This window comes from Notolepis coatsorum (genome assembly GCF_963971535.1).
Source record: "Notolepis coatsorum genome assembly, chromosome: 6".
In the NCBI taxonomy this organism is placed as follows: Eukaryota; Metazoa; Chordata; class Actinopteri; order Aulopiformes; family Paralepididae; genus Notolepis; species Notolepis coatsorum.
This window is the reverse complement of record NC_140170.1, coordinates 27,694,795-27,983,152: the sequence shown is the minus strand read 5'-3', so window position 1 is coordinate 27,983,152 and position 288,358 is coordinate 27,694,795. Positions and strand designations below refer to the sequence as shown.

Below are 288,358 nucleotides of genomic sequence, written 5' to 3'. Positions count from 1 at the left end.
ATGCTGTTATTATTATTAACATGATTCATCATGCTGTTATTATTATTAACATTATTCATCATGCTGTTATTATTATTAACATTATTCATCATGCTGTTATTATTATTAACATTATTCATCATGCTGTTATTATTATTAACATTATTCATAATGCTGTTATTATTATCATTCATATTCATACTAATGTTATTATTATCATTATTAATCATGCTGTTATTATTATTCACATTATTCATAATGGTATTATTATCATTCATATTCATACTAATGTTATTATTATTATTAATCATGCTGTTGTTATTATTATTCACATTATTCATCATGGTATTATTATTATCATTCATATTCATACTAATGTTATTATTATCATTATTAATCATGCTGTTATTATTATTCACATTATTAACTCAATCCCTGCCAACAACGATTATATACATGTTTGGCCGACAACCGTTGAACGCCAACCACGTATATATACGTTATTTGATTTTTTTTCCGATATTTGTATTCATTATTCATCCAGGGACCTTGGTGTTACCATAGGGAATGAGTCTGAGGTCGCCAAAGTGCAATACTGGCCGCATCCAGCTAGACGGCAGTATCGAGCACCCTTTGTAACCTTGTATCTTGGCCTGTGTAATGGCCAAATGTCTCCGGTTTGACTTTTCCTTGTGGGGCGAGGCGAGCGGTTCTCCCGGTTCCATTGAAGCGCGTCAAATATCCCCGATCCATATGTTGTGTTGGGTTATGCCGTTGACCAAATGGACATTAGATGTACCAGATGGCGATCAAACAATTGGAATATTATTTTTGGAATACTCCCGATCACAGGTAAGGACGATCTGACATCAATTTTAGCTTGATCCTGCAATGCTCTTATACCGATAAGCGTTTTTAGTGTTCAATACGAATGCCGTTACTGATGATCAAATAATCAGAAACGACCCCCCCCCCCCCCTCTTTCATGCATTCATGATGGAACATAATACCTATGATATAGATTTGATTTCGGAATAATAGCCTGTACAGGTGTAGTATAATTTGCCTGTGTTAAATTATACTGTTCTTAAATAATTGGGGTTAACTTCCATTTTGGAAGTTAAGATAAGGTTAAGGTACAATTCTTAGGTGGCGGAACTAACAGGAAGCACATGGTTCATTTGAATACAGTACTAAGTCACAGCTGAGATCGCTAGACAGAGGATAGGAGATGACAGTCTTGTGACTATAGTAGCTACTATGTTGAAAACAGCTTCAAAGAAACCTACACAAACGAAATCATTGACCATGTCAAATGTGAAGCTTCCTATGAGGATTTGAAGTTAATGTATTCTGTGGCTCTTAGGCACAAATGGTATGGCTGTTTTGTGACATTCAAAAATAACATATAGGTTTGAGGACCTGATTAAATAAAGTATTTTTAAAGAAGTGACTTAAAATAATATCACATTTTAATGCCGATATCGGCCGATAATATCGGTAGGCCGATAATATCGGACATCCCTAATTATGTGTTATAACTGTAATAGTAACAATGTTTTAGTCTTAAAATGAGTTGTAAAGAATTACTGTCTGAAAGCTTGGCAGTTAGGTAAGCCACGCCTACTTTTTCAAAGTCAAACCAAAACTGTTGTGGATTGGAGGAAAACCTGGTATGATGTCACTAGCCTGTGATGTCATCGGCTGGATTTGGCCTGCTATAAATATGGAGCCCTAGGACTGTGAGGACAGAGATGATTGAGAATGCCGAAGAAGATTGAACAAGCCTCATATACGAATACTACATATCTACGCCGCTATACACAGAACGAGATCACGGACAACGGTGTTGACCATACCAATGAACATTCTTGTTAAAGTAGTTTGGAGATCCGGTGCAAACCTTGAGTTATTGTAACCATCCAGTGTTTTTGAGCAACAGCAAGTGTTATTAAGAAGCAGTTATTGTGTGCTTTGGTTAATAAAGTTGCAAGAGAAACCAGGAGCGCATGTCTGGACATCCATTTTTACCAAGAAGGGTACAGTTGGGTTGATACCAACGTAAGTACAGAGGACCTAGTATCTTTATCAGATACGACACAGGCAAGAAACGGCAACGTCTATAGTGGAATTGACGTATGAGGCTATAACTCAGCATTTCGGGAATTACCCTAGACGGCTCTAAAACCATACTTATATTCACCACGGTATAACACGGGAACGTATGGATGAAAAAATGTATTGGTTTTCACATATTGAACGATAGATAGGTGATGTCAAATGGGCCATAGTATTGTATCCATAGCTATAATATAGAATATAGTTATAGCTCTACAAACAAGGTGACGCACTCCTATCTTGGCAGTGCTATGACGGGCTCCATCTAATTCCCGTGGTCAATGAGTTAATAATGGTATTATTGTCATTCATATTCATACTAATGGTATTATTATCATTGATAATAATAATGATGTTCTTCTTCTAATTATTATTATTGTTATTGAGAGATAGAAATAGCAAAGGCCTTGTCAGATTGTGAGGGGTGTGTGTGTAGCACTCTTGTCATTCTCCATGGCTGACCAAGCGTGTCTCTCTCTCTCTCTCTGCCGCTCTCTCTCTCACGCTCTCCCTCTACCTCTGTCTCATGCTCTCTCTCTCACGCTCTCTCTCTCACTCACTCTCTCTCTCTCGCTCTACCTCTCTCTCTCACTCTCTACCTCTCTTGCGCTCTCTCTTGCGCTCTCTCGCTCTCTCTCTCTCTCTCTCTCTCTACCTCTCGCTCTATCTCTCTACCTCTCTCTCTCTTGCTCTCTCTCTACCTCTCAATTCATTCAATTCAAAGGGTCTCTGATGTCTTGGTATAGTGGGCAGGTTGAAGTATATGTCTCTGATGTCTTGGTATAGTGGGCAGGTTGAAGTATATGTCTCTGATGTCTTGGTATAGTGGGCAGGTTGAAGTATATGTCTCTGATGTCTTGGTATAGTGGGCAGGTTGAAGTATATGTCTCTGATGTCATGGTATAGTGGGCAGGTATAGTTTGGTATAGTTATAGGTTATAGGTATAGTTTGACAACCTAGGATGGCTTAGAGTAGACGACAGAGTACAGCAACTTGCAATGGGCCTGGTCTACAAGATACACTACACGACCAAGGTACCCATGTACATGACTAAATACTTCCCAAAGGTCAGTGAATACCACGATCACAACACCAGAGGGAGCTCCACAAATCATGTTAAACCCAGATTCGGCTCAAACAAGGGACTAAACACGTTTCGCAATTATGCCACATCAATGTGGAACGCCCTACCCAAAGCTGTAAAGGAATGTGAATCACTACCCACTTTCAAAAACACTCTCAAAAAACACCTAAGGGAGACTGCAACTCGAAACTGGCCCCTGTAAATGTCCGAACACAACCCCCGCCAATGTACAGTAAATTACCAAGTATGGTCTTGTCAATAATCCAATGTACAGTGTTGTTTGTACAGTTGTACAGTGTCCCCCACCCACCCCTCCTACCCCCCCCCCCCCCCCCCCCACCCACCCAACCACCTCCAATGTACAGTCCCCACCCACCCCTCCTACCCAACCCCCCCCCCCCCACTCCTACCCACCCCCCCCCCCCCCACTCCTACCCACCCCCCCCCCCCCCCCCAACCACCTCCAATGTACAGTCCCACCCCCACCTACCCAATCCAATGTACAGTTTCTACGCCTAATGTATATACTCTTTTCTTTCTGGACTCTTTTTGTATCACAAATACAGTACTGTAATTGCAAATCTGGTATGTCATAAATGTATAGATGTAGCAGTACTGTCTATCTGTATGTCATGTATGTCATATATGTTACGATGAATTGGAAATGGGGGACCCTGGTGTAAACAAGACGAAAGTCTTTCTCTGGTCTGCATCCCCTTAACAATTGTATGTATTGAGCTGTACTGCACTGTACCCATTCTGCAATCTGTTAATAAAGTTTTCATTCATTCATTCATTCATTCAGGTTGAAGTATATGTCTCTGATGTCTTGGTATAGTGGGCAGGTTGAAGTATATGTCTCTGATGTCTTGGTATAGTGGGCAGGTTGAAGTATACGTCTCTGATGTCTTGGTATAGTGGGCAGGTTGAAGTATAAGTCTCTGATGTCATGGTATAGTGGGCAGGTTGAAGTATATGTCTCTGATGTCTTGGTATAGTGGGCAGGTTGAAGTATATGTCTCTGATGTCTTGGTATAGTGGGCAGGTTGAAGTATATGTCTCTGATGTCTTGGTATAGTGGGCAGGTTGAAGTATATGTCTCTGATGTCTTGGTATAGTGGGCAGGTTGAAGTATATGTCTCTGATGTCTTGGTATAGTGGGCAGGTTGAAGTATATGTCTCTGATGTCTTGGTATAGTGGGCAGGTTGAAGTATATGTCTCTGATGTCTTGGTATAGTGGGCAAGTTGAAGTATATGTCTCTGATGTCTTGGTATAGTGGGCAGGTTGAAGTATATGTCTCTGATGTCTTGGTATAGTGGGCAGGTTGAAGTATATGTCTCTGATGTCTTGGTATAGTGGGCAGGTTGAAGTGTATGTCTCTGATGTCTTCGTATAGTGGGCAGGTTGAAGTATATGTCTCTGATGTCTTTGTATAGTGGGCAGGTTGAAGCAGTGGAGGTTTCTCTATGACAACACGTGAAACACAAATTCACTCATAATTCATAATTATTATTCATTTACATATATATATACATTTATTTTATTTATATATAAAACATTTATTTTTTAAATTATTATTATTTTATATTTTTTTATTAGAAAAGTTTTCCTCTGTAAAAAAAATGCCAGTGAATTTTTTCTTTTAAAAAAATTGCCAAAATTGACAGCTCTGAGCAGGCCTGCACTGCAGTAATGACTGCAGTAATTATTCGTGAAGAAAACTTCACAGGTGTGACCCAATGTTATATAAATAATAAATAACAGCCAATCGAAATAGGCTATTAACTTCGTCTAAGCACGGTCTGTGCAGTTAAACTCTTGCCATTGAATGGAGGATTGAATGATTGACAGCCCTTGCCATCCAATACATGGAGGTTGAATATGATTGGCAGCCTTGCAAATCCAATCAGAGATTGCTGCATTGCAAAGTCAAAACGGGTCCATCTGCAGGTTAGGTTTAGCTCTGGCCAATCTCAAGTTTCTCAAGTTTCTTTATTAGTTGTCATACAGAAGTACAGAATACTTTTATACAAAATGTAACAGAAATAAGCATTTTGTATAAAAGTATTCTGTACTTCTGTATGACAACTAATAAAGAAACTTGAGAAACTTGAGATTGGCCAGAGCTAAACCTAACCTCCGACCCTGCAGATGGACCCATTTTGACTGTTTGAAAGAGCAAGGAAGTAGTTTAGTTGTTGTTTAGTAGAAGTAAGCTGTACAGCTATAACAAGTAAAGTCAGGCTAAATTAAACTTTGCGCCAACATTAGGACCGAAGTATAAACCAGCAACTGAGCAACATGAAGAAGTGGACTTATGCATCTGGATCAGAAAAAACGTTGTGGATGAAAAAGTAAGTAGGCTAGTTCAAGTTCAAGTTCAAGTTCTTTAATAGTTGTCATACAGAAGTACAGAATACTTTCATACAAAATGCTTCTTACTGTTACGCTCCAGAGACTGTGCTAGACAAGATAGTATCAAATAACATAATAACATAATATAGCATGAATTTAGAAGAAAATGAGGTCACAGTTGTTCGGTATAGACATATGTACAATGTTCTGAGTTACCATATAATATACAATACACAATACTATGCAGTGTACTAATGTACAGTACTATCTAGTGCAAAGCAGAAATGGGATGAGGTACAATTTTAGGTACAATTTACAGTAAGGTGTACGAGTTGTAGTGCAATCCTTCATCCATAAATATAAAGTGTGGGGAGTGGGTGCTACAGTGTGTTTGTTTAAAGTGGGTGTGTGCTATAAAGTGTGTGTAGTGGGTGCTACAGTGTGTTTGTTTAAAGTGAGTGTGTGCGTGTGGATGTGTGTGCTATGTGTGTTTGGTGGTTGTTGTTGTGTAGTGTTCATTCATTGTTCGTTTAGCAGCCTGATGGCCTGGGGATAGAAGCTACTTCTGAGTCTTTCTGTGCTCGCCTTGAGACTCCTGTATCGCTTGCCTGACGGCAGCAGTTCAAAGAGGCAGTTGTTCGGGTGGCTCGAGTCCTTAATAATTCTCTTAGCCTTCCCCTTGCAACGCTTGTAGTAAATGTTCTGGAGGGTGGGGAGCCCCCCTCCAATTGTGCGTTCGGCTGAACGTGTCACTCTTTGTAGTCTGCTTTGGTCTTTTGCAGTGCTATTCCCAAACCAGGAGGTGATGTTGCCGGTCAAGATGCTCTCTATTGTACATGAGTAGAAGTTCTTAAGGATCTTCTGGCTGACTTGGAACTTCCTTAGGCGCCTGAGGAAGTAGAGGCGTTGTCGTGCCTTCTTCACCACACTGTTAATGTGTATGGTCCATGTCAAGTCCTCGGATATGTGGGCTCCGAGGTACTTGAAGCTGTTGACTCTCTCAACCGGTGCCCCGTCGATGCTGAGGGGGCTGTAGTCCGTACTAGTAGTGTTTGTAAAAGCTTGTATGCTAACAGTAGCTAGCCAGCTTAGCCTACATCACAATGATAATCACCAAGCTAACTTACTGTACACACTGTAGGGCTGGGCAATTAATCAAAACAGAATCGCGATATCGATTCATAGACCTATGCAATCTCATTTCTAAGTTATGACTATTTTTTTTTATTATTTTTTTTTTTTTTTTTTTTTACTTTTTAAATTATTTTATCTGGGTTGAACATGATTTGTGGAACTCCCTCTGGTGTTGTGGTCGTGGTATTCACTGACCTTTGGGAAGTATTTCGACATGCACATGGGTATCTTAGTGGTGTAGTGTATCTTGTAGACCAGGCAAGTTGCTGTACTCTGTCGTCTACTCTAAGCCATCCTAGGTTGTCAAAGTGGGCAGGGGTGAGGTGGGTTTTAGGAGTAAGGTCAAGCAGTAGTCTGACCAGTTTGTTTTGTGATGTTTGTAATCTTGTTTTTAGTGCCTTTGAGGTGCTTTGGTACCATGAGGTGCAAGCATAGTCGTAGTACCCTTGAATGAGTGCTCCTGTTAGAGTCTTCAAGGTATTCTTGTTTACCAGAGAGGAGATCCGGTACAAGAATCTAGTTTGTTGGTTGACTTAGTTTTATTACATTGGATCCCATTTTGTCACAGGAATGATTTGCCTCTATAGGATGGAACCCAGGTAGGGAATTTCATCTTTCCTTTTAAGATAAGATAAGATATTCCTTTATTGATCCCCTTGGGGAAATTCAGGCATCATAGCAGCATGGGGGAAGGGGGGGGGGGGGTACAGGTAGTGAAAACAACACAAGCAGTGTAAACAAATAGGTCAATATAATTTACTATCTAACTAACTGAAATATATTTTCACAGTGTCACATAAGGTGCAGTATGCATAAGGTAGTGTTATAATTTACTATCTAACTAACTGAAATATACATTATTCATTATTCACAGTATCACAGTATCCACATAAGGTGCAGTATGCCTAAGGTAGTGTAAGTTGTCCTCCTTGGGTTCCTATAAGTCCCAGGTCGATGTCTGGCAGCAGTTGCTGCCCACTGTTGTGGAGCCTGATGGCCACTGGTATGAAGGACTGTCCGAGGCGGTTAGTTGAGTGTCGGGGGGGTATGAGTCTGTGGCTTCCTTGTCACCTTCACCTAATATGTTTTGATCTGGTCAGGTGCGCCGTCACCTAAAATGTTTTGATCTGATCAGGTGCGCTGTCACCTAAAATGTTTTGATCTGATCAGATGCGCTGTCACCTAATATGTTTTGATCTGGTCAGGTGGGCTGTCACCTAATATGATTTCATCTGGTCAGGTGCGCTGTCACCTAATATGATTTCATCTGGTCAGGTGCGCTGTCACCTAATGTTAATATGTTTTCATCTGTGTCCACTGACCACTGACACACAGTGGGGGATGTTTTAAAAATATAATTTAATATATAATATAATATAATAATTTGTGCTTCACCTAAAAATTTGGTCAGCAGCCTCCACTGGGTTGAAGTATATGTCTCTGATGTCTTGGTATAGTGGGCAGGTTGAAGTATAAGTCTCTGATGTCTTGGTATAGTGGGCAGGTTGAAGTATATGTCTCTGATGTCTTGGTATAGTGGGCAGGTTGAAGTATATGTCTCTAATGTCTTGGTATAGTGGGCAGGTTGAAGTATATGTCTCTGATGTCTTGGTATAGTGGGCAGGTTGAAGTATATGTCTCTGATGTCTTGGTATAGTGGGCAGGTTGAAGTATATGTCTCTGATGTCTTGGTATAGTGGGCAGGTTGAAGTATATGTCTCTGATGTCTTGGTATAGTGGGCAGGTTGAAGTATATGTCTCTGATGTCTTGGTATAGTGGGCAGGTTGATGTATATGTCTCTGATGTCTTGGTATAGTGGGCAGGTTGAAGTATAAGTCTCTGATGTCTTGGTATAGTGGGCAGGTTGAAGTATATGTCTCTGATGTCTTGGTATAGTGGGCAGGTTGAAGTATATGTCTCTGATGTCTTGGTATAGTGGGCAGGTTGAAGTATATGTCTCTGATGTCTTGGTATAGTGGGCAGGTTGAAGTATAAGTCTCTGATGTCTTGGTATAGTGGGCAGGTTGAAGTATATGTCTCTGATGTCTTGGTATAGTGGGCAGGTTGAAGTATAAGTCTCTGATGTCTTGGTATAGTGGGCAGGTTGAAGTATATGTCTCTGATGTCTTGGTATAGTGGGCAGGTTGAAGTATCTTAGTCTCTTGTGTCTTGGTATAGTGGGCAGGTTGAAGTATATGTCTCTGATGTCTTGGTATAGTGGGCAGGTTGAAGTATCTTAGTCTCTTGTGTCTTGGTATAGTGGGCAGGTTGAAGTATATGTCTCTGATGTCTTGGTATAGTGGGCAGGTTGAAGTATCTTAGGTCGCTTTCACACAGGGGCTGTTTGGTCCGGACCAGAATTTGATAGTCCGGTTTTTCGGGTTTGTGTGAATGCGCGTCGAACTCGGTCCACGGACCAAACACACAAACTCTGGTCCGACCAAAAACATAGGTCTCGGTTCGCTTCATCGGACCAAACGCGAACCAAATATAGGAAGTGCTTATTATTACCACTGCTCGCAGCATTCACTGCAATACAAGCACACTGCATCTATCTCTCTATATATCTATCTATATATCTATATATCTAACTGTGCATCTTGGGAAGAAGGAAGAAAAAATTCGGCTTATTATATTATTACCGAGGCGCACGGCATTGGATCAATGCCACGTCAAAACTCGCCTCCGCTGATCTGGAGGGCTCGCAGTCCACACACAGACACACGCGCGCGCGCGCACACACGGGCTCGCAGCCACACACACATTTCCACTGTCCAATAGACAAGCGCCCTTTTCGACCGCGTGACATTGTTCAGAAGGTCTCGGTCCGCTGACAGATTTCTCTATGTGAACGCAGGCGAACCAAATGAAGAATGCAACAATGTTGCAACGTCACCACCAGAACCGCACAGAGTCCACCAAAACTATATGTGAAAGCGACCTTGTGTCTTGGTATAGTGGGCAGGTTGAAGTATAAGTCTCTGATGTCTTGGTATAGTGGGCAGGTTGTTAAGAAGTGGAGCTCGGTTTCCACCTCTTCTTGTGTGCAGTGGGTGCACAGTCTGTCTTAGGTTTATGATTATATTTATGGTTAGGGTTATGGTAGGTTTATGGTTATGGTTAGGTTTATGGTTATGTTAGGTTTATTGTTATGTTAGGTTTATGGTTATGTTAGGTTTATGGTTATGTTAGGTTTATGTTTAGGTGTATGATTATGTTAGGTTTATTGTTATGTTAGGTTTATGGTTATGTTAGGTTTATGGTTATGTTAGGTTTATGTTTAGGTGTATGATTATGTTAGGTTTATTGTTATGTTAGGTTTATGGTTATGTTAGGTTTATGCATAGGTTTATGGTTATGGTAGGTTTAGGGTTAAATCAAATCAAATCAAATTTATTTGTAAGGCCCGACAACACACGTTAATGTCCCCATGGGCCGGACAAGTCTTCTTTAAACAAGTCAAGAAGAAACATAACAATAAGTCAAGAACAAAATAAGAACACCATAAGGTCCAACACATTTAAAATAAATGCAAAATAAATGAATGCAATGCGAACACTCCCAGACATACCCCACGCGAAAGGTAAGTAAAAACTCACTAAAACCTAACAATATGGCCCCTAACAATAGGGAAGAATGCACCACAGGCAGTGTGGAGGAGAGAAACCTTAGGAGGGCCATTCAAGGGGGGATCTCCCTTCTTAGATGTCGGTGATAGTAGTGTTGCAGACGGACAGTTGGTAAGCATGCACTCACTCATGTGTGTAGTGAAACACAGATGAGTGCATGCAATAGCAACTGAACATTTAGAAAAATTAAAGATAGAGCTGATAGCGATAGCAACTGAACATTTTGAAAGATTGAAGATAGAGCTGATAGCGAATCTATTTGAGGCACAGGGGCGGCGCAAAGAGGGTCTCGTCCTCCCCGTCTTAATCACGGGGACGTTCAACACTCCGGTCATCGCTCCGAGACAGGGAGATAGGGAGATAGGGGGCGGCGCAGAGAGGGTCGCAACCTCCCCGACATCATCGCGTGTTAGGTTTATAGGTTATGGTTAGGTGTAGGGTTATAGTTATGGTTATGGTTATGGTTAGGTTTATGGTTATGTTATGGTTATGGTTATGGTCAGGTGTAGGTTCAGGGTATCTAACCTGTGTATTCTGGGAAGCAGATACTGAGCGCTGACTTCTTGATCTTCTGATCGAACAGGTCCTTCTTGTTGAGGAAGAGGATGATGGACGTGTCGATGAAGAACTTGTTGTTGCAGATAGAATCAAACAACATCAGGGACTCATGCATACGATTCTGCAGAGGAGAAGGAGAGAGGAGAGAGGAGGGGAAGAGAGGAGAGGAAGAGAGGAGAGAGGAGGAGAGAGGAGAGGGGGGGGGGGAGAGGAGAGGAGAGAGGAGAGAGGAGAAGGAGAGAGGAGAGGAGAGGGAGAGAGGAGAGGAGAGATGAGAGAGGAGGGGAAGAGAGGAGAGGAGAGAGGAGAGAGGAGAGAGGAAAGAGGAGAGAGGAGGGGAAGAGAGGAGAGAGGAGAGGAAGAGAGGAGGTGAGAGGAGAGGAATGGAGGAGAGAGGAGGAGAGAGGAGAGGAAGAGAGGAGAGGAGAGAGGAGGGGAAGAGAGGAGAGGGAGAGAGGAGAGAGGAGGAGAGAGGAGAGAGGAGGGGAAGAGAGGAGAAGGAGAGAGGAGAGGGAGAGAGGAGAGGGAGAGAGGAGAGGAGAGAGGAGGGGAAGAGAGGAGAGGAGAGAGGAGGGGAAGAGAGGAGAGGAGAAGGGAGAGGAGAGAGGGGAGGAGATGAAGAGAGGAGAGGGGAGAGGAAGAGAGGAGAGGGAGAGAGGAGAAGGAGAGAGGAGAGAGGAGAAGGAGAGGAAGAGAGGAGAGTGAGAGAGGAGAGAGGAGAGGAGAGGAGAGGGAGAGGAGAGAGGAGAAGGAGAGAGGAGAGGAGAGAGAAGAGGGAGAGAGGAGAGAGGAGAGGAATAGAGAGGAGAGGGAGAGAGGAGAGAGGAGAAGGAGAGAGGAGAAGGAGAGAGGAGAGGAGAGAGAAGAGAGGAGAAGGAGAGAGGAGAGGAGAGAGGAGAGGGAGAGAGGAGAGGGGGAGAGAAGAGAGAGGAGGGGAAGAGAGGAGAGGAGAGAGGAGAGGAGAAGAAGAGAGGAGAGGAGAGAGAAGAGGGAGAGAGGAGAGAGGAGAGGAATAGAGAGGAGAGGGAGAGAGGAGAGGGGGAGAGGAGAGAGGAGAGAAGAGAGAGGAGAGGAGAGAGGAGAGGAGAAGAAGAGAGGAGAGGGAGAGGAGAGGGGAGAGGAGAAGGAGAGGAAGAGAGGAGAGGGAGAGAGGAGAGAGGAGAAGGAGAGAGGAGAGGAGAGAGGAGAAGGAGAGGGAGAGGAGAGAGGAGAAGGAGAGAGGAGAGAGGAGAGGGAGAGAGGAGAGAGGAGAAGGAGAGGGAGAGGAGAGAGGAGAAGGAGAGAGGAGAGGAGAGAGGAGAAGGAGAGGGAGAGGAGAGAGGAGAAGGAGAGAGGAGAGGAGAGAGGAGAGGGAGAGGAGAAGAGGAGGGGAGAGAGGAGAAGGAGAGAGGAGAGGAAGAGAGGAGATGGAGAGAAGAAGAGAGGAGAGGGAGAGGAGAAGAAGAGAGGAGAGGGAGAGGAGAAGAAGAGAGGAGAGGAATAGGAGAGGAGAGGAGAGGAGAGGAGAGGAGAGGAGAGGAGAGGAAGAGGAGAGGAAGAGAGGAGTGGAAGAGAGGAATAGGAGGAAATGAGGAGAGGAAGAGGAGAGGAGAGAGGAGAGGAAGAGGAGAAGAAGAGAAGAGAGGAAGAGAGGAAGAGGAGAAGGAGAGAGGAGAGGAAGAGGAGAAGAAGATGAGAGGAAGAGAAGGAGAGAGGAGAGGAAGAGGAGGGAAGAGGATGGAAGAAAAGAAGGGGAGAGGAGAGGAAGAGGAGAAAAAATAACAACATTTTCAGGTAACACTATACAATTTTATAACACTATAATAACACTCAGTTATAAGACCTTTATAAGGTATTTGTAGATAATGAACTAATCATGAACAAATCATTTATATTAATTCGTAAATTATTATTAAATCATTTATAACTATATTTGTATAACATTTACAAATTAGTTCTACATTATTTATAACTCATTATCAACATTGTTTGTACTTGATTTGTTCATCATTAAATAGTGTTGTTTAATGTGTAGTAACACATTTGTAGATGCTTTGAAAAATGGATATGAAAAAACTACTATACTGTACCTCCATATATTTGTTCATGTTCAACAAATGGTTTGTTAAGACATTCATATAAACATCTATAAATCATTTGTAGATGCTATTGTGTGCCCTAATCTGAAGTGAAGCCTATGGGACCTCTACTCTTCTCCATATATGTAAATGATCTTTGTATCAACCTGTCTAATGCTGCTTACCATTTCTATGCTGATGACACAGTAATTTATTGCTCATCTCCCAGTGTTGTGCAAACGATGGAGTTCTTGCAATCTGCCTTTGACATTGTTCAGTCACATCTTACCCAGCTTAAGCTAGTGTTAAATGCTGGCAAATCAAAGTTTATGCTCTTCTCAAATGGGAAGAGACTCCCAGCTGACCTTCCCACACTTGTTACTGCTGGAGGGACTGACATCGAAAGGGTTGCTTCCTACAAATATCTAGGCATTACAGTGGACGAGAACCTTACGTTTAAATCTCACATAGACAAACTGGAGGGACTGACATCGAAAGGGTTGCTTCCTACAAATATCTAGGCATTACAGTGGACGAGAACCTTACGTTTAAATCTCACATAGACAAACTTGTGTCAAAGCTGAAGCTTAAACTCGGCTTCTTTTTCAGAAACAGGTCCTGTTTTTCACTTAAAGTGAGAAGTCACCTGATCTCGACCACCTTCTTACCACTACTCGATTATGGTGACTTACTCTATATGTATGCACCTGATCAGTACCTTAGAAAGCTTGATACTGTGTACCATTCTGCCTTACGCTTTGTCACGGGATGTGGAAATCGAGTGCACCATTGCACCCTATATACCATTGCAAGTTATCCATCTCTACAAATACGACGATTTTCTCGATGGCTCTCTCTGGTGCACAAAGCTCTGCTTAAACTGGTTCCCTCGTACCTAAGTGTGCTTCTGTGCACAAAGCAATATAAGTATGCCCTTCGTTCTCAAGCTGTTCTAACACTGGAAGTTCCCCATATGAGAACTGAATTGGGAAAAAGGGCTTTTAAATATGCAGGATGACCTAAAATTACCAGGACTGGTCACCCTCGGAGAATTCAAAGCCATTTTAAAATCCTATGAACTCAGTTCCCTTGGTCAGTGCAACTGTGTTTGATAATTTGCCTGTTTGATAACTTGCCTGAAATTGGAGCTTGATGTAAATGTTTTATCTGTATTTTATTGTGATGTTCTTTTTTATGTTGAAACTTTCTGCTGCCTTGCTTGGCCAGATCGCTCTTGAAAAAGAGATTTTAATCTCAATGATGCTTATCTGGTTAAATAAAGGATTTGATTGATTGATTAACAAATGTCTAATACAGTTAATTATTTGTTTACTTTTTCATCACCTGTTACAAATGTAACAGGTTTCGGATACACCCTTCTTTGTGACATCAAACAGTGACAGAATTAGGACTATAGATAAATGCAATTTTATTAACATATAAAATACATGTGCATGACATATAGTGTAACGTAGGGGGGGGCACTAGGACCCAGGAGTACCCTGGCCAGGGATTGACAGAGTATGTAAACGGAAGTCTCACACGAGTGAGACTTGACTTCGACGTGTGTTGCCGTCTGTTTGAATGGAAGCACGATACATTAGCAAAGCCAAGTTATTCGTGCTGCCCCACGCTTTTATTAAGGTATGACCTTTTTTGTTGGTAAATATATTCCATCATTTCCGACCTACAACGCTTATATTTTGTGTAGACGTACTTGATGTGGTGGGCGCTAACGTTACATTTTAATTATGTGTTTGTTCCTAATGTGTGCTCAGTATATTGCGGTATGTATGATGACACGACACACAAGGGTAATAATTATTTGTATTTTCAGGCTGTATCGGCGCCTATACAGCCTGAAAATACAAATAATTATTACCCTTGTGTGTCGTGTCATCATCACATATCGCAATATACTGAGCACACATTAGGAACAAACACATTTTCAAATGTAACGTTAGCGTCCACCACATCAAGTACGTCTACACTGTAACGTTTCCCAGGTTGTGCGCCATCCTGTGGACTAGTTCAGGTGGTGCAGCTTTGTTCCCTGATCACCATGTTATGTCATGTTATTATTATAAATTTTTGTTCTGTTCATTTGATGTTTGTCTTGTCTGTGATGTTACACTCCCGGGTCTGTCTCTCCTGTCTGTGTTGGTTTTGTGTTCTGGTTGGTGTTGTTATTTTGTGTGTATATATATTTCAACCTTGTAATGTTCTGTGTCAATCAGTGTCTGTATATATGCCTGTGAGTTCCTGTCTTCCCTGTCGCCTCCTCATGTTACTTTTCCGACGAGGCATCTGAAGAGACCCAAGTTGATCGCCGGCCCGGAAAATGCATGGAATATATATTTACAGTACCCAACGCTGAATCAATAAACGCGATCGATATTTGGAATGACGATCAGGAATTGGAATATTCTTTTTGGATAACATCTGATCTGAGGTAAGCAATTTATTTTACCAGTCTTAGGGTAATCGGATCTATTTTCACCTATATATCAACGTGTCCCATATGTGTGTGTGTGGCTGTGTGTGTGTGCTCGCTGATCAGGAAATGAGGGAATATATTTTTCAGATCGCTTCTCTAGCGTGCATAAGTACACATATACTATCTAGCGTTGATTTGAAAACTATTCATAAATAGGCCGAAAAATGACGTTTTTTGTGTATGCCAGAATATTCCAGTAAATGCCGTTTATCACGGAATCTTTATATTTTCCTGAAAAACGAGGGCTTTTCAAAATGCTATAAAACGAAAATGAACCGATTAAAAAACAATCCGTCTCGACAATGTTGACTGCAAACAAGTCATTGATAAACGATGGGCAGATTAGACACATAGTCATAATTTAAGACAGAGATTATGCGTTCACAACGCTATCATTGAAGTGGGTGCTGGCATTCAACGGTGGTAAGGCGCACCGCACCGCCGGTAATCAAATTAAAGGAGCCGTGCTCACTTCAAGATTCAACTGTTGTCTTCATCTCTCCTCTGCTAGTCTGGGTTTGTCTCTGTCCACTTTTAGAATGCCTAATCGTAACATACACAACAAGAGTTGTAGGTCTGGACTTTGTTGATGGCGACTCCTACAGGTCGGTTGGGGGACGCCTGCACAGCAGAGACAGGAAATGGCAAGGGTAGTGTGAGCCTCCCACACATTACACCTCGCCAATGAGAGTCCGCGCTGACAGGCTGCCTCCACATGTATCGGAGGGGACATGTGATGCAAGGCTTCTATCCTCCCTACAACCGGCCAGTGGGGGGCATATGCGAGCAACCTTCAAGACAGGGGAGGGGAGAATTGGCACGACAAATTGGGATGGGAGAAAAATAGAAAAAAAGGAGAAAAAGTGGATTAAAAAAAATTGTAGATTGTGATAATCATAAATGCATTTGTACACAAATATACATATCTGTAAAGAATTAACCTCAGACACAGTCAGAATGTTTAGTTTCTTGAAAAGAGGAGCAGATGGTTCAAATCGATCTGAGAGGGTTGCCAGTCTAACAAATCTTTTTTGAAGTCAAATAATAGTTTGAAGATGAGATGAATGAGTGCCCATATTATGTTACAATAAGATATGTAAGGAAAGATCAGACTATAATACAGGATTAAAAAATAAGTTCTATTTATCAATGAACACGCCTTCCAAATTATACCTGCAGTACTGACTTCATTGCTTTTTTACAAACTTGATCAATGTGTTTTTCTCCAATTGAGTTTATCATCAACTAAGATCCCTAAAAACGTTGTTGAAGTTACTTGATTGATCTCGGTGTCACTGATTAATAGCTTTGCCTCCTTTTTCAGATCACTTTTACCTTTATTACAAAATAAAATTTGAATAGCCTATAGGCCACAATGTACGCTGTTGGATAGGGGTCATGCCCTTTGATATTTGTGTGTGTGTGTGTGTGTGCGTGTGTGTGTGTGTGTGGGTGCAGCATGGTGGCCTATGCATGGATTGTGTAGCATAGCTAACTAATGCTAAATGAAATAGCATTGATTACAACACACACACACACACACACACACACACACACACACACACATCAAAGACTTGTACCATCTCAAACACATTTGAACTATGGCGAGGCCTGCATACCACACACACACACGCACACACACACAAAGATCAAAGGGCTTGATTAGCATTAGTTAGCTATGCTACACAATCCATGCATAGGCCACCATGCTGCACACACACACACACACACACGCACACACACACACACACACACACACGTCAAAGACTTGTACCATCTCCAACACCTTTGAACTATGGCGAGGCCTGCATATGCACACACACACACACACACACACAAATTGGGACTAATGCTAAATGAAATAGCATTGATAACACATGCTTTGATGTACAATGGCCGCTGATTTATTTTGTGTTCATTACAGGATCTGACACCGAATCCGGGGCCGATACACCAACATGCTTGGGTATGTACTAACTACATTTATGTATGTGTAAATGTATTATTATTGTGTTTTATGAGACTTACTTACTGAATGAATTTAATCCAATTCAGATTATGGCGCAGACCCCACAGATAGTGACGCTGAGACTGGCAACGACATAGGATCACATTCTACTCCTGCAGGTAATTGTACATAAAATATAACACATAATGCTATATATATATATATATCATGTAAATACAATGACAATACGTTGCCCTAGTGTAATGTATTACATCATGTGATTCTAGAACTGGATGCTAGTCTGGACATGCCGGAACCCGTTGCAGGGCGGAAACGCACATCTAAGAGCGGTAAGTTGGCCTCACTCTGCACACCACTTCCAGCTCTGACCTCTGACCCCCACACCACGTCCAGCTCTGACATCTGAACCCCACACACACTCACTCATTCACTCACACACAGTTTGTAACTACGTGGCATATGAATGTCTACAGTAGGGGTGTTATAGTATATTTGTATAATTGACAGGTCGTGGCGTGCGACGCGGAGGAGCGAAGAGCAGAGCTGCGATCCGCCAGGAAGAGGAGAATGCCTGGTCTCGTGAGGGCTGGGTGCCTCACAGGATCCCCTTCACAGCCCAACCGGGGTTGCTCCAGGACGCCAAGGCACTCAAATCGTACCGGCCTGCGAAATGGATGGATCTGTTCCTGACAGATGCTTTTCTGAACTCCATTGTTGCCCAGTCCAACCTCTACGCTGAGCAGTCCATTGCCCGGCTGGACCCCACGCTAACCAGTAGCAGGGCACTGCTTTGGAAGCCCCTCACATTGAAGGAGCTGAAGAAGTTCCTTGGACTCAATTTCCTTAGCAGTGTCCTGCGGAAGCCTCGCGTGGACCAGATGTGGACCACTGACGACATGATGTACACACCGTACTACTCTGAGACCATGCCACGCAACAGGTTTCAATTGATCTGGCGATTCCTCCACTTTGCGGACAATACTTCCCTGGAAGTTAGAGACAAATTGTGCAAAGTACGCCGTGTTGTTGACCATGTAAACGCGAGGTGCAAGGAGCTGTACCAGCCTGAACGCGAGCTCGCCATTGACGAGGGGGTGATGGCATGGCGAGGCCGCCTGACCTTCCGGGTCTACAACCCCAACAAGCCCACCCGCTATGGCATCAAGTCTTACTTCCTGTGCGAATCTCGCACAGGATATTGCTTTGCATTTAAGCCATATTGTCGGGAAGGCTCGCTCCTGGGGCACACGGTCGTCGGTCTGCTTGGACGTCTGTCTGGGGCCGGCTATACGCCCTATATGGACAACTTCTACAACTCGGTACGTATGTCCGCCAGGCTCCGACAGTTGAGGACCGACGTCTGTGGTACCCTCAGGAAGCACCGGGGGGAGCCAGCCATCATCAAGAACGTGACCAAACGTGACATCGGTGTGGGGGAGCGCATTGCGGTCAACAACAAGGAGGTCCTGATCGTGGCATGGCGCGATAAGAGAATCGTGAAGACCATCAGCAGCTTCCACGAGGACACCATGGAAACGGCGATGGTGTGGAAGAAGCAGAAGAAGCGCTGAGGGTGGAGATGCTCAAGCCGTCATCAATCATGGAGTACAATAAATTCATGAACGGCGTCGATCAGCTGGATCAAAATATATCGTACTATCCGGTTACACGTAAGACTGGAAAGTGGGGGGAGCTCCAGTAGCTCACCACGTACCGCGAGCACTATTTCAGCGCCGTGGACAACCGTGCTCGTCACGGATCTGGGGCTTAGCGAGTTCGAATCCCGACTGCAGCCGTGCCTTTCCCAGAGTGTCTTCCCCCCCATCTGAACCCTTTCAGCCTGTTTCTGTCGGTCATCCTTGACCAGTATAAATGTGATAAACACATAAAAGAGCCAGGGGAATGGCCAAAGTTTTAAAAAAAAATACTGGAAAGTGGACCAAAAAGTTTGTGATGTATCTGATCCAAATATGTATGTTCAACGCTTTTGTCTTGTACAAAAAAAAGCACCCACAAGGGCATTACTACAACCTCTTCCGGTTCACCAGGGCTGTGGCGCGGACCTACACAGACGGTAAGGAGAAGAAGATTCCTGGGGTGACAGTGGAGATGGAGGCGGAGGCGGAGGCAGGGGAGGAGGCAGGGGAGGAGGCAGGGGGTGGGGATGAGGAGGAGGCAGGGGCTGAGCAGGTGGGGCGTGTCGACCCTAGGGCCCCACTGGGGGACCCGCAGAGCAGATTAGTGGGTGGCTTTGTGAAGCATGTAATGGTTGCATACAAAGCCACCCCCAAGAAAAAGCTACCGTGTAGGAAATGTCGTGTCTGCAGTAGGCGTGGCATCAGGAGTGAGAACAGATATTTTTGCACATCGTGCAAAGTCCCCCTGCATCGTGACAAATGCTTCACTCTGTACCACACAAAGAGGGATTTCTCTAAATAGTTTCTTTATTAGTTGTCATACAGAAGTACAGACTACTTCTAAATAATCCGGCACACAGAAGTACAGATTACTTCTAAATAATCCATCATTGTGTGATACAGACAGAACCATGTGTACCGGTACATAGTATAGCTAGCTGAGAGTAGTATAGTATAGTGTAGTATAGTATAGTATATTGTAGTATAGTATAGTATAGTGTATGGGTAGTTGCACTGTTTTCTGTACAAGACAAATGCGTTGAACACATGTATTTGGGCCACGGTTGTCGATATTGCATAGGCATGTTTGGACCACTTGCAGATGAGACGTTATGTTAGCGATCTAGCTGTATCGACTCCATTCATAATTTGCATTGTGTGTGTATATAGTTTTTTTTTTATTTATCTTTTCCCCCCTCATTTTTACCGTTTGCACAGAACCAATGGTTGCTGACAGTCACCCAGTTTATAAAAGTATATACTGTAGTTCTGTTCCGTTAGGGGCTCTGCTTGGCATCACTACTGCACTCCCTCGCGTACGTGCACGCGTACTGAATAAAATTCCACAAGATATACCTTTAATACCAGTATTAGTCTGACCACACCCCTCATCAGCTTACCTTCATAAGCAGGTGTGTGGTCACCTGCTCTCCTCCTTCTCGCTTTCACCACAAGGAAGTGCCTCGGTAGTACCCCACTTGACGTGTTGTTAGTTGAAAAGAGTTGTGACTGGTTTACATTGTGCTTAATCTTTTCTTCTCTCACATCTGTTGTACAAGAAAAGGTTTGGGTCATAATGTATTCCGCGGAGAGTAGACCCGCTAGACCTACTCTTCACCACCGGTTCTCCATTCCCGCCTCCGTTGTGCGCCTCTGTGCTGGGCTGTTGCCACTCTCGTGGTTGCCGACCCAGCCCGGGAGACTGCCGGTGGATAGTTTTCCTCACCGAAGAGCCGAGGGTTCGGTGCCGTCGCTCCGGCGATGGCCTGATCTCGACTCTGGTTCCTCTGGTTCTGGGGAATCGCCCGTTGATGAACGGGGGATTGTTTTGGAGCCGGAGGATTTGCGACGCAAACTTTTCGCGTCTGCTCGCTCGCGTCGCAAGATGGTGGCGTGCAGACGCGAACGGCCTGGGTTTGGGGAGCTGCTGGAGACCAGCGAAGATGCGTCCGGCTCGGGATTTCCGATGGAGACTGAGGACTTCATGGACGAGGCGGACGGATTTTTGTATGAGGGCCCCGTGGAGGAGAGTATCCCTCCTCAGGAGACCCCGGAGGGGGGGGAAATGGCTCCATGGGGCGCCCTGTTCGAGGATGTCGAGGAACCACCTTGGCCTCATCGGCAGGATGCCCTACTGTCGGCCGCATCGGATTGTGGCTCCTTGACCAGTCGCCGCCTGCTGTATGTGAGGGATGCGGGGTCGGTGGAGGAAGGTTCGCAGGGGGAACTGCGGGCCTTGTTTCCCGAGCTCATGGCGGTAGCCGCCACCGCAAACGGTGTGCCGCTGCCGCTGCCATTGCCTGCACCTGTCCCTGATGACCTCATAGGCCATCCCTGGCAGCGTCCCCCAGTGAGAGGGGTGGATGTTGTCTACCCATTTTTCCCATCGATGGGGGCCTATGTTCGTCGGGGTCAGGCGGTGACCAACATCATGGGACTAACTCCTACCTACGTACCAGTTACGCGGGTAGCGGGGTTGGTCAAAGGTATGGGGGAGGGCGTGCCTCGGCTTGACAGTCCGATGGCCGCGCTCCTCTGTCCGGATATGGTGTGGGAACCACTATGCAAGCCGGTCCTCCAGGGGAAATCGGCTAGGCGATTGGCTTATTGGGGTGACCAGTCATTTATCGCTGGTACACAATCGCTGGCTGCGGCGTCTAACATCGCCCACCTGGCTAGATTTGTATCGGGGATAATGACGGGCGGCACGGATCTGACCGAGGTGAAATGCGATCAGATCACCCAGGCTGCGGGAGCTGTCCTGCACCTTTCCCAGGTGCTGGCCATAGCCATGGGGAAAGTGCGCGCCCTGGCCACCCTGGGCCAGCGTCACCTTTGGCTGGAGCAGGCCCGTGTGCCAGAGAAGAAGAGAGCTCCTCTTCTGACGGCCGCCCTCTCCGACGCTGGCCTGTTCGGGAAGGCCCTGCAGTTGATGACCTCAACATGCAGAGAGATGGCAGAGGAGAGATCCATCCTCCAACCCCATTTTCCGCCTCCCGTCCTTGCCGGTGGAGGCAGAAGGCTTCCGCGACGTCGAGCTGTCTCCGTCGCCGCTACCACTGCCTCCGCCGCCGCTGCTGGCCCTGCCAAGAGGGCCAGGGGACGAAACGGCGCTTCGGCCACCGCCGGCCCATCCCAGACCGGAGGAGACGGTAGGGAACGTCGTGTCCAGCAGACTGTAACCTACCGTCCCTCCGGGGCTCCCCGGGGTGGCAAGACTCGAGCGGCGCGAGGTGGCAGACGCCGTTAGGAGTGACTTTTTCCCCTCTGTGTCCCCTCTCCTACACCCTTCCCGGCCCCTCTATGATTTTGTGCCTTAACATTATTTAGTTATTTAATAAAAAAAGTTCCCCGACATAAGGGGGACTGTGTTTTGGCCGAACAAACTGTGTGTTTCTTCAAACAAATCATATGGTGGGGTTGTGTATATATGAATCTGCCCTGTTTTACGTTGTGGGGTGAGTTGTGTTGTGTTACGAGGTTAAGCAAGGTCTGCAACGTACACTCGGTAATTTCTATTCTATTTAGCTTGATGCTCCACATGCAGTTAGAACTGGTGTTATTCCATTGCTTTAACTAAGTATATGTGTTTTCACAATGCTGTGTTGTTTAGTTGCAGTAATACTCGTATGCACACTTTTCACGGCCTAGCCGTTTACTCTCGTTCAGCGTTTTTTCCTATGTATGACATAGGCAACGGGTATAGGATTCACGCACAGGCGACTTGTGTTTTGTTGTAAAACCTTTTACATTTTTTGTGGGTAGCAGGCATTGTATTAGCTTCGCTATGCTTTGCTTTCTACCGGAGGTTTTTCAAGATGGCTACGGTTGTTTTTCTGTGTGTAGGGATAAAGGGTGTGTTTTCGGGAGGGGGTGTCGAATAAACCCCTCCTTTCCCACTTGATTGGTTTAGGGGATTTTTGATCTTTTCTGCTGAGCCAGTCAGGGCCAAGCCAGTGCTTGACAGGGGGTGGGGGGGGGGGGGGAAGGGGTATTCTACCGACTCCTGTTACATGACAGGATCCGGTAGGTTTTCCCCGCCCGTTGTAGCGGTGTTGCTATGGCGACGCCTTCCATGAGCTGGTGTCTTAAAGATGTCGAGGTTGGGCGCAGGGCTCACAGGCCTGCTGCGCCCGGTTTATGTGTCAAACTTGAGTCTATTGGTCACGTGTCTCACAGTTTACATATCTTTTTTCTTGACCATAGTCTCATGTGGGAAGGTGTTGCTGGGAGGGTCTGGTCTTACACTCTGATTAAAAGGAGTGACTGGATTAAAATCATGTGAAAAACAGGGTTTTTACTCCCAGCTGTGCAGTTGGGTCATACGGGTGATGCCTTTTCTTTATTTTTATAAAGAGTTGAATGTGTCTTGATGGATTGGAAATGAGGGTCCCTGATGGAAACAAGACTAACGTCTTTCTCAGGTCTGCCTCCCCTTATCCTATTGTGTGTATTGCCGTACTGCAGTCTGTTGGGTAAATCTTTTCATTCATTCATTCATGGAGTTGATTGCATCTCGCCCCTCTTGTCGTTTCCCTGGGCGTCTTGGGGATTCAATATGGTGGTCTAAACGGCCTATTGTTGATGTGGGTATGTCCAAACGCACACATAGTGCTAGCTCAGGATGTGCTTTTGGGCCATTGGCTGACTAGCGCGCCTTGATTGCTTGGGTGAAACAGCGTTTTTATGAAGCAATTGGGATGGGGGTTTTTCCTCTTCCGACACCCTGTGTGGTTGTCGATGGGTTCCCGTTCATGTCAGGGGATGGTGACGGAATGGGTCTGGACATATGGGGAAGGGTCTCACGCCCTAGGGGTGGGCCACCGGGCGCGGTTCATACCGACACGTCTGGGTGGCGCCTTTCTTTTTTATGTTGGGATCAACACGCATATCTGCCCCTTCTCCTGGGGTTGGCAGGTCGGCGTGATTAGGGCACGGGACTGGTTCTGGTCGCGCTGGTCCAGATCAGTTGCACCCGTTGTCCGCTGGGGATGCAGATCTGCTGTTCTGGTACCCTGAGGGACTTGGGATTTTTTCAGGGGGAAAAATGCTAGGTCGGTCCGGGTGTCACAGGGTTGAGCGTTATGGGACCCTTGTTAGGTGCGTTGTATTCTGCACTGTCGTAATGGCTTACGGCCATGCCGACCTGTACGCGTCCGATCTCGTCGGATCTCGACCGCTGTGCGGGTTGGTCTTGGTTGGTACTTGGTTGGGTGACCTCCTGGGAATACCGAGTGCGGGGTGCTGGGGCTGGTCTTCCATTTTTACGCTCTTCTCTTGCGCTTGGCGCTGAGGGGCCTGTTGGGGTGGTTTTAACCTCCTCGGGGGACCCTGTGCCCCCCGTATCGCCGGGCCCGGTCCGGGGTGATGCTCGTTGACCCGTAGGCCCGGGATAGCCCTGTTGGAAACCGGAACGCGGGCTGCGGCGGTGCCGCAGATGTGTTTTGGGGTTTCTTTCCTGAGGGGTTGTGGGACCAACCATTGCATGGGGTAATGCCTGGGTGGTTGGTTCTCTGGTGTGTTGCTGCAGTGTCAACTCCCGGTTCTCCGGTTGAGGGTGCCCCTGCACGTTCGTGACGTCTGCCGATCGTATGGGCTTTTTCTGTGGGCAGCTGTCAGGGGCCGAGTGGTCTAAGGGTCCCACTTCTGACATGCTGTTTAGAGGCTTGGTTATGCGACAACGCCAGCTTACGCCCCTTCCGCCGGGGCGGCTGTTTTCAGCTGTCCTTTCTGGCGCCTGCCTCGTCCGCAGTTTCCAGGCTTGGTTGACAGCCTGTTGCCTGGTCTTTTTCCCCAGTGCACTGCCTGCTTCCGTTGGTTAACTCTTGTGTGTTATGACCATGCTGTCTGCCTGTTGCAGGGCCTGTGTTCCAGGCGGTGTGCTGTTGGGGAGGACAGGGCCCGCTCGGCTGAGGGGCCTTTGTCCGAATACGCTGGCGATGTGGGGGGCGGGGTCACTAGGTGCCCACCTGGTGGGGTCTTGATGCTGGCATCATGGACTTCTCCGGGCTCCCATTCCAGGGAGTCCAGTCCTTTTGGTGGGTCTGGGTCTTCCTTCGCGCTCCGCTGCTACGGCCTTGCCACGGGGTTGGGTTTGCCCTTGATCCCGTGATTCTGGGGGCAGTGACGAGGTTGTTTCCTACGTTCGTTCCCGGGTGGCATGCGGGTTGTGCGTGGGTGTAGTCGTGGGGTCAAGCCACGGTCTGCTCACCCTGTGCGTTGGGTTGCTTGAGTGCTTCTTCGCACGGTCGGGTCCGTTCGCCCTCCCGTGAAGCCCCTAATAGGGGGGATGCCCTCCATTAGTTCTCCATCTGTTCTGATGGTTGTGGGGGGCTGTCAGCGGGGTGTATTTGTCAGCCAGCGGCTCCGCTTGGCCTCCCTTTGTGCAGTAGTGATGCCAAGCAGAGCCCCTAACGGAACAGAACGTTAGGTTATGGCTATAACCAAGTTCTGTTAGTTAGGGGTGACGCTTGGCATCAGACAGCCGCTGCAGCCCTTGACCTCACCTTGTGGTGAAAGCTTGGGTAGGAGGAGAGCAGGTGACCACACACCTGCTTATGAAGGTAAGCTGATGAGGGGTGTGGTCAGACTAATACTGGTATTAAAGGTATATCTTGTGGAATTGTATTCAGTACGCGTGCACGTACGCGAGGGAGTGCAGTAGTGATGCCAAGCGTCACCCCTAACTAACAGAACTTGGTTATAGCCATAACCTAACGGTAACATACCACACTTTTCTAATGCAGTCCATTGGCCTCTTATTTATATACTTTGGAAGCATGTATTGGATATTTTTTGGTCCACAGATCATCTGGCGCTTCATCCATTTATCAATGGAAAATGCAGTCATCGATGCGAGAGACCAAGTAAGATATGCCCTGTAGTTCATGTGACGTGAATGTTACCAGCAAACTTCTAAATGCACTGAAACAATGGTTGGTTATCCTCCAGTGTTCACTTTTTATAAGGTATTGTCTTGGTAAATTACCATAATCCTATACTGTGAATGTTACCAGCAAACTTCTAAATGCACTGAAACAATGGTTGGTTATCCTCCAGTGTTCACTTTTTATAAGGTATTGTCTTGGTAAATTACCATAATCCTATACTGTGAATGTTACCAGCAAACTTCTAAATGCACTGAAACAATGGTTGGTTATCCTCCAGTGTTCACTTTTTATAAGGTATTGTCTTGGTAAATTACCATAATCCTATACTGTGAATGTTACCAGCAAACTTCTAAATGCACTGAAACAATGGTTGGTTATCCTCCAGTGTTCACTTTTTATAAGGTATTGTCTTGGTAAATTACCATAATCCTATACTGTGAATGTTACCAGCAAACTTCTAAATGCACTGAAACAATGGTTGGTTATCCTCCAGTGTTCACTTTTTATAAGGTATTGTCTTGGTAAATTACCATAATCCTATACTGTGAATGTTACCAGCAAACTCCTAAATGCACTGACACAATGGTTGGTTATCATCAGCCAGTGTTCACTTTTTATAAGGTATTGTCTTGGTAAATTACCATAATCCTATACTGTGAATGTTACCAGCAAACTTCTAAATGCACTGAAACAATGGTTGGTTATCCTCCAGTGTTCACTTTTTATAAGGTATTGTCTTGGTAAATTACCATAATCCTATACTGTGAATGTTACCAGCAAACTCCTAAATGCACTGACACAATGGTTGGTTATCATCAGCCAGTGTTCACTTTTTATAAGGTATTGTCTTGGTAAATTACCATAATCCTATACCGTGAATGTTACCAGCAAACTTCTAAATGCACTGAAACAATGGTTGGTTATCCTCCAGTGTTCACTTTTTATAAAGTATTGTCTTGGTAAATTACCATAATCCTATACTGTGAATGTTACCAGCAAACTCCTAAATGCACTGACACAATGGTTGGTTATCATCAGCCAGTGTTCACTTTTTATAAGGTATTGTCTTGGTAAATTACCATAATCCTATACTGTGAATGTTACCAGCAAACTTCTAAATGCACTGAAACAATGGTTGGTTATCATCAGCCAGTGTTCACTTTTTATAAGGTATTGTCTTGGTAAATTACCATAATCCTATACTGTGAATGTTACCATCAAACTTCTAAATGCACTGAAACAATGGTTGATTATCCTCCAGTGTTAACTTTTTATAAGGTATTGTCTTGGTAAATTACCATAATCCTATACTGTGAATGTTACCAGCAAACTCCTAAATGCACTGAAACAATGGTTGGTTATCATCAGCCAGTGTTCACTTTTTATAAGGTATTGTCTTGGTAAATTACCATAATTTTATACTGTGAATGTTACCAGCATATGTGTCTAATGCACAGCAACAATGGTTGGTACTGATGACTTGTCACCCAGTTTATTGAACATATTTTACAATAAAAATGTTCATGGCATCAAAGTTTCAAGTTTTCTGCATTGTAAAGTATTCTGTATTTTATAATAATGTTTTCTGGACCTACACCAGTAGTTATAACTTACTTGTTCATTAGCGCCAGGCATGGTGGTTGATGAGGTAGTAGTATTTCCAGGTGAAACTAATTGATATATTATCAATACAAGATATTATTACTTTATGAATGTGTTTATCATGTATGGACGAATAAATTGGAAAACAGGTAGGTACAGAGCAACACAGTGTCTACAACACAGGAGCAGATTATGCACAGTACATGAATGAGAAACAGTCGATATGTTTTTTGTTTAGTTTATTGCATGCACATGATCTATAATACCTGATCGGTACAATATCTACTAACCTGATCAATACAATATATTCCCACCTGATCGATATAATAGTATTACTGCATTTCAAGTTTGTCAGTCAGTCGGACTGTCAGTCAGTCGGACTGTCAATCAATCAATCAATCAATCAAACGACCAACAAAACAATCAATCAATCAAACCAATCAATCAATCAAACAATCTATGAATCAAACAATCAATAAAACAATCAAACAATCAATCAATCAAACGACCAACAAAACAATCAATCAATCAAACAAATCAATCTATGAATCAAACGACCAACAAAACAATCAAACATTCTATCAATCAAACGACCAACAAAACAATCAATCAATCAAACAAATCAATCTATGAATCAAACAATCAACAAAACAATAAAACATTCTATCAATCAAACGACCAACAAAACAATCAATCAATCAAACCAATCAATCAATCAATCAAACAATCTATGAATCAAACAATCAATAAAACAATCAAACAATCAATCAATCAAACGACCAACAAAACAATCAATCAATCAAACAAATCAATCTATGAATCAAACGACCAACAAAACAATCAAACATTCTATCAATCAAACGACCAACAAAACAATCAATCAATCAAACAAATCAATCTATGAATCAAACAATCAACAAAACAATAAAACATTCTATCAATCAAACGACCAACAAAACAATCAATCAATCAAACCAATCAATCAATCAATCAATCAAACAATCTATGAATCAAACAATCAATAAAACAATCAAACAATCAATCAATCAAACGACCAACAAAACAATCAATCAATCAAACAAATCAATCTATGAATCAAACGACCAACAAAACAATCAAACATTCTATCAATCAAACGACCAACAAAACAATCAATCAATCAAACAAATCAATCTATGAATCAAACGACCAACAAAACAATCAAACATTCTATCAATCAAACGACCAACAAAACAATCAATCAATCAAACCAATCAATCAATCAATCAAACAATCTATGAATCAAACAATCAATAAAACAATCAAACAATCAATCAATCAAACGACCAACAAAACAATCAATCAATCAAACAAATCAATCTATGAATCAAACGACCAACAAAACAATCAAACATTCTATCAATCAAACGACCAACAAAACAATCAATCAATCAAACAAATCAATCTATGAATCAATCAACAAAACAATAAAACATTCTATCAATCAAACCAATAAAACAATCTGTCAAACAATCAATCAATCAAACCATCCATCCATCCATCCCAGTCTAAATTGCTTTATAACACGTTCAGTACCTATTATCACCCCGCCGGCACACCGTTCATAAAAGTGCCTGTAACTCCTGTTCTAAAGAATTTACCTGTATTTTTACCCTTTGTTGACGTTTTTTAACTTGTAATTGTGAACGAACGAAGACATGCAGAAATCAACTTGTCGTCTTCAAATGAGCCAAACCATTTACCCATAGTTATAATATAAAATATAGAAATAGCTCCGCTAAGATCATGAGATATGCTAGAATCGCCCAGGAATCCTGGCAATCCACAGTCATTTTCCGGATTTCTGGCCGGCACCCAAAGTGTTAAGAACCAATTTAAGACTAGTAAGGGCATCCTGTAGACTAGAGCATAAAAGGAAAGTTGCAATTTCTCAATGGCCACCTGTACAGTCTGCAATACAGTACACAATTGTGTCATCAGCATACAAATGGGCATGAATTCCATACAAAGAAGAAACAATATCATTAATATAAATTGTAAAAAGGACAGGACCCAAAACTGAACCTTGTGGCACACCTTTAGTCATGGCCAATCATTCAGATTGGGCTTGACCTAACTTCACACACTGCCGCCTAGAAGATAGATAATCCTGAAACCAGACACAGGCATTATCATCCAACCCAATGTTAGATAGTTTCTTTAGAAGTAAGTAGTGATCAACTGTATCAAAGGCTTTTGATAAATCAACAAAGAGGGCAGCACAGTGTTTCTTCTTATCTAATGTCATTTGTATGTAACCAGAGTGATGGCTGATGTAGTACTATGTTTGGCTCTAAAACCAGATAACATGTTGATCCAGATCTGAACACTGATAACACATCAATCAGTGTGTGCTCTCATTTTAGACAGGTATTTTGTATAGTTTGTAAATTGTAACATATTCACGTGTAAAAAAAACAATATGAAAAACACATATCCAAAAAATACATGTATTTTTCCACACGTGGGCAACATGTAAAAAAAATTCATTTTGGACCCGCCAAAATAGTTTAAATGATAAATAGATCATCTCAGGCCAGATAGTGAGGCAGACACCCTTCCAGCTGGATCATCTCAGGCCAGATAGTGAGGCAGACACCCCTCCAGCTGGATCATCTCAGGCCAGATAGTGAGGCAGACACCCCTCCAGCTGGATCATCTCAGGCCAGATAGTGAGGCAGACACCCCTCCAGCTGGATCATCTCAGGCCAGATAGTGAGGCAGACACCCCTCCAGCTGGATCATCTCAGGCCAGATAGTGAGGTAGAACACCCCTCCAGCTGGATCATCTCAGGCCAGATAGTGAAGCAGACACCCCTCCAGCTGGATCATCTCAGGCCAGATAGTGAGGCAGACACCCCTCCAGCTGGATCATCTCAGGCCAGATAGTGAGGCAGACACCCCTCCAGCTCGATCATCTCAGGCCAGATAGTGAGGCAGACACCCCTCCAGCTGGATCATCTCAGGCCAGATAGTGAGGCAGACACCCCTCCAGCTGGATCATCTCAGGCCAGATAGTGAGGCAGACACCCCTCCAGCTCGATCATCTCAGGCCAGATAGTGAGGCAGACACCCCTCCAGCTGGATCATCTCAGGCCAGATAGTGAGGCAGACACCCCTCCAGCTCGATCATCTCAGGCCAGCCGCCATACTTGTCTTCTGCATCGTTGTGCTTGATGTGCTACAACAAAAAGACAGGACAGTAGAGTGAGCACCCTAATAAAGACAGGACAGTAGAGTGAGCACCCTAATAAAGACAGGACAAGAGTGCCCTTGTGCTTAAATCTGATTGGTCTATACGATCCAAAGTTGTCAGAATCATTACAACTATAGAACAACAACAGGTTATGAGGTAGGACATGTATTCATCTTGTAGACTATAGAACAACAACAGGTTATACTTTGTAACTAGCTTCTCGCTCTGCTCTATGGGAAATCCCCTGTAGCATAGGGCTACCTGAAAGAATTTAGCTAGTTCTTTCCCTTTGTAGGCATCGCGGGACTGGCGCCTATCTGCGGGACCGGGTTACCTATCTGCGGTTCTTAGCGGGCCAGCGCCAGTTGGCTGCGAGGCCGCTGTGTGATTCTTACCGCGTGTGGCTACAGCAGTACCACATGTCGGTGTGGATGGAGGGAAGGTTGAGAGCGGGGCTCGTGTGGCAATGCCCTCGCCCTAAACATTTTTGGGTTCTGAAACAGACTCTATTATCGGAGTCCACGGCAGTGACAGCCCTGGCCGACGAGATTCAATCTTTGTTGGCAAGGCAGGCCATCGTCGCGGTCCCACGGGGGGACGCGATAGGTGGTGCTTACTCCCAATATTTCAGCAATGTCGCCCGAATATATTTGGACGTCACGTGCACCTGAAACGGGTTATAACGAGGGTTATTGTGTAACCCTAGTCATATGAGTCCTCAGGCTGTGTGTAAACCCTGTGCGGCCATTAAAAAGTTGCAGGCTTTCGCGTTTTCTTATTGGCCCGAGAGATATATCCGTGAGTTGAGGGCTGCGTGGCAGGTCCCGACTCACAATGTCAAGTGGGAGGTCTCTCCGGGATAAACCTGGCATATTCCCCTCTCGTGTGAGCGGAATTTGTGACGGATGCTTTTTTCCCCAGGCTCTGTATATAAACCCTGTGTCAGGTCCTTTCGGGGACCGGCTCCCTCCTGTTTCTACCCAGACAGGGGAGAGAAACGTTGTGGGGGCTCTTTCTTGTCAGAATTCACCCGCCACCGTTCTCAGGTTTTACGTGCCCGCACGCTGTTCGATATCAGCGCTTGGTCTTACGGGACCGGTATCAGCGACTACCCGGGAGTGTTCTCAGGTGTTTATTTGAAACAGCCTTTTGGGGCCAGCGCGCCCTGGTCTGTCCAACGGCATGAACAGCGTTTCATGAGGTCAGCCGGGAAGGAGTTTTTTTGTCTCTGCCGACCAGCTCCAGCTCACTAGGCCAGCTCGAGGGCTCGCGTACATCTCCGGGGGGGGAAATGATGGGGCAGATAAAGCGCCAACAGGGGGGTTTTCACGCCCGTCAGGTGGGCCACCGGGAGCTGTGCGTTCACGTATTCAGACCGTCTTGGTGGCACCTCCTGTGAGGTTTTGATCGAAACGTGTACCTATCCCCCTCTCCTTTGAAGAGGTGCGGCAGCGTGAAAGGGCATGGGACTCATCCTGGTCGGGACAGACCGGATCAGTTCAACCCGATTTCCGCCGGGTCACAGATATGGTCTGTTCAACCCGAAGGGCCCTGGGCTTTTCCAGGGGGGGAAATGCCGGGGCGGGCCGGACGCCACAGCGGCTGATGTCATGAATGTTGTGTGTCATAAGTGTCACTACGAGTTGAAAGTGGGGGACCCCGATGTGGACAAGACAAATATCCTCTGATATACATCCCCTTAACAGTTGTGTACATTGAACCATACTGTATTGTACCCTTTCTGCAAATTGTTAAGTAGGTTTTCCTTTCTCCATTCATTTCACCCCTCCCTCCCCGTATTAGCCCCCTCTAGGTGCTCCTGTGTAGTTCCCGGTCCTCCAGGCACAGGTCGAGCCTTGCTCTTGTTACCTGTTGGCCTGGGTTAACCCATTTTTAGACCTGAAACACCTTAAACTGTATTGTATAGCCTGTCTATATGCGCAGGTGTGTTTCCCGGATTCGATGGGTTAAGGGAGCAACCTTTCTGTTTGGGGTGGTTGTCTCCCCGGTATGCCGGTAGCGGAGTCAACTTCGACCCCGGCTCCCCGAGAATATGCCCCTGCATGTTTTATGACGTCTGCCAATTGTGTCAAACTCTTTTCTCTGAACCCCAACCCTGCGGGATTAATAGATTGGTTTAACGACCCCGACCCCACGAGGTGTGGAAGCGGTAACACGGGCTTATGTTTTCACGTACATTCCCTGGTGGTGTGCGGGGCGCTCGGTCGGGTAGTCGCGGGCCCTTCTATCCCGCGGTCTGCTCACCCTGTGCGTTTGTTGGGTGCTGTCCCCTCTTTTGCACAGTCGGTGTCCTGTTCCCCCCCCCCCACCCCTCACCCTCCCCGGTGTTCTGATGGTTGTAGGGGACCTCAGCGGGTGCATTTGTCGGGCTCTCCACTCTGCTCCGCTCCTGTGTCCCATAGAGCAGAGCGTGAAGCTAGTTACGAAGTATAACGAAGGTTATCCTATAACCCTAGTTATACGAGTACTAGCGAGCGCTCTGCTCTCACTCACTGAGGACCCCTAATTGTCTTCCGGATAACGGTCAAGACTAGGGAAGAGCGGAAGTACGGTCACACCCCTCGCTTAAGTGCATGGGCGAGAGTGGGCGTGGCCGGACAGGTGCAGGTGCATTGTAGCTTTTCAGGTTGCCCTAGGCAACAGGGGATTTCCCATAGAGCAGAACGCTCGCTAGTACTCGTATAACTAGGGTTATAGGATAACCTTCGTTATATGATGTAGGAAATGTATTCAGCTTGTAGACTATAGAACAACAACAGGTTATATGAGGTAGGACATGTATTCAGCTTGTAGACTATAGAACAACAACAGGTTATATGAGGTAGGACATGTATTCAGCTTGTAGACTATAGAACAACAACAGGTTATACGAGGTAGGACATGTATTCAGCTTGTAGATTATAGAACAACAACAGGTTATATAAAGTCATGTATTCAGTTTGTAGACTATAGAACAACAACAGGTTATATGAGGTAGGACATGTATTCAGCTTGTAGACTATAGAACAACAACAGGTTATATGAGGTAGGACATGTATTCAGTTTGTAGACTATAGAACAACAACAGGTTATATGAGGTAGGACATGTATTCAGTTTGTAGACTATAGAACAACAACAGGTTATATGAGGTAGGACATGTATTCAGTTTGTAGACTATAGAACAACAGGTTATATGAGGTAGGACATGTATTCAGCTTGTAGACTATAGAACAACAACAGGTTATATGAGGTAGGACATGTATTCAGCTTGTAGACTATAGAACAACAACAGGTTATATGAGGTAGGACATGTATTCAGTTTGTAGACTATAGAACAACAACAGGTTATATGAGGTAGGACATGTATTCAGTTTGTAGACTATAGAACAACAACAGGTTATATGAGGTAGGACATGTATTCAGCTTGTAGACTATAGAACAACAACAGGTTATATGAGGTAGGACATGTATTCAGCTTGTAGACTATAGAACAACAACAGGTTATATGAGGTAGGACATGTATTCAGCTTGTAGATTATAGAACAACAATAGACAACTCTGTCTATTTGGGTGGAAATGGGAAAACTGCTGTTTACAAGAAGATGACTTTATATGCATCAGTAGTACCACTACTCTTTATGTAATTGGGTTACCTTCTCATAGCCACTGTGTGCTCCTATCCCTCCAACAAACAGCCAGTTGTCCCGGAAGCCCACCGATTGGATGGCAGCACTGCCCAGGTCACCAATCATTTTCCTCGCAGCATCATTTAACCTGTCAAAACAGGAGGTTATTTCTACTCAATGCGAACAGCGAGGGAATTGGTATCTATCTTCTCGTCTTACTCTGACAGAGAGCACATCTCCCATACTGTTGGTATATGTTGGCCTGTTCCTTTAACCCTTCCACTGCCACACTACAGAAGGTTAACCCTTTACTATCACACTAGCGACGGCTACCGTCGGTAGTGTGATGGTAAAGGGTTAACCTGCTGTTGTGTGGCAGTGAAAGGGTTAACCTTCCGTGTATTGTCCCAGTGAAAGGGTTAACCTTCCGTGTATTGTCCCAGTGAAAGGGTTAACCGTTTGGTAGTGTGGTAGTGAAAGCACTACCAAACGGTTAACCCTGTCACTGCGACGACACAGAAGGTTAAGCAGCTCTAAGTGAGAAGGCTGCAGACCACTGGTGCAGAATAACGGCAACGTGTCATGTTCAGGATGAACGTCAGTTCCTCACTTGGTCGCCGGCTCGTCGTAGGAAGCCATCAGCACAGCGAACCCCGGCTCGATGGGTTTCAGGAATGTAATCAGAGATTCCACATCTGTAAGAGAGACGGAACAGTCTTTTTGTTAAACGTTCACGTTTAAGGGGCGGTCAGGTGGCGTAGCGGAGATTGCGCTCGTCACCAATGCAAGAGGCTGCGGTCTCGACTCCCGGAGTCAGCATTGCTTGGGGCTTGGGCTGATCGCTATACTAACCCGTTTGGCTGGGTTAGGGGGAGGGCAAGGCATGGGTGGGAATCTGGCGTTGTGGACAGCGCCAGATTCGACTACAGGTCAGGTCTGGGCGCTTGCTCAGCGGAGGCAGGAATTGATGAAGGCAGCGTGACTTCCCACGCGTTACACTTCACCAATGAGAGTCCTCGCTGCCAGGTGAAAAAATAGTCACTGGCTGTCGCCGCGCGTGTCGGAGGAAGGGTGCGGATGACTTCAGGGTTCCCTTGCACCGACCAGTAGGAGAACATGCGCACACCAACCAGGTAGGGGAAGGGGGGGAATTGGCACAACGACTCAAATTGGGACGGGGAGAAAACAGAGAAAAATCGGAGAAAGAGAGGATACAAAAAAAAAAAACGTTCACGTTTATTTCTCACATCCCTGACTTTTTACAGTAGAGGCTCCTTAGCCTCCTAGCAGAGTAGAACAAACAATAAGAATAGAGACAATAGAACTATTTCAAATAGCGGCATAGTATTAACAAATAAAACGGCAAATACTGTGTGCAAAAAACTAAATATAGCAGATATTAAAGCAGGTCAGTAACAGGTCAGTAACAGGCCGTCAGTGCTGACTGCCTGGGGGAAAGAACTGTTCTGGAGTCTGCTGGTCCGGGCCGTGAGGCTCCGTGAGCCAGATGGTAGCAGCTGAAACCATTTGTGGTTGGGATGGCAGGGGTCCTTTGCGGAGACGTACCTCTGTTCACATGATGCAACAAGTACAGGTTGTTAAGAGACCTACCTCCATCATACATGTTGAAATGTCCCGTCTTGACGAGGTCCCCTGTTCTCCCTGTGGAAGAAGTAATTAAATTACTCTCGCTCTATGATAATATTGTTGTATGATGTTGTTGTATGATAATGTTGTTGTATGATAATGTTGTTATATGATAATGTTGTTGTATGATAATGTTGTTATATGATAATGTTGTTATATGATAATGTTGTTGTATGATAATGTTGTTGTATGATAATGTTGTTGTATGATAATGTTGTTATATGATAATGTTGTTATATGATAATGTTGTTGTATGATAATGTTGTTGTATGATAATGTTGTTATATGATAATGTTGTTATATGATAGTGTTGTTATATGATAATGTTGTTGTATGATAATGTTGTTGTATGATAATGTTGTTATATGATAATGTTGTTGTATGATAATGTTGTTGTATGATAATGTTGTTATATGATAATGTTGTTGTATGATAATGTTGTTGTATGATAATGTTGTTGTATGATAATGTTATGATAATGTTGTTATATGATAATGTTGGTGTATGATAATGTTGTTGTATGATAATGTTGTTGTATGATAATGTTGTTGTATGATAATGATAATGTTGTTGTATGATAATGTTGTTATATGATGTTGTTGTATGATAATGTTGTTGTATGATAATGTTGTTGTATGATAATGTTGTTATATGATAATGTTGTTATATGATAGTGTTGTTATATGACAATGTTGTTGTATGATAATGTTGTTGTATGATAATGTTGTTATATGATAATGTTGTTGTATGATAATGTTGTTGTATGACAATGTTGTTATATGATAATGTTGTTGTATGATAATGTTGTTGTATGATAATGTTGTTGTATGATAATGTTGTTGTATGATGTTATGATAATGTTGTTATATGATGTTTGTGTATGATAATGTTGTTGTATGATAATGTTGTTGTATGATAATGTTGTTATATGATAATATTGTTGTATGATAATGTTGTTATATGATAATATTGTTGTATGATAATGTTGTTGTATGATAATGTTGTTATATGATAATATTGTTGTATGATAATGTTGTTATATGATAATATTGTTGTATGATAATGTTGTTGTATGATAATGTTGTTATATGATAATGTTGTTGTATGATAATGTTGTTGTATGATAATGTTGTTATATGATAATGTTGTTGTATGATAATGTTGTTGTATGATAATGGTGTTGTATGATAATGTTGTTATATGATAATGTTGTATATGATAATGTTGTTATATGATAATGTTGTATATGATAATGTTGTTATATGATAATGTTGTTGTATGATAATGTTGTTGTATGATAATGTTGTTGTATGATAATGTTGTTATATGATAATGTTGTTGTATGATAATGTTGTTGTATGATAATGTTGTTGTATGATAATGTTGTTGATTACCGTTCACAACAGCTATGTTTATTCCTTCCCCTGCATTTTCTGTTACTCTGCCAACGAGTCTGTGGATTGAAAAGAGGTCACGCCCACAATGACCATGTATATTATAACAAAACTATCATAACTATTATAACTATCAACCAAAATAAGTTCAACTCTCATCCATTTACACTTTTTCTTTAACCCTTGTGTGGTGTTCTCCTTTAACCCTTGTGTGGTGTTCTCCTTTAACCTGTGTGTGTTCTCCTTTAACCTGTGTGTGGTGTTCTCCTTTAACCCTTGTGTGGTGTTCTCCTTTAACCCTTGTGTGGTGTTCTCCTTTAAGCCTTGTGTGGTGTTCTCCTTTAAGCCTTGTGTGGTGTTCTCCTTTAACCCTTGTGTGGTGTTCTCCTTTAACCCTGGTGTGGTGTTCTCCTTTAACCCTTGTGTGGTGTTCTCCTTTAACCCTTGTGTGGTGTTCTCCTTTAACCCTTGTGTGGTGTTCTCCTTTAACCCTTGTGTGGTGTTCTCCTTTAACCCTGGTGTGGTGTTCTCCTTTAACCCTTGTGTGGTGTTCTCCTTTAACCGTTGTTTTTTTTTTTTTTTTGTCTTTTACCCCCTCCATTTTCCTCCGATTTTCTCCCATCCCAATGTTAGTCGTATGCCAATTCCCAGTCCCTTCCTGGTCGCTGCGCACTTACCCCCCACAGTCAGATCATCTGGGAGAGTGGAGGCTACCACGTGCTTCCTCCGACACACGTCCAGCCAATCACCGCTTCTTTTCACCTGGCAGCGCAGATTCTCACTGAGAGGGCGTAGCGACAGCGTGTGGGAGGACCACACTATCCCCCTCACGTCCAATCCGCGCTTAGCAGGCGCCCCGACCGAACTGTAGGAGTCGCTGTTTACAACGACCCGGACCCACCCCGCCAGCTTCTCCCACCCTCTGATACAGCCAATTGTATCAGTGCAGACGGCCAGCCAAGCTGGTGACAACCCCGGAGCTGTGAGCTGGATTTGAACAGGCAAATCCAGCTCAGCTCCGGGGCTGGTGACGAACGCAATCTCCGCTCGGCCACCTAACCGCCCTCTCCTTTAACCCTTGTGTGGTGTTCTCCTCTAACCCTTGTGTGGTGTTCTCCTTTAACCCTTGTGTGGTGTTCTCCTTTAAGCCTTGTGTGGTGTTCTCCTCTAACCCTTGTGTGGTGTTCTCCTTTAACCCTTGTGTGGTGTTCTCCTTTAACCCTGGTGTGGTGTTCTCCTTTAAGCCTTGTGTGGTGTTCTCCTTTAACCCTTGTGTGGTGTTCTCCTTTAAGCCTTGTGTGGTGTTCTCCTCTAACCCTTGTGTGGTGTTCTCCTTTAACCCTTGTGTGGTGTTCTCCTTTAACCCTGGTGTGGTGTTCTCATTTAACCCTTGTGTGGTGTTCTCCTTTAAGCCTTGTGTGGTGTTCTCCTTTAACCCTTGTGTGGTGTTCTCCTTTAAGCCTTGTGTAGTGTTCTCCTTTAACCCTTGTGTGGTGTTCTCCTTTAAGCCTTGTGTGGTGTTCTCCATTAAGCCTTGTGTGGTGTTCTCCTTTAACCCTTGTGTGGTGTTCTGCTTTAACCTTGTGTGGTGTTCTCCTTTAACCCTTGTGTGGTGTTCTCCTTTAACCCTTGTGTGGTGTTCTCCTTTAACCCTTGTGTGGTGTTCTCCTTTAACCCTTGTGTGTTCTCCTTTAACCCTTGTGTGGTGTTCTCCTTTAACCCTTGTGTGGTGTTCTCCTTTAACCCCTGTGTGGTGTTCTCCTTTAACCCTTGTGTGGTGTTCTCCTTTAACCCTTGTGTGGTGTTCTCCTTTAAGCCTGTGTGGTGTTCTCCTTTAACCCTTGTGTGGTGTTCTCCTTTAACCCTTGTGTGGTGTTCTCCTTTAACCCTTGTGTGGTGTTCTCCTTTAACCCCTGTGTGGTGTTCTCCTTTAACCCTGGTGTGGTGTTCTCCTTTAACCCTTGTGTGGTGTTCTCCTTTAAGCCTTGTGTGTTCTCCTTTAACCCTTGTGTGGTGTTCTCCTTTAACCCTTGTGTGTTCTCCTTTAACCCTTGTGCAGTGTTCTCCTTTAACCTTGTGTGGTGTTCTCCTTTAACCCTTGTGTGGTGTTCTCCTTTAAGCCTTGTGTGGTGTTCTCCTTTAACCCCTGTGTGGTGTTCTCCTTTAAGTCTTGTGTGGTGTTCTCCTTTAACGTTGTGTGGTGTTCTCCTTTAACCCTTGTGCAGTGTTCTCCTTTAACCTTGTGTGGTGTTCTCCTTTAACCCTTGTGTGGTGTTCTCCTTTAACCCTTGTGTGGTGTTCTCCTTTAACCCTTGTGTGGTGTTCTCCTTTAACCCTTGTGTGGTGTTCTCCTTTAACCCTTGTGTGTTCTCATTTAACCCTTGTGTGGTGTTCTCCTTTAACCCTTGTGTGGTGTTCTCCTTTAACCCTTGTGCGGTGTTCTCCTTTAACCCTTGTGCGGTGTTCTCCTTTAACCCTTGTGTGGTGTTCTCCTTTAACCCTTGTGTGGTGTTATCCTTTAACCCTTGTGTGGTGTTCTCCTTTAACCCGTGTGGTGTTCTCCTTTAACCCTTGTGTGGTGTTCTCCTTTAACCCTTGTGTGGTGTTCTCCTTTAACCCTTGTGTGGTGTTCTCCTTTAACCCTTGTGTGGTGTTCTCCTTTAACCCTTGTGTGGTGTTCTCCTTTAACCCGTGTGTGGTGTTCTCCTTTAACCCTTGTGTGGTGTTCTCCTTTAAGCCTTGTGTGGTGTTCTCCTTTAACCCTTGTGTGGTGTTCTCCTTTAAGCCTTGTGTAGTGTTCTCCTTTAACCCTTGTGTGGTGTTCTCCTTTAAGCCTTGTGTGGTGTTCTCCATTAAGCCTTGTGTGGTGTTCTCCTTTAACCCTTGTGTGGTGTTCTCCTTTAACCCTTGTGTGGTGTTCTCCTTTAACCCTTGTGTGGTGTTCTCCTTTAACCCTTGTGTGGTGTTCTCCTTTAACCCTTGTGTGTTCTCCTTTAACCCTTGTGTGGTGTTCTCCTTTAACCCTTGTGTGGTGTTCTCCTTTAACCCCTGTGTGGTGTTCTCCTTTAACCCTTGTGTGGTGTTCTCCTTTAACCCTTGTGTGGTGTTCTCCTTTAAGCCTGTGTGGTGTTCTCCTTTAACCCTTGTGTGGTGTTCTCCTTTAACCCTTGTGTGGTGTTCTCCTTTAACCCCTGTGTGGTGTTCTCCTTTAACCCTGGTGTGGTGTTCTCCTTTAACCCTTGTGTGGTGTTCTCCTTTAAGCCTTGTGTGTTCTCCTTTAACCCTTGTGTGGTGTTCTCCTTTAACCCTTGTGTGTTCTCCTTTAACCCTTGTGCAGTGTTCTCCTTTAACCCTTGTGTGGTGTTCTCCTTTAAGTCTTGTGTGGTGTTATCCTTTAACCCTTGTGTGGTGTTCTCCTTTAACCCTTGTGTGGTGTTCTCCTTTAAGCCTTGTGTGGTGTTCTCCTTTAACCCTTGTGTGGTGTTCTCCTTTAACCCCTGTGTGGTGTTCTCCTTTAAGTCTTGTGTGGTGTTATCCTTTAACCCTTGTGTGGTGTTCTCCTTTAACCCTTGTGTGGTGTTCTCCTTTAACCCTTGTGTGTTCTCCTTTAACCCTTGTGTGGTGTTCTCCTTTAACCCTTGTGTGGTGTTCTCCTTTAAGCCTTGTGTGGTTTTCTCCTTTAACCCTTGTGTGGTGTTCTCCTTTAACCCTTGTGTGGTGTTCTCCTTTAAGTCTTGTGTGGTGTTATCCTTTAACCCTTGTGTGGTGTTCTCCTTTAACCCTTGTGTGGTGTTCTCCTTTAAGCCTTGTGTGGTGTTCTCCTTTAACCCTTGTGTGGTGTTCTCCTTTAACCCTTGTGTGGTGTTCTCATTTAACCCTTGTGTGGTGTTCTCCTTTAACCCTTGTGTGTTCTCCTTTAAGCCGTGTGTGGTGTTCTCCTTTAACCCTTGTGTGGTGTTCTCCTTTAACCCTTGTGTGGTGTTCTCCTTTAACCCTTGTGTGGTGTTCTCATTTAAGCCTTGTGTGGTGTTCTCCTTTAACCCTTGTGTGGTGTTCTCCTTTAACCCTTGTGTGGTGTTCTCCTTTAACCCTTGTGTGGTGTTCTCCTTTAACCCTTGTGTGGTGTTCTCCTTTAACCCTTGTGTGGTGTTCTCCTTTAACCCTTGTGCGGTGTTCTCCTTTAACCCTTGTGTGGTGTTCTCCTTTAACCCTTGTGTGGTGTTATCCTTTAAGCCTTGTGTGGTGTTCTCCTTTAACCCTGGTGTGGTGTTCTCCTTTAACCCTTGTGTGGTGTTCTCCTTTAAGCCTTGTGTGGTGTTCTCCTTTAACCCTGGTGTGGTGTTCTCCTTTAACCCTTGTGTGGTGTTCTCCTTTAAGCCTTGTGTGGTGTTCTCCTTTAACCCTGGTGTGGTGTTCTCCTTTAACCTTGTGTGGTGTTCTCCTTTAACCCTTGTGTGGTGTTCTCCTTTAACCCTTGTGTGGTGTTCTCCTTTAACCCCTGTGTGGTGTTCTCCTTTAACCCTTGTGTGGTGTTCTCCTTTAAGCCTTGTGTGCTGTTCTCCTTTAACCCTTGTGTGGTGTTCTCCTTTAACCCTTGTGTGTTCTCCTTTAACCCTTGTGTGGTGTTCTCCTTTAACCCTTGTGTGGTGTTCTCCTTTAACCCTTGTGTGGTGTTCTCCTTTAACCCTTGTGTGGTGTTCTCCTTTAACCCTTGTGTGGTGTTCTCCTTTAACCCCTGTGTGGTGTTCTCCTTTAACCCTTGTGTGGTGTTCTCCTTTAACCCTTGTGTGGTGTTCTCCTTTAACCCTTGTGTGGTGTTCTCCTTTAACCCTTGTGTGGTGTTCTCCTTTAACCCTTGTGTGGTGTTCTCCTTTAACCCCTGTGTGGTGTTCTCCTTTAACCCTTGTGTGGTGTTCTCCTTTAAGCCTTGTGTGCTGTTCTCCTTTAACCCTTGTGTGGTGTTCTCCTTTAACCCTTGTGTGTTCTCCTTTAACCCTTGTGTGGTGTTCTCCTTTAACCCTTGTGTGGTGTTCTCCTTTAACCCTTGTGTGGTGTTCTCCTTTAACCCTTGTGTGGTGTTCTCCTTTAAGCCTTGTGTGGTGTTCTCCTTTAACCTTGTGTGGTGTTCTCCTTTAACCCTTGTGTGGTGTTCTCCTTTAACCATTGTGTGGTGTTCTCCTTTAACCCTTGTGTGGTGTTCTCCTTTAACCCTTGTGTGTTCTCCTTTAAGCCGTGTGTGGTGTTCTCCATTAACCCTTGTGTGGTGTTCTCCTTTAACCCTTGTGTGGTGTTCTCCTTTAAGCCTTGTGTGGTGTTCTCCTTTAACCCTTGTGTGGTGTTCTCCTTTAACCCTTGTGTGGTGTTCTCCTTTAACCCTGGTGTGGTGTTCTCCTTTAACCCTTGTGTGGTGTTCTCCTTTAACCCTTGTGTGGTGTTCTCCTTTAACCCTTAACCCTTGTGTGGTGTTCTCCTTTAACCCTTGTGTGGTGTTCTCCTTTAAGCCTTGTGTGGTGTTCTCCTTTAACCCCTGTGTGGTGTTCTCCTTTAACCCTTGTGTGGTGTTCTCCTTTAACCCTTGTGTGGTGTTCTCCTTTAAGCCGTGTGTGGTGTTCTCCTTTAACCCTTGTGTGGTGTTCTCCTTTAACCCTTGTGTGGTGTTCTCCTTTAACCCTTGTGTGGTGTTCTCCTTTAAGCCGTGTGTGGTGTTCTCCTTTAACCCTTGTGTGGTGTTCTCATTTAAGCCTGTCGATTGCATACTGAAAGTAAATTGGACACTATTTGGGAACCAAGTCTGGCCTCTTTTGAAAGGTGCTATAGTCATAGAGTTACAGAGGTTTGAACACACTGAAATAAAAGTACTATGGTAGAAGTAGACGCTCACAGAAATGTATATTAATTAAAAAGTTAAAAAGATTAATGCATGGGCGGACTAAGCGCCTGCCTACCACCGCAGAGACACTGGTATCAAATCCAGCTGTCAGCGGTACCTCCGGCTTGGTCGGTCGTCCATACTGACACAATAGGCAGTGTTAGCGGGTGGGAAGCCGGCGGGGTGTGTATCCTGGTCGTTGTAAACAGCGACTCCTACAGGTCGGTCGGGGCGCCTGCTCAGCAAGGGAGGGATCTGGGTGAGGTAGTGTGATCCTCCCACGCGTTACACTCCCCCAGTGAGAGTCCTCGCTGTCAGGTGAAAAGAAGCGGCTGGCTGACTCCACATGTATCGGAGGAGACATGTGATCGTATCTATCAACCCTCCCTAGGCCGACAAGTGGGGGGAAATGCGTGCAACGACCAGGAAGGGAATTGGCATAACGACTAAATTGGGATGGGAGAAAAATACAGAAAAAAGGGGGGAGAAAAAGTTGATTAAAAAAAATTATTAATGCATTTAATCGCATGAGGATTTTTCTTTATTGTGTAAGAAGAATGTTACCTTTCAAAGGAGACCAGACTCATGCATGTGCTATAAGTATAAAGTATAATAAATCGCAAATGACTTTTTTTCTTAGTCTGGTTTGTTCATACAAAATACTGAAAAAATAAGAGAAATTGAGATCAATCAAGAGTTCTTTTTTTTTTCAATGGTCAACTGTTCTGGAATGTACTTGAAAGTACTGCATTTTACTTTTACCTCGAAAGTGCTTCAGTTTGCCAAAGCTTTAGGATATATTAATCCTAAAATTGCTGCACTTTGTTTAAAATTGCATTGATCTGTTGGTCTGTGTAGTAGCTAATACAGGATGTTGCTGCTTAAACGTATGTATAATGTATATTCATTGATTCACTCATATACCAAAATTAATTTGCATTGAAAAATGTTGCTTTTCGCATCAAATATTGATATGCGATTAAAATGTGATTAATTTAGATTAATTAACTATGAATTCGATTACAATTTTTTATCGAGTCCCACCACTAATATTAATACTATGATATTATGAATACTGATAGGTGAATAGGATTAATATTCAGAGAGATAGAGGCTTACAGCTTGTTGTGGAAGCAGATTGTGGGTTTTACCACGTTAGCTGCTCCGCTTCTGAGGAGGAAGCTGAAGTGTCCCTCTGGGCAGGTCTTTGGAACACCACAGGGCCCCGGCCTCTGGGGGGGACTCAGCTCTGAAAAGTCAAAATTAAGTATTTTAATACATTCTATAATGTATTATAGAATACATAAAGTGTTACACAATCCAGTATCCCTGGATGTGAGGCGGCACGGGGGTGTAGTGGTTAACACTGTCGCCTCACAGCTAGAAGGTCCAGGGTTCGATTCCCGCTTGGGGACCAGGTTGCCGTGTTGCACAACAGATCGCTAACATTGTTGCGTCCCTGACGAAGACGGACAGGAGCACTTGGATTGGTCCCCATTTGTTATTTATCACTGTTTGAAACTAGAAATCATCTGTTTGGCTGTGTGTAACTAGGAGGGATATGAGGACTGTGTGTAACTAGGAGGGATATGAGGACTGTGTGTAACTAGGAGGGATATGAGGACTGTGTGTAACTAGGAGGGATATGAGGACTGTGTGTAACTAGGAGGGATATGAGGACTGTGTGTAACTAGGAGGGATATGAGGACTGTGTGTAACTAGGATGGATATGAGGACTGTGTGTAACTAGGAGGGATATGAGGACTGTGTGTAACTAGGAGGGATATGAGGACTGTGTGTAACTAGGAGGAATATGAAGACTGTGTGTAACTAGGAGAGATATGAGGACTGTGTGTAACTAGGAGGGATATGAGGACTGTGTGTAACTAGGAGGGATATGATGACTGTGTGTAACTAGGAGGGATATGAGGACTGTGTGTAACTAGGAGGGATATGAGGACTGTGTGTAACTAGGAGGGATATGAGGACTGTGTGTAACTAGGAGGAATATGAAGACTGTGTGTAACTAGGAGAGATATGAGGACTGTGTGTAACTAGGAGGGATATGAGGACTGTGTGTAACTAGGAGGGATATGATGACTGTGTGTAACTAGGAGGGATATGAGGACTGTGTGTAACAAGGAAAGATGACTGTGTGTAACTAGGAGGGATATGAGGACTGTGTGTAACTAGGAGGGATATGAGGACTGTGTGTAACTAGGAGGGATATGATGACTGTGTGTAACTAGGAGGGATATGAGGACTGTGTGTGTAACTAGGAGGGATATGAGGACTGTGTGTAACTAGGAGGGATATGAGGACTGTGTGTAACTAGGAGGGATATGAGGACTGTGTGTAGCTAGGAGATATGAGGACTGTGTGTAACTAGGAGGGATATGAGGACTGTGTGTAACTAGGAGGGATATGAGGACTGTGTGTAACTAGGAGGGATATGAGGACTGTGTGTAACTAGGAGGGATATGAGGACTGTGTGTAACTAGGAGGGATATAAGGACTGTGTGTAACTAGGAGGGATATGAGGACTGTGTGTAACTAGGAGGAATATGAGGAACTAGGAGGGATATGAGGACTGTGTGTAACTAGGAGGGATATGAGGACTGTGTGTAACTAGGAGGGATATGATGACTGTGTGTAACTAGGAGGGATATAAGGACTGTGTGTAACTAGGAGGGATATGAGGACTGTGTGTAACTAGGAGGAATATGAGGAACTAGGAGGGATATGAGGACTGTGTGTAACTAGGAGGAATATGAGGACTGTGTGTAACTAGGAGGGATATGAGGACTGTGTGTAACTAGGAGGGATATGAGGACTGTGTGTAACTAGGAGAGATATGAGGACTGTGTGTAACTAGGAGGGATATGAGGACTGTGTGTAACTAGGAGGGATATGTTGACTGTGTGTAACTAGGAGGAATATGAGGACTGTGTGTAACTAGGAGGGATATGAGGACTGTGTGTAACTAGGAGGAATATGAGGACTGTGTGTAACTAGGAGGGATATGAGGACTGTGTGTAACTAGGAGGAATATGAGGACTGTGTGTAACTATGAGGACTGTGTGTAACTAGGAGAGATATGATGACTGTGTGTCACTAGGAGAGATATGATGACTGTGTGTAACTAGGAGAGATATGAGGACTGTGTGTAGCTAGGAGATATGATGACTGTGTGTAACTAGGAGGGATATGAGGACTGTGTGTAACTAGGAGGGATATGAGGACTGTGTGTAACTAGGAGGGATATGAGGACTGTGTGTAACTAGGAGGGATATGAGGACTGTGTGTAACTAGGAGGGATATGAGGACTGTGTGTAACTAGGAGAGATATGAGGACTGTGCGTAACTAGAAGATATGATGTGTATAACTAGGAGGGATGTTACGGACGGTGTCCTTATATATATATATATGGGAGTAATGTATGTAATCTGTTGTGTATATAGGCATGTTTTGTTTGTTGTTGTCTTGTCTCCCTCTTGTGTCTACATATCCCCAGGTTCCCAGTTGCAGCAGCAGCTGGTCAATCACCCACTCACCCCGGTGCAGCGCCAGCTGAGACTCGTTCTGCAATCAACATCCACTCCCTTTATAATACCTTTTGTGTTTCAGTGTTAGTTAGCTCCCTGGTTCGTTTGGTCTGTGTTGGTGGTAACTATGGCTCTAGTGTGTTGGTGCTTTTGTAGGTAGAGCTCTCTGGTTCATTGATGTGGTAAAGTAGAGCTCTTGGTGTCTTTGTACACACTCTTTGTTACACACTCTCTTTTGTGGCTTTTGGTAATAGAGCTGAGGCTCTTAGGGTACATTTGTGTCAGAGCTGGTAAAAGCTTAATTGGAGCTAGTTTTGTGTGAGAACTAATCAAAGCTCTGTGTGAGCTCATTGTGTGTGAGAGCTAGTCAAAGCTCTGTGTGAGCTCATTGTGTGTGAGAGCTGGTCAAAGCTCTAGTTATTTGGGCCATTGGTCTATATAGTATTGTATCTTTTTGTGTTGTTGTACATTTCTGTACTAATCCTTTGTATATTTGTTTGTCACCCAGCCTATGGTGATTGTTTCCTGTTATTAATCTTTTGTTTCGCACACAGGGACATTGAGGGCAGAAAGATACCCTGGGGTCTACATCTGCATCACGTAGGAAAACTACTGTTAAAGACACCAGCTTAGAGTGAGCACCACCTCCTGTACTTTGGGGCGTCCGCGCCTGTAAAGGGGGGGGGGGGCTTTTGTTTCATTTTGATATTATTTGGTGCTCACTGGTAGGTCCTCTTTGCTCTCTGTGTTGCTGATCTCATTTGTGTACAATAAATATTGTTATTTTACAATCTGTCTATGGTGTTTTGTGTCACTGCATCCTCACCTATCCTGTCTGTGGCCTAGTGTTGCGTCTCCCCACGGGGGCACGTAACAAGGGATATGAGGACTGTGTGTAACTAGGAGAGATATGAGGACTGTATGTAACTAGGAGGGATATGAGGACTGTGTGTAACTAGGAGGAATATGAGGACTGTGTGTAACTAGGAGTGATATGTTGACTGTGTTTAACTAGGAGAGATATAAGGGCTGTGTGTCACTAGGAGGGATATGAGGACTGTGTGTAACTAGGAGAGATATGAGGACTGTGTGTAACTAGGAGGGATATGTTGACTGTGTTTAACTAGGAGAGATATAAGGACTGTATGTAACTAGGAGGGATATGAGGACTGTGTGTCACTAGGAGGGATATGAGGACTGTGTGTAACTAGGAGAGATATAAGGACTGTGTGTAACTAGGAGAGATATGAGGACTGTGTGTAACTAGGAGAGATATGAGGACTGTGTGTAACTAGGAGGGATATGATGACTGTGTGTAACTAGGAGGGATATGAGGACTGTGTGTAACTAGGAGGGATATGAGGACTGTGTGTAACTTGGAGAGATATGAGGACTGTGCGTAACTAGAAGATATGATGTGTATAACTAGGAGGGATATGATGACTGTGTGTAACTAGGAGGGATATGAGGACTGTGTGTAACTAGGAGGGATATGAGGACTGTGTGTAACTAGGAGAGATATGAGGACTGTGCGTAACTAGAAGATATGATGTGTGTAACTAGGAGAGATATGAGGACTGTGTGTAACTAGGAGAGATATGAGGACTGTGTGTAACTAGAAGATATGATGTGTATAACTAGGAGGGATATGATGACTGTGTGTAACTAGGAGGGATATGAGGACTGTGCGTAACTAGGAGGGATATGAGGACTGTGTGTAACTAGGAGAGATATGAGGACTGTGTGTAACTAGGAGGGATATGAGGACTGTGTGTAACTAGGAGGAATATGATGACTGTGTGTAACTAGGAGATATGAGGACTGTGCGTAACTAGGAGGGATATGAGGACTGTGTGTAACTAGGAGGGATATAAGGACTGTGTGTAACTAGGAGGGATAGGAGGACTGTGTGTAACTAGGAGGGATATGATGACTGTGTGTAACTAGGAGGAATATGATGACTGTGTGTAACTAGGAGGGATATGAGGACTGTGTGTAACTAGGAGGGATATGAGGACTGTGTGTAACAAGGAAAGATGAGGACTGTGTGTAACTAGGAGAGATATGAGGACTGTGTGTAACTAGGAGGGATATGAGGACTGTGTGTAACTAGGAGAGATATGAGGACTGTGTGTAACTAGGAGGAATATGATGACTGTGTGTAACTAGGAGAGATATGAGGACTGTGTGTAGCTAGGAGAGATATGAGGACTGTGTGTAACTAGGAGGAATATGATGACTGTGTGTAACTAGGAGAGATATGAGGACTGTGTGTAGCTAGGAGAGATATGAGGACTGTGTGTAACTAGGAGGGATATGAGGACTGTGTGTAACTACGAGGGATATGAGGACTGTGTGTAACTAGGAGGGATATGAGGACTGTGTGTAACTAGGAGGGATATGAGGACTGTGTGTAACTAGGAGGGATATGAGGACTGTGTGTAACTAGGAGGGATATGAGGACTGTGTGTAACTAGGAGGGATATGAGGACTGTGTGTAACTAGGAGGGATATGAGGACTGTGTGTAACTAGGAGGGATATGAGGACTGTGTGTAACTAGGAGGGATATGAGGACTGTGTGTAACTAGGAGGGATATGAGGACTGTGTGTAACTAGGAGAGATATGAGGACTGTGTGTAACTAGGAAGGATATGAGGACTGTGTGTAACTAGGAGAGATATGAGGACTGTGTGTAACTAGACCTACTTTTGTCTTTAGGTGGTCCTGGGAGATCAGCTCCGAGGCCTTGAGCCAGCGCTGTTAGAGAATAAGCTGAAAGAGACAAGGAATGAAATTCAGACAGAGATTATTTTCACGTCACCACGTGTGAGTTCAGTGATTTTCTTTTACTATTGATAATCATAACCTGATTCAAGCTGGTTTTGATTACAAACCCTTAGCCTTGAGATTGTAGCTAGAATTCGGCAGCATCAGGAACCCGGTGACGGAGACGACTGCGAGTGCGGCAACGAGGAACCCTGTAACGTGAGGACAACATGGTGACACCACCCTGTAACGTGAGGAAAACATGGTGACACCACCCTGTAACGTGAGGACAACATGGTGACACCACCCTGTAACGTGAGGACAACATGGTGACACCACCCTGTAACGTGAGGACAACATGGTGACACCACCCTGTAACGTGAGGACAACATGGTGACACCACCCTGTAACGTGAGGACAACATGGTGACACCACCCTGTAACGTGAGGACAACATGGTGACACCACCCTGTAACGTGAGGACAACATGGTGACACCACCCTGTAACGTGAGGCCAACATGGTGACACCACCCTGTAACGTGAGGACAACATGGTGACACCACCCTGTAACATGAGGACAACATGGTGACACCACCCTGTAACGTGAGAACAACATGGTGACACCACCCTGTAACATGAGGACAACATGGTGACACCACCCTGTAACGTGAGGACAACATGGTGACACCACCCTGTAACGTGAGAACAACATGGTGACACCACCCTGTAACATGAGGACAACATGGTGACACCACCCTGTAACGTGAGGAGAACATGGTGACACCACCCTGTAACGTGAGGACAACATGGTGAGGTGTCTCTCTGGGCAGGACACCAGACACCCTGCAACATCAACACGACAGTATCGCTTTGTTCCAAAACCTGCTCACATAGGTTGGAAATCCCACCCACTACACAGACAAAATAAATTATACCGATTGGCCAGATGGTGGCGCTATAATAACAAACTTTACGCTTTGGCGTAGTTCAGATTCAGATTCAGGTAATTTTCCTGGATTCTGTAGGTCCAGATGAATCTATCCATATAAGCATTTGTGTCTAGATAGATTTTCCACCATTTTAGGTTTTTTCCAAATCATTTCTTTTTGCTACTAAGATTTTGCTCTAATGCTGCGGATATATATCACAAAACATGTCATATCTCCTGGACATTTCTGTGAGGTGGCCGTGTAGATGACCTGTGTGACCTGTGTGACCTGTGAGGTCATGTAGATATGACCTGTGTGACCTGGTGGTCATGTAGATATGACCTGTGTGACCTGGTGGCCGTGTAGATATGACCTGTGTGACCTGTGAGGTCATGTAGATATGACCTGTGTGACCTGTGACCCTGCTCTTGGGCCTGGGAGGAGGTGAGGAGGTCCATCATGACAAACCATGTGCTCAATGGCTCATAGTGTCAGTCACCTCACCTGAGGATACAAGGGTTGTGGGTTCAAGTCCCAGGGTGAGCAAGTCCTCCTTCTGAACGCTGAACTGTTTTATCTCTTTACTTCTCTAAAACCACACATTGTCATTGGGACTCATTCACCAACGGATTTAAGACAAAAGTTAAGAACAAATGTTGTCGTAGCTCCACTTACGACCTTTTCGGGCCGATTTTGGGATTCTCAAACGGCCCCTTCTCGGGGATTCGCTCGTGGCTAAGAGCAGGATTTAGGAGCCATGAAGACCAGTCGTAAGTCGGACAGACTGGTGTGCGCCGTGTTCTTAAGGGCTTTATTTGGGAGGAATCATGGTGATTGTGTTCACGTCGATTCTACAGACATACTTGGAATTAAATAATCAGAATAATAGTAAATACGACAATATTTGTATGATAATTAAGTTTGGACCCCGTTGGGCGGCCGGGTAGTGCAGCGGACTAAGCGTGTGTCTACCACCACAGAGACAGTGGAATCGAATCCAGCTGTGGTGCTTCCGGGTTGGCCGACTGTCCATACTGACACAATTGGCAGTGTTAGAGGGTGGGAAACCCGGCGAGGGTGGGTCCTGGTCGTTGTAAACAGCGACTCCTACAGTTCGGTCGGGGCGCCTGCACAGCAAGGGAAGGATCTAAGAGAAGTAGTGTGACCTTCCACACGCTACACTCTCCCAGTGAGAGTCCGCGCTGCCAGGTGAAAAATAAGTGGTGGGCTGGCTACACATGTGTCGGAGGAAGCATGTGATAGTCTTCGCCCTCCCGGACCGACGGTAGGGGGTAGTGCGCGCAACGACCAGGAAGGGGATTGGGAATTGGCATAACGACTAACATTGGGATGGGAGAAAAATGGAAAAAAGGAGGAAAAATATCATTAAAAAAGAAAATAAAAAAGTTTGGACCCCGTCATTAAGTTTGGACCCCGTGATTAAGTTTGGACCCCGTCATTAAGTTTGGACCCCGTCATTAAGTTTGGACCCCGTCATTAAGTTTGGACCCCATCATTAAGTTTGGACCCTGTCATTAAGTTTGGACCCCATCATTAAGTTTGGACCCCGTCATTAAGTTTGGACCCCGTCATTAAGTTTGGACCCCGTGATTAAGTTTGGACCCCGTCATTAAGTTTGGACCCCGTCATTAAGTTTGGACCTCGTCATTAAGTTTGGACTCCGTCATTAAGTTTGGACCCCATCATTACGTTTGGACCCCATCATTGTGCTTGCGGCTATATTTTTGGGTAGGCGGGGTGGGGTAACTGTACATTGGATTATCGACTAAACCTTACTTTGTCCCAAGAAGAGGGTCTTGTGTATTATTGGGTTAGGACATTTACTGTACATTGGAGGGGGTTGGGTTAGGACATTTACAGGGGCCAGTTTCGAATTGCAGTCTCCCGTAGGTGCTCCTTGAGAGTGTTTTTGAAAGTGGGTAGTGATTCACATTCCTTTACAGCTTTGGGTAGGGTAATTTGCTAAACGTGTTTAGTCCCTTGTTTGAGCCGAATCTGGGTTTAACATGATTTGTGGAGCTCCCTCTGGTGTTGTGGTCATGGTATTCACTGACCTTTGGGAAGTATTTTGACATGTACATGGGTACCTTAGTGGTATAGTGTATCTTGTAGACCAGGCCCATTGCAAGTTGCTGTACTCTGTCGTCTACTCTAAGCCATCCTAGGTAGTCAAAGTGGGCAGGGGTGAGGTGGGTTCTAGGAGTAAGGTCAAGCTGACCAGTTTGTTTTGTGATGTTTGTAATTTTGTTTTTAGCGCCTTTTGAGGTGCTTTGGTACCATGAGGTGCAAGCATAGATCAAGCATAGCACCCTAAGTAGAATTGACAAACATTATTTATATAAACTCAGTTTTGATTTTTGTGAATGACTCTCCATAAGCTGAACACAGAGATGAACTCAACTGAACTCTGATGATGATGTCATCACTATATATACAGTATGACTGAAGTGATGTCATCATATACGCAGCAGTATACAGTATATACAGTATGACTGAAGTGATGTCATCATATATGCAGCAGTATACAGTATATACAGTATGACTGAAGTGATGTCATCATATACGCAGCAGTATACAGTACAGTATGACTGAAGAGATGTCATCATATATGCAGCAGTATACAGTATATACAGTATGACTGAAGTGATGTCATCATATATGCAGCAGTATACAGTATATACAGTATGACTGAAGTGATGTCATCATATATGCAGCAGTATAGAGTATATACAGTATGACTGAAGTGATGTCATCATATATGCAGCAGTATACAGTATATACAGTATGACTGAAGTGATGTCATCATATATGCAGCAGTATACAGTATATACAGTATGACTGAAGTGATGTCATCATATATGCAGCAGTATACAGTATATACAGTATGACTGAAGTGATGTCATCATATACGCAGCAGTATACAGTATATACAGTATGACTGAAGTGATGTCATGATATACGCAGCAGTATACAGTATGACTGAAGTGTCGCCAGCAATAGCAACACATCCCCTCGTACTCCGACCTACACAACAGACAACAGAAAGGTGACAGCGGTACAGTATATCTGGATTAAAGGTCTTCACCTTCCTTTAACCCTTTCACTGCCACACGACAGAAGGTTAACCCTTTACTATCACACAACCGACGGTCGCCACACAACCGGCTGTTGTGTGGCAGTGAAAGGGTTAACATTCTGTGAATTTTCACAGTGAACGGGTTAACCGTTTTGGTAGTGCGGCAGTGAAAGGGTTAAGCGTTCAAATCTGGTCGGCCAACTTACTTTTGAGGTTCCGTGAGTCCTGCTTCCTTCTACCTGTAAAGACAGGCCAAGCAGAGGAGAGGTCATATACTTTATATACTTAATAATTATTATTATATAAAGTCATTTAAATTATTCATAAGGTTCTGTTTTAACCTTTATTTACCAGGGTAGGTTCTGTTTACCACAGTCTGACACTGTTGACCACTAGGAGCTGCCCAGTACAACCACAGTCTGACACTGTTGACCACTAGGAGCTGCCCAGTACAACCACAGTCTGACACTGTTGACCACTAGGAGCTGCCCAGTACAACCAGTCTAACACTGTTGACCACTAGGAGCTGCCCAGTACAACCACAGTCTGACACTGTTGACCACTAGGAGCTGCCCAGTACAACCACCGTCTGACACTGTTGACCACTAGGAGCTGCCCAGTACAACCACCGTCTGACACTGTTGACCACTAGGAGCTGCCCAGTACAACCACAGTCTGACACTGTTGACCACTAGGAGCTGCCCAGTACAACCACCGTCTGACACTGTTGACCACTAGGAGCTGCCCAGTACAACCACAGTCTGACATTGTTGACCACTAGGAGCTGCCCAGTACAACCACTGTCTGACACTGGTGACCACTAGGAGCTGCCCAGTACAACCACCGTCTAACACTGTTGACCACTAGGAGCTGCCCAGTACAACCACAGTCTGACACTGTTGACCACTAGGAGCTGCCCAGTACAACTACAGTCTGACACTGTTGACCACTAGGAGCTGCCCGGTACAACCACAGTCTGACACTGTTGACCACTAGGAGCTGCCCAGTACAACCACAGTCTGACACTGTTGACCACTAGGAGCTGCCCAGTACAACCACAGTCTGACACTGTTGACCACTAGGAGCTGCCCAGTACAACCACAGTCTGACACTGTTGACCACTAGGAGCTGCCCAGTACAACCAGTCTGACACTGTTGACCACTAGGAGCTGCCCAGTACAACCACAGTCTGACACTGTTGACCACTAGGAGCTGCCCAGTACAACCACAGTCTGACACTGTTGACCAATAGGAGCTGCCCAGTACAACCACAGTCTGACACTGTTGACCGCTAGGAGCTGCCCAGTACAACCACAGTCTGACACTGTTGACCACTAGGAGCTGCCCAGTACAACCACAGTCTGACACTGTTGACCACTAGGAGCTGTCCAGTACAACCACAGTCTGACACTGTTATAAGATCCTCGTCTTTATTTACAAATCCCTCCATGCCCCCAGTACCTATCTGACCTCCTCCCCCCCTACACCTCCTCCATGCCCCCAGTACCTATCTGACCTCCTCCCCCCCTACACCTCCTCCATGCCCCCAGTACCTATCTGACCTCCTCCCCCCCTACACCTCCTCCATGCCCCCAGTACCTATCTGACCTCCTCCCCCCCTACACCTCCTCCATGCCCCCAGTACCTATCTGACCTCCTCCCCCCCTACACCTCCTCCATGCCCCCAGTACCTATCTGACCTCCCCCCCCCTACACCTCCTCCATGCCCCCAGTACCTATCTGACCTCCTCCCCCCCTACACCTCCTCCATGCCCCCAGTGCCTATCTGACCTCCTCCCCCCCTACACCTCCTCCATGCCCCCAGTGCCTCTCTGACCTCCTCCCCCCTACACCTCCTCCACGCCCCCAGTGCCTATCTGACCTCCTCCCCCCTACACCTCCTCCATGCCCCCAGTGCCTATCTGACCTCCTCCCCCCTACACCTCCTCCATGCCCCCAGTACCTATCTGACCTCCTCCCCCTACACCTCCTCCATGCCCCCCAGTACCTATCTGACCTCCTCCCCCTACACCCCCTCCATGCCCCCCAGTACCTATCTGACCTCCTCCCCCTACACCCCCTCCATGCCCCCAGTACCTATCTGACCTCCTCCCCCTACACCCCCTCCATGCCCCCAGTACCTATCTGACCTCCTCCCCCCCTACACCCCCTCCATGCCCCCAGTACCTATCTGACCTCCTCCCACACTACACCTCCTCCATGCCCCCCAGTACCTCTCTGACCTCCTCCCCCCTACACCTCCTCCATGCCCCCCAGTACCTCTCTGACCTCCTCCCCCCTACACCTCCTCCATGCCCCCCAGTACCTCTCTGACCTCCTCCCCCCTACACCTCCTCCATGCCCCCCAGTACCTCTCTGACCTCCTCCCCCCCTACACCTCCTCCTGGAGGCTGTGATCCTCAGACACAGATCTAGGCCGTATGGTGAAGGCTGAGAAGTGGCTAGAAAACGATTCCCGTTCCCACCTCGGCGAATTACACAATTTTCACTCTGGGTAAAAGTTCGATTGGTGTAGATTTAGGAACAAAAAGTTCTCCATTGACAAAATAGCACAGTTTGCGCAATCATTTTCGTCAAGTCGGGACTAGATCTTTCCTCGCGAACGGATATTTGGTCACCGCAGAGTTTTATCTGACGCAATTGGTGCGAGTTCGGTCACGTATCTTGCGCTAGACCAATAGCAGCTCTCCTTGTTGCCAAGTTACAGACAACAAGAGATTTGTGTAAACAGTAGTAATGGAAGCAACTGAAAGGCAGTATTGATTGATTGAATTGATTGATTGGAAACTTTATTAACAGATTGCAGAATGGGTACAGTACAGTACGGCTCAATACATACAATTGTTAAGGGGATGCAGACCAGAGAGAGACTTCCGTCTTGTTTACATCAGGGTCCCTCATCAGGGTCCCCTCATCGACGAGTACAGAAGACGACGAAGATGGAGAAGAAAAAACACCTTCTAAAGTTCGCAAAAAGGTTTCGAAACAATGTTATATGCATCTCACGTCCGTTCAGAAAGAAAGTGTACAAGATTTTACACAGACACGGTGGGATAGATATAGAAACTCCGTCGAGCGGTGGCTTAAGTTGCCAGGAGAGAATCGTATCATTGCAGATGCACACAAACATTGTTTAGAGATCGAGTTTGCCAATGTTCCCGGGGATGCTGGTTTTCACGCTACTTGCTAGAGGCGTTTTATTGACAAGAAGAAACGCTTGGATGCAGCTGCGAAACGGGCTCTGTGTTCTGCAGCTCAAGACGTGGAGGCAGAGCCAGAGCCAGAACTTACAAGTGAAACTAAAGTCCTCTGAAGAAACTTCGATCCAGGACAGGCTTACCAGCTTTTGTCGGACCTGTACTTCCAGTCTTGTGCATCATTTGCAAGAAAAGGGACAAATATGTGACTGTGAAGGGCAAACGCAAGAGGGACCATCTATCTATGGCTGAAACATTGTCTGCAGGTATGGAAAAAAAGCCTAGCTACACTAATGTGAAAAATACACTATTTGATGCTGTGCTGAGATACAGTTTAGCTGTGTTTTTATAGTTGACATAACTAGCATTCTAGTTTTCTTCAGACACTGTATGTTAAAGCATGTTAGCTTCTGTTAACCACCCCCCCCCCCCCCACACACACATATATACTGGGGGAGGGGTGCATGCCTGTGTCCTGTCTGTGTCCTTGTGTGTGTGGGGGGGGGGTGAAGCCACAGTCTCCACAAAGTCTGCAGAGATTTAACACAGATTGACATAGATAACATTTTCCTCACATTATCAAAATACAATCAAAGAAATTCTCAGTCCCAACACACACACACTCATGTCATTTTCCAATTTTATTTAAAGGCCTGTTGCTGAGAGCTGCCCAGGTGAAGCAAGACACCAGCCTGCTTTTGCATATCCAAGACAAAGACTGTGTGGCAATTGAGGTGCGATATCACACAACCTGTTACAGGGAGTACACCCGATCAGAGTATCGATCCTTGAGACCTCAATCAACTGCAACAGCTACTGGGACTTTGGGAGAAACGGAAGCAGAGTGAGTTATTATACCATGAGCTATTCTTAATTCCTGCATATTGCACATTTTAAAAGTAAAGCTTGACCACCTATTATGTTTGTCTGTATCATTGGCACATGCATTCATTAAGTGTGTGTGTGTGTGTGTGTGTGTGTGTGTGTGTGTGTGTGTGTGTGTGTGTGTGTGTGTGTGTGTGTGTGTGTGTGTGTGTGTGTGTGTGTGTGTGTGTGTGTGTGTGTGTGTGTGTGTGTGTGTGTGTGTGTGTGTGTGTGTGTGTGTGTGTGTGTGTGTGCGTGCGTGCGTGCGTGCGTGCGTGCGTGCGTGCGTGCGTGCGTGCGTGTGTGTGTGTGTGTGTGTGTGTGTGTGTGTGTGTGTGTGTGTGTGTGTGTGTGTGTGTGTGTTTGTTTGTGTGTATCAGTATCAGAAACGAGCCAAATCTTGATGTCAGCTACAAAATCTTCTGTGAGAAGATCATCCGACAAAGGATAATTGTCAACCAAGAAGTGCTGAAAATGAACCACCTGAGAAAGCTGTTTTGTAATCCAGTGAAGAAACATGAAGATATTGATGCTTCAAGCTACAGGTAATTGAAATGGCTTGTTTATTTAGCAACTTTGGGGGGGGGGGGGGAGTATATGCTCAAAAACTTTGTTTTACATTATTTCTTTCACAAAGATGTGATGGTGGTATAACAAAATTGAGTGAATGTCTTTATTTACACCCATCTTTTATTTTATTAGTACATTGCAGACGGGACAAATTGAAGAGGTTGAGCCGTGATTTCCCCCAGCTGGTGTTTCACTCCCCCAGCAAGCGCAACATTTGTGAACTGGTTTTTGTTGAGACACTGTCAGCTGATAAGCTGATCGATGAGCGACCTCAGCCAGAAACATCTGAGTCAACTGAGGTAAGCCAGTCTGAAAGCCAAGTTGACAGTGACGTCGAAACCACGCAAAGATCTGCTCCACAAACCACACGTCACGGAAGGACACTTTACAATGCAGCATTGATTTTAAGGATGCTTACCAGAGACTCCCCTGGCATGAAATGCCCATGGCCACCCACTTCAGATGATCTAAATCTTACTGAAGCTAAGTCTGTAGTACCTCTTGAACTGTATAATCTTATTGCCTGGATTATATGTGCAACAGATGAGCCAGCAATGGGCCATTATGTTGACATCCAACATGACTTAAACCTTAAAGTGCTTTCAATTTGTCAGGACCCAGTGTATCTTGCATCTAGGGGGCGGAGACAAACTCCCAAGGCATTGTGTCTTGGTTTAACTGTACGCCATTTGACTGGGTCGTCACAAGCTGTGTCTCCTCTGAGTAGATTAGGACACTGTGCCTCATGGGATACAGTTGTCAGTCTAGACACACGCCTTGCTGAGTTGCAACTCATGGAGGGAATGAGACAAAATACCCAAGGGTTTTGCAAAGAAGGTTCCTACAACGTTGGTGTGGGATAACATTGATTTTGGGGAGGAGACCTTGTCAGGTCGTGGAAGCACACACCACACCAATGGCATAATGGTTCAAAGTTCTATTGCTGCATCCGTGACCGCAACAGCCAGACAGCCACTACAGAAAGGAGTTTCTTCCTTCAAAGCCCCCCCTAGCATCCCCGTAGAACAGTACCAACAGTCTAAAAGGGCCACAGAACTTAATTCATCATGACTACCTATTTTACTATTTACTATATTTTATTGTGATAAAAAAAATGAAACTTGTGTATGTATGTGACGAATAAACCTCTTGAATCTATTTTTGTACCTGCATTCTATTTTGTCTTTAAATGGAAAATAAAAAGATCAATGAGTAACTTATTGATTTGTAAATTGTTTGACATTATTCCATTATTCCAAATTAATTATTAATACATTTGTCATTACTATCCACTGAACTGTTTTGTGTACGACCTCAATCTTTAGAACATTTTACCAACATCTTTAATATTGCAGGTTGGGAATCACAAAGTAAAGTGTTTTTGATACAAATGTGCTGCATGCATCACGGATTGTGTGTTTATGGAGGTTTATTGAATAATTGTAATAATAATAATAATAATAATTTTGCGAGCGTTAGAATGTGTTTGTTGTCCATTTGCGTCGAGATGTACTCCGTGAATGACACGATAACATCACGCAGCTGTTTACACAACCAGCGGCTCTTTAGCCAATCAGCTGCGGCTCCCTACTGTGACACTGAAATGAAAACATATTTCATTAACTAAGATATTTAGTCAACAAAAGGCTTACCTGTATGCCTGATATGTGGTGCGAAATTTGCGAACAACGAAAAATGTACTTTTTATTTTATAGATTTTCCACAAATAAGGGAAGGACTCTAATAGAGCTGCATAGTTCAGGGTTTTATTTCAAAGTCGGTCTACAGACACCAGTGTTTTGTCTCCTCTTCTGTGTTTTGTTTAAAAATAGGTCTACACAGCCAGTATTTTTTCTCCTCTTCATAAGAGTTTGAGGTTTTCCTTTGTTATAACAGGTAAAAACAGCAATAAAAAGTCAACATTTTTCTTTTTGTTGCTTTATAATCCCATTAATGCAACAAACTGTGTGCTATAAGTATAAAGTATAATAAATCGCAAATTACTTTGGGTATGCAATTGTCAGGCGTTTTATGCTAAATGTGGGGTATGCTTGGGGATATATAAAACGTCATACACTGTGTTATCTTCATTTTAAGGGTAAATAGGTTGTGCGGCTCCCTGAGCATTTTATTTTGTGGGAGGGGGGATAAAGTGGCTCTTTTGATAGTAAAGGTTGCTGACCCCTGGTCTAGCGCAAGATACGTGACCGAACTCGCACCAATTGCGTCAGATAAAACTCTGCAGTGACCAAATATCCGTTTGCGAGGAAAGATCTAGTCCAGACTTTATGAAAATGATTGCGCAAACTGTGCTATTTTGTCAATGGAGAACTTTTTGTTCCTAAATCTACACCAATCGAACTTTCACCCAGAGTGAAAATTGTGTAATTCGCCGAGGTGGGAACGGGATGAAACGATACAGCCTTCACTTTACGGCCTAATCTACTCTCCATCCCCCACACACTTGAAAAGGTACTATAGAAATCCAAGCTATTATTATTATTATTATTATTATTATTATTATTATTATTATTATTATTATTATTATTATTATTATTATTATTATTATTATTATTATTATTATTATTATTATTATTATTATTATGTGTGGGTGGAGTTAGATTTTTAAATATAGAACACATACCTAAAATAAGAGTAAATGTAAATGTGCTGTATCTGTGCTGAATGTTTTGATGTACTTTGTAGGAACTCTGCCGAGGAGTTGAGGGCTTGTTGGACAGGTGTGGTTGTGATGATGTCACTCATATTGATTTAGTAGCACAGTGACATCACTAAATGTATGAAACATTGACCCATTATCAGTGGTGAGGGGAATGTTGACAAATTCACCTCGAGTAACGTTACTGCAGAGAAATGTCACTTGAGTAAAAGTACTGGTAACATAATGTTAACGTATTGCTTACATAATGTCAACGTATTGATACATAATGTTAACGTATTGATACATTTCATATATGGACATATTAAGATACAATTGAACCATGAAATAGAACCCCTTCAGTGAAATATCTCTATATATAATGTGTGGCACAAAGCAACATGTTAACCCTTTCACTGCCACACGACAGAAGGTTAACCCTTTACTATCACACAACCGACGGTGATGCTCCATCATTAGCATCATTAGCTCCGCATCCGCAGGGATCAATAAAGGAATATCTTATCTTATCTTAACCTTCTGTATTGTCACAGCGAAAGGGTTAACCGGCTGACGTGTGGCAGTGAAAGGGTTAAAGGAGTGACTCCAGGGTGATTGTCGGCGTTCACAACCTATTAGCAGGGTGGAGTGCATGTCACATTCTTTCAGCGTGACACAGAGGGTCCAATCGACATGTTTCTCCGTTTGGAGCCGCAAACTTGTCAATGTTTTTGTCTTGGAACCAGTGGTGTAAAGTCACTAAGGGGTGAATTCACAAAGGGACTGCGCGGCTTTTTCTGACGCTATGCCGGCGAAATATAGCTCTGAAACACAGTTTGCTATTCACATAGGAGGCGCTATGGGTGAAATGAGGTGGTAACTGCGTTCCATCAGCATTGAGTCCGGTGCTATTTGCGCGTATTTAATAATAATAATAATAATATGAGCTGAACATGTTCCCCTTTCTATGCAAATGAGCCTCGTCCAAAAACACTCCCAATTCACAATGCAAATTGCACCGCGCAGTTAAAGCGACGCAGATCTGGTGGTAACTAAGCGACGTGGAAACATTTGGGTGATTTTGCGCGAGCTCCCACGCGTGCGCTCGTGTGCGGATCGACGCGAGATTCCCAATGCACTTCCATCAACGAAAACATTGGGAAAAGGTCGGGCACGACGTGGAAAAACCTTGTCGATTTTGCGCAAGCTCCCACGCGCGTGCCGGTATTCCGATCCGCATTGTCCCATGTGATTATGCCCCCCGCTGCGATATTAATTGAGGGGCGGATTTGCGGTGATTCTGCACCATGCATGGTCTGCACAAAATAATTTATAATTTATTTGTCCATGTTCTTCAGCAGTAGGCTATTATGAGCAAACTAAATTCATTAGATTGGAAAAAAATTTAAGATTTATTTTTTAGCATTTATTGCTTTTCATGGTCAGACATGACCGACAGAGAGGATGAACCGGAGAAGACATGTGACAAATGTCACCGGGAGCGGGAAGCGAACCCGGGACGGCCGCGTAGGTGGCGTGAACACTTAAGGTAACTAACTTGCGTTCAGCGTTTCGTTCAGCGTTTCTCTGATTGGCCACGACGCCCACGTGACCGCGTGCTAGCACGCCCCCTTATCCACGCCTGCCGCTCTGTGTTGCAGCGCGCGGCAGAGGTCCCTGTGTGTTCTCGCCTTCCTCAATTTATACGCATGGAAGTATTGACTACGCCGTAACGAATCATTAAAAAAATATACCGTTAACTGGAATATGTTGTGCCTTTACACATAATGTTGGATTATGTAATTGGTTTGTCATGACAAACAATTAAAAAAATCGCGATTTACCCGGTGGCTACAACAACACACAGTGACTACATGCAGTCACTGTGTGTTGTTGTAGCCACCGGGTAAATCACCAATTACATAATCCAACATATGTGTAAAGGCACAACATATTCCAGTTAACGGTATATTTATTTTAATGATTCGTTACGGCAGGCGGCGATAAGGGGGCGTGCTAGCGTGCGGTCAAGTGGGCGTCGTGGCCAATCAGAGAAACGCTGAACGCAAGTTAGTTACCTTAAGTCAGTGCTTCTCAAACTTTTTCTGTCAGGCCCCCCTTTGGCGGACCAAAATATTTTGGGCCCCCCCCCCCTCGCCCCAACAAAATAGTCATGAAATGGGCCATGTTTAAATTTATTGAAATAACACCAATATCGTGACCTTTCAAATTGGCCCTATATTTTGTTTTCAGAGCTGTCATGGATGAAAAGCCAGCTTCACACAGATACTGTATGTGGTGCTGAATGGTATCAACACCTTAACTGCTGCATCATGAGATACTTGGTGGACCATGAGATGAGATACTTGGTACTCAGCACCACACTCTGAAACTAGCTCTCTAGGTGGTATCAGATGAGATTTCAAAGAGTTCTTCCAAGAGTTTGGATGGAGATGTGTCAGGAAGCTTTGTCTCAATGTTGTCTGTAAAGGTTTTTTTTATCCAGAGTAACTTGGTGATCCTTTTCTGTGTTTTATTAAATAATGATTTTCAGATTTTGAGAAATGGTATTTTCATGGAGAACAGTGCAGCTGCAACAGATAGCACTTTAGTGATCATTTTCTGTAATCAAAAAAAAATAATCTCAAGGCCCCCCCTGTCATGCCTCTGCGCCCCCCCCTGGGGGGCGCGCCCCCCACTTTGAGACACACTGCCTTAAGTGTTCACGCGCGTAGGTGTGCGATGCACTAAAGTGGTGGGCCACGAGGGCACCCCTAGATTGGACATTTTGATTCATTATTTCAAGCGGAGAATTGAGAAATTCGGCAATACTGATATATGAAATTAAATGTACATTGCATAATACCTTTTTTTTCTCGTTTTAAAATACTTCTAAATCAGCTAAAACAGTGACAGGTAGTCACACAATGGTCTGAAATCATACGTTTAAACATACCAAGGGAAGGGAGAACCTCCAATTTCAGAGAGTTGAAGGACATTCCATGAGTTAGAGGCATCAAAGGAAAAAGCTGACTTCCCTAGATCAGAACAAACTATTTTTTTTAACTAGTGTTTTTTATTTTCCCTTTTTTAACATAAAACTAGACAAACAATACAGTAACAGTACAAATCAATGATAAATCACAGGACAATGACAGAAATAATAATAACAATAATGACAGTCCAGTAATTAAATCAAAATAAATGTAGATTAAAAGACATAAAAATTATAAATACAATACAATACAATACATGTGCTCTTGCTCGCTCTACCTCGCTCTTTCCTTCCCCTTCCCTCCCCCTCCACCCCCCCCCCCCCCCCCCCCTCAGGACCCCCTCTTGGACGACACATCCACTATTCCATTTAAAATCCGAAATTACAAGTTCATATGCTTCCCTTTATCTTCTCCACCACAGCTAACCAGATTGCTATGCTGGCTTCATTAACACCTAAAATTCATGCAGTAGATATCTCTAGATATCTCCAGTTGTCCTGCCCACCCCCACACCTCTCAGCCCTTCAACTCGAGCAAACCCCCTCCATGGGTGAGCCCAAAGGTACTCAAAGCCTGTGCCTCTCAGCCAGAGGCGTATTTAGACCACTATCACTAGGGCACGTGCCCTAGTGATGATCATCTGTGCCCCAGTGATGAAATTTTTTTTTTTTTTTTTTTTTTTTTTTTTTAACAAATGTTTTTTATTTTCCCTTTTTTAACATGATCAAATGATCATTTAACATGATCAAATAATTATTATAATATTTTTTACTTCGCTTTGAAATATTATAGTGAAATATTTTGCACTGCATTTATCTTGTTGAAATCCTCCAACAGGCTCTTTTTTGTAAGTTGACTGGTTTGCACACCAATAATACAGTGCAATAATAGAATAGTAGAATAGATAGTAAAATTATGCAATAGAATGGCCAGAGTAAAATAGTGCTACAGTACAATCAACAGCGGGGTGTATTAGAAGGCTATGGTGAAGAGGTACGTTTTTAGCTTATTTCTGAAAATATTAAGAGATCTAGCTTCCCTAATGTCCATAGGTAGTGTGTTCCATAACTTTGGTGCATAGTTAGCAAAGGCTGCATCCCTGATTTTCTTTAGACTGTGGCTTGGAACCTTCAATAGACCAGTAGTAGATGATCACTTACTTGTAACTTCGGGTTTGATCCAAGGAGTAAGTTGCCCCATATTGCTCTGTAACATTTCTCTTTTTGTTATAGGACCGACTAGTAGGATTTCAGTTTTGCCCTCATTTAATTTTAGGAAGTTGTTCGTCATCCATTTGTTTATTGCTAAGAGACAGGCGGAAATGGAGTTTATAGCTGTGTGATCATTTGGTTCAGCGGAGATGTACAATTGTGTGTCATCTGCGTAACTATGGAAACATACATTGTGCTTTCTAATGATGTCTCCTCAATGTTCAATGTTCAATGCAATGTTCAATGCAAGTAAAGCACTTTAAACTTTAAGTATGACTAAATGCTTTATTGACTATATATATAGTAACTGTTCCAAAATGCATAGATTTCTATGTATTTTAGGGGTTTGGGTGGCTAGCTCTTTTTAATTAATATAAATGTCAGATTGTTTTATTTATTTCATAGATTTCTATGCATTTCAGGAGTTTGGGGGGCTGGCTCCCCAAAATAATTAAATAACATAACCCTAACCTAACCATAAAACCGAAATAAAGTTAAAAAAAAATAGTTACAAAATCCACCCATTTTCGCCCACAAACCGGCCAAAACCGGCCAAATTTTTTCCGCGTAGTTGTTGGTGCCCTTCTGTGCCCTACTGAAGTGCTGGGTCTAGATACGCCCCTGCTCTCAGCTGTGTGATGTGCTCCAGTTCATATTCAATATGAGCCTGAGGCTGCAGAGAGTCCCGACACTGTGGAACACCTCCTGTGTGGTCCCTGTCCCTAATTGCCCGCGTCCCAGCACGTCCAAGGACTACAGGCCGGTGGCTCTAACCTCTCACATAATGAAGACCATGGAGAGGTTAGTCCTGGAGCAACTCCACCCGGTGACCAAACCCCACCTAGACCCACTCCAGTTCGCCTACCAGCCCCGACTGGGGGTAGAGGATGCGGTCATCTACCTGCTGAACCGAGCCTACACTCACCTAGACAAGCCGGGGAGCACTGTGAGAGTCATGTTCTTTGACTTCTCCAGTGCTTTTGATAAGGCCTGCGCTACTGGGTGAGAAGCAGTGGTGCAGTCGTAATATGGTGTTATGGGAGATTAATAATATAATAATGAGCAATAACTTGTTCTGAGTCCAAAGTTGAAATAAGGAAATAGAAAATAGATTTAATTCCTCACATAGATCAATTGATAAGGAATGCACAGTTGAAGATCAGACCATGTAAACAAATGTCCGATCACCAAGTGAGGACGATCTCTCGTTCGGCAAGACCGTTAATACAAAATTAATATATACATATGACGTGGAAGGAACTGGAACATCACCCTGAGGATTGGCTGAAATGACTATTATGGCTGCTTTACAAGGAAAACAGAGCGGATCCCATAACAATGTCACTTATGGCCTTATAGCAAGGATCAACATAGATCATAACCATATTGTTTTGACTGGCTAATGTGTGCTTCTCTTAAAGAGAAACGCACACACTACGTTGATATCTGATGACAGCGCCCTCTCATACAATACCACAATGGTATGATAATATATTTCCACGACAATGGGAACAGAACATGCGCACAGAACAGATTTTTTTTTTCTTGAAATAGAGAAGCTGAAAAAGGTAGCAGGATGTAGCCTTCAATATATAAAGAAATTATATTGTCAACAGATATGGTTGAAAAACAAACAATGTTTTAAATGTAATAGTAGTTACAATTTCTTTAATTAAATCAACTTAAACTAGAAAAGTAAATACAAACTAAATTAACAATGTAAGTTACATTGTTAATTTAGTTTGTATTTACTTTTAGTTTAAGTTAATTCAATTAAAGAAATTGTTTTACACACAAACACAAAAGCAAACTTAAAATAATCAGACAACTTGTGTTTACTTGACTCCTAGTGCACAGCAAGGGGGGTTTGGTGATGAACCTTGTGGTGCGCTCACACCCACTTGCGCGCACAGTTATACACACACACACACACATGCACACACACACACACAAACGCATATACGCGAGTGCAATCTTTCTATCATACACGCTCTTCTTTCTCTCTATTTGAGTGAATGTGCGCGCGCGAGAGCAATTGGAAAGCTGGCGCGCAGCACGGCAGACGCTTGATTCATAAGCAGACCCCCATCACGAATTCCGAGCCACATTAGTATTCATCTCCACTGCCGTTGTTACACCGTCACACAGAATGAAGGGGGAGATGCATTCAGATAGCCAACACCCAGACACCTAGTCTACCTGCGCTTTTTGTTATGTAAAACGGTGGCCGCCGGCCGGGTACTTAGTCACAATGAATGGATGTGTGCGCGACTGCGCGTACACGCGAGTACACACCTGTGCGCGATCGCGCGTACTTAGTTCTGCCTCAGTGATCTAATAACACGGCGTGTAACCGCGTGTGTGCACGACTGCACCCCTGGTGAGAAGTTGGAGGCGATGCAAGTAGAGGCCCCCCTGGTGTCCTGGTTGTGGACTATCTGACGGGAAGACCACAGTACGTGCGCCTACGGAGCTGTGTGTCAGACAGACTGGTCAGCAACACGGGGCCCCGCAGGGGACAGTCCTCTCTCCCTTCCTCTTCACTGTCTACACCAACGACTTCCACTATCGGTCAGAGTCCTGCCACCTTCAGAAGTTTTCTGATGACTCTGCGATAGTGGGATGTATAAAGGACGGTGACGAGAGGGAATACCGGGAACTGGCAGTGGACTTTGTCACATGGTGCGATAAAAACCACCTGCAGCTAAATGTGGCGAAGACCAAGGAACTGGTTGTGGAGCTGGGGAGGAGGAGGAGTGCACCTGTGACCCCCGTTTCCATCAGGGGAGTTGATGTGGACATGGTTGAGGTGTACAAATACCTCGTGTGCACATCGACAACAAACTGAACGGGTCAAAACATGCAGAAGCATGCAGAAGCGGTGGTGGCGGGCGCCTGTGACCTGCTGGGGCAGCGGACTGAGAGCAGTGGACACAACCAGGCTGGATAAGCTGGTCAGGAAGGCCAGCAGCGTGGTTGGGGTGGAGCTGGACTCTCTAGCGAGGGTGGCGGAGAGGAGGAGCCTCGCTAAGCTCCAGGCCATCAGGGAAAACCCCACCCACCCACTATACACAGACTTGGCTGACAGGAGGAGCATGTTCAGTGCTAGGCTCACACTACCCAAATGCAGCACTGAACGGCACAGGAAGTCCTTCATTCCAACAGCCATCAGACTATATAATGCATCACTGTGCCTCACTGCATCACTGAGCACAGAGCGGCAGCTCAATAGTGGCAGGAGGCCGCAACTAGCGGCCTCCAGGCTCCAAAACAGGGAGCAGCGACGGCTGCCAGACATTGATCTAGGACTTATAGGAACCCAAGGAGGACAATACACTACCTGAAGCATACTGCACCTTGTGACACTGTGAATACTGGAATATATATTTCATTTAGTTAGATTAAATTATAATTATATTGACCAAATTGCTTACACTGCTTCCCCCATGCTCAGTATATTCTTAGTTTCTTACTGTATTTATTTCTGTATATTTTATTTCATTTCATTTTATTCTATTTTACTCTACTCTTATCCTAGGCAACTATATGTTGTACCACTGTATTGCACATCGTTGCGGGCAAGACCACCCGCATTTCATTGTATACTTGTATGCCGTGACAAATAAAAAACTCTTGACTCTCTCTCTCTTGACTTGATTTGATTTGATTTGTGTTATTATTCTAATTTGTGACCTGTCCTGTCTAAATGTTTAAATGTTGAGCGATTTGCAGTGTCAAATTTCCCACGGGATAATAAAAAAGTATTTCTATTTCTATTCTATTTCTAATAAATCTAAGAGCTGAGCGATATGCAGAATCCAGAGGTTTAAGAGTTGATGCCGCAGCATGCCTATAAATTACATCACCATAATCCAAAACTGATAAGAAGACTGATTCAACTATTCTTTTTCTACTAAATAGAGGAAAATTGGATCTGTTTCTGTACAGGAAACCAATTTTCTGTCACAGTTTAGAGGCAAGATTGTCCACATGGAACTTAAATGTAAATTTCTCGTCAAGCCACAGGCCAAGATATTTATACTCAGTGACTCTCTCTATACAAGAGCCACTGACAGTAGATATCCGCACACCATCAAAGTTAATATTCCTGGCTCTTGAAAACAACATACATTTAATCTTACTAGCATTAAGAACCAATTTAAGACTAGTAAGGGCATCCTGTAGACTAGAGCATAAAAGGAAAGTTGCAATTTCTCAATGGCCACCTGTACAGAGTCTGCAATACAGTACACAATTGTGTCATCAGCATACAAATGGGCATGACATCCGTACAAAGAAAGAAACAATATCATTAATGTAAATTGTAAAAAGGATCCAAACTGAACCTTGTGGAACACCTTTAGTTATGGACAAAAATTCAGATTGGGCTTGACCTAACTTCACACACTGCCGCCTAGGAGATAGATAATCCTGAAACCAGACACAGGCATTACTTACTTACTTACTTACTTACTTACTTACTTACTTACTTACTTACTTACTTACTTACTTACTTACTTACTTACTTACTTACTTACTTACTTACTTACTTACTTACTTACTTACTTACTTACTTACTTACTTACTTACTTACTTACTTACTTACTTACTTACTTACTTACTTACTTACTTACTTACTTACTTACTTACTTACTAAGTAGTTGAAAGAGACTCTTAATAGCTACACAGTAACAGACTATAGACAAAACACAGAGGAATTTGATAACTCACCAATGCGTACACTAAACATGATGTCCTCTGGTCTGCTGCCGCGGTGATGTGTGGAGGACTGCGTGTGAGGAGGACTGTGATATGTGAAGACTGCACGACTTCCTGCCGGACCACCTCATCCGGTCGGTCCTGTTTATCTACCTGCTCTCCACACCTCCTGATAAGAGGACTACATAACACAGCATCCACATAACAGCTGTTTCTCTGTTCAGTAATGAAAGATAACGTTTGTATTAGGGCTGTCAGTTAATTAGATTAATTAATTACACAGCAAATTATCGCGTTATGAAAATTAACAAAAAATGTATTACAAAAAAAAATTGTTTATCTCATTCATTCCATAAGAACGTAGAATACACATTTACAAAAAAAAAATATATGGTCCATTTGCATGTTCTTGGTATCTGATTCTAGGGACATCTATGGATCTCAGGGAATGTATTCCCAGGGTCAGAAATACTGTGTCTGCTAGGCTTGAGTAAATTGTAATGAACCAAATGAGAATATCAATAAAAAAAATTGTATCTTTGACTGTGAATAACACCATGCTCAAATTGACCAGACCTGAAAAAATCTAAGCAAATTAATCAATGGAAGATGATTAAACAGAAGGTTTTGTAGATACAGTACTATGAGGGCCGACGTTCCACTCTACTGGTTAAAGTTGCTTACTCGTGAGTAGTACGTTCGTTGATAAAGAAAAATAATGTCCACAGCCACTCCAGTGTAAAACAAAGATATCCAAATGGTTTATTTCTCTTCCACAGCGAAGTCTTTCTTTACAGAAGTGATCCTAAATCTATTTACCTAAATATTCACGTCACTACTACAAGGTAAGAAAACTATTTTCCCAGTCTCCAAAATCACCGCAGACTCGACACATGCAAATTCCTCCACACTGGAAAGCCAAAAATCGATGTTGTTTATAGTCTATCTGTTCAGTAGCGCTCAGCACGGTTTCAAGATGCACACTGACCTGGCTGAGAGAATTGCTGATTATATAGATACACAAATGAGAAGGTTTGGTCATGACATCACCACAAATGTTTTAGAATCTTCGATGTTCTAGAATGTTCGGCTATGGCATCATCACAAATGTTCTAGCATGTTCGACCATGACATCATACTGTGACATCACAAATGTTCTAGAATGTTCTATTATGACAATTATATAATACAATAACCTAAATATATAGCTTTGGCTCCAACAAGTACTGAATTCTGCCATCCGGACACATGCAATTTGAAATATGATTATAGAATATAGAATATCAGGCATAAAATGGTTATGCGGTTAAAATGCGATTAATTAGATTAATGAATTACAAATCCTGTAATTAATTAGATTATTTTTTTTAATCGCCTGACAGCACTAGTTTGTATGTTGTCATTTGTTGTTGTTTTTCTGCCAGACGGTAACAAGGAGAACAGTCCGCGTGCTGCCATGCTGCTGTATAGTCTGCCAGTCCGGGTGATGCCATGCTGCTGCTGTAGTCTGCCAGTCCGGGTGATGCCATGCTGCTGTATAGTCTGCCAGTCCGGGTGATGCCATGCTGCTGCTGTATAGTCTGCCAGTCCGCGTGCTGCCATGCTGCTGTATAGTCTGCCAGTCCGGGTGATGCCATGCTGCTGTATAGTCTGCCAGTCCGGGTGATGCCATGCTGCTGTATAGTCTGCCAGTCCGGGTGATGCCATGCTGCTGCTGTATAGTTAACTAATGGTCTTAAGTCTATACTGTTAACTAATGGTCTTAAGTCTATACTGTTAACTAATGGTCTTAAGTCTATACTGTTAACTAATGGTATTACGTCTATACTGTTAACTAATGGTCTTAAGTCTATACTGTTAACTAATGGTCTTAAGTCTATACTGTTAACTAATGGTCTTAAGTCTATACTGTTAACTAATGGTCTTACGTCTATACTGTTAACTAATGGTATTACGTCTATACTGTTAACTAATGGTCTTAAGTCTATACTGTTAACTAATTGTCTTAAGTCTATACTGTTAACTAATGGTCTTACGTCTATACTGTTAACTAATGGTATTACGTCTATACTGTTAACTAATGGTCTTAAGTCTATACTGTTAACTAATGGTATTACGTCTATACTGTTAACTAATGGTCTTAAGTCTATACTGTTAACTAATGGTCTTAAGTCTATACTGTTAACTAATGGTCTTACGTCTATACTGTTAACTAATGGTATTACGTCTATACTGTTAACTAATGGTCTTAAGTCTATACTGTTAACTAATGGTCTTACGTCTATACTGTTAACTAATGGTCTTAAGTCTATACTGTTAACTAATGGTCTTACGTCTATACTGTTAACTAATGGTCTTACGTCTATACTGTTAACTAATGGTCTTAAGTCTATACTGTTAACTAATGGTCTTACGTCTATACTGTTAACTAATGGTATTACGTCTATACTGTTAACTAATGGTCTTAAGTCTATACTGTTAACTAATGGTATTACGTCTATACTGTTAACTAATGGTCTTAAGTCTATACTGTTAACTAATGGTATTACGTCTATACTGTTAACTAATGGTCTTAAGTCTATACTGTTAACTAATGGTCTTAAGTCTATACTGTTAACTAATGGTCTTACGTCTATACTGTTAACTAATGGTATTACGTCTATACTGTTAACTAATGGTCTTAAGTCTATACTGTTAACTAATGGTATTACGTCTATACTGTTAACTAATGGTCTTAAGTCTATACTGTTAACTAATGGTCTTACGTCTATACTGTTAACTAATGGTCTTAAGTCTATACTGTTAACTAATGGTCTTACGTCTATACTGTTAACTAATGGTCTTACGTCTATACTGTTAACTAATGGTCTTAAGTCTATACTGTTAACTAATGGTCTTACGTCTATACTGTTAACTAATGGTCTTACGTCTATACTGTTAACTAATGGTCTTACGTCTATACTGTTAACTAATGGTCTTAAGTCTATACTGTTAACTAATGGTCTTAAGTCTATACTGTTAACTAATGGTCTTGAGTCTATACTGTATTTTCAGAAAATTCGCCTAAAAGTACACACCCAAGTAAATGGAAGTTTGCTCCACTTCTACCAGAACCATTTGCATGTTCCTGTTATTATCTAAGTACATCTATGGATCCCAGTGGCGTTATTTTTTTTCCTAGCCGCATTTCTGGCAAGACGCTCTCTGATTGGCCGACGCCTGTTTCTACACTGGTTAAGCTTAGGCACTGAGGAGACAGACAGAGGCTGATGAATTGAAAATGGGGGACCCTGATGTAAACAAGACGAAAGTCTTTCTCTGGTCTGCATCCCCTTAACAATTGTGTGTATTGAGCTGTACTGTATTGTACCCATTCTGACATCTGTTAATAAAGTTTTCAATCAATCAATCAATCAATCAGGCAAGCCGTCATTAAACAGACAGAAGAAGAACGAGGGGCGGGACTCCGGAAGTGATTTAGGCACTGGTTGGTTGGCGTCTATACTTTCCGTAGCCGCATTTCTGCAGACCCCTCTCTGATTGGTTGAGCGAAGCCCCTCTCTGATTGGTTGAGCGAAGCCCCTCTCTGATTGGTTTAGCTCGTCACGCGGCAAAAGGCGAGCGTAATGTTATCATATCAAGAAGATAAAAAGAAATTTACTACCAGATTAACGTTATTTCGCGTGACAACACAGCCAGCTGTCAGAAACTGTACATTGTAACGTTATATAACATAATGTTATGTTATTTCGCGTTTTATTCATAACGTTATTTCGCGTGACAACACAGCCCAGCTGTGCGAAACTGTACATTGTAACGTTATATAACATAACGTTATGTTATTTCGTGTTTTATTCATAACACATTGAGGGGGTTTGAATCACTGTTTACACTCCCCACTTACTGTAACTGTACCATGTTCTACATATAACCTCATCTCATGCACCTTGTTGTGTATCCTGTTTCTTTTTCCTCATTATTATATTCAGAGTTAATTATATTGTTTACACTGTCTTTCTTCTATTATATCCCTGCCCATTTGATGTTCCCAAACATTTTGGGAACATCATATTCAGAAAGTATCACAGAGACTTCTATTGACCAAGGAATTAGTTATTATTAGTAAGACACAACATTTCAATCAAACATATAATAACATGTGTTTCATCATACCAACTGATCCTGGTGTGACAATACCTAACATTTAGATTAACCCAGTTAATGCCTTAACTCAGTGCTTCTCAAACTTTTTCTGTCAGGCCCCCCTTTGGCGGACCAAAATATCTTTTCAAATAGCCTTTCTGTGAATTTACAGTGCGTCCATTGCGCGTTTGGCGAGACCCCCTTGATGAGCGCCTGTAGCCCCCTTCTTTTCCCTGCCATGGCCTGCGCACCGTCAGAGCAAAAGCCCACACAGTTCTCCCATTTCAGTCCATGTTCTGTCAGGTAACTGTCAATAATTTTGAAGAGCTCATCAGCTGTCGCTCTGTTTTTGACATATTTGCAAAACAGCAGATCTTCACTCAGTGACTGGGAATTTACAAAGCGAACATAGGAAATAAGCAAACAGTCTTTATTGCTGTCAGTCTTTGACAAGGCAACACGCATGTCATCCTCAAGGCTCAACTTGGCCCTATATTTTGTTTTCAGAGCTGTCATGGATGAAAAGCCAGCTTCACACAGATATGTGGTGCTGAATGGCAGTGGCGGACTGGCCATCGGGACGTTCGGGACGAATCCCGATGGGCCGGGACCAAAGTGGGCTGGTCCAAAAAAAAAAAAAAAAAAAAATTATCATTTTTTTTTTTTTTTTTTTTTTTTACTTTTTAACTTTTTTTTTTTTTGTCAGTGTGTGGGCCAGTGTGTGGGCCACTAATGTGGGCCGATGTGTGGGCCAGTGTGTGGGCCAGTGTGTGGGCCAGTGTGTGAGTCGGTGTGTGGGCCACTAATGTGGGCCAGTGTGTGGGCCGGTGTGTGGGCCAGTGTGTGAGTCGGTGTGTGGGCCACTAATATGGGCCAGTGTGTGGGCCAGTGTGTGGGCCGGTGTGTGGGCCGGTGTGGGCCGGTGTGTGGGCCAGTATGTGGGCCAGTCTGGGCCGGTGTGTGGGCCAGTGTGTGAGTCGGTGTGTGGGCCGGTGTGTCGGCCAGTATGTGGGCCGGTGTGTGGGCCGGTGTGTGGGCCAGTGTGTGGGCCACTAATGTGGGCCGATGTGTGGGCCAGTGTGTGGGCCAGTGTGTGGGCCAGTGTGTGAGTCGGTGTGTGGGCCACTAATGTGGGCCAGTGTGTGGGCCGGTGTGTGGGCCAGTGTGTGAGTCGGTGTGTGGGCCACTAATGTGGGCCAGTGTGTGGGCCAGTGTGTGGGCCGGTGTGTGGGCCGGTGTGTGGGCCAGTATGTGGGCCAGTCTGGGCCGGTGTGTGGGCCAGTGTGTGAGTCGGTGTGTGGGCCGGTGTGTCGGCCAGTATGTGGGCCGGTGTGTGGGCCGGTGTGTGGGCCAGTATGTGGGCCAGTGTGTGGGCCGGTGTGTGGGCCAGTGTGTGGGCCAGTGTGTGGGCCACTAATGTGGGCCGGTGTGTGGGCCGGTGTAGTGTGTGGGCCGGTGTAGTGTGTGGGCCAGTGTGTGGGCCATATGTGGGCCGGTGTGTGGGCCATTATGTGGGCCGGTGTGTGGGCCAGTGTGTGGGCCGGCAATAAAACAATAAACAAGTTGCATAAACTAAATCAGATTAAAAATGATCACAGTTCTGGTTTGCCTTAAGATGCAGTTTAAGATGGGTCTTGAACATGGAGTATGTAGGGCACTCTCTAATCACAACTGGCAGGCTATTCCAGTAGTTACCACTTTTAACAGAGAACACAGTTTTTGCAATGGTAGTATACCGAAAAGGCACCTTACAGTCCCCTCTACTGATGGCCCTGGTGGTAATGCCAGTGTCTGCTTTCTGTTGGATTCAATGGGGGAGGGGCAAGTCCATGCAGAACCTTGTACATGAAGCAAGTATATTTGAAAACTTGGAAATTCTCGAAACTTAGCATGTTATGTTTTTCTAAAACATTACAGTGATGAAATGAAATTGGTTTCCTATCAAATACTTTTATGGCTTTTTTGTAGAGTAATTATATTGGTGTAAGAGTAGTGACATATAAAAGAGACCAGTTGATAAAACAGTAGGCCTACTCGATGTGTGATAAAATCATTGAATGCAGAAACATCCTTGCAGCATTAACTGGCAGGCAGGGCCTGATCTGCCTGACGTTTTCGATGTTAAACTTGACTGTTTGTCACTTTCTTCTCACCTTTTGAAGGTCAATGTAGAGTCCAATGTGACCCCAAGATACTTGAATTAATGTACAATGTCCAGCTCCGCCTCTCCCAGAAACACATTAGAGTGAGTGACCTCTACTGGTGACTTTGTGAACATCATACACACTGTTTTCTTGGTGTTAAGTGAAAGACATGCTTTTGTTAGCCAGTCTTGAATGAGACATGAGACATCAGTGAATGAGATTCACGTTTCCTCCCAACCGCGAGTAGGCCTAGAAGCGCAGAAATGGAGAATGCAAAAAAAGAAAGGGTGGAGCTGAAAAAGCTAGAATTAAAAAAATTAAATTGCTAGTAAAAGACGCAGAACAATGTTCTAAAATTACAGACATGTTTACCCGCTGCTGCTGCTAATGATGATGAAGTTCAAGTGGAAGGAACCAACAGTAACATGACAGGTGCATGCAGTAGCCTAGTGCATATTCTACTGTTGGTGTCTGCCGGTTCATGAGGGCTAGCTAGCCTATACTAGCTCTTGCAGTGATTTCAGTCATTCTATTACAAGACAATGTGCTTTCCGTATTCCTGATTCCTTACAGCACGTTGGACGTAAATAGTTGTGACTTGTGACGTTTTTTCTCTGACTAAAAGTTTAGTTAGCAATGTTAGGACTAGTGCCCACCACAGCATCAGAAGCTAAAGTGCTAACCTAGAGAGCCAATCAGAACCTAGGACGGGCTGCAAATTAATCGGCTACTAATATTATAATAGTAAATACTAAAATAAAATACTATTATGTTCCCTTCCAAATTTTCATGTTGATATAATATTGGTAATCTAATTGATTGAATTGATTAGTTGCCATTTTACATGCTTAAATAAGATGTACCTTAGAATTCCCAACTGTTAGCCATGTTCTCGATCTGTATATGATTAGTCTCATCTACATGTTTGTAAATAACCACAGCTAACTAGCTTAAGCTAACAACTAGGTCAACTACTACCCCGTAGTTAAACATATGTGATTGCATATAACAGCTAACTGCTACAGCTAAGTTGGTAGTTAGCCTATTCCATTAATGTTGAATGTATTTATGAAGGTTGTTGATGGTGGTTGGCGCTGATTAGCATACATGATTCCGTCAGTCTGCCACAGGGCAGCAGTGTTTGCTGATGCTGCTCACAACCACCAGTAGTGTATGACTGTGTGAGTGCGAATGCTTGATGGTTTCTGTGAAGCGCTTTGTGGAACAATGCTGATATACAGTTAAGAATGAGTAATTCGCTTTTGGTTTTTAAGAAAAATTTGTAAAGCTATTTTTGAAAACTACAGGGGTGAATAATACTGTTTTCTTTTGCTATTTTCTTTTAGAATACTGTTTTGGAGTCTTAATTTTTTTATTTTTATTTTTTTTATCCACTTTTTCTCCCATTTTCTACATTTTCTCCCATCCCAATTTCGTATCATCCAATTCAACCCTCCCCTGTCACGAACGCTGTTTCTTGCCTCCCACAAGCCGGCTGCAATGTGGATTAAGTCATACATAGCACAAGTCCCCTCCGGTACTTGAGGTAACAGCAGTCGCATCTTTTCACCTGCGCAGCTCGATCTCTCAGTGGCGAGGAGTAACGCGTGGGAGGCTCACGCTGCCCCCGACACTTCCTGATTCTACTGCGCAGGCACACCAACCGACCTGTAGGAGTCGCTGTCCACAACGCCCAATCCCCACCCATCAGTTTCCCACCCCCTAATACGGCCAATGTGTATTAGTATGAACGACCAGCTAAACTGAAAGCAATGTGGAGCGCTGGGCTCGAACAGGCGAGCCCAGCGTCTCCAGTATTTGTGGCGAGCGCCTTGCCCACTACGCCACGTAGCCGCCAATTTTTTTAATTTTTGTTAAGAATATAGGACAGGCATATATAAGCATTATGCTTCAGTCTGTACCTTTTCAGTCACTGTAAAATCAAATATTGTTAAATGATGGGGTATATTGTATTGTGTGAGATGATGACTGAATAAACTACTACTACTACTACTACTACTACTACTACTACTTTGGGTGTTTTCAAAAGGCTGAAAAACGCTGTATGAATTCAAGCCATTATTATTGATTGCTGATGTTCTTCTTATGCAGTTGACTCTGAAGAAAGAGAGAGCGCCCAATCCAGCACAGCTGACCCTGAGGGGAGAGAGAGCGCCCAGTCCAGCACAGCTGACCCTGAGGGGAGAGAGAGAGCCCAGTCCAGACAGACAGACAGACAGACAGACACACAGAGAGAGAGACAGACACAGAGAGAGAGACACACAGAGAGAGGGAGAGACAGAGAGAGAGACACACACACAGAGAGAGAGAGAGAGAGAGAGAGAGAGAGAGAGAGAGAGAGAGAGAGAGAGAGAGAGAGAGAGAGAGAGAGAGAGAGAGAGAGAGAGAGAGAGAGAGAGAGAGAGAGAGAGAGAGAGAGAGAGAGAGAGAGAGAGAGAGAGCAAACAGGCTCTTGGAATGGGTGTCTGGGAGGAAGTGGGGGGTCTTTCAATGTTGATTAAACGGCAAGCAACTAATGTCATGAGTGCCAAATTAAAGGACAATCAATCCAATCTAACTGAAATTGTGTAGCACAGACCTTTCTATTAGGGATGCTCGATATTGGCTTTTTTACCGATACCGATATACCGATATTGTCCAACTCTTAATTTCCGATACCAAGAAATGGAATAATTTCAGGTAATTAACATTACATATCTCTTGTTGTGGAATTAACACAACATTATGCATACTTTTGACAATAAATAAAATCAGAATTGGTTCTTACTTGCTTGCCTGGGTAAATAAAGGTTATAGAAATGTAAATAAAATATTATTTCTTTAAAACCGATACCGATATTTTTCGATATCACATTTTAATGCCGATATCGGCCGATAATATCGGTAGGCCGATAATATCGGACATCCCTACTTTCTATGGATCAAAACCTCAATATTATTATGGTGTAGTTAATACGTCATGTATCCTTAATCCCTAGGCTAATGAGGCACTAAGATGTTAGTAAAAAAAAAACATATGCCAATGACGGGAAGTAACGGTATATGTATGTGTGTGTCTGTGTGTGTGTGTGCACTGTGCATGAGTGCACATCTAGGGGCGGTGTGTAGATTTGGTCTCCCTGATGTTGACTCCTTAGCCACAGCCTTGGGTTGTTTAATACTGGACAAGTGTTTCATAACGCCCGTTGTGTGGGCCGGTTTCGGGGCCGGTGCGTGGGCCGGTGCGTGGGCTGGTGCGTCTGAATGTCCCGGGCTGAATTTGTGTCCCAGTCCGCCACTGCTGAATGGTATCAACACCTTAACTGCTGCATCATGAGATACTTGGTACTCAGCACCACACTCTGAAACTAGCTCTCCAGGTGGTATCAGATGAGATTTCAATGAGTTCTTCCAAGAGTTTGGATGGAGATGTGTCAGGAAGCTTTGTCTCAATGTTGTCTGTAAAGTTTTTTTTTATCGAGAGTAACTTGGTGATCCTTTTCTGTGTTTTATTAAATAATGATTTTCAGATTTTGAGAAATGATCAAACTTATCCAAATATGGTATTTTCATGGAAAACAGTGCAGCTGCAACAGACAGCACTTTAGTGATAATTTTCTGTAATCCAAATTTATTTTATTTTTATTTTTTTAAATCTCAAGGCCCCCCCTGTCATGCCTCTGCGCCCCACACTTTGAGAAACACTGCCTTAACTAGACAGTTACAACGTAACATTTAGATTAACCCAATGCCTTAACTAGACAGTTACAATGTAACATTTAGATTAACCCAATGCCTTAACTAGACAGTTACAATGTAACATTTAGATTAACCCAATGCCTTAACTAGACAGTTACAATGTAACATTTAGATTAACACAGTTAATGCCTAACTAGACAGTTAGAAGAAAGCAGGAAGCCAGCACTCTCAGATTCAAAGTTTTAATTGTAGCCTGGAACATACATGTTTCGGAACCAATGTGTAACTAGACAGTTACAATATAACAATCATTTATATTAATTAACCCAGTTAACAGTTACAATATAACAATCATTTATATTAATTAACCCAGTTAATGCCTTAAGAGAAAGAGGCTGGTGGTCAATGTCACTTCGGATTGCTAGACACATCTCTACTGCTTGTGACAGGCTGTGGTGCGTTCCAGACTTTACTCCTGTTGGGAAACATGGTCTGTGCTCAGAGAGGGGCTTCGTTCAACCAATCAGAGAGGGGCTTCGCTCAACCAATCAGAGAGGGGTCTGCAGAAATGCGGCTACGGAAAGTATAGACGCCTGCCTGGTTGTTGCGTGATTACGAAATCAATGAATGAATGTGGATGAGAGCCTTGACATTAAGTGATTGCAGATACGGCTGTGGGGGTGCTGGAGACATGATCGATTAGACTTGTATGCGCCTGAGTCTCCTGAACACGGCGCGAGACATTCCTAATCGATCAGAACTAAATTGGCAGCGAAAAAGACCGTTTTTAAGCATCGATTTCCCCATGCACATGCGCAGATTGGCCACAGAGTGTGACGCAACGCACATCCACCTGGAATGATCCATTAGAGGGGCATTAGAGGGGGTGTTGTGTTGTGAGAATGATAAGATAGAATTAAATATACAGTAAAAGGAATACAGTACAAATATACAGAAGTCTACAGTAAGTGTAATATTGCACAGTGTTGTGCATTTATAATCAGTAGCTTAGGCTACATAGTAGGCTAATGACAGCCTATTCTAGTCTAGCAGGTGCTGGTATAGACGTATAATATATGACATATATGACATATATGAAATTTTTTGCCTAGATATACGCAAAAAATGTCATAGATGACTGAAAATCTTCTTCTTCTTCTTCTTCTTCTTCTTCCATGAGTTAATGGCAGATCGCGACCACAAAAGGCGCATACCGCCACATACTGTACAATCCATTCAACCCCATAACACACAAAACAAAACCCCATCCCTAACATCACCACCCTATTCAAACCTAATCTATGAGTCATTCATTGCCTCCTGTGGGCTGACTCTGGCTTTTTGAACAATCACCACCACCTTCCCTAACTCTCTTACTTGACTGAAAATCAACATTTGACCCCCCCCCCCCCCCCGCAATCTCCTCCCCGATTTCAGAATCCCGGAAGTGTTGCGGTGGTTCAAGGAAACAATAAAAGAAGGAAGGGTCCTCACGTCACTGTGTGTACTTTGTTGCATTGTTAATAAAATTAATAGCTAACGTTTGATAATATTTGTTCATGTATATTTCCTCAGATAGCTGGTGCATTTTGAATTTTGAATACCGGTCTCACTGAGACACCAAGCAGAGCCACGCGGGTATCGTGACGTCATGACCCCTCTCTCTGTTATAGTGTCCTTGTTGCCTTGGTACAGTAACCACGTGACTGTGTTGTAGTTGTTGATAATAATAATCCGTTAAATACACGACATAACTCAACTTTTAACATCATAACGCGGATCGCTTTAAGGTAAGGTTATGGTTCAATTGCTGTTTATGATTGTTGTTATCGCTGGACGTGTTGTTTTGGTCCGTGCGCTGTCCGCTGTGGTGTGTAGTGTACCGTGGTGTTGCCTGGTGGCTAACTGAAGCTAACGCCGGGTGAGATGTTCTGCAACAGAGTAGTTTATTGATTTAGAATCATGGAATAATAATAACACGCATACAGTTGAACACAAGACGAACAGGTATACATATCACCATTTACCAATAGGGTTAAAATAAACACAATAATAAAGCCATAGGCTTGTTTCCATTGGGGTGGACCGAGTGTTGTTAGCCTGTAGCTGCATGTTCACAACACCAGCTCCAGCACCCTGAGGACCAGGGCTGCTCTGGGATGGGGATGAACACCTTATTAACAGATTGCAGAATGGGTACAATACAGTACGGCTCAATACACACAATTGTTAAGGGGATGCAGACCAGAGAAAGACTTTCGTCTTGTTTACATCAGGGTCCCCCATTTTCAATTCATCTCTGCTGCACAGACTTATAAAATACACTTTCACTTTATAACGTTGTCTGACTAAGTATTGAAAACATGCTAATAGTGTTTGACAAATTCGATATTTTTTTATTTGATGAATGTGGGCACTGATATGCGAAAATTTACTAAATGGTTTTTATTTCTATATACAAAGAAGCCTCGTCACCACATGCTGTCAGACCCTCCTGTACAGGAGCAGTCCCTACTCCCTAGCCACAGGTGTGGTCTTTATGATGGGTGTCTCCTCTCGGATGACTGGTATACGCAGGTTAAATGTTGCCATGATGGATGAGTCCAGGTCAGAACCAGGCAGCCCGTTGAACCCGGCTCTGCTGTTTGATGACCTGCTATTCCATGGACTCTGCAGTGTGGCTGTTCCCACCAGCATGGTGTCTGAGACACCCAGGTAATAAGAGCTGTTCCCTACCGTTTTGCCTTACCTACCGTTTTGCTGTGGAAAGAGCCGGCAAGTTGATTTACGGCTTTCAGGTGTGGAGGAATTTTGTCATGTGTCGAGTCGGCGGTGATTTTGGAGACTGGGAAAATACAGTTTTCTTACCTTGTAGTAGTGACCTGAATATTTAGGAAAGTAGCTTTAGGACCACTTCTGTAAAGAAAGACTTCGCTGTGGAAGAGAAATAAACCATTTGGATATCTTTGTTTTACACTGTAAACATGTGTGGACATTATTTTTCTTTATCAATGAATGTACTACTCACGAGTAAGCAACTTTAACCAGTAGAGTGGAATGTCGGCCCTCATATTAGTAAGAAAACTCTATTTTCCCAGTTTTACTCAGTGCTGCAACTGATTGATTGATTGAAAACTACCTGCACCAGAACAGCATCCTGGAGACATTTCAGTCAGGGTTCACTTCAGGACTGGCCATAGCACAGAATCAGCCCTCCTTAAAGTGTCAAATGACCTCCTCGCCGCTGACAACCGTGACTGCTCTGTTTTAATGCTGCTTGACCTCAGCGCAGCTTTCGACACTGTTGATCACACCATTCTATTAGATCGTCTCCAACATGGGGTTGGTGTTGGTGTCTCCTCCTATCTCCTATCTCACAAATAGAAGCTTTGCTGTCAACATTGCCAACTGCTCCTCCCCCTCAACCTCCCTCTCCTGTGGGGTCCCGCAAGGGTCCATCCTTGGCCCGATCCTGTTCTCCCTTTACATGCTACCCCTTGGTCCAATCATTCAGAAGCACAACATCTCTTTTCACTGTTGTATTTTATTATTTTTTAAACAAACACATAAACAAACATGACAACACAAGATTAGATATACAAGCATTAATTAACAGTGCACATCCAATGAAATCACCATTTAGATAAATGTCTTATACATGTCTTTTCACTGTTATGCTGACGACACACAGCTTTACGTTTCCCTGAAACCGAACAACCAGTCTCTACTTAACAGTCTCATGTCCTGCCTGGATGACGTTAAATGTTGGATGGCACAGAACATTCTACAACTAAATCAAAACAAATGCGAAATAATCCTCTTCGGTCCCCCAGACGCTGTCACCACCCTTACCAACAGCCTTGGCAACCTGTCCTCCCTGGTCAAGCCTTATATTATGTCAAGAACCTAGGTGTCATTTTTTTTTGTATCTTTCTTTCTCAGATTTTTCTCTGTTTTCTCCCCATCCCAATTTAGTCGTTGTGCCAATTCCCCCCCTCCCCTACCTGGTTGTTGTGCGCATGTTCTCCTACTGGTCGGTTCAAGGGAACCCTGAAGTATCCGCACGCTTCCTCCGACACGTGCGGCGACAGCCAATGGCTCTCTTCTCACCTGGCAGCGAGGGCTCTCATTGGTGAAGTGTAACGCGTGGGAGGTCACGCTGCCTTCCTCAAGTCCTGCCTCCGCTGAGCAGGCGCCCAGACCTGACCTGTAGGCGTCGCTGTCCACAACGCCAGTTTACCACCCATGACTTCCCTCCCCCTAACTCAGCCAAACGGGTTAGTATGACGATCAGCCCAAGCCAAGGCAATGCTGACTCCGGGAGTCGAGACCGCAGTCTCTTGCATTGGTGACGAGCGCAATCTCCGCTACGCCACCTGAACGCCCTCTAGGTGTCATTTTTGACCCACAATTTAAATTCGACAGACAAGTGAACTCAGTGGTAAAGGCATGTTTTTTTCCAACTACGCACCATTGCCAAACTCAAAGCCCTTCTCTCCCCTGCAGACCTTCAGAGAGTCATCCACACCTTCATTTCATCTAGATTAGACTACTACTCCCTCTATATAGGCATTAACCAGTCTTCCCTGTCCCGCCTACAGCTAGTACAGAACGCCGCTGCCAGACTGTTGACTGGAACCCGCAAGAGAGACCACATCACCCCTGTCCTTGCCTCCCTTCATTGGCTCCCAGTGCGCTACAGGATAGATTTTAAGGTTCTCCTATTTGTTATTAAAGCCCTTAATGGTCACCCCCCTCCTACATCTCAGACCTCCTATCCCCCTATTCCAACACCAGGTCCCTCAGGTCAGCCCATCAGAGGCTCCTGACAGTCCGGAGGTCTAACCTCAAGCTCAGGGGGGGCAGTGCCTTTGCTGTCGCAGCCCCTGCACTGTGGAACAGCATCCCCACCTCCATTAGGCTCCTCGCCCCCTCGATAGATGCCTTCAAATCTAGGCTCAAAACCCACTTCTACCTACTAGCCTTTCCCGTTCACTGACTCGTGCCCTGTTTTCCTGTGTGCTTGCCTGTGTGCCCTCCCATAAAACGGAGTTGTGATTGTTGTCTATATGTATCTATGTATCTACCCTCTGTACAGCACCTTGGTTGACACGAGTCATGTTAAATGTGCTATATAAATAAATCTGATTGATAAGTATTAGGGGTGCACCGATATATCGGTCGGGTATCGGTATCGGCCGATAAGTGCCTTGTTGACTGCTATCGGCCTATCGGCCGATAAGCTCAAATGTGCCGATAGCAGTCGCCGATAAATACCCATCAATTTGTGTAGCGTCAAAAGGCAAAAAAAAAAAAGTTCACTCACGACCTACCTGCACAACGCCTGCCGTCCCCCACACACACACACACAATCTACTGCATCAAAGTAACTACTTATGATTAACAAGGCATTCGTTTTGTGGCATTAGCGTTATATAGTTAGTGTTACACGGACAATAACATCAGCATATTATTATTACCCATAGCAGCAAGGCATTACTCCGAGTCCGTTCATTAGCTCGGTTCCATTCCGTTGCTCATTCCGTACCCAACTACACATTCTGCAATCTGTTAATAAAGTTTTCAACCAGACAAATGTATAGAAAGGCTTTGTTTTATTATAACATTTGTTGCAGTAAAATCATTATGTCTCATTTGGTCATGCGTGGAGCGCCGGTTGGCGGGCCGGGCAGCTAACGTAGCTACGTTATTAGCTATTAGATGCAAGACTAACGTTACTGGTGAAAATGTGATTTGCGTTGGAATACTCCTTTGTCAACTTGCTGTACTTTGCTTGCAGGTCTGCAGTCATTATTGCTGCATTAAGAATAGCCCCAACTTTAGCCAAGGTAACGTTATGGCTAAACCTTTAACAATAGTTAACGCTAGCTTTCGGTTAGCTGTTCAATGCTATTAATAACACAACTCCCCGTCAACACCCTCTCTCGGGAAGATGAACATTTAAGAAAGTATCTGCTGTTAAAATAAGTGTTACACGTTCAATAACACGCATATTATTTACCCGAAGATAGCTGTAAACAAGGCATTACTCCGTTAGTCCGTTCATAGCTCGGTTCCATTCCGTTGCTCATTCCGTACCCAACTACACATTCTGCAATCTGTTAATAAAGTTTTCAACCAGACAAATGTATAGAAAGGCTTTGTTTTATTATAACATTTGTTGCAGTAAAATCATTATGTCTCATTTGGTCATGCGTGGAGCGCCGGTTGGCGGGCCGGGCAGCTAACGTAGCTACGTTAAGTGTGTTCTGCTCTCGCATTCGCAAACAGAACAATGGCGGCATGCCCGGAAGTAGAAAAATTTATAAACGCTTGCCGATTGGTGGTAAGGACAGCAGGAGGTGGGTGCTAGCGGTGTGGCGTAATTGGCCGAATAGACTGTCAATCAAAATGGTTCCATTGCATTGGTTGAAAGCTCTGGTTGAGAGAATAGTATCCCGCTGCAGGCCGCAAGAATGGTTCCATTGCATTGGTTGAAAGCTCTGGTTGAGAAAATAGTATCCCTCTGCAGGCCGCAAGACGATACTGGGAGAGAGATAGTGATACCATAAACATATTTCTTGATGTTTCCTTTTTTTAAGTAAGTAAAGAGGCCTACAAATACAAACATACACATACAAATATACAGTAGTTTCATTAAAAAAATATATATATATTAAAAAAAAAAAAAAAAAAAAATTTAACAAATACTTATATACAAATATACAAATATCGGTATCGGCCGATAGTGTTAGTTGAACAATCGGTATCGGTATCGGCGGCCAATTTTCATATCGGTGCATCCCTAATAAGTATTGAAAACATGCTTAGTATTTGACAAATTCGATATTTTTTTATTTGATTAATGTGGGCACTGATATGCGAAAATTAACTAAATGGTTTTTAGCTGTCGGACCCTCCTGTACAGGAGCAGTCCCTACTCCCTAGCCACAGCTATGTGGTCTTTATGATGGGTGTCTCCTCTCGGATGACTGGTATACGCAGGTTAAATGTTGCCATGATGGATGAGTCCAGGTCAGAACCAGGCAGCCCGTTGAACCCGGCTCTGCTGTTTGATGACCTGCTATTCCATGAACTCTGCAGCTTGGTGCCCACTGTGCCCACCAGCATGGTGCCCGAGACGCCCAGGTAATAACCTGTTCCCACCAGCATGGTGTCTGAGACGCCCAGGTAATAACCTGTTCCCACCAGCATGGTGTCTGAGACACCCAGGTAATAACCTGTTCCCACCAGCATGGTGTCTGTGACGCCCAGGTAATAACCTGTTCCCACCAGCATGGTGTCTGAGACGCCCAGGTAATAACCTGTTCCCACCAGCATGGTGTCTGAGACGCCCAGGTAATAACCTGTTCCCACCAGCATGGTGTCTGAGACGCCCAGGTAATAACCTGTTCCCACCAGCATGGTGTCTGAGACACCCAGGTAATAACCTGTTCCCACCAGCATGGTGTCTGAGACACCCAGGTAATAACCTGTTCCCACCAGCATGGTGTCTGAGACACCCATGTAATAACCTGTTCCCACCAGCATGGTGTCTGAGACACCCAGGTAATAACCTGTTCCCACCAGCATGGTGTCTGAGACACCCAGGTAATAACCTGTTCCCACCAGCATGGTGTCTGAGACACCCAGGTAATAACCTGTTCCCACCAGCATGGTGTCTGAGACACCCAGGTAATAACCTGTTCCCACCAGCATGGTGTCTGAGACACCCAGGTAATAACCTGTTCCCACCAGCATGGTGTCTGAGACGCCCAGGTAATAACCTGTTCCCACCAGCATGGTGTCTGAGACACCCAGGTAATAACCTGTTCCCACCAGCATGGTGTCTGAGACACCCAGGTAATAACCTGTTCCCACCAGCATGGTGTCTGAGACACCCAGGTAATAACCTGTTCCCACCAGCATGGTGTCTGAGACACCCAGGTAATAACCTGTTCCCACCAGCATGGTGTCTGAGACACCCAGGTAATAACCTGTTCCCACCAGCATGGTGTCTGAGACACCCAGGTAATAACCTGTTCCCACCAGCATGGTGTCTGAGACACCCAGGTAATAACCTGTTCCCACCAGCATGGTATCTGAGACACCCAGGTAATAACCTGTTCCCACCAGCATGGTGTCTGAGACACCCAGGTAATAACCTGTTCCCACCAGCATGGTGTCTGAGACACCCAGGTAATAACCTGTTCCCACCAGCATGGTGTCTGAGACACCCAGGTAATAACCTGTTCCCACCAGCATGGTGTCTGAGACACCCAGGTAATAACCTGTTCCCACCAGCATGGTGTCTGAGACACCCAGGTAATAACCTGTTCCCACCAGCATGGTGTCTGAGACACCCAGGTAATAACCTGTTCCCACCAGCATGGTGTCTGAGACACCCAGGTAATAACCTGTTCCCACCAGCATGGTGTCTGAGACACCCAGGTAATAACCTGTTCCCACCAGCATGGTGTCTGAGACACCCAGGTAATAACCTGTTCCCACCAGCATGGTGTCTGAGACACCCAGGTAATAACCTGTTCCCACCAGCATGGTGTCTGAGACACCCAGGTAAAAACCTGTTCCCACCAGCATGGTGTCTGAGACACCCAGGTAATAACCTGTTCCCACCAGCATGGTGTCTGAGACACCCAGGTAATAACCTGTTCCCACCAGCATGGTGTCTGAGACACCCAGGTAATAACCTGTTCCCACCAGCATGGTGTCTGAGACGCCCAGGTAATAACCTGTTCCCACCAGCATGGTGTCTGAGACGCCCAGGTAATAACCTGTTCCCACCAGCATGGTGTCTGAGACGCCCAGGTAATAACCTGTTCCCACCAGCATGGTGTCTGAGACGCCCAGGTAATAACCTGTTCCCACCAGCATGGTGTCTGAGACGCCCAGGTAATAACCTGTTCCCACCAGCATGGTGTCTGAGACGCCCAGGTAATAACCTGTTCCCACCAGCATGGTGTCTGAGACGCCCAGGTAATAACCTGTTCCCACCAGCATGGTGTCTGAGACGCCCAGGTAATAACCTGTTCCCACCAGCATGGTGTCTGAGACACCCAGGTAATAACCTGTTCCCACCAGCATGGTGTCTGAGACACCCAGGTAATAACCTGTTCCCACCAGCATGGTGTCTGAGACACCCAGGTAATAACCTGTTCCCACCAGCATGGTGTCTGAGACACCCAGGTAATAACCTGTTCCCACCAGCATGGTGTCTGAGACACCCAGGTAATAAGATCTGTTCCCACCAGCATGGTGTCTGAGACGCCCAGGTAATAACCTGTTCCCACCAGCATGGTGTCTGAGACACCCAGGTAATAACCTGTTCCCACCAGCATGGTGTCTGAGACACCCAGGTAATAACCTGTTCCCACCAGCATGGTGTCTGAGACACCCAGGTAATAACCTGTTCCCACCAGCATGGTGTCTGAGACGCCCAGGTAATAACCTGTTCCCACCAGCATGGTGTCTGAGACGCCCAGGTAATAACCTGTTCCCACCAGCATGGTGTCTGAGACACCCAGGTAATAACCTGTTCCCACCAGCATGGTGTCTGAGACGCCCAGGTAATAACCTGTTCCCACCAGCATGGTGTCTGAGACGCCCAGGTAATAACCTGTTCCCACCAGCATGGTGTCTGAGACACCCAGGTAATAAGATCTGTTCCCACCAGCATGGTGTCTGAGACGCCCAGGTAATAAGATCTGTTCCCACCAGCATGGTGTCTGAGACACCCAGGTAATAACCAGCATGGTGTCTGAGACGCCCAGGTAATAACCAGCATGGTGTCTGAGACGCCCAGGTAATAACCAGCATGGTGTCTGAGACGCCCAGGTAATAAGAGGGATATTCACAGTTTCTTCGCCCCAACAATACGTATGGAATTACTTCTTTCAGTAATTTTCCTTCATATTTTTTCTTTGACCAGTATGACGGTGAAATAGGTATTACATTCTACTCACAGTGGTCTCAAAAAGGTCTTACGAAGTTTAACCCTGTGTGATGATGAAGGGGATCAATGAAGGCATGTCTTGTGGTCGTATCTGATCTGATCTGACCCCTGATCTCCTCTGTCTGCGTGTCCCAGCTCACCACACGTCCGGCGCAGGAGGCCGTGGAGGCCGTGTCAGAATGTGGAGGTCGACTTGGAGACTGTAAGTAAACTCTTAACCCTTTCACTGCCACACGACAGCCGGTTAACCCTTTCACTGTGACGATACAGAAGTTTAGCCCTTTACTATCATACAACCGACGGCGATGCTCCATCATTAGCTCATTGTCACCTGCGTTCAGAGAGAGAAAGAGACTCTTCACTACGACTCTAAAACCAAACCTCTGCATGTTACAATGATTAAAGCGGAATTCCACCGCAAAGGAGATTCCACCCGAAGTTGAAATTAAGATTTGTAACAATTTTGTGTTTTATGATTGTAACTTAGCTTAACACATCCAGCGCCAAAAACGCTGTACAGCGTTATTGCCCGCCATGCGTTGACCGCCAACATCGCTGTACAGCGTTTTTGAGATCAATATTTCATTTTTTCGCCATGGCATTTATAATTCATCCACCCAACCCCCGGTGCTGCAGCGGGACCCTGAATGGGACTGCAACGCCTCAATACCGCCGCCTGGTGGATGGTCGGGCGAGTTACACACTCAAAACCGGATAGTGTCATCGGTGCGTCGAGGAAATTCCTCCGGCAGTCACATCTCGCTACGGGACTACAGACAAACACTGGTGTGCATATGGATCGCTGCCACAACGCAATAATCGATATGATTTCCGCGTTTATTGCGCCATACAAACCGGAAATGAATCTAGGAGATCAGCGTCGAATAATTGGGATCTTTCTCCTCCAGTCTCATCGGCGCACGGTAAGAGGGCAGTAATGTTATTTTCAACCCGATTGTTTATTCATTTCACTGCAAACAGTCTGATCAATATATCAACACATAGTAAATAAAGCCGTTACTGACGATCAAGGAATTATAAACGACCCCCCCCCCCCCCTTTCCTCCATGCATGATGAAGCATAATGTATACCGATCATATACATTTGAATTTTTTAATATAGCGTGTATGGGAAAGAAACGCCAATCGATAATCTATATATGCTTCAGGGCCTATAACTACTGTTTTTGGAATTATAGCAGAAAAGATTAAAACACTTATATTCTCGAAGGTATTAACACAACAATGTATGAATGAAAAAGTATAACGTTCCCACATCCTGAACGATAGATAATCGATGTTGAATGGGCCATAGTAATGTCAATATAGCAATACAATTTAAAAAGTTATAGCCCTGCAAAGAAGGTAAACATCTCCATAGGCTTTTAACGGTGGCAGACTGGGTACAATGATGGGCATACTGTGTGGCAATCAATGTGTTAAAAGGACAACTTAAGTGCATTTAGCCCCAACCAGTGTTCATCTCTATTATGTTACAAATAATCTGATGCTTATTTTGGCTTTTAAGAAAACAAGATTAACATTTTCTTAAAACAAGATTAAATTGACAAATCAAGAAGAAAAAAAACTTGGAATAAGCTAAATTATCTGCCAGTGGAATAAGATAATCCAAGATAATTCTACTCAATATTGGACTTATTATACAAGATATTGTCACTTGATAAGATTTATTTTTTTGCAGTGTATAAACATGCAGCTACCTGGACCTCCAGAGCACTTCTAGTGTCAGCGGACACACCAACAACATCCTAGCAGATTCACACGCACACGACTCCATGGCATGAACATGAATAACCTGTCTTGAACAGCACCGCTGTTGAATTTCTTTTCAGGGGAAACACTGGAGGGTGTGTGCAAGTGTGAAACTGGGGTATCGGCAAGAACAGAAGGGATCTACTTAACCCTTTCACTGCCACACGACAGAAGGTTAACCCTTTACTATCACACAGCCGACGGTCACCGGCTGTCGTGTGGCAGTGAAAGGGTTGACCTTCTGTCGTGTGGCAGTGAAAGGGTTAACCGCATTTGGTAGTGCGGCAGTGAAAGGGTTAAGAGCGTGTTGAGTATTTTCTTGAAGGCAGTCGGTGTAGTGAGAGCTGTACGTTTTTAAGGGTGTCTTGAAAAGCGTTCCAGTCATAAGCTGCTGCAAAGTGAAAGGAGTTTTGGCCGAAGGTGGTCTTGGAGCTTGGGATGTATAGTTTGATGAGCTCGCTTGATCTTGTGCCGTACGTGCTCTGAGAAAGGTGGAGCAGGTCAAGCTAACTGGGCGAATAGACGCAACAGGTATGTGCAATGACACTGTTTGCTATTTCTGGCCCTATGTTTATTTTAAGTCTTTTTTTCTTTGTCAAATTAAGCTAGCTGGTCAATTGCTGTAGTGCTGCACGTATCCTCAAGCTAATCTGGTGACGTGTACTACATGTGCCCATTCAAGCTAATCTGGTGTACTACATGTGCCCATTCAAGCTAATCTGGTGTACTACATGTGCCCATTCAAGCTAATCTGGTGTACTACATGTGCCCATTCAAGCTAATCTGGTGTACTACATGTGCCCATTCAAGCTAATCTGGTGTACTACATGTGCCCATTCAAGCTAATCTCGTGTACTACATGTGCCCTCTGGTGTACTACATGTGCCCTCTCGTGTACTACATGTGCCCTCTGGTGTACTACATGTGCCCTCTGGTGTACTACATGTGCCCTCTGGTGTACTACATGTGCCCTCTCGTGTACTACATGTGCCCTCTCGTGTACTACATGTGCCCTCTGGTGTGCCCTCTGGTGTACTACATGTGCCCTCTGGTGTACTACATGTGCCCTCTGGTGTACTACATGTGCCCTCTGGTGTACTACATGTGCCCTCTCGTGTACTACATGTGCCCTCTCGTGTACTACATGTGCCCTCTGGTGTACTACATGTGCCCTCTCGTGTACTACATGTGCCCTCTGGCAGGGCCGCCTGGGAGAAATGCGAGGCCCTGTGCGAGATTAAACGCGAGCCCCCCCCCCCCCCCCCCCCCCCCCAAAAGGTTAAAAAAAAAAAATTTTTTTTTTTTCATACAGTCAACATATTCTTAAATAATAGCGCTGCCCGAGGCGGGGCATGATACAGTCAACATATAGCAAAAGAGAGAGCGAGAGAGAGCTCCCGTTCTACAGTCAATATACAGTGTACAGAGAGAGAGAGAGAGAGAGACACACATTGGAAAGAAATTGAAATGCTATTTGGCCCTAAACAGAGTACACAGTGGCAGAATACCTGAGCACTGTGACTGAAGATCCTTGACTATACAGACTCAGCGAGCACAGCCTAGCCATCGAGAAAGGCCGCCATAGGCAGACTGTGTGTGTTAGAAAGAGAGAGAGAGAGAGAGAGAGCATGTGTGTTAGAGAGAGAGCATGTATGAGAGAGAGAGAGAGAGAGAGAGAGCATGTGTGTGTGTGTTAGAGAGAGAGCATGTATGAGAGATCCAAAAGGACAAAGATCAACACTTAAATCCAAGAGAGAGAGAGAGAGAGAGAGAGAGACACATTGGAAAGAAATTGAAATGCTATTTGGCCCTAAACAGAGAGTACACAGTGGCAGAATACCTGAGCACTGTGACTGAAGATCCTTGACTATACAGACTCAGCGAGCACAGCCTAGCCATCGAGAAAGGCCGCCATAGGCAGACTGTGTGTGTTAGAAAGAGAGAGAGAGAGAGAGAGAGCATGTGTGTTAGAGAGAGAGCATGTATGAGAGAGAGAGAGAGAGAGAGAGCATGTGTGTGTGTGTGTTAGAGAGAGAGCATGTATGAGAGATCCAAAAGGACAAAGATCAACACTTAAATCCAAAGAGAAGAGGGTCTATACCAGAGAAACCAAAGCAGCAAGGAGCCAATGGCCGACATCAGCTAAATAGGCTAGCCAGGTACTGTGACACCAGGCCACACACAGCTTTGGCCAACGGCCCAACGCTACCCAAGCTACACAAACGACCAAGACATTCACACACAGCACATGTCGTATCTCCAAATGTTGTGAAGTAGCATATGTTTTGCCTGGAAAAAAACATCGTTATTAACAAAACATTCGGGAGGGGAAGGAAGGAAGAGTGGGGTAATGTCATGACATTTTCATTAATCTTACCTGCACCAAGGAACGCAGGGCGAAAGGCCGTAACACAGGTCTCCACGTTGACGAAAGGCCTCTCGCTGTCGGGACAAAAATAAGCTGCTGCCAGAGCCTTGTCATGGTGCAGGCCCGACTACATCTTCTGTCAAAGATGATGTCGTAGTCAGAGTGCCAGAACCCCCTGCTATTCTCACGGCTAATGTCAATGGTCGTAGCACAAGCTAACAGCTAACTCAAGGCTAACTGATAGCATCAAACGAACGTTCCCAGCCGAGCGCAGCCGGCAGTTAACGTCGAAGCTAAACAGCTAACTGGCTAACAGTTAGCTCAACCAGGCTATCGCTAACCATTAGCTAACGCAGAAGCAAGCTATGCGGCTACATACAGCCAGGTGCTGACACCAGGCACACACCGTTAGCTACTAGTAGTACTATTAGCTAGTCGGCCAGTTTAGCTCCAGAGAGTGAGAGAGTGAGAGAGAGAGAGAGAGAGAGCGATGTCCACGGCGGGAATAGAATAGAGTTAATAGAATAGGTTAAAAACTCACCAAACGTCCAAGAGGATGGAGACAACCCATCATGACAAGGCTCCGGCCATTTGTCCCGCCTTTCGTCAACGTTCCTTGGTGACTGACCGACTGATAATGACCGACCTTGGCTGGCATAACTAAGCATAATAGTCAAAATCTGCACACGCGAAATATTCAAACGCAGCTGACTCTTCTTCTTCTTCTTCGTTTAAGTTTCCAGCGGCGTACTATGATGTAAGTAACCACTCCCTTCGTTGAAACCAATGCCTGCTGCAGAGCACCAGAGCTCCAATAGTGACCCAGGTGCAGACCCAGGAACAAGTCAGACACATTCTACAAACGTGTCTAATGTGAAATATATAAGCATATAATCAAAACTAGATTTTAGGTATGTGATGAAAAAGGGCCTCGCGGGAAGGGGGGCCTCGCAAAAAAATAAAAAATAAAAAAAATAATAAATAAAAATTTTTTTTAATTTATTTATTTTATTTTTTTATTTTGCGAGGCCCCCCTTCCCGCGAGGCCCTGTGCGACCGCACTGCTCGCACACCCCCTGAGGCGGCCCTGCCCTCTGGTGTACTACATGTGCCCATTCAAGCTAGCCTTTCTTTTTCCACAATGTTTCAGCTGAGAGGCCTGTTGTAAGTTTGTTGTTGTTTTAGCACATGGCCTACTTTTAATGTGGGCCACAGTTATAATTATGTTTAGCTTATGCAGCTGTACCGCGGCTATATCGTATTTTGTGTTTTTTAGATTGCTGGTGTTGCTTACATTTTTATATGTTCATAAGGAAAATTGGGGGTATAATACAGGGTGGAGCAAGGATGAGACAGCCTTAGGAACCTGTGTCTCTAACGGGGGATACTATTAGATTAGGTAGTAAATATGTGAAGCCAATCCTTATGGTTGACGGATCAATATATCGTTGGCCTCATACGGTAGTTGCCTGGGTCGTTCCCTTTTGTGTTGAAATATAGATCTTTGCCTGGCTGTACTCTCCTCCTGCGTCTTCCTGGCTTATCGCCTGTGTCCTCGGCAGTCAGAACACGTGTTACTTTAACCCTTTCACTGCCACACTACAGAAGGTTAACCCTTTACTATCACACTACCGACGGTAAACTTTCGTCTTGTTTACATCAGGGTCCCCCATTTTCAATTCATAATGAATTGTAAGTAAGGGTGCAATTAGCACCGTGCAATCCATTCTTTGTGGATCTAGCCCAGAGAGTTGAATGGACAGATTGAATAATTTTGTGATGGGGTCAGCTAAAAGATGATCGGCTGCTTTAAGAAACGTTGGATCCAGCCCATCAAAGCCAGCAGACGTATTTGGATCCAGTCTGGAAAGTTCATCCCGAACCTCAGAAAATTGAGAACTGATTGAAGGAAAAGCCATTGGTAATGGGAGGGGAGGACAGAGTGTGTGGTGGGACGCTATGAGGGTCAGCAGAAGAGAAGGCTAGTGTGGAGCTTACAAAGTGTTGATTAAATAGAGAAACCATGCAAGACCTGTCGGTAATGACAACCTTGTCAAAAGTCATGGATGCAGGTAGGAGAGGAGAGGAGAGTTTGTTTTCCATGGACTTGACTGTGGTCCAAAACTTCTTCGCATCAGTGCCACACGTTGTAAGTTTCTCCTTGAAGTGAGACATTTTGGCTGTCCTGGTGGCCTGGGTACATTTGTTCCTGATGGCCTGGGTACATTTGTTCCTGCATTGCCTGAATGCAAGCCAATCAGCTGGATTGGGTTTAACAACACTTTTTGCCAAGGCTGGCCACCGGAGATTCGGCGTGACAACAACAAAGACAATGGACGTGCGATCAAACGTAAACACAGAGGATGCAGGAGCTCCAGTAGCTCACCGCGTACCTCGAACGCTATTTCGGCGTCGGGGACAACCGTGCGCGTCACGGATCTGGGGTACACGAGTTCGACTCCCGGACTCGCCGTATTTTCTCAGTGTCTTTCCCCCCATCTATACCCCATTCAACCTGTTTCTGTCGGTCATACTTGACCAGAAAAAAAGCGATAAACGCGAAAAGAACCAGCTGACTGGTCAAAGTTTAAAAAAAAAAAAAAAAAACAGAGGATGCAGAAGTGGAATTAAGAAGAGACTGTAAGGTTCTCCTTACCGGCCAGGTATCCCTTCAATCCTGCTGGCAAACGTCCGGAGCATGGAGAACAAGATGGACGATCTACGGGGGGGCTATGTGAGACTGTTGTTCATTGACTATAGCTCAGTGTTCAACACCATAGTCCCCACCAGACTGGTGGACAAACTGATCGAGCTGGGTCTGAGCTCCGCTCTGAGCGCCTGGATACTGGACTTTCTGAGTGAAAGGCCCCAGGCGGTCAGAGTGGGGGGTCAGACCTCCAACACCATCACCCTGAGTATCGGGTCCCCCCAGGGCTGTGTTCTGAGCCCCTTGCTGTATTCACTATACACACATGATTGTGTGGCCAAGTTCAGCTCCAACTCCATAGTGAAGTTTGCGGACGACACAGTGGTGGTGGGGCTGATCTCTGACAACGACGAGAAGGCCTACCGGGAGGAGGTTGAGGTACTGGAACGCTGGTGCCAGGACAACAGCCTGCTCCTGAACATTGGTAAAACCAAGGAGCTGATCGTGGATTTTAGGAGAACACAGCAGGGGACACACACCACTGAGGATAAACGGGGCTATTGTGGACAGGGTGAGCAGCTTCAAGTACCTGGGGGTCCACATCTCAGAGGACCTGACATGGACAACACACATAGACTCAGTCGTAAAGAAGGCGAAGCAGCGCCTCTACCACTTGAGACAGTTAAGGAAGTTCAGAGTATCGGGAAAGATACTAGAGAGCATCTTGACTGGAAACATCACTACCTGGTATAGAAACAGCACGGCACAGGACAAGAAGGCCCTACAGAGAGTGGTGCGCTCATGCTAGAGTGACTGCTTAGTGTGTGAGCGTATACAGTGTGTGTGTTGTGTGTGTGCTCATGTGTGCTTGTGCGTGGAGAGTTCAGTGTTCAAGGCTCTGATGGCCTGGGGGAAGAAGCTGAGCCGAAGTCTCTCTGTCCTAGTTACTGGTGTTCGCAGGCGTTTGCCTGACCGCAGCAGCATAAACAGGCTGTTGTTGGGGTGGTGAGGGTCTTTCATTATCCTGCAGGATTTGCACCTCTTGTTGTATAGGACCTGCAGGGTTGGTCATGCAATACCCATGGTACGCTCGGCTGAGCGCACCACTCTCTGTAGGGCCTTCTTGTCCTGTGCCGTGCTGTTTCCATACCAGGCAGTGATGTTTCCAGTCAAGATGCTCTCTACAGCTCCGGAGTAGAAGGACTGGAGTATCTTCCCAGATACTCTGAACTTCCTTAACTGTCTCAGGTGGTAGAGGCGCTGCTTCGCCTTTTTTACGACTGAGTCTATGTGTGTTGTCCATGTCAGGTCCTCTGAGATGTGGACCCGCAGGTACTTGAAGCTGCTCACCCTGTCCACGGTAGCCCCGTTTATCCTCAGTGGTGTGTGTGTCTCCTGCTGTCTCCTCCTAAAATCCACGATCAGCTCCTTGGTTTTACCAATGTTCAGGAGCAGGCTGTTGTCCAGTACCTCAACCTCCTCCCGGTAGGCCTTCTCGTCGTTGTCCGAGATCAGCCCCACCACCACTGTGTCGTCCGCAAACTTCACTATGGAGTTGGAGCTGAACTTGGCCACACAGTCATGTGTGTATAGTGAGTACAGCAGGGGGCTCAGAACACAGCCCTGGGGGGACCCGATGCTCAGGGTGATGGTGTTGGAGGTCTTTCGCTCAAAGTCCAGTATCCAGGCGCTCAGAGCAGAGCTCAGACCCAGCTCGATCAGCTTGTCCACCAGTCTGGTAGGGACTATGGTGTTGAACGCTGAGCTGTAGTCAATGAACAACAGTCTCACATAGCCCCCCTTCTGGTGGTCTAGGTGAGAGAGGGTGCTGTGCAGTACTTGGGAGACCGCATCATCAGTGGACCTGTTTGGCCTGTATGCAAATTGCATAGGGTCCATATCACTCGGGAGGGAGGCACAAATGTGATCCTTGACCAGCCTCTCGAAACATTTCATGGCCACAGAGGTGAGTGCCATCGGTCTGTAGTCATTGAGACCTGTTGGGGAGGGTTTCTTTGGTACCGGGATAATGGTAGACATATTTTTTTTTATCAAGGTTTTTTTATTTGAGATTTTGTTTTTACAGGTGGTCCCACATGGACCAAAAGAAAATAAAAATAAAATAAGGCCCTCCCTCCCCCCACCCCTATACCAGACAAAATCATTCTACAATATCTTAGATCGTTTGTTAATCATTGTTTTTCCTTTTAGCTTTTAAATCACTCGACAGCAGTCACATATCCCTTGTATTCTGCAGATAGAGAAGAGGAAAAGTAAGAACATAATAGAAAAAATAAACCGTAACAAGCTGAGAGACCAGGGAAGCCAGTCAGATCGCCTCCGTCACATTATCCGCTTCCATACCCTCAAAGAAAGTCAGGAAAGGATCCCAAATATTGTGGTATTTTTCGGTACAGCCTCTGATAGTATACCTGATCTTCTCCAATTCAATATGATACATGACCTCTCTCATCCAGTGGCCGAAGACAGGCGGTCCCGGGTCCTTCCATTTGAATAGTATCAAGCCTTCTGGCCAAAAGTGAGCAGAAGGCCAACATTCTAGATTCCCACCATCTAAAGTGGATGTCCGCTGGGGCCACTCCGAACAATGCAATATATGGTGATGGCTCCACCTCCTTTCCAAATATCTTAGAGAAGGTGTCAAAGATGGTCTGCCAGTAGGTGTGCAATTTAGGGCACGTCCAGAACATGTGGAGCAGAGTGGCTCTATGTCGGGATATATCTTAGAGAGCCTGTCTTTAGACCAATGCAGTCGGTGTACAATTTTAAATTGGATAACCGCATGTTTAAGGCAAATGGAAGAGGAGAAAATCCCCTGTATCATCTTGTCCCATGTGATCTCTGTGATTGGTTCACCTAAGTCAGCCTCCCATCTGCCCCTGAGGAGGTCTAAAGGTGTCCAGTTGCTTCTATAAATTCTGCTTATAGCCTGTTTCTTGATCAGTTTACAGTTCAAGATTGAGTCTAAAAGGGAGGCCGGAGGGCACACTGGGTAGCAGTCCGAGTTCGAAGTTACGAAGCTCCGGAGTTGCAAGTATCTATAGAAGTGTGACCTAGGGATCTTGTATTTCTGTACTAGCTGTTCAAAGGAGGCAAAGTTGCCGTCCATATAGAGGTCAGACAGCGTAATCACTCCACTCCCAACCCAACTGTCAAAGGCCTTATCCATCGTTGATGGGACAAACATGTGATTTCTTGTGATCGGAGCAGCCAGTGATGGTTCCCCGAGGGAGAAGGTTCTTCTAAATTGGTTCCACACTTTTATCGAGTGGATGACAACTGGGTTCGAGGTAAAGCTAGATATGGGCTGTGTGAACGAGGGCTTAGCACATAACAAGGCAGATAGGGAGGTGGATTTAACCGACGCTCTCTCCAGTACTGTCCACCAGGGGGCTGTGTCCTCCCCCTTTACCCAGTATAATAACGATCTTATGTTTGCTGCCCAGTAGTAGTAAATAAAGTTTGGAAGCGCCATCCCACCCATTACGCGGGGTCTCTGCAGCATAGATCTTTTGATCCGGGGCGGTTTTTTGTTCCAGATAAAGGAAGATATCTGGTTGTTTATCTTGGAGAAGAATGTTTTGGTCAGAAAGACTGGAAGACTCTGAAATACATATAGAAATTTCGGCAATACATTCATCTAGGGCTGGGCGATAAAACGATAACGATAACTATCGCGATAAATTATTTCCTTGAAATAAACATGAAACGTGGTCGCAAAGTTTCGATATATCGATTTTCCAAGCTTGGATATGAGCACACGCACTAACAACCAATCAGTGAAGGAGATGGCCGATAGCGGAAAGAGACCCGGAAGGAGACGCAGAGGTAGGACTCTGTAAACAAGGCTGGCTAGGGCTAATTAGCTTGCACGGCGCTATTTTACAGTTTACCTGCCGAGTTGGTGTGTGTTTTGAATTCTGAGGGTAACTGTTATAGTAGTGTGGGGTATACGGTGGACGTCGTTGCAATGAATTGGGCGGAACAGAGTATTTTAGGGTCATTTTTAGTACATTGTCATGAGATACTCCGCTCGGAAACGAGGCTGGCTAGGGCTAATTAGCTTGCACGGCGCTATTTTACAGGTTACCTGCCGAGTTGGTGTGTGTTTTGAATTCTGAGGGTAACTGTTATAGTAGTGTGGGGTATACGGTGGACGTCGTTGCAATGAATTGGGCGGAACAGAGTATTTTAGGGTCATTTTTAGTACATTGTCATGAGATACTCCGCTTGCTTTGGCTAACTGCTAACGTGCACGGACTGATGACGACATCAACTCGACTCTCGAGACATTCACAGCAGCAAAACAAGTCTATTAATAATAGCCCGTCCATCGGCGCCGGGCATAATAAGTTAATTAAACTTGACAGACATTATATCGACGATAATTATCGATATCGAGTTATATGAAAATAATTTTATAATTTTATCGCGATAACGTTTTTGGCCATATCACCCAGCCCTACATTCATCTTTATTGTGTTGATTCTCCCACCCAGGGATAGCGACAGGGGGTCCCAACGTTCAATATCTCTCGCCAGGTTAGATAGTAAATGTTGATAGTTAGCCATATATAGGTCCTTATGTTCATGCGTGATCCATATCCCGAGGTACTTGAACTTTTTAGGGCTAATTTTAAACGGGAATGTGCTCAGAGGTATCCGAGGTGCCGACGGGCATCGGTTCGCTTTTTTGAATGTTGATTTTGTATCCGGATATTTTGCCGAAGTCCGCAAGTAGGGTCATCAACCGAGGAAGACTCGTTTGGGGTTGTGATATATACAACAACAACATGTCGTCCGCGTAGAGTGAGACTTTATGCTCCGAGCCCGCGTGCATGATCCCTTTGATATCGGTATTCTGCCTCAGGGCCAGCGCAAGGGGCTCCATTGCGATTGCGAAAAGCAGTGGATATAAAGGACATCCCTGTCTCGTACCCCTATGGAGTTCAAAGTAGGTGGATAGATTGTTGTTGGTGCGAACGGCAGCCATCGGAGACGTATATAGAATTTTAATCCAAGCGATGAGCTTAGGGCCAAACCCAAACCTCTCCAGAGCGTGGAAAAGATAGTCCCACTCCACCCGATCAAACGCTTTTTCCGCATCGAGGGAGAGGACCACCTCAGGTGTTCCGGGTGGAGAGGGGCTATACAGGATATTTAGGAGGCGTCTGATATTAAAGAGAGTATCGATTCTTGATGAAGCCTGTTTGATCCGGCGAGATAATCGAGGGGAGAACCCCCTCTAGACGACGGGCCAGAACCTTAGCGAGAACCTTGACATCGGCGTTAAGGAGGGAAATTGGACGGAACGAGCCGCATTCCAGGGGGTTCTTGTCTTTCTTAAGGATTAAGGAGATAACCGCTTGGCGCATGGTCAGAGGAAGAGAATTTGTTTTTTTTTGTTTTTGTAGAAGTCTGTAGGGTAACCGTCTGGCCCCGGGGACTTGCCACTTTGCATAGATCTAATCGCTGATGTAATCTCCGCAACCGTAAGTCCCTCCTCCAGATCTGCGGCCCTCTCTGGGTCGACTGTCGGGACATGGAGGGTCCTGTAGAATCGTCTAGCGTGGAGGGCCCCACTTGTGAGTCCGAGGTGTATAACGATTGGTAGAAGTTTTAAAGCTTTTATTAATTTTAAGGTTGTCAGTGGCTTTTGAGGATTAGAGCCTTCAGGTGTTTTGTTTAGAGACGTGCAACAGCACACTGTGGATGACGTGAGACGGGGCAGTTGGGTTTGCCGGGGGGGGGGGGGGATATATAAACTGCCATCATGAGAACGTGGGGGATCTCTCCGAGTCCTACAGCTAACATCACTATATCCGGGTCACAGTGTCGCTCTTTGGTAAACAAACGTAGTGCTGAAAATATACACTTTGACTGCTGTTTTGACAGGGTTAGGGTCTTTACTCTTGGCTACATGTTTTGACAGGGTTAGGGTCTTGACTCTTGGCTACATGTTTTGACAGGGTTAGGGTCTTTACTCTTGGCTACATGTTTTGACAGGGTTAGGGTCTTTACTCTTGGCTACATGTTTTGACAGGGTTAGGGTCTTTACTCTTGGCTACATGTTTTGACAGGGTTAGGGTCTTTACTCTTGGCTACATGTTTTGACAGGGTTAGGGTCTTTACTCTTGGCTACATGTTTTGACAGGGTTAGGGTCTTGACTCTTGGCTACATGTTTTGACAGGGTTAGGGTCTTTACTCTTGGCTACATGTTTTGACAGGGTTAGGGTCTTTACTCTTGGCTACATTTGAAAAAGAAACACAACATTAATTAATACGGACTGTATTGATCTATTTATGAGGTGATATTAATTTTGTACCGGACCACTCTGTCATGGTTCTTCTTCTTGACTTCAGGCTCATGGTTCTTCTTCTCGACTTCAGGCTCTCGCTCTGCCAGGGATGGACCGCTCGCCCAGCAAGACACCTGGTCGTCTTCACAAGACCAAGCGCAGGAAGCTGGCGCGGCCGGTGGCCACCAGCGTGAGGGAGGAGAGGAGCCCCAGCACGGTGTCGGAGGAGAGGAGCCCCACGGTGTCGGAGGAGAGGAGCCCCAGCACAGCGTATCGGCACAGCGGTGGATTTGTTCCTGCTTCCTCTCTCACAGACTTTTTTTTCACACCTGAGGTAGGTAGATTAAATTTTTAGAGACTAAAGTACAGAAAAAAGGTACCGTTGGGTACCGGTATCGATTCACAGGTACCGGTACCGTATCGGTTCAAATGTGAACGGTACCCATCCCTAGACCCCTCCGCATTTCACTGTATGCTTGTATGCCGTGACAAATAAAACTCCTGACTTGACTTGACTTGACTTAGAGGTACAAGCTTTTTGCCAGAGTGTGTTCTTTCAACGTACAAGCTCAATTCTTGGTCCGGTATCATTTCAGAGGGGTGTATTTATCAATGATGAGGCCAAAAGTGTTCTTAAAGTGAGACCAAGCATCCTCAATGGAGGGGTGAATAAGTCGAGTCTCTCCCAGTCTGCAGAAGCAGTGTCATTGAGAAAGGCCTGCATGTCAAGCTTCTTCACACAGCGCTTGGTCACGAGTACTGGGGGGCGTTTGACTGAGAGGCCAGAACCAACACAGGCAATGGCACAATGATCGGCCAGGCTATCGTCTGAGACCCCAGAACGGTAGCTAGAAGTAGGGGTGTAACGATTCGATTACGATTCTTCAGGCAACGATTCAATGCCTCATGAAATCTCTTCATTTGACCACGATTCTATACATTTTCGATACATTTTCTATCAGTTAATTCCCCAAAAATTTTTGAATACACAAATGTGGCTGGGGGAACTGATTCACTCAGCATGAATGGACTAGGTCAATAAAAACAATACACATAAAAATTTTTTATTTAGATTATAATACAAGATACAAGAGTTTTATTTGTCACGGCATACAAGTATACAATGAAATGTGGGGGGTCTTGCCCACAACGATGTGCATAATTACAATAGTAATATATAATAAGAATCCAATAGAACGACATTGTGCAATAACAAGTAACAAAGTAGGGCATATCGGTATCTGTACATGAGTTATTTACAGAGCATGGTAGGACATGCTAGGTCCTGTGGTAGTGCAATACACTGTTAGCTACGGATGAGGCACTGGGTCTTTATGTACACTGCTATACAATGCTATATTTTACAATCTCAAGCTATACTATATTATTCTTAAAGTGACCTTTCCTTCTGTAAAGTGACCATAAGTGTGAGCTTGTGCAGCATGAGTGTGTGTGTGTGCTCATGTTAAAGTGGCTGCTAGTGTGTGAGCGTGTACAGTGTGTGTTGTGTGTGCTCATGTGTGCTTGTGCGTGGAGAGTTCAGTGTTCAAGGCTCTGATGGCCTGGGGGAAGAAGCTGAGCCGAAGTCTCTCTGTCCTAGTAGCTGGTGTTCGCAGGCGTTTGCCTGACCGCAGCAGCATGAACAGGCTGTTGTTGGGGTGGTGAGGGTCTATTCATTATACCTCTTGTTGTATAGGACCTGCAGGGTTGGTCGTGCAATACCCGTGGTACGCTCGGCTGAGCGCACCACTCTCTGTAGGGCCTTCTTGTCCTGTGCCGTGCTGTTTCCATACCAGGCAGTGATGTTTACAGTCAAGATGCTCTCTACAGCTCCGGAGTATGTTGTTTGATTAGTATTGATGAGATTCCCTGGCAGATTCGTACAGTCAAAATCCGTTGATCAACTTGAGTTTCCATTCATTTGCATTCACATCACTGCACTCACCAAAGTCTGTGGTGGTCGAGATGTAACGTTAGGCCAAAAAGTGTCCCGTCCCATTTGCTGTGTGCCGCCTGGACGCCTGGTATCACGCTAACTACTGTAGATCCCTGAAAGCGTGTGGCGACGAGTGGCTTCGGAATGGTCCTGGTCGTTAACGTTAGACTCCGCTACTAGCTTCGTTGAAGAAATAGTGAAAATATCCATGCGAGAAACACCGGCCCATGGGCGCCGCCATTAACACTATGGCGTCCGTTCACGAGTATATACGTGTTTCGATTCCATGCGTTGTGGTTAGGGCTGCAACGATTAGTCGACATAATCGACAACGTCGATTATAAAAAATCGTTGACGAGAAATTGTTGCGTCGATTAGTCATAAAAAAAAAAAAAAAAAACATTAGTTAATTTTATTTTTAATTTTTTTGTGTGCACTACCTATCTTTGTGAGAGTGGCTTCTCAGGGTTCCAGACAACATCATAACATGATGATCCCATAGCAAATTTTGGACATTGAAAACATTGTTCCCCTGCAGGAGATGATGATCAGACTAGACACACAATACATTACACACGCACTCCTCTCACTCACACACAGCGATCAGAGTAAGACACACACATACACACTCCTCTCACTCACACACAGCGATCAGAGTAAGACACACACACATTCACACTCCTCTCTCTCACACACAGCAATCAGAGTAAGACACACACACATTCACACTCCTCTCACTCACACACAGCGATCAGAGTAAGACATACACACATACACACACGGACTCCTCTCACACACAGCAAACAAAAGACCTAGAAGTCTGTCTGATCTGACTCATCCCCCTCTCCCCTTACAGCTGTTCCACGTCACCCTCCTGGTCCTGGACCAAGTTACAGCCCCATCAGCCGCGGTGCTGGGGGCAGATGCTGCTAGTTATTTTTCTTTTTTGTTATAATTTTTTTAGTTATTTAAAGTACACTTCCACTTTAATTTGTATTATTTAATTTATTTATCTTGTTATGAGTGATTGCTGTATTGTTCTTCAAATACATTTTCATTTAAAGTGGCTTAAGATCCAAATTCAAATGTTTCATGAGTCATTATTTTAATTTGCTATGGGATCATCATGTTATGATGGTCCTGACAAGAGTCTCAAAGTCTGGGGTGATGGTAGACAAGCAACTCTGAGGTCATGCTCAATGTCCAATCTGTTCCTCTGCTCTGTCTTCAGCTGGACCAGAAGCCACTTTCACAAAGATAGGTAGTTAAAAAATATATATATATATATTTTTTTTGTTTTTTTTTGTTTACATAATTGGTTTTCGATTAGTCGACTAATCGAAAAAATAATCGACAGATTAGTCGACTACCAAATTAGTCATTAGTTGCAGCCCTAGTTGTGGTCCAGAGCCACGAGTATACTCGTGACGAGTTATTGTTTTATTCCATATTTATAACGCTTATTAGGTACCCGATCCACTAGCAGGATCTTTCCACATATTTGATTTTCGAAACATGCAGTACCGGCCAGATCCGCTTAGGGGCGCCATCGCTCCACTGCAGTATCATTGATGGGATTAAAAAAAAAAAAATGCTTTTACAGTCCTGTGGGCGGATCATAGATCCTTGATTCCAAAAGAAGACCCTCCATCTTGGATCAGCATGCCGAACGTTTTTTTCAGCGTGGAATAATGGGATTTATGATTAGCCAATGTGCATATCGATCTACCAGAATCCGATGACTGGTGAGGAAATGCTGCCGGCGATCACATGGCCTGACGGTAGGATAATATTACCCCAAATTACAGCTGGATTGGACATTGTGTGATAGACTACTGACATTGGCTACCGGAACGCACACTCTATTGCTAATCAATAATACTGATTGGCGTTCCCCGCCGCCCCCATTTCATCCATAGATGCTCTGTAATAGTCCGGATGCTACGCAGTTTGTTTTATTTCATTCGTATATATACAGCAGAAATGGCGTTTGATATAACGGCGCCAACGTTTAGCCTTTTTTGCAGCCTCCTGCAGAAAAGCCTAGACGAAAAGCGTGATATACCTTATATTCACGATGCTATAAAATGACAACCAACCGATGGATTTTTATTTTCTTTAAGCCATTATGAAGGCACGGTTTATGCACGCAAGTGACAATGACAATGGACAGATAGCAATACTAGAAATTATATATAAAGCTCTTAGAAAGTACATCGGTTTGTTTACAATCCTCTGTCCTCTGAGGCCTAAATCGCAGCGGGCGCCGGTCGCCATAGTGTTAACAGTAAATACTAGAGTAAACAAAACACGCCCACAGCACAGCGGCGTCTATACTTTCCGTAGCCGCATTTCTGGCGGACGCTCTCTGATTGGCCGACGTCAGTTTCTACACTGGTTAGGCTTAGGCACTCTTCAGTGGCCAATCAGAGAGCGTCCGCCAGAAATGCGGCTACGGAAAGTATAGACGCAGCACAGCGTGTCCCGCAGCCGCAGGTGAGTGACACAGACATGAGAGGAGGACTGCACTGGGTCTGGATCACTACCGCTCGCTAACAATCTTCATACAAATAACGCAGTAACAAACCATTCAGTAACGCTAACAGCGTTGGATGACGTGAGACGGGGCAGTTGGGTTTGCCGGGGGGGGGGGGGGGGGGGTGGAGTCCTACAGCTAACATCTCTATATCCGGGTCACAGTGTCGCTCTTTGGTAAACAAACGTAGTGCTGAAAATATACACTTTGACTGCTGTTTTGACAGGGTTAGGGTCTTTACTCTTGGCTACATGTTTTGACAGGGTTAGGGTCTTTACTCTTGGCTACATGTTTTGACAGGGTTAGGGTCTTTACTCTTGGCTACATGTTTTGACAGGGTTAGGGTCTTTACTCTTGGCTACGTGTTTTGACAGGGTTAGGGTCTTTACTCTTGGCTACGTGTTTTGACAGGGTTGGGGTCTTTACTCTTGGCTACATTTGAAAAAGAAATGCAACATTAATTAATACGGACTGTATTGATCTATTTATGAGGTGATATTAATTTTGTACCGGACCACTCTGTCATGGTTCTTCTTCTCGACTTCAGGCTCTCGCTCTGCCAGGGATGGACCGCTCGCCCAGCAAGACACCTGGTCGTCTTCACAAGACCAAGCGCAGGAAGCTGGCGCTGCCGGTGGCCACCAGCGTGAGGGAGGAGAGGAGCCCCAGCACGGTGTCGGAGGAGAGGAGCCCCACGGTAAAGCAGGAGAGGAGCCTCACGGTAAAGCAGGAGAGGAGCCCCAGCACAGCGTATCGGCACAGCGGTGGATTTGTTCCTGCTTCCTCTCTCACAGACTGGACCCTGGGAGTCTGGCTGGAGTCCCCTCTGCCACCCGCGGCCCCCTCCTCCTCTTCCTCGCTCCTCCTGCCCTCCGCCCCAGAGGAAGACCAAGCCACGGCTGCGAGGGAGGAGGGTTCCTCTGATGGACACGCTCAGGGTTCTACTGTGGCAGGTTCCACAGTGACGGAACCTTCTGTTCAGACCAGCAGGAGGAAGCGCACCGCAAAGAAGAGGCTGGCCAGCAGCAAAGACTCCAGCAGCCTCCACACACACTCCCTGTCCTTCCTCACGAGTGAAGAGAGACTGTGGCTGAACTCTGAGGCCGACATCCCTCCTTCAACAGGTAAACTGACACAAGTGAGACAGAGATGCTGTTTTTATGACTTTATTATTATCATTATTATAGGAAGTGCGAAATCACGATCAGAGAGAGTTGGTTTCTTTGACCACACATCGGTGCGTATCATTTATTAGCATAGTGTGACCACCACAACAAACCAAGCATAGAGTTAATATGGCCGACTCACCTACCCACAATCTCCTGTGTTCTTAAAGTGACAGTGTAGGTGAATTCTGTCCAGTCCATGTGATGATATCCGTAAAATTATTACGGATATCATCACCCCGAGAGACTACATGATCATACTCCAGACTGCAAGAATCAGACCATCACCCTACCATGTGAAGGTGGTCAAGCATGATGAAATCCTGAAATTAAATGGCTCTTACATCCTCAGCATCAGACCAGGCAAAAAAGCTGGAGAGCCGACTGTACATAATTTGCGGGCTCTTCAGTTTAGCAGTGATGGCAAGGTCCATTACAAGCTATCCTTCTCGGAGAACTCATGGGAAGCACTGCCACAGAGGGTCCAGGTGCCAAACGAGCCGATGACCTGGATTAGAATGTTTCCACATGCTCTGCCAATCACAGAGAGGAAACATGTCATGCCCACCAAGTGTCATCACTTCCTCGATAATTTGCCACATAAATAGGCATCAATCAATAGCTCTGCAAAGAAGAGCTGAAGTGAGGAGAGGAACATGCCTCCCAGTGTTTGATTCACCTGGCATGTTTGATTTAGCCAAGAGTCATGTAGGAGCCAAAGCTATATATTTAGGTTATTGTATTATATGAATGTTTATATGTTTGTTTTTATAACCTAAAAATAGGGAAACAATGTCCAGACACGCACTCCAGGTTTTTCCAAATTTATTGGCAGCCTGTAATCGTGACCTTTCGGTGTGAACACACCTTCTTCAGAATGGCTTGCATGAAGCATGAAGGGTAAGTGACCCTAGTATATAAAAGTTAAACAGGAAGTGACAACACATTCCCACAAGAGATCTGCAAAAAAGTACAAAATACCACTTACAAGCACAACCTTTTCAGAATTATGTAAATCAAAAAGAAGCGTGTAAAACATAAAAGAAACAGTAAATCACAAAGAGATATATCTATATATAGTTATATATATTTTATACAGAGTAGGCCTACATCTTAAACTCTAAACATAAACACTCATGACCCATATAAGCCATCTTTCAATTATAAATATAAAGAATGATAAATGAAAATAGTAAACAATCGAATGAAATGAAATAATCAAATGAAACGGGTCAAAACATTTTCCTCATTGAGGCCTCTAGGCTCTAGACAATCCAGAAAATGAATATAAAAAAAATTTGACCCATTTTATGGCTAATATTCCAAATGGCAATTTTCCATGTTTGTCTTCTACCCAATGTCATGGCATGATTAAAGAGACATTTTATTTACAACCAAGTACAGGTAGGAGTATCGCTGTTAGAGGCCGGATTACCTGTAATTCTGATTTTGTTGTTTACTTGCTTAAATATCCTTGCAACCTTTACTATGTTGGAAAAACAAGATGTTTTAAAAATCGAATTTCGGAGCACAAATGTTCTATAAGAAGAAATGACTAAGTCTTCAGTTGCAAGGCACTTTAATAAGTTAGGACATGATATTTCTGGCTTAAAATACATGGGTATAGAGCAGGTCTTGAGACCACCAAGAGGCGGCGACAGAGACTATGGGAATGCTTTTATATTCATTTTCTGGATTGTCTAGAGGCCTCAATGAGGAAAATGTTTTGACCTGTTTCATTTGATTATTTCATTTCATTCGATTGTTTACTATTTTCATTTATCATTCTTTATATTTATAATTAAAAGATGGCTTATATGGGTCATGAGTGTTTATGTTTAGAGTTTAAGATGTAGGCCTACTCTGTATAAAATATATATATAACTATATATAGATATATCTCTTTGTGATTTACTGTTTCTTTTTGATTTACACGCTTCTTTTTGATTTACATAATTCTGAAAAGGTTGTGCTTGTAAGTGGTATTTTGTACTTTTTTGCAGATCTCTTGTGGGAATGTGTTGTCACTTCCTGTTTGACTTGTATATACTAGGGTCACTTACCCTTCATGCTTCATGCAAGCCATTCTGAAGAAGGTGTGTTCACACCAAAACGTCATGATTACAGGCTGCCAATAAATTTGGAAAAACCTGGAGTGCGTGCCTGGACATTGTTTCCCTATTTTTATGTATGATATCAGAGGTTACAGCACCCAGTGACTGTCAAGTCTAGTGAGGTGAGCGCGTTCTACTACTTTTTTCACTTGTTTTTATAACCTGACATTGAAATGGCATTAGGAATATTGATTGGATTTAGATAAAGTTATTGAACCGTCTTATTTGTCATGACCAAACCTTCTAGAACATTTGTGATGTCACAGTATGATGTCATGATCGAACGTTCTGGAACATTGGTGAACCGAACATTCTAGAACATTTGTGTCTCTATATTCCACAATTCTCTCAGAACAGGCAGTGTGTAGCTTGAAACAGGACTGAACAGATAGACTAAACAACATAGACTGAAGCCTGCATTTCTCAACCAAGGTGCCAAGCCTACCGTTTTGCTGTGGAAAGAGCCGGCAAGTTGATTTACGGCTTTCCAGTGTGGAGGCATTTTCATGTGTCGGTTCGGCTGTGATTTTGGAGACTGGCAAAATACAGTTTTCTTACCTTGTAGTAGTAACGTGAATATTTAGGAAATTAGCTTTAGGACCACTTCTGTAAAGAAAGACTTCGCTGTGGAAGAGAAATAAACCATTTGGATATCTTTGTTTTACACTGGAGCGGCTGTGGACAGTATTTTTCTTTATCAACGAACGTACTACTCACGAGTAAGCAACTTTAACCAGTAGAGTGGAACATCGGCCCTCATAAGTGATTTGAGTTGTAACTCGAGTTTGCTTTATTGAATTAAGGCGAGACACTACAGGTGAATAGGGTAAATCTTTTTACTAATAGATATCACAATGAAACTTCCCCAGTTGATTACTTATATTAAGACAAGACTTTTTTATATTACAAGTTTTCTGAAATAGTATGTTTAAATATGCAAATGAGGCATGATCTACTTAAATATGCACTAATTTGCATATAATTCCAGGACAGAAATCTGAACATTGGATAAAGCCATTTTCAAAATTATAGTTTCATTTTGTTGATATATTAGAGCCAAAGGTTATTACAGAGGGGATTTTGGATATCTCTTTTTATCACTCCATAAATCAGAAAATACTTCAGTAAATTGTTATGGTAAAATTCCATATTTCGCCATGTTTTTAGGAATACAATGTGATATAAATCAGGGTATGAATGCGATATCAACAAACCTTTCTGTAAATACCTTCAGAACATAGATATGAATAGAACTGGAAGGTTTGGTGTATGCGAGTGCTACTGAAGTGGAGATTTCTGGCTCAGTATGAGGAAAAACTCATTAAAACTCATTTTTGGGAAAACGCCTTAAAAGTTCTGTATTGTAAAATGCCATACTTTTTTTAAACAGATATTTACAAACACAATACCTAATCAAACCATTAGTAATAGACAACCTAAACACATGCCTGATAACTGAATAATAATAATGATGTTATTGAACTGAACAGAACTACACACAGGCTACAAACAGTGTAGTACCCCCTAATAGGCAAAAAATATTTGAATAGATATCACTATGAAACGTTCCCAGTTTGTTATGTACATATAAACTAAGAAAAAATATATTGCAAGTTTTCTGAATTTTATGTTTATATATGCAAATGAGGCACTTCCCCATTAAATATGTGCACATTTATGGATGCAATAAGGCAAAATGAAGTAAAATAAACAACTAAATGTGTGTTATTGACGTTTTATTGTCACTAGTTTCATAGAAGACATGTTTAGGAAGCAAAATATAACAATCTCAAAATCAACAAAAAAAAGTATATTTGCCTATTCACCTGGGGTGTCTCGCCTTAAAGGGCCAACCACGGCCAAACTGCCCTCTGTCTCCTGAGTCTCTGTGTGCCCTGCTAGTGTGGCTTATCCTTCCCCATTGTCTGTCAAAGAAATGGGAATAAAAGAAGTGACACGTTTTGCCCAAGTCACTTACTCAAGAAGTAATTTGGCCTAAGTCAGGTTTAAAATGGCTCAAGTCACCGCAAAGAAGAGGCTGGCCAGCAGCAAAGACTCCAGCAGCCTCCACACACACTCCCTGTCCTTCCTCACGAGTGAAGAGAGACTGTGGCTGAACTCTGAGGCCGACATCCCTCCTTCAACAGGTAAACTGACACAAGTGAGACAGAGATGCTTTTTTGATGACTTTATTATTATTATCATTATTATAGGAAGTGCGAAATCACGATCAGAGAGAGTTGGTTTCTTTGACCACACATCGGTGTGTATCATTTATTAGCATAGTGTGACCACCACAACAAACCAAGCATAGAGTTAACACTTTAATCGCCGGAAACGCCGTAACTCGTCATTCCCCGCCATGCTCATTCTGCCGAAGACGCCGTAACACGTCTTTGATATCAATATTTCAAAAATTTGTGATCGAAATCATATTTCTCCCCCGGGGACCTGTGATATACTGCTGAGCTCCACTCAACTCTCTAACGGTTCAAGAGCGCCATCTGGTGGCCGATCGGCAGATCGCCCAACAGGAAGTCATGTGGATGAAGTGGTGCTCACCCATATTTCGTCCGGGCACTCGCTATCATTAGCAGGACTCCATCTTGACACAATGGATGTCGATCGGTTGCAAATAACTCGACAAACAACATGATTTGGACGTATATACTATTATACAACCTGGAAATGGATTGGGTATTTCTACATCCCATAATATGAATATCTCTGCTCCACGCTCATCGCCCAACGGCGCGAGGAAGATACGGTAAGATCCAGCGTTATTTTCCAACGTGTTCTTTACTAACTGCTCTGATGATCATATCACCCACACTAGATGAATGATATAACGTTGCCCACGGAATTATAAACGACCCCCCGCCCATCCGGTCAACATCAGATCATACGTAGTAACTCCTAGAAGCACATCCAGTTGAAATTTTTTATCTCGCACAGATTCCTACCAAACTGTATTTGATCATCAATATAATGCATTTGGGGCTATAAATCAAGTTCTGGAGAAAGCTGCAGAAAACGATAAAAACATACTTATACTTTGCTACACCCTGAACAATAGATAAAGGACATTGAATGGGCCATAATAATGTCAATTTAGCAATACAATTTAAAAAGTTATAGCCCTGCAAAGAAGGGGAACTTCTCCATAGACAAATAGAGATGGCGAGGGATGGTAAATTATGAATTTAACCATGGCGATCAAAGTGTTAATATGGCCGACTCACCTACCCACAATCCCCTGTGTTCTTAAAGTGACAGTGTAGGTGAATTCTGTCCAGTCCATGTAAGTACCCACTACATTATCATATTAGATTCGATTCAAGATTAAAATATCGTCACCCTCTTAAAATAATGGCCTAAGTAATTTTTTGGAGAAATGTTTTTTTTGCCTAACTCAATATCTTCATGACGCTGGCCACCCTCTGGTACAATCGCCTACATCCTTAATTGAAAGGATCATGCTGTTTCTACCCTGGAAGAATATTGCCTATGTCAAGAGTGACTTAGGCAGTTTTATCTTTTGCCTAAGTCACAACTTAAGACATGCGACTTAGGCAATTTTACAAGTTTTCAAGATGGCAGATGCTTCGAGAAGCAAGAAAAGCTACAGTCTGGATGAAGTAATTTCCATGATTCAGGGCTCGTCCCCTATTGGTAAGTGATAAGGTTTACTATAATATAGGCCAGGCTATACATGTTGTGTAGTTATTTAGTCTTTTACTGTCACAAATTATAGTTTAATTACAAACACAAAATAGCAGAAACGTCTCAAAGGAATGCCATACAAGGGCAAAGGTGGCAACAAAATACCTGCGAGGCTAAGGGTCCTCCCTGCAATTCAAAGTTCTGTCAACGAGTCAAGACTCGAGACTGCCAATCCATTACAGAAGAACGGTGGCAGTGGATATTTCAGAATGTTTGGTCGATGAAAACCTGGGAAGAACGTCGGTTATACATCAAAACTTGGTCACAAAGGTCGCCATAAAGCAAAGGAAAGTTGCTGAAGAATCCAGGCACAATGTGTCATTGTCCTACCAACTTAAACTTCAGGATGGAACGAGTCATAAAGTGTGCCAGGCACTTTTTTCTTCTACACTTGGTCTCCCTGAAAGAACCATTAGACACTGGCTGAATGAAGACACCATCGACCATGACGAATAAGCAGCAGCCCCGCCAACTAAATCTGGACCTAAGAGTGGCAAGCATGCAAAGCTGGAAACTGACGTCACAGATTTCCTTAAGGACTGGTTGAAGGACCTGCCCACTGTTGATTCGCATTACTGCAGAAGCACAGCAACCTACAAAGACAAGAAGTTCCTTCACCCAGGCACAACGATCTCCCAACTACATCGGGCATATCAACAAGCAGCTGCAACTGCTGGAGTGAGGGCCGTTGGGATACGGCATTTTACAGATGTGTTCCATGAAGGAAAGTATTCCGTATTCATTCCTCGAAAAGATCAGTGTGATGTTTGTGTTTCATTCAAGCATGGTAATATCAGTAAGGCCAAATATGATGCACATGTGATGGCAAAAGATGAAGCAAGACTAGAGAAATCCCACGACAATGATTCTGCAAACAATGAGAAGTCCGTTTGGACAATGGACTTGCAAGCCGTGCTGCTGTGTCCAAAAACCCAAGCCAGCTGCCTGTATTAGAAAACAAAACTGCAGGTCCATAACTTTACCCTCTATGACTTGAAATCAAAGGAAGGGTACTGCTACATGTGGGACGAGACTCAGGGCGATCTCAGTAGCGAAGTATTCGCACACCTTCAATATCGCCATTTCGAAGGTTTGATCAAAGATCATCCAGAGATAGTAGTGTGGAGCGATGGTTGTGGTTATCAGAACCGCAATGCAAATGTGGCAAATGCATTTTCTGAGCTTGCCAGGAAATATGGGGTACTAATAACACAGAAGTACCTTGTTGCTGGACACCAGTGATGGGAATAACGGCGCTATAATTAATGGCGTTACTAACGGCATTCGTTTTTTCAGTAACGAGTAATCTAACGGATTACTCTTCCAATCTTAATAACGGCGTTAGCGTTACTGCAAAAAAATGCGGCGCTATGAATGAACCTGTTTCTTTCATCAGACAGATCTCTGCGCCGAGAGGCAATAATATGTTCTTCCTTGTTTAGTGGGCAGTGCACGAGCCAAGCATACATGCTGACGATTGGCTGAGGCTGAGTAAAATGTCATGGTAAGCCAATCAAAGGTAGAGGTGGGCGGGTCTAACGCATCGAGAGTCTGAGCCACAACACAAGCGATTCAGTCAGCGGAGACCGCGGGTCTGTGTAGTGTACAGTACAAATAATCTAAAATGAATCCAACGGAACAACATAATAAGCAAGCAGTCAGCGTGAGACAGCGGTTCACTCTTGTGTTGCAGCGCAGGGCAGTAGTGGCTCTACTGCTGACAGGCTCAACCATAGATATATATCTATGGGCTCAACATAGTGCTGCACTTCCTGGTTTAATAGCACAGTCTGGTGCGCAGAGATATATATCTGTATGTCATGCATGTCTTAAATGTCATGATTAGATTGGTTTAGAATGATTCGATTAGATTCTTATATCTGTATGTTGTGTATGTCATGAATTTAAAATGGGGGACCCTGATGTAAACAAGACTAAAGTCTTTCTCTGATCTGCATCCCCTTAACAATTGTGTGTATTAAGCCGTACTGTATTGTACCCATTCTGCAATCTGTTAAATAAAGTTTTCATTCAATCAGTATATATTTGTTATTTATTTTTGGTATAGTGCTTAACAAGCATAATTTAATGTTGCCCAGTTGTGGCCTGTTGAGGGGCAATACATATCAAAAGTTCCAAAACATCTATTGTATTTGTATGATCCACTAATATATAAACATAGTAATTATAATATCTACATACATGGCATTTGATTGGAGGCTAGTCTCACTTTGTCCCACAGCAACATTAAAATAGTTTAGATTTGTGTATGTTGTTTATGTAAAAAAATATATATATTGAAAGTAACGCAATAGTTACTTTCTGAAGTAACTAGTTACTTTTATAATTTGTAACTGAGTAAGTAATTTAGTTACTTTTTGGAAGAAGTAACTAGTAACTGTAACTAGTTACTTTTTAAAAGTAACTTGCCCAACACTGCTGGACACACACAAATGGTGTGACAGCATGCATAGTACCATTGAACGTAAAATTATTACAGATATCATCACCCCGAGAGACTACATGATCATACTCCAGACTGCAAGAATCAGACCATCACCCTACCATGTGAAAGTGGTCAAGCATGATGAAATCCTGAAATTGAATGGCTCTTACATCCTCAGCATCAGACCAGGCAAAAAAGCTGGAGATCCGACTGTACATAATTTGCGGGCTCTTCAGTTTAGCAGTGATGGCAAGGTCCATTACAAGCTATTCTTCTCTGAGAACTCATGGGAAGCACTGCCACAGAGGGTCCAGGTGCCAAACGAGCCGATGACATGGATTAGAATGTTTCCACATGCTCTGCCAATCACAGAGCGGAAGTTTCAGGACCGTCAGTCCATGAAACATGTCATGCCCACCGAGTGTCATCACTTCTTCGATAATTTGCCACATAAATAGGCATTAATCAATAGCTCTGCAAAGAAGAGCTGAAGGGAGAAGTGAGGAGAGGAACATGCCTCCCAGTGTTTGATTTTCCTGCCATTTGTTTGATTTTGGTCAAGTGCAACAGTAATATACAATGTACAGGGCCCAGGAGTTCAAAACTTTTAATCCCTATCTGATCATTTTTAAATCCTTTTTTTTTTTTTTGAGGAGGAGGAGGATCATCCAGGATCAGACAACTCGGCCAGATTTTGTCCCGGTATTTCAAAGCAATCCAGGATACGATCACCCTGATCCAGATTCAGACTTTTCAAGATTACTAGATCCTGAATATCTGTGCTTTAATCCTACGGACCCCCAATACTGAAAAAATGAAATATGAAAAAGAATACAAGGAAGACAAGAGACCACATTGCAGAGATGTCTATAATGTCTAATTATATTGTTAAATACATAAAGGTTCAGTTTGCTGAAGGTGATGAGTGATGATGGGCTTTTTTTTTGTTGAAGATATTTTTTCTTTAATCTAAATTACATTTGTGATTGACAATCTTTGTTGTGATACTTTTACGAGCATAAACATTTATGTCATCAACATTTGGTTGAAAACAAAATAGGCCACCACAAACGTGACCAAAAAATGAAAAATTAAATAGATTTGCCATGAAGGCAAAATATTGTGTATTATTTAAGTTAACTTTGCCATCTTATTTATATTGAAACATATTTTAAAATAAATTGTATAGTACATTTTTCTCTGGTAAACTACAGCTGGCCTACCTTCTTTTTTTATGCTAACGCTATTTTGGGAGTTCTAGCGTCAAGAATGTAAGTAGCCTACTTTTCAGGTTTTAGCACTTTATTGTAAATCATCCCTCAGGGTAAAACGTTATTGAATAGAGACGGAAGTGTCCCTGATGGTTTGATTACTATTTCCTGTTTCATGCCAAGGAAAATATATCGCTTCATGTTTATCACACCATGTTCGGAGGCGCATTGCTGCGTATGAGTGTCTGTTCTATATACCGTACACTTTCATTAATGTGATCTCGCTCCAAGAGACTGCCCCTTCTGAATCTAGCACCAATTCCTAATCACGCACTGAAAGAGAGGTGTGTGTGTGTGACAGTGTTATATTTTAGCCAATTCTGAGCTTATTCTTTGAGTCAGTATCAAGTGTTATATACCTTATATGATTCAGGGGAACCTACCTTTCTGGTGCAGTGTGAGCAGACAATATTTGACATATTAAAAAAAAAAACTAGTTTACCAGGGAATTATTGTTGGAAAGTGAAAAATGCAAAGTTCTATTTAGGTTATGAACCTTCTCATGGTGCAAATACACCTTCTCCTCAGCGAGGGAGTTGGACCTCTAGTATTAATACCCGCCTGTGTTTGTTGTTGCAGACGTGGAGAGAGCAGACGAGGAGAGGGCACGATCGGAGAGGGCACGAGAGGAGAGGGCAGACGTGGAGAGAGCAGACGTGGAGAGAGCACGAGAGGAGAGCGCACGAGAGGAGAGCGCACGAGAGGAGAGCGCACAAGAGGAGAGAGCACGAGAGGAGAGCGCACAAGAGGAGAGCGCACAAGAGGAGACCGCACAAGAGGAGACCGCACCAGAGGAGAGGGCACGAGAGGAGAGAGCACGAGAGCAGAGCGCACGAAAGGAGAGAGCACGAAAGGAGAGAGCACGAGAGGAGAGCGCACAAGAGGAGAGCGCACGAGAGCAGAGCGCACGAAAGGAGAGAGCACGAAAGGAGAGAGCACGAGAGGAGAGAGCACGAGAGCAGAGCGCACGAAAGGAGAGGGCAGACGTGGAGAGAGCACAAAAGGAGAGGGCAGACGTGGAGAGAGCACGAGAGGAGAGAGCACGAGAGGAGAGAGCACGAGAGGAGAGCGCACGAGAGGAGAGCGCACAAGAGGAGATCGTGATCAGTGATGATGAGGATGATGCCATGGTTCGCACAGCTCAGATGGAGGAAGATGCTGCCTTCGCTCATAGTCTGCAGGTATGAACGGGTGGGGTCTGTGTGAAGGTGTTCAGCTACAGAGCAGTAAAAGGATAATCTCTTGAATCTCCCACTTATAATGTAACTTAACCCTGGGTTCTTTTAATTGAATGTCGGCGTGGTGAGCAGAGATGAGACACGGAGTCAGATGGCAGTCTGCAGTTTACTGAACTCTCACAGCACGAATAGATCACAATCCGGACCACCGCATGCATGCCCCTCCACACACGGAGCGAGCAGTTGCCAAATGGTGGTCGCGATAATACATCGTCACATCATTTATACATTTGTCGTTGGACACCCCTCCTCCTGGCTTAATGATTGATAGTTGTCACCGTCATAGCCGAGGACAAAGAGAATAACGCGGGAAGAGAAGGTAGAGGGAGGGGTATTTTCAGTACGTGCCTTTCATTAAGGGTGGGGGCCGAACGATAATTGGTCTCTGGGGTCCCCCGCATTTGGGCGGGTTGTGTATCTGTGTGTATATGTTTGTGTATCTGTTTGAGTGAGTGTGTGCGAGGCTAGACCCGAGTTCATGTCCTCAGTTTTAATCATTACTCTTTCACTTCGTGCTATTCATGACACTTTTGTGATACTTAAGCAACCAAGTGGTGGCCATAAATTCTATGTGTGTTTATCTGTGTGTATGTTTGCGTGTAAGTGTGTGTGAAACTAACTGTCTATCGGTGTGTACGTGAGTGTGTGCGCCCGTGTCAGACGGCCAGGGCTTCAGACGCAGGCAGCAAGAGGAGATGTGCGCGTGCGTGCACGTGTGTGTGTGTGTGTGTGAAGAGGGGCCCAGAGCCAAAAGGTCAACGGGTCACCCAAACCGTGTGTGGAAAAGAGACTGGGCTCCAGCCACTGGGCTCCAGCCTGCACCACGGGTCAGCAGGTCAAACCAAATGCATTTAGAGGAGAAGGCAGACATAGAACACAGACTCAGCGAGGGTGGGTTTAAATATAAGATCTTAACACTTTGACTGCCAGGGGGCGTCTTTAGACGTCTTTGCTGGCCATGCTAAAGTTGCCGGGGGACGCTGTACGTCGTCTTTATATCAATATTTCAAAAATCTGCGATCGGATTCATAATGTCCCTCCGCTGGCCTGAGATTCACCAGCAGGACCCACTGAGCTCTCTGGCGGTTCAGGAGCGCCATCTGGTGGCCGATCGGCGCAAGCGCTTAACAGGAAGCGCACTAGAGGTTTTGCTAGACGTCCGTATTGCTTCCGGCCACTCGGTACATGTCCCGTGACTCTAGCTCGTCACTCTACATAGCGATCGATTGCCAATAACTCGATAAACAACATGATTTGGACGTATATACCATTATACAAGCTGGAGATGGACCGGGTAATAATATATCCCATAATGATAAAATTTCTACTCGACGATGATCGCCCAACGGCGCGCGGAGACTGGGGTGAGTTTCAGCGTGTAACGTTACCGTCTTCGATAATAACTGATATTATCAACATTTGACCCACATTAGATGATTGGTATAACGCTGCCCACGGAATTATAAACGCCCCCTCGCCCATCCGGTCAACATCAGATGACGTGTAGTAACTTCTAGAAGTACGTCTAGTTGGAATTTTTTATATCGCGCTGATTGCCATCAAACTGTATTTCATCATCAATATAATGCATTTGGGGCTATATATCACGTTCTGGAGAAAGCTGCAGAAAGAGATGAAAACATACTTATACATTAGACCATACTTTACTATGAATATGTGAATGAAAAAGTTTAACGTTGCTACACAATGAACAATACATATAGGACTTTGAATGGGCCCTAATAATGGCAATGTAGCAATAGAATTTAAAAAGTTATAGCCCTGCAAAGAAGGGGACTTTCTCCATAGACAAATAGCGCTGGCAATCTATGGTATATCATTAATTTAACCTTAGGCAACCAAAGTGTTAATATCAAAGGGTATGACAGTAGTTTTGATGGATGGTTTATCTTTCAGCAGCTCTGTGAAGCTGCTACTAGTAGACAGCGACCTCTGGGCTGCGTCAAATCGTCCTTACCTGTGATCGGGAGTATTCCAAAAATTATATTCCAATTGTTTGATCGCCATCTGGTATATCCAATGTAGGGCTGGGCGATATGACGATATTATATAAATATCGGGTACAGTTCATTAACGATACACTTTTTAAACGTATCGTGGATATCGTGATGTTTTGCCCTCGCGTTAGAGGCTGCCGCGGCTGAGATGAGACTTACAAGCACAGTGCTAAATGTTTTCCTCTCCCTCTCGCAGAAAAAAAAGTCAGTCACACACACACACTTGCCCAAATTACATCATCTACACGCACATACACGCACGCAAGCGCACACACCTAGCCAGAGACAGAGAGGCGGTGGTTCTGTGCTAGGGATGCCCCCCGAAACCCAGGAGTATTGATAATATCCGACGTTAACAGTACTGCTATCGGTAAATTAGTCTATGAGCGGATTAGCTACGGAGCTAACATAGTGTACCATCCATCTGCGACGCATGAGTGGACACAGAGTAATGTTAATGTTATGTCGAGTTCATACTACACTACACGTATGAACTCGACATAGCGTTAACGTTACTCTGTTTCCATGAAGTGTTTAATTAGCAGCAATCTGTTCTGTTGTTGAACATTTAACGTTAAGTTAACTTAGGTATCCGACACACTTCCGGCGAGGACAGGAAGCCGTCATGAAACCGTTGTAGTCATATTGTAGTCTTTTAGTCTTATTAACTAAAAGATTTTAACAAAATAAAAAGCAACAGCACTATTGGATAACTGAGTCATGTTTGCTATGTATTTCTTTCTTTAGGGGAGTAGGACATTTGTTTCACAATTTTAGCATGATGTTTTATAGATGGCTAGGTTAAACACAGGTTTTTGTTTTTAAGAGGGGGGGTTTGATTTGATTTGATTGAAGTTTGAACACAACAAACAAACATCAAGTACAGATATAGCCTTAAGCCGTTCAAATAATAAATGTATACATAATAAATAGTTACAATATATAATCTAATAATCTAAATCTAATCTAATATATAATCTAAAAAAACGAAAGGCTAAAATGCTAAATATATGATCTAAGAATCCAATCATCTAAATCTAATATATAATATAAAAATGCTAAATGCATGAGTCTTTTGTCTTTAATGTTAGCTTGCAAACTCAAATACTGTCTTGGTAAGCCTCATAATGAATTGTTTGGGGAAAAAAGGAAAAACATTGTGATGTGTATCGTGTATCGCCGAAAGGTCAGAAAATATTGTGATATCATATTTAGGCCATATCGCCCAGCCCTAATCCAATGTCCATTTCGTCGAAGGCATAATTCACCACAACATATGGATCGGAGATATTTCACACGCTTCAATGGAACCGGGAGAACTGCTCCCCTCGCCCGACAAGGAAACATGAAACCGGTAGGGGTGGGACGATACATCGATCCAGATCGATATATCGATCTATTATCAATAATCAAATAGGAGGGGCGGCTGGGTGGCGTAGCGGAGATAATAGATCTTCCTGGAACATAGAACATTCTAGAGCCACAGTATGACATCATGATAGAACGTTCTGGAACATTCGTGATGTCACTGTATGATGTCATAACCGAACATTCTAGAACATTTGGGTCTCTATATATAGCCACGATTCTCTCTCTGGGTCAGTTGCATCTTCGACCAGACTGGACGGGACCGAAAGGATGGACTCAACAATGAACTGAAGCCAGAAGCCAGCAAGTAGATTTACGGCTGGCACACTACGAAGGAATTTTCCTGTGTGGAGTTGGCGGTGATTTTGGAGACGGGGGAAAATACAGTTTTCTAACCTTGTAGTAGTATGTGCATGAGTGATGAGAATATTTAGGAAAGTAGATTTAGGACCACTTCTGTAAAGAAAGACTTTGCAAATAAACCATTTGAATATCTTTACTATACACGGAGCGGCTGTGGACATTGCTTTTCTTCATCAACGGATGTACTACTCACGAGTAAGTAATTTGACCAGTGGAGTGGAGCCCCGGCCCGCACATTAGTACGAAAACTTTGTTCCAAGAGGAAAAGGGAGAACACGAGAACCACAAAATGTCGAAACTTAAGAAGGTTGAAAAGGAAAGGAAGACTAAGTTAGGTGAGCTAACTGAGCACATGGCGATGAATCAATGGATGGACGAGGTGCGTAAGCGTACGGAGGAGGCTATGGAGCACCAAGATGATATCGAGCCGGAAGACAGGGCATCCGGCTTCGGAGGGAAAGGGTCGAAAGCACCAGCCACTACGCTTTCCAGAACATCATCTGCAAACGCGCGTCGGAAAGTTGAATTAGAAAGGGTCGAGTTGATAGCCCGGCTTTCCGCGCAAAGGCAAACACGACAACTCGATGAGTTACAGGCTGCGATAGCTGAGGTAGAGGCTAAGTTCCAAGTCCTGGGAGAGCGTGTGGGCCAACGAACCCCCGACGAAGGGTCCCGTATTAGAGGAAGGAGCTCTTACATAGAGAAAGGGAAGACCAACGAATCCCAAGCCTGCAAGCAGGCTCGGCCCGCTTCACTGACCGTCCCGATAAAAAGGGAACCTGGTGACCGTCTCAGCTCCAGAGCACCAGGCGGCGCTACCCAGAAAGAATACCGACGGGCCAGGGTGGAATTCCCAGGGAGGCTGCCCCCTCAACAGATTCCTACATTCAGGGGAGAACCTATGGAGTACAGGCCATTCATCAGGGCCTTTGAACACGGAGTGGAGGACCAGACAGATAGCAGCAGGGACCGGCTGTACTTCTTGGAGCAGTACACGGCTGGGGAACCAAGAGAGCTGATAAGAAGTTGTCTTTCAATGGACTCAGAACAAGGCTATCCCGAGGCAAGGCGGCTCTTGCAAGAGCACTTTGGAAATGGATACATCATATCAAGGGCGTATATAGACAAGGCGCTAGACTGGCCCATGATTCCGCCCGAGGACGGAGGGGCGCTCCGCTCCTTCGGCCTCTACCTCACGGGATGCCTCAACGCTATGACTGACGTGGAGTACGTACAGGAGCTTGACGGCGCACCGACTATGCGGGCCATCACCGCCAAGCTTCCGTACAAGCAGAGAGATCGGTGGAGAAGCAAGGTCCAGGCGCTGCTGAGGACAGAGCAACGCAGCGCCAACTGCCGCGACCTGGTCGAATTTGTCAACCTAGAAGCCCAGGAAGTCCTACACCCGCTCTTTGGCAACATCACAGAGGGAATCAGGAGCCAAACTAAGGCTCACAAAGACGAGAGGACCTCCAGAAATAGCGGTGCTCGGGGAAGCTTCACCACAGCTGCTACTGCAGTCCAGCACCCGGCAGAGTTTGGGAGAGGGAGGGGTTTTAGGTTGCGTGTTGTGAGTTCCAAAACATTTTACTTAAAGTTTAAAGCTCAATATATAAAAACGTGGCACTTTTCAGTGAACAGGAGGTCTATTTGTATTCAAAACAATAGATTGTTTTTCATTTAAATGTCTGGAAGAGCTCAAAAATAAAAACGTCAATTGATTATCTAAATGTGACTGATTGTGTTAAATGGGCACATAATATCGTCTCATATCGATCGCAGGCACCTGAATCGAATCGTATCGTATTATGGCAGACTTTGTGATATCGGCAAATATCGTATCGTTGTCCAAAGAATTGATATCGTATCGTGATGAAACTGGTGATTCCCACCACTGGAAACCGGAGACTTGGGGCCGTCCCACAGAGAAAGATACAAGGGTAGAAAGGGTGCTCGATACCGCCGTCTAGCGTGATGCGGCTGGTATTGCACTTTTACATTCTCATGAGGATTCCCCATGTTAACCCCGAGTCCGTGCGCCTGTAATGAATAGAAGTATTGAATAAAAGAAATATCGATCAAATAACGAGTATACTCGTTGTTGGCGTTCAACGATTGGCGGCCAATAACGAGTATACTCGTCGTTGGCGGGAATGTGTTAAGCTACTTCCCTGTTCTCACTGGACTTGTGTTAAGCTACTTCCCTGTTCTCACTGGACTAGTAGCTACTTCCCTGTTCTCACTGGACTAGTAGCTACTTCCCTGTTCTCACTGGACTAGTAGCTACTTCCCTGTTCTCATTGGACTAGTAGCTACTTCCCTGTTCTCACTGGACTAGTAGCTACTTCCCTGTTCTCACTGGACTAGTAGCTACTTCCCTGTTCTCACTGGACTAGTAGCTACTTCCCTGTTCTCGCTGGACTAGTAGCTACTTCCCTGTTCTCACTGGACTAGTAGCTACTTCCCTGTTCTCACTGGACTAGTAGCTACTTCCCTGTTCTCACTGGACTAGTGTTAAGCTACTTCCCTGTTCTCACTGGACTAGTAGCTACTTCCCTGTTCTCACTGGACTAGTAGCTACTTCCCTGTTCTCACTGGACTAGTAGCTACTTCCCTGTTCTCACTGGACTAGTGTTAAGCTACTTCCCTGTTCTCATTGGACTAGTAGCTACTTCCCTGTTCTCGCTGGACTAGTAGCTACTTCCCTGTTCTCGCTGGACTAGTAGCTACTTTCCTGTTCTCACTGGACTAGTGTTAAGCTACTTCCATGTTCTCACTGGACTAGTAGCTACTTCCCTGTTCTCGCTGGACTAGTAGCTACTTCCCTGTTCTCACTGGACTAGTAGCTACTTCCCTGTTCTCACTGGACTAGTGTTAAGCTACTTCCATGTTCTCACTGGACTAGTAGCTACTTCCCTGTTCTCGCTGGACTAGTAGCTACTTCCCTGTTCTCACTGGACTAGTAGCTACTTCCCTGTTCTCACTGGACTAGTAGCTACTTCCCTGTTCTCACTGGACTAGTAGCTACTTCCCTGTTCTCACTGGACTAGTAGCTACTTCCCTGTTCTCACTGGACTAGTAGCTACTTCCCTGTTCTCACTGGACTAGTAGCTACTTCCCTGTTCTCACTGGACTAGTAGCTACTTCCCTGTTCTCACTGTACTAGTAGCTACTTCCCTGTTCTCACTGGACTAGTGTTAAGCTACTTCCCTGTTCTCACTGGACTAGTAGCTACTTCCCTGTTCTCACTGGACTAGTAGCTACTTCCCTGTTCTCACTGGACTAGTAGCTACTTCCCTGTTCTCACTGGACTAGTAGCTACTTCCTTGTTCTCACTGGACTAGTAGCTACTTCCCTGTTCTCACTGGACTAGTAGCTACTTCCCTGTTCTCACTGGACTAGTGTTAAGCTACTTGGGGACCCGTGGTGATTTCCAGGATAGATTTTTAGATAGAAATTTTGACTTGTCAAGTAATAATGTTTTCTTTAACAACAGGACAGTAGAGTTGCCATGGCGACTGACCTGGTGGTTGTTCTGTCTCCTTAGGAACAGTTTAACCGCGAGGAGGAGGAGCAGCGTGAGGAAGCAGTGTCCCACAGCGGACATCATCATCATCATCATCATCATCATCCTCCACCTCATCATCATCCTCCTCATCATCCTCCTGACCACCATCATCTATGGAACCACAGGGTGAGTCTAACATGACGAGGTGGAAAGAGTCCTGAAATATATTGTTCAGTAGAATTACTGAATAATTACTGAGGTAAAAGAGTAGCACCTTAAGCCCGACGGGTCCGGTACTGCAGTCTGACTGGTCTCTCTTCTCAGTATGACATGCAGTCTGACTGGTCTCTCTCCTCAGTATGACATGCAGTCTGACTGGTCTCTCTTCTCAGTATGACAGCTGACTGGTCTCTCTCAGTATGACAGCTGACTGGTCTCTCTTCTCAGTATGACAGCTGACTAGTCTCTCTTCTCAGTGACAACTGACTGGTCTCTCTTCTCAGTATGACAACTGACTGGTCTCTCTCCTCAGTATGACATGCCGTCTGACTGGTCTCTCTCCTCAGTATGACAGCTGACTGGTCTCTCTCCTCAGTATGACAGTTGACTGGTCTCTCTCCTCAGTATGACAGTCTGACTGGTCTCTCTCCTCAGTATGACAGCTGACTGGTCTCTCCTCAGTATGACAGCTGACTGGTCTCTCTCCTCAGTATGACAGCTGACTGGTCTCTCTCCTCAGTATGACAGCTGACTGGTCTCTCTCCTCAGTATGACAGCTGACTGGTCTCTCTCCTCAGTATGACAGTCTGACTGGTCTCTCTCCTCAGTATGACAGCTGACTGGTCTCTCTCCTCAGTATGACAGCCGACTGGTCTCTCTTCTCAGTATGACAGCTGACTGGTCTCTCTTCTCAGTATGACATGCAGTCTGACTGGTCTCTCTCCTCAGTATGACATGCAGTCTGACTGGTCTCTCTCCTCAGTATGACATGCAGTCTGACTGGTCTCTCCTCAGTATGACATGCAGTCTGACTGGTCTCTCTCCTCAGTATGACAGCTGACTGGTCTCTCTCCTCAGTATGACAGCTGACTGGTCTCTCTTCTCAGTATGACATGCAGTCTGACTGGTCTCTCTCCTCAGTATGACAGCTGACTGGTCTCTCTCCTCAGTATGACAGCTGACTGGTCTCTCTCCTCAGTATGACAGCTGACTGGTCTCTCTTCTCAGTATTATGACAGCTGACTGGTCTCTCTTCTCAGTATGACAGCTGACTGGTCTCTCTTTTCAGTATGACATGCCGGCTGACTGGTCTCCCTGGACGGCTGCCTACGCTGCTCTCGCTCCTCCCCTGCTGGTTGGCTTCATGGCTGAACACGGTATGTAACGCAGTGTGCTAGGAAATGTAGTTTTATTTTTTATTTTTTATTTTTTTTAAAGCCCATCGAAAGTCCTGGGTCTCCTTTCCTCATAGGACTACAAACAAAATGGCGGCCTGGTAGCGCAGCGGACTAAGCGTCTGTCTACCACCGCAGAGACACTGGTATCGAATCCGGCTGTCAGCGGTGCCTCCGGCTTGGCCGGTCGTCATACTGACACAATTGGCAGTGTCAGCGGGAGGGAAGCCGTTGTGTGTTGTATCCTGGTCGTTGTAAACAGCGACTCCTACAGGTCGGTCAGGGCGCCTGCACAGCGAGGGAGGGAATTGGGGAAGGTAGTGTGAGCCTCCCACACGTTACTCCCCCAGTGAGAGTCCTCGCTGCCAGGTGAAAAGAGGCTGCTGGTTGTCTCCACATGTATCGGAGGACGCATGTGATATGACTTCAGGGCTCCCTAGACCGACCAGTGGGGGGCAAAATTGGGATGGGAGAAAGATACAGAAAAATGGAGGAGAAAAAATAGATCAAAAAATAAATGGTGGCATCATTTCCTCGCGTCAATCGTCGCAGTTATTTTTTTTATGATTTAATATTGTGTTACCAGATGTAATGCAGACACACAGGTGTACTTTATGATTTAATATTGTGTTACCAGCTGTAATGCAGACACACGGGTGTACTTTATGATTTAATATTGTGTTACCAGATGTAATGCAGACACAGAGGTGTACTTTATGATTTAATATTGTGTTACCAGATGTAATGCAGACACACAGGTGTACTTTATGATTTTTATATTGTGTTACCAGCTGTAATGCAGACACAGAGGTGTACTTTATGATTTAATATTGTGTTGTTACCAGATGTAATGCAGACACAGAGGTGTACTTTATGATTTAATATTGTGTTACCAGCTGTAATGCAGACACACAGGTGTACTTTATGATTTAATATTGTGTTACCAGCTGTAATGCAGACACACAGGTGTACTTTATGATTTAATATTGTGTTACCAGCTGTAATGCAGACACACAGGTGTACTTTATGATTTAATATTGTGTTACCAGCTGTAATGCAGACACACAGGTGTACTTTATGATTTAATATTGTGTTACCAGCTGTAATGCAGACACACAGGTGTACTTTATGATTTAATATTGTGTTACCAGCTGTAATGCAGACACACAGGTGTACTTTATGATTTAATATTGTGTTACCAGCTGTAATGCAGACACACATGTGTACTTTATGATTTAATATTGTGTTACCAGCTGTAATGCAGACACACAGGTGTACTTTATGATTTAATATTGTGTTACCAGATGTAAGGACCCGACACAGACACGGGGGGCGCCAGAGAGGCTCCCGGCATAGAAACGCAACAGCCAACCTGTTAGACGACACGCAGGGGAACGACTATGAGGTACGTCAGAGTCCAGGACCAGAACATGAGGTCAGAGTCCAGGACCAGAACATGAGGTTAGAGTCCAGGACCAGAACATGAGGTTAGAGTCCAGGACCAGAACATGAGGTCAGAGTCCAGGACCAGAACATGAGGTTAGAGTCCAGGACCAGAACATGAGGTTAGAGTCCAGGGCCCTCATTCATCAACGTGGACGTAGAATATGTTCTATTTCCACACGTAAGCACGGAATGTAGAACTAGTGTACGCACAGGGAAGTCGGGATTCATCACACGGTGCGTACGCAGGCTCTACGCTCCTCCGTAGAACTTTGTTCTACCGTCAATGCTCGTGGATGATTATCCATATATGGTCATGAAAGTGAGGAAACACCCCCCATGGGATGTGAAATAATGGACTGACCCGAGCGGTACTCTGAGAAACTCCACGGAGAATTCACTGCTGTCGAACCAAGAAGACACTATCGCGTATTATGGGATAAATAAAAGGCGGATTTGTAAACGGTGATGTCAGATATCAACGGCTCCCTAAGACCATTGCTGCAATTCTGCCTGGACAGCTCAAAATACTAATAAAGACCGTTCGTTGACCACTGTTTGGCGTTGGTTGTGTGTCATTATAACCGTGCTGTAATATGAATGCCTTTATTAGTTGTGTTCGATTGGCTATATGATTTTTAGAGGCATCTATTTTGTTGTCTGCTAATAAAGACTGCGCTGGAATATGACTGCGTTTTCCCGTGTTGTTTGATTAATACCCAGGGATTAAAGTTCTCCTCAATTTGATTCCAAATCGCGATGGATCTCCCGTCAATTTTCTACCTGCTGCATATGATTTCTAGAGGCATACTACAATCCATTTTGATGTCAGTATTGGGTAGCCTACATAAACAATAATACGAGAGCTATACAAGAACAATGAATCTTACTGCCATGTATGATGTAGCAGATACGCCATGTGTAGCCTGCCTATATGTGATCAATACAAACATGAACTTGAATTCCATCATGTCTGTGTGCGGGTCACTGCGGGAACTCACAAGGCTGTTGTCACAATGTAAATAAGAACGTGCACTGAAAAGTTACAGTATGTAGTTGGTTGATCATTTGTATGACAGTCAGTAAACCCTTGCAAAAAGTATCCGTTTTATTTAATGAATTGAAAACATTCAGCATCGCCTTCCTCCCGGCATCCAGCAATAACATGTATCAGGCAAATGCGCATCGCAACATTGACTGAGTGGAATCCCTTTCTATTCACATAACTGCATTTGTGATGGAGCTTTGACAGCTACAGTAACAGTCTATTGGTCGATCCATCTCCAATATCACGATGGACCGTGCCGCGGTGGCAAAGACCCGAGGGTGGAGAGGATCTTGAATGAATTCCATCATCATATATATATGTTGTGTGTCTGTCCACTATGTTTGTTACTTTGTTATTCCCCCCCCCCCCCTATCTATGTAAAGCGACCTTGGGTCTCTTGAAAGGCGCTATATAAAATGAAGCTATTATTATTATTGTTATTATTATTATTATCATCACATCTGTGCGGGAGCTCACAAATAGACTGTTAGTCTCAGTGAAGTTTCAACGGAGGTCATCTATTCTAACCAACAAATTGAAGTAGAAAGCATTTCGTGACCAATCTTATTTGGAATCATGACACACAAAATAATTTGCTTTTTATTTGAAACAATATCTAATCGCGTTTGGAGGTTGGTGTTTTGCGTCTGCCCCCCCGTGCCAAACAAGCAGGCCAACCTCTTGTTCGCGTGTGAGCCCGTTATAATTACACTACTGTCGCTATTTTACAATGAACTATAATGAATTACGGGTCATACAGAAGTTGAACACTAATGCACGGAAGCTTATTTCCGCCTTGAAACTAATGCAGGACTGAGGAGTGCTTATGCGTAGTAACGATATTCTACCACTGGGCGCGAGGTACGCCTGGTCTGACCTGTGCGTAGATGTAAGCACGGAGTCAAGTTCAAATCGAAATTGATGAATCCCACTCTTTGCTTAGAAATGATCGTACGCACAGGGTAAGCACAGATCTGTGCGTAGAACACGTTGATGAATGAGGGCCCAGGACCAGAACATGAGGTTAGAGTCCAGGACCAGAACATGAGGTCAGAGTCGAGGACCAGAACATGAGGTTAGAGTCCCGGACCAGAACATGAGGTCAGAGTCCAGGACGCGTGTATGCTTTTACCAACGCGTTCGTGTTTCCGGGTTCCCATTTTGCGCTCTGATTGGCCACTGACCTATGCTATTACTCCCCCCTTTACGCTCTCGCCTGAGACGCGCTGTGAAGCACCAGCGGGGCGAGGCGGTGGTTTCTCCCCGGCTCCGTGTGCCGCGCTGCCGCCGGCTTGTCTCACATGACTCAGTCCAGCTCCAGCAGCAGCGGCCGTCTTCCGCCTGCGGTATTCTCCCTCCAGGCCCCGAGGCGGCTCGTTCTTATTATTATCCCCCATTGTTCAGGTCGACATGGTCGCACAAACGCGTAGGTTTCAATCACTGAGCTGTCTGTCTGTTGTTGTGTGTCTTCCGTTCGGCTACTGTACATGGAGATGAGACCCCCCCGCCTCTCTCTCCATAATAGACGCAACCAGGCGTGCATTCTCGTGGGAAAACCCGAAACAACATTTAATAAAGACGAGTGTTAGTTGTGTTTCCCCATGAGACCCCCCGCTGTTGTTGTGTGTCTTCGGTTCGGCTATGGAGATGAGACCCCCCGCCTCTCTCTCCATACAGTACCAGCAGCTGCAGGTCTAACGAGCACAGAGTTGCCAGTCGATAATTCTTGCTATTTAAAAATATTCCTCTTCTTCTCCCCCACTACTCCTCCAACGGGTGGTGGATGGTTTTATGTTGACGGTAGATGCGAGTCAAATCAGAATGACCTAATTAAATCAAGCAGGAAATGGTCTGAGCTGAATGAGAGCAATCCGCCAATATGGTATTTAGAGACACAGACACATTGATACTAACTCCTATTACTATAAAACAATGCTAGACACTGAAAAAAGCCATTTATAATGCATGTCACCTTTAACTTAATAAATAAACAAAACGAAAGATATCCTCATGTCGATGAAAATGTCCAATAGGTCTAACTAAATAACAGATACACAAAACCGCTATGCGCTACCAGCGTGTCTGGCGGCCGAATCTGTCTGACATGAAATATAGAAATAGATGCGTTTGTTAGAGAAAACGAATTCCAATAATATATGCCTTATTCTATGCGCATATATCTCTATCTATATATATAGTATAATATATAAAACGTAATACACTGTGTTATCTTCATTGTAAGGGTAAATTGGTTTTGCGGCTCCAGATTCATTTTATTTTGTGCAGGAAATATAAAAGTATAATGTGTTGGAGCTGGTGTGAGATCATTACTGGGGGCAGCTATATTTAATATTAGTGCTGTCAGGCGATTAAAAAAATTCATCTAATTAATTACAGGATTTGTAATTAATTAATCTAATTAATCGCATTTTAATCACATAACCATTTTATGCCTGATATTCTATATTCTATAATCATATTTCAAATTGCATGTGTCTGGATGGCAGAATTCAGTACTGTATCTACAAAAACTTCTGTTTAATCATCTTCCATCTATTAATTTGCTTAGATTTTTTAGGTCTGGTCAATTTGAAAAAAAATTATTGATATTCTCATTTGGTTCATTACAATTTACTCAAAATAAAATTTTCATTCAATCAATCACAGCGCAGATTGATTGATTGAATGAAAATGTTATTAACACTATGGTCGCCAAAAACGCCTTACCACGTCATTCCCCGCCATGCTCATTCTGCCAAAGACGCCGTACCACGTCTTTGATATCAATATTTCAAAAATCTGTGATCGCAATCATATTTATCCCCCGGAGACTTGAGATCTACTGTTGATCCCCTCTCAACTCGCCAACGGTTCAAGAGCGCCATCTGGTGGCCAATCGGCGGATCGCTCAAACAGGAAATGGAAGCTGGTGCTCATTCCAATTCGGTCCGATCACTCGCTAATAGTCCCAGGACTCGAGCGCGACACAATGGATAGCGATCCGTTACCAATAACTCGATAAACACCATGATTTGGACGTATATACTATTATACAACCTGGAGATGGATCGCATATTTCTACATCCCATAATAGGAATATTTCTGCTCCACGCTCATCGCCCAACGGCCCGAGGAAGCTACGGTTAGTTTCAGCGTTATTTTTTAACGTGTTCGATACAAACTGCTCTAAAGATCATATCACCCACACTTGATGAATCATCTAACGTTGGCCACGGAATTATAAACGACCCCCCCCCCATCCGGTCAACATCAGATGATAAGTAGTAACTTCTAGAAGCACGTCCATTTGAAATTTATCTCGCGCCGATTGCTATCAAACTGTATACAATCATCAATATAATGCATTTAGGGCTATAAATCACGTTCTGGAGAAAGCTGCAGAAAACGATAAAAACATACTTATACTTTAGACCGTATTTTAGTATGAATATGTGAATGAAAAAGTATAACGTTGCTACACCCTGAACAATAGATACTTGATGTTGAATGGGCCATAGTAATGTCAATTTAGCAATACAATTTAAAAAGTTATAGCCCTGCAAAGAAGGGGAACTTCTCCATAGACAAATAGAGCTGGCGTGGGATGGTTTATTAAGAATATAAGCCTGGCGACCAAAGTGTTAACAGATTGCAGAATGGGTACAATACAGTACGGCTCAATGCACAATTGTTAAGGGGATGCAGACCAGAGAAAGACTTTCGTCTTGTTTACATCAGGGTCCCCCATTTTCAATTCATAATGAATTGTAAGTAAGGGTGCAACTTGCACCGTGCAATCCATTCTTTGTGGATCTAGCCCACAGTATTTCTGACACTGGAAATTAGGGGTGTAACGGTATACAAAAAACACGGTACGGTACGTACCTCGGTTTTGAAGTCAAGGTTCGGTACGTGTTTTCGGTACAGTGGGGGTAAGTTTGGCTTTCCATGTTCCACTCAGGGGTGATGTAGTGTGCAGTAACTAATTGTACTTGTAGGGCTGTCAACGAATATTCTATATTGAAATTAATAATCGACTTGTAAAACAATAAAAAAAATAAAATATTATATTAGATTGTGAAAAAACATCCCCCGGTGGGCGGTGGTTAGTGGTTAACATACCGTTGTATTAGTTCGGTACACTACACAGCCGTTCGGTACGGGACGGTACACACTGAAACGGTACCTTTACACCCCTACTGGGAATACACTCCCTGAGATTCATAGATGTCCCTAGAATCAGATACCAAGAACATGCAAATGGACCATATTAAAAAAAAAAGTCTGTAAATGTGTATTCTACATTCTTGTGGAATGAATGAGATAAAAAGAAAATATTATTAAATTTTTTTTTAAATCTATATATATATTTTTTTAATACATTTTGAGTTAATTAACGCGATCAACTGACAGCCCTATTTGATATGTAACGTGTTTCAGGCTCTTCTGGCCTTCGAGGAGCGCCAGGGTGCCGTGGCCAAGAACACCATGCTCGAGTGGGAGATCGAGAGGTTTCCCACCAAGAGATACAACCCGGCGCACAGCGCAGGGAAGACGCAGTGAGTCTGTCTGTCTGTCTGTCTGTCTGTCTGTTGATTCTGTCTGTCTGTTGATTCTGTCTGTGTCTGTCTGTCTGTTGATTCTGTCTGTGTCTGTTGATTCTGTCTGTTGATTCTCTCTGTCTGTCTGTCTGATTCTGTCTGTCTGTCTGTCTGTTGATTCTCTCTGTCTGTCTGTCTGCCTGTTGATTCTGTCTGTCTGTCTGTTGATTCTGTGTGTCTGTCTGTCTGTTGATTCTGTCTGTCTGTCTGTCTGTTGATTCTGTCTGTCTGTGTGTCTGTCTGTCTGTTGATTCTGTCTGTCTGTCTGTCTGTTGATTCTGTCTGTCTGTCTGTCTGTCTGTCTGTCTGTCTGTTGATTCTGTCTGTCTGTCTGTTGATTCTGTCTGTCTGTTGATTCTGTCTGTCTGTCTGTCTGTTGATTCTGTCTGTCTGTTGATTCTGTCTCTGTCTGTTGATTCTGTCTGTCTGTCTGTTGATTCTGTCTGTCTGTCTGTCTGTTGATTCTGTCTGTCTGTCTGTCTGTTGATTCTCTCTGTCTGTCTGTCTGTCTGTCGGTCTGTTGATTCTCTCTGTCTGTCTGTCTGCCTGTTGATTCTGTCTGTCTGTTGATTCTGTCTGTCTGTCTGTCTGTTGATTCTGTCTGTCTGTCTGTCTGTTGATTCTGTCTGTCTGTTGATTCTGTCTGTCTGTTGATTCTGTCTGTTGATTCTCTCTGTCTGTCTGTCTGTTGATTCTCTCTGTCTGTCTGTCTGTCTGTTGATTCTGTCTGTCTGTCTGTTGATTCTGTGTGTCTGTCTGTCTGTTGATTCTATCTGTCTGTCTGTCTGTTGATTCTGTCTGTCTGTGTGTCTGTCTGTCTGTTGATTCTGTCTGTCTGTCTGTTGATTCTGTCTGTCTGTCTGTTGATTCTGTCTGTTGATTCTGTCTGTGTCTGTCTGTCTGTCTGTCTGTCTGTTGATTCTGTCTGTCTGTTGATTCTGTCTGTCTGTCTGTCTGTCTGTTGATTCTGTCTGTCTGTTGATTCTGTCTGTGTGTCTGTTGATTCTGTCTGTCTGTCTGTCTGTTGATTCTGTCTGTGTGTGTCTGTCTGTCTGTCTGTTGATTCTGTCTGTCGGTTGATTCTGTCTGTGTGTGTCTGTCTGTCTGTCTGTCTGTTGATTCTGTCTGTGTGTCTCTTGATTCTGTCTGTCTGTCTGTCTGTTGATTCTGTCTGTCGGTTGATTCTGTCTGTGTGTGTCTGTCTGTCTGTCTGTTCATGAATCAATTTGAGCCTCACTCACCACCAGTGTCTCTCCAGGTGTCAGATCTGTTTCTCTGACTACATCGGTGGGGAACAGCTTCGAATGCTGCCTTGTCTCCATGACTACCACGTTCAGTGTATCGACCGCTGGTTAAAGGTACGGTCCACACATCTGTGGAATAAACCACTAACGCATACCTTTCAGGTAGAAGTTAACTACATCATTATCTGTAGGATAACTCACTAACACATAGCTGTCAGGTAGAACTATATCATATCTGTAGGACAACTCACTAACACATAGCTGTCAGGTAGAACTACATCATTATCTGTAGGATAACTCACTAACACATAGCTGTCAGGTAGAACTACATCATTATCTGTAGGATAACTCACTAACACATAGCTGTCAGGTAGAACTACATCATATCTGTAGGATAACTCACTAACACATAGCTGTCAGGTAGAACTATATCATATCTGTAGGATAACTCACTAACACATAGCTGTCAGGTAGAACTATATCATATCTGTAGGATAACTCACTAACACATAGCTGTCAGGTAGAACTATATCATATCTGTAGGATAACTCACTAACACATAGCTGTCAGGTAGAACTATATCATATCTGTAGGATAACTCACTAACACATAGCTGTCAGGTAGAACTATATCATATCTGTAGGATAACTCACTAACACATAGCTGTCAGGTAGAACTATATCATATCTGTAGGATAACTCACTAACACATAGCTGTCAGGTAGAACTATATGATATCTGTAGGATAACTCACTAACACATAGCTGTCAGGTAGAACTATATCATATCTGTAGGATAACTCACTAACACATAGCTGTCAGGTAGAACTATATCATATCTGTAGGATAACTCACTAACAACATACCTTTCAGGTAGAACTACATCATATCTGTAGGATAACTCACTAACAACATACCTTTCAGGTAGAACTACATCATATCTGTAGGATAACTCACTAACACATAGCTGTCAGGTAGAACTATATCATATCTGTAGGATAACTCACTAACACATAGCTGTCAGGTAGAACTATATCATATCTGTAGGATAACTCACTAACAACATACCTTTCAGGTAGAACTATATCATATCTGTAGGACAACCCATATGTTTTCAGGTAGAATAACTTCATTCACCCTGGTGTTTTTGTTTACAGGAAAGCGCCACCTGTCCGATCTGCAGAGCCGACGTGTCGGAGAGCAGCAGCTAGTGGCGTCACAGCACACCCGTCAACCTCACCTTTCTTTTTTTTTTATCTACTTTTTTCTCCCATTTTCTAGTTTTCTCCCATCCCAATTTTGTATCGTCCAATTCTACCCTCCCCTGTCTCGAACGTTGTTAGGCCATGCCTCCCACAAGCCAGCTGCAATGTGGACGAAGCCTTACATCACGTGTCCCCTCCGGTACTCGAGGAGGCAGCCGTCGCATCTTTTCACCTGCACAGCGTGATCTCTCAGCGGCGGGGTCTGCGCTTTGGAGGGACACGCCGCCCCCGTCGCTTCCTGATTCTACTGCGCAGGCGCACCAACCGACCTGTAGTAGTCGCTGTCCACAACGTCCGATCCCCACCCATCAGCTTTCCCACCCCCTAATACTGCCAATTGTGTTAGTATGAACGACCAGCCAAGCTGATAGCAATGCGGAGAGCTGGGCTCGAACCCAGCTTCTCCTGCATTGGTGGCGAGCGCCTTGCCCACTACACCACCTAGCCGCCCTCAACCTCACCTTTCAATGAGCTCCATGTACCAACACTGTATTCTTTAATCACTACTGGGTGACCTGAGGTTAGCTAGCTAACAGCATAATGTAGTTCCTTAGTGTCCTCTCAGCTCTATTAACACCCAGAGTTAGCCCTGCTAGCTAACAGCATAATGTAGTTCCTTAGTGTCCTCTCAGCTCTATTAACACCCAGAGTTAGCCCTGCTAGCTAACAGCATAATGTAGTTCCTTAGTGTCCCCTCAGCTCTATTAACACCCAGAGTTAGCCCTGCTAGCTAACAGCATAATGTAGTTCCTTAGTGTCCTCTCAGCTCTATTAACACCCAGAGTTAGCCCTGCTAGCTAACAGCATAATGTAGTTCCTTAGTGTCCCCTCAGCTCTATTAACACCCAGAGTTAGCCCTGCTAGCTAACAGCATAATGTAGTTCCTTAGTGTCCCCTCAGCTCTATTAACACCCAGAGTTAGCCCTGCTAGCTAACAGCATAATGTAGTTCCTTAGTGTCCCCTCAGCTCTATTAACACCCAGAGTTAGCCCTGCTAGCTAACAGCATAATGTAGTTCCTTAGTGTCCCAGCTAACAGCATAATGTAGTTCCTTAGTGTCCCAGCTAACAGCATAATGTAGTTCCTTAGTGTCCTCTCAGCTCTATTAACACCCAGAGTTAGCCCTGCTAGCTAACAGCATAATGTAGTTCCTTAGTGTCCCCTCAGCTCTATTAACACCCAGAGTTAGCCCTGCTAGCTAACAGCATAATGTAGTTCCTTAGTGTCCCCTCAGCTCTATTAACACCCAGAGTTAGCCCTGCTAGCTAACAGCATAATGTAGTTCCTTAGTGTCCCAGCTAACAGCATAATGTAGTTCCTTAGTGTCCCAGCTAACAGCATAATGTAGTTCCTTAGTGTCCCCTCAGCTCTATTAACACCCAGAGTTAGCCCTGCTAGCTAACAGCATAATGTAGTTCCTTAGTGTCCCCTCAGCTCTATTAACACCCAGAGTTAGCCCTGCTAGCTAACAGCATAATGTAGTTCCTTAGTGTCCCAGCTAACAGCATAATGTAGTTCCTTAGTGTCCCCTCAGCTCTATTAACACCCAGAGTTAGCCCTGCTAGCTAACAGCATAATGTAGTTCCTTAGTGTCCCAGCTAACAGCATAATGTAGTTCCTTAGTGTCCTCTCAGCTCTATTAACACCCAGAGTTAGCCCTGCTAGCTAACAGCATAATGTAGTTCCTTAGTGTCCTCTCAGCTCTATTAACACCCAGAGTTAGCCCTGCTAGCTAACAGCATAATGTAGTTCCTTAGTGTCCCCTCAGCTCTATTAACACCCAGAGTTAGCCCTGCTAGCTAACAGCATAATGTAGTTCCTTAGTGTCCCCTCAGCTCTATTAACACCCAGAGTTAGCCCTGCTAGCTAACAGCATAATGTAGTTCCTTAGTGTCCTCTCAGCTCTATTAACACCCAGAGTTAGCCCTGCTAGCTAACAGCATAATGTAGTTCCTTAGTGTCCTCTCAGCTCTATTAACACCCAGAGTTAGCCCTGCTAGCTAACAGCATAATGTAGTTCCTTAGTGTCCCCTCAGCTCTATTAACACCCAGAGTTAGCCCTGCTAGCTAACAGCATAATGTAGTTCCTTAGTGTCCTCTCAGCTCTATTAACACCCAGAGTTAGCCCTGCTAGCTAACAGCATAATGTAGTTCCTTAGTGTCCCCTCAGCTCTATTAACACCCAGAGTTAGCCCTGCTAGCTAACAGCATAATGTAGTTCCTTAGTGTCCTCTCAGCTCTATTAACACCCAGAGTTAGCCCTGCTAGCTAACAGCATAATGTAGTTCCTTAGTGTCCTCTCAGCTCTATTAACACCCAGAGTTAGCCCTGCTAGCTAACAGCATAATGTAGTTCCTTAGTGTCCCCTCAGCTCTATTAACACCCAGAGTTAGCCCTGCTAGCTAACAGCATAATGTAGTTCCTTAGTGTCCCCTCAGCTCTATTAACACCCAGAGTTAGCCCTGCTAGCTAACAGCATAATGTAGTTCCTTAGTGTCCTCTCAGCTCTATTAACACCCAGAGTTAGCCCTGCTAGCTAACAGCATAATGTAGTTCCTTAGTGTCCCCTCAGCTCTATTAACACCCAGAGTTAGCCCTGCTAGCTAACAGCATAATGTAGTTCCTTAGTGTCCCCTCAGCTCTATTAACACCCAGAGTTAGCCCTGCTAGCTAACAGCATAATGTAGTTCCTTAGTGTCCCCTCAGCTCTATTAACACCCAGAGTTAGCCCTGCTAGCTAACAGCATAATGTAGTTCCTTAGTGTCCTCTCAGCTCTATTAACACCCAGAGTTAGCCCTGCTAGCTAACAGCATAATGTAGTTCCTTAGTGTCCCCTCAGCTCTATTAACACCCAGAGTTAGCCCTGCTAGCTAACAGCATAATGTAGTTCCTTAGTGTCCCCTCAGCTCTATTAACACCCAGAGTTAGCCCTGCTAGCTAACAGCATAATGTAGTTCCTTAGTGTCCCCTCAGCTCTATTAACACCCAGAGTTAGCCCTGCTAGCTAACAGCAAAATGTAGTTCCTTAGTGTCCCCTCAGCTCTATTAACACCCAGAGTTAGCCCTGCTAGCTAACAGCATAATGTAGTTCCTTAGTGTCCCCTCAGCTCTATTAACACCCAGAGTTAGCCCTGCTAGCTAACAGCATAATGTAGTTCCTTAGTGTCCCCTCAGCTCTATTAACACCCAGAGTTAGCCCTGCTAGCTAACAGCATAATGTAGTTCCTTAGTGTCCCCTCAGCTCTATTAACACCCAGAGTTAGCCCTGCTAGCTAACAGCATAATGTAGTTCCTTAGTGTCCCCTCAGCTCTATTAACACCCAGAGTTAGCCCTGCTAGCTAACAGCATAATGTAGTTCCTTAGTGTCCTCTCAGCTCTATTAACACCCAGAGTTAGCCCTGCTAGCTAACAGCATAATGTAGTTCCTTAGTGTCCCCTCAGCTCTATTAACACCCAGAGTTAGCCCTGCTAGCTAACAGCATAATGTAGTTCCTTAGTGTCCCCTCAGCTCTATTAACACCCAGAGTTAGCCCTGCTAGCTAACAGCATAATGTAGTTCCTTAGTGTCCCAGCTAACAGCATAATGTAGTTCCTTAGTGTCCTCTCAGCTCTATTAACACCCAGAGTTAGCCCTGCTAGCTAACAGCATAATGTAGTTCCTTAGTGTCCCAGCTAACAGCATAATGTAGTTCCTTAGTGTCCCCTCAGCTCTATTAACACCCAGAGTTAGCCCTGCTAGCTAACAGCATAATGTAGTTCCTTAGTGTCCCCTCAGCTCTATTAACACCCAGAGTTAGCCCTGCTAGCTAACAGCATAATGTAGTTCCTTAGTGTCCTCTCAGCTCTATTAACACCCAGAGTTAGCCCTGCTAGCTAACAGCATAATGTAGTTCCTTAGTGTCCCCTCAGCTCTATTAACACCCAGAGTTAGCCCTGCTAGCTAACAGCATAATGTAGTTCCTTAGTGTCCCCTCAGCTCTATTAACACCCAGAGTTAGCCCTGCTAGCTAACAGCATAATGTAGTTCCTTAGTGTCCTCTCAGCTCTATTAACACCCAGAGTTAGCCCTGCTAGCTAACAGCATAATGTAGTTCCTTAGTGTCCCCTCAGCTCTATTAACACCCAGAGTTAGCCCTGCTAGCTAACAGCATAATTTAGTTCCTTAGTGTCCCCTCAGCTCTATTAACACCCAGAGTTAGCCCTGCTAGCTAACAGCATAATGTAGTTCCTTAGTGTCCCCTCAGCTCTATTAACACCCAGAGTTAGCCCTGCTAGCTAACAGCATAATGTAGTTCCTTAGTGTCCCCTCAGCTCTATTAACACCCAGAGTTAGCCCTGCTAGCTAACAGCATAATGTAGTTCCTTAGTGTCCCAGCTAACAGCATAATGTAGTTCCTTAGTGTCCCAGCTAACAGCATAATGTAGTTCCTTGGTGTCCCCTCAGGGTCAGGGGTCAGGGGTCCCTCCATCCTCCTGGTTCTGAGCGCTGTCTCCCCAGCCTGCATTAAAGAAGTGGCTCAAGGTGCAGGAGTCTGTGGTGTCTTGCTTAAGATCAACTCACCAGACACGATTTGAAAATAGTTTACATTATATTTTATTTAATTCAAAAACATTTAATCGTTCCCTTGAATCATTCACTTGAATTGAATAACTTGAAGATTGTTGCTGCTGCTGTTTTGTTTGGTTGTTCTTGTATTATTACCACACCAGATGCTTTATTCGGGTCGACGGTGGCTCAGGGGGTAGAGCAGTCGTCTGGTAATCCGGAGGTTCCCGGTTCCATTGCCGCTCCTCCCGGGCAGCGTGTCGAAGTGTCCTTGAGCAAGACACTTAACCCCTAATTGCTCCCGATGTGCAGGTTGGCACCTTGCGTGGTCGCCTCCGCTGTCTGTGTGTGAATGTGTGAGTGAACGGGTCAAATGTGAGGACCAAATTGTAAAGTGCTTTGGATAAAAGCGCTATATAAATGCACCATTTACCATTTTTATTCAGATTAAAATGTTTTTTTTTTATAAAAAAAAAAATTACAAAAATACTCTTGGCACTTGGTTTCATCTTTGAGAGAACATTTTATAAAGTAGTCATGTTCTATGCATGGAAACGAGACACAAACTTCTACTACTATATTGAAAGTAATCCTTTCCCTTTCACAGAGTTCTGAGAGGCGTGGCTAAAGGCTACATCCACCCAGTGTCTGTCCGTCTGTCTGCTGGACAGGGCTGCTGATGGGTCAGTCTGCGCTGCCAGATCACGCCCCCTCCGTCCAGCGCTGCTGTTACTGCACCACTATGTTCTCATTTATAAACAAAACCAACGGACCATAATACATGCAGTCTGTTCTGTCCGCCTTGTGATTATCAATGTAGCTGCTGCTGCTGCTAGGGGGAGGGGTCAATGTAGCTGCTGCTGCTAGGGGGAGGGGTCAATGTAGCTGCTGCTGCTAGGGGGAGGGGTCAATGTAGCTGATGCTGCTAGGGGGAGGGGTCAATGTAGTTGATGCTGCTGCTAGGGGGAGGGGTCAATGTAGCTGCTGCTGCTAGAGGGAGGGGTCAATGTAGCTGCTGCTAGGGGGAGGGGTCAATGTAGCTGCTGCTGCAAGGGGGAGGGGTCAATGTAGCTGCTGCTGCTAGGGGGAGGGGTCAATGTAGCTGCTGCTGCTAGGGGGAGGGGTCAATGTAGCTGATGCTGCTGCTAGGGGGAGGGGTCAATGTAGCTGATGCTGCTGCTAGGGGGAGGGGTCAATGTAGCTGCTGCTGCTAGGGGGAGGGTCAATGTAGCTGCTGCTGCTAGGGGGAGGGGTCAATGTAGCTGCTGCTGCTAGGGGGAGGGGTCAATGTAGCTGCTGCTGCTAGGGGGAGGGGTCAATGTAGCTGCTGCTGCTAGGGGGAGGGGTCAATGTAGCTGCTGCTGCTAGTGGGAGGGGTCACTAGGCTTGTTCAAGATGGGATAGGCGGACGCAGATCTGCGCAGGTTTTACTACGGCCTCGCCAAGCGCGTTGCATGACGGTTAGAATGTTGTCCGATTTGCTCTGAAAGTCTGACGAGGCGAGGCGCGGAACTCCCGCGGGAGCGAGCCGCGCGCAGCATTCAGAGCGAGGCTCCACAGTACCTCTCAGCCGGCTGCTCCCGGCTGGGAAGCGACTTGCTACGGTCGCGCAAAGCGCCTATTGGCTCAGAAAAGTTGTCAGTCACCAGCCATGTGACAGCCAGGGAGTTATGAGACGTTTGATTGATTGAAAACTTTATTATGTTATGCGTTATCAACTTATCATCATATCATCATGATAAACTTCAAGCTGTCAGACACACACACACACACACACACATACAGCAGTGTGTTGTGTGTGCGTGCGGCCAGGAGCGCGCAACAAGATGGTATACATTATGGTATATGAATAGTATATTCCACTGTAGCAGTATATGGTGTGCTGTACATTTGAATCTGATCTAATTTTGCACACGGCCATCGCATTATAATGAGCTGGACAGGTGTGTAATGTGTGTGTGGTGACGTGAAAGCGTATCTGCCGCGCGAGACTAGGCGAGGGGCTCTCGTGAAATCGGCAGTGTCCGCCCTCTTAACTCCTCCCCCGGCTTCACTCGGCTACTCTCGTCTACTAGTCGAGGCAAACCGAAATCCATCTTGAACAAGCCTAGTGTAGCTGCTGCTGCTAGGGGGAGGGGTCAATGTAGCTGCTGCTGCTAGAGGGAGGGGTCAATGTAGCTGCTGCTGCTAGGGGGAGGGGTCAATGTAGCTGCTGCTGCAAGGGGGAGGGGTCAATGTAGCTGCTGCTGCTAGGGGGAGGGGTCAATGTAGCTGCTGCTGCTAGGGGGAGGGGTCAATGTAGCTGCTGCTGCTAGGGGGAGGGGTCAATGTAGCTGATGCTGCTAGGGGGAGGGGTCAATGTAGCTGCTGCTGCTAGGGGGAGGGGTCAATGTAGCTGCTGCTGCTAGGGGGAGGGGTCAATGTAGCTGCTGCTGCTAGGGGGAGGGGTCAATGTAGCTGCTGCTGCTAGGGGGAGGGGTCAATGTAGCTGCTAGGGGGAGGGGTCAATGTAGCTGCTGCTGCTAGGGGGAGGGGTCAATGTAGCTGCTGCTGCTAGGGGGAGGGGTCAATGTAGCTGCTGCTGCTAGGGGGAGGGGTCAATGTAGCTGCTAGGGGGAGGGGTCAATGTAGCTGCTGCTGCTAGGGGGAGGGGTCAATAGGCGTGTTCGAGATGGATTTCGGTTCGCCTCGAAAGTAGACGAGAGAAGCCGAGTGAAGCCGGGGGAGGAGTTAAAAAGGCGGACACTTCAGATTTCACGAGAGCCTCTCGCCTAGTCTCGCATGGCAGATCGCTTTCACGTCACCACACACATTACACACCTGTCCAGCTCATTATAATGCGATGGCCGTGTGCAAAATTAGATCAGATTCAAATGTACAGCACACCATATACTGCTATAGTGGAATATACTATTCATATACCATAATGTATACCATCTTGTTGCGTGCTCCTGGCCGCACGCACACACAACACACTGCTGGATAATTCTGTTTTGCATCAATATATATGTATACTGTGTATATTGAGGCAAAACAGAATTATATATACAGTATTGAGGCAAAACAGACGACGCATGTGTGTGTGTGTGTGTGTCTGACAGCTTGAAGTTTATCATGATGATATGATGATAACGCATAACATAATAAAGTTTTCAATCAATCAAACGTCTCATAACTCCCTGGCTGTCACGTGACTGACAACTTTTCTGAGCCAATAGGCGCTTTGCGCGACCGTAGCAAGTCGTTTCCCAGCCGGGAGCAGCCGGCTGAGAGGTACTGTGGAGCCTCGCTCTGAAGGCTGTGCGTGGCTCGCTCCCGCTGCTGCTGCTAGGGGGAGGGGTCAATGTAGCTGCTGCTGCAAGGGGGAGGGGTCAATGTAGCTGCTGCTTCCAGGGGGAGGGGTCAATGTAGCTGCTGCTTCCAGGGGGAGGGGTCAACAATCTCATCCCATTTTGCAATAAAAATTATTAGAGAACAGACTGAAAACATCTTATTAGATAAAACATGATGTATATTAGAGTGAACACTGAAAACATCTTATTAGATAAAACATGATGTATATTAGAGTGAACACTGAAAACATCTTATTAGATAAAACATGATGTATATTAGAGTGAACACTGAAAACATCTTATTAGATAAAACATGATGTATATTAGAGTGAACACTGAAAACATCTTATTAGATAAAACATGATGTATATTAGAATGAACACTGAAAATGTTATATTAGATAAAAACAGATGTATGTATATTAGAGTGAACAGCCTGAAAACATCTTATTGGATCAAACGGATGATGTATATTTGTATTGCAGATGTTGAAAGTTTTCCATTGGGGACATAATTTGCAGTTGGAAAAAAGACAATATATCGCAATATTACAATACGGTAACTATATGGTGATAATAAGGTATTGTGGGGCACTGGGGGGGCCTCTGGTGATAATAAGGTATTGTGGGGGGGGGCCTCTGGTGATAATAAGGTATTGTGGGGGGGCCTCTGGTGATAATATGGTATTGTGGGGGGGCCTCTGGTGATAATATGGTATTGTGGGGGGGCCTCTGGTGATAATAAGGTATTGTGGGGGGGCCTCTGGTGATAATATGGTATTGTGGGGGGGCCTCTGGTGATAATATGGTATTGTGGGGGGGCCTCTGGTGATAATATGGTATTGTGGGGGGGGGCTCTGGTGATAATATGGTATTGTGGGGGGGCCTCTGGTGATAATATGGTATTGTGGGGGGGCCTCTGGTGATTCCCAGCCCTAGATGCTGCTGTGTTTGATTTAAAGGACTGTGAAGAGCAGTCCTTCTAGTGATGTCAACAGTCCCAGCTGATGGACAGTGTGGGATTGATTGATTGATTGAAAACTTTATTAACAGATTGCAGAATGGGTACAATACAGTACGGCTCAATACACACAACTGTTAAGGGGATGCAGACCAGAGAAAGACGTTTGTCTTATTATTATTATTGTTTACATCAGGGTCCCCCATTTTCAATTCATCAAAAAAACTGATGGAAACATGTAATAACTTACTCAGTCGAATGGATCGGGTTAATACGATTTATTAACTCAAAAGAGTGATCGATACAAAATACTAGTCAGAGATGTGGCTGAAAGGCTCCTCCGGGCTACTAGCTACGAGACCCGGAAGTGAGAGCGAATTAGGGAGAGGGGGGCTCGTTTATAGTCAGGAGGGGGGGGGGGACACACCATAAACTGTAGATGTGGGGGAAGGGGGGGGATAAAGATTTGGGGGGAGGGTGAAAGACCTCAACTGAGGGAGCGGACAGTATATTAATATATATTATATATATAAGGTTCCAATATTAATATATATATTAATCCTCCACAACAGCCTCTTCAGTAGTCAACAGTCCCAGGTGATGGACAGCCTCTCCAGTAGTCGATCAACAGTCATCATTGGAGATATGTCATGTTTCCCAGGCCGTGTTGGTTCATTCCTCCGTCTCGTAGTAGCGTTTCTTCATGGCCCTGTATTTCCTCAGGTAGTACAGCGCTTCCAGCTCCTTGATCACAAACTCCCCGCGGTCGATCAGCTGTTTGATCTGCTCCGGCTCTGTCACGTCTCTGTTCTTTGTGAAACTCGCTCTCAGTCGGTCTCTGAAGTAGTCTCCTCCTTTGGGATACTCGCGTCCGAGGTGGAGCAGCTGGAGATCCAGAGACAGGATGACAATTAAAAGGGGATTATCGAACCCTAGCAACTCTCCCAAATCCAAAAACTAGAGCCAGAAGTAAAGATGTGATGTCAGGTGGTAGCCAGGCCTGAAGCTGCTCCACAAACGGTGGGTTTGGAGAGATGTTCCAGACGACTAATGTGTGACATCATGTGTAGGTACAATAGTAATGTGTGTAGTAAATAGAGCTGTCTTAAATACTTCGAAGCTTCGAAGCTTCGTTCGATGGCACAAGCTTCGAACATTAAAAAAAAATCGAAGTTTAAAAAAAAAAAGATAAAAAAAAATTCAAAACAATTTTTTTTCAATAATTTTTTTACTTCGCTTTGTGTGTGTGTGTGTGTGTGTGTGAGAACTACCCATCCCAGTTAGGACAGCCGAATCCCGTCCAATCTTTCGCCGTCGACTAAAGACTCACTTCTTCAACCATTATCTGAAATGATTAAAAAGAAAAAAGAAAAATCTAACCGTGACTAACCTTACTGTCATGCACTTTTCCTAATAAACAAACCTACACTGTAACACGCAACACTTTGATAAACATTGTTACTCAGCTGATAGAGTTGTACCCTTCTTGCTGTCTTGTCGTACAGAACTTGTAAGTCGCTTTGGATAAAAGCGTCAGCTAAATGACTAAATGTAAATGTGGGTGTGGGTGGCATGGGGCCATTGGGTGGGGCCGGGGGACAAATACACTGGCGGAAAGTAACCCAGCTCAGCACTGCCCAAATTATATCATCACTATTGCCTGTTTGAAGGATATCATCCTACATGCCTTGTAGAATTCCACACATAAGAAAGAAAGATACTGGGATGAATAAACAAAATAGGAAATAAAATTTAGATAAGGTGCTACTGAGATGTTTTGGTGAGTTCTTTGTTTTTTTGTGGAAGTTGACCTTCTTAAAAATGCATGAACATTCACTGATAATTGGTTTGTAGTGGAGTCTACAAGGTCTACATTGCCGGACCATGTAGAATCCGGACCTTGTAGACTGACATAATTCTGTGCATAGTTTAGTCTACACAGGCCATATTTCAAATAATCAAAATCTTACTTCATTCATCTTAAACATTTTTGATTTGGGGGATTGGTAGTTCCCATGAAATCTGAAGTTGTTCAAACGACAACAGCGATCCACCTTGAATTAAATCACACAGCCGAGTGAAACCTTGTTGGCTCAGTCACGAAAGGGGCTACTTAATTAATTAATCCAACCCACTTTATTTATAGAGCACATTTAAAAACAACAACGTTTATGAAAGTGCTGTACAAGTCCCACAACATAAGATAAAAAAAAAATAAAAAATCGAAGCTCGGCCCCCGAAGCTTCGATTGCCAAAAAAAGCTTCGAAGGTCAGCCCTAAGTAATGTACCTAATGTGTAGGAACAACAGAGCAAACTTACATTCTTATACAGTCTGACCACCTCAGCCCTGAGTGGATTCGCCATGATGATGGTCTCAAGAGCTGGAAGGAGACAGAAAGTGAACTGTTATCAAACGTGTCTCTTTGAGTCGTCTGCTGTCATCTCAAGACCGGAAGATGTAAGAGCGCCACCTGCAGGGCGTCATGTGTAGCCGGTGTGATCTTGTCTGCGTTGTGTTTAGTCGATTCGACCCCTGTTAAGGGATCGCCCTGAGTGGGAGTTGAACCCCGGACGCCCGCATTGCGGGCGGCATCACAGACCACTAAGCAAGAAGTGAATTCACTTCTTGCTTCCGGGTCTGGATGCCTCTGGGGAGTGAGTTTACTTGCAGTACCGCTTACCATCCACAGCCACTGAACTACTTGTACCATCGTGACTGTGGATATACTGCGGTACCTCCGTTACACATGCTCCATTATTTACAAATACTTGAGTAACACAAGCAGTTTTCTTGAAAACCCTGACATAATAGACACCCCCTCCTAATGTACAGTCTCCTCACCACTGTATGTATATATTCTCTCCCACCCACCCACTCCCTCCTAATAGACAGTCTCCACCCCACCGCATGTATATTTCTCTCCCACCCACCCACCCCCTCCTAATGTACAGTCTCCTCCCCACCGCATGTATATATTCTCCCCACCATATGTATATTTCTCTCCCACCCACCCACCCCCTCCTAATGTACAGTCTCCTCCCCACCGCATGTATATATTCTCCCCACCGTATGTATATTTCTCTCCCACCCACCCACCCCCTCCTAATGTACAGTCTCCTCCCCACCGCATGTATATATTCTCCCCACCGTATGTATATTTCTCTCCCGCCCACCCACCCCCTCCTAATGTACAGTCTCCTCCCCACCGTATGTATATTTCTCTCCCGCCCACCCACCCCCTCCTAATGTACAGTCTCCTCCCCACCGTATGTATATTTCTCTCCCGCCCACCCACGACCACCCCCTCCTAATGTACAGTCTCCTCCCCACCGTATGTATATCTCTCTCCCGCCCACCCACCCCCTCCTAATGTACAGTCTCCTCCCCACCATGTATATACTCTGTCAGGATCTATGGGTAACAGTACTACTGTATATTTGCATATCATATCACAAATGTAACAGTACTATATACCTGTATGTCCCTATGTCATAAATGTCATGTATGTCCCTATGTCATAAATGTCATGTATGTCATATATGTCATTATGAATTGAAAATGGGGGACCCTGATGTAAACAAGACGAAAGTCTTTCTCTGGTCTGCATCCTCTTAACAATTGTGTGTATTGAGCCCATTCTGCAATCTGTTAAATAAAGTTTTCATTCATTCACATTGTACGTTGTTATTTGCACTATTACTCTCCTCCTGACACTTAGATCTATGTCGTCGTCACGTTGTTCAGCACTGAGCACACAGAGGGCACCAACTAGCCACAAGCTCGGAGCTGCTGGTCGCAGTGGACCTGGGTTCCTGTGAGGAATGATTCCGGTGCAAACGTTTTAAAGAAGCCGAAGTACAGGGGCTTTTCTCATATACATTAAAAAAATAACGCAATCCGAAATGTTAAGGGGCTATTGACTTGTAGCTCGTGTTAGTATGTTGACTTGTACTACTAGAGTAAAGGTTACCTGTTGTCGTTTGTGTCGCAGTGCAAGAGATCAGGAGGACGGGCTCACAACATGTAGTTCAGTCGCTGCTGTCCAACAACAAGGGCTCTGCTTCTGCACACCGCTGCCCCCTGCTGGTGAACCCGTGGACTGACTTTATTAACAGATTGCAGAATGGGTACAGTTCAAGTTTCAAGTTTCTTTAATAGTTGTCATACAGAAGTACAGAATACTTTTGTACAAAATGCTTCTTACTGTTGCGCTCCAGAGACTGTGCAAGACAAGATAAGTATGAAATAAAAACATAGTAAAATTAGAAGTAAAAAAAAGAGGTCACAGTGTTCAGTTTAGACATATGTACAATGTTCGATGCAGAATAGACGTAGTTACCATACAATATACAATACTGTGCAGTGTACTAATATACAATACTATATAGTGCAAGGCAGAAATGGAGAAATGGGACGAGGTGCAATTTAGGTACAATTCACAGTAGGTGTACGAGTTGTAGTGCAAATCCTTTATCAATAAATATAAAGTGTAAGTGTGTTTGTGTGATCTAAAGTGTGGAGAGTGGGTGCTGCAGTGTGTTGTTTGTTTGAGTGAGTGTGTGCGTGTGGGTGTGTGTGCTGTGTGCATTTGATGGTTGTTGCATAGTGATTATTGTTCGTTTAGCGATTATTGTTCGTTTAGCAGCCTGATGGCCTGGGGATAGAAGCTTCTTCTGAGTCTTTCTGTGCTCGCCTTAAGACTCCGGTATCGCTTGCCTGACCGCAGCAGTTCAAAGAGGCAGTTGTTCGGGTGGCTCGAGTCCTTAATAATTCTCTTAGCCTTCCCCTTGCACCGCTTGATGTAAATGTTCTGGAGGGTGGGAAGCCCCCCTCCAATTGTGCGTTCGGCTGAACGTGTCACTCTTTGTAGTCTGCTACGGTCTTGTGCAGTGCTATTCCCAAACCAGGAGGTGATGTTGCCGGTCAGGATGCTCTCTATTGTACATGAGTAGAAGTTCCTAAGGATCTTCTGACTGACTTGGAACTTCCTTAGGCGCCTGAGGAAGTAGAGGCGTTGTCGTGCCTTCTTCACAACACTGTCAATGTGTGTGGTCCATGTCAAGTCCTCGGATATGTGGGCTCCGAGGTACTTGAAACTGTTCACTCTCTCAGTACAGTACAGCTCAATACATACAATTGTTAAGGGGATGCAGACCAGAGAAAGACTTTCGTCTTGTTTACATCAGGGTCCCCCATTTTCAATTCATCATAACATATATGACATACACGACATACAGATAGACAGTACGATATCTATGGACAGTACTGCTACATCTATACATTTATGACATACCAGATTTGCAAATTCAGTACTGTTTGTGATACAAAAAGAGTCCAGAAAAGAGAGTATATACATTTGACGTAGAACATCTGTGACCTGCCGTTAAACATCTGTACGGAATGTAAATGTAAATACAGTAAATAGAACTTACAACATAACAAAACAATATAAAACAAACCTAGAGTTTGTTGTTGTTGTTATTATTATTATTTAATTAACGAATGAATGCTCTTTATCGTCGTTGTACTTTCAGGTACGAAACGAAATGCCTCTCAATAAAAACAAACAAAAAACTACCAGAGAAGAAGAAAAAAAGATTCAATAGATAACAGCAGATCAATAAATAAAAGGGGCCTATTTAACATTTGTTTAACCAGGCAGGTCAATTAAGAACAAATTATTATTTACAATGATGGCCTGGTGACAGTACGCTCCCAGAAGCTCTGTGTCGACACAAACAAACAGACACAGACATATTTATACAGCAAACAGGTAGCAAGGTGTGACATCATAATAGACAAAGTGCAAATATGCAACATATACTGTATCACCATAGACTGTAACAGTCAACACATACCTACTGTATCACTATAGACAGTGTAACAGTCAACACATACCTACTGTATCACCATAGATAGTGTAACAGTCAACACATACCTACTGTATCACCATAGACGGTGTAACAGTCAACACATACCTACTGTATCACCATAGATAGTGTAACAGTCAACACATACCTACTGTATCACCATAGACAGTGTAACAGTCAACACATACCTACTGTATCACCATAGATAGTGTAACAGTCAACACATGAAATGAATGAATGAAAACTTTATTTAACAGATTGCAGAATGGGTACAATACAGTACGGCTCAATACATACAATTGTTAAGGGGATGCAGACCTGAGAAAGACGTTTGTCTTGTTTCCATCAGGGTCCCCCATTTTCAATTCATATAGATATACCTACTGTATCACCATAGATAGTGTAACAGTCAACACATACCTACTGTATCACCATAGATAGTGTAACAGTCAACACATACCTACTGTATCACCATAGATAGTGTAACAGTCAACATATACCTACTGTATCACCATAGATAGTGTAACAGTCAACATATACCTACTGTATCACCATAGATAGTATACAAATAAAAATATCTATATCTACATACCATTCATTCATTCATTGAGAGCAAGTTCTCGTTTACAATGATGTAGAGAATAACACAAAAATACAAAACAAAAGGAAACATTAAAGCAGCTGCAGACTGAGGTTATTACGGATTTAAACTGACCAATGGATACGAATGTATTGAGCTGTAATGTACAGCTTGTTCCACATGTCAGAGCCACTGTGTTTGCCAAGTTCAGTGAACATGTTGGGGACTTGAAGTGTAAGACATCATTGGAGTGAATATGATAAGGTCCAGAGGTCCTGTCCAATAATGAAGTTATGGTGGAAGATCTGTCTAATTTAATTGAATTTAATACAATGTAATGTAATATAAAATACAATATATACTATAAAATAAAATATATAATTTGAGCCCTAGATCACATGTAGTAAGTGACATGTTATGAATTGAAATTGGGGGACCCTGATGTAAACAAGATGAAAGTCTTTCTCTGGTCTGCATCCCCTTAACAATTGTGTGTGAATGAATGAATGAAAACTTTATTTAACAGATTGCAGAATGGGTACAATACAGTACGCCTCAATACACACAATTGTTAAGGGGATGCAGACCAGAGAAAGACGTTTGTCTGGTTTACATCAGGGTCCCCCATTTTCAATTCATAGTGACATTTATGACATACACAACATACATGACATTTATGACATAGGGACATACATGACATACAGGTATTTAGTACTGTTACATTTGACATAATACGATGTGCAAATATACAGTACTGTTACCCATAGATCCTGACAGAGTATATACATATGATGGGGAGGAGACTGTACATTAGGAGGGGGTGGGTGGGTGGGAGAGAGATATACATACGGTGGGGAGAGAATACATGCAGTGGGGAGGAGACTGTCTATTAGGAGGGGGTGGGTGGGTGGGAGAGAAATATATACATACGGTGGGGAGGAGACTGTCTATTAGGAGGGGGTGGGGGGGTTTGGACATTTACGGTGGCCAGTTTAGAATTACAGCCTCCCGTAGGTGCTCTTTAAGAGCGGTTTTGAATGTGGGTAGGGATTCACATTCCTTTCCAGCTTTGGGTAGGGCGTTCCACATTGATGTGGCATAATTGCGAAACGTGTTTAGTCCCTTGTTTGAGCCGAATCTGTGTTTAACATGATTTGTTGAGCTCCCTCTGGTGTTGTGGTCGTGGTATTCACTGACCTTTGGGAAGTATTTTGACATGTACATGGGTACCTTAGTCGTATAGTGTATCTTGTAGACCAGGCCCATTGCAAGTTGCTGTACTCTGTCGTCTACTCTAAGCCATCCTAGGTTGTCAAAGTTGGCAGGGGTGAGGTGGGTTCTAGGGGTAAGGTCAAGTAGAAGTCTGACCAGTTTGTTTTGTGATGTTTGTAATCTTGTTTTTAGCGCCTTTGAGGTGCTTTGGTACCATGAGGTGCAAGCATAGTCGTAGTACCCTTGAATGAGTGCTCCTGCCAGAGTCTTCAGGGTATTCTTGTTTACCAGAGAGGAGATCCGGTACAGGAATCTAGTTCATTGGTTGACTTTTTTTTTATTACATTGGATGCCATTTTGTCACAGGAAAGATTAGCCTCTAGGATGGAACCTAGGTATGTAATTTCATCTTTCCTTGTGACAATATTGTCACCCACTGTAACTGAGAAGCCATCGGTCTTGCTGAGTTTGTTATTTGAACCGAAGAGAATGGACTCTGTTTTGCCCATGTGTAATGATAGTTTGTTATCAGCGAGCCAGGTGCAGATTTTGCCTAGTTCCGAGCTGAGGGTTTTTTCAACCTGCAACTTGTTCTTGTCAGAGACCAGCAGGGCTGAGTCGTCCGCAAACAGGACCAAGTTGCAGTCACAAGCTGACGACATGTCATTTGCATAAATTAGGAACAGTAGCGGTCCTAGTATGCTTCCTTGTGTATTGAGCTATATGAATTGAAAATGGGGGACCCTGATGGAAACAAGACAAACGTCTTTCTCAGGTCTGCATCCCCTTAACAATTGTATGTATTGAGCCGTACTGTATTGTACCCATTCTGCAATCTGTTAAATAAAGTTTTCATTCATTCATTCATTCAGCTGTACTGTATTGTACCCATTCTGCAATCTGTTAAAGTTTTCAATCAATCAATCAATCAAACGCTGTCCCCATATCTCCGTTGTTTCCAGCCGGAGCAGTTATGTGTAACACCCCGCTCCTCTCCGCCTCGCTGACATGACAGTGTAGCGGCGGCGACCTGCTGGTGATACCTGCTGCTCTCTACTGACCACTGCCTCCTTTTAAATGGCCATTAACGTCACCGGAGCACGCGGTGAGTTGTAACATTGTAACATTATACACAACGACGACATGTTAACCCGGAGGAGAGAGAGAGAGAGACAAACAGGCTGGTTGCAGCTTAGCTTAGCTCAGCTGGCTAACGCACTCGGGCTAGCCAGCGTGAGGTGACGTGAGGTCTGCGAACGTGCTCTCCTCTGACGTCATCACCCCCGTTGTGTTTCAGATTGAGGATCACCATCAGCCACAGTCTCTCTCTCCTGCTGATTGATTGGTTGATTGAAAAGTTTATTAACAGATTGCAGAATGGTTACAGTACAGTACGGCTCAATACATACAATTGTTAAGGGGATGCAGACCTGAGAAAGACTTTCGTCTTGTTTACATCAGGGTCCCCCATTTTCAATTCATCATAACATATATGCCATACACGACATACAGATAGACAGTACTGCTACATCTATACATTTATGACATACCAGATTTGCAAATACAGTACTGTTTGTGATACAAAAAGTGTCCAGAAAAAGAGTGTATATACATTTGATGTAGAAACTGTACATTGGAGGATGTTGGGTGGGTGGGGGCTGTACATTGGAGGTTGGGTAGGGGGGGGGACACACTGTACATTGGAATACTGACAAAGCCATACTTGGTAATTTACTGTACAACTGGGTTAGGACATTTGTAGGGGCCAGTTGCGAATTGCAGTCTCCCGTAGGTGTTCTTTCAGAGTGTTTTTGAAAGTGGGTAGTGATTCACATTCCTTTACAGCTTTAGGTAGGGCATTCGACATTGATGTGGCATAGTTGCGAAACGTGTTTAGTCCCTTGTTTGAGCCGAATCTGGGTTTAACATGATTTGTGGAGCTCCCTCTGGTGTTGTGATCGTGGTATTCACTGACCTTTGGGAAGTATTTTGACATGTACATGCCTGGGTACCTTGGTCGCATAGTGTATCTTGTAGACCAGGCCCATTGCAAGTTGCTGTACTCTGTCGTCTACTCTAAGCCATCCTAGGTTGTCAAAGTGTCTCACCGTCTCCTTCATCCTGTTGTGTTTCAGATTGAGGATCACCATCAGCCACAGTCTCTCTCTCTCCTGCTCTCAGCGTCTCCTTCATCCCAAGTGTCTTCATCACCTGTCAACACGTCGATCACCATGGCGATGAGACAGACCCCCCTGACCTGCTCCGGTCACACCAGGCCAGTGGTAGACCTGGCTTTCAGCGGCATCACACCCTATGGATATTTCCTCATCAGCGCTTGTAAAGGTGAGTTTAATTTAATTTAATATATATATTTTTTAGAAAAGGTCCAACGTGGTGCCTAAAGGTCTACGATAAACGGGGATGTTAATGTGTTTTTAGATTGAATAGTCGTACGTTGTACTACACTCAGAAGTACCAGTTTATATATTTTATACCCAGTTTTATCCCTTGTACATTGTATATTACTATTGCACTTTACTGCTACATTTGCACTCTAGTTGGATGCCAAACTTTTTTTCTTTGTATTGTATGATCACAATACATTTTTATCTAATCTAATTGTGCCCTGTGTAGATGAATGTAATCTAGCTGTGCCCTGTGTAGATTAATCTAATATCTAATTGTGCTATGTGTAGAGATTAATCTAATATCTAACTGTGCCCTGTGTAGATTAATCTAATATCTAATTGTGCTATGTGTAGAGATGAATCTAATATCTAATTGTGCCCTGTGTAGATTAATCTAATATCTAATTGTGCCCTGTGTAGATTAATCTAATATCTAACTGTGCCCTGTGTAGATTAATCTAATATCTAATTGTGCCAGTGTAGAGATGAATCTAATATCTAATTGTGCCCTGTGTAGATTAATCTAATATCTAATTGTGCCCGTGTAGATCAATCTAATATCTAATTGTGCCCCTGTGTAGATTAATCTAATATCTAACTGTGCCCTGTGTAGATTAATCTAATATCTAATTGTGCCAGTGTAGATTAATCTAATATCTAATTGTGCCCTGTGTGGATTAATCTAATATCTAATTGTGCTCTGTGTAGATTAATCTAATATCTAATTGTGCCCCTGTGTAGATTAATCTAATCTAATTGTGCCCTGTGTAGATTAATCTAATTGTGCCCCCTGTGTAGATTAATCTAATCTAATTGTGCCCTGTGTAGATTAATCTAATCTAATTGTGCCCTGTGTAGATTAATCTAATATCTAATTGTGCCCCTGTGTAGATTAATCTAATATCTAATTGTGCCCTGTGTAGATTAATCTAATATCTAATTGTGCCCGTGTAGATTAATCTAATATCTAATTGTGCCCGTGTAGATTAATCTAATATCTAGCTGTGCCCCTGTGTAGATTAATCTAATATCTAATTGTGCCCTGTGTAGATTAATCTAATATCTAATTGTGCCAGTGTAGATTAATCTAATATCTAATTGTGCCCGTGTAGATTAATCTAATATCTAATTCTGCCCTGTGTAGATTAATCTAATATCTAATTGTGCCCTGTGTAGATTAATCTAATCTAATTGTGCCCCTGTGTAGATTAATCTAATATCTAATTGTGCCCGTGTAGATTAATCTAATCTAATTGTGCCCTGTGTAGATCAATCTAATATCTAATTGTGCCCGTGTAGATTAATCTAATATCTAATTGTGCCCTGTGTAGATTAATCTAATCTAATTGTGCCCTGTGTAGATTAATCTAATATCTAATTGTGCCCTGTGTAGATTAATCTAATATCTAATTGTGCCCTGTGTAGATTAATCTAATATCTAATTGTGCCCTGTGTAGATTAATCTAATATCTAACTGTGCCCTGTGTAGATTAATCTAATCTAATTGTGCCCCTGTGTAGATTAATCTAATATCTAATTGTGCCAGTGTAGATTAATCTAATCTAATTGTGCCCTGTGTAGATTAATCTAATATCTAATTGTGCCCTGTGTAGATTAATCTAATATCTAATTGTGCCCAGTGTAGATTAATCTAATATCTAATTGTGCCCTGTGTAGATTAATCTAATATCTAACTGTGCCCTGTGTAGAGATGAATCTAATATCTAATTGTGCCCCTGTGTGGATTAATCTAATATCTAATTGTGCCCTGTGTGGATTAATCTAATATCTAATTGTGCCCTGTGTAGATTAATCTAATCTAATTGTGCCCTGTAGAGATTAATCTAATCTAATTGTGCCCTGTGTAGATTAATCTAATATCTAATTGTGCCCTGTGTAGATTAATCTAATATAATTGTGCCCGTGTAGATTAATCTAATATCTAATTGTGCCCTGTGTAGATTAATCTAATATAATTGTGCCCGTGTAGATTAATCTAATCTAATTGTGCCCTGTGTAGATTAATCTAATCTAATTGTGCCCTGTGTAGATTAATCTAATCTAATTGTGCCCTGTGTAGATTCATCTAATATCTAATTGTACCCCTGTGTAGATTAATCTAATCTAACTGTGCCCTGTGTAGAGATTAATCTAATCTAATTGTGCCCTGTGTAGATTAATCTAATCTAACTGTGCCCTGTGTAGATTAATCTAATCTAATTGTGCCCTGTGTAGATTAATCTAATCTAACTGTGCCCCTGTGTAGATTAATCTAATATCTAATTGTGCCCTGTGTAGATTAATCTAATCTAACTGTGCCCTGTGTAGATTAATCTAATCTAATTGTGCCCCGCTGTGTAGATTAATCTAATCTAATTGTGCCCTGTGTAGATTAATCTAATCTAACTGCCCCGCTGTGTAGATTAATCTAATCTAACTGTGCCCTGTGTAGATTAATCTAATATCTAATTGTGCCCCTGTGTAGATTAATCTAATATCTAATTGTGCCCCGGTGTAGATTAATCTAATATCTAATTGTGCCCTGTGTAGATTAATCTAATCTAGCTGTGCCCTGTGTAGATTAATCTAATATAATTGTGCCCGTGTAGATTAATCTAATATCTAATTGTGCCTGTGTAGATTAATCTAATATAATTGTGCCCGTGTAGATTAATCTAATATCTAATTGTGCCTGTGTAGATTAATCTAATATCTAATTGTGCCTGTGTAGATTAATCTAATATCTAATTGTGCCCTGTGTAGATTAATCTAATATCTAATTGTGCCTGTGTAGATTAATCTAATATCTAATTGTGCCCTGTGTAGATTAATCTAATATCTAATTGTGCCTGTGTAGATTAATCTAATATCTAATTGTGCCCTGTGTAGATTAATCTAATTTGCCCGTGTAGATTAATCTAATATCTAATTGTGCCCTGTGTAGATTAATCTAATCTAACTGTGCCCTGTGTAGATTAATCTAATCTAACTGCCCCGCTATGTAGATTAATCTAATCTAACTGCCCCGCTATGTAGATTAATCTAATCTAACTGCCCCGCTGTGTAGATTAATCTAATCTAACTGTGCCCTGTGTAGATTAATCTAATCTAACGGTGCCCTGTGTAGATTAATCTAATCTAACTGCCCCGCTGTGTAGATTAATCTAATCTAACGGTGCCCTGTGTAGATTAATCTATTCTTAACTGCCCCGCTGTGTAGATGGAAAACCCATGATGCGCCAAGGAGACACGGGAGACTGGATTGGAACCTTCTTGGGCCACAAGGGCGCCGTCTGGGGAGCGACGCTGAACAAGGACGCCACCAAGGCAGCCACAGCAGCAGCAGACTTCACAGCGTGAGTGACACCCCTGGTGTGTTTCCTGGGGGCGGGTCCTAACCACAGCAGGTCCTGGGGGCGGGTCCTAACCACAGAGCAGCTCCTGGGGGCGGGTCCTAACCACAGAGCAGGTCCTGGGGGCGGGTCCTAACCATAGCAGGTCCTGGGGGCGGGTCCTAACCACAGAGCAGGTCCTGGGGGCGGGTCCTAACCACAGAGCAGGTCCTGGGGGCGGGTCCTAACCGCCTATTGCTTAATAACAGCGGAGCAGTGCTGCTTTTGCTTCCGCGTTTTCCCTGATTGGCTGCGACACGCCCCGCGGCAACCGCAGAGCGGAGCGGAGCGGCAGAGCTTGCGGAATTATGTAACCGCCCTAATCCGCCATGATTTTCATTCGGCGCTTCAGCTCACCTGGCAGAGCAGCGGTCCTGCGGTCCTGCGGTCCGTTGTTGACGAGTTCGAATCCCATCAAATTTTTTTTTTTAACGTGTATTCTTTCGCCGGTTAAGGTTAGGCATGGTTAAGGTTAAGGTTAAGCATTGTTTCGGAGTTGGTTAAGGTTAGAACGGTTAAGTTTAGGCGCTGTTAAGGAGCTGGTTAAGGTTAGAGTTTGTCTTAGAGAATGGCAATATTCTTTCTATGGTTAAGGTTAGGCATGGTTAAGGTTAAGGTTAGGCATTGTTTCGGAGTTGGTTAAGGTTAGAACGGTTAAGTTTAGGCGCTGTTAAGGAGCTGGTTAAGGTTAGAGTTTGTCTTAGAGACAGCCTATTTCCGCACTGCCGCTCTCCCGCGTTGCCGCGGTCACATGGTCAAATTGTCACATTCTTGCACTGCTCCGCTGTTAAAAAGCAACACGCGTCCTAACCAGAGCAGGTCCTGGGGGCGGGTCCTAACTAGGCTTGGGCGGTATCCTTTTTTTCACACCGTTATACCTTTATCACATAATACCCCGGTGCACGGTATTTGACGGTATGACTTTCATTTTCATCAGCGGGGGGGGTGGCAACCAAGTAAACAAATCATCGTCAGCTCTCAGATTGGTAGTCAGAAGCCCGCACCGTTAGCGTTACTGCGTTAGCATCTAGCCTTGGCAGACTATTTAATTCGTTAAGGGCTCGAAATTGCATGAGTTTTGGTCATATGCTCCCGAAATGCTCCCGTTGTTTGGCTACTTCTATGTGCAGTGAAAACTACTCGAATGCTTTATAACCTAGTCATTGATTTAGTTCAGGGTAATCTAAGATTAGCCGCAGAGCTAACGCTAGTTAGCGTGAGCTAACGCTAGTTAGCGTGAGCTAACGCTAGCTAATCAAGCTCAGTAGCTCACAGAGAGAGATAAACAGCTGACAGCGGATAGTACAGGACGATACAAATACAATAAAAAGGCGGGTGGGGGCTGTTGTGTAAACCTTGTACTCTTTAGTTCACATATAATAAGAGACGGATTATTTGCTTGCTCCACCAGTGCACCACTCCACAACAACACACACCAACTCTCGTCACAACGCTTTACGGTATTTTCACAGCACTGTCGCAACATTACCATAAAACGTGAACACCGTTGTGACCCACTCGCTCCACTAGACTGGTCTCGCCCTCTGCTGGCGCGTGTGTGCACTACACTCAAAACTCCGTTTAACTGTAATAGAAGCTGAAGCACATCTGTGATTTTGACGGTGACGGACGGTATTGATTTTCAATACCGTCTGTATTTCTAAATACCCCGGTATATCGTAATACCGTCGTACCGCCCTAGCCTAGCAGGGCTCTACAGTGCGACCATATTGCTCGCATATGCCCCTAAACATATGTGCGTGCGAACCTGCAAAATCAAGTACTCGCACAGCGTGCGAGTGGGGCCGGCGAGTGCAGAATACAGCCTCATTCGTCCTTTTTTTTCTCCGCTGCGAGAATCGTTAAAAAACTACAAGTCCCACAGTTCACAGCCGCATAAACGTTCCAATCACAGTAGAGTTTCCTGTGGTCACGCGACTGGAAACCGAAAGTAACAATCAGCGTCACTGTCTGTCTCTGAGTCAGACAATACAGCCATGTCGAAGCCCATTCAATTTTATTTTGCGCGAAAGATACCGAAGAATGAGAAGTCAGGCGAGGCAGCTCATGTTACAGAGGTGATGGTTAACGTTAACGTTAACCAAGATACTGACGCTAGCCAGCATGCTAGCGAAGATGGCCAAGCTAGCGAGGCTACACCCACTGTAGCACCCAATGTAGCCACTGTAGCTAGCGAAGCTACACCCACTAGAGCCGGAGGGAAGACATACAAATTTAACGTGAATTGGCTAAACATTTCCCCATGGCTAGAGTTCGAAAACAATGTCATGTTTTGTAAATATTGCAAAGTAGGATCGATGCATTGCTATGCATTGTTACACCCCTACAACTGGCCCACTGTGTATGTGTGTACAGCTAACTTGGCTAGCGTTATCAACCGCAGAGGTGGGCACCGGACGGCCAGAGTGCAAGTGGTGTGGCAATAGGGTCTAGCTGCAGCGTTGGACGGCCAGAGTGCGACGGTGTGACGTCGTAATTGGCAGAATCGACTGTCAATCAATGGTCTACCTGACACGCAAACTCAAAAACAATGTTTCTGTACTGGAGGTGTACAGTATTTCAATAGGCAACCCTGAAAGGATTATTTTTCTAAAAGAGCAACACTAGCTCCCCCCTCTACTGATGGCCCTGGTTGTAAAGCCAGTGTCTCCTTTTTGTTCAATGTCACTGCCTTTCTTATTAGGCCTAGTTGTTGGCTACAACTTTGCCATAGTAGGCATTAATCACTTAATTAATAGTTCAAATGTCTGTGTCCCATTCCCGTTTGCACACGCAGATGATACACACACGCACACAGTGGGCCAGTGACTTTGGTGGTATGTGCTATTGCACAGATGTGTCCCGTTCCCGTTTGCATGCACAGTACAAATATACATTTATTTTTGGGGAAAAAAAAAACTCTGTTACTTGACATATTTTCACTGTGCTCCTAAATTTCTTTGTGTGCTCCTAAATTTTTTCATTTAGGAGCACCTGTGCCCCTAGTGAAAAAGGTTAGCGTAGAGCCCTGCCTAGTCCTAACCACAGAGCAGGTCCTGGGGGCGGGTCCTAACCACAGAGCAGGTCCTGGGGGCGGGTCCTAACCACAGAGCAGGTCCTGGGGGCGGGTCCTAACCACAGAGCAGGTCCTGGGGGCGGGTCCTAACCACAGAGTAGGTCCTGGGGGCGGGTCCTAACCACAGAGCAGGTCCTGGGGGCGGGTCCTAACCACAGAGCAGGTCCTGGGGGCGGGTCCTAACCACAGAGCAGGTCCTGGGGGCGGGTCCTACCCACAGAGCAGGTCCTGGGGGCGGGTCCTAACCACAGAGCAGGTCCTGGGGGCGGGTCCTAACCACAGAGCAGGTCCTGGGGGCGGGTCCTAACCACAGAGCAGGTCCTGGGGGCGGGTCCTAACCACAGAGCAGGTCCTGGGGGCGGGTCCTAACCACAGAGCAGGTCCTGGGGGCGGGTCCTAACCACAGAGCAGGTCCTGGGGGCGGGTCCTAACCACAGAGCAGGTCCTGGGGGCGGGTCCTAACCACAGAGCAGGTCCTGGGGGCGGGTCCTAACCACAGAGCAGGTCCTGGGAGAGAGGAGTCCTAACCAGAGCAGGTCCTGGGGGCGGGTCCTAACCAGAGCAGGTCCTGGGGGCGGGTCCTAACCACAGAGTAGGCCCTGGGGGCGGGTCCTAACCACAGAGCAGGTCCTGGGAGAGAGGAGTCCTAACCAGAGCAGGTCCTGGGGGAGAGGAGTCCTAACCAGAGCAGGTCCTGAGAGAGAGGAGTCCTAACCAGAGCAGGTCCTGGGAGAGAGGAGTCCTAACCAGAGCAGGTCCTGAGAGAGAGGAGTCCTAACCAGAGCAGGTCCTGAGAGAGAGAGGAGTCCTAACCAGAGCAGGTCCTGGGAGAGAGGAGTCCTAACCAGAGCAGGTCCTGGGAGAGAGGAGTCCTAACCAGAGCAGGTCCTGGGAGAGAGGAGTCCTAACCAGAGCAGGTCCTGAGAGAGGAGTCCTAACCAGAGCAGGTCCTGAGAGAGAGGAGTCCTAACCAGAGCAGGTCCTGAGAGAGAGAGGAGTCCTAACCAGAGCAGGTCCTGAGAGAGAGGAGTCCTAACCAGAGCAGGTCCTGAGAGAGAGAGGAGTTCTAACCAGAGCAGGTCCTGGGAGAGAGGAGTCCTAACCAGAGCAGGTCCTGGGAGAGAGGAGTCCTAACCAGAGCAGGCCCTGGGGGCGGGTCCTAACCACAGAGCAGGTCCTGGGAGAGAGGAGTCCTAACCAGAGCAGGTCCTGGGGGAGAGGAGTCCTAACCAGAGCAGGTCCTGAGAGAGAGGAGTCCTAACCAGAGCAGGTCCTGGGAGAGAGGAGTCCTAACCAGAGCAGGTCCTGAGAGAGAGGAGTCCTAACCAGAGCAGGTCCTGAGAGAGAGAGGAGTCCTAACCAGAGCAGGTCCTGGGAGAGAGGAGTCCTAACCAGAGCAGGTCCTGGGAGAGAGGAGTCCTAACCAGAGCAGGTCCTGGGAGAGAGGAGTCCTAACCAGAGCAGGTCCTGAGAGAGAGGAGTCCTAACCAGAGCAGGTCCTGAGAGAGAGGAGTCCTAACCAGAGCAGGTCCTGAGAGAGGAGTCCTAACCAGAGCAGGTCCTGAGAGAGAGGAGTCCTAACCAGAGCAGGTCCTGAGAGAGAGGAGTTCTAACCAGAGCAGGTCCTGGGAGAGAGGAGTCCTAACCAGAGCAGGTCCTGGGAGAGAGGAGTCCTAACCAGAGCAGGTCCTGGGAGAGAGGAGTCCTAACCAGAGCAGGTCCTGAGAGAGAGGAGTCCTAACCAGAGCAGGTCCTGGGAGAGAGGAGTCCTAACCAGAGCAGGTCCTGAGAGAGAGGAGTCCTAACCAGAGCAGGTCCTGGGAGAGAGAGGAGTCCTAACCAGAGCAGGTCCTGGGAGAGAGGAGTCCTAACCAGAGCAGGTCCTGGGAGAGAGGAGTCCTAACCAGAGCAGGTCCTGGGAGAGAGAGGAGTCCTAACCAGAGCAGGTCCTGAGAGAGAGGAGTCCTAACCAGAGCAGGTCCTGAGAGAGAGAGGAGTCCTAACCAGAGCAGGTCCTGGGAGAGAGGAGTCCTAACCAGAGCAGGTCCTGGGAGAGAGAGGAGTCCTAACCAGAGCAGGTCCTGAGAGAGAGAGGAGTCCTAACCAGAGCAGGTCCTGGGAGAGAGGAGTCCTAACCAGAGCAGGTCCTGAGAGAGAGAGGAGTCCTAACCAGAGCAGGTCCTGGGAGAGAGAGGAGTCCTAACCAGAGCAGGTCCTGAGAGAGAGGAGTCCTAACCAGAGCAGGTCCTGAGAGAGAGAGGAGTCCTAACCAGAGCAGCTCCTGGGAGAGAGGAGTCCTAACCAGAGCAGGTCCTGAGAGAGAGAGAGGAGTCCTAACCAGAGCAGGTCCTGAGAGAGAGGAGTCCTAACCAGAGCAGGTCCTGGGAGAGAGGAGTCCTAACCAGAGCAGGTCCTGGGAGAGAGGAGTCCTAACCAGAGCAGGTCCTGGGAGAGAGAGGAGTCCTAACCAGAGCAGGTCCTGGGAGAGAGAGGAGTCCTAACCAGAGCAGGTCCTGAGAGAGAGAGAAGAGTCCTAACCAGAGCAGGTCCTGGGAGAGAGGAGTCCTAACCAGAGCAGGTCCTGGGGGAGAGGAGTCCTAACCAGAGCAGGTCCTGAGAGAGAGGAGTCCTAACCAGAGCAGGTCCTGGGAGAGAGGAGTCCTAACCAGAGCAGGTCCTGAGAGAGAGGAGTCCTAACCAGAGCAGGTCCTGAGAGAGAGAGAGGAGTCCTAACCAGAGCAGGTCCTGGGAGAGAGGAGTCCTAACCAGAGCAGGTCCTGGGAGAGAGGAGTCCTAACCAGAGCAGGTCCTGGGAGAGAGGAGTCCTAACCAGAGCAGGTCCTGAGAGAGGAGTCCTAACCAGAGCAGGTCCTGAGAGAGAGGAGTCCTAACCAGAGCAGGTCCTGAGAGAGAGAGGAGTCCTAACCAGAGCAGGTCCTGAGAGAGAGGAGTCCTAACCAGAGCAGGTCCTGAGAGAGAGAGGAGTTCTAACCAGAGCAGGTCCTGGGAGAGAGGAGTCCTAACCACAGAGCAGGTCCTGAGAGAGAGAGGAGTCCTAACCAGAGCAGGTCCTGAGAGAGAGGAGTCCTAACCAGAGCAGGTCCTGAGAGAGAGAGGAGTTCTAACCAGAGCAGGTCCTGGGAGAGAGGAGTCCTAACCAGAGCAGGTCCTGGGAGAGAGGAGTCCTAACCAGAGCAGGCCCTGGGGGCGGGTCCTAACCACAGAGCAGGTCCTGGGAGAGAGGAGTCCTAACCAGAGCAGGTCCTGGGGGAGAGGAGTCCTAACCAGAGCAGGTCCTGAGAGAGAGGAGTCCTAACCAGAGCAGGTCCTGGGAGAGAGGAGTCCTAACCAGAGCAGGTCCTGAGAGAGAGGAGTCCTAACCAGAGCAGGTCCTGAGAGAGAGAGGAGTCCTAACCAGAGCAGGTCCTGGGAGAGAGGAGTCCTAACCAGAGCAGGTCCTGGGAGAGAGGAGTCCTAACCAGAGCAGGTCCTGGGAGAGAGGAGTCCTAACCAGAGCAGGTCCTGAGAGAGAGGAGTCCTAACCAGAGCAGGTCCTGAGAGAGAGGAGTCCTAACCAGAGCAGGTCCTGAGAGAGGAGTCCTAACCAGAGCAGGTCCTGAGAGAGAGGAGTCCTAACCAGAGCAGGTCCTGAGAGAGAGAGGAGTTCTAACCAGAGCAGGTCCTGGGAGAGAGGAGTCCTAACCAGAGCAGGTCCTGGGAGAGAGGAGTCCTAACCAGAGCAGGTCCTGGGAGAGAGGAGTCCTAACCAGAGCAGGTCCTGAGAGAGAGGAGTCCTAACCAGAGCAGGTCCTGGGAGAGAGGAGTCCTAACCAGAGCAGGTCCTGAGAGAGAGGAGTCCTAACCAGAGCAGGTCCTGGGAGAGAGAGGAGTCCTAACCAGAGCAGGTCCTGGGAGAGAGGAGTCCTAACCAGAGCAGGTCCTGGGAGAGAGGAGTCCTAACCAGAGCAGGTCCTGGGAGAGAGGAGTCCTAACCAGAGCAGGTCCTGAGAGAGAGGAGTCCTAACCAGAGCAGGTCCTGAGAGAGAGAGGAGTCCTAACCAGAGCAGGTCCTGGGAGAGAGGAGTCCTAACCAGAGCAGGTCCTGGGAGAGAGAGGAGTCCTAACCAGAGCAGGTCCTGAGAGAGAGAGGAGTCCTAACCAGAGCAGGTCCTGGGAGAGAGGAGTCCTAACCAGAGCAGGTCCTGAGAGAGAGAGGAGTCCTAACCAGAGCAGGTCCTGGGAGAGAGAGGAGTCCTAACCAGAGCAGGTCCTGAGAGAGAGGAGTCCTAACCAGAGCAGGTCCTGAGAGAGAGAGGAGTCCTAACCAGAGCAGCTCCTGGGAGAGAGGAGTCCTAACCAGAGCAGGTCCTGAGAGAGAGAGAGGAGTCCTAACCAGAGCAGGTCCTGAGAGAGAGGAGTCCTAACCAGAGCAGGTCCTGGGAGAGAGGAGTCCTAACCAGAGCAGGTCCTGGGAGAGAGGAGTCCTAACCAGAGCAGGTCCTGGGAGAGAGAGGAGTCCTAACCAGAGCAGGTCCTGGGAGAGAGAGGAGTCCTAACCAGAGCAGGTCCTGAGAGAGAGAGAAGAGTCCTAACCAGAGCAGGTCCTGGGAGAGAGGAGTCCTAACCAGAGCAGGTCCTGGGAGAGAGGAGTCCTAACCAGAGCAGGTCCTGAGAGAGAGAGGAGTCCTAACCAGAGCAGGTCCTGGGAGAGAGGGGAGTCCTAACCAGAGCAGGTCCTGGGAGAGAGGAGTCCTAACCAGAGCAGGTCCTGAGAGAGAGGAGTCCTAACCAGAGCAGGTCCTGGGAGAGAGGGGTCCTAACCAGAGCAGGTCCTGGGAGAGAGGGGTCCTAACCAGAGCAGGTCCTGGGAGAGAGGAGTCCTAACCAGAGCAGGTCCTGGGAGAGAGGAGTCCTAACCAGAGCAGGTCCTGGGAGAGAGGAGTCCTAACCAGAGCAGGTCCTGGGAGAGAGAGGAGTCCTAACCAGAGCAGGTCCTGGGAGAGAGGAGTCCTAACCAGAGCAGGTCCTGAGAGAGAGGAGTCCTAACCAGAGCAGGTCCTGGGAGAGAGGAGTCCTAACCAGAGCAGGTCCTGGGAGAGAGAGGAGTCCTAACCAGAGCAGGTCCTGAGAGAGAGAGGAGTCCTAACCAGAGCAGGTCCTGGGAGAGAGAGGAGTCCTAACCAGAGCAGGTCCTGGGAGAGAGGAGTCCTAACCAGAGCAGGTCCTGAGAGAGAGGAGTCCTAACCAGAGCAGGTCCTGGGAGAGAGGAGTCCTAACCAGAGCAGGTCCTGGGAGAGAGGAGTCCTAACCAGAGCAGGTCCTGGGAGAGAGGAGTCCTAACCAGAGCAGGTCCTGGGAGAGAGGAGTCCTAACCAGAGCAGGTCCTGGGAGAGAGGAGTCCTAACCAGAGCAGGTCCTGGGAGAGAGGAGTCCTAACCAGAGCAGGTCCTGAGAGAGAGAGGAGTCCTAACCAGAGCAGGTCCTGAGAGAGAGGAGTCCTAACCAGAGCAGGTCCTGGGAGAGAGGAGTCCTAACCAGAGCAGGTCCTGGGAGAGAGGAGTCCTAACCAGAGCAGGTCCTGGGAGAGAGGAGTCCTAACCAGAGCAGGTCCTGAGAGAGAGGAGTCCTAACCAGAGCAGGTCCTGGGAGAGAGGAGTCCTAACCAGAGCAGGTCCTGGGAGAGAGGAGTCCTAACCAGAGTCCAATCAGATCCATCACTACTGGTTTAGATCCTTTAGATCAGGGGTCTCAAACTCAATTTACCTGGGGGCCGCTGGAGGTAGAGTCTGGGTGAGGCTGGGCCGCATCAAATATTCCACAAAAAAGGGTTTCAAGTATTAAAAAAAAAAGTACAACTGATCCAATCTTCTCAATCTTTAGCAATAACATTTCAGAACATGAACGGTTCTTCAGAACATGAACGGTTCTTCAGGCTTCTCAGTGGTGTCAGTGGACTCATCCACAGCTATGGAAATGCACTGTGCATTTTTTTTATTCTATCACAAAGCTGTTTATAAGAAAAATAGGTAAAAACCATATTATGCGTTTTCATCAATAAATAAATGCCCCAAATTTTTTTATAGATTGGGGGCCCCACATTTTTTAATAGATTGGGGGCCCACAAATTGATTATTTCATGGGGCCCAGAATCTCCAGCTATGCCCCTGGCTGGGACTCAGGCTGAATGCATATTTTCCCGTCCATTCACCTTTGAATTGCAGTCGACTTTTCTTTTACTGACCATCTTTGAAAATGCCATATTTTTCTGCTGGCTGCCTGCTGGCGAGAATAGGCTAATAGCTACATTTATCTCACAGAGATAAAACTGGGAGCGAGTTTACTATAGATGCGCTTTCAACTCTGCTCCGACTTGAACTGAAAGAGAGAGACGACATGCAGTCCGTGAAGACCCGCCCTACTCCCCTACTCTGCCTCTGATTCGCAGACTGCCATCAGGCTGCTAAACGAACAATGAATGAACACTACACAACAACAACCACCAAACGCACATAGCACACACATCCACACGCACACACTCACTTTAAACAAACACACTGTAGCACCCACTCCACACACTTATAGCACACACCCACTTTAAACAAACACACTGTAGCACCCACTCCCCACACTTTATATTTATGGATGAAGGATTGCACTACAACTCGTACACCTTACTGTAAATTGTACCTAAAATTGTACCTCATCCCATTTCTGCTTTGCACTAGATAGTACTGTACATTAGTACACTGCATAGTATTGTGTATTGTATATTATATGGTAACTCAGAACATTGTACATATGTCTATACCGAACACTGTGACCTCATTTTCTTCTTCTAAATTCATGCTATATTATGTTATTATGTTATTTGATACTATCTTGTCTAGCACAGTCTCTGGAGCGTAACAGTAAGAAGCATTTTGTATGAAAGTATTCTGTACTTCTGTATGACAACTATTAAAGAACTTGAACTTGAACTTGTAGGTGAGGGGGAAAAACGCTGACGGGACGCGTATGTGATTGGACCAGACCCGTACACACAGACAGACAGTGGCAGTGCTGCCGGCCATGCAGAGCACTGCTCGCAGAGGGGAGAGATAGCGAGGATGCATTTGCTTCCACTTTACTTGATATCACTCCGGAATCACATTTCAACCAAGTCACTAACATAACGTTGCTGTCATGAGCCTGCGCTATGGTAGCCTACAAGTGATAAAATAAATAAAACTTCCAACTCTCGCGCAACGACTCGGCAAACAGTAGTGCACGGGCCGCATTAACATTAATTGATGTCCAGTAGGGGGCCGCAAACGCGGGCCGCGAGTTTGAGACCCCTGCTTTAGATCCATCACTACTGGTTTAGATCCATCACTACTGGTTTAGATCCATCACTACTGGTTCAGATCCATCACTACTGGTTTAGATCCATCACTACTGGATCCATCACTACTGGTTTAGATCCTTTTAGATCCATCACTACTGGTTTAGATCCATCACTACTGGTTTAGATCCATCACTATAGATCCATCACTACTGGTTTAGATCCATCACTACTGGTTTAGATCCATCACTACTGGATCCATCACTACTGGTTTAGATCCATCACTACTGGTTTAGATCCATCACTACTGGTTTAGATCCATCACTACTGGCAGCTACAGGCCTGGTTTAGATCCATCACTACTGGTTTAGACTGGTTTAGAAATTTTTTGATGATCCACTTTTTCTACAATTTTTCTGTATTTTCCCACATCTCAATTTAGTCGTTATGCCAATTCCCCCCTCCCCTTCCTGGTCGTTGCGTGCATGTGCCCCCCACTGGTCGGTCTAGGGAGCCCTGAAGTCATATCACATGCTTCCTCCGATACATAGGAGACTGCCAGCAGCCTCTTTTCACCTGGCAGCGAGGACTCATTGGTGTAACGGTACACGGAAGCCACGGTTCGGTACGTACCTCGGTATTGGGGTCACTGTTCGGTACGAGTTCGGTACAACAGAAAAAAAATATTCATAATAATAATTATTAACACTTTGGTTGCCTAAGGTTAAATTAATGATATACCATAGATTGCCAGCGCTATTTGTCTATGGAGAAAGTCCCCTTCTTTGCAGGGCTATAACTTTTTAAATTCTATTGCTACATTGCCATTATTAGGGCCCATTCAAAGTCCTATATCGCTGCTGTCGGGACAAAACCTCATAACTCCAAAAACCCAACTTTTCAGCAGAGGAAAAAAACTAACACAGATTTGATGGTGAATAGAGTTAGGAGGTTTAGACAGATGATCGGTTTAATGCTTTCCCATTGTTTAAACTTTGTAAAACCCACACACGCATAATGGAGGATGATCTATGGAGTTGATTTATATAATAAAAAAAAAATTCAAAAAATGGAGTTATGAGGTTTTGTCCCGACAGCAGCGATATGTATTGTTCATTGTGTAGCAACGTTAAACTTTTTCATTCACATATTCATAGTAAAGTATGGTCTAATGTATAAGTATGTTTTCATCTCTTTCTGCAGCTTTCTCCAGAACGTGATATATAGCCCCAAATGCATTATATTGATGATGAAATACAGTTTGATGGCAATCAGCGCGATATAAAAAATTCCAACTAGACGTACTTCTAGAAGTTACTACACGTCATCTGATGTTGACCGGATGGGCGAGGGGGCGTTTATAATTCCGTGGGCAGCGTTATACCAATCATCTAATGTGGGTCAAATGTTGATAATATCAGTTATTATCGAAGACGGTAACGTTACACGCTGAAACTCACCCCAGTCTCCGCGCGCCGTTGGGCGATCATCGTCGAGTAGAAATTTTATCATTATGGGATATATTATTACCCGGTCCATCTCCAGCTTGTATAATGGTATATACGTCCAAATCATGTTGTTTATCGAGTTATTGGCAATCGATCGCTATGTAGTGTGACGAGCTAGAGTCACGGAACATGTACCGAGTGGCCGGAAGCAATACGGACGTCTAGCAAAACCTCTAGTGCGCTTCCTGTTAAGCGCTTGCGCCGATCGGCCACCAGATGGCGCTCCTGAACCGCCAGAGAGCTCAGTGGGTCCTGCTGGTGGATCTCAGGCCAGCGGAGGGACATTATGAATCCGATCGCAGATTTTTGAAATATTGATATAAAGACGACGTACAGCGTCCCCCGGCAACTTTAGCATGGCCAGCAAAGACGTCTAAAGACGGCTCCCGGCAGTCAAAGTGTTAATACTATTTCTTTTATTTTTTATTTTTTTATTTACATTTTTTTAAATGTATATATTATATTTATGATAATTATTATTATTAAATAGAATAATTTTCTATAGGCTTGCCGTGGTAGTCAGTGATACTGGTGTCATTCTGTGTTCAGGCATCCACTTGCCTACTGCCCCTTTAACAACTTATCCTCTAAGTTTCAGTTTCACTTCTAGGGAGAATTTAACTTCACAACCAGACTGAACTAGAGAACAGATGACATATTACAACAATGGCAGAGGATTATTTGGATTTAAACACAGTGGAGCTCAGATGATCTGTCCGGAAAAGTATGTTTCTTTTTTTTATTTGATGAGCTGTAGGGCTGTCTTAAATACTTATTTTTTTTTTTGATCAAAATTATTATTTTTTTTCAACATGAAACAAAACATATATCACAAACAATACAATAATAATACATAAAAAGACTTCCCAAGACGATAACTTAACACCACATGACAAGACAATAACTGATACAGACTGTACAGTGATCATCCTACATGGACACTCGCTCGTTCCCCCCCCCCCCCCCCGCTCACCCAAGGACCTCAACATGAGTCACACTCACATTACATTATTCAGTAAAAAAAAAACTAAAATCAAAACAAATCAAAACAAAACAAATTCCCAAACTTATATGCGTTCTTTTAACTTAGCTTTGTCTTAAATACTTCGAAGCTTCGAAGCTTCATTCGATGGGCATGGGATTCGAATATGAGAAAAAAAAATTCGATTATGTAAAAAAAAATATATATATATATTTTTTTGCAAAATCAACTCTGCCTCTCTTTGTTAATTACAACAAGCAATGCTGTTTGTTATTTAAGACGAGGTCGGACTCGGCACTGACAGATTTGTGTTCATTGTGCTGCTTTTATAAAGCCTCAAATGACGGCTTACAATATTTCATGAAAGCAAAGTGTTTAGTTTGTCTAAGATTTAAAAAGGTTTAAACTTTACAGCACTGACAAAGTTGAACAAAGTGCTGTACAAATTCCACAACATAAAAAAAAAAAAAAAAAAAAAAAAACGTATATATATATATTTAAAAAAAAATTATTTCGAAGCAATAACCAATATACCTGCTGATTTACAGGCTCGACATATAGTATATCCAGTGTTTCCCCTACCATTGCCTTGAAGCGGTGGCCCGCCCCGCCAATGGGACCCCCGCCCCTCCTGAAAGCTTGCTTTAATCCCAGTAACGTTAGTGAGCTAGCTAAATTATACATCAACGGTTTTCATATAGATCAACCTTCAAGTCTTCTCTCTGTAGAAAGGTGTGGGACGCTGTAAGGGTTAATACATGTCTTCTCTCTGTAGGAAGGTGTGGGGCGCTGTAAGGGTTAATACATGTCTTCTCTCTGTAGGAAGGTGTGGGACGCTGTAAGAGGGTTAATACATGTCTTCTCTCTGTAGGAAGGTGTGGGACGCTGTAAGAGGGTTAATACATGTCTTCTCTCTGTAGGAAGGTGTGGGACGCTGTAAGGGTTAATACATGTCTTCTCTCTGTAGGAAGGTGTGGGACGCTGTAAGAGGGTTAATACATGTCTTCTCTCTGTAGGAAGGTGTGGGACGCTGTAAGAGGGTTAATACATGTCTTCTCTCTGTAGGAAGGTGTGGGACGCTGTAAGGGTTAATACATGTCTTCTCTCTGTATACAGGAAGGTGTGGGGCGCTGTAAGGGTTAATAGATGTCTTCTCTCTGTATACAGGAAGGTGTGGGACGCTGTATCGGGTGACGAGGTCCTGACGTTGGCCCACAAGCACATCGTCAAATCTGTCAACTTCACTCTGGTAAGACTCTTTATTCCCTACAGCATGTGGAGGCAGCCAGCCAATCAGCCTTTGTTTGCATCTACATCTGTCTAGGTTAGGGATGCCCCGATCGATCGGCCAGCGATCGGTAACGGCCGATATTCAGTATAAATATGTGATCTGTGAATTCCGATAATGCTTTATTTTTCGCCGATCGATGACACGCTGGAAAATCGTGATCCAATTCTCAGCGGAGTTCTCACCGTCTTCTCTCTCTCTCTCTCGCACACAGCTGCTGCTGCAGCGCACTGCCCCTCCCCCTCCCAGAGCCATGTCGACATGCTCCGGCATAGTCGAGTGCATGAGACCGCCGTGAGCTAACGTTGGCTACCTAGCTAACGTTACTGTTTAAACAAAATGACAGTCAACTATTTACTTTAGTTTAATACATGAGGCATTGTCTTAATGTTATCTAGCTGGCTAGCAGTAGCTACAGATAGCTCCTGATATCAAATTTTTATTTTTTTTGCAGCTGTTGGCTAATTAGCTATTGTGCTTCATAGCCTTGACTGAACACTGAGAACATCTTATAAGTTTCAGTTCATAGGAAAATACTTTGACTATAATGGTCAGAAGTTAATTAACTTAGATACTGTTATGCTTAACACCCAGTACTATTCACTTTACTTAATTTCTAAGATTAGATTAGATCATTTAGACCGGACTTTGAGAATGCCTGTGTTAGACCTACAGTATAATACTGCCAGCTGCTATAAGAAAACCAAAAACGATCGGGATCGGCAGTGTATCGGCCGATATGACTCATAGACGATCGGTGGTAGGGCTGAACGATTAATTGATTTTAAATCGAAATCGCGATTTGAAATGATGCAATTAGCAAATCGCAAAAAAAAATCGCCTTTTATTTTATAAAAAAATAAAAATTAACCAGGAAGTCCCATTGAGATACAAGATCTCCTTTGCAAGTTATTGTTGTAGGAACGGTTTGGGAGACAGAGGTAAGGGGTTTTAGATTGTGTGTTGTGAAGTTTAGACTTCAGAGAGGGAGAGTAAAGTACAGAAAAAAAGGTACAGTTGGGTACCGGTATCGATTCCCTGGTAAAAAGAGACATTTTCAGGCTCGGTGTCCCGAACAGACCCACCGCGTAGGCCAGATGCATGTGTAGCCAATCAACCGTTTCTTTTCACCTGGCAGCTCGGACTCTCACTGAGAGGGTGTAATGTGTGGAAGGATCACACTACCCCCCTTAGATCCTTTCCTCGCTGAGCAGGCGCCCCGACCGAACTGTAGGAGTCGCTGTTTACAACGACCAGGACCCACCCACCGGCTTTTTCCCACCCTCTAACACTGCCAATTGTGTTAGTACGACGGCCGGCCAAGCCGGAAGCAACGCAGAGAGCTGGGCTCGATACCAGTATATCCTGCGTTGGTGGCGAGCACCTTGCCCGCTGCGCCACCCGGCCGCCCCGCTATAACTATATTCTATATTATAGCTATGGATACAATACTATTGCCCATTTGACATCACCTATCTATCGTTCAATATGTGAAAAAGAATAAATGTTTCCATCCATACGTTCCTGTGTTATACCGTGGTGAATATAAGTATGGTTTTAGAGCGGGCTAGGGTAATTCATGAAATGCTGAGTTAAAGCCCTATACGTCAATTCCACTATAGACGTTGCCATTTCATGCCTGTATACGCTATTATCCCAAAATCAAATCTACATCATAGGTATTATGTTCCATCATGAATGCATGAAAGGGGGGGGGGGGGGGGGGGGGGTCGTTTCTGATTATTTGATTGTCAGTAACGACATTCGCATTGAACACTAAAAACGCTTATCAGCCCGATTAGTGTAAAAGCATTGCATGATCAAGCTAAAATTTACGTCGGATCGTTCTTCTTCTTGTGATCGGGAGTATTCCAGAAATAATATTACAATTGATTGATCGCCATCTGGTACATCCAATTTCCATTTGGCCCACGGCATAATCCACCACAACATATGGATCGGGGATATTTGACGCGCTTCGATGGAACCAGCAGAACGGCTAGCCCTCGCCCGACAAGGAAACATGAAACTGGAGACGTTTGGCCGTTACACAGGCCAAGATACAAGGGTACAAAGGGTGCTTGATACCGCCGTCTAGCGGGATGCAGCCGGTATTGCCGTTTGGCGACCTCAGACTCATTCCCTATGTAACACAGAGGTCCGTGGATGAATAATGAATACAAATATCAAATAAAGGAATAAACGACCAAAACCCGAGAAAAGGGGGTCAATGTCAGACTTTGCAATCAAAAGTTAGGGGGCTAATAACCCTTGCCATAATTTCAGTGCGCCCCCTAACTTTTGATTGCAAGGTCTGACATTGACCCCCTTTTCAGGAGTTGACCTAGAGCCCACCAAGGTCATGCATATCAAATTTGGTCAATGTCAGACCTTGCAATACACTGTAAGGCACTGTAAGGCTACTGTCCTGCCTCACTTCCAGTGATGAAGCTAAGCTATGCTAACGGAGCGTCTATTCCCAAAGCTAAAATGCACGCACAGGGACAAAAAAGGTATGTATCTTCTTGTCTAACTCCAGGGAAGATGTTAAATAAGCTAATTTCCCAAAATGTTGGAGTTCCCCTTTAAAGGGGAATTCCACCAAAGTAAAATTTTAGGTTGTTGCTCATGAACTTTCTCTTTTCCACCTAAAGTTGAAACTAAAACATGTTTCTGACAACATTTTAAGCGGTTACGTTTTATATGACATTGCTGGATCTTAAATCATATTTGATCTGTGTTCATAAAATGGGGGTAATGTGTTTATAAAATGGGGGTACTGTGATTATAAAATGTGGGTACTGTGATTATAAAATGGGGGTACTGTGTTTATAAAATGGGGGTACTGTGTTTATAAAATGGGGGTACTGTGATTATAAAATGGGGGTACTGTGATTATAAAATGGGGGTAATGTGATTATAAAATGGGGGTACTGTGTTTATAAAATGTGGGTACTGTGTTTATAAAATGTGGGTACTGTGATTATAAAATGGGGGTACTGTGATTATAAAATGGGGGTACTGTGATTATAAAATGGGGGTACTGTGATTATAAAATGGGGGTAATGTGATTATAAAATGGGGGTACTGTGATTATAAAATGGGGGTACTGTGATTATAAAATGGGGGTACTGTGATTATAAAATGTGGGTACTGTGATTATAAAATGGGGGGTACTGTGATTATAAAATGGGGGTACTGTGTTTATAAAATGGGGGTAATGTGTTTATAAAATGGGGGTACTGTGATTATAAAATGTGGGTACTGTGATTATAAAATGGGGGTACTGTGTTTATAAAATGGGGGTAATGTGTTTATAAAATGGGGGTACTGTGTTTATAAAATGGGGGTACTGTGATTATAAAGAGCTTGTAAGTGAGAGAACAGTTTTCATTCTGCTTCTCCCACACTTCCCCTCCTGTAGGATAGTAACTATTTGTTGACTGGAGGAAACGATAAGGTGATGCGTATCTACGACCTGATTAAACCAGAGGCAGGTGAGAAAACGCTTGTTTCTATATTGTTGCTGCTTTGTGTTGCTCCAGTTGTCTTAACCTATTGAATAACACCATGCTAAAAATGACCAGACATGAAAAACTGCCACTGAGCTCGTTCAGCACCTTCTTGAGATCACATGCACAAAAAATCTAAGCAAATTAATAAAGGGAAGATGATTAAACAGAAGGTTGTGTAGATACAGTACTGAATTCTGCCATCCGGACACATGAAATTTGAAATATTATTATAGAATATAGAATACCAGGCCTATAAATGACCTTACCGGTATTATAGCCAACTCGCACATCTATGGATCGGGGCAAATCTCCTCTTTCAATTGGCAGAGTTCAATTTGGATTTAGTATCTCCAGGCGTGCCCGGAAGAACCGTGAATGAAATCTACTGGATGTACAGTTCCATTCATTTCTTAATTTTCTTATCCACTTTTTCTCCTTTTTCTATTTTTCTCCCATCCCAATTCCACTGTGCCAATTCTCCCCTCCCCTGTCTTGAACGTTACATCAAAAATCTTTGGACCGGGCTGTAGCCAATGAGTGTGGCTTTCCAATAACACCCCATGTTCTAATACGTCTATTGATCGATTTATGATAAAAACAGCAGGCTTAACAGTTATTAACGGGTATTAATAAAGATATGATTTACTATTAACAGGTATTAATAAAGATATGATTTAGTATTAACAGGTATTAATAAAGATATGATTTAGTATTAAATAAGGGATAATGTATATCGGTCATTGTAACGGCAACATGCCGGTGCCGTTTCCTGGTGTAGACAGGGAGTGAATCCATACGCGCTCAACGTCCAAAGAAATAGTCTTCACACATTAAGCTCCGTTATCAGACACAGATGTGGTGATCCGATTTAATTAGAATAATTAGGTTACATGGGAGGGTTGATCACAGTGATCCTAAACGTCATATAACCTGGTCTAATTGCTTAAAGTGTTTCCTAAATAAGACTAATCTAAACAGTTTCCGAAAGCGTCCTGAAGCGCTGAAGCGTTCTAAGCGTTCTAAAGCGTTAAGCTTCCTAAGCGAGCGGTAAGAAAATCATATGCCTTCCCCATCGGCTACCGCCCACAGCTGATTCCTATCACCTATTTAATGATCTCTGCCGCGCCGTGGCCGATCACCTGACAGGTGCAGGTGATCCACTCACAGCGCAACAGAGTCCACCCAACAGGCTACACAGAATCATAACATTCCCCTCAATCATTACATTCCCATAAAACATTACATTCCCATAACTCATTACATTCCCATAAATTGTAACATTCCCATAAATTGTAACCTTCTAATAATGATAATAATAATAGTAATAATGATAATATTGATACTAATAATAATAATAATAATCAATAACAAAACACACTCATTCGGCCTTTACACCGGCCCCTAATTGTGTTTACACAATTACAAAATAAATAACATGGCCAGGTGAGTGTTCATTTACGGCTGGCAATCCTCCTTTTGGCCCCAGTAGTAGGCACTGGTTGAACCTTCGTCATTTGGAAAGGCTTCCTGGATCCGTCTGAGCGGCCAGGGTTCCTGGGCGCTGTGTAGTCCACTATAATGGCTGAAGCACAGTCCTTACCGGCCCCATTATCTTCACCAAGCCTCACCTTTGGCTCTTTAACCGGTGTGGCTGATGCTCCTGCTCGTGTTTGCCATCCATAATGGATATGATAATGTTCATTCCGAGTCCATATTCTGGTCTTCTGGACATTCCATGTTACAAAATAATAAATCTTCATAGCGATGATTAATTCATAACTTAAAAGAGTCCATAATAAACTTAAATGTCTTATTGATGCATATTCCTTGGTCTTAATTGGGTATTTATTGTCGTGTGATCAATACACCAATGCATCATGTTCACATTCTTGTGTTTGTGTTTCCTTTTCTCAAGGTCAAGGCCTTGTCAGGACCTTGGTCAGCCTCCCCTTTACCCTACCAAAGTGGGCTGAAAGGGGGGGGGGCTTGAGAGTCCACAATCCACCTCACTCCAGAGTTTGCCATGGTGGTGCCTTGGAATGATGATGTGAATCAAGCACCACTCATGTCGTCTTTTCTTTCTTCTTTTATGATACACCTTGTACCAGACATGGCTATCTTCTTTGTTTAGCTCTTGAAGAGGTACATTCTCTGTGCTGTTAGATATGCCAGTCTTCTTTTTGCACCTAGATCTTTTAGAGTTGTCTCTGCTCTGAGATCTTCCAGACTTGTTTTTTCTCTTAGATCCTCCAGAGTTGTCTCTGCTCTGAGATCTTCCAGACTTGTCTTTTCTCTCCACCACTACTCCTCTCTTGTTCTTAGTCTTCTCGGGCTTGATGTCCTCTTCTTCATCCCGTTTACTTTTCTTGACCTTGTTTTTAGTCTTGATGTTCTTAGGTTTGAAGTCGATTCCTGTCACGTCCTCTCGCTCCCTCTTCAGAGACTTCTGGTGTTTAGGAGAGTGGTAGGGGTCCTCTTCATGCTCAGACTTCATATTCTTACGTGAACTGTTCTCTTCCAATACAGAACTGTTCTCTTCCTTCTTAATCTGGCTGTCTGGTGACTTCACTTTCTCCTTCTTTCTCTTGTTCTTGTACTTGTCCTTGTCCTTCCGTTTATCCGTGCAGTCATCTTTGCGCTCTGCATCCTTCATGAGTTTATTTTGCAGGTGCGTGGAAACCTGAGCCACCTGTGGCTTGGTGGCGGCTGTCTGCTGCCGTTTCAGCTGTTGTCTTTGTTTGCCGTCAAGGGACTTCACTTTCACCTCTGGCTTCTTCTTCAGCTGAGCCTGGCTGGCTGCAGACTTCGGGGTTGGTGCCATCTGGACTTGGTTCTGTTGCTGGTTCTGCTGAGCCTGGAGAACCAGGCTCTGGGCTAGCTTCTGTTGTTGTTGCTGCTGCTGTTGCTGCTCTTGCTGCTGTTGTTGCTGCTGTTGCTGCTCTTGCTGCTGTTGTTGCTGCTGTTGCTGCTGTTGCTGTTGTTGCTGCTGTTGCTGCTGTTGTTGCTCTTGCTGCTCTTGTTGCTGCTGGCGTTGTTCTTGCTGCTCTTGTTGCTGCTGGCGTTGCTGCTCTTGTTGCTGCTGGCGTTGCTCTTGCTGCTCTTGTTGCTGCTGGCGTTGCTGCTCTTGTTGCTGCTGGCGTTGCTCTTGCTGCTCTTGTTGCTGCTGGCGTTGCTGCTCTTGTTGCTGCTGGCGTTGCTGCTCTTGTTGCTGCTGGCGTTGTTCTTGCTGTTGTTGCTGCTGGCGTTGTTCTTGCTGCTCTTGTTGCTGCTGGCTTTGTTCTTGCTGTTGTTGTTGCTGCTGTAGCTCTTGTGGCTGTTGTTGCTGTTGTTGCTGTAGTTGCTGTTGTTGTTGCTGTAGAGACACGAGGTAGGCCCTCTCCTGTTGAAGCTGTCTCTGCAGCCGCAGAAGTTGTCGCTGATCCTCAATCCGTCTACGCTTGTACTTCCGCTCTCTCTCCTCAGCTGCTCTTTGCAGGCAGGCATGTCACTTGGGTTGACAGAGTCAGAGTAAAACTGTTTCTTGTCAGCCGGTCTGGCCTCCTGTTGCTGTTGCTGGTGGCTAATTAGCTGGAGCTGCTCCTGCTCCTGCAGCCTTAATTTAACCTTTAATTCAGCCTTTAAATTAGCCTCCTGCAGCCTTAATCTATCCTCTAATTCAAAATGTTCCATTACTTTGATTTTGGCTTTTGATACAGAGATGTCAGTATCAATTTCCAACATCTCCCTCTCTGCCTTTAATGCAGCTCTCTTTAGACTAAATTCAGCCTCTAATGCAGCCTCTACTGCAGCTCTGTTATGGCTTAATTCAGCCTCTAATGCAGCCCTCTTTAGACTAAATTCAGCCTCTACTGCAGCTCTGTTTAGACTTAATTCAGCCTCTACTGCAGCTCTCTTTAGACTATATTCAGCCTCCATTTCCGCTTGTGTCAAATCCATGTTCTCTGTTTCAGTATCTGGCATCTTGTGTCAAATCCATGTTCTCTGTTTCAATATCTGCCGCTTGTGTCAAATCCATGTTCTCTGTTTCAATATCTGACATCTTGACATCTTGTATATATTTATCGACCAGTTCTTAAGACAGCTTTATAATTTGGCTTATATTCCACAGCGCCGTTTGCGCGCGCCACGTACGTGGTAGTGTCTATTCCATTCATACATTCTACTCACACACGTTCCCTTTGATGTCCTCGAGCCGGGAGGGAGGATCCTCCCCTCTTGGTGGTGATGCTTTCGTTGATCGATCCTGTTGCTGATCACAGGCAGCGATGTCCTCGGGCTGTGATCATTCACTGTGCTGGTGTGGATCGATTCCTTCCTGCTGATCGATGATCTTTGATTGCTAGTAGTCTCACAACAATGCTGGATCCTTGTTGTCAGTCCTCTTGCGAGTCCTCCTCCGGTGTTGTCCTTATTGACGCGCGCCTCTGCCTTGGGTCGCGTCAATATCTGCGCGAGTCCTCTTTCACTTTATTGAAGCCCCTGTGACTTCAATAAAAGCTGATTTTCTTACTTATTGTAACGGCAACATGCCGGTGCCGTTTCCTGGTGTAGACGGGGAGTGAATCCATACGCGCTCAACGTCCAAAGAAATAGTCTTCACACATTAAGCTCCGTTATCAGACACCGATGTGGTGATCCGATTTAATTAGGTTACATGGGAGGGTTGATCACAGTGATCCTAAACGTCATATAACCTGGTCTAATTGCTTAAAGTGTTTCCTAAATAAGACTAATCTAAACAGTTTCTGAAAGCGTCCTGAAGCGCTGAAGCGTTCTAAGCGTTCTAAAGCGTTAAGCTTCCTAAGCGAGCGGTAAGAAAATCATATGCCTTCCCCATCGGCTACCGCCCACAGCTGATTCCTATCACCTATTTAATGATCTCTGCCGCGCCGTGGCCGATCACCTGACAGGTGCAGGTGATCCACTCACAGCGCAACAGAGTCCACCCAACAGGCTACACAGAATCATAACATTCCCCTCAATCATTACATTCCCATAAAACATTACATTCCCATAACTCATTACATTCCCATAAATTGTAACATTCCCATAAATTGTAACCTTCTAATAATGATAATAATAATAGTAATAATGATAATATTGATACTAATAATAATAATAATAATAATAATCAATAACAAAAAACACTCATTCGGCCTTTACAGTCATTGTCGCAAAATAATTGACCGACACGGTGTTCTAAACGCAGTGAAGGTCAATTATTTTGCGACAATGACCGAGTATAGCTATACATTATCCAGCTTATTACAGGGCTAACTTACTAACAATATACGTAATTCATTTTACACCATCGACAAGACGAGATCAAATGCAGACGCAGTTCTGTTCTGTTGCTCCTCTGTCATCGCCGGCAGGTGTGTGGACTTGATTGCACCTGATGTAGTGCAGCTGTAGTGCAGAATGGTAAAGCTTAGCTTTCATGACTGCGATCAAAATGCTTGATTGTGATTGGTCAATAGCACTCTGTTGCCCCTAACAGCGGTCATTATTGCACGTTGCCCGTAGCAGCGGTGAATTATCGAGAAATAATTGACCGCTGTTAGGGGCAACCAATCACAATCAAGCATTTTGGCGAATGTTAAAACGCCATGTAATAACAGGTATTAATAAAGATATGATTTAGTATGAACAGGTATTAATAAAGATATGATTTAGTATTAACAGGTATTAATAAAGACATGATTTAGTATTAACGGGTATTAATAAAGATATGATTTAGTGTGAACAGGTATTAATAAAGACATGATTTAGTATGAACAGGTATTAATAAAGACATGATTTAGTATGAACAGGTATTAACACTTTGAGTGCCACGCCGGGTTTTCCTTTTTACCCCCTTGATGCCACGGTCCACTTCAATGTTAACGTTAATATCGCCTAATCTATGTTTTAAATTATGGCTATGTGTCTAATCTGCCCGTCGCTTATCAAAGAATACTTTTCCAGTCAGTGCTGTCAAGGCAGATTGGTTTTTTATCGCTTCATTTCCGTTTCAGAGCATTTTGAAAAGCACCCGTTTTGAGGTAAAAAACAGTTCATTCTAGACCATTCTGTGATAATCGTCTTTTACTGGAATATTCCAGAACGTTGATATTCGTCGGCCTATTTATGAATCGTTTTCAAATAAACGCTAGATGATCAATATTATACGTGCACGCAAGCACGCGCACGAGCCGCGCACGGATAATCGCAGTGTTCATTTCCTCTTGGACTTTTACAGTGAAACCGAAAGAGCCCATTTCACAAAACAGCCTATATCTTCATCAAAATTTGTCTGATTATCCTAACACTGATAACATAGATTCCTTACCTGACATCAGATGGTATCCAACTGGTATATTCCAATTCCTGATCACCATTCGAAAAAATCGATAAGTGTATGGATCCAACGTGATACAGTAGTACACATGATTCCGCGGGGCTGAGAGGCTCCAGAATGAACTGTGTGGACTGGAAAATGTGGAGTACCGGATTTTTTTCCCATCCATTTTCATTGAGTCCATTCCAAAATCCCTTATGTCATCTGGGAGACGATAGGGGGCGCTTTTTTCCACATATGATCGCCGGCGGCGCTCGGGGTATACTCGGGTAGGCTCGCGTGATGCAATATGATTTCAGATCGCTAAAAAAAAAATAAAAAAATCAGAGAAATCTCGTGAGTGGCTTTCAACATCGGAAACCCGAGATATCTCGTGTGTGGCAGTGAAAGTGTTAATAAAGACATGATTTAATATGAACAGGTATTAATAAAGACATGATTTAGTATGAACAGGTATTAATAAAGACATGATTTAGTATGAACAGGTATTAATAAAGACATGATTTAGTATGAACAGGTATTAATAAAGACATGATTTAGTATGAACGGGTGTAATCTGTCCCTCTAGACCCTCAGGAGGTTGCTGGCCACAACAGCGGCATCAAGAAGGCTCTGTGGTGCAACGACGACAAACAGATCCTGTCGGCTTCAGAGGACAAAACCGTGAGGTGAGGTCATCAGGCTGGCGATGGGGGGGGGGGCGTCTGGTGAGGGGGGGGCGTGGTGTCTCTCAGGCTGACCTCAGTAAGGTGTGTCTCTGACCTCAGTAAGGTGTGTGTGTGACCTCAGTAAGGTGTGTGTGTGACCTCAGTAAGGTGTGTGTGTCTCTCAGGCTGTGGGACCGCAGCACCATGGAGGTGGTGAACAGCCTGTCCTTCGAGGCCTCTGTGAGCAGCATGGAGTACATGCCTGATGGAGAGATCCTGATCATCACCTACGGCAAGACCATCGCTTTCTACAACGCACTCAGGTACGACATGATACACACAAACACATGATACACACAAACACATGATACACACAAAAACACTGTCCAGTGTTATCTAGGCTGCGGTATCGTGTTACTGGGTTGGTTGGTTGTTCTGTCTCTGTGTTCTTTGGTTCTAAACCTCTGTTCTTTGGTTCTAAACCTCTGTGTTCTTTGGTTCTAAACCTCTGTGTTCTTTGGTTCTAAACCTCTGTGTTCTTTGGTTCTGAACCTCTGTGTTCTTTGGTTCTGAACCTCTGTTCTTTGGTTCTAAACCTCTGTGTTCTTTGATTCTGAACCTCTGTGTTCTTTGGTTCTGAACCTCTGTGTTCTTTGGTTCTAAACCTCTGACGGGCAGACCCCAGGTGGTAAGTGCAGGCAACTGCACCTCCTCATCCATCAGAACACATAGGGGCCCCCCAGGGCTGTGTTCTGAGCCCCCTCCTCTACTCCCTGTACACACATGACTGCGTGGCACAGCGGAACAACAACACAATCATCAAATTTGCTGATGACACAGTAGTGGTGGGTCTGATCTCTGCCAACGACGAGAGGGCCTACCTGGAAGAGGTAGAGAATCTGTCACAGTGGTGTCAGGAGAACTGCCTCTCCCTGAACGTCAGCAAAACAAAAGAGATGATTGTGGACTTCAGGAGGTCGGGGGTCAAGGACTACAGCCCCCTCTGCATCGACGGGGCACCGGTTGAGAGAGTGAACAGCTTTAAGTACCTCGGAGCCTACATATCCGAGGACTTGACATGGACCACACACATTGACAGTGTTGTGAAGAAGGCACGACAACGCCTCTACTTCCTCAGGCGCCTAAGGAAGTTCCAAGTCAGTCAGAAGATCCTTAGGAACTTCTACTCGTGTACAATCGAGAGCATCATGACTGGCAACATCACCTCCTGGTTTGGGAATAGCACTGCACAAGACCGTAGCAGACTACAAAGAGTGACACGTTCAGCCCAACGCACAATTGGAGGGGGGCTTCCCACCCTCCAGAACATTTACAACAAGCGGTGCAGGGGGAAGGCTAAGAGAATCATCAAGGACTCCAGCCACCCGAACAACTGTCTCTTTGAACTGCTTCGGTCAGGCAAGCGATACCGGAGTCTTAAGGCGAGCACAGAAAGACTCAGAAGAAGCTTCTATCCCCAGGCCATCAGGCTGCTCAACGAACAATAAACACTATGCAACAACCATCAAATGCACACAGCACACACATCCACACGCACACACTCACTTTAAACAAACAACTCACTGCAGCACCCACTTTACACACTTTAGAACACCTAAACACACTTTACACTTTATATTTATTGGTAAAGGATTTGCACTACAACTCGTACACCTTAATGTAAATTGTACCTAAATTGTACCTCATCCCATTTCTGCTCTGCACTATATAGTATTGTATATTAGTACATTGCATAGTATATTGTATATTGTATGGTAACTCAGTTACTTCTATTCTGCATCGAACATTGTACATATGTCTATACTGAACACTGTGACCTCTATTTTTACTTCTATTTTACATGCTATACTATTTTATTTCATACTTATCTTGTCTAACACAGTCTCTGGAGCGAAACAGTAAGAAGCATTTTGTATAAAAGTATTCTGTACTTCTGTATGACAACTATTAAAGAAACTTGAAACTTGAACTTGAAACTGTTCTTTGGTTCTAAACCTGTGTTCTTTGGTTTTTGGCAATCGAAGCTTCGGGGCCGAGCTTCGATTTTAATTCGAAGCTTCGAAGAAAAAAAAATTATATTTGTATTTTTTATCTTATGTTGTGGGACTTGCACAGCACTTTGGTAAACGTTGTTGTTTTTAAATGTGCTCTATAAATAAAGTGGATTGGATTAATTAATTAAGTAGCCCCTTTCGTGACTGTGACGCAGCCAACAAGGTTTCACTCGGCTGCGCTGCCTGGGTGCAGTGGGGCTGCTCTCACAGCCAACGACATGACATTACATAATTATGTCGCAACCTTCGTCTATCAAGCAAACAATTATATTATATTTAATTTATCATTTATAATTATATCAGACAATGCACCTACAAAAGCAGATGATTACAATTAAATTAGCCAACTTGGTAACACATTAGTCATAGCAGCATAGACATAGCCTTATTAATGTTTTGTGTGGCGTCGCCGTCGTGTACAACGATACTTACCTTTTTTAGGTGATTTGACAAAGTTGTTGTAGAGGCATTGTCTTTGCATATTTTAAAGTGTAACCACACGTCTGATGACTTCTTCGTCGACATGTCTGCTGCACATGTCCTTGTTGTTTTCAACACAGATAATCTCCACGTGCTTGTTGTAGAGAGGTGGAGTCGAGGCGCCGCTTACTTTCCTTTCATTGGAATGGAGGCGCAAGATTGGGGGGGGGGGGGGTTTAATGTTCGAAGCTCGTGCCATCGAACGAAGCTTTGAAGTATTTAAGACAGCCCTAGTTATTTGGTTCTAAACCTCTGTGTTCTTTGGTTCTAAACCTCTGTTCCTTGGTTCTAAACTTCTGTTCCTTGGTTCTAAACCTGTGTTCCTTGGTTCTAAACCTCTGTTCTTTGGTTCTAAACCTGTGTTCCTTGGTTCTAAACCTGTGTTCCTTGGCTATAAACCTGTGTTCTTTGGTTCCAAACCTGTGTTCCTTGGCTCTAAACCTGTGTTCTTTGGTTCTAACCCTGTGTTCTTTGGTTCTAACCCTGTGTTCTTTGGTTCTAAACCTGTGTTCCTTGGTTCTAAACCTCTGTTCCTTGGTTCTAAACCTGTGTTCCTTGGCTCTAAACCTGTGTTCCTTGGCTCTAAACCTGTGTTCCTTGGCTCTAAACCTGTGTTCCTTGGTTCTAACCCTGTGTTCCTTGGTTCTAAACCTGTGTTCCTTGGTTCTAAACCTCTGTTCCTTGGTTCTAACCCTGTGTTCTTTGGTTCTAAACCTGTGTTCCTTGGTTCTAAACCTCTGTTCCTTGGTTCTAAACCTGTGTTCCTTGGCTCTAAACCTGTGTTCCTTGGTTCTAAACCTGTGTTCCTTGGTTCTAAACCTCTGTTCCTTGGTTCTAAACCTGTGTTCCTTGGTTCTAAACCTGTGTTCTGTTGTTCAGCCTCGACATGATCAAGACGGTGGACGCTCCCGCCTCCATCCACTCAGCCTCGCTGCATCCTGACAAGGACTTCTTCGTGGTCGGGGGAGACGACTTCAAGCTCTACAAATATGACTACGGCACCAAGGAGGAACTAGGTAGATATGACTACAGCACCCAGGAGGAACTAGGTAGATATGACTACAGCACCAAGGAGGAACTAGGTAGATATGACTACAGCACCCAGGAGGAACTAGGTAGATATGACTACAGCACCAAGGAGGAACTAGGTAGATATGACTACAGCACCAAGGAGGAACTAGGTAGATATGACTACAGCACCCAGGAGGAGGAACTAGGTAGATATGACTACAGCACCAAGGAGGAACTAGGTAGATATGACTACGGCACCAAGGAGGAACTAGGTAGATATGACTACAGCACCAAGGAGGAACTAGGTAGATATGACTACAGCACCAAGGAGGAACTAGGTAGATATGACTACAGCACCAAGGAGGAACTAGGTAGATATGACTACAGCACCCAGGAGGAGGAACTAGGTAGATATGACTACAGCACCAAGGAGGAACTAGGTAGATATGACTACAGCACCAAGGAGGAACTAGGTAGATATGACTACAGCACCCAGGAGGAACTAGGTAGATATGACTACAGCACCAAGGAGGAACTAGGTAGATATGACTACAGCACCAAGGAGGAACTAGGTAGATATGACTACAGCACCCAGGAGGAGGAACTAGGTAGATATGACTACAGCACCCAGGAGGAGGAACTAGGTAGATATGACTACAGCACCCAGGAGGAACTAGGTAGATATGACTACAGCACCAAGGAGGAACTAGGTAGATATGACTACAGCACCAAGGAGGAACTAGGTAGATATGACTACAGCACCAAGGAGGAACTAGGTAGATATGACTACAGCACCCAGGAGGAGGAACTAGGTAGATATGACTACAGCACCAAGGAGGAACTAGGTAGATATGACTACAGCACCCAGGAGGAACTAGGTAGATATGACTACAGCACCCAGGAGGAGGAACTAGGTAGATATGACTACAGCACCAAGGAGGAACTAGGTAGATATGACTACAGCACCAAGGAGGAACTAGGTAGATATGACTACAGCACCCAGGAGGAACTAGGTAGATATGACTACAGCACCCAGGAGGAACTAGGTAGATATGACTACAGCACCCAGGAGGAACTAGGTAGATATGACTACAGCACCCAGGAGGAACTAGGTAGATATGACTACAGCACCAAGGAGGAACTAGGTAGATATGACTACAGCACCAAGGAGGAACTAGGTAGATATGACTACAGCACCCAGGAGGAGGAACTAGGTAGATATGACTACAGCACCAAGGAGGAACTAGGTAGATATGACTACAGCACCAAGGAGGAACTAGGTAGATATGACTACAGCACCCAGGAGGAACTAGGTAGATATGACTACAGCACCAAGGAGGAACTAGGTAGATATGACTACAGCACCCAGGAGGAACTAGGTAGATATGACTACAGCACCAAGGAGGAACTAGGTAGATATGACTACAGCACCAAGGAGGAACTAGGTAGATATGACTACAGCACCCAGGAGGAACTAGGTAGATATGACTACAGCACCAAGGAGGAGGAACTAGGTAGATATGACTACAGCACCAAGGAGGAACTAGGTAGATATGACTACAGCACCAAGGAGGAACTAGGTAGATATGACTACAGCACCAAGGAGGAACTAGGTAGATATGACTACAGCACCAAGGAGGAACTAGGTAGATATGACTACAGCACCAAGGAGGAACTAGGTAGATATGACTACGGCACCAAGGAGGAACTAGGTAGATATGACTACGGCACCAAGGAGGAACTAGGTAGATATGACTACAGCACCCAGGAGGAACTAGGTAGATATGACTACGGCACCAAGGAGGAACTAGGTAGATATGACTACAGCACCAAGGAGGAACTAGGTAGATATGACTACAGCACCAAGGAGGAACTAGGTAGATATGACTACAGCACCAAGGAGGAACTAGGTAGATATGACTACAGCACCCAGGAGGAGGAACTAGGTAGATATGACTACAGCACCAAGGAGGAGGAACTAGGTAGATATGACTACAGCACCCAGGAGGAACTAGGTAGATATGACTACAGCACCAAGGAGGAACTAGGTAGATATGACTACAGCACCCAGGAGGAACTAGGTAGATATGACTACAGCACCAAGGAGGAACTAGGTAGATATGACTACGGCACCAAGGAGGAACTAGGTAGATATGACTACAGCACCAAGGAGGAACTAGGTAGATATGACTACGGCACCAAGGAGGAACTAGGTAGATATGACTACAGCACCAAGGAGGAACTAGGTAGATATGACTACAGCACCAAGGAGGAACTAGGTAGATATGACTACAGCACCAAGGAGGAACTAGGTAGATATGACTACAGCACCCAGGAGGAACTAGGTAGATATGACTACAGCACCAAGGAGGAACTAGGTAGATATGACTACAGCACCAAGGAGGAGGAACTAGGTAGATATGACTACGGCACCAAGGAGGAGGAACTAGGTAGATATGACTACAGCACCAAGGAGGAACTAGGTAGATATGACTACAGCACCAAGGAGGAACTAGGTAGATATGACTACAGCACCAAGGAGGAGGAACTAGGTAGATATGACTACAGCACCAAGGAGGAACTAGGTAGATATGACTACAGCACCCAGGAGGAACTGGGTAGATATGACTACAGCACCCAGGAGGAACTAGGTAGATATGACTACAGCACCAAGGAGGAGGAACTAGGTAGATATGACTACAGCACCCAGGAGGAACTAGGTAGATATGACTACAGCACCAAGGAGGAACTAGGTAGATATGACTACAGCACCCAGGAGGAACTAGGTAGATATGACTACAGCACCAAGGAGGAACTAGGTAGATATGACTACAGCACCCAGGAGGAACTAGGTAGATATGACTACAGCACCAAGGAGGAACTAGGTAGATATGACTACAGCACCAAGGAGGAACTAGGTAGATATGACTACAGCACCCAGGAGGAACTAGGTAGATATGACTACAGCACCAAGGAGGAACTAGGTAGATATGACTACGGCACCCAGGAGGAACTAGGTAGATATGACTACAGCACCAAGGAGGAACTAGGTAGATATGACTACAGCACCAAGGAGGAACTAGGTAGATATGACTACAGCACCAAGGAGGAACTAGGTAGATATGACTACAGCACCAAGGAGGAACTAGGTAGATATGACTACAGCACCAAGGAGGAACTAGGTAGATATGACTACAGCACCCAGGAGGAACTAGGTAGATATGACTACAGCACCAAGGAGGAACTAGGTAGATATGACTACAGCACCAAGGAGGAGGAACTAGGTAGATATGACTACAGCACCCAGGAGGAACTAGGTAGATATGACTACGGCACCAAGGAGGAACTAGGTAGATATGACTACAGCACCAAGGAGGAACTAGGTAGATATGACTACAGCACCCAGGAGGAACTAGGTAGATATGACTACAGCACCCAGGAGGAACTAGGTAGATATGACTACAGCACCAAGGAGGAACTAGGTAGATATGACTACAGCACCAAGGAGGAACTAGGTAGATATGACTACGGCACCAAGGAGGAACTAGGTAGATATGACTACAGCACCAAGGAGGAACTAGGTAGATATGACTACAGCACCAAGGAGGAGGAACTAGGTAGATATGACTACAGCACCAAGGAGGAACTAGGTAGATATGACTACAGCACCAAGGAGGAACTAGGTAGATATGACTACGGCACCAAGGAGGAGGAACTAGGTAGATATGACTACGGCACCAAGGAGGATGAACTAAGTAGATATGACTACGGCACCAAGGAGGAACTAGGTAGATATGACTTCAGCACCCAGGAGGAACTAGGTAGATATGACTACAGCACCAAGGAGGAACTAGGTAGATATGACTACGGCACCAAGGAGGAACTAGGTAGATATGACTACAGCACCAAGGAGGAACTAGGTAGATATGACTACGGCACCAAGGAGGAACTAGGTAGATATGACTACAGCACCAAGGAGGAACTAGGTAGATATGACTACAGCACCAAGGAGGAACTAGGTAGATATGACTACAGCACCCAGGAGGAACTAGGTAGATATGACTACAGCACCAAGGAGGAACTAGGTAGATATGACTACAGCACCAAGGAGGAACTAGGTAGATATGACTACAGCACCAATGAGGAGGAACTAGGTAGATATGACTACAGCACCAAGGAGGAACTAGGTAGATATGACTACAGCACCAAGGAGGAACTAGGTAGATATGACTACGGCACCAAGGAGGAGGAACTAGGTAGATATGACTACAGCACCAAGGAGGATGAACTAGGTAGATATGACTACAGCACCAAGGAGGAACTAGGTAGATATGACTACGGCACCAAGGAGGAACTAGGTAGATATGACTACAGCACCAAGGAGGAACTAGGTAGATATGACTACGGCACCAAGGAGGAACTAGGTAGATATGACTACGGCACCAAGGAGGAACTAGGTAGATATGACTACAGCACCAAGGAGGAACTAGGTAGATATGACTACAGCACCAAGGAGGAACTAGGTAGATATGACTACAGCACCCAGGAGGAACTAGGTAGATATGACTACAGCACCAAGGAGGAACTAGGTAGATATAACTACAGCACCAAGGAGGAACTAGGTAGATATGACTACAGCACCAAGGAGGAACTAGGTAGATATGACTACAGCACCCAGGAGGAACTAGGTAGATATGACTACAGCACCAAGGAGGAACTAGGTAGATATGACTACAGCACCAAGGAGGAACTAGGTAGATATGACTACAGCACCCAGGAGGAACTAGGTAGATATGACTACAGCACCAAGGAGGAACTAGGTAGATATGACTACAGCACCAAGGAGGAGGAACTAGGTAGATATGACTATGGCACCAAGGAGGAGGAACTAGGTAGATATGACTACAGCACCAAGGAGGAACTAGGTAGATATGACTACAGCACCAAGGAGGAACTAGGTAGATATGACTACAGCACCAAGGAGGAGGAACTAGGTAGATATGACTACAGCACCAAGGAGGAACTAGGTAGATATGACTACAGCACCCAGGAGGAACTGGGTAGATATGACTACAGCACCCAGGAGGAACTAGGTAGATATGACTACAGCACCAAGGAGGAGGAACTAGGTAGATATGACTACAGCACCCAGGAGGAACTAGGTAGATATGACTACAGCACCAAGGAGGAAACTAGGTAGATATGACTACAGCACCCGGAGGAACTAGGTAGATATGACTACAGCACCAAGGAGGAACTAGGTAGATATGACTACAGCACCCAGGAGGAACTAGGTAGATATGACTACAGCACCAAGGAGGAACTAGGTAGATATGACTACAGCACCAAGGAGGAACTAGGTAGATATGACTACAGCACCCAGGAGGAACTAGGTAGATATGACTACAGCACCAAGGAGGAACTAGGTAGATATGACTACGGCACCCAGGAGGAACTAGGTAGATATGACTACAGCACCAAGGAGGAACTAGGTAGATATGACTACAGCACCAAGGAGGAACTAGGTAGATATGACTACAGCACCAAGGAGGAACTAGGTAGATATGACTACAGCACCAAGGAGGAACTAGGTAGATATGACTACAGCACCAAGGAGGACTAGGTAGATATGACTACAGCACCCAGGAGGAACTAGGTAGATATGACTACAGCACCAAGGAGGAACTAGGTAGATATGACTACAGCACCAAGGAGGAGGAACTAGGTAGATATGACTACAGCACCCAGAGGAACTAGGTAGATATGACTACGGCACCAAGGAGGAACTAGGTAGATATGACTACAGCACCAAGGAGGAACTAGGTAGATATGACTACAGCACCCAGGAGGAACTAGGTAGATATGACTACAGCACCCAGGAGGAACTAGGTAGATATGACTACAGCACCAAGGAGGAACTAGGTAGATATGACTACAGCACCAAGGAGGAACTAGGTAGATATGACTACGGCACCGAGGAACTAGGTAGATATGACTACAGCACCAAGGAGGAACTAGGTAGATATGACTACAGCACCAAGGAGGAGGAACTAGGTAGATATGACTACAGCACCAAGGAGGAACTAGGTAGATATGACTACAGCACCAAGGAGGAACTAGGTAGATATGACTACGGCACCAAGGAGGAGGAACTAGGTAGATATGACTACGGCACCAAGGAGGATGAACTAAGTAGATATGACTACGGCACCAAGGAGGAACTAGGTAGATATGACTTCAGCACCCAGGAGGAACTAGGTAGATATGACTACAGCACCAGGAGGAACTAGGTAGATATGACTACGGCACCAAGGAGGAACTAGGTAGATATGACTACAGCACCAAGGAGGAACTAGGTAGATATGACTACGGCACCAAGGAGGAACTAGGTAGATATGACTACAGCACCAAGGAGGAACTAGGTAGATATGACTACAGCACCAAGGAGGAACTAGGTAGATATGACTACAGCACCCAGGAGGAACTAGGTAGATATGACTACAGCACCAAGGAGGAACTAGGTAGATATGACTACAGCACCAAGGAGGAACTAGGTAGATATGACTACAGCACCAATGAGGAGGAACTAGGTAGATATGACTACAGCACCAAGGAGGAACTAGGTAGATATGACTACAGGCACCAAGGAGGAACTAGGTAGATATGACTACGGCACCAAGGAGGAGGGAACTAGGTAGATATGACTACAGCACCAAGGAGGATGAACTAGGTAGATATGACTACAGCACCAAGGAGGAACTAGGTAGATATGACTACGGCACCAAGGAGGAACTAGGTAGATATGACTACAGCACCAAGAGGAACTAGGTAGATATGACCTAGACTACGGCACCAAGGAGGAACTAGGTAGATATGACTACGGCACCAAGGAGGAACTAGGTAGATATGACTACAGCACCAAGGAGGAACTAGGTAGATATGACTACAGCACCAAGGAGGAACTAGGTAGATATGACTACAGCACCAAGGAGGAGGAACTAGGTAGATATGACTACAGCACCAAGGAGGAACTAGGTAGATATGACTACGGCACCAAGGAGGAACTAGGTAGATATGACTACAGCACCCAGGAGGAACTAGGTAGATATGACTACAGCACCAAGGAGGAGGAACTAGGTAGATATGACTACAGCACCAAGGAGGAACTAGGTAGATATGACTACGGCACCAAGGAGGAACTAGGTAGATATGACTACAGCACCCAGGAGGAACTAGGTAGATATGACTACAGCACCAAGGAGGAACTAGGTAGATATGACTACAGCACAAGGAGGAGGAACTAGGTAGATATGACTACAGCACCAAGGAGGAACTAGGTAGATATGACTACAGCACCAAGGAGGAGGAACTAGGTAGATATGACTACAGCACCAAGGAGGAACTAGGTAGATATGACTACAGCACCAAGGAGGAGGAACTAGGTAGATATGACTACAGCACCCAGGAGGAACTAGGTAGATATGACTACAGCACCAAGGAGGAACTAGGTAGATATGACTACAGCACCCAGGAGGAACTAGGTAGATATGACTACAGCACCAAGGAGGAACTAGGTAGATATGTCTACAGCACCAAGGAGGAACTAGGTAGATATGACTACAGCACCCAGGAGGAACTAGGTAGATATGACTACAGCCACCAAGGAGGAACTAGGTAGATATGACTACGGCACCCAGGAGGAACTAGGTAGATATGACTACAGCACCAAGGAGGAACTAGGTAGATATGACTACAGCACCAAGGAGGAACTAGGTAGATATGACTACAGCACCAAGGAGGAACTAGGTAGATATGACTACAGCACCAAGGAGGAACTAGGTAGATATGACTACAGCACCAAGGAGGAACTAGGTAGATATGACCTACAGCACCAAGGAGGAACTAGGTAGATATGACTACAGCACCCAGGAGGAACTAGGTAGATATGACTACAGCACCAAGGAGGAACTAGGTAGATATGACTACAGCACCAAGGAGGAGGAACTAGGTAGATATGACTACAGCACCCAGGAGGAACTAGGTAGATATGACTACGGCACCAAGGAGGAACTAGGTAGATATGACTACAGCACCAAGGAGGAACTAGGTAGATATGACTACAGCACCCAGGAGGAACTAGGTAGATATGACTACAGCACCCAGGAGGAACTAGGTAGATATGACTACAGCACCAAGGAGGAACTAGGTAGATATGACTACAGCACCAAGGAGGAACTAGGTAGATATGACTACGGCACCAAGGAGGAACTAGGTAGATATGACTACAGCACCAGGAGGAACTAGGTAGATATGACTACAGCACCAAGGAGGAGGAACTAGGTAGATATGACTACAGCACCAAGGAGGAACTAGGTAGATATGACTACAGCACCAAGGAGGACTAGGTAGATATGACTACGGCACCAAGGAGGAGGAACTAGGTAGATATGACTACGGCACCAAGGAGGAGAACTAGGTAGATATGACTACGGCACCAAGGAGGAACTAGGTAGATATGACTACGGCACCAAGGAGGAACTAGGTAGATATGACTACGGCAGACCAGGAGGAACTAGGTAGATATGACTACGGCACCAAGGAGGAACTAGGTAGATATGACTACAGCACCAAGGGAGGAACTAGGTAGATATGACTACAGCACCAAGGAGGAACTAGGTAGATATGACTACAGCACCAAGGAGGAGGAACTAGGTAGATATGACTACAGCACCAAGGAGGAACTAGGTAGATATGACTACAGGCACCAAGGAGGAACTAGGTAGATATGACTACAGCACCCAGGAGGAACTAGGTAGATATGACTACAGCACCAAGGAGGAGGAACTAGGTAGATATGACTACAGCACCAAGGAGGAACTAGGTAGATATGACTACGGCACCAAGGAGGAACTAGGTAGATATGACTACAGCACCCAGGAGGAACTAGGTAGATATGACTACAGCACCAAGGAGGAACTAGGTAGATATGACTACAGCACCAAGGAGGAGGAACTAGGTAGATATGACTACAGCACCAAGGAGGAACTAGGTAGATATGACTACAGCACCAAGGAGGAGGAACTAGGTAGATATGACTACAGCACCAAGGAGGAACTAGGTAGATATGACTACAGCACCAAGGAGGAGGAACTAGGTAGATATGACTACAGCACCCAGGAGGAACTAGGTAGATATGACTACAGCACCAAGGAGGAACTAGGTAGATATGACTACAGCACCAAGGAGGAGGAACTAGGTAGATATGACTACGACACCAAGGAGGAACTAGGTAGATATGACTACAGCACCAAGGAGGAACTAGGTAGATATGACTACAGCACCAAGGAGGAACTAGGTAGATATGACTACAGCACCAAGGAGGAACTAGGTAGATATGACTACAGCACCAAGGAGGAACTAGGTAGATATGACTACAGCACCAAGGAGGAGGAACTAGGTAGATATGACTACAGCACCAAGGAGGAGGAACTAGGTAGATATGACTACAGCACCAAGGAGGAACTAGGTAGATATGACTACAGCACCAAGGAGGAACTAGGTAGATATGACTACAGCACCAAGGAGGAACTAGGTAGATATGACTACAGCACCAAGGTGGAGGAACTAGGTAGATATGACTACAGCACCAAGGAGGAACTAGGTAGATATGACTACAGCACCAAGGAGGAGGAACTAGGTAGATATGACTACAGCACCCAGGAGGAACTAGGTAGATATGACTACAGCACCCAGGAGGAACTAGGTAGATATGACTACAGCACCAAGGAGGAACTAGGTAGATATGACTACAGCACCCAGGAGGAACTAGGTAGATATGACTACGGCACCAAGGAGGAACTAGGTAGATATGACTACGGCACCAAGGAGGAGGAACTAGGTAGATATGACTACAGCACCAAGGAGGAACTAGGTAGATATGACTACAGCACCCAGGAGGAACTAGGTAGATATGACTACAGCACCAGGGAGGAGGAACTAGGTAGATATGACTACAGCACCAAGGAGGAACTAGGTAGATATGACTACAGCACCAAGGAGGAGGAACTAGGTAGATATGACTACAGCACCAAGGAGGAGGAACTAGGTAGATATGACTACAGCACCAAGGAGGAGGAACTAGGTAGATATGACTACAGCACCAAGGAGGAGGAACTAGGTAGATATGACTACAGCACCAAGGAGGAGGAACTAGGTAGATATGACTACAGCACCAAGGAGGAACTAGGTAGATATGACTACAGCACCAAGGAGGAACTAGGTAGATATTACTACAGCACCAAGGAGGAGGAACTAGGTAGATATGACTACAGCACCAAGGAGGAACTAGGTAGATATGACTACAGCACCCAGGAGGAGGAACTAGGTAGATATGACTACAGCACCAAGGAGGAACTAGGTAGATATGACTACAGCACCCAGGAGGAACTAGGTAGATATGACTACAGCACCAAGGAGGAACTAGGTAGATATGACTACAGCACCAAGGAGGAGGAACTAGGTAGATATGACTACAGCACCAAGGAGGAACTAGGTAGATATGACTACAGCACCAAGGAGGAACTAGGTAGATATGACTACGACACCAAGGAGGAACTAGGTAGATATGACTACGACACCAAGGAGGAACTAGGTAGATATGACTACAGCACCAAGGAGGAACTAGGTAGATATGACTACAGCACCAAGGAGGAACTAGGTAGATATGACTACAGCACCAAGGAGGAACTAGGTAGATATGACTACAGCACCAAGGAGGAGGAACTAGGTAGATATTACTACAGCACCAAGGAGGAGGAACTAGGTAGATATGACTACAGCACCAAGGAGGAACTAGGTAGATATGACTACAGCACCAAGGAGGAGGAACTAGGTAGATATGACTACAGCACCAAGGAGGATGAACTAGGTAGATATGACTACAGCACCCAGGAGGAACTAGGTAGATATGACTACAGCACCAAGGAGGAACTAGGTAGATATGACTACAGCACCAAGGAGGAACTAGGTAGATATGACTACAGCACCAAGGAGGAGGAACTAGGTAGATATGACTACAGCACCAAGGAGGAGGAACTAGGTAGATATGACTACGGCACCAAGGAGGAACTAGGTAGATATGACTACAGCACCAAGGAGGAACTAGGTAGATATGACTACAGCACCAAGGAGGAGGAACTAGGTAGATATGACTACAGCACCAAGGAGGAACTAGGTAGATATGACTACAGCACCAAGGAGGAGGAACTAGGTAGATATGACTACAGCACCAAGGAGGAGGAACTAGGTAGATATGACTACGGCACCAAGGAGGAACTAGGTAGATATGACTACAGCACCAAGGAGGAACTAGGTAGATATGACTACAGCACCAAGGAGGAACTAGGTAGATATGACTACAGCACCAAGGAGGAACTAGGTAGATATGACTACAGCACCCAGGAGGAGGAACTAGGTAGATATGACTACAGCACCAAGGAGGAGGAACTAGGTAGATATGACTACAGCACCAAGGAGGAGGAACTAGGTAGATATGACTACAGCACCCAGGAGGAGGAACTAGGTAGATATGACTACAGCACCAAGGAGGAGGAACTAGGTAGATATGACTACAGCACCAAGGAGGAGGAACTAGGTAGATATGACTACGGCACCAAGGAGGAACTAGGTAGATATGACTACAGCACCAAGGAGGAACTAGGTAGATATGACTACAGCACCCAGGAGGAACTAGGTAGATATGACTACAGCACCCAGGAGGAACTAGGTAGATATGACTACAGCACCAAGGAGGAACTAGGTAGATATGACTACAGCACCAAGGAGGAACTAGGTAGATATGACTACGGCACCAAGGAGGAACTAGGTAGATATGACTACAGCACCAAGGAGGAACTAGGTAGATATGACTACAGCACCAAGGAGGAGGAACTAGGTAGATATGACTACAGCACCAAGGAGGAACTAGGTAGATATGACTACAGCACCAAGGAGGAACTAGGTAGATATGACTACGGCACCAAGGAGGAGGAACTAGGTAGATATGACTACGGCACCAAGGAGGATGAACTAGGTAGATATGACTACGGCACCAAGGAGGAACTAGGTAGATATGACTACGGCACCAAGGAGGAACTAGGTAGATATGACTACGGCACCAAGGAGGAACTAGGTAGATATGACTACGGCACCAAGGAGGAACTAGGTAGATATGACTACAGCACCAAGGAGGAACTAGGTAGATATGACTACAGCACCAAGGAGGAACTAGGTAGATATGACTACAGCACCAAGGAGGAGGAACTAGGTAGATATGACTACAGCACCAAGGAGGAACTAGGTAGATATGACTACGGCACCAAGGAGGAACTAGGTAGATATGACTACAGCACCCAGGAGGAACTAGGTAGATATGACTACAGCACCAAGGAGGAGGAACTAGGTAGATATGACTACAGCACCAAGGAGGAACTAGGTAGATATGACTACGGCACCAAGGAGGAACTAGGTAGATATGACTACAGCACCCAGGAGGAACTAGGTAGATATGACTACAGCACCAAGGAGGAACTAGGTAGATATGACTACAGCACCAAGGAGGAGGAACTAGGTAGATATGACTACAGCACCAAGGAGGAACTAGGTAGATATGACTACAGCACCAAGGAGGAGGAACTAGGTAGATATGACTACAGCACCAAGGAGGAACTAGGTAGATATGACTACAGCACCAAGGAGGAGGAACTAGGTAGATATGACTACAGCACCCAGGAGGAACTAGGTAGATATGACTACAGCACCAAGGAGGAACTAGGTAGATATGACTACAGCACCAAGGAGGAGGAACTAGGTAGATATGACTACGACACCAAGGAGGAACTAGGTAGATATGACTACAGCACCAAGGAGGAACTAGGTAGATATGACTACAGCACCAAGGAGGAACTAGGTAGATATGACTACAGCACCAAGGAGGAACTAGGTAGATATGACTACAGCACCAAGGAGGAACTAGGTAGATATGACTACAGCACCAAGGAGGAGGAACTAGGTAGATATGACTACAGCACCAAGGAGGAGGAACTAGGTAGATATGACTACAGCACCAAGGAGGAACTAGGTAGATATGACTACAGCACCAAGGAGGAACTAGGTAGATATGACTACAGCACCAAGGAGGAACTAGGTAGATATGACTACAGCACCAAGGAGGAGGAACTAGGTAGATATGACTACAGCACCAAGGAGGAACTAGGTAGATATGACTACAGCACCAAGGAGGAGGAACTAGGTAGATATGACTACAGCACCCAGGAGGAACTAGGTAGATATGACTACAGCACCCAGGAGGAACTAGGTAGATATGACTACAGCACCAAGGAGGAACTAGGTAGATATGACTACAGCACCCAGGAGGAACTAGGTAGATATGACTACGGCACCAAGGAGGAACTAGGTAGATATGACTACGGCACCAAGGAGGAGGAACTAGGTAGATATGACTACAGCACCAAGGAGGAACTAGGTAGATATGACTACAGCACCCAGGAGGAACTAGGTAGATATGACTACAGCACCAAGGAGGAGGAACTAGGTAGATATGACTACAGCACCAAGGAGGAACTAGGTAGATATGACTACAGCACCAAGGAGGAGGAACTAGGTAGATATGACTACAGCACCAAGGAGGAGGAACTAGGTAGATATGACTACAGCACCAAGGAGGAGGAACTAGGTAGATATGACTACAGCACCAAGGAGGAGGAACTAGGTAGATATGACTACAGCACCAAGGAGGAACTAGGTAGATATGACTACAGCACCAAGGAGGAACTAGGTAGATATTACTACAGCACCAAGGAGGAGGAACTAGGTAGATATGACTACAGCACCAAGGAGGAACTAGGTAGATATGACTACAGCACCCAGGAGGAGGAACTAGGTAGATATGACTACAGCACCAAGGAGGAACTAGGTAGATATGACTACAGCACCCAGGAGGAACTAGGTAGATATGACTACAGCACCAAGGAGGAACTAGGTAGATATGACTACAGCACCAAGGAGGAGGAACTAGGTAGATATGACTACAGCACCAAGGAGGAACTAGGTAGATATGACTACAGCACCAAGGAGGAACTAGGTAGATATGACTACGACACCAAGGAGGAACTAGGTAGATATGACTACGACACCAAGGAGGAACTAGGTAGATATGACTACAGCACCAAGGAGGAACTAGGTAGATATGACTACAGCACCAAGGAGGAACTAGGTAGATATGACTACAGCACCAAGGAGGAACTAGGTAGATATGACTACAGCACCAAGGAGGAGGAACTAGGTAGATATTACTACAGCACCAAGGAGGAGGAACTAGGTAGATATGACTACAGCACCAAGGAGGAACTAGGTAGATATGACTACAGCACCAAGGAGGAGGAACTAGGTAGATATGACTACAGCACCAAGGAGGATGAACTAGGTAGATATGACTACAGCACCCAGGAGGAACTAGGTAGATATGACTACAGCACCAAGGAGGAACTAGGTAGATATGACTACAGCACCAAGGAGGAACTAGGTAGATATGACTACAGCACCAAGGAGGAGGAACTAGGTAGATATGACTACAGCACCAAGGAGGAGGAACTAGGTAGATATGACTACGGCACCAAGGAGGAACTAGGTAGATATGACTACAGCACCAAGGAGGAACTAGGTAGATATGACTACAGCACCAAGGAGGAGGAACTAGGTAGATATGACTACAGCACCAAGGAGGAACTAGGTAGATATGACTACAGCACCAAGGAGGAGGAACTAGGTAGATATGACTACAGCACCAAGGAGGAGGAACTAGGTAGATATGACTACGGCACCAAGGAGGAACTAGGTAGATATGACTACAGCACCAAGGAGGAACTAGGTAGATATGACTACAGCACCAAGGAGGAACTAGGTAGATATGACTACAGCACCAAGGAGGAACTAGGTAGATATGACTACAGCACCCAGGAGGAGGAACTAGGTAGATATGACTACAGCACCAAGGAGGAGGAACTAGGTAGATATGACTACAGCACCAAGGAGGAGGAACTAGGTAGATATGACTACAGCACCCAGGAGGAGGAACTAGGTAGATATGACTACAGCACCAAGGAGGAGGAACTAGGTAGATATGACTACAGCACCAAGGAGGAGGAACTAGGTAGATATGACTACGGCACCAAGGAGGAACTAGGTAGATATGACTACAGCACCAAGGAGGAGGAACTAGGTAGATATGACTACAGCACCAAGGAGGATGAACTAGGTAGATATGACTACAGCACCCAGGAGGAACTAGGTAGATATGACTACAGCACCAAGGAGGAACTAGGTAGATATGACTACAGCACCAAGGAGGAACTAGGTAGATATGACTACAGCACCAAGGAGGAGGAACTAGGTAGATATGACTACAGCACCAAGGAGGAGGAACTAGGTAGATATGACTACGGCACCAAGGAGGAACTAGGTAGATATGACTACAGCACCAAGGAGGAACTAGGTAGATATGACTACAGCACCAAGGAGGAGGAACTAGGTAGATATGACTACAGCACCAAGGAGGAACTAGGTAGATATGACTACAGCACCAAGGAGGAGGAACTAGGTAGATATGACTACAGCACCAAGGAGGAGGAACTAGGTAGATATGACTACGGCACCAAGGAGGAACTAGGTAGATATGACTACAGCACCAAGGAGGAACTAGGTAGATATGACTACAGCACCAAGGAGGAACTAGGTAGATATGACTACAGCACCAAGGAGGAACTAGGTAGATATGACTACAGCACCCAGGAGGAGGAACTAGGTAGATATGACTACAGCACCAAGGAGGAGGAACTAGGTAGATATGACTACAGCACCAAGGAGGAGGAACTAGGTAGATATGACTACAGCACCCAGGAGGAGGAACTAGGTAGATATGACTACAGCACCAAGGAGGAGGAACTAGGTAGATATGACTACAGCACCAAGGAGGAGGAACTAGGTAGATATGACTACGGCACCAAGGAGGAACTAGGTAGATATGACTACAGCACCAAGGAGGAACTAGGTAGATATGACTACAGCACCAAGGAGGAACTAGGTAGATATGACTACAGCACCAAGGAGGAGGAACTAGGTAGATATGACTACAGCACCAAGGAGGAGGAACTAGGTAGATATGACTACAGCACCCAGGAGGAGGAACTAGGTAGATATGACTACAGCACCAAGGAGGATCTGGGTAAAAAGAAAACACACACACACATATTTGATATAAAGTAATTGATGGACACCATGGCAGTGGCTCAGGAGGCAGAGCAATCGTCTGCTAATCTGAAGGTTCAGCAAGACACTGTACCTCTAACTGCTGAGCTGGTGGACGTCTTGTCTGAGCTGGCAGAGTGAGTGAGCGAATGTGAGGCACAAGTTCTGAAGCACTTTGAGTCAGAAGACTTTATGCAGTCCACTCAGTCTGGTCCTCCGTCTCTGATCTGTCTGTCTCTCCTGTCTGGTCCCTCACCCTCCACTCAGTCTGGTCCTCCGTCTCTGATCTGTCTGTCTCTCCTGTCTGGTCCCTCACCCTCCACTCAGTCTGGTCCTCCGTCTCTGATCTGTCTGTCTCTCCTGTCTGGTCCCTCACCCTCCACTCAGTCTGGTCCTCCGTCTCTGATCTGTCTGTCTCTCCTGTCTGGTCCCTCACCCTCCACTCAGTCTGGTCCTCCGTCTCTGATCTGTCTGTCTCTCCTGTCTGGTCCCTCACCCTCCACTCAGTCTGGTCCTCCGTCTCTGATCTGTCTGTCTCTCCTGTCTGGTCCCTCACCCTCCACTCAGTCTGGTCCTCCGTCTCTGATCTGTCTGTCTCTCCTGTCTGGTCCCTCACCCTCCACTCAGTCTGGTCCTCCGTCTCTGATCTGTCTGTCTCTCCTGTCTGGTCCCTCACCCTCCACTCAGTCTGGTCCTCCGTCTCTGATCTGTCTGTCTCTCCTGTCTGGTCCCTCACCCTCCACTCAGTCTGGTCCTCAGTCTCTGATCTGTCTGTCTCTCCTGTCTGGTCCCTCACCCTCCACTCAGAGTCCTACAAGGGCCACTTCGGGCCCGTCCACTGTGTTCGCTTCAGCCCGGACGGGGAGCTCTACGCCAGCGGCTCTGAAGACGGAACGCTGCGCTTGTGGCAGACGGCTGTGGGGAAGACGTACGGCTTGTGGAAGTGTGTCCTGCCAGGTGAGGAACCAATCAATCAACGGAGATCTACTAGACCATTAGTCTGGTGTCTCCAGAAGAGAGATCTACAAATAGCCAGTTTCCTCTCTGTGCGTCAAGTAGAAAGCTAACCGGCTGCACGCTAGCCTAGCTTAGCACAAATGAATGGAAGCGGATATGAACCAGCTAGCCTCGCTGTTGGCCAAAAACACCTCTCCCTGAGTTTTAAGCTAGGCTAGTGGTCCGTATCCGCTGAGCTAGGCTAGCTTGCAGCCGGATAGCTTTCTACTGAACACAGAGAGGAAACTGGTATCTATCTTGTTGTCTGACTCTGGAGAAGAATGTAAGTGCATTTCCCATAATGTTGCTGTGTTCCTTTAAGCAATATTCCACAAAGAGCTACGAGCAGGTGGTCGGCTAAAATGTTGTGTGGAGGATCACCACTTTGTTCTGTTTCACAGAGGAGCTGATCTCAGACAGCACAGAGTGTCTGACGACTACGCCGCCTGAAATCAAGGCCTGAGGTTGCCGTGGAAACCAAGGACCCAAGCCCCCCCCCCCCCCCTCCCCTCCCACCGCTGTGGAAGTTGTTCATCGGTCAACTGAATGTGCCGGCAAGGCAGAAGCCACTTTTTTTCTTCAAAAACGGGTTGAATAATTAACCCCGTCCTCAGTTTGCCAAGGTGTGTTCTCTTTGCTCCGTCTGGCTGGAGAGGAGGCTGGAGGCCTGCAGGGAGGAGGTACGTCCAGCAGGGGGCCTCGTGGCAGCTAGGTCTGAGCTCTGCCGTGCTGCTGTGCTCCTCCACAGCGTTGTTTTCTTTTTGGACGATATGACCATGCTGTTGAGTTGAGTTCCCCGAGAGAGGAGCCACGCCCGCTCCTACTCGCTTTAAACCTTTAAACATTTTAGTTCTACAGGAGAGAAGTGTTTACATTTCAGATGTGAAATTCTAGTTCTTTGCCTCTGTTTTTTTAAGTCCTCTTTGCAAGTGTTGCACCTGTATTTCATTGTTAAATTAAAAACAAAAAAAAGTTTACATGCCGTCTCCAACTGGGTGTTTTGTAGTCGTCCTACTGATAACCCTTTGTGGTCATCCTTTACTAACTGCTGAGTGTGTTGTGGGTAGGGAGGGCTGTACCCAATGTCATTTTTTAACACTTCTATTGAAGTATTCGAACGTCTGTCATATTTTGATGTAATCCAAAAATAAAAATATATAACCTCAATTTGAATAAAGTGATTAATATGATTTTAAATTAGTCATTTTTTTATTTTATTAAATAAACTTTCTTTAACATATTCAGTGCCGTTCATGGATAAACACGTTTCTGACGGTCAACGGTTGAGTGCCATTCACGTGTTAACACGTTTCTGGATCGTTTTTCATTTTTTTCGATTTTAATACCCGATTCATTCTCAGGGTGATGTGTTTTGGCTGAAAATGCATAGTGGGAATCCAAAGGTGCAGTACCGGCTGCATCCTACCAGGCGGCGGTATCGAGCTACATTTCCAACAGTGTGTCCTCTGCTGTGGAAAATCCCCAGGTCTCAAATTTCATTCTTTGTTCTCGGGAAGCGACACAGTCCAGCCGGTCACATCGAAGCCAGTCCCGGCGCCATGGGCGGGCATTAGGGGGCCGGGCCCGCCCACTGAGTCAGCTGTGCCCACCCTGGTAATTTTTTATTTATAAATCAAAGTCAACTATCCAAATCCTAGTGGGCACTGATGTCAACAACAAAACTACTGAAGCTAGCACGGCACTCTGTGAGATTTCGTTTTCTACCCTCAAGAACGTCTTTACAGAACATCGCCTTAGTATGCTTCATCGACGCAACTAAGGCCAATTTAATTCAGTTGGCATTTGAGAAGGACTTAACAAAAAAGTTCAGGAATGAGTGGAGGGGCAGTGTTTTAAGAAGATTTCACTCTGTCCCCAAACGCTGCTTGCCTCTCTACTTATGATGGTGAGTAGCCTGTGGAGAAATTGTTTGCTTTTTTATGCACCTTATTTTTTTCAGTTCAGTTCAGTTTGTCAGTGAATTCAGAAGTGTTGAATAAATGGAGACTTTTCAAAGATATAGAATAGAATAGAAATGTATTATCCTGAGGGAAATTTGACACTGCAAATCACTCAACATTAAACATTTAGACAGAACAAGTCACAAATAAGAATAACAAAACAAATGGTCTAAGAATAGAATAAAATGAAATAGAATAAAAGATACAGTAAATAAATACAGTAAAAATATACTGAAGTCTACAGTAGGTGTAATAATGCACAGTGCTGTTTAAAAAGTAAGAGTCCAGGAAGATGGTAATTGTCACTCTGTGCTCAGTGATGCAGTGATGCAGTGAGGCACAGTGATGCATTGTATAGTCTGATGGCTGTCGGAATGAAGGACTTCCTGTGCCGTTCAGTGCTGCATTTAGGTAGTATGAGCCTATAACATGCTCCTCCTGTCAGCCAAGTCTGTGTATAGTGGGTGGGAGGGGTTTTCCCTGATGGCCTGGAGCTTAGCAAGGCTCCTCCTCTCCGCCACCCTCGCTAGAGTCCAGCTCCACCCCAACCACGCTACTGGCCTTCTTGACCATCTTATCCAGCCTGTTTGTGTCCCCTGCTCTTAGTTCGCTGCCCCAGCAGGTCTGTTATATATATCCGTTCAGTCTGTTTTTGTATAAGTGAAAGTTCTTAAGAGAGAAATTAGATTTTTCAATTGCCTCTCTGCTGTTTAGTTCAGCACTGTGGGCAACGGCAAGCAAGCCACAGCGCCGCTGTCCCAGCTGAAACGTATAAAAGGGAACCTGTGTTGAAAAACCATTGTGCCCCCCCGAGAACATTTTATGCCCCCCCCACTAATTTGTTTCTGCAGCCTAGTCTGATCGAAGCACGTCAATTATGCTTGATCCGTATGTTATGGTCGTTTATAACATCGATCAAATAGGGATTGGATCTACCAGATGGCGATCAAGAAATTGGAATATTCTTTTTGGATTACTTTCGGCCGAAGGTAAGCGATTCTACGTCAATTATAGCCTGATCCTGCAATGCTTTCATACCGATCGGGCTGGTAACCGTTTCTAGTGTTCAATGCGAATGTTGTTACCGACGCTCGAACAATCAAGGAACGACCCCCCCCCCCCCCCTTTCATGCGTCCATGATGGAATATACTGATAATGTGGACTTGAATCCGGAACAAAAACGTGTTCAAGCGAGGAATGGTCAGTGATGCAACTGAACGTGTTCGTATTTTGGGCGAACGTGAACTGAACGGATGTTTTTTCCGCTAGATGAACGTAATTGAGAACACGTTCATTCTCAGCACTGTATAACGGCGTTCAAAAGTGCGTTAATTCTCAGCACTATATTATAACGGCGTTCAAAAGTGTGCCAGATTTCATATGCCTTTCAGCCGAAAACCCAAGAAGCATCCATCTGCAGACAGGCAGAGCACAGCGCTCTCAGGCCCCGCTCTCTCCCAATGGCTGATTTGGGTCACGAGACCGCCGCCATCTTAGCGCCACCCACCCAATGGCTGATTTGGGTCACGAGACCGCCGCCATCTTAGCGCCACCCACCCAATGGCTGATTTGGGTCACGAGACCGCCGCCATCTTGGGGAAGCAATCTGATTGGTATTGCAGCAGCAACTTATGTGAACACAGAGGGGCAGAGCTCGAGTTTTATATTAAGATATGTGAGCAAAAAAGAAAAGAGAAATCTATAAAGTATATATTTTACTCATACGGTATGTACATCCTCTGGCCTGTTTGTTGACAAAGCTAAACCTTATTGATATGAAGTCTAAATAACATGAGAGGATGCCGTCATTATTGCACTACTGAGTTATTTGCTGCTATGTTTCAATATTATAAGAAGAATTATAATAATACTTTTGAGTTTTATATTGTTTAAAACTTCAACAGCAGAAGCTTATATGCTAACCATCAAAACATTAAAGAATATTTGGAGCAATTCCATAAACCTTTCAATATCATAGCAATATACGAAACTTGGTTTAGCTCTGAGAAAAAAGTTGACATTGAGTTGAATGGATATGAACTCAATTATATTAACAGGATTGGGAAAAGAGGTTCAAATATAAGGTTGTAGAATGCATGTCAACTACCATTGACAACTTGATGGATTGTATCTCAGTAGAGATCTGAGAAACGTGATTGTCAGTTGTGTGTACAGAGCTCCAGATTCCAGCATTGAAGCATTCAAAGACTCCATGGAGGTGTTATTTGCCAAGACTCAGAAGGTTACATTCATCTGCGGGGATAAATCACTGTACATTCTATATTGCTCACTAGTATACCATATCTGAACTACTGTGTGGAGATTTGCGGTAACACTTATAAAAGTAAAACTATTTGCTATATGCTATACACTACAGTATATGTGATGTGGTGGGTACGTATGATGGTAATTAAGGAATTATTATACATGACTATTATATGCAAGTATACGCTATGTCTAAGCTATTTTACAATATTATACATGAACTGCTTGTTTTTTTTTATATCTGTTTATTACTTGTTTATTATTTATTTTCAATTTATGTTCAAAATAAATAAACTCATTCATTCAAGATATTGTGTGAGCAAAAGTATAGTTACTGGCTGTACAATACTGCTGTAGGCCTATAATACTTATGTAAATAAGTAAGGCAATTGAAATATAACAGAACTTGCGGCATCATATTGTTAATTTTGTTGTCAAAATCTGCAGTACAGCTCAATACACACAATTGTTAACACAATGGCGCCCGCGGCCCGACCACAGATATATACGTGTTTCGAATCCATGCTTAACACAATGGGGACCGGCCACGTATATATACGGCTTTCAGTGCCATGCGTTCTGGACCAGAGGCACGTATATAGCCGTGGCAAGTTGTTATTGTTTTATTCCATATTAATAACCGGATCAAGATCCCCGATCGACTCTGCAGATCTACCCTCGGCAACATGCAATACCGGCCAGATCCGGGGCGCCATCGCTTCACTGCAGTATCATTGTGGGCGAATGGAATTTTAAAAATGTTTACCCTCCAACGGAGTATCATATTACTCTGATCACAAACCAACAGCATGCACCGTGTATCATGTTTCGAAGAGGAGATTTCACCATGGAATAAGGGGATTTATCATCAACCAATGGACATATCGATCTACCAGATGCCGATCGATAACGGGGAAATGCTGCCGGGTATCACACGGGCTGATGGTAAGACATTTATCACCTAATTTATAGCCGGATCGGAGCTTGCTGTGCAACGCAAGCAATCGATCTGTGAATGTGGCTACTTACACGGACACTGTATTGGTAATCAATAATACTAATCGACATCCCCCGCCACCCCCCTTTCATCCATAGATGCTCTGGGATAGTCCGGATCATAAGCAGTTTGTGTTATTTCATTAGCATACAACGGAAATGCCGTTGAATATAATGTTAGTAGCCTTTAGCTCTATAACTAGCTTTCCAGAAAATAGATGATACGAAATCTGCAATAAAGCTTATTCACGGCGCTATAAAATGACAATTAACCTACCGATGGATTTTTTTTTCTTTAAGCCATTTTGAAGGGACGGTTTATGCACTCCATTGACAATCAGAATGGACAGATAGCAACACTATAAAGTATAGATATAGCTGTTAGAAAACGTTTGTTTACATTCCCCGGTCCTCTAGCCACTAATTAGACTCATCCCATCGGTCGTGTTAAAGGACCGAAGGACGGATATATCCGTGGCAAGTTGTTTTGGCTTTTATTCCATTTTAATAACCTATTCAAGGTCGCCGAGCGGCACTGCAGATGTACCCTACTCTTTGAATTCGAGAAAGTGCATTACCGGCCAGATCCTCTTAGGGGCGCTATTGCGATAATGCAGTGTTCCCTGTGGCCGAAGTTTTTTTTTTTTTTTTCTAATGTAGTTTTCTACTCACCTGAAGCGATCCCTATAGCCTGTTGCACGGAATACGTTTTGGATCACGGATTTCACTATGAAATAAGGGGATTTATCATCAGCCAATGGACATATCGATCTACCAGATGGAGATCGATAACGGGGGGATCCAACCGGCTCATGGTAAGATCTTTTTCACGTAAATTACAGCCCGATCGGGCCTTGTTATGATACTCAACCAGCCGACCAGCGTATGTGGCTACTTAGACGAACACTGTTATTGGTAATCAATAATAAGAAACAACGCCCCCCCCCCCCCCTTTTCATGCATACATGCTTGAGGATCGTGCCGATCATATGCAGTTTGAGTTTTAACTGTAGCTTCTGTATAACGGAAATGCCATTGGATATAACGGTAGTAGCTATTAGCCCTTTATCTAGCCTTCCAGGAAATATACTAGACCAAATGCTGTATACCGCTTATATTCACGGCGCTATAAAATGAGAACGTATTGATGAATTATTTTTCTTTAAGCCATTTTGAAGGGACGGTTTATGGACTCAATTGACAATGAGAATGGACAGATAGCAATACTATAAAGTATAGATTTAGCTCTACAAACAGCCCCAAGTCTGTTTACATATGCTGGTCGTCTCTAGTGATATTAGACTCATCCCAGTGGCCGCCAATGTAAGGGGATGCAGACCAGAGAAAGACTTCCGTCTTGTTTACATCAGGGTCCCCTATTTTCAATTCATCATGTACAGTTCCCTCCCCCTTTTATATATTTACTGTTAGGATCTCTGTTTAACACTTTGACTGCCGGGACACGTCTTTTCACGTCTTTGCTGGCCATGCTAAAGTTGCCGGGGGACGCTGTACAGCGTCCTTATATCAATATTTAAAAAATCTGCGATCGGATTCATAATGTCCCTCCGCTGGCCTGAGATCCACCAGCAGGACCCACTGAGCTCTCTGGCGGTTCAGGAGCGCCATCTGGTGGCCGATCGGCGCAATCGCCAAAACAGGATGTTGAATAGAGGTTGTCATGACGACCGTAGTACTTTCGGGCGCTCGCTATAGTTCATGTGACTCTGGCTCGTCACGCTACACGGTGATCGATTGCCAATAACTCGATAAACAACATGATTTGGACGTATATACCATTATACAAGCTGGAGATGGACCGGGTAAAAATATATCCCATAATGATAAAATGTCTACTCGACGATGATCGCCCAACGGCGCGCGGAGACTGGGGTGAGTTTCAGCGTGTAACGTTACCGTCTTCGATAATAACTGATATTATCAACATTTGACCCACATTAGATGATTGGTATAACGCTGCCCACGGAATTATAAACGCCCCCTCGCCCATCCGGTCAACATCAGATGACGTGTAGTAACTTCTAGAAGTACGTCTAGTTGGAATTTTTTATATCGCGCTGATTGCCATCAAACTGTATTTCATCATCAATATAATGCATTTGGGGCTATAGATCACGTTCTGGAGAAAGCTGCAGAAAGAGATGAAAACATACTTATACATTAGACCATACTTTACTATGAATATGTGAATGAAAAAGTTTAACGTTGCTACACAATGAACAATACATATAGGACTTTGAATGGGCCCTAATAATGGCAATGTAGCAATAGAATTTAAAAAGTTATAGCCCTGCAAAGAAGGGGACTTTCTCCATAGACAAATAGCGCTGGCAATCTATGGTATATCATTAATTTAACCTTAGGCAACCAAAGTGTTAACAGTACTGTATATTTGCATATCTTGTATGTCACAATGTAACTACTGCATTGAGTGTCATAAATGTCATTACGAATTGAAAATGGTGGACCCTGATGTAAACAAGACGAAAGTCTTTCTCTGGTCTGCATCCCCTTAACAATTGTGTGTATTGAGCTGTACTGTACTGTACCCATTTTGCAATCTGTTAATTAAAGTTTAAATAAACGCATCGCGGATCTGCCCGCACAGTGCAATACTCCAATTCAGCCATTGGGTGGGTGGCGCTGCTGAGCGGGGCCTGAGAGCGCGGGGCCTGAGAGCGCAGTTGCATACTATTGGGAAAACACACCATAAACAGGCTTTAAAATAATTCGAAAAACCACCCAATCTGGCAACCGCTCTGGGCGGGGTTTTCGGGGAGTCGGGTAGTATAGCAGCAGCACTCACTCGCTCAGTCAGACTCTACGACGTCGTGTACAATATGAGCATTTAAGATTTTTAGTTAAAGTCAGTAAATGTTTTGCACTTTGAATATTGAACTTTGAGGTACAACCTTAGTTTCATACTCAGCCTGGTTCCTACCTCGTGTTGTGTTAGTACAGAGTTATGTCGGCACATGTTTATATTTGCCCAATGACTACTTTCACTTTTGGTACTTTAAGTATATTTAGATTATTATACTTAATAAAGACTGTAACTGAGGGGTACAATTCCCTGACTGTATTACTAGATATGATACTTACTACCACTACCTTTGTACTTAATATTCGGCCACCCAGTACACGGCATAAATATATTATCATAAACACTCTCACGTAGATGAAACGGATCCAACACAAATGTACGAAGTCGAAGTATGCGTTTATTACTACACAGCAATGGTGTGTAGAGCAAGCACTTAATCACTTAATTACATTTATGAATTGAAATAGTATGCACTTTTATGGCAAAGAGTATTCGTCGGTATATCAATAGAGAATGTCCAATCTCTGATGGCGCAGGTGGTAAATATACGACCTGGAATAGTTAAGGAATAACAGCAATGATACTTTAATGATTATAAGACTGGATACACTAAGGGGGGGTTAATCCGGTCGCTTGTAAGCCGACAGGAGTAGGAGGGGGGGGGGGGGGGTAGAATCCGGCTGCCTCGTCCGGCCAAGGGTATCCCAGGTGAACCCACTGTAGTGCCGTTCAATGCGCCGGCGATCCTTGGACCACAGATGAAAGCAGGTGGACTCTTTGTGGGCCGGCTCTCTCCGGTCCACGGGGGAGAGACGTGAAGCGACCTCGTCTTGCAGAGCGTCTCCTCACCTTGCGTCCTCTCCAGGGGGGGGGGTTCCAACACACGGCAGTGTCGGGGGTCTTTATCCATGGAATAATCAAAGTATACAAAGCATAATCCGTGCCTGGGAAGGCGGGCTATCGTCGGTAGAATAATCCGGTATACAGGTCCACTCGCTCGTCGGCTCTGGGGCTCCTCGGGTGCAGCTTCACATGGGGTCAACCACCCTGGGTAAGCAGCCAGTTCTCTGCCCGAAACGATGGGGTACTGACTACGGTAGTATTCTCACCGCACGAAGCACTATATATTAACAGACTATTATTAGCTTAATAGACTACGTCCAACTCGACGATATAGTGCCAAATATGACTATTCAAATATTAATATACACGATGTCTCAATACCGATGGTAGGCGAACTTGGCCTTACTCCCACACGTGGCGTCGCGGGGAGGCTTTACGTCTGTGACTCTATTGGAGGGTAAGAAACTGGACTGAAAAGAAAGTCCTACTTTAGTAGCGCAGTATATATACGCACTATGAACAAATAGTCCCATTAGTGGTGCGGTAGCCAGATTCCTACGCGGAACTAGGACTTGTTCGTACATGTGGAGCGGTACGTTTGAACTGGGTCTGAGGGTATGGCAGCCTGGCACCAAGGTCTCGACCAATAGTAGAATGGAGACTATTATGGGATGTTCAGTAGGCTAGAATGGACATTCAATGCATATTGTACAAGGAATATACAAGGGATATCAGGGAATATTAGAGAATATACAAATACAATTAAATATATATATATAAATAAATATATATATTCGGTTTAATCTGGCCCTTCACAACAGCCACCCCCTGATTGGTCCCAGACCTAATCAGTTAAACAGAGACAGATTAATCGCGTTGTCTATTTACACATAAGGGTTTGCTGTAGGGGTCAGTCAACTTCACAAAGTCATAGGGTTGTAGGGTCATGGTCATCATCGATTGTGTCTGGGAGTCGAGGCAGTTCTATGAGCCTCGCCACGGGACGGGTGTAAGTGCGACCCTGGACGAGCACTTCAGCTGCTCGGACCTTGCCGTCGGCACCGGTGATCACTTTGCTTACGCGGCCGGCCGGCCACATAGCTCTGGGCAGTGATTGATCAATAATCATGACGACTGTTCCTTCTGTCAAATTGTCTCTCTCCTTTACCCACTTCTGGCGGGTCTGTAGAGACGGTAGGTAGTGCAGTAGGAAACTGTTCCAAAACATGTCGGCTAATACTTGGCTGTACCTCCACATTCGTCGGCCGTTCGCTTCTTCAGGCCGGTACATTGTCTGGGGTAATGCAGGATCTAGCCGCCCCATCAGGAGTGTGTTGGGGGTAACTGGGTCGATATCCGCCACATCACTGGAGACATATCCGAGGGGCTTCGAGTTAAGTACTCCCTCAATCTCCGTGAGGACTGTCATTAGGACTTCTTCCGCCACAGTCTGGGCCCCAAGTACTGCGTACAGGGCTGTCTTTATGGAGCGCACTTCTCGTTCCCAAGTGCCACCGAAGTGGGGTGCGTTTGGGGGGTTGAATTGGAAATCAACCTGTGCTGGAGCGAGGTGGGTCTTAAGTTCTGGGCCCATAGCTTGGAAGCTCTCTCTCAGCTCTCTTTCGCCGCCTTTGAAGTTTGTCCCATGATCGGACAATAGGGTAGACGGTCTTCCTTTCCGTGATGTGAATCTTCGGAAGGCCATAAGGAATGAGTCTGTGCTCATGGTCGGGAGAAGCTCGATGTGTATCGCTCTGGTGGTCATGCATTTGAATACAATACCCCACCGCTTCTCGGTTCCTCTTCCTTTCTTTATGTGCAGCGGGCCAAAGCAGTCCATACCCGTTGAGTGGAATGGCTTGTCACCGATTCGGAGGCGACATGGAGGAAGGTCAGCCATCCTTGGTATGCTGGGCTGCGCGCGCCACTTGCGGCAGTCTAGACATGTTCGCTGGAAGCGTCGTACCGCCTCTCTTCCTTGTAGGATCCAGTAACGACGTCTGATTTCCGCGAAGACTCTTTCTGCTCCTGCGTGATGTACATCCTCATCGTATTTCTTTATAATCAGCTCTGTGACCTTGTGTCGGCTGTTCAATACGATCGGGTATTTAATGTCATCCGGTAGATTGGGGGCTCTGCGTAGGCGACCACCCACTCTGATGAGGGTATGAGCGTCGCTCTCGGGGGCCAGATGAATTAATCTGCTGTCGGATGGGACGGGCTTTCCTCCCTGTAGACAGGCCAATTCATCGGGGAACGAGTCTCTCTGGGCTCGCTGCAGTAGAAGCAATTCTGCTTCCTCGTAGTTAGCTGCTGACATATCAGCGGGGGACTTGCACTCCGGGTGGTACCGCAGGAATGTTCTTTGTTGTGCACTCTCTATGGACGTGCAATCGTCTATGTTAGGGTCGGTGGAGGCTACGGTGCTCAATCCACAGAACACAGACTTCTTATTTTCCACCTCCTCTGGACTTGCTTCCCTCGGGATAGGCATGGGCCACTGTCCTTCCGGGAGTCTTAGGAATGCGGGGCCGTCACTGTAGACATTGCGACGGGTGAGGTCATCCAGGGGCATCCCCCGGGTGATGACGTCAGCTGGGTTCTGTTTTGTATCAACGTAGCGCCACTCTGTTTCTCCGGTTAACTCTTCGGTTAAGTCTTGAATCTCGGTGACTCTGACTCCCACGAAGACTTTGTACTTGCATGAGTCCGATTTGATCCAGGCGAGTACCGTCGTGGAATCTGACCACAGGATTGTTCTAGACACCGGTGTGGTGAGCTCACGTTGGATGAGCGTGGCTAGGTGCGCTCCGGCTAGGGCTGCGCAGAGCTCTAGACGTGGGATAGATTGTTGCTTGCGTGGGGCTATTCTCGAGCGGGCGAGGACAAATGCTGTGTAGATCTCTCCCCCCTGGTCTTGGGCCCGCAAGTAGGCTACTGATCCGTATGCGACCTCTGAGGCGTCACTGAAGACGTGTAAGTCCATTTTACATGTCTCTGGCCTCACCGTGGGTGGGAAGTAGCTTCGGCGCATATTAACGCCTGGGAGTGAGTGGAGCTCCATCTCCCACTCTCTCCAGGTGGATGCAAGTTGTGCGGGAATGGGGTCGTCCCAGCCCTGGTCCTTGTCCCACAATGCTCGTACAATCATTTTTGCCCTGGTGGTGTACGGTAGAATACATCCTAGCGGGTCATATTGTCGGGCGAGTGTTGTGTACACACTCCGTCTGGTGGTCGGCGCCGCCGCCGGCCTTCCCTGCTCCGTAGTCAGGGGCTTGTGTCTGTAGTGAAGCGAATCTGTTTTGAATCGCCACACCAATCCCAGGGTCATCTCCTGGGCTTCTCCCGGGATTGTAGCCATCCAGGTCTCGCTGCTGGCTGCCTTGTCCTCGGAGGAGAGGCTGCGCAGTACTTGCGGATCGCTGCTGGCCCACTGCCTGAGATCAAAGCCGCCTTTGATCAATGAGGCGCGGAGTTTAATCAGGAGAGCCTCGGCTTCTTCTTGGGTTGAAAGGCTTTGTAGACAGTTGTCTACGTAGAAGCTGTTCTTTACGCTGTGTCGGACCTCTTCGTCCGCTGCTGGGTCCTCTGCTACATGTTTCTGTAGTGCAAATGTAGCACAGCAGGGGCTGCACGTCGTTCCGAAGGGGAGGACTTCCCATTGGTAGATGGCTGGGTGCTCATCTCCTGGCTTCTCTCTCCATAGGAACCGTAACAGGGGCTTGTCCGCCTCTACTAATCTCACCTGCAGGAACATTCCTTTAATGTCCCCGCTGATGGCCACCTTTTCCTGGCGGAAGCGGAGTAGAACGCCGAGTAGGGAGGGGCCGAGTGTGGGACCGGGCAGTAACTCTTTATTTAGATTTTGGGATCCGATCTGGTAGCTGCAGTTAAATACTATGCGGTCTTTACCGTTGTGATGGACCTTGTGGTGGGGCACGTACCACGATTCAGTGGTCTGGTCAGCCTCTTTAATGTCCATCTTTGTGACGTGTCCCGCTGTGATGAGCTTCTCAATCTCAGCGCGGTATACACTCTCTTGGGCGGGGTTCTTGGCTAAGCGCCGCTCCGTGTTCAGCAGGTACCGTTCTGTGGCGTCTGTCTTGGCGTGGAAAGTAGGCATTCCTTCTCGCCGCAGGAGTGGCGTGGCGTATCTCAACACGCCGTTGACCGGGACTCTCTTGGTCCCTGTCTCGAGGAGGTGAATGGCGTAAATGTCATCTTTAGAGCGAATGTCTTTCTTTCCGTTCTTAAAGGGCATTTGTTCCAAGGTCCATAGCCGCTCTACGTGTTGCAGGAGTGCGGTTTCTCCCTCTGTGACTCGGGAGTGGAGACATCTAGTGGCTGTACTTCGGTTGAGAGATTTGGCGAGCGGGCCTTGGAGAGTCCATCCCAAACGGGTCTCGACTGCTGCAGGACAGCCTCGGGGTCCGGTATGAACCCGGTCTATCGGGACAATGAGGTCTGCATGGTCGGAGCCTATCAACAGGGTCGGCATAGCATTGTCTATGAGCGGGATCGGTAACTTGCGCAGATGTGCATATTTCTCCATCAGCTTGGCGACGGGGTATGTGTACCGCGACAGTCCTATTTCTTGGCTGGTGAAAGCGTCTGTAATCTGGTACCGTCGCTCAGGCTGGCCGCTTGCTGCGATAGAGAATGAGACATTCTCGCCCTTTATCGTCTTCAAATCTCGTCTTATTGTCCGAATTGTCATTTGGGTTTCGCTTCCCCGCAGCCCTAGCTGGGCCGCAGCGGAGGCGAGCAGTAGGGTCTTCTCTGACCCGTCATCGAGGACGGCGTAAGTGTCCAGGACTTTATTCTGGTAGCTTAGTGTCACACGCACTACTTTTAGGAGTACTCGGGCTCCACTGCTGCTGGCGGGATCGATGTACATGACGCTCGCTTTGCGGCTGGATGGTGCAGGTGAAGGGCGCCGTCTGTTACTGTCGTGAAGTATGTCCAGATGGGCTCCATCGCACTTGGTGCACCTTTTCTTTAAGCGGCATTCGGCTGCCATGTGTGAGCGCGCACAGCGAAAACAGCGCTTGTTGGACTTTATCCATTGACCTGCTTCCTCCGCGTTCAGCTTGGGGAAGGAGTCACATTGCGCTAGCCAGTGTTCTTTCTCACAGTAGGGGCACACTATCTTCCACTTCTCCGTTCTGGAGGGGGTACTGTGGCTCCTGCTGCTCGGTACTGACTCCGATTGGTGCATCACAGTCACCGATCTTCTTCCATCATTTAGTCGTCTGGTTCCTTCTCTGGAGCCAGGGGTGCTCCGTCCGAATGTATCTAGCCGTAGGCTGCTGACTTCTCTCGCCAGGAAGTCTGCTAGATCGAGGAGGTTCGGTTCGGGGCCATTCGGGTCTCTGTGGTCCCTCTGCCGCCTAAAGCGCTCCTGACGAGCGGGCGGCAGCTTCTCCAGAATCCTTTCCACATTTGAGTTGGCGTAAAGTTCATGCCTCCCCTTCTCTCTTTGCGCTCCCAACATCCCTACCAGGGACTGCACTCAGATGGACAGGTCGTCCAGTGCTCGATTGTCTATTGCTGGGGGTAAGCGGTCGATGTGTCGGATCTCCTGGATCACGTAATCCCATATGCGCCCATACCTCTGGTCCAATGCTACCAGCGCTGCTGTGTATGGGGTGGTGGAAGTCGCGTAGGCGAGCGCTATATTATGTGCGCGGGGTACCTTTAAGTGCTTCAGTAGGATGGCGTATTTGTGGCGTTCATCCAATACATCCACCAACATGGTCTCCAGACACATGCGGAGTTCTGTATACTGGGCCCGGTCCTCTTGGGTGAAGTCGGGTACCATAGGCGTGCCAATGTATGACGCTGACTGTGGATACATCGGCGAGCGTTGGGGGAGAGGCCTCCTAGGCGAGTCTCCTCCCGCTCCTTGGTATGGGCTGGTACCGGCAGTGTACCATGGCCCGCTTGTCCAGGTGCTGTTCCTCGGTGCGGGTCGTGCGTCGTGCTCACCCGTGTATAGAGTCGGGGGTCTGTAGCGCAGCTCCGCGGGAGTATAGCCTGGGCTGTACCGGACCTCCTGGTCCGGTAGAGTACTGTGCTGTCTTCGGGCGTGGTTCTCCTCCTCTTCCTCTTCGTCTTCAGTTAGGTCATCCAGTGCTTGTAGTCTCTGGTTTAGCCTCTCCACAGGATATGCTGCTCCTTCCCGGTTGCTAGGTCTCGCTTGGACCGGTGGGGGGAGGTGGTCTGTGGGGGGTATAGACCTCGTCTGTTGGTCAAGTTCAGGGTTGTTTACTCGGCTAGGGGATGCCGCCCTGGAGGTGTGTCTAGACGAGTTCCTGGAGCCTCTGGCGGAGGGAGAGGGTGTTGTCCGTCTGATCAGCTGTTCTATTAGTTGCGACTGCTGTCTGTCGCGCGCTGCGTCCCGTTGAGCACCGGCTCGTTCTCGGGCCACATTCTCTTCCATCTGAATGCGTCTTATTTCTAGACGTATCTGCTCGTGTTCGCTTCGCTGCTGGATCTGCAGTCGGTCGCGTTCAGCAGCGGCGTTCAGGCTGATGAGGAAGGCCTGCTGTAGGGTCCTCTCTGCCTCGCTGGGAGAAGGCGGTTGTATAGGGGAGCCTTCCCTCGGGGTACTCCTTGCGGAGCCTTGGAGCTCTATCTCCACGGTGCTCTCCCCGTCCTCTTCCGTGCCGAGTTCTCTCTCGGTAGCGTTGTATTCCTCCCGGGACTCATCGGGGACTACTTCTTCAGTACTGGCGGGGTGTGAAGTCATGTCTGGTTCCCACTGGTCCCCACCGTGAACTTGGTCAGTTACATTAGAGCCCGTAGGGGCCTCTATGGTCGGGGTAGTCTGGGCGTTGGGGTTAGACATACTTTTACTTTCTAGTTTTACCGCGTTTACTGTTAGTAGAAGACTAGGTTGTTGACTGACAGCGTAAGCATCTAAGTACTGAGGGAGCCGTCGTTCGTGCTGCGGGCGTTGGTTAGGAGGATCGTTTCGTGGAGTGTTCATCATAGGCCATTTCAATATTAATAACACTATATTAATATTACACTAATTACCCTCCGGCTCGAAGGACCAATTGTAACTGAGGGGTACAATTCCCTGACTGTATTACTAGATATGATACTTACTACCACTACCTTTGTACTTAATATTCGGCCACCCAGTACACGGCATAAATATATTATCATAAACACTCTCACGTAGATGAAACGGATCCAACACAAATGTACGAAGTCGAAGTATGCGTTTATTACTACACAGCAATGGTGTGTAGAGCAAGCACTTAATCACTTAATTACATTTATGAATTGAAATAGTATGCACTTTTATGGCAAAGAGTATTCGTCGGTATATCAATAGAGAATGTCCAATCTCTGATGGCGCAGGTGGTAAATATACGACCTGGAATAGTTAAGGAATAACAGCAATGATACTTTAATGATTATAAGACTGGATACACTAAGGGGGGGTTAATCCGGTCGCTTGTAAGCCGACAGGAGTAGGAGGGGGGGGGGGGTAGAATCCGGCTGCCTCGTCCGGCCAAGGGTATCCCAGGTGAACCCACTGTAGTGCCGTTCAATGCGCCGGCGATCCTTGGACCACAGATGAAAGCAGGTGGACTCTTTGTGGGCCGGCTCTCTCCGGTCCACGGGGGAGAGACGTGAAGCGACCTCGTCTTGCAGAGCGTCTCCTCACCTTGCGTCCTCTCCAGGGGGGGGGGTTCCAACACACGGCAGTGTCGGGGGTCTTTATCCATGGAATAATCAAAGTATACAAAGCATAATCCGTGCCTGGGAAGGCGGGCTGTCGTCGGTAGAATAATCCGGTATACAGGTCCACTCGCTCGTCGGCTCTGGGGCTCCTCGGGTGCAGCTTCACATGGGGTCAACCACCCTGGGTAAGCAGCCAGTTCTCTGCCCGAAACGATGGGGTACTGACTACGGTAGTATTCTCACCGCACGAAGCACTATATATTAACAGACTATTATTAGCTTAATAGACTACGTCCAACTCGACGATATAGTGCCAAATATGACTATTCAAATATTAATATACACGATGTCTCAATACCGATGGTAGGCGAACTTGGCCTTACTCCCACACGTGGCGTCGCGGGGAGGCTTTACGTCTGTGACTCTATTGGAGGGTAAGAAACTGGACTGAAAAGAAAGTCCTACTTTAGTAGCGCAGTATATATACGCACTATGAACAAATAGTCCCATTAGTGGTGCGGTAGCCAGATTCCTACGCGGAACTAGGACTTGTTCGTACATGTGGAGCGGTACGTTTGAACTGGGTCTGAGGGTATGGCAGCCTGGCACCAAGGTCTCGACCAATAGTAGAATGGAGACTATTATGGGATGTTCAGTAGGCTAGAATGGACATTCAATGCATATTGTACAAGGAATATACAAGGGATATCAGGGAATATTAGAGAATATACAAATACAATTAAATATATATATATAAATAAATATATATATTCGGTTTAATCTGGCCCTTCACAACAAAGACCATTCAAGCAGCACGTTTTTCCTCGTGTTTTTGAAAATATACTGTAGAGATGAAAGCTGCAGCTGCTACTAGTGTGGACTGAATGGGCGGCAGCAAAGCGTTATGGAAATGCCAGTATTCTGTGGTTCTATTATGGGTTGTGGCAATAAATTTGACAAATAATAGCTTGCAGCAACGTATTGAAAAAATAACTATAAACTATAAATGTTCATTTTTGAAACCATGAACTTTAGTTCAAAATTTTGAATTATGAACTGAACTAGTTAATTAAAAAATGTGTGAACTGAACTGAACTAGTTCATGTAGAAAGTGAACTTTCCCAACACTGGGAATGGTAGAGTCCACAATGTAATACACGTTGCGTGCTATTACTCAGCATACCCGGCCTAGACGGCTCTAAAACCATACTTATATTCACCACGGTATAACACGGGAACGTATCGATGGAAAAAATATTAATTCTTTTTAGGGCTGACCCCTATTAATCGATTAGTCGACTAATCGGTCGAAAGGAGCCGTAGTCGACTGGCCAACCTCTTAGTCGAATATAATAAAAAAATATATATATCATTCTTCCCAGGAGAAAAGAGGCCTAGAAGCGTGGCTAACGCTAATGGCACGCATACCAGAGGCTAACTGCCTACAAAAACAGGCACAGAGGCACTGAAAGAGGATTTCACCCGTCTAATGAACACACTAGACTAGACAAATATCAAGATGTATCCATCAGTGGACCAATTGCATGCTTTTGCAGAGGACAAGAAGCCTTCAGTGGACTCCTTCAGACATTAAGCACCCCCATAGCCCAAATGGAATGAAAAAATAAATAAAAATTATACTTATTTTTTTTTGTTGACTAACAGCAAATTTTGGCCAATCCTAGTCGACCATCCAAATCCTTAGTCGAGGACAGCCCTAATTTTTTTGCATCTTGACCGGAAGAAACCCAGTGTCAAATGACTATAGTATTGAATCCATGGCTAGAATATAGATTTAGCTCTACAAACAAGGTGACCGTTTAAATGGGGTTAACCTGTGGCATCAGGGGTTAACGATGAGTAAGAGGCGTGGCACTGGAAGTGTTAATGAATATAACATCAGTTTCGTCAACGTAAATAATCCAATAAGGGCACGGTTGGTACGAAAGTGATGGTGACGTCTTGATGGAGCGTAGAGTGCCAAGCGGATGCAGACAGGCTACATTTATGATAAATGTTTTATTAATTTTTATGACTAGACATATACTATAATATTAGTGTAGCCTAATTATCTGCAACTGTGAAGAACAGAATCAATACACATAAGACATATATAATTCGAATGTTGATTTAGAATTGGAATGTCAACATTATGATGGAAGCGTTGGGTACAGCCCTAGTTGTGGTCTTCCTTTACTAACTGGTGAGTGTTTTGTGTTCGTAGTGAAGAGGGGAGCAGACTCATTTGACACAACTAGTATTTATTTCTCAAAATAACATGGCGACACAGTTCAAACCAGGCACAATGGCACTTCATGGCCAAGACAACATACTAGTCCAGATGCAGCCAACATCACAGCCTTTTGCCCCCTCAATGAAATGCATCCTTTATTAATAAGACGTTTACCAAGAGGGTCTATGAAGATGTATTATTATTATTATTGCTCACGGATATCATGTGCAGCTAATGGCACCTTCCTTCCGAACCAGTTAACTGTTGTGTTGTTGTCGAGTACAATACAAAAAAGAAACATCATCTTCAATAAACAAGACACACCAGTCTGTACAGTAGAGTTACAGTAGCCCGGTCTTCAGTTCCACGTTCACCAGATGATCCAGACGGAGACGAGTGGGATTCAACCCTGCAACCCTCCTGGTGTTTACAGTTGAAGCTCATTCAAGATTCAATTCCTGAGGCACGTATTTCAAAATGGTGCCTTTTTAGCGATATTTATAAGTGCCACACCTGATTTATATAGAAGTCAGAGCCTTGTTTATAGAAACATGTTGTCAAAAAATATACCAATGTGTGAACCTTATGTAGAAATTAACTTTTTTTTTATGAATTAGACAAATGTTGAATAAAGTCAGTTCTACACAAAGGGCCTCATTCATACAAAGGTGTTACAATCAAAAATACATTTGTGTAAGCAGAAATACATATATATATATTTTTACAAACTGGGTATTCCATGTGGAAATTCTACCTCATGATGTTTTCTGTTTTGATCCGTCTATTTGAACCAGGGTCTATTCTCTGTATGCCTTCAATCAGGCCCAGTTGTACTGGATATGAACCGTATGCGGAGTACTGTCAACAACCTGCTGTATATTTACTGACCATGTAAAACCAGATGTAGATATTGATGTAAAACCAGATGTAGATATTGATGTAAAACCAGATGTAGATATTGATGTAAACCCAGATGTAGATATTGATATCTACTGAATATCTATCGATGTGAAGACGATGTGAAAAGTAAGGCCTCTTCTCATGCAGCATCCAGGTGAAGACGAGACCCGCTGCTACAGTTCATAAGGACTGACCCTGGGTCTGTATCCAGGGTTAACCACCAGTCAGTGGCTGGTGCGCGGCCTCCTGGTCTGACCCTGGGTCAGTAGTTGGTGCGCAGCCTCCTGTTCTCCTCCTTCAGCTTCTCGATCTCCTCCACCAGCGCGTCGTTGACGGAGTATCTCTCGATCAGACCGTGGATCTCGTTCTGAAGCACAAGCATTAGAGGGCCGAGTGAGACGTGACCATCTACACTAAAGACGGTATATACACACGCATGTATAAATATATAAACTGCTGTGATATTACGTACCAGTTGAATGTAAAACTGCCGGACCATTTCAACTTGCAGGTTGACGACGTCTCTGTGACAGTTGTCTCTGAGGAGAGAGAGAGAGCAGCAGAGAGAGCAGCTTAAACCAAGTATCACACACACCCTCAGAGCATGGCTGTTACAAAATCAGGTCTGTGACCATTAGCAAGTCACGTCGCAGTCCAGCTGCCCAGCCCCCGTATGCTGGAGGACTCACCTGGAGGACTCTGACTCAGGGACAGACTCACCTGAAGTCCTCCAGGTCTCTGACTCAGGGACAGACTCACCTGAAGTCCTCCAGGTCTCTGACTCAGGGACAGACTCACCTGAAGTCCTCCAGGTCTCTGACTCAGGGACAGACTCACCTGAAGTCCTCCAGGGTCTCTGACTCAGGGACAGACTCACCTGAAGTCCTCCAGGTCTCTGACTCAGGGACAGACTCACCTGAAGTCCTCCAGGTCTCTGACTCAGGGACAGACTCACCTGAAGTCCTCCAGGTCTCTGACTCAGGGACAGACTCACCTGAAGTCCTCCAGGGTCTCGTGGATCATGTTCCGGATGAAGCTGATCTGCATGGCGCTGAGGGGAGCGCCCGCGCCCTCGGAGCTGATGGCCTCCGCGATGTTCTGGGACAGGGAGGACGCCACGGCTGCAGACGTCCCCGCGGGGCCTGGAGACACATTACATCATCACACTGGATTATATTTCACATTCAAAATTGACATTTGCTAGAATTTAGTAGAGCATTTTAAAGGGGAACTATTTTACAATTTCTTTCACTATTTGGGCACTTTTACACAATTCCTGTGAGTCTATGGAACACCTCTGTAAGGTTTTTTTCAAAAAATATTAATTGTTTTGTATTTCTAATCAAGTACTCAAAAACAAGATCTTAAGCCGTTTTGAGGCTGGGCTCCAACCACTGTGTGGCCTGGTGGCAACTGCCACATCAACTGCCACATTATTATGCAGCTGAGAAATCTCTGACATCACAGATATGCACATTTTCAGATGACTCAGTTCAGTGAGGGTGAATATTGTGAGAGGAGAATTGGAAGAATGCGCCAATATGAGGATTAGAGACATAGATCCTATTAATATAAGTCCACATAGCTAGGAAACAATGGTAAACACTGAAAAAGGCCATTTATAAGATAGTTCCCCTTTAAATTGGAATGATGGAAGACTGTGACCGCTCTCATTTCTGTGCCGTGATGTAGAAGGTGAAACACATCACTGTTCAACTGTGGCTTGTTTACAAGATCCAGTCTTAAAATAATAATAATAATATCTTAGATTTATATAGCGCCTTTCAGGAGATTAAAGCGCCTTAAAAGTCATTAAAGGTGCTATAGACAACATTTTTATGTAGAGTAATGGAGCTCCACAACATGGAGGTTAAATATAACTCTGAGCAGACAGAGAGCAGAGCAGGAGACGTCTGGAGCTCCACAACATGGAGGCGGTGAAGGTGAACGTCTGCGTGTAAAACCATCCTATATTACGTTGTGTTGTAGTGGGCGGGGCTCCGTCGGGAGGCGTGGTGTAGCTCATCGGGGCATGGATGCCATTGGCTCGTCTGAGGCTGGGCTCCGGGGTGAAGAAGGCAGGGGGGCCCTGATTGGCCTGGGCTGATGACGTGGGCGTGGCCTGACCCTCCACCTCCACACTGGAACCACTGCCTTGGTCGTGCTGTAAAATAAACATGAACAATGCAAACACTGTGTCAACTTAGTACGTCGGGTACATGTGACCTATAGGGAGGTGTGTGTTGGGTACATGTGACCCATAGGGAGGTGTGTAGTCATGGTCACGCCATCGCTGTTTCCGGCCGGTCCACCATCTTGAAATCGCAACGTATTTCCCCCATTGCCCATTTCTAAATCGTCTCGTTTAAAACAAATAAAGCATGGTGTACCTTTCTGTCCATATTCATCCACAAGCTATAGCTCAACATGAAAATATTCGCACTTAATCGTAAAATAATTACGTCTAATTTTCCAATGTGCATGCGGCAGAATTGTTACAATAGCCGATAATCCATTTTCCCAATGATACATCCCTATGCGGGTGGAGCTCGCGGGCGGTCCGAGGTGACGTCAGACTACACCTCCCTTGTTTCACAACCATAATGAATATGTTATTAGTCACACGCGTGTTTTAGGGTGAGGAGGAGGAGGAGGATTACGTGTGAGTGGGCTCCGGGCTCCTCCTCCTTGATGGCCGGGGGCGTCTGGAAGACGGACAGGGGGCTGTAGGAGCGGGAGCCGGGGGTCCCCAGGGGGGCTTTACGGTGGGCGGGTCCCCCAGAGTAGGAGGGGTCCAGATCTGGAAGCACAACTCAAGACACTCAGCGTGGCGGCACTACGCCATGGTGACTACAAACACATGGAAGTGGATACAGATCAGCCATCTTTTCTTTTCTTTTTTCCCCTCCTTTTTCCTCCGATTGTCCATCCCAATGTTAGTCGTTATGCCAATTCCCAATCCCCTTCCTGGTCGCTGCGCACTTACCCCCCACAGTCGGTCTGGGAGAGTGGAGGCTATCACGTGCTTCCTCCGACACACGTCTAGCCAATCAACCGCTTCTTTTCACCTGGCAGCGCGGACTCTCACTGAGAGGGCGTAGCGTGTGGAAGGATCACACTATCCCACTTAGATCCTATCCGCTCTGAGCAGGCGCCCCGACCGAACTGTAGGAGTCGCTGTTTACAACGACCCGGACCCACCCTGCCAGCTTCTCCCACCCTCTAATACAGCCAATTGTATTAGTGTGAACGGCCAGCCAAGCTGGTGACAACCCCGGAGCTGTGAGCTGGATTCTAACAGGCGAATCCAGCGTCTCCGGGGTTGGTGACGAACGCAATCTCCGTTACGCCACCTGACCGCCTCAGATCAGCCATCTTAACCCTTTCACTGCGACAACACACCGAAGGTTAACCCTTTCACTGCCACACAACAGCAGGTTAACCCTTTCACTGCCACACAACAGCAGGTTAACCCTTTCACTGCCACACTACCGACGGTTACCGTCGGTAGTGTGATAGTAAAGGGTTAACCTTCTGCCGTGTGGCAGTGAAAGGGTTAAACGTCCAGGAGGTGTTTCTGGTTAATGCCTCGGCTAGCTGGTTCATAGCCACTGGGATGGGTATCCATGTTGGTTCAGTTAAAGCGTGTTGAAAACTATAACAGGTTATATCAAAATCACTTTAAAGCAAGAGATGGAATGTGTAATAATTACCTTTGCTGCCACTTGAGAGATAGTTTCCTAAGGTTTTATAATCTGCAGAAAGATGACAACGGCAATCATTCATTCTGTTCTGCATGAAATACACTTAACTTCTGCTGTTAGAGAACAATGGGTCTCTCAACTCTAACCAGTAAATAATAAATCATGAAGGAATAACTGACAATAACAGGTCATTATTGTTATACAGTCAAAGTGCATGATATGTCATTTTATGAAATGGAGACGTCTGTAATCACTGGAGATATCATTGTTTGATCCGCAACTTGTGATATCAGTCAGTGTTGATATCGGCTGACCTTTAACCTGACTGAGACAGACACCTTTAACCTGACTGAGGGTGCTTTCTCACTCACCATTCGGGTCCGTTTCGTCCTCGTTCCGTCCTTGGGTGCGAACTTCCCCCCTCCCTCTCCCCCCTCTAGTTTGCGTACACACTCAGTCTTTTTTTGAGCTCAAGTAAGCTTGCCGTAGGCGAGGATGTCACCCTCGAAAATGTAAACACAGGAAGAGTGTTAACACGGCGGTGGAGACTGGATGCTGATATAAAAGAAACAAATAACCAATAAATATGAAGTTATATTTGAACCTCTGTTGTCAAGCCATGTCAATATAACCCACCCCCCTTTTCTCACAAATGGAACTGGTGTCGTGCAGTCCGCTCCAGGGTTAACGCTAAGCTAACGCTAGTTAGCTTAGCCTATTACTAGTCTATCTAGTCTACTAGACCTATCTACTAGTTAGCAGCTAACATTAGCCCATCACTCGCGGCAATTATATTGCATGTCAGTTGATGGAACTGGTGTCGTGGATTCCGCTTTGAGCGTTTCCCAGGGTTAACGCTAAGCTGTTCAGCAGCTAACATTATCCCATCGCTCGTGGCAATTATATTGCATGTCATTGATCTACTGGTCGATCACGGCCGACTGGTTGGGCACCACTGGTCTAATAGAAATAAATGCATTCGAACAAGAAACCAATGTATAGACATAGCAATGGCAAACAAAATTGCCAGGCCTAATGCAAGCCAGGGAAGTCTTGTGCTTTGTAACGTGGCTTCATGTTTTCATCCACTGAGCTGTGAGGCTCCACATGCTTGTTTGGTTGAGGTCTGAACTCGCAAATTGCCCATAAATATCGTTTTTGTGGGTATTGTCCAGTTGTTGCTGTGTGTTTTTATCTGCCCAAAATTCAAGCAAGTAACGACGTTGTGTGTGTCAGCAAGTTGATACAAAAGCCAGGTTCAGCGCCCCCAGGGACGGGGGGGGCGTTCTCACTAGGACAGACACACCCTTTTCTGATGCGATCCGGCTCTGATTCGACCCCGAATGGTGAGTGAGAAAGCACCCTGAGACACCTTTAACAAAATAATGCGTAACTTAAATCAGGTCACCAGAGGAAACCTACCGTCTCTGACCGGAGAGAAGATGTCCAGACTGCACCGGCCGCCACGCAGGACCTCCGGGCCCTCGGCCTCTCTGGAGAACAGGTCCACACTCACTGTACAGACACAAGACATCACACTCACTGTACAGACACAAGACATCTCACTGTACAGACACAAGACATCACACTCACTGTACAGACACAAGACATCACACTGTACAGACACAAGACATCACACTCACTGTACAGACACAAGACATCACACTGTACAGACACAAGACATCACACTGTACAGACACAAGACATCACACTGTACAGACACAAGACATCACACTGTACAGACACAAGACATCACACTGTACAGACACAAGACACCACACTGTACAGACACAAGACACCACACTGTACAGACACAAGACATCACACTGTACAGACACAAGACATCACACTGTACAGACACAAGACACCACACTGTACAGACACAAGACATCACACTGTACAGACACAAGACATCACACTGTACAGACACAAGACACCACACTGTACAGACACAAGACACCACACTACAGACACAAGACATCACACTCACTGTACAGACACAAGACACCACACTGTACAGACACAAGACATCACACTGTACAGACACAAGACATCACACTGTACAGACACAAGACATCACACTCACTGTACAGACACAAGACACCACACTCACTGTACAGACACAAGACATCACACTGTACAGACACAAGACACCACACTGTACAGACACAAGACATCACACTGTACAGACACAAGACATCACACTCACTGTACAGACACAAGACACCTCACTCACTGTACAGACACAAGACATCACACTGTACAGACACAAGACATCACACTCACTGTACAGACACAAGACACCTCACTGTACAGACACAAGACATCACACTCACTGTACAGACACAAGACATCACACTGTACAGACACAAGACATCACACTGTACAGACACAAGACACCACACTGTACAGACACAAGACACCACACTGTACAGACACAAGACACCTCACTGTACAGACACAAGACACCACACTGTACAGACACAAGACATCACACTGTACAGACACAAGACATCACACTCACTGTACAGACACAAGACATCACACTGTACAGACACAAGACACCTCACTGTACAGACACAAGACACCTCACTGTACAGACACAAGACATCACACTGTACAGACACAAGACATCACACTCACTGTACAGACACAAGACATCACACTGTACAGACACAAGACACCACACTGTACAGACACAAGACATCACACTTACTGTACAGACACAAGACATCACACTGTACAGACACAAGACATCACACTGTACAGACACAAGACATCACACTGTACAGACACAAGACATCACACTGTACAGACACAAGACATCACACTGTACAGACACAAGACATCACACTGTACAGACACAAGACACCTCACTGTACAGACACAAGACATCACACTGTACAGACACAAGACATCACACTGTACAGACACAAGACATCACACTGTACAGACACAAGACACCACACTGTACAGACACAAGACATCACACTCACTGTACAGACACAAGACATCACACTGTACAGACACAAGACATCACACTGTACAGACACAAGACATCACACTGTACAGACACAAGACATCACACTGTACAGACACAAGACATCACACTGTACAGACACAAGACATCACACTCACTGTACAGACACAAGACACCTCACTGTACAGACACAAGACATCACACTCACTGTACAGACACAAGACATCACACTCACTGTACAGACACAAGACATCACACTGTACAGACACAAGACATCACACTGTACGGACACAAGACATCACACTGTACAGACACAAGACATCACACTGTACAGACACAAGACACATCACTGTACAGACACAAGACATCACACTGTACAGACACAAGACATCACACTGTACAGACACAAGACATCACACTGTACAGACACAAGACATCACACTGTACAGACACAAGACATCACACTGTACAGACACAAGACATCACACTCACTGTACAGACACAAGACACCTCACTGTACAGACACAAGACATCACACTGTACAGACACAAGACATCACACTGTACAGACACAAGACACCACACTCACTGTACAGACTCAAGACATCACACTGTACAGACACAATACATCACACTGTACAGACACAAGACATCACACTGTACAGACACAAGACATCACACTGTACAGACACAAGACACCACACTGTACAGACACAAGACATCACACTGTACAGACACAAGACACCACACTGTACAGACACAAGACATCACACTGTACAGACACAAGACATCACACTGTACAGACACAAGACACCACACTGTACAGACACAAGACACCACACTGTACAGACACAAGACATCACACTCACTGTACAGACACAAGACACCACACTGTACAGACACAAGACATCACACTGTACAGACACAAGACACCACACTGTACAGACACAAGACATCACACTGTACAGACACAAGACATCACACTGTACATACACAAGACACCACACTGTACAGACACAAGACATCACACTGTACAGACACAAGACATCACACTCACTGTACAGACACAAGACATCACACTCACTGTACAGACACAAGACATCACACTGTACAGACACAAGACACCACACTCACTGTACAGACACAAGACATCACACTGTACAGACACAAGACATCACACTGTACAGACACAAGACATCACACTGTACAGACACAAGACACCACACTGTACAGACACAAGACATCACACTGTACAGACACAAGACACCTCACTGTACAGACACAAGACACCACACTGTACAGACACAAGACATCACACTGTACAGACACAAGACATCACACTGTACAGACACAAGACATCACACTGTACAGACACAAGACACCACACTGTACAGACACAAGACATCACACTGTACAGACACAAGACACCACACTGTACAGACACAAGACATCACACTCACTGTACAGACACAAGACATCACACTGTACAGACACAAGACATCACACTGTACAGACACAAGACATCACACTGTACAGACACAAGACATCACACTGTACAGACACAAGACATCACACTGTACAGACACAAGACATCACACTCACTGTACAGACACAAGACATCACACTGTACAGACACAAGACACCTCACTGTACAGACACAAGACATCACACTGTACAGACACAAGACATCACACTGTACAGACACAAGACATCACACTGTACAGACACAAGACATCACACTGTACAGACACAAGACATCACACTGTACAGACACAAGACATCACACTGTACAGACACAAGACATCACACTGTACAGACACAAGACATCACACTGTACAGACACAAGACATCACACTCACTGTACAGACACAAGACATCACACTCACTGTACAGACACAAGACACCTCACTCACTGTACAGACACAAGACATCACACTGTACAGACACAAGACACCACACTGTACAGACACAAGACATCACACTCACTGTACAGACACAAGACACCACACTGTACAGACACAAGACATCACACTCACTGTACAGACACAAGACACCACACTGTACAGACACAAGACATCACACTGTACAGACACAAGACACCACACTGTACAGACACAAGACACCACACTGTACAGACACAAGACATCACACTGTACAGACACAAGACACCACACTGTACAGACACAAGACATCACACTGTACAGACACAAGACATCACACTGTACAGACACAAGACATCACACTGTACAGACACAAGACATCACACTGTACAGACACAAGACATCACACTCACTGTACAGACACAAGACACCACACTGTACAGACACAAGACATCACACTCACTGTACAGACACAAGACACCACACTGTACAGACACAAGACATCACACTGTACAGACACAAGACACCTCACTGTACAGACACAAGACATCACACTCACTGTACAGACACAAGACACCTCACTGTACAGACACAAGACACCTCACTCACTGTACAGACACAAGACATCACACTCACTGTACAGACACAAGACATCACACTGTACAGACACAAGACACCACACTGTACAGACACAAGACATCACACTCACTGTACAGACACAAGACACCACACTGTACAGACACAAGACACCACACTGTACAGACACAAGACACCACACTGTACAGACACAAGACATCACACTGTACAGACACAAGACATCACACTCACTGTACAGACACAAGACACCACACTGTACAGACACAAGACATCACACTGTACAGACACAAGACATCACACTGTACAGACACAAGACATCACACTGTACAGACACAAGACATCACACTCACTGTACAGACACAAGACACCACACTGTACAGACACAAGACATCACACTGTACAGACACAAGACACCACACTGTACAGACACAAGACACCACACTGTACAGACACAAGACATCACAATGTACAGACACAAGACATCACACTCACTGTACAGACACAAGACACCACACTGTACAGACACAAGACATCACACTGTACAGACACAAGACATCACACTGTACAGACACAAGACATCACACTGTACAGACACAAGACATCACACTGTACAGACACAAGACATCACACTCACTGTACAGACACAAGACATCACACTGTACAGACACAAGACATCACACTGTACAGACACAAGACATCACACTGTACAGACACAAGACATCACACTGTACAGACACAAGACATCACACTCAATGTACAGACACAAGACATCACACTGTACAGACACAAGACACCTCACTGTACAGACACAAGACACCTCACTGTACAGACACAAGACATCACACTCACTGTACAGACACAAGACATCACACTGTACAGACACAAGACATCACACTGTACAGACACAAGACACCACACTCACTGTACAGACACAAGACATCACACTGTACAGACACAAGACATCACACTGTACAGACACAAGACATCACACTGTACAGACACAAGACATCACACGCACTGTACAGACACAAGACACCTCACTGTACAGACACAAGACATCACACTCACTGTACAGACACAAGACACCTCACTCACTGTACAGACACAAGACATCACACTGTACAGACACAAGACATCACACTGTACAGACACAAGACACCACACTCACTGTACAGACACAAGACATCACACTGTACAGACACAAGACACCACACTCACTGTACAGACACAAGACACCTCACTGTACAGACACAAGACATCACACTGTACAGACACAAGACATCACACTGTACAGACACAAGACATCACACTGTACAGACACAAGACATCACACTGTACAGACACAAGACATCACACTGTACAGACACAAGACATCACACTGTACAGACACAAGACATCACACTGTACAGACACAAGACATCACACTGTACAGACACAAGACATCACACTGTACAGACACAAGACACCTCACTGTACAGACACAAGACATCACACTCACTGTACAGACACAAGACACCTCACTGTACAGACACAAGACATCACACTGTACAGACACAAGACATCACACTGTACAGACACAAGACATCACACTGTACAGACACAAGACACCACACTCACTGTACAGACACAAGACATCACACTGTACAGACACAAGACATCACACTGTACAGACACAAGACATCACACTCACTGTACAGACACAAGACACCACACTCACTGTACAGACACAAGACATCACACTGTACAGACACAATACATCACACTCACTGTACAGACACAAGACACCACACTGTACAGACACAAGACATCACACTGTACAGACACAAGACATCACACTGTACAGACACAAGACATCACACTGTACAGACACAAGACATCACACTGTACAGACACAAGACATCACACTCACTGTACAGACACAAGACATCACACTCACTGTACAGACACAAGACATCACACTCACTGTACAGACACAAGACATCATACTCACTGTACAGACACAAGACACCACACTGTACAGACACAAGACACCACACTGTACAGATACAAGACATCACACTGTACAGACACAAGACATCACACTGTACAGACACAAGACACCTCACTGTACAGACACAAGACACCTCACTGTACAGACACAAGACATCACACTGTACAGACACAAGACACCACACTCACTGTACAGACACAAGACATCACACTGTACAGACACAAGACATCACACTCACTGTACAGACACAAGACACCACACTGTACAGACACAAGACACCACACTCACTGTACAGACACAAGACATCACACTGTACAGACACAAGACACCACACTCACTGTACAGACACAAGACATCACACTGTACAGACACAAGACACCACACTGTACAGACACAAGACACCACACTGTACAGACACAAGACATCACACTGTACAGACACAAGACACCACACTGTACAGACACAAGACATCACACTGTACAGACACAAGACACCACACTGTACAGACACAAGACATCACACTGTACAGACACAAGACATCACACTGTACAGACACAAGACATCACACTGTACAGACACAAGACACCACACTGTACAGACACAAGACATCACACTGTACAGACACAAGACACCACACTGTACAGACACAAGACATCACACTGTACAGACACAAGACATCACACTCACTGTACAGACACAAGACATCACACTGTACAGACACAAGACATCACACTGTACAGACACAAGACATCACACTCACTGTACAGACACAAGACATCACACTGTACAGACACAAGACATCACACTGTACAGACACAAGACATCACACTGTACAGACACAAGACATCACACTGTACAGACACAAGACATCACACTCACTGTACAGACACAAGACACCACACTGTACAGACACAAGACATCACACTGTACAGACACAAGACATCACACTGTACAGACACAAGACATCACACTGTACAGACACAAGACATCACACTGTACAGACACAAGACACCACACTGTACAGACACAAGACATCACACTGTACAGACACAAGACACCACACTGTACAGACACAAGACATCACACTCACTGTACAGACACAAGACATCACACTCACTGTACAGACACAAGACATCACACTGTACAGACACAAGACATCACACTGTACAGACACAAGACATCACACTGTACAGACACAAGACATCACACTGTACAGACACAAGACATCACACTGTACAGACACAAGACATCACACTCACTGTACAGACACAAGACACCACACTGTACAGACACAAGACATCACACTGTACAGACACAAGACATCACACTGTACAGACACAAGACATCACACTGTACAGACACAAGACATCACACTGTACAGACACAAGACATCACACTGTACAGACACAAGACATCACACTGTACAGACACAAGACACCACACTGTACAGACACAAGACATCACACTGTACAGACACAAGCCATCTCACTGTACAGACACAAGACATCACACTGTACAGACACAAGACATCACACTCACTGTACAGACACAAGACATCACACTGTACAGACACAAGACATCACACTCACTGTACAGACACAAGACACCACACTCACTGTACAGACACAAGACATCACACTGTACAGACACAATACATCACACTCACTGTACAGACACAAGACACCACACTGTACAGACACAAGACATCACACTGTACAGACACAAGACATCACACTCACTGTACAGACACAATACATCACACTCACTGTACAGACACAAGACATCACACTGTACAGACACAAGACATCACACTGTACAGACACAAGACATCACACTGTACAGACACAAGACATCACACTGTACAGACACAAGACATCACACTGTACAGACACAAGACATCACACTGTACAGACACAAGACATCACACTGTACAGACACAAGACATCACACTCACTGTACAGACACAAGACATCACACTCACTGTACAGACACAAGACATCACACTCACTGTACAGACACAATACATCACACTCACTGTACAGACACAAGACATCACACTGTACAGACACAAGACATCACACTCACTGTACAGACACAAGACACCACACTGTACAGACACAAGACATCACACTCACTGTACAGACACAAGACACCACACTGTACAGACACAAGACATCACACTGTACAGACACAAGACATCACACTCACTGTACAGACACAAGACATCACACTGTACAGACACAAGACATCACACTGTACAGACACAAGACATCACACTGTACAGACACAAGACATCACACTGTACAGACACAAGACATCACACTCACTGTACAGACACAAGACATCACACTGTACAGACACAAGACACCACACTGTACAGACACAAGACATCACACTGTACAGACACAAGACATCACACTGTACAGACACAAGACATCACACTCACTGTACAGACACAAGACATCACACTGTACAGACACAAGACACCACACTGTACAGACACAAGACATCACACTGTACAGACACAAGACATCACACTGTACAGACACAAGACATCACACTCACTGTACAGACACAAGACATCACACTGTACAGACACAAGACACCACACTGTACAGACACAAGACATCACACTGTACAGACACAAGACATCACACTGTACAGACACAAGACACCACACTGTACAGACACAAGACATCACACTGTACAGACACAAGACATCACACTGTACAGACACAAGACATCACACTGTACAGACACAAGACATCACACTGTACAGACACAAGACATCACACTGTACAGACACAAGACATCACACTGTACAGACACAAGACATCACACTGTACAGACACAAGACATCACACTGTACAGACACAAGACATCACACTCACTGTACAGACACAAGACACCACACTGTACAGACACAAGACACCACACTGTACAGACACAAGACATCACACTCACTGTACAGACACAAGACATCACACTGTACAGACACAAGACATCACACTGTACAGACACAAGACACCACACTGTACAGACACAAGACATCACACTGTACAGACACAAGACATCACACTCACTGTACAGACACAAGACATCACACTGTACAGACACAAGACACCACACTGTACAGACACAAGACACCACACTGTACAGACACAAGACATCACACTGTACAGACACAAGACATCACACTGTACAGACACAAGACACCACACTGTACAGACACAAGACATCACACTGTACAGACACAAGACACCACACTGTACAGACACAAGACACCACACTGTACAGACACAAGACATCACACTGTACAGACACAAGACACCACACTGTACAGACACAAGACATCACACTCACTGTACAGACACAAGACACCACACTCACTGTACAGACACAAGACATCACACTGTACAGACACAAGACATCACACTGTACAGACACAAGACATCACACTCACTGTACAGACACAAGACATCACACTGTACAGACACAAGACATCACACTGTACAGACACAAGACATCACACTGTACAGACACAAGACACCACACTGTACAGACACAAGACACCACACTGTACAGACACAAGACATCACACTGTACAGACACAAGACACCTCACTGTACAGACACAAGACATCACACTGTACAGACACAAGACATCACACTCACTGTACAGACACAAGACACCTCACTGTACAGACACAAGACATCACACTCACTGTACAGACACAAGACATCACACTCACTGTACAGACACAAGACACCACACTCACTGTACAGACACAAGACATCACACTAACTGTACAGACACAAGACACCACACTGTACAGACACAAGACATCACACTGTACAGACACAAGACACCACACTCACTGTACAGACACAAGACATCACACTGTACAGACACAAGACATCACACTGTACAGACACAAGACATCACACTGTACAGACACAAGACATCACACTGTACAGACACAAGACATCTCACTGTACAGACACAAGACATCACACTGTACAGACACAAGACACCACACTGTACAGACACAAGACATCACACTCACTGTACAGACACAAGACACCACACTGTACAGACACAAGACACCACACTGTACAGACACAAGACATCACACTGTACAGACACAATACATCACACTCACTGTACAGACACCAGACATCACACTGTACAGACACAAGACATCACACTCACTGTACAGACACAAGACACCACACTGTACAGACACAAGACATCACACTGTACAGACACAAGACATCACACTGTACAGACACAAGACATCACACTGTACAGACACAAGACATCACACTGTACAGACACACATCACACTGTACAGACACAAGACATCACACTGTACAGACACAAGACATCACACTCACTGTACAGACACAAGACATCACACTCACTGTACAGACACAAGACACCTCACTCACTGTACAGACACAAGACACCACACTGTACAGACACAAGACATCACACTGTACAGACACAAGACATCACACTCACTGTACAGACACAAGACATCACACTCACTGTACAGACACAAGACATCACACTGTACAGACACAAGACACCACACTGTACAGACACAAGACACCTCACTGTACAGACACAAGACATCACACTGTACAGACACAAGACATCACACTGTACAGACACAAGACACCACACTGTACAGACACAAGACATCACACTGTACAGACACAAGACATCACACTGTACAGACACAAGACACCACACTGTACAGACACAAGACATCACACTCACTGTACAGACACAAGACACCACACTGTACAGACACAAGACATCACACTCACTGTACAGACACAAGACATCACACTTATAGCTACAAACAATACAATGCAGCGAGCACCAATCATCACAGCTCATGTCGTGCGTCACACCGTTACCTCTGCCGTCTGCTGCCTCACCACTCAGCGCATCGCATTTGTAGTCTGGATGTAAAAGAAAAAACAATATTTGGTTTATTTGACAAGACAAGATGACAAAGAGCACATTATTATCTACAGCAATGATCTAGAGAAGCTGTGATCTAGAGGAGAAGCTATGATCTAGAGGAGAAGCTGTGATCTAGAAGAGAAGCTGTGATCTAGAAGAGAAGCTATGATCTAGAGGAGAAGCTGTGATCTAGAAGAGAAGCTGTGATCTAGAAGAGAAGCTGTGATCTAGAAGAGAAGCTGTGATCTAGAAGAGGGGTTCCCATACTTTTTCAGCTCGAGACCCAAAAGAGAAATGTGGTGTTTCCCCGGGACCCAAACTTACAAAAATACATCATGAATTGCCATAACATACATTTATAAACTACTGATAAAGAACACAACAAACCATGAATTTCAAATGTATATGAAATGTATTTATTTAATTATAAAAGTACATCACAGCAATAATCAGAGTGTAATGTTAAGTTGCTCACCACCTCATAACATACAATTTTGTAACACTTTTAAATGAACAAACATGTGATACTCTCCTTTCTATTTCTCACCTTTTTCAACTCTCCATTACTTACCCCCTCCCTCCGTCCCTCAACCTTAAACCCCAACATTGAGCAACATTTTGATTAATTTGTACTGACTTATTTAAAAATTCTACTGACCTGACATCATGCTAGAAGGGGTATAATATTTCATCTATGGCACAATGAAATCTAATGAGAGGTATGTGGCTGGTTGAAGTTTTCAACCAGCAGATCTATTCTGGGCTTGGTTTTTGAAAGTGCTATTCTGAGGTCATGCTGAGCATTTAGTCTGTTTCTGTATTTGTTTTTCATGTATGCTAGAGTAGAAAACCCAGATTCACATAAGTACAGTATGTGGTGCCAAACTGAATCAACACATCTACAGCTTTAAAATAAATAAATAAATAAAATAAAAAATAAAATTATTTCCTTTAATTTTTTTTATTGGCTACCCAATAAAAACGGGTCGCGACCCAGAGTTTGGGAAACGCTGGTCTAGAGGAGAAGCTATGATCTAGAGTAGGGCTGCACGATTTTGGGAAATAATCTAATTGCGATTTTTCTGACAGATATTGCGATTATAATTATTATTATTTTTAAGCAGCCCCACAGAGGTTTATTGTAAGATGCGGCTTGCATCTGGCCTACGCGGTGGGTCTGTTCGGGACACCAAGCCTGAAAATGTTTCCTTTTACCTGGGAATCTATACCGGTACCCAACGGTACCTTTTCTTCTGTACTTTACTCTCCCTCTCTGAAGTCTAAACTTCACAACACACAATCTAAAACCCCTTACCTCCCTCTCCCAAACCGATCTTGTATCTCAATGGGACTTCCTGGTTAAATAAATTAAACTAAAACATGGATTTTTCTTTCGCAACAAACAATGCTTTTCTTTTGAGGCCAGAAAGAAACTTGTTCAAGCCACATTCATCTGTAATCGACTATGGTGACATAATATATATCCATGCTGCCTCTTCACTGCTAGAAAAGCTAGACAGTGTGTATCATGCTTCTCTGCGCTTCATCACTAGTGTCAAAGGGCTTACTCACCATCGTGTGCTTTACCAAATGGTAGGATGGACCTCTCTGTACGTACGGAGGAAATCCCACATGTTTGTTTTTATATATAAGGCCGTCCTAGGGAAGCTTCCCCTCTATCTTTCCAATCTAATTAGCTTTTCCTCTAGCAGCTACCATACCAGGTCCACAAGATGGCTACTTTTAAAAAACAGAGAATAAACACTGAACTAGGAAGAACAGCTTTCTCAAGCTTCGCACCTTGGGCATGGAATGGGCTACAGGACCATATCCACTTAGATACCCTGGTCTCCCTCTGCGAGTTTAGGTCTGTATTACATAACTTCCTACAAGAAGAATGTCGCTGCTTTCTGTAGTCGGGTCCCAGCTGCAAAACTGCTAAATTACTGTATTACCCTGTATTTTACTGTCATACACTTTTACTATCATGTACTATTCTGTTTTGTGTTTTTGTGTTTACATGTGATGTATTGTATACATGCACTTTTATTATGCTCTTGTGTGATGTACCGCACATTTTATTGCTGTGTGATGTATTGCAAAAATGTTATTGCTGTCCTCTTGGCCAGGTCTCCCTTGCAAAAGAGATCTTGTATCTCAATGGGACTTCCTGGTAAAATATATTAAAAAAAAAATATAGATACATATGGATGACCTCTGACCTTCTCGTACAGGGGAGAAGATGTCCAGGCTGTTGCGTCCCACACCGCTGAACTTGTCCAAGGAAGGAAGTCGATCTGCCCCCTGCTGACCCTCTGCCTCCCTGGTGAACACCTCCACTGGGGGGCCTGCTGAGACAGACACACACACACACACACACACACACACACACACACACACACACACACACACACACACACACACACACACACACACACACACACACACACACACACACACACACACACACACACACACACACACACACACACACACACACACACACACACACACACACACACACACACACACACACACACACACACACACACACACACACACACACACACACACACACAAAATGTTTATTTATGTCCACATGAACAGAAGTACAAGGAGGCCTCATACAAAGGACATAAACAATGCGAATGCAGTCAGAAAATCATGAAGAACAGTCAGGTACAAGGTGCATGGGCGGCAGAATCATGGGTAAAGGTAACAGCGCCTCCTCCAAATTGAGCGGCTTCCTATAATTGCTGATACTGAGCAGTACCTGGCTAACTGCTTGGCCTTCCTTTTGGGGAGACCGGCTATTTGTAGGCCCCTCACAACCAACTTGTGCACATATGCCCTCCTAGGCTGCCAAAGATAAAAACTATGAGTTTACATCTGTAGCCTAGCTGTGAGATGGTCTGCTGTAGCTGTTGGTATTTCAGCATTTTGGTTAGGAAGGCTTCTTCTAAGCTGTAATCAAAAGTACAGCCAACCTCAAGAATGGACACCTCCCTAAGGTGTTCATTTACCACAAATACATCAGGGGTGTTAGCTGTAATACTAGAGAACATGGAATCATTATTGCACAGGTTGAACATGCTTGGCTTCACAGTAGAATGCTTAAACAGCGTGATGGAGGACCTAACAATAAGAGAGATATCTTTCGCTATCAAATCTACTATTCTGTCATGCCTACTTATGTAGAGGCCCCTGTATACATGGCACCATTTAAGATGTGGGACATGGTTTCAGCTGGACACACACACACTGTGGCTATCTGCTGGACACACACACACACACACACACTGTGGCTATCTGCTGGACACACACACACACACACACACTGTGGCTATCTGCTGGACACACACACACACACACTGTGGCTATCTGCTGGACACACACACACACACACACTGTGGCTATCTGCTGGACACACACACACACACACTGTGGCTATCTGCTGGACACACACACTGTGGCTATCTGCTGGACACACACACACACACACACTGTGGCTATCTGCTGGACACACACACACTGTGGCTATCTGCTGGACACACACACACACACACACTGTGGCTATCTGCTGGACACACACACACTGTGGCTATCTGCTGGACACACACACTGTGGCTATCTGCTGGACACACACACACACTGTGGCTATCTGCTGGACACACACACACACTGTGGCTATCTGCTGGACACACACACACACACACACACTGTGTGGCTATCTGCTGGACACACACACACACTGTGGCTATCTGCTGGACACACACACACACTGTGGCTATCTGCTGGACACACACACACACACTGTGGCTATCTGCTGGACACACACACACACTGTGGCTATCTGCTGGACACACACACACACACACACACTGTGTGGCTATCTGCTGGACACACACACACACACTGTGGCTATCTGCTGGACACACACACACACACTGTGGCTATCTGCTGGACACACACACACACACTGTGGCTATCTGCTGGACACACACACACACACACACTGTGTGGCTATCTGCTGGACACACACACACACACACTGTGTGGCTATCTGCTGGACACACACACACTGTGTGGCTATCTGCTGGACACACACACACACACACACACACTGTGGCTATCTGCTGGACACACACACTGTGGCTATCTGCTGGACACACACACACACACACACTGTGGCTATCTGCTGGACACACACACACACTGTGTGGCTATCTGCTGGACACACACACACACTGTGGCTATCTGCTGGACACACACACACACTGTGTGGCTATCTGCTGGACACACACACTGTGTGGCTATCTGCTGGACACACACACTGTGGCTATCTGCTGGACACACACACACACACACACACACTGTGGCTATCTGCTGGACACACACACACACTGTGTGGCTATCTGCTGGACACACACACACACACACTGTGTGGCTATCTGCTGGACACACACACACACACTGTGTGGCTATCTGCTGGACACACACACACACACACACACTGTGGCTATCTGCTGGACACACACACACACTGTGTGGCTATCTGCTGGACACACACACACACACACTGTGGCTATCTGCTGGACACACACACACACACTGTGTGGCTATCTGCTGGACACACACACACACACACACACTGTGGCTATCTGCTGGACACACACACACTGTGTGGCTATCTGCATACAAACCATGTCAGTCTCTATACTCTATTCCTGTTCAAACCCTGCAAGACAGACAGACAGACAGACAGACAGACAGACAGACAGACAGACAGACAGACAGACAGACAGACAGACAGACAGACCTGTGGTGTGCAGCACAGGGATGCTGGAGGACACTGGGGGGGACATGGTGGAGGGGGCGGCTCCCGTCTGGACGCTGCTCAGCTTGGCCGACAGCTTCTTACCAGAGGAGACCTTGTTGGAGCCCACTTTACTGGACTGGGGGGGGGGGGAAGAGAGAGAGGCTGAGTCCACAAACCTGCTCTCTTAACACACCTCAGGAACAGAACACATCACCATTCAATCAGAATAAATCAAATTACTACACAGCTAAAACAAAACTACATCACCTATTGGAAAACACAAACAAAAGCACAGAGCAAAATGCAGTGCTATCTGGCTCTAAATCGACAGTACACCATAGCAGATTACCTGAGCATGGTGACTGATCAACAACTAAAAAGAACCTTGACAAAATACAGACTGAGTGAGCACAGCCTCGCTGTTGAAAAGGGGAGGCACAGGAAAACCTGGCTCCCTGCAGAGCAAAGGCTGTGCTGTCATTGCATCCTCAGTGAGCCTGAAACTGAGTGGCACTTCCTCACCAAATGTGAAAAATATAAATATATTAGAGAAACGCATTTAAAAAAATTTGAACTAATAACAAAAGGTTTTCTTGCACTACCAGATACAGGAAAACTACCAGTCCTACTAGGGGAGGACTCAACAAGCTGTGAGCTAGCAGCAGCCTATGTTGCTGCCTGCCATAGACTGAGGGACAGTGAGTGACAGTCACCTGACATGTTTATGCCATACTATTTTATGTTCTATTTTATGATGATACTTTTTGTATGTACTATGACATTAATATCCGTTTTGTAATCCATGCTTATGTTATTAATCATTTGCTTTGGCAACATGTACAAGTTGCGTCATGCCAATAAAGCCATTTGAATTTAATTTAATTTAATTGAGAGAGAGACAGAGAGAGACAGAGAGTGAGAGAGAGACAGAGAGAGAGACAGAGAGAGAGACAGAGAGACAGAGAGAGAGACAGAGAGAGAGAGACGGAGACAGAGAGAGAGACAGAGAGAGAGACAGAGAGAGAGAAACAGAGAGAGAGAGACGGAGACAGAGAGAGACAGAGAGAGAGACAGAGAGAGAGACAGGAGACAGAGAGAGACAGAGAGAGAGACAGGAGACAGAGAGACAGAGACAGAGAGAGACAGAGAGTGAGTGTGTGATAGTATAGTGATGTTATTAACCTGTGTGATAGTATAGTGATGTTATTAAAGGATAACTCCACTATTTTGGGAAATTAGCTTATTTAACATCTTCCCTGGAGTTAGACAAGAAGATGCATACCTTTTTTGTCTCTGTGCGTGCATTTTAGCTTTGGGAATAGATGCTCCGTTAGCATAGCTTAGCTTCATCACTGGAAGTGGGGGAGGACAGTAGCCTTACAGTGCCTTACAGTGTATTGCAAGGTCTGACATTGACCAAACTTGATATGCATGACCTTGGTGGGCTCTAGGTCAACTCCTGAAAAGGGGGTCAATGTCAGACCTTGCAATCAAAAGTTAGGGGCGCACTGAAATTATGGCAAGGGTTATTAGCCCCCTAACTTTTGATTGCAAAGTCTGACATTGACCCCCTTTTCAGGAGTTGACCTAGAGCCCACCAAGGTCATGCATATCAAGTTTGGTCAATGTCAGACCTTGCAATACACTGTAAGGCACTGTAAGGCTACTGTCCTCCCCCACTTCCAGTGATGAAGCTAAGCTATGCTAACGGAGCATCTATTCCCAAAGCTAAAATGCACGCACAGAGACAAAAAAGGTATGCATCTTCTTGTCTAACTCCAGGGAAGATGTTAAATAAGCTAATTTCCCAAAATAGTGGAGTTATCCGTTATTAACCTGTGTGATAGTATAGTGATGTTATTAACCTGTGTGATAGTATAGTGATGTTATTAACCCGTGTGATAGTATAGTGATGTTATTAACCTGTGTGATAGTATAGTGATGTTATTAACCTGTGTGATAGTATAGTGATGTTATTAACCTGTGTGATAGTATAGTGATGTTATTAACCCGTGTGATAGTATAGTGATGTTATTAACCTGTGTGATAGTATAGTGATGGCGTACACTTCATGACTCCTCGGGACGTGTTTCTACCTTGAGGTGTTTGCTGCTGCACGTCTGGTAGCGCAGGCTGGTGACGGAGGTCTTGTGGGCGGAGGTGACCCTGGTGGGTGCGCTGGAGTTCCTCAGGTCGTAGTGGTAGATCTTACCCTGGGTGGAGCCCACCACCAGCCCCGTGCCGTCAGGCGTGAAGTCGATGGCCGTCAGGGGGGACTCCACCCGAATGCTGCGCAGGACGCTGCGGACCAGAACAACGTGTGTCAGAGTTTCACCAGAGTATTACAACGTGTGTCAGAGTTTCACCAGAGTATTACAACAACATGTGTCAGAGTTTCACCAGAGTATTACAACGTGTGTCAGAGTTTCACCAGAGTATTACAACAACATGTGTCAGAGTTTCACCAGAGTATTACAACAACATGTGTCAGAGTTTCACCAGAGTATTACAACATGTGTCAGAGTTTCACCAGAGTATTACAACAACATGTGTCAGAGTTTCACCAGAGTATTACAACATGTGTCAGAGTTTCACCAGAGTATTACAACATGTGTCAGAGTTTCACCAGAGTATTACAACAACATGTGTCAGAGTTTCACCAGAGTATTACAACAACATGTGTCAGAGTTTCACCAGAGTATTACAACAACATGTGTCAGAGTTTCACCAGAGTATTACAACAACATGTGTCAGAGTTTCACCAGAGTATTACAACAACGTGTGTCAGAGTTTCACCAGAGTATTACAACGTGTGTCAGAGTTTCACCAGAGTATTACAACAACATGTGTTAGAGTTTCACCAGAGTATTACAACAACATGTGTTAGAGTTTCACCAGAGTATTACAACAACGTGTGTCAGAGTTTCACCAGAGTATTACAACAACATGTGTCAGAGTTTCACCAGAGTATTACAACAACATGTGTCAGAGTTTCACCAGAGTATTACAACAACATGTGTCAGAGTTTCACCAGAGTATTACAACAACATGTGTCAGAGTTTCACCAGAGTATTACAACATGTGTCAGAGTTTCACCAGAGTATTACAACGTGTGTCAGAGTTTCACCAGAGTATTACAACAACATGTGTCAGAGTTTCACCAGAGTATTACAACATGTGTCAGAGTTTCACCAGAGTATTACAACATGTGTCAGAGTTTCACCAGAGTATTACAACAACATGTGTCAGAGTTTCACCAGAGTATTACAACAACATGTGTCAGAGTTTCACCAGAGTATTACAACAACATGTGTCAGAGTTTCACCAGAGTATTACAACAACATGTGTCAGAGTTTCACCAGAGTATTACAACAACGTGTGTCAGAGTTTCACCAGAGTATTACAACGTGTGTCAGAGTTTCACCAGAGTATTACAACGTGTGTCAGAGTTTCACCAGAGTATTACAACAACATGTGTTAGAGTTTCACCAGAGTATTACAACAACATGTGTTAGAGTTTCACCAGAGTATTACAACAACGTGTGTCAGAGTTTCACCAGAGTATTACAACAACATGTGTCAGAGTTTCACCAGAGTATTACAACAACATGTGTCAGAGTTTCACCAGAGTATTACAACATGTGTCAGAGTTTCACCAGAGTATTACAACAACGTGTGTCAGAGTTTCACCAGAGTATTACAACATGTGTCAGAGTTTCACCAGAGTATTACAACAACATGTGTCAGAGTTTCACCAGAGTATTACTGCAACATGTGTCAGAGTTTCACCAGAGTATTACAACAACGTGTGTCAGAGTTTCACCAGAGTATTACAACATGTGTCAGAGTTTCACCAGAGTATTACAACATGTGTCAGAGTTTCACCAGAGTATTACAACAACATGTGTCAGAGTTTCACCAGAGTATTACAACAACATGTGTCAGAGTTTCACCAGAGTATTACAACGTGTGTCAGAGTTTCACCAGAGTATTACAACATGTCAGAGTTTCACCAGAGTATTACAACAACATGTGTCAGAGTTTCACCAGAGTATTACAACAACATGTGTCAGAGTTTCACCAGAGTATTACAACAACGTGTGTCAGAGTTTCACCAGAGTATTACAGCAACATGTGTCAGAGTTTCACCAGAGTATTACAACAACATGTCAGAGTTTCACCAGAGTATTACAACATGTGTCAGAGTTTCACCAGAGTATTACAACAACATGTGTCAGAGTTTCACCAGAGTATTACAACAACGTGTGTCAGAGTTTCACCAGAGTATTACAACAACATGTGTCAGAGTTTCACCAGAGTATTACAACAACATGTGTCAGAGTTTCACCAGAGTATTACAACATGAGTCAGAGTTTCACCAGAGTATTACAACAACATGTGTCAGAGTTTCACCAGAGTATTACAACATCATGTGTCAGAGTTTCACCAGAGTATTACAACATGTGTCAGAGTTTCACCAGAGTATTACAACATGTGTCAGAGTTTCACCAGAGTATTACAACAACATGCGTCAGAGTTTCACCAGAGTATTACAACATGTGTCAGAGTTTCAGCAGAGTATTACAACATGTGTCAGAGTTTCACCAGAGTATTACAACATGTGTCAGAGTTTCACCAGAGTATTACAACATGCGTCAGAGTTTCACCAGAGTATTACAACAACATGTGTCAGAGTTTCACCAGAGTATTACAACAACATGTGTCAGAGTTTCACCAGAGTATTACAACATGTGTCAGAGTTTCACCAGAGTATTACAACAACATGTGTCAGAGTTTCACCAGAGTATTACAACAACATGTGTCAGAGTTTCACCAGAGTATTACAACAACGTGTCATAGTTTCACCAGAGTATTACAACGTGTGTCAGAGTTTCACCAGAGTATTACAACAACGTGTGTCAGAGTTTCACCAGAGTATTACAACAACATGTGTCAGAGTTTCACCAGAGTATTACAACATGTGTCAGAGTTTCACCAGAGTATTACAACATGTGTCAGAGTTTCACCAGAGTATTACAACAACATGCGTCAGAGTTTCACCAGAGTATTACAACATGTGTCAGAGTTTCACCAGAGTATTACAACATGTGAGTTTCACCAGAGTATTACAACATGTGTCAGAGTTTCACCAGAGTATTACAACATGCGTCAGAGTTTCACCAGAGTATTACAACATGTGTCAGAGTTTCACCAGAGTATTACAACATGTGTCAGAGTTTCACCAGAGTATTACAACATGTGTCAGAGTTTCACCAGAGTATTACAACAACATGTGTCAGAGTTTCACCAGAGTATTACAACAACATGTGTCAGAGTTTCACCAGAGTATTACAACAACGTGTGCCATAGTTTCACCAGAGTATTACAACAACGTGTGTCAGAGTTTCACCAGAGTATTACAACAACGTGTGTCAGAGTTTCACCAGAGTATTACAACATGTCAGAGTTTCACCAGAGTATTACAACAACATGTGTCAGAGTTTCACCAGAGTATTACAACAACGTGTGCCATAGTTTCACCAGAGTATTACAACAACGTGTGTCAGAGTTTCACCAGAGTATTACAACAACGTGTGTCAGAGTTTCACCAGAGTATTACAACATGTCAGAGTTTCACCAGAGTATTACAACAACGTGTGTCAGAGTTTCACCAGAGTATTACAACATGTCAGAGTTTCACCAGAGTATTACAACATGTGTCAGAGTTTCACCAGAGTATTACAACATGCGTCAGAGTTTCACCAGAGTATTACAACATGTGTCAGAGTTTCACCAGAGTATTACAACATGTGTCAGAGTTTCACCAGAGTATTACAACATGTGTCAGAGTTTCACCAGAGTATTACAACAACATGTGTCAGAGTTTCACCAGAGTATTACAACAACATGTGTCAGAGTTTCACCAGAGTATTACAACAACGTGTGCCATAGTTTCACCAGAGTATTACAACAACGTGTGTCAGAGTTTCACCAGAGTATTACAACAACGTGTGTCAGAGTTTCACCAGAGTATTACAACATGTCAGAGTTTCACCAGAGTATTACAACAACATGTGTCAGAGTTTCACCAGAGTATTACAACAACATGTGTCAGAGTTTCACCAGAGTATTACAACAACGTGTGTCAGAGTTTCACCAGAGTATTACAGCAACATGTGTCAGAGTTTCACCAGAGTATTACAACAACATGTCAGAGTTTCACCAGAGTATTACAACATGTGTCAGAGTTTCACCAGAGTATTACAACAACATGTGTCAGAGTTTCACCAGAGTATTACAACAACGTGTGTCAGAGTTTCACCAGAGTATTACAACAACGTGTGTCAGTTTCACCAGAGTATTACAACGTGTGTCAGAGTTTCACCAGAGTATTACAGCAACATGTGTCAGAGTTTCACCAGAGTATTACAACAACATGTCAGAGTTTCACCAGAGTATTACAACAACATGTGTCAGAGTTTCACCAGAGTATTACAACAACATGTGTCAGAGTTTCACCAGAGTATTACAACAACATGTGTCAGAGTTTCACCAGAGTATTACAACATGAGTCAGAGTTTCACCAGAGTATTACAACAACATGTGTCAGAGTTTCACCAGAGTATTACAACATCATGTGTCAGAGTTTCACCAGAGTATTACAACATGTGTCAGAGTTTCACCAGAGTATTACAACATGTGTCAGAGTTTCACCAGAGTATTACAACAACATGCGTCAGAGTTTCACCAGAGTATTACAACATGTGTCAGAGTTTCAGCAGAGTATTACAACATGTGTCAGAGTTTCACCAGAGTATTACAACATGTGTCAGAGTTTCACCAGAGTATTACAACATGCGTCAGAGTTTCACCAGAGTATTACAACAACATGTGTCAGAGTTTCACCAGAGTATTACAACAACATGTGTCAGAGTTTCACCAGAGTATTACAACATGTGTCAGAGTTTCACCAGAGTATTACAACAACATGTGTCAGAGTTTCACCAGAGTATTACAACAACATGTGTCAGAGTTTCACCAGAGTATTACAACAACGTGTCATAGTTTCACCAGAGTATTACAACAACGTGTGTCAGAGTTTCACCAGAGTATTACAACAACGTGTGTCAGAGTTTCACCAGAGTATTACAACAACATGTGTCAGAGTTTCACCAGAGTATTACAACAACATGTGTCAGAGTTTCACCAGAATATTACAACAACATGTGTCAGAGTTTCACCAGAGTATTACAACAACGTGTGTCAGAGTTTCACCAGAGTATTACAGCAACATGTGTCAGAGTTTCACCAGAGTATTACAACAACGTGTGTCAGAGTTTCACCAGAGTATTACAACATGTGTCAGAGTTTCACCAGAGTATTACAACATGTGTCAGAGTTTCACCAGAGTATTACAACATGTGTCAGAGTTTCACCAGAGTATTACAACAACATGCGTCAGAGTTTCACCAGAGTATTACAACATGTGTCAGAGTTTCACCAGAGTATTACAACATGTGTCAGAGTTTCACCAGAGTATTACAACATGTGTCAGAGTTTCACCAGAGTATTACAACAACATGTGTCAGAGTTTCACCAGAGTATTACAACAACATGTGTCAGAGTTTCACCAGAGTATTACAACAACGTGTGTCATAGTTTCACCAGAGTATTACAACAACGTGTGTCAGAGTTTCACCAGAGTATTACAACAACGTGTGTCAGAGTTTCACCAAAGTATTACAACATGTGTCAGAGTTTCACCAGAGTATTACAACAACATGTGTCAGAGTTTCACCAGAGTATTACAACAACATGTGTCAGAGTTTCACCAGAGTATTACAACAACGTGTGTCAGAGTTTCACCAGAGTATTACAGCAACATGTGTCAGAGTTTCACCAGAGTATTACAACAACATGTCAGAGTTTCACCAGAGTATTACAACATGTGTCAGAGTTTCACCAGAGTATTACAACAACATGTGTCAGAGTTTCACCAGAGTATTACAACAACGTGTGTCAGAGTTTCACCAGAGTATTACAACGTGTGTCAGAGTTTCACCAGAGTATTACAACGTGTGTCAGAGTTTCACCAGAGTATTACAGCAACATGTGTCAGAGTTTCACCAGAGTATTACAACAACATGTCAGAGTTTCACCAGAGTATTACAACAACATGTGTCAGAGTTTCACCAGAGTATTACAACAACATGTGTCAGAGTTTCACCAGAGTATTACAACAACATGTGTCAGAGTTTCACCAGAGTATTACAACATGCGTCAGAGTTTCACCAGAGTATTACAACAACATGTGTCAGAGTTTCACCAGAGTATTACAACAACATGTGTCAGAGTTTCACCAGAGTATTACAACATGTGTCAGAGTTTCACAAGAGTATTACAACAACATGCGTCAGAGTTTCACCAGAGTATTACAACATGTGTCAGAGTTTCACCAGAGTATTACAACATGTGAGTTTCACCAGAGTATTACAACATGTGTCAGAGTTTCACCAGAGTATTACAACATGCGTCAAGAGTTTCACCAGAGTATTACAACAACATGTGTCAGAGTTTCACCAGAGTATTACAACAACATGTGTCAGAGTTTCACCAGAGTATTACAACATGTGTCAGAGTTTCAGCAGAGTATTACAACAACGTGTGTCAGAGTTTCACCAGAGTATTACAACATGTGTCAGAGTTTCACCAGAGTATTACAACATGCGTCAAGAGTTTCACCAGAGTATTACAACATGTGTCAGAGTTTCACCAGAGTATTACAACATGTGTCAGAGTTTCACCAGAGTATTACAACAACATGTGTCAGAGTTTCACCAGAGTATTACAACATGTGTCAGAGTTTCACCAGAGTATTACAACAACATGTGTCAGAGTTTCACCAGAGTATTACAACATGTGTCAGAGTTTCACCAGAGTATTACAACAACGTGTGTCAGAGTTTCACCAGAGTATTACAACAACATGTGTCAGAGTTTCACCAGAGTATTACAACAACATGTTAGAGTTTCACCAGAGTATTACAACAACATGTGTCAGAGTTTCACCAGAGTATTACAACAACATGTGTCAGAGTTTCACCAGAGTATTACAACAACGTGTGTCATAGTTTCACCAGAGTATTACAACAACGTGTGTCAGAGTTTCACCAGAGTATTACAACAACGTGTGTCAGAGTTTCACCAGAGTATTACAACAACATGTGTCAGAGTTTCACCAGAGTATTACAACATGTGTCAGAGTTTCACCAGAGTATTACAACAACATGTCAGAGTTTCACCAGAGTATTACAACATGTGTCAGAGTTTCACCAGAGTATTACAACAACATGTGTCAGAGTTTCACCAGAGTATTACAACAACGTGTGTCAGAGTTTCACCAGAGTATTACAACGTGTGTCAGAGTTTCACCAGAGTATTACAGCAACATGTGTCAGAGTTTCACCAGAGTATTACAACAACATGTCAGAGTTTCACCAGAGTATTACAACAACATGTGTCAGAGTTTCACCAGAGTATTACAACAACATGTGTCAGAGTTTCACCAGAGTATTACAACATGCGTCAGAGTTTCACCAGAGTATTACAACGTGTGTCAGAGTTTCACCAGAGTATTACAACATGTGTCAGAGTTTCACCAGAGTATTACAACGTGTGTCAGAGTTTCACCAGAGTATTACAACATGTGTCAGAGTTTCACCAGAGTATTACAACAACATGTGTCAGAGTTTCACTAGAGTATTACAACATGTGTCAGAGTTTCACCAGAGTATTACAACATGTGTCAGAGTTTCACCAGAGTATTACAACACGTGTGTCAGAGTTTCACTAGAGTATTACAACATGTGTCAGAGTTTCACCAGAGTATTACAACAACATGTGTCAGAGTTTCACCAGAGTATTACAACATGTGTCAGAGTTTCACCAGAGTATTACAACAACATGTGTCAGAGTTTCACCAGAGTATTACAACGTGTGTCAGAGTTTCACCAGAGTATTACAACATGTGTCAGAGTTTCACCAGAGTATTACAACAACATGTGTCAGAGTTTCACCAGAGTATTACAACAACATGTGTCAGAGTTTCACCAGAGTATTACAACAACATGTGTCAGAGTTTCACCAGAGTATTACAACAACATGTGTCAGAGTTTCACCAGAGTATTACAACAACATGAGTCAGAGTTTCACCAGAGTATTACAACAACATGTGTCAGAGTTTCACCAGAGTATTACAACAACATGCGTCAGAGTTTCACCAGAGTATTACAACAACATGTGTCAGTTTCACCAGAGTATTACAACAACATGCGTCAGAGTTTCACCAGAGTATTACAACAACATGCGTCAGAGTTTCACCAGAGTATTACAACATGTGTCAGAGTTTCACCAGAGTATTACAACAACATGCGTCAGAGTTTAACTCATTCAGCGCCAGCGTGTATCCCCATCCCTGCTGTCAATGGGCCACGGTTTAAAAGATAGGCTTTTTCACATTGTGTCACGACACTACTCAGCCTCACATCTTGGTGTCGTAACAGATTACCTACTCTCTACTCAGCCTCACATCTTGGTGTCCTAACAGATGACATACTCTCTACTCAGCCTCACATCTTGGTGTCCTAACAGATGACCTACTCTCTACTCAGCCTTACATCCTGGTGTCGTAACAGATGACCTACACTACTCGGCCTTACATCCTGGTGTCGTAACAGATGACCTACACTACTCGGCCTTACATCCTGGTGTCCTAACAGATGACCTACTCTCTACTCAGCCTTACATCTTGCTGGCCGTGTCGTAGCAGATGACCTTCTTGTCCAGGCCCGCGGTGATGAACAGCAGCTCGCTGGCGGGGGAGAAGGCCAGGCCCGAGGCGGGCGCCTTGTGGGCGCTGGGGAAGGCGTGCACCTCCTTCTGGGTGTTGGCGTCCCACAGCACCACGGCCCCGCTGTCCGACACGCTGCCCAGGACGGAGCGCCGCATCTGGGAGTACTTCAGGTCGCGCACGGGCTGCGGAGGGAGGGAGGGAGAGGTCAGAGGTCACACTCCTGACGGCATGAATACTAGGGCTGACCTTCAAATTTTTTTTGGAATTCGAAGCTTCGGGACCGAGATTCGGTTTTAATTCGAAGCTTCAAGATAAAAAAAAAACAAAAAAAAAGAATTATAAATAATTTTTTAAAAGGCGGCTGGGTGGCGCACCGGCAGTGCCGTCTGGGAGAAATGCGAGGCCCTGTGCAAGACTTAAACGCGAGCCCCCCCCCCCCTAAATGTAAAAAAAAAAAAAAAAAAAAAAATCTTTTTGCATTTTTTTTTTGCATACAATCAACGTATTCTTAAATAATAGCGCTGCCCGAGGCTTAGTAGCAATGCACCTGTACAGTCGTACACCTGGCAGTAACAGGGAAAATGCATAAAACACCCCTGGAACCTGATAAACAAGCTTAAAGCCAGGTTAATTTTTCAAGCACGACATGCACATTTGCAGTTTTGCCTAATTTTATTTTCATATTCGACTCCCATGCCCATCGAAACGAAGCTTCGAAGTATTTAAGACGGCCCTAATGAATACACAACTCAATGTTGTTCCTATGGTCTAGGGAAAGTTCAATCAAGATGTGACCAGGAGCTACTCTCTCCCAGAGCCAGACACCAGAGAAATAACACTAAACTTAAAGATAAATGGGAAACTGATTTTGTGAACCCACATAATTTTCATTTGATCTTTTATCCAAACAAGCTTTATTCTATAGTAGTCTTCTGAGTTGTGAAACATTCTCCTGGGTGTCTCTCAGTGTCATCTATATAACATCATATACTCAGAACATTCTCCTGGGTGTCTCTCTGTGTCATCTATAACATCATATACTCAGAACATTCTCCTGGGTGTCTCTCAGTGTCATCTATACCATCATATACTCAGAACGCTCTCCTGGGTGTCTCTCAGTGTCATCTATACCATCATATACTCAGAACATTCTCCTGGGTGTCTCTCAGTGTCATCTATACCATCATATACTCAGAACATTCTCCTGGGTGTCTCTCAGTGTCATCTATACCATCATATACTCAGAACATTCTCCTGGGTGTCTCTCAGTGTCATCTATACCATCATATACTCAGAACATTCTCCTGGGTGTCTCTCAGTGTCATCTTTACCATCTCTCTCGATGCACCATCTATGGAGCAGCTTCAGACTTCACTCATTTGTTTTAGCACCTTTAGTTTTGTGGTCGTCGTTCCCCTTTAATCGAGTGACATGGCCTGAGATGTAGGGATGCACTTCCTCACGTCTCTTGTACATCATTCATTAAATAACAATTAAATGTAATTGAATGATAAATCACCTGTTATTTGACTACAGTCGTTTAACAACCAACATGCATGTGATGGAATACCATGAATTGGTGCAACGCTACAGAATCTGTGTCACCTGATTGGCCGTTTGACTGAGACACTGTCACCTGATTGGCTGACTGTTTGAGATACTGTCACCTGATTGGCTGACTGTTTGAGATACTGTCACCTGATTGGCTCCGTGGCCAAAGGCCTTGCTGGACATGTTGGTGGTGACGCTGTGGAGGATGAGGTCACCGCTGGTGGAGCCGGACGCCACGTAGCTGTCAGAGGCGTTGAAGGAGACACACGTCACCTCCTCCCTGTGGTCCTGAGGAGAGAGAGAGAGAAGGCCACATAGCTGTCAGAGGTGTTGAAGGAGACACACGTCACCTCCTCCCTGTGGTCCTGAGGAGAGAGAGAGAGGAGGCCACATAGCTGTCAGAGGCGTTGAAGGAGACACACGTCACCTCCTCCCTGTGGTCCTGAGGAGAGAGAGAGAGGAGGCCACATAGCTGTCAGAGGCGTTGAAGGAGACACACGTCACCTCCTCCCTGTGGTCCTGAGGAGAGAGAGAGAGGAGGCCACATAGCTGTCAGAGGTGTTGAAGGAGACACACGTCACCTCCTCCCTGTGGTCCTGAGGAGAGAGAGAGAGAAGGCCACATAGCTGTCAGAGGCGTTGAAGGAGACACACGTCACCTCCTCCCTGTGGTCCTGAGGAGAGAGAGAGAGGAGGCCACATAGCCGTCAGAGGCGTTGAAGGAGACACACGTCACCTCCTCCCTGTGGTCCTGAGGAGAGAGAGAGAGGAGGCCACATAGCTGTCAGAGGCGTTGAAGGAGACACACGTCACCTCCTCCCTGTGGTCCTGAGGAGAGAGAGAGAGGAGGCCACATAGCTGTCAGAGGCGTTGAAGGAGACACACGTCACCTCCTCCCTGTGGTCCTGAGGAGAGAGAGAGAGAGGAGGCCACATAGCTGTCAGAGGCGTTGAAGGAGACACACGTCACCTCCTCCCTGTGGTCCTGAGGAGAGAGAGAGAGGAGGCCACATAGCTGTCAGAGGCGTTGAAGGAGACACACGTCACCTCCTCCCTGTGGTCCTGAGGAGAGAGAGAGAGGAGGCCACATAGCTGTCAGAGGCGTTGAAGGAGACACACGTCACCTCCTCCCTGTGGTCCTGAGGAGAGAGAGAGAGGAGGCCACATAGCTGTCAGAGGCGTTGAAGGAGACACACGTCACCTCCTCCCTGTGGTCCTGAGGAGAGAGAGAGGAGGCCACATAGCTGTCAGAGGTGTTGAAGGAGACACACGTCACCTCCTCCCTGTGGTCCTGAGGAGAGAGAGAGAGGAGGCCACATAGCTGTCAGAGGCGTTGAAGGAGACACACGTCACCTCCTCCCTGTGGTCCTGAGGAGAGAGAGAGAGGAGGCCACGTAGCTGTCAGAGGCGTTGAAGGAGACACACGTCACCTCCTCCCTGTGGTCCTGAGGAGAGAGAGAGAGAAGGCCACATAGCTGTCAGAGGTGTTGAAGGAGACACACGTCACCTCCTCCCTGTGGTCCTGAGGAGAGAGAGAGAGAAGGCCACATAGCTGTCAGAGGCGTTGAAGGAGACACACGTCACCTCCTCCCTGTGGTCCTGAGGAGAGAGAGAGGAGGCCACATAGCTGTCAGAGGTGTTGAAGGAGACACACGTCACCTCCTCCCTGTGGTCCTGAGGAGAGAGAGAGGAGGCCACATAGCTGTCAGAGGCGTTGAAGGAGACACACGTCACCTCCTCCCTGTGGTCCTGAGGAGGGAGGGAGGGAGGGAGGGAGAAAGGGAGAGAGGGAGAGAGGGAGAGAGGGAGAGAGAGAGGGAGAGAGGGAGAGAGAGTCAGGTACCTTGAGGGTGCGATGGAGCCTCTTGTTCTTCAGGTCCCAGATGTTCACCGTGTGGTCCAGGCCTCCGCTCACCAGGTACTGAGACGAGGAGCTCAGACTGACGCGGGTCTGTTGTTTCTGTCGGGACACAAAACATGTTTCTCACATATCATTCAAACGCTCTCGTCAACTTAACTCCTTTGGTTTTGGTAACGTTTACCTTGATGAAGAAAAGACTGGGACACACTCCAATCCATTTGTTTGAATTCTTGTAGATGTAATAGTATATATATTTTTTTTATCCACTTTTTCTCCCATTTTCTATATTTTCTCCCATCCCAATTTCGTATCATCCAATTCAACCCTCCCCTGTCACGAACGCTGTTTCTTGCCTCTCACAAGCCGGCTGCAATGTGGACTAAGTCATACATAGCACAAGTCCCCTCCGGTACTTGAGGTAACAGCAGTCGCATCTTTTCACCTGCGCAGCTCGATCTCTCAGTGTCGAGGAGTAACGCGTGGGAGGCTCACGCTGCCCCCGACACTTCCTGATTCTACTGCACAGACACACCAACCGACCTGTAGGAGTCGCTGTCCACAACGCCCGATCCTCACCCATCAGTTTCCCACCCCCTAATACGGCCAATGTGTATTAGTATGAACGACCAGCTAAACTGAAAGCAATGTGGAGCGCTGGGATCGAACAGGCGAGCCCAGCGTCTCCGCATTCGTGGCGAGTGCCTTGCCCACTACGCCATGTAGCCGCACATGTAATAGTATATTTAATAGCATAGTTACAGAAGCCAGAGCTGGAGCTCAACAGTTCTGCCTACGAGCCTGAAGTGAACATGTGCAGGAAGGCAGTTTGTGTTGCAACTGAAGACCTTCGGGGTGAATTCACAAAGGGACTGCGTGGCTTCTTCTGACGCTATGCCGGCGCAGACGGCTCTGAAACACAGTTGGCTAATTCACAGAGGAGGCGCAGAGGGTGAAATGCGGTGGTAACTGCGTTGCCCCCAGCATTGCGTCTCGGTGCCATTTGCGGGGATTTAAATGAGGTAATATGGGCGGAACAGGTGCAAATTAGCCTCGTCAAAAAACACACAATTCACAAAGGTGGGCGCTAATTGCAGCGCGCAGTTAAAGCGACGCTCTTTAGGTCTTGAGAGATTTGGTAACTAAGTGCATTTATGAAGTGTGTCATTGCAGCGTCTCAGGTGATCAAGGCAGCAATCCTTGTATGAAAGGTGTTATAATATAAATAAAGTTATTATTATTATCTAGGGATGCTCGATATTGGCTTTTTTACCGATACCGATATACCGATATTGTCCAACTCTTAATTTCCGATACCGATATCAACCGATACCGATATATGCAGGGCCCCCCCCCCCCCCCCCCAAAAAACAGAATAATTTCAGGTAATTATGTCTTGTTGTGGAATTAACATAACATTATGCATACTTTTGACAATAAATAAAATCAGAATTTGTTCTTACTTGCTTGCCTGGGTAAATAAAGGTTATAGAAAATGTAAAAAAAAAAAAAAAAAAAAAAAAATATTTTCCGATATCACATTTTAATACCAATATCAGCCGATAATATCGGTAGGCCGATAATATCGGACATCCCTATTATTATCATTATTATTGTTATATAAATAAAGATTATTATTATTATTATCATTGACTGCACTTATGGTTCCAATTGTACCACCAAGCAAAAACGAACACATGGTTTTATAAATAGGAAGCAAACGTATCAACTAATTTCATCCCGTTCCCACCTCGGCGAATTACACAATTGACAATCTCCATTGACAAAATAGCCCATTTTGCGCAATCATAATTTTTAAGTCGGGACTAGATCTTTCCTCGCGAGCGGATATTTTGTCACCACAGAGTTTTATTTGACGCAATTGTTGCGAGGTCGTCGAAACAACGAGATCTGCTATTGGTCGATCCGGTGTCGACAAAGAAATTGCATCCACACTCTAACGTTACGGACTAAAATGGACAGAAAAGCACCTTCTAAAGTTCGCAAAAAGGTTTCTAAACAATGTTATATGCATCTCACGTCCGTTCAGAAAGAACGTGTACAAGATTTGACACAGACACGGTGGGATAGATATAGAAACTGCGTCGAACGGTGGCTTAACCTACCAGGCTAGAATCATACCATTGCATTGTGGAGACATAAACATTGTTTAGAGATCAATTTGTGTCATAAATGTCATGATATCGGTATGTCGTGTATGTCATAAATGTCACGATGAATTGAAAATGGGGGACCCTGATGTAAACAAGACGAAAGTCTTTCTCTGGTCTGCATCCCCTTAACACATTGCCCGCCGGGGGTTATGCCCATCTCATGCCCCTCTTTGCCAGCGCCTCGTACCTGGCTAACTGAGTTAGCCGGATCATTTTCAGCATAGCTTGACTTAAGCCAGACCTTTCCGTTCCCCGACGTCGGATTTTCTAAATCGCTATGGTAACAGATCAGAAAGTTTGAACCTGGTCGAGGGCAGAGTTTAGTTCAGTTAGCTGGATGAACCATGGCCACACCCTCGCAAAGAAATGCAGCTCGCTTCCTGAAATAATTCTCACAGTCTAGATCCCATTATACCATTCTAAATTATGTTTTTGTGCTTTTGAAATGTAAAATAATAGACCTAAAATGCTGATAAATCATAGATTTACTTTGTCCTATATAATGCACGTCATAGTTATACGGATACGGCGCCCGCGACACACAGTTATTTTAATAACGGACTAAACGGATCATTGCAAATGTGTTTGGCTCTGATTAGTTTAATATTCTTCGTAGAGCTGCCGCGATTACCGCATTACCGCGGTATCGCTGTTACATCACGGCCACCGCAGAGTAGGCTGAATACCGCGTCACCGCTGTTTTTTATAATAATAATAATAAATTACCCTCCTCTCGTTGGGCTTGCGGCTCTGCAGATATACCCTACTCCTCCATCGAGGTTCCAAGCGACCCTATTGGGTACCAGAAAAGTCACGTGAAACATTGCAGACCACTGATTGGTCAGAAGAGAGACGCGTCACACGTTTTTTACGTCCTGAATGTCAGCTCATCACAACACGGCTAATAACGTTAGCTTTAACTCTCCGCCGGAGTGGACTACCATCGCTCTTCAGGAGTACTAAACGAGACATAATGATTTTACTGTCTGCAACGAATGTTATAATAAAAGCCCTTCGTTCTATACACTTGTCTGATTGAAAACTTTATTAACAGACCGCAGAATGGGACAACTCAGCACGCTCTGAGCAAAGAAAGGAACTGAGATATGAATAGAGTATTGCTTGCCTTGATATGGTCCGGTAAATACGCTGATGTTATTGAACGTATAACTATATAATGTTAATGCCACCAAACGAATGCCTTTATTATAAAGTAGTAACTTTATAGTAATAATAATAAGAAAGGGTCGGGGGGGTTAGGGGTAACCACCCCTGCCCGCGACACCGAGTGAACTGCGCACGACCAGAGGGGAAACTTCGAATCCGTGTTTCACTTTCAATAACTAATGCGTGCTTGCCGAATCCCAAACAATATTCATGCTGCAAAGTCATCCTCTAAAGATAGACATTTAGACTAGAGGCAGGCTATATGCTATAAAGAGTAGACTACTACTAAAAAAAAAATGCATTCAAACTTTTTCTTTTTTTTTTTGTGTGCGTGCGGTAATAACCGCGGCGGTAGGAAATATTTTGCAAATGTGTGCGGTAAGGAAAACATCAATACCGCGGCAGCTCTAATTCTTCACTGTGTATTTGCTTAACGGAGCGCCCGGATTGTGTTTCATTCAAGCTGAAGCGTCTATGCGTGGATTGTGGATGTGAATTATGAGGAATCTGAATCTGTGGATTGTTTAATTGTATCACTGTCACTGACAGTGTCACACGTTATTGTGATATTGTAACTGGGATTAAAATGTATGAGGAGATGCGCTGTTTGATGGATTTGATGACGTGACGTGACTTGACTTGATAAATTGAATGAGCCTTTGACGATTTTGATGAATGAATGAGAAAATGCATTTATCATTTCAAGAACTGTTATCTGATGATGAACATGAGGTGTCACTGGTATAAACCAAAGGTTAATCAATTCAATGCATGTATGGATGATGTGACATTGATGTCCAAAACTGATTAAAACCTGATTAATAGTGTAACTGCAAGCCTCTCTCCAAGCCTCTCTTTGGGAACCATGTATTTATATAGTACATAATACCTAAGCACATACAGTACAGATATCCTCATAATATAATTCGTATCAATTAGATATACTATTTGGGCTTGTTTTTATCCGTATTCTGAAAGAGTTGAACAAATTATTTTCGCTAGCAAGATCTCATTTGATTATTCATTCCATTAAGCCTACTGCCAGCAGGCACATTTAAAGAAATATAATCTGATTCATTGGGGTAATGAGGGATTTAAAATTAGCCTATAGATTATGCATTTAACTTGTCGGCAAGTATTGAGCCGTACTGTATTGTACCCATTCTGCAATCTGTTAATAAAGTTTTAAATCAATCAATCAATCAATCAATCAATCAATCAATGGCGTTAGAAAATCAGGATTTCTGGGATCGACACCTGCTGTCTTTTCAGGTGAGGCGGCCACGCGCAATTATCCTGAGCATCAAGTCTGGTTCGAATTAACGAGACTGAATCAGCGTTCGAGGAACAGGGAAAGCGCGGATTCAAACATCAATGGGACTTTTGATCGACTTAGTTGAACCAGGTACGGGGAATAGGGCCCTGGTCTACTGTGCTGTTGTTTACCTGCTCACAGCTGGTCTACTGTGCTGTTGTTTACCTGCTCACAGCTGGTCTACTGTGTTGTTGTTTACAGTATGAGGTCATGACTCACCCCCTCGGCCAGCTCCACCACGGGCACAGCAGTGGACTTGAGGCTGGACACCACCAGCTTGTCTCCGATGCTGCTGGCGCTGACCAGGTACTGATCTGAGGCCTGGGGTTAGGGAGCCTGACCCAGCTGTTAGTGGACATGATTAGACACAATACTGACCTGAGGCCTGGGGTTAGGGAGCCTGACCCAGCCGTTAGTGGACATGATTAGACACAATACTGACCTGAGGCCTGGGGTTAGGGAGCCTGACCTGACCTGAAATTTGCCGATAGTCGACTACCCCCCTGAATGCAAAAAATATATATAATTAAAAAAAAATGTAAAGCATGCAATTGGTCCACTGATGGATACATCTCGATATGTCTAGTGTGTGAAATCCTCTTCCAGTGCCTCTGTGCCCGTTTTCTCAGGCAGCTAGCCTCGCTGGTATGTGCACCATTAGGGTTAGCCACGCTTATAGGCCTCTTTACTTTTGGAAAGAATGATTTATAAAAAATAAAATAAATTATAATATATATTTTTTTGCATTCCACTAAGAGGTTGGCAGTCGACTACGGCTCCTTTCGATCGATTAGTCGACTATTCGACTAAACCGAGGTCAGCCCTAAATAACATACAGCTGGACAATTAAACAATATCCATTATTATCCTGATAAGTTTCCCCATGAAAACAACTGTACAGTTTCAAACACATTTGAGCTGTTGTGTCTGTTCTCCTTGTGCGTGAACCCAGAGGTGATGGTTTTGTAGTGATGTCTTAAGTGTTAAAGATAGGGATGTCCCGATCAAATTTTTTTGCTCCCGATCCGATCCCGATCATGTGATTTTGAGTATCTACCGATACCGATCTTTCCCGATCCGATCAAAAAATATATATATATATTTACATTTTTTTTATTTGTTTTTTTATCCCAATTTCTTACATTACATTCACCCTGAATGTTGACGTTATCCAGGTGAAAAGTTAACTTCATTCAAGCGAGGCATTGCAATCCTTGACATAAATCATTTGATGTATAATTAAATCAAAGGAAATGCGTTTGTTTTGGCAAAATTCTTCTGCTCTGTGTGACAATAAATAAATGAATGATGATATGCAATTTAAAACCAAAACTAAGGCCTCAGTATGAGTTTAAGACGTGAACATGGTCATGTTTGTTTTTTGCCGATCCCGATCTTTGGAAAATCACGTGATCGGATCGGGACATCCCTAGTTAACGATGTTCTGAAAATAAATATTTCAGAATGTTGCTTCAGTAGTGACCAACATAATCATCTCTATAGTGACCAACATAATCATCACTATAGTGACCAACATAATCACTTATCAGTTATCAGTATTATCAGTCATCACTACTAGTGACCAGAATAATCACTTATCAGTATTGTTAGAATGTGCTGAACATCTCCAAAAAGTACTGATACAAGCTGAGGTACCACGTTTTACATTGAAACCCCCAAATGAAATGAGCATTTAGCTTTTTTTGCTTATTGTTTGCATAAATTATTATTATTATTATTCTCTCACTCACACACACGCACGCACGTGCACACACACACACAGTCTATCTTCTGTGTTTCATTTGAGTATAATGACCCCATGCACAATTTACATAAATACAAATAAGTCTTACAAATAACGGGGGACCCTAGGAGTCCTTTTCAACAAGTTGCTGTAGGAGGTTGAGGGTTAGGGTTAGACAGGTGTGTTTGAGGGTTAGGGTTAGACAGGTGAGTTTGAGGGTTAGGGTTAGACAGGTGAGTTTGAGGGTTAAAGGTTAAAGGTCAGGGTTAGACAGGTGTGTTTGAGGGTTAAAGGTCAGGGTTAGGCAGGTGAGTTTGAGGGTTAAAGGTTAAAGGTCAGGGTTAGACAGGTGTGTTTGAGGGTTAAAGGTTAAAGGTCAGGGTTAGACAGGTGTGTTTGAGGGTTAAAGGTTAAAGGTCAGGGTCAGACAGGTGTGTTTGGATACTGTTGCTGCTCCAGCAGACCTGGGCCACGGGGTGTGTGGCGCTGTGAGGGTTAAACTGCTCCAACACGGCCATGGAGGCCGAGTCCCAGACCTTCACACAGTCGCCGGAGGACACCAGACGCACCACCTCCTCCATGGCTCCCAGTCTCTCAGCCTGCGTGGGGAACACAACCAGAGTCTCTCAGCCTGCGTGGGGAACACAACCAGAGTCTCTCAGCCTGCGTGGGGAACACAACCAGAGTCTCTCAGCCTGCGTGGGGAACACAACCAGAGTCTCTCAGCCTGCGTGGGGAACACAACCAGAGTCTCTCAGCCTGCGTGGGGAACACAACCAGAGTCTCTCAGCCTGCGTGGGGAACACAACCAGAGTCTCTCAGCCTGCGTGGGGAACACAACCAGAGTCTCTCAGCCTGCGTGGGGAACACAACCAGAGTCTCACAGCCTGCGTGGGGAACACAACCAGAGTCTCTCGGCCTGCGTGGGGAACACAACCAGAGTCTCTCAGCCTGCGTGGGGAACACAACCAGAGTCTCTCTCAGCCTGCGTGGGGAACACAACCAGAGTCTCACAGCCTGCGTGGGGAACACAACCAGAGTATCTCAGCCTGCGTGGGGAACACAACCAGAGTCTCTCAGCCTGCGTGGGGAACACAACCAGAGTCTCTCAGCCTGCGTGGGGAACACAACCAGAGTCTCTCAGCCTGCGTGGGGAACACAACCAGAGTCTCTCAGCCTGCGTGGGGAACACAACCAGTCTCTCAGCCTGCGTGGGGAACACAACCAGTCTCACAGCCTGCGTGGGGAACACAACCAGAGTCTCTCAGCCTGCGTGGGGAACACAACCAGAGTCTCTCAGCCTGCGTGGGGAACACAACCAGAGTCTCTCAGCCTGCGTGGGGAACACAACCAGAGTCTCACAGCCTGCGTGGGGAACACAACCAGAGTCTCTCAGCCTGCGTGGGGAACACAACCAGAGTCTCTCAGCCTGCGTGGGGAACACAACCAGAGTCTCTCAGCCTGCGTGGGGAACACAACCAGAGTCTCACAGCCTGAACAACACCACAACAAGGCCATGTCCAGACAAAAACGATTTCGGTTGTATCTGTCAAAGTATTTTATCGTATGCACCTTTCATCCACACGGAACTGCATTCAGGGAGCCTGAATAATACGCTATCTTCTGAGAACGGCTCCCAGAGTGGACAAATCTGAAGATGCCCCCCTTGCGTTCCCGTATTTACAAGCCGATACGCGTCTTTCCTGAACCGATGACGCGATAGCCCACCTCTCCCTTAACCCGCATGCGCAAACCCAGCCAACAAAAGAGAAACATGATACTAGGGCTGCCGCGGTATTGATTTTTTTTTCCTTACCGCACAAATTTGCGAAGCCATTCAAACCGCCGCGGTAACCGCAAAAAAACAAGAACATTTATTTTTATGTTAAAATGATTGGTTCCTAAATAAACTTTTCGAATGCATTTATTTCTGAATGAATGGGAGGATCTCTGCGTTAGTAGGCGAGGGCTCAGACCTCTAGTCCAGGGGTTCCCAAACTTTTCAGGCCAGGGCCCAGAAAATAAGGCGTCAGAGAGCCGCGGCCCAATGCACATCGTCTAGTTTTTTTTTTTTTTTTTTTTGCCAGACGACCGATTTTTTAAGCCAAATATCACTTCAATCCTATTAAGTTAGTTCAAGTTAGTTATTGATTTATATGTGCTATTTATGAGAGGGCTAACTTGTTGCAAAATAATAATGATAATAATAATAGCCTCATTAAAATACTATTGTTGCTTCGGTTGTTTTCAGCGTTTTATGTGCATAATCTGTTATTTAGTTTGAAATGTTCGTTGAAATAAGTAGATTTTTCGTTTTTGTTTATTTATTAAGTTAATATAAAACCATATAGTCACATTTTAGAATACAACTAGAAACACTGTCCTGGCCTGCTTCTGACCCCGACTTTGGGAACCACTGCGTCTAGTCTACACTCTAGTCAGTGTTTCCCAAAGTGGGCGCCCGTGGCACCAAGCCGTGATACCTGTCCAGGGGCCCATATAGTCACATTTTAGAATACAACTAGAAACACTGTCCTGGCCTGCTTCTAAGTTCAGTGACCTGACAAAAAAAAATTTAAATTTAAAAATTAAAAAATAAAAAATTAAAAAATATTTTTTTTTATTTTTTTTTGTTTTGTTTTTTTATTATTTTAAATCATCTCGCGGCCCACCCGTGGCTGCTCGCGGCCCACCTTTGGGTCGCGACCCTGACTTTGGGAACCACTGCGTCTAGTCTACACTCTAGTCAGTGTTTCCCAAAGTGGGCGCCCGTGGCACCAAGCCGTGATACCTGTCCAGGGGCCCATATAGTCACATTTTAGAATACAACTAGAAACACTGTCCTGGCCTGCTTCTAAGTTCAGTGGCCTGACAAAAAAAAATTAAAATTAAAAAATTAAAAAATTAAAAATTAAAAAATATTTTGTTTTATTTTTTATTTTTTAGTTTTTTTATTATTTTAAATCATCTCGCGGCCCACCCGTGGCTGCTCGCGGCCCACCTTTGGGTCGCGACCCCGACTTTGGGAACCACTGCGTCTAGTCTACACTCTAGTCAGTGTTTCCCAAAGTGGGCGCCCGTGGCACCAAGCCGTGATACCTGTCCAGGGGCGACGCCACAATCTGCTAATTTCAGATTATAATCCTACATAATACATTGTATCACACATCTTATAAAACATATTTAAATTACATGACAAAACGAGTTTGTAAGTTGATTAAACACATAATACTGTTGATGTTTTAAATGGCATATCAAATAATAGTAATAGACTATACTTGCTACTATAATATTATATATACTAAATATTATTCACTACGGGGCACCGGTCGAGAGAGTGAACAGTTTTAAGTACCTCGGAGTTAGGCCTGCCACGATAACACATTTTGCTGGGCGATTAATTGCCCCCGAAAATATCGCGATAAGCGATATTTTTGCGACCGGTTAGAGAATGGAGAAATTTATTTCCCAAAACTTTTATTTTGAAGCCCACCGCTCCGTCTTTTCCGGTGTTTTAGACTTTTATTTTGAAGCCCACCGACCGGACCGGAAGTATTGTTGTGATTATCAGGTACTTTTTTAGTCCCTGCTCTGTCGTGGTTCCAAGCGAGTAGAAGTGGTACCAGAAAAGTCACGTGAAACACTGCAGACCACTGATTGGTCAGAATAGAGACGCGTCACTCGTTGGAGAGTCTGAGGGAGTCTGAACGAAAACAGAACGCCGCCATCTTTAATGTCTCGCATAGGATTTCATAATCATTATGTTTGCAGCAGGCACAAGTGCAATAAACAAAGGATACAGTCACTGTGTATTCTGCCTCATTTATTGATTAAACAAAACCGACATCAACACAATTTGCCACCGAGCGGAGAGTTTAGTCTCGCAAAAGGATCGCTGACTTGTTAAGGCTTGTTGTTAGGTTAGGTGCTAATGTTGTGCTAGCGTTTTAGCATGGCTATCGTACATAGCGTGATCAATATAACTCGCTATTGATTGTTTGTATGAGTAACGTTAATGCTAGTAGAATAGACACAATGAGGGGTAACGTTAGCCCCACGGAGCTCCTGTGCTGTGCTCTGTAGTAAAGCCAGCGGCCCGCCTCCCAACACGGACAGTGACTGACAAGGGGCACTGGTTCCGTCTCAAACAAACGCGCAAATAGCAATTAATCGCGCCCGTCAAAATCATTGCATTCATTTTAATTATCGCGGCAATTAATCGATTTATTGCTTATCGCGGCAGGCCTACTCGGAGTCCACATATCCGAGGACTTGACATGGACCACACACATTTGACAGTGTAGTCAAGAAGGCACAGCAACGCCTCTACTTCCTTAGGCGCCTAAGGAAGTTCAACGTGAGTCAGAAGATCCTTAAGAACTTCTACTCATGCACAATAGAGAGCATCCTGACTGGCAATATCACCTCCTGGTTTGGGAATAGCACTGCACAAGACCGTAGCAGACTACAGAGAGTGGCCCGTTCAGCCGAACGCACAATTGGAGGTGGGCTTCCCACTCTCCAAGACATTTACAACAAGCCAGTAGCCACCCAAACAACTGCCTCTATGAACTGCTGCGGTCAGGCAAGCGATACCGGAGTCTCATGGCAAGCACAGAGAGACTCAGAAGGAGCTTCTATCCCCAGGCCATCAGGATGCTCAACGACAATAACACTATGTAACAAACCATCAAATACACTCACAGCACACACATACACACATACACACTCACTTTAAATAAACAACTCACTGTAGCACCCAATATAGACACTTTAACACACTTTATATTTATTGGTAAAGAGATTTGCACAACTCATACCACCTTACCCTATGTTGTACCTCATCCCATTCCTGCATTGTACTGTATACTGTATTGTAACTCAGTTACTTTTTCTCTACTCTGCATTTATATGTATATTGAACACTTTTGTTTTTTTACAACTGGATGACTGGAGGCGGTCAGGTGGCGTAACGGAGATTGCGTTCGTCACCAACCCCGGAGACGCTGGATTCGCCTGTTCGAATCCAGCTCACAGCTCCCGGCGTGTCACCAGCTTGGCTGGCCGTTCACACTAATACAATTGGCAGTATTAGAGGGTGGGAGAAGCTGGCGGGGTGGGTCCGGGTCGTTGTAAACAGCGACTCCTACAGTTCGGTCGGGGCGCCTGCTAAGCGCGGATAGGATCTAAGTGGGATAGTGTGATCCTTCCACACGCTACGCCCTCTCAGTGAGAGTCCGCGCTGCCAGGTGAAAAGAAGCGGTTGATTGGCTGGACGTGTGTCGGAGGAAGCACGTGATAGCCTCCACTCTCCCAGACCGACTGTGGGGGGTAAGTGCGCAGCGACCAGGAAGGGGATTGGGAATTGGCATAACGACTAACATTGGGATGGGAGAAAATCGGAGGAAAAAGGAGGGAAAAAAAAAAGAAAAAAAACGGATGACTGGATTACAGTCAAATGCATTTTTCTCGCCTTTTCCTGGAATTACTGAAAAACACCCAAACCATACTCTATTCAAAACGGTATAAAACGGAAATGTACGAATTGAAAAAACAATCTGTCTCTGCAATGTTGACTAGAAGCAGCTCACTGAGACCCGACGGCGTTATTAGACCCATAGATATAATATAAGATATTTTTTTAAGCACTCGCAAATGCCACAGTCTAAAACTATATCCATTGAATAAAGACCTGGCAATGAATGGGGTATTAGAGCCCCCTGCTGTGGCGGTCAATGTGTTAATGAATATAACTCATCAGTTTCCTCAACATAAATAATCCAATAAGGGCACGGTTGGTACGAAAGTGATGGTGACGTCTTGATAGAGCGCAAAATTTCCTGTGACAAAATAGCATCCAATGTAATCGAAAAAGTCAACCAACGAACTTGATTCTTGTACCGGATCTCCTCACTGGTAACAAGAATACCCTGAAGACTCTGGCAGGAGCACTCATTCAGGGGTACTACGACTATGCTTGCACCTCATGGTACCAAAGCACCTCAAAGGCACTAAAAACAAGATTACAAACATCTCAAAACAAACTGGTCAGACTACTGCTTGACCTTACTCCTAGAACCTAGAGCCATATGAAATCCGCGTTCACGGAATCGCGGACGGAATCGCGGAATTAACCAATAAAAATGGAATCAACTGCAAAACGTGGAATATTGCAGAATTTGGCCTAATCTGGACTGAAATTTCGTTTTTGGGTGGACACGCGACCGGGGAGGCGGGGACGCTACAGCGTGTTACACACAACACAGCCGCGGTGCTCAAGCGTCTGGCTGCTTCAGTGTTAACGTCGTCAAGAAGCTAAACAATTCCACAATAAGCCCTCAATTCAGAGCAGAACAGTATCCTAATGACTTTTATGCCTCCGGTGATAAGGTGTTTTGCTAATTCTGTCAACGTTCCGTGGACTGGACCCGCAAAAACACTTGCGACACTATTGTGATTAAATGGCTATAACGTTAGGACATGATCGCTTCTAGCTAAATCTAGTGCACCCACTATTTGTTTAATGCAAACGATTGTCATTATACACTGCCCTTTATAAACTAAATACACTTAAATAGCTATGTAACGTTATAGGACTATAGATGGAAATGATAGCTTCTAGCTAAATCTGGTGCACCCATCAATTTGTTTAATGCAAACGATTGTCATTATACACTGCCCTTTATAATCTAAATAAACTTAAATAGCTATGAAACGTTACAGTACATAGGACTATAGATGGAAATGATAGCTTCTTGCTAAATCTAGTGCACCCATCCATTTGTTTAATGCAAACTATTGTCATTATACACTGTCCTTTATAAACTAAACTAAAGGTGCCTAAATTATGCATTACTATATTTCATCACAATATAATAGATATAGCTAGGTTACTGACATTGTCTTTGTGATAATGTCAGTAGTAGCTAGCTGTATCTATTGTTTACACTTGACATTTTTATTTTGTCACAATATTAATTGAAAAATATTGTGTAAAATGTAACTGTATTTCTGAGTTGCAGCACTTAAAAACATTAAATGGACTGTTATATCTTATTCAATTGTGGACATTTATTCATTCCCACTTATTAGACACTATTTCTGATGGTAAAATGAGCATAAAAAGCTAAATACAGAATTCTGAAATATTAAAACGGAAAAAATGGAATTTGGGAAAAAATAAAATGGAATTTGGAAAATAATAAAACGGATTTCATATGGCTCTACTAGAACCCACCTCACCCCTGCCAACTTTGACAACCTAGGATGGCTTAGAGTAGACGACAGAGTACAGCAACTAGCAATGGGCCTGGTCTACAAGATACACTATACGACCAAGGTACCCCATGTACATGTCAAAATACTTCGAAAAGGTCAGTGAATACCACGATCACAACACCAGAGGGAGCTCCACAAATCATGTTAAACCCAGATTTGGCTCAAACAAGGGACTAAACACGTTTCGCAATTATGCCACATCAATGTGGAACGCCCTACCCAAAGCTGTAAAGGAATGTGAATCACTACCCACTTTCAAAACAGCTCTCAAAGAGCACCTACGGGAGACTGCAACTCAAAACTGGCCCCTGTAAATGTCCAAAGTGGATGTACAGTACATGGTGACAGGTGGATGTACAGTACATGGTGACAGGTGGATGTACAGTACATGGTGACAGGTGGATGTACAGTACACGGTGACAGGTGGATGTACAGTACATGGTGACAGGTGGATGTACAGTACATGGTGACAGGTGGATGTACAGTACACGGTGACAGGTGACACTTTACATCTCATCTGGTATTAATTCATTTGATCATTAGTTAGTCAACTTTACAGGAACACAAACAACGACTTCGTGGTCGCTCAGAAAGTACACAGCTCTTCCACTGCCACAAGTTATAGATGTCCCCAGATATGTATCTGGTTATATGGAGATCTGTATGCATGTATTTGACTGAATGCACGATGACAGGAGTCAACAACAGTTAGCTCGCAGGTTAGCCACCTCTGAGCTAAGTTAGCTAGCCAGTTTGTTAAGTTATCAAACTGGACTAAATACAAGTTAAACGACGTTTAGAATAGACGAAGTCACTGCAGACGAATCAAATGTTTTGACTCTTCCGCTTTAAACAAGGGGGTAATTAGGAATACATACCAAAAGATTAACAACTTTGTTTCTTGATAGTTTATAACGCGCCTGCGCAGCTCCCACAGCAACCGCCACTACGGCAAGTCACAAGGCACCAAAAGCCGCGACGCGAACACCTCCACGCCGCCTTCTTGTTGACATCCATGTGATGAGGAATCAGCGCCCTCTGCTGGCCTAAACAACTAACGCCATGTGGATCCTGCCTCTGTTTACAGCCCTGGCTGGAATTATATGGAAACTTACATTATTTCCACAAAAAAAAATCAGTCTCACTGAAATATAAATAAGATCCTGCGTTTTCCTGTCATCTTTATTTTAAGTCTATATTTTGTGACTTCGTGTCAATATGTATGGTGTATCGGTGAGTTTAACTGCGCATATGACAAATAAATACCTTGAATCATGAATCTTGAATCTACTTCTGGTGGTTTCAGGATTCTTCTAGTACGGTGGTTCTCAAAGTGGGGTCTGGGGACTCCCGGGGGTCATTGAGGGGCTTCCATGGTTCCCCAGAAAAATAGGGGATTATTTTCTTTGTGAACAGTTTCTTCACTAGATGTTAGCATAATGAAAGATGACTAGAGACTGTCAGGCTTTAACTGTGTAGGACACAGGCCTAGAACTGCACCCTGAGAGAGAGGGAGGTTTGCCCTGAGTGGGAGGTTCGAAGGGTCAAAGTGGGTATCAAACAGGAGGGAGTTTTAAACTGTGGATACCTAACAGAGAAGGTAAAGACTGATTGATTGATTGATTGATTGATTGATTGATTGATTGATTGATTGAAAACTTTATTAACAGATTGCAGAATGGGTACAATACAGTACGGCTCAATACACACAATAGTTAAGGGGATGCAGACCAGAGAAAGACTTTCGTCTTGTTTACATCAGGGTCCCCCATTTTCCATTCATCATAACATATAACACACACGACATACAGATAGACAGTACTGCTACATCTATACATTTATGACATACCAGATCTACAAATACAGTACTGTTTGTGATATAAAAATAGTCTAATAAAGAGAGTATACATTTGACGTAGAAACAGTACATTGGAGGAGGTTGGGTAGGTGGGGTGGGCTTTAGTAAGCTTTAATTTTCATTGGTCAATGATGATCAACATTTTCTTTATTGTTTTATAATGTTTTGTTACACAGAGAGTTTAGATATATACAGTGGTGTTGATGAATGAGATATATATATACAGTGGTGTTGATGAGAGATATATACAGTGGTGTTGATGAGAGATATATACAGTGGTGTTGATGAGAGATATATACAGTGGTGTTGATGAGAGATATATACAGCGGTGTTGATGAATGAGAGATATATAACGTTACAGTGGTGTTGATGAGAGATATATACAGTGGTGTTTATGAGAGATATATACAGCGGTGTTGATGAATGAGAGATATATAACGTTACAGTGGTGTTGATGAGAGATATATACAGTGGTGTTTATGAGAGATATATACAGTGGTGTTGATGAGAGATATATACAGTGGTCTTGATGAGAGATATATACAGTGGTGTTGATGACTGAGAGATATATAACATGGTGTTGATGAGAGATATATACAGTGGTGTTGATGAGATAGATATACAGTGGTGTTGATGACTGAGAGATATATACAGTGGTGTTGATGACTGAGAGATATATACAGTGGTGTTGATGACTGAGAGATATATACAGTGGTGTTGATGACTGAGAGATATATACAGTGGTGTTGATGACTGAGAGATATATACAGTGGTGTTGATGAGAGAGATATACAGTGGTGTTGATGAGAGATATATACAGTGGTGTTGATGAGAGATATATAGTGGTGTTGATGAGAGATATATACAGTGGTGTTGATGAGAGAGATATACAGTGGTGTTGATGAGATAGATATACAGTGGTGTTGATGACTGAGAGATATATACAGTGGTGTTGATGACTGAGAGATATATACAGTGGTGTTGATGACTGAGAGATATATACAGTGGTGTTGATGAGAGATATATACAGTGGTGTTGATGAGAGATATATACAGTGGTGTTGATGAGAGATATATACAGTGGTGTTGATGACTGAGAGATATATACAGTGGTGTTGATGAGAGATATATACAGTGGTGTTGATGAGAGATATATACAGTGGTGTTGATGAGAGATATATACAGCAGTGTTGATGAGAGATATATACAGCGGTGTTGATGAATGAGAGATATATAACGTTACAGTGGTGTTGATGAGAGATATATACAGTGGTGTTGATGAGAGATATATACAGTGGTGTTTATGAGATATATACAGTGGTGTTGATGAGAGATATATACAGTGGTCTTGATGAGAGATATATACAGTGGTGTTGATGAGAGATATATACAGTGGTGTTGATGAATGAGAGATATATACAGTGGTGTTGATGAGAGATATATACAGTGGTGTTGATGAGAGATATATACAGTGGTGTTGATGACTGAGAGATATATACAGTGGTGTTGATGAGAGATATATACAGTGGTGTTGATGAGAGATATATACAGTGGTGTTGATGAGATAGATATACAGTGGTGTTGATGAGAGATATATACAGTGGTGTTGATGAGATAGATATACAGTGGTGTTGATGAGAGATATATACAGTGGTGTTGATGACTGAGAGATATATACAGTGGTGTTGATGAGAGATATATACAGTGGTGTTGATGAGAGATATATACAGTGGTGTTGATGACTGAGAGATATATACAGTGGTGTTGATGAGAGATATATACAGTGGTGTTGATGAGAGATATATACAGTGGTGTTGATGACTGAGAGATATATACAGTGGTGTTGATGAGATATATACAGTGGTGTTGATGAGAGATATATACAGTGGTGTTGATGAGATATATACAGTGGTGTTGATGAGATATATACAGTGGTGTTGATGAGATATATACAGTGGTGTTGATGAGATATATACAGTGGTGTTGATGAGATATATACAGTGGTGTTGATGAGATATATACAGTGGTGTTGATGAGAGATATATACAGTGGTGTTGATGAGAGAGATATACAGTGCATCTTTGTCGTGTGATGGACCCTGGCTTGATACATGTGAGGCCACAGGCCTCATCTGAGAACATGTTATATACTGTATATATATATATATAGGGGCGACAGTGTCTCAGGAGGTAGAGCGGTCGTCTGGTAATCAGAAGGTTCCCGCTTCGATTCCGGCTGCTCCCGCCAACGTGTCGAAGTGCCCTTGAGCAAGGCACTTAACCCCTAAGTGTTGCACGGTCGCCTCTGCCATCGCTCGGTGTGTGCATGTGTGAATGAATGGGTGGATGTGAGGCATAAACTGTAAAGTGCTATATGAATGCAACCATTTACATTCAAGGAATATAAGATAGTTGAAAAGATACACAATATGTTCATTTAAAGTTACAAGGCAAACATAGAGTATTGTAAGTCCAATATGAGTTCAATATCAAATTAACATCTACATTATCATTATTAAAAAAAACATTTAAAAGGACCTTAATTAGTAAGTGTTTTTAACACTTTATGAATTCATTGTAAGTAAGGCATCTTATCTTGCAACCAATATCCATGCAGTTTGTAGTGTTTTCTTTTGTTTGGATGTGACAATGTGAAAATCATTGTTCTTATTTCTCCTGTATGAATATTGATATTAAGGAGAGGTATCTTCATAATCATTGTTCTTATTTCTCCTGTATGAATATTGATATTAAGGAGAGGTATCTTCATAATCATTGTTCTTATTTCTCCTGTATGAATATTGATATTAAGGAGGTATCTTCATAATCATTGTTCTTATTTCTCCTGTATGAATATTGATATTAAGGAGGTATCTTCATAATCATTGTTCTTATTTCTCCTGTATGAATATTGATATTAAGGAGGTATCTTCATAATCATTGTTCTTATTTCTCCTGTATGAATATTGATATTAAGGAGGTATCTTCATAATCATTGTTCTTATTTCTCCTGTATGAATATTGATATTAAGGAGGTATCTTCATAATCATTGTTCTTATTTCTCCTGTATGAATATTGATATTAAGGAGGTATCTTCATAATCATTGTTCTTATTTCTCCTGTATGAATATTGATATTAAGGAGGTATCTTCATAATCATTGTTCTTATTTCTCCTGTATGAATATTGATATTAAGGAGAGGTATCTTCATAATCATTGTTCTTATTTCTCCTGTATGAATATTGATATTAAGGAGGTATCTTCATAATCATTGTTCTTATTTCTCCTGTAAGAATATTGATATTAAGGAGAGGTATCTTCATAATCATTGTTCTTATTTCTCCTGTATGAATATTGATATTAAGGAGGTATCTTCATAAGACGTTTGATTTCTAACCTCTCCTGCACAATGTTTTAACTTCTTATTTTCTATTGTATTTGTATATTTATATGTGCAAATAAACATAAACATATAAAATAATCAAAGATAATCGACAGCCAGGCGGCTGGGTGGCGCAGCGGACCAACGCGAGAGACACTGGTATCGAATCCGGCTGTCAGCGTTGCCTCCGGCTTGGCCGGCCGTCATACTGGCTCAATTGGCAGAGTCAGCGGGAGGGAAGCCGTGGGTGGTAATCTGGTCGTTGTAAACAGCGACTCCTACAGGTCGGTCAGGGCGCCTGCACAGTGAGGGAGGGAGATGGTGAAGGTAGTGTGAGCCTCCCACACGTTACACCTCACCAATGAGAGTCCGCGCTGGCAGGTGAAAAGAAGTGGCTGGCTGACTCTGCATGTATCGGAGGGGACATGTGATAGTAGTATCTATCAACCCTCCCTAGACCGACCAGTGGGGGGCACATGCGAGCAACGACCAGGAAGGGGAGGGGGGAATTGGCATGACGACTAAATTGGGATGGGAGAAAAACACAGAACAACAGGAGGAGAAAAAGTGGATAAAAAAAAAAAATAATAATCGACAGCCCAATGAATAGTAACACATTAATTTATTTCCACTCTGTGTCACATCAGCATCATACTCGTTTTTCCAATATTATAAAGTCATACATGAATACATTTATATTGGCTTCAAAAAGTAGGTTAACAATTTCACAAATAAAGTTCAAGTGGGATTCCTCTCCATGAACTCCTCCGTACAACAATAATCAAAACGATATTCAACACATATAATACACATGGTTCTGTGTAGATCACAGTCTGAAGATATAATACACATGGTTCTGTATAGATCAGTCTGAAAATATAATAGACATGGTTCTGTATAGATCAGTCTGAAAATATAATAGACATGGTTATGTATAGATCACAGTCTGAGTCTGAAAATATAATAGACATGGTTCTGTATAGATCAGTCTGAAAATATAATAGACATGGTTATGTATAGATCACAGTCTGAGTCTGAAAATATAATAGACATGGTTCTGTATAGATCAGTCTGAAAATATAATAGACATGGTTATGTATAGATCACAGTCTGAGTCTGAAAATATAATAATAATAATAATAATAATAATAATAGATTTCATTTGTAATGCGCTTTACAGTTGCGGGGCAACTCTCAGAGCGCTACAGTTAAGGGACTTAAAAGCTAGCGAGAATAAAGGAAAGAAAGAATATAAAAATAGGCAAGACTAAAACATAAAATAGCAGAGAAACATAGAATAATAAAACTGATAAAATAAATTGGTAAAAGAACATAAAATGTGTGGAGCAAAAAAAATTTGATAAAAGGTCAACAGAAGGCTCTACTAAAAAGGTGGGTTTTGAGGCCTTTCTTAAAAACATCCACAGTCTGTGGTGCTCTCAGGTAGTCAGGGAGAGCATTCCACAGACTGGGAGCGGAGGAGCAAAAAGCCAGATCTCCCATAGTGCAGAGATTGGTCCTTGGGCGCTGGAGGAGGTTTGCCTGGCCAGAGCGGAGATGTCGAGAGGAGGAGTGAGGGGTGATGAGTTCTTTGAGGTATAGGGTAGGTAGACATGGTTCTGTGTAGATCACAGTCTGAAAATGAATGCCCAGCGTGTATTTCAGCAAAAGAATCCTTCTGCTCAGCCTCACTGAACTGAAATGCACTGTAAAAACTCAGATGGTCAAAAGCACAAAGTACAACAGTCTATTTAGAGTGGAAGAAATACTTAATATTCAAGAAATGTAGTACCATATTGTTACATCATAAAAACAGTCCTCATTGTTACAAAGGGGCATTCCAATTAGCTTTCTCGCTAGGTGTGTGGGTTCAGATCTGTTGAGATCATTGCTGTAAAACAAATTAAGCAAATTAAGCACACTTCCCATAATGTTGGCATGTTCCTTTAAGCTCAAACAAAGCTTTATTATGCATTCACCAATAAGTTGTCCGTTCCGTGTCAACGGCGTAGTTGCATCATAGACTAGAATCTCACCGTAGACAGAAGAGAGCGCAGAGTCACACATTCCATTTGTTCCCACTTCATTTCCATGGTGTACTTTGGGAGTGTGGTAGTGAAAGGGTTCATTTCCATGGTGTACTTTGGGAGTGTGGTAGTGAAAGGGTTAATTTCCATGGTGTACTTTGGGAGTGTGGTAGTGAAAGGGTTAATTTCCATGGTGTACTTTGGGAGTGTGGTAGTGAAAGGGTTCATTCACATGGTGTACTTTGGGAGTGTGGTAGTGAAAGGGTTCATTTCCATGGTGTACTTTGGGAGTGTGGTAGTGAAAGGGTTAATTCACATGGTGTACTTTGGGAGTGTGGTAGTGAAAGGGTTCATTCACATGGTGTACTTTGGGAGTGTGGTAGTGAAAGGGTTCATTCACATGGTGTACTTTGGGAGTGTGGTAGTGAAAGGGTTCATTTCCATGGTGTACTTTGGGAGTGTGGTAGTGAAAGGGTTCATTTCCATGGTGTACTTTGGGAGTGTGGTAGTGAAAGGGTTAATTCACATGGTGTACTTTGGGAGTGTGGTAGTGAAAGGGTTCATTCACATGGTGTACTTTGGGAGTGTGGTAGTGAAAGGGTTCATTTCCATGGTGTACTTTGGGAGTGTGGTAGTGAAAGGGTTAATTCAAAAAAAATTAAAATAAAATAAAGTTATTATTATTCACATGGTGTACTTTGGGAGTGTGGTAGTGAAAGGGTTAATTTTAGGGATGTCCGATATTATCGGCCGATATTGGCATTCAAATGTGATATCGGAAAATATCGGTACCGGTTTTCATTTTTATTTATTTTTTTACATTTCTATAACCTTTATTTACCCAGGCAAGCAAGTAAGAACAAATTCTGATTTTATTTATTGTCAAAAGTATGCATAATGTTGTGTTAATTCCACAACCAGAGATATGTAATGTTAATTACCTGAAATTATTCCGTTTTGGGGGGGGGGGGGGGGGGGGGGACCCTGCATATATCGGTATCGGTTGATATCGGTTGATATCGGTATCGGTAAAAAATCCAATATCGAGCATCCCTAGTTAATTTCCATGGTGTACTTTGGGAGTGTGGTAGTGAAAGGGTTCATTTCCATGGTGTACTTTGGGAGTGTGGTAGTGAAAGGGTTCATTCACATGGTGTACTTTGGGAGTGTGGTAGTGAAAGGGTTCATTCACATGGTGTACTTTGGGAGTGTGGTAGTGAAAGGGTTCATTCACATGGTGTACTTTGGGAGTGTGGTAGTGAAAGGGTTCATTCACATGGTGTACTTTGGGAGTGTGGTAGTGAAAGGGTTCATTTCCATGGTGTACTTTGGGAGTGTGGTAGTGAAAGGGTTAATTCACATGGTGTACTTTGGGAGTGTGGTAGTGAAAGGGTTCATTCACATGGTGTACTTTGGGAGTGTGGTAGTGAAAGGGTTCATTCACATGGTGTACTTTGGCAGTGTGGTAGTGAAAGGGTTCTTTCACATGGTGTACTTTGGCAGTGTGGTAAACACTCTTCCTATTTATGGCTACAGGATGCGTGAATACTTTCCCTAAGGGGGTTGTACTTTTGCGCGATCTGATTGGCCACTGACGTTTCTGGTCATGTGACATGTGCGCCAATCGTGTGACGGCAAGTTCGGCGCCTATTTCCGGGTCTAACAGCCTGCAAACTACCTAACGCCTAGTTTATCACTGGTTAAGCGTAGGCGACTCTTTCGAAGTTGGTTATGGTTAGAGTTTGGAATCAGGGCTGGTGTTCTATCGCCCTGCTCTAAGACAAACTCTAACCTTAACCAACTTCGAAAGAGTGCCTGAGCTTAACCGGTGGCAGAACTTACTTGCCGTCACACGATAGGCGCACATGTCACATGACCAGAAACGTCAGTGGCCAATCAGATTGCGCAAAAGTACAACCCCCTTAGGGAAAGTATTCACGCCTACAGGACCATTAGAGCGTGTTGGAGGTGTAACTGGGATGGTTGGGCCCAGGACCATTAGAGTGTGTTGGAGGTGTAACTGGGATGGTTGGGTCCAGGACCATTAGAGAGTGTTGGAGGTGTAACTGGGATGGTTGGGCCCAGGACCATTAGAGAGTGTTGGAGGTGTAACTGGGATGGTTGGGCCCAGGACCATTAGAGAGTGTTGGAGGTGTAACTGGGATGGTTGGGCCCAGGACCATTAGAGAGTGTTGGAGGTGTAACTGGGATGGTTGGGCCCAGGACCATTAGAGCGTGTTGGAGGTGTAACTGGGATGGTTGGGCCCAGGACCATTAGAGTGTGTTGGAGGTGTAACTGGGATGGTTGGGTCCAGGACCATTAGAGAGTGTTGGAGGTGTAACTGGGATGGTTGGGCCCAGGACCATTAGAGAGTGTTGGAGGTGTAACTGGGATGGTTGGGCCCAGGACCATTAGAGAGTGTTGGAGGTGTAACTGGGATGGTTGGGCCCAGGACCATTAGAGAGTGTTGGAGGTGTAACTGGGATGGTTGGGCCCAGGACCATTAGAGAGTGTTGGAGGTGTAACTGGGATGGTTGGGCCCAGGACCATTAGAGCGTGTTGGAGGTGTAACTGGGATGGTTGGGCCCAGGACCATTAGAGAGTGTTGGAGGTGTAACTGGGATGGTTGGGTCCAGGACCATTAGAGAGTGTTGGAGGTGTAACTGGGATGGTTGGGTCCAGGACCATTAGAGAGTGTTGGAGGTGTAACTGGGATGGTTGGGCCCAGGACCATTAGAGAGTGTTGGAGGTGTAACTGGGATGGTTGGGCCCAGGACCATTAGAGAGTGTTGGAGGTGTAACTGGGATGGTTGGGCCCAGGACCATTAGAGAGTGTTGGAGGTGTAACTGGGATGGTTGGGTCCAGGACCATTAGAGAGTGTTGGAGGTGTAACTGGGATGGTTGGGTCCAGGACCATTAGAGCGTGTTGGAGGTGTAACTGGGATGGTTGGGCCCAGGACCATTAGAGAGTGTTGGAGGTGTAACTGGGATGGTTGGGCCCAGGACCATTAGAGAGTGTTGGAGGTGTAACTGGGATGGTTGGGCCCAGGACCATTAGAGAGTGTTGGAGGTGTAACTGGGATGGTTGGGTCCAGGACCATTAGAGAGTGTTGGAGGTGTAACATTATGGGATGGTTGGGTCCAGGACCATTAGAGAGTGTTGGAGGTGTAACTGGGATGGTTGGGCCCAGGACCATTAGAGAGTGTTGGAGGTGTAACTGGGATGGTTGGGCCCAGGACCATTAGAGCGTGTTGGAGGTGTAACTGGGATGGTTGGGCCCAGGACCATTAGAGAGTGTTGGAGGTGTAACTGGGATGGTTGGGCCCAGGACCATTAGAGCGTGTTGGAGGTGTAACTGGGATGGTTGGGCCCAGGACCATTAGAGAGTGTTGGAGGTGTAACTGGGATGGTTGGGCCCAGGACCATTAGAGAGTGTTGGAGGTGTAACTGGGATGGTTGGGCCCAGGACCATTAGAGAGTGTTGGAGGTGTAACTGGGATGGTTGGGCCCAGGACCATTAGAGAGTGTTGGAGGTGTAACTGGGATGGTTGGGCCCAGGACCATTAGAGAGTGTTGGAGGTGTAACTGGGATGGTTGGGCCCAGGACCATTAGAGAGTGTTGGAGGTGTAACTGGGATGGTTGGGTCCAGGACCATTAGAGAGTGTTGGAGGTGTAACTGGGATGGTTGGGTCCAGGACCATTAGAGCGTGTTGGAGGTGTAACTGGGATGGTTGGGCCCAGGACCATTAGAGAGTGTTGGAGGGGTAACATTATGGGATGGTTGGGTCCAGGACCATTAGAGAGTGTTGGAGGTGTAACTGGGATGGTTGGGCCCAGGACCATTAGAGAGTGTTGGAGGTGTAACTGGGATGGTTGGGTCCAGGACCATTAGAGCGTGTTGGAGGTGTAACTGGGATGGTTGGGCCCAGGACCATTAGAGAGTGTTGGAGGTGTAACTGGGATGGTTGGGCCCAGGACCATTAGAGAGTGTTGGAGGTGTAACTGGGATGGTTGGGTCCAGGACCATTAGAGAGTGTTGGAGGTGTAACATTATGGGATGGTTGGGTCCAGGACCATTAGAGAGTGTTGGAGGTGTAACTGGGATGGTTGGGCCCAGGACCATTAGAGCGTGTTGGAGGTGTAACTGGGATGGTTGGGCCCAGGACCATTAGAGAGTGTTGGAGGTGTAACTGGGATGGTTGGGCCCAGGACCATTAGAGAGTATTGGAGGTGTAACTGGGATGGTTGGGCCCAGGACCATTAGAGAGTGTTGGAGGTGTAACTGGGATGGTTGGGCCCAGGACCATTAGAGAGTGTTGGAGGTGTAACTGGGATGGTTGGGCCCAGGACCATTAGAGAGTGTTGGAGGTGTAACATTATGGGATGGTTGGGCCCAGGACCATTAGAGAGTGTTGGAGGTGTAACTGGGATGGTTGGGCCCAGGACCATTAGAGAGTGTTGGAGGTGTAACTGGGATGGTTGGGCCCAGGACCATTAGAGAGTGTTGGAGGTGTAACTGGGATGGTTGGGCCCAGGACCATTAGAGCGTGTTGGAGGTGTAACTGGGATGGTTGGGCCCAGGACCATTAGAGAGTGTTGGAGGTGTAACTGGGATGGTTGGGCCCAGGACCATTATAGAGTGTTGGAGGTGTAACTGGGATGGTTGGGTCCAGGACCATTAGAGAGTGTTGGAGGTGTAACTGGGATGGTTGGGCCCAGGACCATTAGAGCGTGTTGGAGGTGTAACTGGGATGGTTGGGCCCAGGACCATTAGAGCGTGTTGGAGGGGTAACTGGGATGGTTGGGCCCAGGACCATTAGAGAGTGTTGGAGGGGTAACATTATGGGATGGTTGGCCCAGGACCATTAGAGAGTGTTGGAGGTGTAACTGGGATGGTTGGGCCCAGGACCATTAGAGAGTGTTGGAGGTGTAACTGGGATGGTTGGGCCCAGGACCATTAGAGCGTGTTGGAGGTGTAACTGGGATGGTTGGGCCCAGGACCATTAGAGCGTGTTGGAGGTGTAACTGGGATGGTTGGGCCCAGGACCATTAGAGAGTGTTGGAGGTGTAACTGGGATGGTTGGGCCCAGGACCATTAGAGAGTGTTGGAGGTGTAACTGGGATGGTTGGGCCCAGGACCATTAGAGAGTGTTGGAGGTGTAACTGGGATGGTTGGGCCCAGGACCATTAGAGCGTGTTGGAGGTGTAACTGGGATGGTTGGGCCCAGGACCATTAGAGAGTGTTGGAGGGGTAACATTATGGGATGGTTGGGCCCAGGACCATTAGAGAGTGTTGGAGGTGTAACTGGGATGGTTGGGCCCAGGACCATTAGAGCGTGTTGGAGGTGTAACTGGGATGGTTGGGCCCAGGACCATTAGAGCGTGTTGGAGGTGTAACATTATGGGATGGTTGGGCCCAGGACCATTAGAGAGTGTTGGAGGTGTAACTGGGATGGTTGGGCCCAGGACCATTAGAGAGTGTTGGAGGTGTAACTGGGATGGTTGGGTCCAGGACCATTAGAGCGTGTTGGAGTTGTAACTGGGATGGTTGGGCCCAGGACCATTAGAGAGTGTTGGAGGGGTAACATTATGGGATGGTTGGGCCCAGGACCATTAGAGAGTGTTGGAGGTGTAACTGGGATGGTTGGGCCCAGGACCATTAGAGCGTGTTGGAGGGGTAACATTATGGGATGGTTGGGCCCAGGCTCACAGAGTCACACCCTGCTCCTGGTATCTCTGGAGGAGTTGGACCACGGAGCCGTGGCTGTGCTTCATGGCTTCCTGTAGAGGAGTGTTGCCCCACCTGGCAAAAGATAAGATCAAATTAAACGTCATCGTTCGTTCACAAAGAAACATGTCTTGCATCACTTGAGCCGACAGTCATCAGCATAACATGATATAACACGATAGAGCATGAAGGAACATCCGTATGATCAACATGACATGATACAATATATAAGCAACATGTAAGGAAACAGAGTCAATCATCAACATGACATGATACAATATATAAGCAAGATCCGACAATGCTGAGTCCTTCATCCGTCAGTCACATTGTACATACATACAGTACATACACACATATTTACATACATACATAAATACTGTACATACATACACACATACTGTACATACATACATACATACTGTATGTGACGACCCTCCCCCACATTGTGTTTGCTTGCTCTGCTCTGCATCCTTGATTCGCAGGATTGGTGGGGTGAGCTGGCAGATCAGAGCTGGGGGCTCATCAGGCCTAATTGGGCACACCTGAGTCTGTGTGTCCCAGCCAGGATGCGTGTAGCTTATTGACAGCGGAAGAGTGCAAGAATGTGACAATGTGACCATGTGACCGCGGCAGCGCGAGAGAGCGGCAGTGCGGAAATAGGCTGTCTATTGCCATTCTCTAAGACAAACTCTAACCTTAACCAGCTCCTTAACAGCGCCTAAACTTAACCCTTCTAACCTTAACCAACTCCGAAACAATGCCTAACCTTAACCTTAACCTTAACCATGCCTAACCTTAACCGGCGAAAGAATACACGTTAAAAAAAAAAAAGAAATTGAAGGGATTCGAACTTGTAACCAACGGACCGCAGGACCGCAGCGCTGCCAGGTGAGCTAAGCTTCGAATGAAAATCATCTGCGATTACGCCTACATAATGCCGCAAGCTCTGCCGCTCCGCTCCGCTCTGCGGCTGCCGCGCCTGCCGCGGGGCGTGTCGCAGCCAATCAGGGAAAACGCGGAAGCACTCGGGCGCACTCTTCCGCTGTCAATAAGCAATAAGCAGCCAGGATATGAGAGAGAGGCTGCCTCTGGTTCTCTGGCGAACTCCCCATTTGGTTTTGATTCTTTGGTTGTCTGGTTGCTGTTTTTGGTTATTTGGTTCTGCGGTCCTTTGGTTGCTAATTTCGGTTCATTTGTTTTGGTTGTTTTTCTTTGCTTTTACACCTACAACATTCATGCTGCATACACTGCAGTGCTGACACA

The 288,358-nt window shown here is 44.7% G+C and overlaps 8 protein-coding genes across 9 annotated transcripts in view; 3 read left to right on the top strand and 5 right to left on the bottom strand.

Moving 5' to 3' along the window:
• LOC311229416 (guanine nucleotide-binding protein G(o) subunit alpha-like) overlaps positions 1 to 10,977 on the bottom strand; it is a gene marked incomplete at its 3' end in the record, with an annotated part of 11,561 nt that extends 584 nt beyond the window's left edge. Inside the window, exon 1 of the mRNA XM_084315500.1 lies at positions 10,829 to 10,977. Coding sequence (XP_084171626.1) covers positions 10,829 to 10,976 — 148 coding nt within the window. The 5' untranslated portion in view covers position 10,977. The remainder of the gene's footprint in view (positions 1 to 10,828) is intronic.
• Positions 10,978 to 28,706: 17,729 nt separating this feature from the next.
• Positions 28,707 to 69,922, bottom strand: LOC311229415 (protein FAM3C-like). The gene is made up of 10 exons (XM_084315499.1): positions 69,874 to 69,922; positions 53,831 to 53,863; positions 49,727 to 49,810; positions 49,539 to 49,604; positions 44,405 to 44,534; positions 37,417 to 37,475; positions 35,987 to 36,037; positions 34,986 to 35,070; positions 34,403 to 34,523; positions 28,707 to 30,733 (listed from the first exon to the last, which is right to left on the bottom strand). The coding sequence occupies exons 1-10, from the start codon at positions 69,890 to 69,892 to the stop codon at positions 30,644 to 30,646; spliced, it is 738 nt and encodes a 245-aa protein (XP_084171625.1). The 5' UTR covers positions 69,893 to 69,922; the 3' UTR covers positions 28,707 to 30,643.
• Positions 69,923 to 86,868: 16,946 nt separating this feature from the next.
• Positions 86,869 to 108,771, top strand: LOC311229414 (uncharacterized protein; the record flags this gene model as incomplete). Its single annotated transcript, XM_084315498.1, has 5 exons — positions 86,869 to 86,996; positions 89,956 to 90,022; positions 103,020 to 103,262; positions 107,948 to 108,538; positions 108,763 to 108,771. 5 exons carry the CDS (start codon positions 86,869 to 86,871, stop codon positions 108,769 to 108,771), a joined length of 1,038 nt encoding a protein of 345 aa, XP_084171624.1.
• A 3,920-nt stretch (positions 108,772 to 112,691) lies between these two features.
• Positions 112,692 to 138,115, top strand: LOC311229413 (uncharacterized protein; the record flags this gene model as incomplete). Its single annotated transcript, XM_084315497.1, has 8 exons — positions 112,692 to 112,827; positions 118,700 to 119,301; positions 126,655 to 126,801; positions 127,904 to 127,991; positions 129,314 to 129,444; positions 134,941 to 135,059; positions 136,360 to 136,459; positions 137,501 to 138,115. The coding sequence occupies 8 exons, from the start codon at positions 112,692 to 112,694 to the stop codon at positions 137,552 to 137,554; spliced, it is 1,377 nt and encodes a 458-aa protein (XP_084171623.1). The 3' UTR covers positions 137,555 to 138,115.
• Positions 138,116 to 146,718: 8,603 nt separating this feature from the next.
• On the bottom strand, positions 146,719 to 150,504 carry lyrm5b (LYR motif containing 5b). Its single transcript, XM_084316699.1, has 3 exons — positions 150,420 to 150,504; positions 148,768 to 148,829; positions 146,719 to 147,332 (listed from the first exon to the last, which is right to left on the bottom strand). The coding sequence occupies exons 2-3, from the start codon at positions 148,810 to 148,812 to the stop codon at positions 147,120 to 147,122; spliced, it is 258 nt and encodes an 85-aa protein (XP_084172825.1). The 5' UTR covers positions 148,813 to 148,829; positions 150,420 to 150,504; the 3' UTR covers positions 146,719 to 147,119.
• Positions 150,505 to 155,106: 4,602 nt separating this feature from the next.
• Positions 155,107 to 206,585, top strand: LOC311230230 (serine-threonine kinase receptor-associated protein-like). Its single transcript, XM_084316441.1, has 10 exons — positions 155,107 to 155,216; positions 156,247 to 156,454; positions 159,740 to 159,875; positions 173,966 to 174,047; positions 177,511 to 177,583; positions 184,510 to 184,609; positions 184,774 to 184,911; positions 188,023 to 188,159; positions 205,285 to 205,434; positions 205,875 to 206,585. Exons 2-10 carry the CDS (start codon positions 156,343 to 156,345, stop codon positions 205,934 to 205,936), a joined length of 990 nt encoding a protein of 329 aa, XP_084172567.1. The 5' UTR covers positions 155,107 to 155,216; positions 156,247 to 156,342; the 3' UTR covers positions 205,937 to 206,585.
• A 17,747-nt stretch (positions 206,586 to 224,332) lies between these two features.
• nedd1 (NEDD1 gamma-tubulin ring complex targeting factor) lies at positions 224,333 to 275,041 on the bottom strand. 2 transcript variants are annotated; one of them, XM_084316127.1, is made up of 17 exons: positions 274,976 to 275,041; positions 267,265 to 267,418; positions 265,295 to 265,389; positions 260,405 to 260,521; positions 258,711 to 258,851; positions 256,965 to 257,194; positions 248,258 to 248,462; positions 246,162 to 246,297; positions 243,565 to 243,693; positions 241,294 to 241,338; positions 230,342 to 230,434; positions 228,929 to 228,970; positions 227,876 to 228,015; positions 227,193 to 227,379; positions 226,210 to 226,357; positions 225,688 to 225,754; positions 224,333 to 225,582 (listed from the first exon to the last, which is right to left on the bottom strand). In XM_084316127.1, the coding sequence occupies exons 2-17, from the start codon at positions 267,398 to 267,400 to the stop codon at positions 225,478 to 225,480; spliced, it is 2,016 nt and encodes a 671-aa protein (XP_084172253.1). In that variant the 5' UTR covers positions 267,401 to 267,418; positions 274,976 to 275,041; the 3' UTR covers positions 224,333 to 225,477. The 2 variants fall into 2 exon arrangements, with proteins under 2 accessions (XP_084172253.1, XP_084172254.1); XM_084316128.1 differs by having other exon boundaries at positions 243,565 to 243,690.
• Positions 275,042 to 287,054: 12,013 nt separating this feature from the next.
• The window catches only part of glsl (glutaminase like), a gene marked incomplete at its 5' end in the record, with an annotated part of 105,216 nt that continues 103,912 nt past the window's right edge, over positions 287,055 to 288,358 (bottom strand). Inside the window, one exon of the mRNA XM_084315496.1 lies at positions 287,055 to 287,170. Coding sequence (XP_084171622.1) covers positions 287,074 to 287,170 — 97 coding nt within the window. The 3' untranslated portion in view covers positions 287,055 to 287,073. The remainder of the gene's footprint in view (positions 287,171 to 288,358) is intronic.

Bases quoted from the DNA above. Each gene is read 5' to 3' on its own strand.
- LOC311229415 (XM_084315499.1), bottom strand. The intron at 44,535-49,538 runs GTAGGTCTAGTT...TTGACTTTTCAG, and splicing joins AGGACCACCTAAAGACAAAA to AGCTGAGTCCCCCCCAGAGG. The intron at 36,038-37,416 runs GTAATCAACAAC...CTTCTTCCACAG, and splicing joins AAACATAGCTGTTGTGAACG to GGAGAACAGGGGACCTCGTC.
- lyrm5b (XM_084316699.1), bottom strand. From the start codon at position 148,812: ATGGCGAATCCACTCAGGGCTGAGGTGGTCAGACTGTATAAGAAT. The intron at 147,333-148,767 runs GTAAGTTTGCTC...CTGGATCTCCAG, and splicing joins TGGTCAGACTGTATAAGAAT to CTGCTCCACCTCGGACGCGA.
- LOC311230230 (XM_084316441.1), top strand. From the start codon at position 156,343: ATGGCGATGAGACAGACCCCCCTGACCTGCTCCGGTCACACCAGGCCA. The intron at 174,048-177,510 runs GTAAGACTCTTT...CCCCTCCTGTAG, and splicing joins AATCTGTCAACTTCACTCTG to GATAGTAACTATTTGTTGAC. The intron at 188,160-205,284 runs GTAGATATGACT...CCCTCCACTCAG, and splicing joins CGGCACCAAGGAGGAACTAG to AGTCCTACAAGGGCCACTTC.
- nedd1 (XM_084316127.1), bottom strand. From the start codon at position 267,400: ATGGAGGAGGTGGTGCGTCTGGTGTCCTCCGGCGACTGTGTGAAGGTC. The intron at 230,435-241,293 runs GTAACGGTGTGA...GTGTCTGTACAG, and splicing joins TGAGGCAGCAGACGGCAGAG to TGAGTGTGGACCTGTTCTCC. The intron at 228,971-230,341 runs GTAGGTTTCCTC...ATCTTTCTGCAG, and splicing joins CTTCTCTCCGGTCAGAGACG to ATTATAAAACCTTAGGAAAC.